Here is a 288,358-nt window from a genome sequence, read left to right as displayed (position 1 = left end):
CAGGCCCTTTAGGTCTCAGGATCCGGGCAGGTAAGAAGTCTCTGGTGACTGCTCCTTTGCTTCTCTGATCTTTCAGATATTTGATATTTGACTCCTGGTTTTTTATTGACAGGTAGGTTTTAGGAAAATTCTTAGAGCTCCCCACATCCCCGGTATCTTTTACAACAGAAAGAAGACTTGGTTTGTGAGAAATGACCCAACATTATATTTTAGAGAAGGAACTTCTGGTAGCCTATCCCAAAAACCTTTTGTTTTGGTCAGAAAAACAGAAGTCTCTGTGGTGGCATTTTTCTCCTTTTCATCGTTTTCATTTTCTTCATTACTTTCTTTTAAGCATGGAGATGCCCCTGTCTTTTGTTTTCTGTGCAGTATTAAAATATTCAGAGAGGAGTAAGTCTGCATCAATAAATACGGAACATGTTACATGAATGGTGGGATGTTGGCTAGAATCAGGAGAAACGGCATGATGGGTGTAATGGTTGGAGTAAGAATGGCCTCTGTAGGCTAATATATTTGATGCTTAGTCACCAGGGAGTCAAACTATTTGAAAAGATTAGGAGCAGAGGCCTTGTTGGAGTGGGTGTGGCCTTGTTGGAGAAAGTGTTTCACTTGCCCAAGTCAGGCCCAGTGGCTGACTCTCTCTTCCTGCTGCCTGTGGATAAGGATGTAGAACTCTCAACTGCTTCTCCAGCACTGGGTCTGCCTGTGTGCCGCCATGCTCCCCACCATGATGAGGATGGACTAAACCTCAGAACTGTGGGACAGCCCCAGTTAATTGCTTCTTTTTATAAGAGTTGCCGTGGTCATGGTGTCTGCACAGCAACAAAACAGTGGTGAAGACAATGGGTTTTCTAGTTGTTTGTTAAAGCTTTAAGATTGCCAGGCAAAATGGCCCAATCCCAGCACTTAGGAGTTAGCAGCTGCTGATCTCTGTGAGTTCCAGGTGAGACAAAGCTCTATAAGAAAATCTTTAAGTGAAGGAGAAGCAAGGGAGAGAGGTAGAAATTGGAAAGGAAGAAGGATATACAAAGAACTCAAGAAAGTAAGCATCAAGAAAGTAAGCATCAAGAAAACAAACAACCCAATTTATTTTTTAAAAAATGGGCTTAGAACTAGATGCAGAGTTCTCAAAAGAACAAATAACCAGCTGATAAATAAATTTCAAAGTGCTCAACATCATTAGCCTTCAGGGAAATGCCAATTAGAGCTACTTTCAGATTCAGTCTGTCTCCACTTAGAATGGTCATAATAAAGAAAAATAGCAAATAAGAAAAATAGCAAATGCTGGAGAGAATGTAGGAAAGGAAAACCCTTTTCTATTATTAAAGTATAAATTGATGCAGCCACTATGGAAATCAGTCTGAATGTTTCACAAAAAGGTAAAAATAGAATTGCCATATGACCCAACTATACCACTCCTGGGCATGTACCCCAGTGCCCCAATGGGCTCTCTATTCCAACACAGAGATACCTGCACATCCTTGCTAATGGCTAATTTAGTCACAATAGCTAGTGTAGCTGAAGTTTTCCTGTGTCCCACCTGGCCCATGTTCAGGACAAATCTCTCTCACTCACCTGTCCTATAGCCACTTGGACCCAAGTAAACACACAGAAGCTTATATTAATTAAAACTGTTCAGCCATTAACTCAAGCCTACCATTGGCTAGCTCTTACACTTAAACTAACCCATAATTCTTATTTATGTTTAGCCATGTGACTTGGTACCTTTTCCCAGTTCCGCCTTCACATCTTGCTTTCTCTGTGTCTGCCTGGTGACTCCTAACTCAGCCTTCCTATTCCCAGAATTCTCTCTGCTTATCCCACCTATACTATACTTCCTGCCTTGCTACTGGCCAATCAGCGTTTTATTTATTAACCAATCAGAGCAACACATTCACAGCACACAGAGCAATATCCACAGCAAGCTAGGAAATAAGTCAACCTATATCTCCATCAATTAATGAATGGATAATGAAAATATGGTTCATATATTCAATGTAAGTTTATTTAGCGGTAAAGAAAAATAAAGCTTTGATATTTATAGGTAACTTAAAGGAACTGGGGAATGTACTGCGTGAAGTAACCCAGGTGAAGAAAGATGAATGGCATTTAGATCATAGCTTTGAATTCAGACTAGGGGACCACCTGAAAATAATAAGTAAGAAAAAAATTTTAAAGGAAAACAATAAGTAAGTAGAATAAAGGGGACAAAAGGGAAGAGGCAGAACAGTTGAGAGTAAAACTTGGGACATCTGGTTCTAAAGAGCAATTTTTTCCCTTTAGATGCTTGGTTTGCTTCTACATTCTAGTTCTTGTAATATATTCCTAATGTTCTTAGAGAAGTTATTTCATTAAAAAAAAAATCTGCCCTTAGTTCCCTAAAGAAGGTTCTGTAAACTTAAGACATGTGCATGTGCAGGTGAAAGTTTTATGATAGACTGTCACCTACAAGGGTCAATTGAACTTCCAAGTGATGAGTTTGCACTGTGGTATTTGGAAGGAGACTGCTTAGTTCAGAGCATAAAGTTGATTCAGTTATAGTTAAAAGCCCCTGTAGATCTGAATGGTCTACTCCAAAACAGGCAGAGACAAAAAGTAAAATCAAGAGTCAAAAAATAAAGATAAGAGGTCCTAAGGACAAGAAAATGGCTTTACTTGTTCAATTAATTTAGCTTCATGATGCCTCAGAGGACTAGGAGGAAGTTCGTTCATTCATTCATTCATTCATTCATTCATTCATTCGTTTATTCCTTCCTCCCTCCTCCCTCTTTCTCCTTTTTGTGATACAGTTTTAAAGTCATCTGAAATTGCTCTGACTCTTTTAGCTGAGCCAAGTGCCTTTCATCTTTTATCATACACAGGGTTATTTGATCCCGCATTAAAGTCTTCTGCCTTTCATTTTCAGAAGCCAGAGGAGCCTGAGCCTCCTGATAAAGTATTTTGGACAAAAAAAAATCTGCTTTTTTTTTTTTTTTTTCCTTTCTGGATTTCCTCCCACTACAGCAGAGGATTTTACAGTAGAGAAAAAGAGGAACCAGTCAAAACATGGTGGTATCGACTGTGTAGTCGAAACAGTAAGCAGATGGAACTAGCAAAGATTATATTGAGTAAGGTAACCCAGACCTCAAAAGACAAATGTCAAATGGATGCTTCATCTGTGGTTTCTGGCTCCAAGTCTTCAGATATAACCATATTTCTCATCTCTTATTAAAGAAACTTCTTTTTGCAACAGATGAAGCAACAGGAAGCGAACTGAGGCACTTTGTGTAGTTTGAGAATAGGTGATCTCAAAGCCTGCCTCCACAGTGTCACACTTCCTTCAACAAGACCGCACCTGCTAATAGTGCCACTTCCTATGAGCTTATGGGGGCCAGTTACATGCAAACTACCACAGACCACAATGAAAAGTTTAACATGCAAGTTGAGTCTGGAAAACATGGAAAGGAAAATGGAAACAAGGAACACTCCATGACTGATTAAAAATTGTTTAAACCTGGGGGAAGGTGGGGGTGGGGGCGGGAGGGGGGAGGACAGGGGAACCCATGGCTGATGTATAAAATTTAAAACACATAATAATAAAGAAAAAATAAATTTAAAAAAAAAAAGAATTGTAGTGGATAGCCATCCCAGCATTGGCCTGGAAGTTCCAACCCCCTTGAGGCTTCGGTAATGGTCACGCCCACAAGGTGGGGTGGAGGAGGAAGCAGAAGACCCAAGATAGAGAGGAGGGGCGTGCTCTCTTGGTTCAGGACGCTGGACACAGGAGGTAGACTGAGCAGAGTTCTCCAGAGAATACCTCCAGACTGCACCATACCTTTGCCAGACCCTACAACCTATCCCTTCATTTGTAAGTTACCCCACAAAATAAACCTCCCTTTTAACTACGTGGAGTGGCCTTAATAATTTCACCAATAAAGAATTGTTTAAACTTAGTGAAAGAATGATTCAAGGTGCTTCTGAGTGCCAACCAAGAAGCTTTTTTTTTTTTTTTAAGTACCAAGAAGGATAATTACAAAGATAAGGAAGTAGAAAAAAAGGTAGGCATACTTAAAATCCCAGTACTCAGGAGCTAAGGCAGGAGGACCACCCTGAGTAGGAGGCCAGCAAGTATTAGAGCAACCAGGGGCTCCATAGCAAGACCCTGTCTCCAACAAAGCAAAGCCGAAAAGGTAGTTCAATAATTGGACCTGACTGAAGATCATGGCAAGATACATGATGGTTATTGGCACAAGGTGACACTGTGGAGATGAATTTTATGAAAATCAAACTGTCCTGAACGTAAGTTGCTTATTCAGGTAGTAATTGTTTGCTTCTAGGGATTAGTTGGCAGTTTCCTGACGCAAGCAGTGAAGTGCTTTACTGATTTACAGTAGCATTTTTCTAGGCAAGAATTTTCTGGGGAATTAAAAAAAAAATCAGTAATATTGGATGAGCCAGTATCTCTTGTAATAAAGATGTAGAGCTCCATGGGAATATGCCCAAGAATGTTATGCTGGATTTTTTTCAGCTTAGGAACCACCACAATGATTTCAATAATGGCTGTACTAGTTGGCAGTTCCACCAGCAATGAACAAGTGGTCCCCTTTCCCTGAGTCCTCACCAGCATGTGCCATTTGGTCTTGGCCACTCTAACTGGGGTAAGAGAAAAATCTCAAAGTAGTTTTAATTTGCATTTCTCTGATACCTACAGATGTTGAACATTTGTAGATGAAATTCTGAACGGTCTTATTAAAGAAGAAACACAGAGCCAAATACAGAGTTAAAAGCCCAAGAGATCAGAGCACTAATGAATAGCCTTTAGCTTACCACTTGCTGCTGTCACTTCCCCAGAGAGACTTTCTTCCTGTGTGTCTGCTTTTTTTATTGCCTTTCTGTTCTGCCTTCTCACTGGCTCTAAACCCAACCCATGATTTCCTCATCATTGCCTTTGTATACAGACCTCCAGGTCTCTATGGTTCGTACTGGGATTAAAAGTTTGTGTCACCGCGTGGCTGTGTCCTTGACCACACAGAGACTCTGCTTGCCATGTGATCAGATTATGGGCGTGTGCCACCATTGCCAGACTTCTGCTAAATGTCTCACTTTTAGCTCTGATCACCAGGCAACTTTATTTATTAACATATAAATAAAATCACATTTCAGCACAAATAAAATATCACCATAAACATTTTTAAGTGTTTCCCAGCCATTAGAATTTCATCTTTCAAGAACTCTCTGTTTAGATATATATACCAGTTTTAACTGGGTTATATTTTTCTTGACGTTCAGTTTTTTTAGTTCTTTATGTAGTCTATATACTAACCCTTTATCAGATTTATAACTTGTAAATATTTTCCCCATTCTTTGGGATGCCACTTTATTTGACTGATGGTGTCCTTTGCTGTAAGAAACTTTATTTTTAGCTCTATGTGGAGCTAATTCATTAATTTTTTATTGTTGTTTTTCAAGACAGTTTCTCTGTGTAGCTTTGTGCCTTTCCTGGAACTCATTCTGTAGCCCAAGTTGGCCTCGAACTCACAAAGATCTGCCTGCCTCTGCCTCCTGAGGGCTAGGATTAAAGGCGTGTGCCAACACCACCCAGCATAATTCATTAATTGTTGGTCTTAGTGCCAGTGCTACAAATGTCTTTTTCAGAAAGTCCTTTTCTGTGCCAATTATTTAACCTACACTCTACTTTCTCTTTTGTCAGGTTCAGGGTATCTGCTCATCCATGTTCATGGCTACTCTATTCATAATAGACAGAAATTGGAAACAGTGTAGATTTCCATCAACTGATAAATGGATAATGAAAATGTACATTTACACAGTGAAGTATTATAAAGCTGGTAAGAAAAAAATGAAATTTGCAGATAAAGCTAGAAACAATCATTCCAAGTGAGATAATCCATACCTCAAAAGAGAAGCATCCACGTGTAAGAGAAAACAATTTAAACTTTAGATATAGGTGTTTCATTCAGAATATCCATAGAAGTTAGGTAGATAGAGGACCAAGGGGGAGGAAAGGATCTGTGAAGGAAGGGGAATTAGAGAATAGTTAAAAGAGAGACTAGAACAGGAAGATTGAATTAGGAGGTTGGAGGGTAGGGTAAAAGGGAGAACACAGAAAGCGACAATTAATACCAAAAGCCTTTTGAAAAGCTATATGGAAAATTACCACTGCAGAAGCTTTCAAAAAATATATACACCTATGAAAGGAATTTAAGTGGAGTCACCATCTAATGGGGAATACAAGGCTCCAGTTAGACCTCTGGTGCCACCAAGTAAACCTCCAGTGCCAGGAGTGGGTTACATCTTGTTGAGTCATTGGCTAAAGGTCTTCTATAGGCTTCCCTCCCAGAACATCACAGGCTATTGTAAAGGATATTTGTTACTGTCCATAACCAGATGGTAATTCTCTGTTGCTAAAGACACAACTTACCTATGTCCTTTAACAGAAACTCTACCAAGAAGATATTACTATAATCCCAAACATTTCTGCACCAACATAGTGGCATCCTATTTCATAAAAGAAACACTATTATATCTAAAATCACATATCAACCCTAATACAATTATAATGGAGGACTTTAATACCCTATGCTCACCAATAGACAGGTCATCCTGACAATAAATAAATAGAGAAACTCTGGAATTAAATAATATCATAAATCATATGGACGAAAGAGGTATCTATGGGACATTCCACACAAACACTAAAAAATACATATTCGTCTCAGCAATCCATGGAGCTTTTTCCCAAACTGACACTTACTACAATACAAAGCAAGTCTGAATAAATCTAGGAAAATTAAAATAACATCTTGCACTCTGTCTGATAACTGTGAATTAAATCTGGATATTGACAATGGAAATGAAGAAAATACACAAATTCATGGAAGCTAAAGAGCACACCAGGGAGTGAACATTGGGTCAAGGGACAAATCAACAAAGAAATTTTAAAATTTCCTGGAATTGATGATAGAAATTCCAACCACACCCCATGGCTGTGCATGCCCAGCAGGACACTTAGTCATCTCTGCCTAGTCATTTCCAGGTCATACGTCCTGCATGCCCCATGTCCCATGGTTACGCGGTCACATAGTCACATGGACATGACTGTGGATCTCTGTGCATGGGCCTGTGTGTGCAGGTGCATCCTAGCCTTTATAAGGCAGCACCATGTTCCCCTGGTCTCTCTCTCTGCACCTCTCTACCTGTGTTTCCTCTCCACCAGGCCTCTCTCTCTCTCTCTCTCTCTCTCTCTCTCTCTCTCTTTCTCTGTCTTTCTCTCTGTCTCTCTCTCTGTGTCTCTGTCTGTCTATCTGTCTCTCTCTCTCTCTCTCCTCCTAATAAAGCTCTAAAAGGTACCACTGGGTTCTGTCATGATTGTGACCTTTCCACGCAGTAACCAGCACCAGCAACCAGCCCATTTTCCTTTCAATTGAATGAAAATGAAAGCACATCATGCCAAAATCTATGGGCCCCAATGAAAGCAGGTCTAAGAGCCTACATGAAAATCATAGCACTAAGAGCCTACGTGAAAAAAAAAAATGGAGAGATCACACATTAAAAACTTAATAATATATTTGAAAGCTTTAGAAAAAAGAACAAAAGATATGAAGAAATAATCAAACTCAGGGCTGAAACTAATGAAATAGAAATGAAAAACAATAAAAAGAATCAATAAAGTGTTAGTATTTTGAAAAAATTAGCAGCATTGACAAACATTTAGCTAAATTAACCAAAAGAAAGAGAATCCAAATTAATAAAATTAGCAATGAAAGGAGAGACATTACATCAGATACTGTGGAAATTCAAAAAATCATAAGCTCATACTTTTACATTTTGAATGCTACAAAACTGGAAAACCTAAAAGAAATGGATGCATTTCTAGATATATGTAACCTACCAAAATCATATCAAGATGGAGTAAATGAATTAAATTGATCCACAGCATCTAATGAGATAGAAACAATATTCAAAACTCTACCAAGGGGTTGGAGATTTAACTCAGTGGTAGAGTGCTTGCCTAGCAAGTGCAAGGTCCTGGGTTCGATCCTCAGCTCAAAAAAAAAAAAAAGTGCAGCAAAACTCTACCAATTAAAAGAGCCCAGGGTCAGATGTATTCAGTGTAGAATTCTATCAGACCTTCAGAGAACCAACACCAACACTCAAGTTATTTCATAAAATAGAAACTTAAGGAACCTTTCCAATTTCTCTTTATTAAGCCAGTTACTACCCTGATACCAAAACCAAACAATGAAATACAAAAAAGAAAAATATAGACAATGTCTCTTATGAACATAGATGTGAAATTTCTCAATAAAATACTTGGAAAAAAAGTTCAACAACACATCAAAAAAGATTACCCATGGGTTGGAGATTTCGCTCAGAAGTGCAAGGCCCTGGGTTCAGTCCTCAGCTCTGGCAAAAAAAGAAAAAAGAAAAAGAAAAAGAAAAAAAGAAAATAAAAGAAAAAGAAAAAAAGATTACCCACATCCCAGAGATTCTAGGATGGTTCATTATATGTAAGTCAATAAATACCACCCACCACATGAATAGACCTAAGGACAGAAACCACATGACCATCTTATTTGATACAGAAAAGACCTCGGACAAAACCCAACATCCTTTCATGATAAAAGTCCTGGAGAATCTAGAGATATGAGGGACATAACTCAACACAATGAAGTTAATTTACAATAAGCCCACAGCCAACATCATTCTAAACAGAGAGAAAATTAAAACATTTCCATTAAAACTGGTAACAAGACAAGGTGGTCCACTTTCTCCCTACCTGTTCAAATATAGTTCTTGAAGTCTTACCTAAAGCAATAAGACAATTGAAAGAGATCAAGGGGATACAAATAGGAAGTAAAAGTATCATTATTTACAGATGATAAGATTTTGTACATAAAAGACCTGAAAGACTTCACCAGGAAATTCTACAGCTAATTACATGCAAGAAAGTATAAAGATACAAAGCTAGCTAGCCTCCCTATACACAAACGACAAACATGTGTGACAGTATTTTGTGGAATATGTGATCAAATCTCAGAAAACTGAGGACAAACCAAAGTATAGATAGCACTAAAGTACAACTTGGTGAACTAATAATGAGCTTGATTGGGGTTTCTTACAGGAGCTGCAAAGACAGTTGCATTACCAAAGCCTACCCCAGCATGGAATAGGTAGACTAGCTGGAAATACAATAGCTGGAGACCTGGAGCACACAGTTCAAGTCAGCTTAACAGGGTGAAGAGTTTTGGTTCCAGGTAGTTCTGGTTTCAGCTGGTCTTTGTTTCTTCTGGACAGTTTGGATGCTCTCTGCTTGTCTGAATCGCCTCTCAACAGTCTTTACTATTTGTATGCTCTTGCAGAGTAAGGGTTCTAGTGAGTCTGGCAGTTTCAGGGACTTTTGAAGGCATTTTGAGTTATTTCCTATCTTAATGAGCTTCCCTGCAGCATTTCACCTCCACTAGAACATCCCGTTGTTTCAGTCCCTGTGAACATCCTGTCTTAAGAAGATTCCCTCCAAGATGAAAAGTTTTCATCCCAGAGAGAACTACCAACAACATACCAGGAAAGACATAGGGAAATAATACCTTCCACAATAGCCTCAAAAAGAAATACCTTGGAATAACTCTAACTGAAGTCAGAAGTGAGACATGTGTATAATATATATATATTTTTTTTAATTAAAGAAGACATCAGAAGGTTGGCAGTCTTCCCATGCTCATGAATTGGTAGGATCTATATTGTGAAAATGACCATCTTACCAAAATCATTCTACAGATTCAATGCAATCCCCATCAAAATTCTGATACAATTCTTTAGAGCAATTGAAAGAATAACCTTAAAATTCATAGGAAAATACACACACAAACAGGATAGTTAAAACAATCCTGAACAATAAAGTAACTACTGAAAGTATCATTATTCCTGATTTTAAGTTGTACTACAAAGAAACAGTAATTTAAAAAACAACAACAACATAGTATTCTCATTAAAACAGATGTGTTGATTAATCTAATAAAGTTGAAAACCCAAAGATAGGCCCACACTTGTGGACACCTTGTTGTGGAATATTATATTAAGATGTGTTACATGTGTTTATGCTGTGGAACATTTGTTTTAATAGTGTAAAGATGTGTTGCGTTCTTTTATGTTGTATTTATTTAATTCTGTGAATCTGTGTTACTTTGCCTGTCTAAAACACCTGACTGGTCTAATAAAGACATGATGAACAGCAAATAGTGAGGCAGGAGAGAGAAATAGGTGGGGCTGGCAGGCAGAAAGAATAAATAGAAGGAGAAGCACATTAGAAGGATCAGAAGGAGGATATCAGGGGCCAGACACAGCCACACAGCCACACAGCCACACAACCAGCTATGGAGTAAGAGTGAAAATAAGATACACAGAAGAAAAGGAAAAAACCCAGAGGCAAAAGGTAAATGAGATAATTAAGAAAAGCTGACTATGAGCAAGACAAGCTAAGGCCAGGCATATATATATATATAAAGTATATATATATATATATATATATATAAAGTATAAGCTTCCATGTGTGGTTATTTGGGAGCTGGGTGGCAGGCTCCCCAAACAGTCAAAAAAGTAAAACAACAATAACCAATTATAGACACCTGATTTGGACACAGAAACCAAAATTGGAAAAAGGACAGCATCTTCAACAAATGGTGCTGGTCAAATTGTATAACTACCTGTAGAAGAATGAAAGTATGTCCATATCTATCACCCTGCACATAATTCAACTCCAAATGCATCAAGGACCCCAACATAAGACCTGATACCCCAACTCTGACAGAGAGAAAGTAAAGAATATAGTTGAATTCATTGGCACAGGAAAGAACTTTCTGAACAGGACCCCAATAGCAAGGAATTAAAACCAGCAATTGATAAACAAAACCTCATGGAACCTTTAAAAGCTTGTATACAGCAAGGACACCACCATTTCAGTGAAAAAGCAGCCTATAAAATAGTTGAAAATTTTACTCATTAAATATCAGACAGAGGACTAGTATGTAGACTATAAATATTACAAAATAAAACAAAACTTTGATGTGATATGGCCCCCATAGGCTCATATGTTTGAATGCTTGGTCAGCAATAGTTGAACTCTTTGGGAAGGATTAGGAGGTGTGATTTTGTTGGAGGAAGTGTGGCTTTGTTGGAGGAAGTGTGGCACTGGGGAAGGGCTTTAAGATTTCAAAAGGCCACACATCCCCAGTTAGTTTTCTGTCTCTCTGTGTCTCTGTCTCTCTCTCTCTTGCTATTGTTTTCTCAACATGTAAACTCTCAACTACTGCTCCAGCACCATGCCTGCCTGCCTGCTGCCATGTTGTCTGCCATGATGGACATGGACTCACCCTCTGAAACTGTAAGCAAGCCCCTCCCCCAAGTGCTTTCTTCTATAAGTTGCCTTTGTCATGGTGTCTCTTCACAGCAATAGAAAAGTAACTAAGACACAAATAGCAGAAAAACAATTTTTAAATGCCCAATATTCTTGGATATCAGGGAAATACAAATTAAACCTAAGTTGAGATTTCATCTTACCCTAGTCATAATGACCAGTTTTAATAAAAAAAAAATATGACAGATGGCAAAGATGTGAGTAAAGGGAAATACTTATTTACTGCTGGTGGGAGTGCAAACTGGTACAGCTCCTATAGAAACCAGGCTATAGTTTCCTTAAAAAGCTGATAATAGATATACCACAAGATCCAGCTATACTACTCTTAGGCATATCTTCAAAGGACTCTATATTGTATTACAGGAGTACTTTCTTATTTATGTTTATTGCTGCTCTAGTCATAATACCCAGAAATTTGAAACAGCTTAGATGTCTATCAACTGATGATGGTATAATGAAAATGTGGTACATTTACACAATGGAATGTTATGACTATTCCTTATTTTATTTTTCCTTATTTGCAGGTAAATGGATGGAACTAGAACAATCATTATGAGTCAGATACCTCAGACCCGGAAAGATTTGCTTCTTTTCATTTGTGGATATTAGCTTTTAGGCTTTAGACATACCCATATAGGTTGGGTAGCCAGTAAGGGACCATAGGGGCCAAGGGTGATCTTCCAAGGAAAGGAAAATATCATAAAATATTCTAAAGAGATAAAGGGGGAATTGGAAAAGGAAGGATTAAATAGGGTGGAGGATGGGAGGTCAGGGTAAAGAAAGGAATATGGGGAGGCATAACTAACACTAGAGGCTGTCTAAAAATCCATATGGAAACTTACTACTGTAGAACTTTCTAAAATATTTACAAATGCATAAATGGAGTTTAAATGTAATTAACATATAATGGGGGAGATAATGCCCCAACTAGATAACATATGCTATCAACTAAAACCTCCAGTACCAGAAATGGGTGTCATCTTTTCCAGTTGTTTGCCAATGGGGTCCCAGAGACCATTAAATGTTATAGGTCAATGCTATTAGTTAATCTCCAGAATTTGATGATAAGACCCCATTGTTGAATGTACCATAAACTTATGTCATAGAACATGGAGAAATCTAGATGGTGCTCAACTTGAAGCTCCATAACTATTGACTACTGTTCATAGTGCCAGCTCACCCAGCTAGGAACCCTTTAAGCTACAATAATGACATACCTAACAAGATATGTCCACTCATGTAATAGTGGCATGAATGGAAGTAACCAACCATTTATTATTGGATTGAAGGCCCACTGCACAATATAGAACCCAAACCTGGCACTGTCAATGAGGCCAAACACAAGGCTATATAAGTTGTGATCCCTAGAGAAAAACCTATTACTATTATTCTGTTAAACAAAGAGCTCCTAATGACATATTGCTATATATAGATCAGTGTATCACTCTACCTTCATCAGAGTTTTTCTTGCAACAGATGGAAATTAAGACAGAAACTCACAACTGCTCAACATGTAGAGAATAAGAGACTTTGGAATGGTCAGCCTTAAATGGTAAGTCTATACCCCACACCTCCCCTCAAAGCTCATTGATCTATGTGAAAGAGGGGGCAAAAAGATGGTAAGAGCCAAATGTGGTGGATGATTTTAAGGAAACAGTGTTTTTCTGACACAACAAGGCAGATGCACACACAAGTTCACAGAGACTATGACATCATGTGCAAACCTTCCCAAGCTTAATGGGTAGACATGAAGTCCTATCCCAAGCTGAGGAGTTGTTGACAATTGATAACTCCTGGGAAAAGGAAAGTAAGTTTTGTTCAATGGAGTGACACTGGGCATATTGACCACACTCCAGGGCAGGCCCCACATCCAGGAGCAGTCAGCCAACACAAACTGCATGCCATGTTTCTGTATTATTTTGCTGATTAAGAAAGAGAAAGACAGGGGAAGATCTAGAAGGAGCTGGAGGAGGGTAATGAATGTGATCAAAATATGTCTCGTGAAATTATCAAAGAATTAATAAAACATGATATGCCATGGCTGGCTGATGTGTATAGAGGTCCTGCCTTTTTCTGAAGAAAAAGGAGGAGGAATGGATGGGAGGGGGAAGAAGAGAAGTTGGAGGGGAGAGAGAGAGGGAGGAGAAAACGCAATGGGGCTGGGAAAATTAATAAAGTAATTAAAAAAGATAGCAGACAAAAATGGAGATGGGGAAGCATCATAGTTAATACTGATTGTCAACCTGAAAGGACCTAGACTCCATGGGCTGGAGTCCCCTGACTTTGTAAAAAGGAGAAAGTGAAATGAGTACCAATGTTCATTTGCTCTACAATATGACCAGCTCCTTCAAGCTCCTGCCACCACAATTTCCCCATCATTATTGACTGCACTCTGAAACTGTGAAGCAAAGCAAATCCTTACTTCCTCAAAATGATTTTGTAATGTATTTTGTCATAGGAACAAGAAAGGCAACTAATACAGAAAATCAAAGACAAGTAATAATACAGCAAGATAGAGGCTGAAATTGTAGTTCCATATTTTATCTTAAAATAAAAGGAAAATAAATCCAATATATGTAAATTAATAGAGAAGGTTATTACATTGTATAATAAATATATACTATAAAGAAAGATGTCAAGAATATTAAAAGAAAACTTAAATATAAGAAAACAATCTCTCAGAACTACATAGTCCTACTATCCTTCTCATCTTGATGAATTTAAATTTTATCAGCATATCCCTGTGTTCCTTTCCTTTATTTCATCAGATGTTTGAGTAATGGTAGTAAAGCATCTTTTATCTTCCTGCTTATTAATGCTCTCCTTCCTTCTGGAAGAAAATATGAAAAATACTACCTCCATGGATGAGATGTAGAGAATTCCTCATTTCTTGGGAGGAGTGATGTGGGGGACCAGCCACCCCCCTTTTAAAAGGATTCCTATGAGAAGTAGAATGGAATAAGAAAGAAAGACAAAAACACAGGATAGCTTCAGGAGGACCTAGGTCGATACCCAATGGTCCAGAACTTTATTCAAAAGGGCTTTTTATAATAATTCCTGGCTAGAGAGATGGCTCAGTGGTTAAGAGCACTGACTGCTCTTCCAGAGGTCCTGAGTTCAATTCCCAGCAGCCACATGGTGGCTCACAACCACCTGCAATTAGATCCGGTGCCCTTTTCTGGCCTGCAAGGACACATACAGGCAGAACTTTGTATACATAATAAATAAATAAATCTTTTAAAAAATGTGAAGGGAAGGGGCAAAAGACATCCATCCCCCTTGCTAGATACAACCAAGTATAGATCCTTCCAAACACCTGATACGCAGGTCTGTGGTCCAATCATCCTCTTATGCATTCCTGCTGCGTAAAGCAAGATAAGATCTCATTAGGAAATCTCTGTGGGCTCCCACAGATCCCTCTTCTTAGTATTGTAAAATGGAGGTAGAGAGCTTAACTCTAGGCATCTCTGACTCGAGTTCCCACTAAGAGCTTGCAAGTAGTTGGAATTACCACAGCAATACTCCTGCTCCCTTTGTAAAGGAGTAAAGGATGATAAAGATGACATGTCCTTTTGGAATGGGTCTAAGATGACTATAGCAGTCTTAGCTGTACCAAGCCCTTTTTTTTTAATAATAAAAAAAAAACTATTGATGCAACTACATCAGATAAATCGATCTACTCCAGATGCAACTGCATCAAACTTAAAGACTCCCTTAGTTTCACCAAACATTAACAGGTTGACATAGTTCTAACATAAATATTACTATACATAATGACAATTTTTTCAAACTTACACCCAAAAGCAATCTCAATAAAACCATTAACACTTTAAAAACTTTAGCAAAAATATTCTTTAAAGCAATTTTTATTTTGGTTTTTCGAGACAGGGTTTCTCTGTAGCTTTGGAGCCTGTCCTGGACTAGCTCTGTAGACCAGGCTGGCTTTGAACTCACAGAGAACCGCCTGCCTCAGCCTCCCAAGTGCTAGGATTTTTTTAAAATGTCTCATAGCCTCATGAAGAGACCTCTGGCTTCTTTTTTTAGATTTATTTATTTATTATGTATACAGAATAGGGTGCCAGATCTCATAGCAGATGGTTGTGAGCCCCCATGTGGTTGCTAGGAATTGAACTCAGGACCTCTGGATTTCTGGGAGAGCAGTTGGTGCTCTTAACCTCTGAGCCATCTCTCTAGCCCTAAAGCAATCTCTTAATAGAACCATTTGCATTTCTTGCTAACAAAACAAAGGATAAACTTCTGATGCATCCGCATCAAACTTAAATACTCTCTTAACTTCACCAAACCATGGTGCATCAGTATCAATAGGTTAACATAATAACACTAACATAAATATTACTATACACAATTACAATTCCTACAAACCTACATTCAAAAGTAATAATATCGATATAACCACTAACACTTTAAAAACTTTAACAAAAATCCAAAAGCAATTTCTTAATAGAACTATACAAAACATAGGGTATATTAACACAAATTAACATCAGTCCACTCAAATAACATGAAAAATTTTTAATTAAATAGACTAAGGAATATTAACTCCTCTTTTTCTTTATAATTTTTTTTCTTTTTCGGAGCTGAGGATCAAACCCAGGGCCTTGCACTTGGTAGGCAAGCACTCTACTACTGGGATAAATCCCCAACCACTTCTTTATAATTTTTTAACCTGGATCTTGAGCTTGAGAAAAAAAAAAAACCAAAATTCTCCATTTAAACAGGTCCATTTTAACACAAAACAGTTTGTGAATCACCATAGTTTAGAGTATATATGTGTAGGTAAAGTCAAAACTATCCCATTGAAATGGAAGCACTCCTATCCATCTCATTTCTTAAGTCTGAAAAGTTCAAAAAATGAATTCTGGTACCAGTCTTCCAAATATGAAGAAATCCATAACCAAAAACAGTGCAGTTAACAATTCTAGTTCAAACAAGCATCTCTGAAACTTTTGTTCTCAGTCACAGAGGCACTTTCAGTTACAGTAGCATTTTATGGCAGTCTTTACCTAGGAACCTTACCTCAGAGTAAAGTAACTGCCATAGTAACTGAGCTGCTATGAAGTCCTCAGAAAAGCTCTCTGCACAGTGAACAAAAACTTTAGCTGTCAGCTCTGTTCCATTTCAGCTTTTACAATCCCAGTCCTGAGGCCCGAGCACTCTCAACTGCTTCTTGCCACATGGGCTCAAGATTTTTCCCATTACTGCAAGCTGTAGCTTGCATACATCAACCCTGGCTCCATCAGGAAACCCAGCCACATCTAGTTATGGCCACTACACCCCTGGCTCCATTATCTGCTCAGCCAGGAGTCCTCCTTGGGAATCCTCCTCAGAGAGCATTCTCTTGCTTGCATGTCTGAATGCTGCCCCCAGGGCAATTCCATGGTTCCAACCACACCCTGCCACAGGGAGCTCAGGCTGTATCAGTCTCAGCAGTTCTTAATGCCATTCCACACTGGGGCATGTCTTAGCTGCCCATCTGACTGCTGCTTCTAAGGCATCTCTGCTGGGCTCCAGCCACCAGGGACTCTGGCTCCAGGAGCTCCAACTGCTGGAGTCTGAAGTCTCTGCTGCACTCCAAGCCACTGTCTGTCATTTGCCTCTCTCCATGTGTGTTTCTGCTGCTCAGCTTGTCATGGTTGAGTGTAGCCTCAAGCTATGTCAGTCAGGCTTTCACAAGCACTCCAACTGACTGTGTTTTCCTCACTGTAGCTCCTCAAGGCAGAAAGCACACAGAACCTCACTGCTCTCACAGGCTCTTGGGCATCTGCCACCTGCACTGTGCTGATGCCCCCCAGGTCTCAGCTGCTGATGTCTGGCTGCTGCTGGTTGTGCTGGCTCTGGCATCTACCATTGTTGGTGGCTTCTGAAGTTTCTGTAGCTGCTCAGACTGCCAAGTTCACAGGGGCTACTAGGTCCTGGATGCTGCCCTCTGCATCCCAGGTCCAGCACTAGGGAAATTCTAAGCCTACCCTAAGTTCCTTCCTAGTAAGCCTTCACAATATCTTTATACCTAAAGCCTATTCTATCCTAATATACCTAAGCCTACATTTCTACAACTTATTTATATTGCCATTTTTTAAACTAATTTAGTAGATATTGAGAGAGAAAGAGAAACTTAAACACAGAGAGATACTTGTTACAGCCTAACTTTACTTTCTTATTTAGCTTAACTTGAACTACTCTACTTTATATTTAAAATTTTACTCCTGAAGAATAGAATACCCCCACCTTCATTTTTACTACAAAACCAGACATGCCCAACTGGTTCCCATGGGGTTATTTCTTACTGTTACTTAACTTCCTCTGCACCCAAGTCCCTAGTTCTGGTGCCAACTGTGGGGGACCAGCTCCCACCTTTTACAGGGTTCCAATGAGGAGGAGAGTAGAATAAGCAATGATAGATAGAATGATAAGCCTAGCTGACAGAGAAACACAGGGTAGCTTCAGGAAGACCTGGATCAATATCCAATGGCCCAAAACTTTATTCAAAAGGGCTTTTTATTTATTTATTTATTTATTTATTTATTTATTTATTTATTTATTTAGTGTGTGTGTGTCTGTGTGTCTGTATTTTTTAATTTCATAATTAATTTAATTTTACATATAAGCCACAGATTCCCCTGTCTTCCCTCCTCCTGCCATTCCTCTACCCTCCTCCCCCCACCTTCCCCCAAATCCATCCCCCATTCCCACCTCCTCCAGGGCAAGGACTCCCCTGGGGATTCAGCTCAGCCTGGTAGATTCAGTCAAGGCAGGTCCAGTCCCCTCCTCCCTTCACCCAGGCTGAGCAAAGTGTCCCAGGATAGGCCCCAGGCTCCAAAAAGCCAGCTCATGCACTAAGGACAGGTCACAGCTCCACTCAAGCTAGTCAACTGTTTCACTTATCCAGAGGGCCTGGTCCAGTTCCATGGGGGCTCCTCAGCTATTGATTCATAGTTCTTGTGTTTCCACTAGTTTGGCTATTTGTCCCTGTGCTTTTTCCAAACATGGTTTCAACATCTCTCACTCATACACTCCCTCACCTATTGGACTCCCGGAGCTACACCTGGGGCCTGACCTTGGATCTCTGCATCCGCTTCCATTAGTCATTGGATGAAAGTTCTTTCATGACAGTTAGGGTGTTTGGTCATCTGATCACCAGAGTAGGTCAGTTCGGGCTTTCTCTTGACCATTGCAAAAGGGCTTTTTATAAGAATGTCAAAGGGAGGGTCAAAAGACCTCCCCCTTGCTAGATACAACCAAATGTCGACCCTTCCAAATACCTGGTAACCAGGCCCATGGTCCAATCATCCTCTTACGAAGTCCTTCTGGGTAAAGCAAGCTCATATCTCACTGGGAAACCTCTGTGGGCTACCACAGAGTGGTAAAGATTTGTCGATCTAAAATAGAAACAGAGCAAGCCTCTTATGAGGGCACTGTTTTCCTGTGAGACGTAACCTCTCTGGATTTTAATCTTTCCACTGTGAATTTTTAACAACTGCTGTTACTAACAAGAAAAGCATTTAGCTTATCACCAGCTTACCTAATTTAACTTGGCACATTCACAGCTTGGCTGTGAATAAAAACATTTATTCTATAAATAATCTTGACCATCTGTCTTATACCAACTTCCACGTTAAAGAAAGTGCCTAAGTTTCCAAATGAAAGGAGTAAGGAAGGAAAAAAGCAGGGTGTGGGGTGCCTAACATCCGAGATGAAGCAAGAAAGTCTTCATTATCTGTTTGAACTTGAGACCCTCCAGGGTTTTTTGTGTCTGGTGGGGGTGTATTTCTTTGTTTGGAGGTGTTATTGAATACTCTTTTAGGAATGCTGAATCACTTTATTAAATGTTATGCATCTCAGTGGCTCAGTTACTTGTTTAATGTCCTAAAATGACAGGGTTTTGTAGTGGGTAGCTGTTGCAGCTTTGACCTGGAAGTACTACCCACATTGAGGCTTCGGTAACTGTCACACCTACAAAGCAGGGCCAAGACAGGAGCCTTTAAGACCTGAGATCCACATATGCTGGCTCTCTTGGTTCCTGGATCCTAGATGCTGGAGGTAGATTGAGCAGAGTTTTCCAGAGAACACCGCTGGAGTGCACTATACCTTTCCCAGACCCTGTAACCTATCCCTTCACTTGTAAGTTACCCCACAAAATAAACCTCCCTTTTAACTATGTGGAGTGCCCTTTATACTACAACCAATAGCGTTTAAAGTAAATGGATTTTCTAATCTTCCCAAAAGCCTCTGTATTTTTTGTGAGTCTTGAGAAGTACTCAGAACAAATGCCATTGTATTACAACAAAACTGCCCTAATCAACTGTCTTTGCAGTGATGTTATAAATATGTTCAAGGTCTCAGAGAAAGAGATCACCACTGCAATTGAAGTGCCTGGACAAGGTAAACTCTTGATCAAGAGGGGAAAGGCATTTACTTTTTATTATAACCCAGGTAGTGGCTTTGTCTTTCCCCCATTGAAGGGGTCCAAACTTAGAACCTTATTAGTTGGCTAGTCTGAAAAGAACTGGAACATAGGAAGTGCAGGAGTATTAAATTATTTGCATAAAAGTCTTACAAGGTGGCAGATATAAAAATACCATAAGTCTTTGTCCTAAAAACAAGTTTTGTAGTATTTGATAGAAAAGGCTCATTTCATATTTCTTACAATGATCACAAACCATAAAGATTTATGATTAGACCTCTTGTATTTAATTGCAGCCATGCAGTTGCTTTATCTCCTTTTCTGGAAGCTTTACTGGGTTAAAAATTAGAATTCTCAGACTTTTTCTTATTGAAAGTAGATTCTTTTCTCATACAATATATCCTGTTTCTTTCCCTCTACTCCCCACAGCTCCTCCCCATCTCCCCTCCCCTCAGGATCCACTCCTTTTCTGTCTTTCATTAGAAATGAACAGGTTTCTGGGAGATAACAGCCAAACATGCAAAATAAAATACACTAAGATGAAGCACAAACTTTCATATTGAAGTTGGACATGGAAACCCAACAGGAGGAAAATAGTCCTAAGAGCAGGCACAGGAGTCAGAGACCCACTCATTCTCATAGTCAGAAGTTCTATAAAAATATTAAGCTAATAGCTAGAGGATATATGCAAAAGACATGAAATTCATATCAGTTTTGCTTAGTTGCTTCAGAGAGCCTTGTTCTCCTGGTGTCCTCCACCCTCTCTGACGTTTATGATCTTTCTGCTTCATCTGCAGGAATTTCTGAACTCTGAAGGAAGAATTGGATGGAAACTTCCAGTTTAGACTCTCTCCACATAATATCTGGGTGTGGGTCTCTGCATCTGCTCCCATCTGCTACTTGAGGAAGCCTCTCTGATGATGAATATAACAGAATACCACTAGGAATCATTTTATTGGTTTTTTTTGTTTGTTTGTTTGTTTTTACTGGTAGTGTTTGGTTTTACCCTAGGTCTCTTGGCTATCTAGTCCTCAGACAGTTTTCTTAGAATGAGCTAAATCAATACATCCCTGTCCTCCAAGTAAAAACTATGTGATTTAAAGGAGTGGGATTCTATAAGCTTTACAGCAGGCAAGTAAAAATGACCAGAGTAAGGTAAGAATGAAACTTGGCTCAGCCTGATTTTATTGTAACCAGCACTGGACCAGAACTTCTAGAGTTTGGCCTACATCATTTTACTTTAACCATATTTAAGGTTTTCTGATAGCAATTATCTGAGACCCAAGTGCCAAACAATTTAAGCCTTGTTTGCACTGAGATTCTTTACAAAGTACATCTAGCTTCTTTCACAAGAATGGGTACTGTTGACTCAGAGATAGTGCCCAAGATTTAGGGTCTAGGGATCTGGACTGAGGTCAACATACTGTCTGTGGTGTCAGGATTGGTCTGGTCATAAGATAGCATAGAAGTCACTTAGACTGTTGCAAAGCACAAGTGACATCACTCATTAGAATGGTTTTTATGGTAAAAGCAATGCTCAAGATTTAGGGGGGAAAGGTCTGGAATGGATAAAAACATAAATTTTGGAAGATATGGGCAGAGTCTGTTTCATCAGACAGCAAATCACCAGGCTGTAAATCTACAGCATTCCTAGCAGCTACACACCTCATTCCATTCAAGAGGTAAGCTGTGTGTTTAATTTTCCTGGCTTCTCCAGGGCTTATCTGTGTGCACAGGGCACTATGCCATTTACATAAAGGCAACAATATCTGATTGTTCTGCTCTGTTTTGTTTTCTTGGTTTTGAGACAGGGTTTCATATAACCCTGGCTGGCCTGGACCTCACCATGACACCAAAATCACCTTGGATTCCTGATCCTCCTGCCTTGACCTCCTAAGTGCTGGGATTGCAGCGTGCCTGACAACAACGTCATTGATACATACAAAAGAAACTTCCCTCTCATCTAAAGCAATGTTCCCCACGACCAGTGCCAGTGTAAGAAACATTAAATATTTGTCTTTTCCACAAAACTTCTGTTTATGACAAGGAAGTCAAATCTTTTTATCTCCTCCACCTAATTAAACTTTAAGCCAAATGTTTTAACCACCCCCCAATACCTGGTAAAACTTGTTTTTTTTCAAAGGCTCCACTGTAGGAACCAGGGACAAGGGGAAAAACACCCTGCTGCTGACTCAGCTCCAAGCCAGAGACCAGGGTAAAAGAAAACACCCTACCCCCTGGCTTGACCTGGAACACCTGAAGCTTGTAAATCCACACCCCGTGCCTCAGCAAGATCAGCTGAAAGTCAGCCTGCCATGCTGTACTTTCCCTCCCCTTTACCCAGAGCTCTGCTGTCTCTATTCCGGTTCAGAGGCATCCACTATTCTGTTATTCTCCCTGATAAATTTCTTGTGTGAAGTTTTGTTTGTTTGTTTTGTTGTTGTTGTTGTTTTTTTAACGTCATGTGACATTGTATTTTTGGCTCCTGACTGCCAAGATACCCTTGCACCATAAAAACCCTTCCATTGGGTTCTGTGACATGGATAGGCTCTTCTAGTGTCTATGCTCCCCACCAGTGCCTGGGTAGCACCAGGACCCTATCCCTCATGTCCAGTTTATCTGCTGCAGACTCACCTTCTGGATCCCCAGTTGCCCAGCATCCCATCCACCAGCAATAATTTGGTAAGTCTCCCTTTCTCTGGTCTGAGGAAGTGACTGTTAAACATCCAGCACCACTCTGGTACTCTTGGAGGTGGAGATGTATATTAGTATTTAAGTGGCGCTAGGAACATGTCCCGAACACGACAAGACCACAAAAGAGTTTTATTAAAGAGGATAGAGGTGACAGGCCTGCGTGAAACACACACGTGGGTGAGGAGATAAGGAGAGAGCACATGCAAGATGGCGCCGGCTTTTTAAAGGTTGGGCCACGCATGCGTATAGGGACTACTGTGGGCACTCCACGCATGCGCGTAGATTACATGGCTGCGCGCGCGCTTTACGCAACCATGTAAGGCCACAGAGTCCCGGTCCTGCGAGATGTCTGACCCGGAGGTGGTTATTCTACACCGGAAATAGTTAGGCGGCCCGCTGGGCAAGCCCAACCGTGTAAACATGTAATTATCTATCATTCCCGACTCTCATGTTTTAAAAAAAGAAAAAAAAAAGTGGATAGATGGGTATGGGACGCTGTTTCTCTCAAAGACTGCTTCAGGCTGAATGGTGGACGTTGATTGGTTTTGGGGGGAGATGGGGAAGCCGTCTCCTGAAGTTCTGGGATGAAATCCTGTAGCTGTGTCCATCCTCCATGGTGTGGCTGATCCTAGGATGAGATCCTGCAGCTGTCCATCCTCCATGGTGTGGCTGGGAACCTTCTATCTGACAAAACACTGGTGGCATAAAAAGCTTAGATTGTACCCCCTGCCATGGTCTTTAAGGCTACATCTGGCCCTCTTCACCAACCCTATTCCTGTTACCCTCAGAGCTTCAGTTCTGTAGCTCCCTTAGATATGATTAGGCTATTGCAACCCTTTCCTGCTGCACTTTCTGCCTCTCCCTCAAAACTGCCTGTAACCCCAGCTTCTCTATGTCCTTATAGCTTTGACGATAGTGTATGAACCCGTTCCCTGTCTCTTTCCCATGGATGAGACCTCATTCTTGAGCTGTTTTTCGTGGCTTTCTGGCAAGCCTTCAGGCCTCATGGAAAACACTGGTACCAGGTGCTGAGTTTTTTCAGGCTGTTAGCCCTGGCCCCCATTTCTCTTAACTTAGCTCCAAGTCCTCTTTGTTTTTTGTCTGGTCACCCCCCACTTACTGCATGTTTAAGTTATTGTTGATGGATCTGTAAGTCTGTTGCAGATGTGGGAGCCAGAAGTGTCAGAGCAGGTGAGGGAGAGAGAGAAGGAGTAGCATCTTCTATGTCTATCAAAAAATGTCCTATCTCTAAGCTGTCTTTGTTCTCAACTTACAGATTTGGTTTTCATAGGAATCTTTTAGGAATGAATAATATTAAATTGTTGTTTTATGCTGCTCCACTTCAATAAAAGCTGGCTCTGGAGTTGGGGTGTGCCCTCAACCCAAGCATGCTTGTTTAAAGGTTTTCTCCAAAATCTCTGTCCCATGTCAGGCAGGTTACTTGATAATGGGACAGAGAAAAGAGCAAAACAAGACAAAAGGATAAACTTATTCCCACTAGGAAGTATTGCTACTCATTACATGTTCTTTTTGGTTTTGGTTTAACTCTCTAAAGCTTTTGCTATAAGGTATGAATCTTACCTCAAGATTTGTAAAATTATTATGTAAACTTTCTTCACCAACCCCTGTCAGAGCTCTGATTTCCAAACTATATAAAGAACTTAAGAAACTAGACATCATCAAACCAAATACTCCAACGAAAAACTGAGGTACAGATCTAAACAGAATTCTGGACAGAGAAATCTCAAATGGCTAAGAAACAGTTAAAGAAATGTTCAACATCCTTAGCCATCATGGAGATGCAAATCAAAATGATTCTGAGATTCCATCTTATACCTATCAGAATGGCTGAGATCAAAACCACAAGTGACAGCTCATGCTGGAGAGAATGTGTAGCAAGGGGAACACTCTTCCATTTCTGGTGGGAGTACAAACTTGTACAGCCACTTTGGAAATGGATGTGGAAGTTTCTCAGAAAGTTGGGCAATTGGCCTAAGCATAGGACTAACTCTTCAAAACAATATTTTAAAGTATAGTGTGGGTTAACTTTTCAGGCTTCTTTTATACAGAAAAAGTGTAAACTGGGAATTTTGTAATATAGGGAATTTCCAATTGAATTCTACAGAAGCAGATTGCAGATTAGAGTATTTGACAGATCATCTTGGCAGAATGTATCAAAGTTCCTTTACAGAACACCTTATTTTATCAGACTAGAGTACATATGAGTCAAGTCCCATTCCCAAAACAGAAATCTCAAGATTCCTTGGCAGAACACCATCTTATCAGGGTAGAGCATGTGTGTGTCAAACCTGAATTTTGTAACAAATAAAAACAACTCATTCTGACTTTATAACAGAATGGCTTTTTACCCTAAGATGGAATCAGGCTGGCCCATCAGTATATTTTTTGTGTTTGGATTAAATGTTCTGTAAATATCTGTTAGCTCAATTTGGTTTATAACATCTGTTAGCTCCAGCATTTCTTTTTAGTTTTTGTTTGGATGACCTAGCTGTTAGTGAGAATGGGGTATTAAAGTCTCCCACTATCAATGTGTAAGGGTCAATGTGTGATTTAAGCTTTAGTAGTGTTTCTTTTGCAAATATGGGTGCCTTTGCATTTGAGGGCATAGATGCTAATAATTGAAGCATTGTCTTTGTTATGAGATAAAACAAATGAACAAAACAACAACAACAAAACCAGAGACCACTCAGCACACCCCAAGTCTGAATTGAGAGTCTGAATTAAGCTATCAGCCAGAGAGAAATCCTTCTCACAGAGCAATACCTTACACTTCCCAGAAATTCCCACACCTGTGTCTTGGTGAGGGGTGTCAGGATCCCCAAGGTGGTTTGTTTGAGGGAGGCAGACAGAGCACTTTTACCTTTGTGGAGGTCGAATCCCAGGTAGGTAGCTGTCCTGATGCAACACTATGCCATTCTGGCTGATACTTGGTATCTCATAGTTTTTAGAGTCTGCAATAATCCTTCAATGGCCTCTTGGAAGGAAGTTTTATCATCACCTGCTATCAGCAAGTCATCCACATACTGCAGAGGTGTGACCTGGGGAAATCTGAGACAGTATTCACCCAGGTCTTCAAGGAAGGCCTCATTAAAAAAGGTTGGTGAGTTCTTAAATTCTTGTGGCAGTTGAATCTAAGTCAACTGACCATTGGACCCAGTACCCAGGTTGGTCCATTTGAAGGCGAACAGGGGCTAGCTCTGCTTGGCCAAAGGGATGCTGAAAAAAAGCATCCTTCAGGTCCAATACTGTATATACCTGCTTTGCTGGGGCTACTAGGCTAAGCAAAGTGTAAGGGTTCAGCACCATGGGATGAATCTCCTCTACACATTTATTTACCTCCCTTGGTCCTAGATGGGCCTGAAATCATTGGTTCTGGATTGGGGTGATCTAAGGAAATTGATAGGGGACCAGAATTTCCACCTTCCTAAGGTGGTTGATGTGAGTCCTGATGCCTTTTTGTGCCTCAGATGGCATCAGGTATTGTTTAACCTGGGCAGGTGCTGCTCCTGGCTTTAGCTGTACTATGATAGGGGCTAAATGCTGTGCTAATCTGATGCCCACACCAGTTGAAACTTTAATTGGAGCTTCTTTAATAGGGGTTATCTTGACATTCCAGGGATCCCTCCCTTGGTGAATTAAGGAGGTATTCTGCCCCCAGGGGAAGAGTAATAAAGATTCCAGAGTTGGGACTCTCTTCTGAGGGAAGTCTATGTTTATGGTGTCATCTTTGAAGACAATCTGAGCGTTCAATTTGTGTTCAAGTCCCTTCCCAGGAGGAGATAAGGGTATTTTGAGATCACTATGAAGGAATGAATCATCATGCCTTTCCCTAGATCGACCTTTCTAGCAGTCATTCATGGGTAAGACTTGGTAAAGTATGGTATGATGGGATGGGACTCAGGAACTGTCTCCTTGTGGTTTTTCCCCTTTAAAACTGACTGCTGCCCCTACTGCCTCAAGGATGCAGTCTGGATTTCAAAACCTGCTGCCAAGTTTCAATTTTTAAAAATAAATTTTGGTTCGCTTAAACCCTGTCTTTGTGGTGGCTTATTCTCAGATTCTCAGACCATAGCATTTTGAGGGCTTGTCTGGGATCCACGAGTATGCCAGTTCGAGTCTCTAGCCTGGTTGTCTACACCTGGCCCCTGTGGCAATCTCTGGAGATATGTAAGCACTAGAGGTTTTTGGTGTGTGGTGGCTTCTTCTGGGACCCAAGGGAGGAGAAACTGGATGCAATATTGCTCTTAGGGTCAGAGGAAAATGAGAGATGTCTTGACCCCTCTTTGGGCCTCCAGGCTCCTGCACCAGGAGTGTCTGAGGCATCTGGTTTTGGGGACTCAGCCAAAGAGGTGGCGGATCCACTCAGTTCTGAACAGGACTGTGCTAGATTAGCACCCTTGTCACCCTCATCTCTCCCAACTTGTCTATGTTGTTTGCACTCTCTTTGTGGTGCACTTAGCAGCAGGCTGGAGACTACCCAGCAAAGTCTAGTGAAACACCTTCAGGTAGGAGGGAAGAGAAAGCTGCCTTGATGATGGTGGGCCAGGTGGTGGGCTGCCATCATCTCTTGGTACCAGCTTTCTTGCCTCCTTCAAAATCTCTCTTTCCTTGTATGTGAAAAGAGTTAGCAACGGCTGTTGATATTCATCCTAAGTTGGGAAATGAGTATGGAAAATAGTTTCCTAAAGAGATATCATACCCAGTAAAGTTCTTGGTTCCGGGCTCCCCTTTGTTTGCCACCTGGTGTGGGATTAGAGGTTGGTGTAGAGGAAGGATTGTGGATTCTGGACAACCAGGAGTGGACTGATAGGTCATTCCAGAGAGGGTATGAGGGGGAAAGGTGAAGGGAGCAGAAGAGGAAGCTGGTTTTTTTCTCAGTTGAGGGGCCTGCTTGTAAAGGGGAGTAAGGTAGGAGGGAAGTCTAGGCACGTTGGTAGCCAGAGCCCTTAGTGGGGTCACATAAGAAGAGGGGGGGGTCTTCCTGGGAGAGAGGCAGGATAGGAGCTTAAGGCTTGACTTGTCAGACCATGATAGTTTCCTCTGACTGACTTTGCAGGAGTGGCTGAAGTCATTTTGGGGGTCTTCAGGAGAAGCACCCAGGCCATGATGCAGGGCTCCTGGTCAGGGTGGACCAGGCATCCAAAGACTTTCCCATGAACTGTAAGAGAGATGGCAAGGTTAAAAGTGCCCCCGGGAGTCCCTTCAACCCCAAATGCCTCCCATTCGACTTGAAAGAGGGTATGGTGTTTTCCAGTGAAGACAGGACCCACAGATTCCTTGAAGGGATGTAGAATCAGGTTTAGGGGAGAGTTAGGACCTGAAGATGGAGCCTGACCCATAATCTCAAAGTAAGGGATAAGACCAACAGTGAGAAAACAAAGCGAAACCAAAAAACCAAATTGGCAACTGGATAGCCTGGCACCACGCCAGAAAGAGAGCCACCCGAGGCACAGACAACAAAGACGACAAGGAAGGTGTTACTGAAACCCCAAACGACTCAGAGTCAAGCAGGTCAACCACTGCTTCCGCTGAGTCCCAGAAACCCAATGCCTCAGACACTTCCAACGTGGGAGCCTGGAGGCCAGATGGGTCTCTGGTCCCCCTCTGACTCTAAAAGCAATACTGCGTCCAGTTTCTCCTTCCTTGGGACCCCAGAAAAAGGCGCCACAGACTAAAAATCTTTAGTTCTCACCAACAGAGGCTGCCAAGATTACCAGGGCAAGGTAACCAAGCGGCTGGCTCAATCGGGTGCACTCTAATCTGCTAAATGCAGCCCTCACACCATGGGTTTATCATTCCAGGTACAACAAAATCAACTGTTACGTTTAGTTTTACCTGAAGGAACACGTTTTACAAAAAAAAAAAAAAAAAAAAAAAAAAAAAAAAAATCTGCAAAAGCTTTACTTAAACCCATGCAAAAATTCAGGTGCTTCCCAACAAACCAAAAAAAGTCAACAAGATGTGTAGCCAGCATTCCTGCCTATCGTCTCAGGGCTGTGGGCACCCGCTGTCTGTGAACCTCTAGGCCCTAACAGACTGCCAATGGGAGAAGAGCTCAAGCGTCGGCCTTTTCCCCCAACTCAGAAAGCTTGGCATTGGGTAGCGCGGATCTTTGGCCCAAGATAGAATCAGCTAAGACACCAAGATGGATGACGGGTGTGGATGGGAAGCAAACGGTTTACACTTCTCAGAAGTCGGCTTGCCCCCTTTCTCAGGAGAAGGCCTGACGACAGCCCCCTGTTCTGACAGCCAGAACCCTCCATCACCATCCTGACACTTTGCTGACTCCAGTCCCTTGTCCCTTCACGCAATCCCACCACACCCCCACCCACCTGAAAGCACCCTATAAAACCCCAGACTCCTTCTCGGCGATGCTGCCTTCCCTTCGGACACCAGGCAGTTCTACCCTGAATAAAGCTTTGCCTTTGGCCTCTGCGGCTCTCGTGATCTGGTTCTCAGGAAGGCTATACACTTTCCACGTCCATTAAATGCATATTTCTAGATATCTCTTTATATATCTCTATCTCTATGTCTCTATCTCTATATATCTATATATATCTTAACGAACTTTTATTTGAATGAAGAAGCTGAAATTCAAAGGCCCCAAGAAAGCAAACCTCAGCCTGCACGCCCAGGGTTCCAGCGCCCCCTCTCCTGGAGAGGTCTCGGTCGGCCCGGGCCCCGCTCTGCGGCCTCCGGGGCATAGGTGGCGCTGTGGTGCGGCCTTTCCCGCAGCCCGAGGCCGGCGGCGGAGGGAGAGCAGGAAGGGGAGCGCCGCGGAGAGCGCACCGACGCGGGGAGAGTTTGAGCGCAGCTGCCCGGCGTCGGCGTCCAAGCTGAAGCCTCCCGGTCTTCGCGGTTGCGCGCGGTCAGGCTCTGCGGGCTCTCGCAGGGGTGTGTCGTGGTTTGCACGCGATGCTGCAGCGGGTTGCTGACAGTCGACTGTTCAGACTTCACTGACGGTACTTACTTCTGGAGGCTTCCACCGTGAACTGCGCGTAGGTCACAGCCTTGCAGCGACCGACCAGGCCGACCCGAGGCCGCCAGAGGAGGCCAGACGGCCGGACCAGGGTGGGCAAAGCTTTACAGCCTTCAGATTTGCCTGCCACGGTGACAGTACCTTTCCTTGATCCACAAGTGGGGTAAATCACGAGACGGGAAGGGTTTTGTGGTTGTTGTGGTTGTTGTGTGTATTTTCTTTTTAAAGTTATATTTTACAGTAAAAACGGGCAGAACTCAGGTTTTAAAATTTAAGTGATCGCAAATCTTATGCGTCTTGTGTCTTGTATTAACTTCTTAGTGCAAAATACTTTCTTCAAAAATCATTTTTGGAGAAAGATGGTGAGGATTAGGAGTTGGCTGAAAAATGGAAGAACTGGGCTATCCTGCCCTCCTAGGGAAAAAGACATCTGGGGATAGGAAGGTTGGACTAGGTCTGTAGGATGACCACTATTTTGTCAACACCTTTCCTTTAAAAAGATGTTAAATCCACATCTGTAATATTTCGATCAATAGTATCAATCCTTTTATAAAGCACTAAAATTGAGGATAAGTCTATGCTTGATTTCCTCAAGCCATAAAGTCCTCTGATTATTTCTCAAACTTGTTTTATTATTTATTTATTTATTATTGTTTTTTTTTTTTTCGAGACAGGGTTTCCCTGTGTGGCTCTGGATGTCCTAGACCTCACTCTGTAGACCAGTCCTTTGCCTCCCGATTGCTGGGATTAAAGGCATGTGCTACCACTGCCAGGCAATTTAAACTATTTTAAGGTGTTCTGCTCCAGACTTGAAGTTACTTTCTTAAGCGCTAAAAGAGTAAGTGAAACTAATAGCGAGTGTTTTTATACTGGCATTAAAATGTTTTGTCCATTTAAAGCAATTCTTTATATATATATATATATATATATATATATATATATATATATATATATATATATATTTGAAAATAGAGTCTTTTTCCTGGAATAATTCTTACATTGTTTATATTTTCATGTACAGGGTAATATAGTTAGCCATGCCAATTTTGTTCTAATGAATTTTGTGAGTAGTTCATTTGCTCAGGTGCACATATGTGCGTCTGCATCCAGAAGAGGTCACTCTCTGATGTTCCTCAAGAGCCTTGTCTTCTGAGACAGTTCCTCACTGGCACCTGGAACTTCCTGATCCCACTGGGCTGCCTGGTCAGTGAGTCGCAGAGATAGGCTTGCCTCCCCAGCACTAGGACTACAAGCAGATACCACTAGCCTGGTTTTCTGTAGCTGCCAGGGACTGAATTCAGGTCCTCATGCTTGTTTGGCAAGCACTGTACTAAACCATCTCAGCACCTCAAGTGAATTAAAAATATATATTGTTTGACAATTTTCGGGCATTTGTATAATGAGTTTTGGTTGTTTTCACCCTCATTGCCCACTCTTCTCCCCCACTCCTTTTGAACCCTTTCTTCCCCCAAAGTCCACCGTGTGTGTGTGTGTGTGTGTGTGTGTGTGTGTGTAATTTCTGCTGGAGCGTAGGGTAGAAATGTATTTACCAGAGCAGGATCAACTTACCATTGACTGCACCACTGAAGAAAATGATGCTCCTCTCCTAACATTAGTTAGCTGCTCATAGTCCCTCAGGGAAGAGTGGGGAGAATAAGTGTTTGTTTGCATGTATGTGTACCATGTGCATGTCTGGGGCCAGTGGAGGCCAGGAGAGAGCCTTTGATCCCCTGGAACTAGAGTTACAGGCAGTTGTGAGCCACCATGTGGATGCTGGGAACTGGTCCGGCTTCTGCAAGAGCACCACGTACTCTGAACTGCCAGGCCATCTCTCCAGCCTGTCCAGTGAATGTTCACATGTTAGTTGCCAAGTATATTCTGAATCATCCCCCTGGAAATAATTTTGCTACAGTAGAGGAGAAAACTACAGTAAAAGATGATTAGTCCCGACGTTGTTTGGAGCCATGTTGTTTGGACTTCCATACTGTATCATGATTTCATGGGTTGCATTTTCTTGCTTTGAAGTATATATACCCTTTCCCTCACAAAAAGGAAGAAGGGCAGAAGAAAGAAATACATTTTATTAGAGAGCAACATATGAAGTAAGTGGAGCTTAGTATACATCTTTATAAACGAATATGAAAAATTCTGTTCATGTGTGTGCACACACATGCATGTGCTCACCTACAACAATTTCTTGATCCCTTCCCCTCCCTTCCCTGTCTCCTTCCCCTCTCCCTTTCTCCTTCTCTGTCTCTCTGTCTCTCTGTCTCTCTCTGTCTCTCTCTCTCTCTCTCTCTCTTTCTTTTTCCTGAGACACAGTTTTTCTGTGTAGCCCTGGCTGTCCTGGAACTCTTTCAGATTAAAGTTTAATTCACACACTGGAAGTTCACTTTTGAAACCAGTTACGGAAAACTCAAATTCTAGACGAGGAGGAAAAAACTGAGAGCCTACACATGAAGCAAACCATTCACATGGTTGCTGAGACCCTGTGGTCTATAAAGCCATCTCTATGATGGACAGAAAGCAGACGTGGTTCCTGTGAGGGCTTCACCTGCACCTGGAGGAATACCACAGCCAACGACGCATTTAAACGGCTTCTGCCCTCAGCTGCTTATATCACTGGTGTCACAAGTTGGGGTCCAAAGACCTTGGTTACTGGGAGCAATTTAACTCTCAAGAGCTAGTGACGCCTGCACCAGTTTAAATGGAACTGGAAAGTCAGCAGTGACGGGAGAAGACTGGACACTAATAACTGTAACACACATGGAGAACAAGGGATGGACCAACCTTTACCTGGCAAGTGTGGAAAATGGAAAATTGGAGAGATGGCTCACGGGTTAAGAGCACAGACTGCTCTTCCAGAGGTCTTGAGTTCAGTTCCCAGCACCCACATGGCGGCTCACAGCCATCTGTAATGAGATCTGGTGCCTTCTTCTGGAGTGTAGACATACATACAGGCAGAATGCTTTATACATAATAAATAAATTTTATATATATGGAAAGAAAATGGGAACTTCTTTCCTTGTAAGCTGATGGTCCTGACGGTAATTAACACAATTCAATGCTGAAGGTGAATATTTAGTGGTCGTTGCTGCAGCAAGAGTATTGAGCATCCAGTTTTCTCCGTAAGTTGCAAAAATACCGCTTTTCATTTCTGTGACTCAGAAGCCTTAATGGATCAAAAGTACTTGTACAAGGCACCGGTGCCCAAGTATGAATGCTAAATCTTCCTAACATTGACTGTTCCTGGGGTTGCAGTCTTTCCCTTAGGTTGTCACTAGCAGGTCTGTGGGGCGTTTTCTTTCCCCGCATGTCTGCATTGGTGGTAGTTATCCTCACTCCTCTCTGCCTTTGCCCTGGCTACAGTGGAACCGAGACCAACAAACAAACCATTTCCCAAACTGTACTCGGTTTGCTTACCTGAGAAAGGAGGAAAGAAGAGGGAAGGGAGGTGGGGGGAGGGAGATAAATGGGAAGGGTCGTTTTACCCAGCAAAACCTAAAACACCATGTAAAAATAACCAGGGAGTGCTCACTCTTGGAGCACCTCTAGAATTAGAAAGAGTGTGGTTGGTTTGTCTGTTTGTTTTAAGAGCTTCGGGCCCAACCTGATGGCGGTGCATGCCTTTAATCCCACCACTGGGGAGTCAGGTAGGTGGGTCTCTGAGTTCGAGGCCAACACGGTCTATGTTGGGAGTTCCAGGCCAGCCAGGGCTGCAACGCAAGACTCTCAAATAGAGGTTTATCAAAAAATAAGTATGAAGAATATATATATTGTTTTTAGGTGATATTCTTCAGTAGTCAAGATGTCTTCAGCACCTGAGCCTCCAACAGTTAAGAAAGAACCACCAAAAGAGAGGAACTTTGAAAACCCAGGCCTCCGAGGGACACACACAACAACCTTATTTCGAGCTGTGAATCCTGAGCTCTTCATTAAACCTGTAAGAAATACATCCAGGAGACTTGTTCACTTTTCTGTAGCATTAGTTTGTATCAAGGACATTTTATGCTGACTCAGAAGACCCCCTAAGCTGGTCATGGTGCTGCATACCTCTAATCCCAGCCCTTGGGAGGCAAGGGCTGGAGGAGAAGCAGGTTTGAGGCCAGCCTGAGACTACCACCTGAGACCTTGTCTTGTAAAGGCAAATTTTAAATGCTGTTTCATATAGAAAACTCCAAAACATGCATTTATATGCTGTTAAGTGCGTAGCTAATTATTTCTGTTGGTGTTGCAAACTGGTAAATATATTTCATTTGATGAACTTTATCTTTAAATATAAATTCTACTCACAAAAATAAATGAAATAAAATTTTTAATTATGATAAATATTGAAGTATTTCATATTCAATAAGAATTTCAATAGTAGTTGCCATTGTTAATTGGTTTTATTGGTTTGGTTTGGTTTGGTTTGGTTTGGTTCTGTTTGGTTTTTCAAGACAGGGTTTCTCTGTGTAGTTTTGGAGCCTGTCCTGGAACTCGCTCTGTAGCCCAGGCTGGGCTGGAACTCACATAGATCCGCCTGCCTCTGCCTGCTGGGATTAAAGGTTTGTGCCACTACTGCCGGGTCATTGTTAACTGTTTTAAGGTTAAATGGGTCAAATTAATTAAAGTATTTAAAAATCCTTAGCTGTCATGTAATTTTAATAGTTGAAGACATTTCATAATTCCAAATTTAAACTGCTCTGAATTTGTAGTCTTTCTTAGATTTTTATCCAGATGATGAATTTTGACATTTATTTTGAGACTGAGCTTTGAAAAAATAGTAGTACAGAAGTTTCCCCTTAGGTGTTTGTCTTTCCAGTTCTCTGTCAACCCTGTCCCCCAAATATATTAATGTTTGTTTTGATTAAAGAGGAGGAGAATATCTAATTACTTATAATATGTTATTATAATTGTTCTGTTTTATTATTGTTGTTAGTTGTGAATTGTGTTTAGTTTATAAACCAAACCTAATCATAAACAAGTGTTACAAGAAAAGCATTGTATATACTGTCTTAGGGCTGGCGCAGTCTCTGGTTTTAGGTGTCCACTGAGGTTTTTGGAATGTGCCCTCTTGGGCATGGGGGATTACTGTAGTAGACATGAAGACAGAAGCAGAAACTACTGTTTGTATTAGTGCTGTGCGTGTGCACTATCCAAGGGAAAGCCAGTTTATTAACTATAAACATGTACAAAGGTGGGCACGTCTGGTTTTTATATTTACAGGGATTGCAAAGAATAGAGAGGCACTTCTGGAAATCCCACCCCTTTAATTCAAAGCTATATTACTTTGGTTTTTAGAGTCTTGGGTTTTCCAGCAATACCCCAAGGTAATTAAAACGGCATAGTATATGTTTCAGTCACTAAATTTCTTGAGTAGAATAGGTTCCAGAAGAAGGGTGTATATATTTCCATTGCTGTACATAATATAAGTTATGGAAGTTTTTGTGACAGTTACCCATGTGTTGGGCAAGAGAAATAGCATGTGTACTGTATTCCTCACATTTTAATAAAATAAACTAAGTTGGAATTGCAGCTCAGAGAAGGGACAGTTCCAGAACAGTGTTCATGCCTCCCTCCTCGCTCAGCTTTTACTTCCTAGGGCAGGGGTCTAAGCTGCCCAGGCTATAAAGAGAAGACTTGAGATGAGACACAGGAGTCTCATATCATCTGTAAATACCCAGGAGTTAAGCTGATTGAATAAAATGATTGGAATGAAATGTCATTAGAATGCTGGGGTGATAATAATGACATCATGCCAAGAGGGAAATGCAATGTGATATTTACCTCTCCTTGAATATTTAGTCTCACTGGCATTTTATAATTTTCTCTCTTTGACAGAACAAACCTGTAATGGCCTTTGGATTGGTAGCCCTCTCACTTTGTGTGGCTTATATTGGTTATCTGCATGCAACACAAGAGAACAAAAAGGACCTCTATGAAGCTGTTGATAGTGAAGGGCATCATTACATGAGGAGAAAAACATCTAAATGGGATTAAAGTACTGGTTCCTTCAGATGGAGCCTTATTACAGGCTCTGAAATCTTCAAATGAAAGACTTTATGATAGAGTATGGAATTATGCTAATTGTTTCTTACTCCATAATCTGTTAACAAGAGAGACTATACAGTCGGAAACAGTCCACTGTAGTAAATTTAGTCCCATTACAGCTACAGCTATTATCTCTTTCTTTTCCCACAAAAGACTTCTCAATATTTCTTCTATGAAAATGCCATAAGAATGGAAGTCTTTTTTTTTCAAGACAGGGTTTCTCTGTGTAGCTTTGTGCCTGTCCTGGATCTCACTCTGTAGCCCAGGCTGGCCTTGAACGTTAAATTCTGTATAAAAAAAAAAAGTAACCACTACTGTTAAATTTGCATTCAGTTTCTAATGTTTTAAGGTGATTTACACCTTTACATCTATGTTTTGCTGTTTAATAGAGAAGATACCCCCTTCAGATACTAAAATCATAGCTAAATAGAAGAATAAAACAAAGTAATTGGAGTTTTTCTTTTAAAAATGTTATAATGAACCTTTTAGAAGAGAAAGTGAGGAGTAGCATTGGCACAGGAGAAGACTTTCTGAACAGGGGTGTTGGGGGGGAATGAAAGGATCAGGTGGGGAGGAGGAGGAGGGAATATGGGGGAGAGACAGCTATATTGGAGTTGTGATATGGAAACCTAGTGTCGTGGAAACTTTCTAAACTATATAAAGGCCATCTAATGAAGTCTCCAAATAGTAGGGGGAGATCTCTTTGTCACCCACCAAATGAAGCTTCTAATGCAGGGCTGGGTTACATCCAATTGAGTTGTTGGCCAAAGGGGTCTTATGGAAATTGCCAGGCTTTTGCTAAGACTACAGGTTGCTCTCCACAAACTGACAACAAGGCCCCACTGCTGAAGACCGCACCCACACAGCTCAGTGAACATGGAGAGGTTGAGCTGGTGCCTGCCTAGAACCATCCCTCCGGTGTTCTAGTGCCTTTGGTGTGGGAAGGGACTCTGCAGGCCACCAAAAGAGAAGTGGAAAACTCCAAGCCAGCCACAAACCCTCTGATTGACAATGCTGTTCTGCTTGCAAAATAGACTAGGGCAATAGTGGTACAAAGCTTGTGAGAGTAACCAACCAACGTCTGATGTGACTTAAGACCCGCTTCAGGAGATGCTACCTATACCTGACACTGTGTAGGTGACCAAGAACCAGAGACTGGGTATCCAAGAGACCTAGGGTAAAAGTTGATACTACTGATCTTAAAAAGAAAGTATCAACAATGGCTCCTAATGATGTTCTGCTATATTCAAAGACCAGTGCTGTGCTCAGCCATCATCAGAGAAGCTTCCTCCTGCAGCAGATGGGAGCAAAAACAGAGACCCACAGCCAGATACTGGACAGAGAGAGACCTTGGAACACACCACTTTTTCTTTTCTTTTTGCATTTTATTTTATTTAACTTTATATTATTATTTTTTATATATATATTTTTTGAGATGGGGTTTCTCTGTGTAACAGTCCTTGCTGTCCTGGAACTCTCTTTGTAGACCAGGCTGGCCTTGATTGAACTCACAGACATCTGCTTCCCTCTGTCTCCTGAGTGCTGGGATTAAAGGTGTGCACCTGACTGAAACACAGCTCTAAATGGGATGCCTCTATTAAATCCTTCCCCAAAGAGCTCAGGGAAGGCCAAGGAAGAGGAGGCAGAGTGTAAGAGCCAGAGGGGATGGAGAACACCAGGAGAACAAGGCTCATATGAACTCACAGTGACAGGGCCAACAGGTCCTCTGCATCTATATTATAGCTTTCAGTTTAGTATTTTTATGAAATTTCTGAGCATGTGAACGAGTGATTTTTTTGTTTTTTTGTTTTTGTTTTTCAACACAGGGTTTCTCTGTGTAGCTTTGGAGCCTTTCCTGGAACTCACTTTGTAGCCCAGGCTGGCCTCGAACTCCAGAGATCCGCCTAGCTCTGCCTCCTGAGTGCTGGGATTAAAGGTGTGCGCCACCACCGCCCAGCGAGTCTCTGATTCTTGTGCCTGCTCTTAGGACTCTTTCTTCTGTTGGGTTGCCTTGTCCAACTTCAATGTCATGGTTTGTGTTTTATCTTACATTCTATTTTGTCATGTTTGTTGTTATCTCTTGGAAGTTCCCCTTCCTGCCTCCTACTTGCACTTTAAGGTGTGAGTTCCCCGTTCTTGCCACGACGCCTTTATTCCACCATCATGGACTCAACCTTCTGCAACCATAAGCCAAATTGTATACTTTCTTTTGTAAGTTTCCTTGGTCATGGTGTTTTTGTTGTTGTTATTTTTTATTTTATTTTATTTTATTTTATTGGTTTTTTGAGACAGGGTTTTTCTGGGTAGTTTTGGCGCCTGTCCTGGATCTCGCTCTGTAGCCAAGGCTGGCCTCGAACTCACAGAGATCCACAGGCCTCTGCCTCCCGAGTGCTGGGATTAAAGGTGTGTGCCACTGCTGCCCAGTGTTCTATCACAGCAATAGAAAAGTAACAAAGATGCCCTCCCAAATCTGAAACTCGGGCTTGGTGATTTTGAATACAGACATAATGGAAGTAAATTTTCAGTTAGAATCCCAGTTTTATTGCCATGGCACCAAAGCACGTTTATAATAAGTTGAAAATGATTTGGAGACTGCCTCCACTGTCCATTAGTTAAGAATTAATTCTTTAACAAAAGCATGCTTCCAGCAGAATTCAGTCAGCTGACTAATGCTTCTCCCATAGCATCTAGATCCTGACCGCTGGCTCATGTGAATATATGCTAAAGGGACCTTGCAGCTCTGATCACATTTAGGATCTTGAGATTACGGGATCTTCCTGGCTCATGTGGAGGTGCCTGGTATAGACACAGGGGTTCACAGAGAGAGGCAAAAGATGAGAGGAGGGAGCAGCTCCTCCACAGAAGCAGAGGTCGTGAGTCTTAGGAAGGTGGCCTTTACAGCTGGAAAAGACAGAAAACAGAGTCTCCCCAAAGCCTCTTCAAGGAACCAGCCCTCTTGGCATCTTTATTTTACCCCTAAAATCATTTTGGATTCTGACTTCCAGAAGTTCAATAGGATAAATTTGTGTTGTGGGGAAGTCATGAAGATTGTGTTCACTTGTTAGAGCAGCAAGAGGAAACTCAGGGAAATGAGTAGCAGCCATTTCTGCTGTCAGTTGTCATTATTTCAAGTTGCTTTTATGAGCAAAGCTTGTCTTACCTAGCAACACTTGTTAAGTAAATTGACAACTTAGTGCCAGACACTCGGAGAGAGAAACTACTTATCTCTTCCCAAATCCAGTGTCCATAGCTTTTATGGCTGAGGCTGTTAGTACCATTCCTTAGACATATAGCCACTGCCTAATCATGATGAATTGTTTAGTCCTTTCCAGCCACTAGCAGAATCTTAAAACCCTGACCCTCTTTCCAGCTTTCTTAGATTTATAGCTTCTCTTGAAACTATCTTTTTTCTGATCCTGATATTATTTTAACTGTAAGCAGTAAAAGGAATCAGAAATTTAACTATGATCAGAAATCCAGATTATACTAATTTTGTTTGCTGTGCTGTTTGCCATAAAATAATCCCACCAGCCCCTTTCGGAGAAACCTTCAAACGGATCCATGAATACAAGCCACTTAAGACACGCTTTTACACTCACAAAGATATACTGAGTAAGTGATTTTACTCTTTTTGGGGGTGGAGGTGGGAAATCTTTTGAGACAGGGTTTCTCCGTGTTGCCCTAGCTGTCCTGGAACTTGCTCTGTAGACCAGGTTGGCCTCACACTCACAGAGATCTGCCTGCCTCTATCTCCTGAGTGCTGGGATTAAAGGTGTGCACCACCATGCCTGGCAGTTATTTTATTATTTTCATTTGTTATAGCATAGAATGGCATCGTGTGTCATTCTTCTCAGCTCCTTCCTGTTTGAGGTTACTTGCCTCTGGAGGAATTCCATAATGAAATGATGGTGTGTTGGAATGCAGCTGCTCTACTGAACAGTTTTGTGTGTGGGAAAGAGTTTTGCCTCTCAATATGTTTCTTGTTGTGAATAGAAACATTAATGTGTATCTTTTAAATTGTTTTAAAGCTTTGCTGAAATATTGTACCTGTTTAACACCTGGAACATCATAGTAAATGTGTGATCTTTCTAACTTTGCCTGTACTTGGGGACTTTTTATACATATAGGAGAGAAAATATCTAAATACCCCATAAATGAGTGGAAAAAACTTAGCCTTTACTTTGTAGCTAGTGACAAAAGCAGATACATATAAATAATATAGGAATATTTATCATATATACATATATAGTATATAAGCAAATGAATATAACTCATATTTCCATTTCTCACACCCAGAAAACTTTTGATCTAATCCTAGATTTTAGGTATATTTCTAAGGACTCTTAAAATATTTTTCCTGTCTTTATCATGAATGTGGTAAGCTAATGGTTACTTGATTTCACTCCTAATTTACTAAAAGAGAAGTTAGAGAGCTGAACTAAAAGGCAGGAGAAATAAAGTTATAAACATCCTCTAAAACTTCAGTTCCCAAACTGATTTTAACTTTCAGCACATTGTTGGTATGGATTACTAATTTTAATCTCTAAAATAATTTTTAGACCCAAGACAATGCTTTCCTCATTCTGTAATGATTTAATGATATACTTGAATGGTTCCTTATACTTTATAGGATATATGAATCTAAACCCTGAGCAGAAAAATGTATGTAGAAGTCAGTATTTTATATTCACTTGCCTGTATTTGTCAGTAAGTTATTATAAGTCAAAAGAGAGCCAGAATTCTGCCTTCTGTGTAAGTAAACTAAAAAAAAAAAAACAAAAAACAAAAAGCAAAAAAAACCCCACCATATTTCCCAGGACAGTGATTCTCTGTTGCTATCACAACCCCCAGGACCAGGCCTCACCACGTACATTTTCCTCTTATACCTTTAAAACAATCTGGTTTGGAATAGTTTGATTCATAGGTTGCAAAAAGTGATCAAAGAGTTCGCATGGACCCAGCTTTTCGCCCTGGTTTCTTATGTAGTCTTGGTACATGGTCAAAACAGGGAAGTTAGCATAATAAGAACAATGCTCTTAACTCACGTATATACCTTACACATTATTTCCCCCCTTAGAAGTGCAGCTTTGTGAAATGTATCACATGTATATTCATGTAAGCATCACCACAAAGAAACTTCTTCATGCTATCCAGTAACAGTCAGTCATACTGTTCAAAATTCTGGCAGCCATCAATCTATTTCTCTGCCTTGATAATTTTATCACATAAGAATGCTACCAAACAAAGTCATACCCTGTGTGGCCCTTTGGCTGCCTTGTTTTCATCTGCACAGTAGTTTGTAGACTCGTTGAAGTTGTTTTTATTAATAGTGTTTCCTTTCTCAGCATGTATCATCAGAAAGTTCTGTAGATGTCTTCTGCAGATAAGGTTGAGAAAAACAAATACAATGATATTTAAACATTAAAAAGGATAATAGCACTCAACATTTGTGACCCATTTTTATGAATGTAATGCATTTATACAATACTAAGATTATATGAATCCATCTATACCACAATATTTACTGCTTTATGTTTTAAGACTCACTAATGGGGGCTGGGTCACTGGAGAGATGGCTCAGCAGTTAAGAGCACTTGCTGCTCTTCCAGAGAGCCCTGGGTTCAATTCCCAGCACCCACATCAACTGTTTGTAACTACAGGGAATCCAGTGTCTCTGGTCCCTGGGAGTACTTGAACATACTCACATATAGATACACACACCTGCTCACAAATTTAAAGTAATAAAAATAAATCTATTAAAAAGCAAACTAATAAATTTTATAAAGATTCATTAATGCTCTATGGTAAAGTTTTAGTCCAAAAACATACCTTTCAGCTGTAGGTGATGAAAACAACTTTGAACAGAACACATAAAGTGGAGTTTTGTGATGTAATTTCTTGATCCTTTTAACAAAAAACTGAAGGTTATTAGGATTTTAGTCTACCATGCTCACACTCGGTGAATTGGCTGAGCTGGTTCTGCTGTCATGCTTACTCAGCATCCAGAAAAGGATATGGATACAAATGGTTCTAACATGTATTAACCCCAGTTTAGAAACCCCAGCAGAAAAGAAGCTATTTTCTCTTTACACTCTTATGCAAAAAAAACAAACAAAAACAAACAAACAAACAAACAAAAAACCTAGGGAAGAGCGTGGTTGGTCAGGCTTGACTCTATGCCTGATTCCAGACTAGCTTCTATAAGAAAGGCCAAGCAATCTGGACGATGCCATTGGCAGCCTTACCACACCACTCAAGTGAGGGAGCTCTTGAGAGAAGCGGAGCCTGTTACCACAGTAGATGTTGAGCAAATACACATAGGATTGCCAAGCTCTAACAACTTAAGGGCCACCTCAGGTGAGGAGAGATGCAAACCCTGAGACAGTACTAAAGGGCTCAGTTCTTAGCTCCAGGTCCAGAATTGTGTGTCTCTCTTCCTTCTCTAGAGTTACACTTTGAGTAGAGAAAGTATTATGGGATGTTATGTGGAAGTCCAATTAGATCGCTAACAGAGTAATAGTTAGCTAGAAACCTAACTCACTCCACAGCTGACAGAGTGAAACTGACCAACACTGATGAAAAGCATAGACATGATGTGTTAAGGGAAGCACCCTGTCAGAAGCAAGGAGGGATATGAAGAATGTGCCAGTGCCTCGTGAATCCACATTCTGCCCTGAGTGTGCCACACCTTGCAGGACATTTGTTTGCATTTGCCTTCTGTTTAGACTGGGTGTGTGCAAAGGTAACTGACTATTCAGGCCTGAGGGATGAGTTCCCTCTTACTCACTTAGTGGAGAACTTACTCTTCCAGTGGGTATCTTCAAAGAAGTGGTGCAGGCTGAGGATACGTCTGAATGGAAAGGAGCATGCTTAGCATGATGGGTTCAATTCTTAGTGCCAAAATAATTAAAATGATTGATATCACCTAATAGGACATGTCTCCTAGATGGCTTGCATAAGTAATTAGCTGGTGATAGAAAGGAAAGCTAGGCAACAGTCTACAGAGATCTGTATTAATTTTTCTCCAAATACACAGGTATTGGGGCAAGTATTCTGAACCAAGAAGAGCAGCTTCAACAGGCTGCACTCAAGGAAAGCATTGCAAAAGCAGAAGCTAGAGTGTGGCAGCAGGTAAAGGCTCAGAAACCACGCCTCTACACTTTCCTAACTCTGGAGTCCTCCAAAACTGTAAATCCAAGCAAGCAAGAGCTAGCCACACAGTCCTGACCAACTTTGGGTTCTTGAGCATGCTCTCTGCCCTCTGCATTCTTGGCTTCCCTGTAAGGAGCCAGTAGTAATGACTCCATCTCAAAAGATGGTTGAGAGGGATCCATGAAGGAATGTACTCGGCGTGAGGAGATGCTTAGGAAGAAGCAGGTCCTGCCAAGAATTTCCTTCCAAGTTGCCCTCTGTATGGATGACTCCAGCCCCTTATTCTCATTTGATTGAAACTTTAACAGAATAGGACCATCTTTGTTATAAATTGCTTACTATGGTCTTCTATTCATTTATGGGCTATCCGTCTGTGCAGTATGTAATAAATACTTCTAATGTATTGCCCATTTCCCCAAATGCCTTATCTTGACTTTAACTTTATCTACTGTCTCTGAAGTCCTTGGTGTCTGTTCCCTTCTCTGTTTTTCCTAGGTTAACATACTCAGCTGCATATACATATACAGCTGCCCCGCCTCCTATAACGCAAATTCTAATTGGTCCTAATAATAAAAACCTGGAGCCAGATATGGAGGTAAATGCTGTAAGAGCAGAGAAGCAGAGCAGCCAGCCTCTAGAAAGATTTCTTACTTCTACCAACTCCTCAACCTGAAAGAAAGCTAAGCTCCTGTCTCCTCACCTCTCTCCGCTCAGCCATATCACTTTCTGTCTTCACCTCTCTAGTCCTGGGATTAAAGGTGTGAGATCCCAAAGGCAGGGATCAAAGGTGTGAGCCACCACTGTGTGGCTCTGTTCCTCTTTTAGACTGGATCAATCTTGTGTAGCCCAGGGTAGCCTTGAACTCACAGAGATCTGTCTGCCTCTGCCTCCTGAGTGCTGGGGTTAAAGGCGAGCGCCACCACTGCCTGGCCTTTATGACTAACTAGTGGCTTAGCTCTGCACTCTGATCTTCAGGCAAGCTTTATTTGTTAGATCACAAGCATAATAACACTACACCTGCCTTTAATGATTCCGAGCCCAGGGCTCAGTGTGTTAATGTGTGTCTAGCTAAGGAAGCCAGGGCTCTGTGGGAAGCAGGAGTAGTCACAGTGCAATTAGGGACCCCAGGGGGGCTGCTCCTTTTCATTGAGCATGAAGACCTAATAATTTACTGACTTCTTGAATAATGACCAGCATTCATTATTCACTTGAATAATGTGCGTTCCCTGGAATATTAATAGTTAAATGGACCTTTTCTTTCAAAGGCTACTGAACTCCAAAAACAAGCAGTGGAAAAAGCCCTCGAGGATGCAAATGACAGGCACAAATTTGAAATTCAGTTGCTGGAAGAACAACATCAAAAAGACTTAAAGGTTTTCTATATGATGACTCGCTCGTTGTCTTTTCTAAAGCATTTATCTTGGTAAAGAAAGGGTGCTTATGTTAGTTGACATGGGGAGAAGGGGTGGGATGGTTAGTGAAGTTCAGGTTAGTATTTCATAAAGGTTGGGAGGGAACCACAGTGATTCACAAGACACACGGTTCTGTCCTAGCCTTTCATAGCACAGCTCTCCACTGTAATTAAATAACTGATTATATGACTAGCTGTTTAGTGTCAGGTCTTCCAGCATGACCGCAGCCTCCACACGGGCAGTCCGAACTGCTTTTTCTGAACTGCCAAGAGAGACATATTAAGCTATCCCTGAAGTGTTCCCAGTGGGCCGATGGTCACGAGATAAGAGGACCTCTTTTTTGTTGTTTGTTTTAAATTTTAACTGATGTGTATTCATTGTACGTGACAATGTGCTACATGACATTTATGTGTACACATATACGTATGTATCATATATGTACTTGTAAGTATATATTGTATGTTGGGACTATCACCTCAAATCTTCTTTCTCCATTCTCACCCTGCCCAGTGTTGTTTCTCTGGGTAGTTTTTTTCTATTTTTATGCTTTATGTACATATATGATTTTATGTATAAAATCTAAGGAACCACATATGGGAAGAAGCATGCAATTTCTTTCTGAGACTGGATTAATTATTAATTAATTAATTAATCATAATTACCTCTAGCTGCATCCATTTTACTGAAAACAACGACAAACTCCATTGTGTATGCATACCACATTTTCCATATTGTTCTTCTGTTGTTAGATACTAAGGTTGGCTAAGAGGAACTTTCTAACTTGCAAGCTGGTCTGCATTCCCAGCAGAGGGGTCCCCTGCTTAGTTCAATATCTCTGTCACAAAACCTGTTCAGAGGGCCAGAATACAGAACTGTCTTCACATTTGCCAAGGGGGAGACAGAGAAGGACTAGATACATGTGTGTGATGCATGGGCAGAGGCTACAGGCAAGTGACAGAGACCGTAATAATGTGATGGATAAGAGGCTTAAGGTATGGGCCGACACATTCATGGTTTCTACAAGGAGCAGATGCTAGGTGTGTATCAATTGAGGTTAAATGGTCTGTCCTTGACCTCAGAGTATCAATAGGAAAGGGAGCTCTGCCCCACAGTTCCTGCCTAGCAGTAGGAGAATCTCTGCTTAGCCCCAGAAGCCCACTCCAGCCAGGTTTGGCCTGGTTGCTAATGGGAGTTGGCTGTGTCAGCAGCCCACTGCCCAACCTCTGAGCAAATAAGGAAATAGGAGTCAACATGTCCATAAGGAAAACAAACCAAGAACTCAAGAGCACAAAGCAAGCATTAGAATGTTTACTAATTAGAAGAATTAGTAAAACACTTCATTGCACATTCTGGAAAGAGTCTTAAAGTTAGATTCTGTTGTTTCTTTCCCCCACCCTTTTGATTTTGGTGTATGTGTGTGTGTGTGTGTGTGTGTTATGCATATGAGTGTGCAGGTGTACATGCCCAAGCATGCATGTAGAGGCCGGAGGAGGACTTCAGAGTATCTTCCCCCCTCTCTTTAAAAATAAGTGTGTGTGTGTGTGCGCACGCGCGCGCAATATGTATGTGTACAGATTAGAGAGCAACTGCTAGAGTCATTTCTCTCCTTTCAACCACATGGGCCCCAGGGATTGAACCCACATACTCAAGCTTGGTGGCAGGCTCGTTTGCCCACTGAGCTATATTGTAGACCCCAGGGTGTCTTTCTTTATTGCTTTATTGCCTTTAATCAGGGTCTCTCTCACTGGTCTGTAAACTCACTGATTTGGCTAGACTGGCTTGCCCAGTGATATTCCAGGACGCACCTGTCTCTGTCCCCCAATCCTGGGGTTATAGGTATGGACAGTCATGCCCTAGCTCTTTATGTGGATGCTGGGTGTTCAAACTCAGGCCCTCATGCTCGCATGACAAGCACATTAGTCTCCTCTAAGCCACCTCTGCATTGTGTTTTTGAAACAGGGTCTCACTAGGTAGACTGGCCTCAGACTCGTGATAATCCTCTTGCCTTCTGAGTGCTAGGATGTGCTACTACACCCAATTTTGTCCTACTCTTGAAGTAGCCAAAATGAGAAATTGAAAACCTTTCTCTTGGGCTGGAGAGATGGCTCAGAAGTTAAGAGCACTGACTGCTCTTTTGGAGGTCCTGAGTTCAATTCCCAGCACCCATATGGTGGCTCACAACTGGATCTGATGCTCTCTTCTGGTGTGCAGATGTACATGCAGACAAAACATCCATATACATAAAATACATGAATAAATCTTGTTTAAAAAAAAGAAGAAAAGAAAAGAAAATCTTGTCTTGAAGACATTGGATTCTAACAATTTTTTTCAGTGTGGGTAGATTGAATTCAGGACTTCACTTCTGCTAGGGCAAATGCTCTGTCACTGACCTATACACCCACTTTTTCTAATAAATAATTCATCATTGAAACGTTTTTTCTAAGAAGCTAAAAGTGAGTGCATCTTCCCTTGACACTTAGAATTCTCTTGCTCTGTAGCCTCCACTGAGGGCTCTGCTGAATGTTAAGAGAGCTGGCTCCCTCCAGCTCTCAGAAAGGATGCTAAGGGAGGCTAAGCGAAATTCAAGCAGGACAACTCAGGGTGGCTTTAGTGCTTTACACCCTGGGTAAGATTTCCCTCACAACTGAGATTCTGCACCTCTAAAAGGGAAGGAGAGAAAGTGAGAAGGAAGACGAGAGGGAAGAAGGCCAGATCCATATACTAGCTTATAAAATTGTGACGTTTTCTAGAAAGAAGAGAAGTTAATGAGTTTCTTGAAAGACTCCATCATCTTAGCCAGTGATGAAGGGATTGATACTTGAGAACTCTTGTCAACATCTCTAGTTCTGTCTCTAACTTGCTGCGTGAAGTAACTGAATTCCTTCATGTTCTCTTGACAACCTTGAAGTAGATAAAAATTTGCCTTTTAATGAAGATTTTGGAAGTTCAGGACATATTTAATTGCTCTTCATTCCTTGAATATGATTCTGATACAATACTCATTATACAATGACAAAACACATATCAAATATCAAATTGTAAATATGAATGATATCCTTGATCTTGTCCATTGTACAGTGACTCCTCTGAGGACGAGAGTCCAAGCATTCTTGTGTTTGTAGTATCTTGACCCAGCAGAGTGCTGGCACACCATGGAGTTAGTAGGCATTTCCAAAATGGTGACAGGTTTTTCTTTTAGGTCCTTTTGTGAGACTTCTCCACAAATAATGGTTTGACTGTTGCTCTCTTTCTCTACTTGGTTGAAAATATTCCACATGTCCCCTCCATGAATGAGGAAGGGCAGCGACCCTAGTGATGAGGAATGTGGAGCATCAGTGGGGACTGGAGTGATGTGCCTGTTTCCTTCCTGAGCCTCAGGTTCCCTTCATGGTATTTATCTATGCCATTTTTCCAGTATCACATCTTGTATTTCCATGTATAAAATGATACTGTGACAATAAAAACATGTAGTTGGAGCTATAGGCCCAATGATAGCCTAGCATCTGTGAAACCCTAGGTTTGGCCACCAGCACTGAATAAGAAAAGAAAATTAAAAGATTAAAAGCAGCCAAAAAACTTTAACCATACCTCTCTAACCTATTTTCATTTTGCACACTACCTTTCAATGTGATCACATACACACACACACACACACACACACACACACACACACACGTAATTTAAATGAAAATTTTCCATATAATTCACAGCTACTTTTAAATGGCCTGTTTAACAGGTTCCATTATATCAGATAAATGAAACTTTGATGGATGGATCTAGACTCTAGTATTCATTTTAAGACATCAAGCCTGTAATATCTAAATCGAATTTTTCCATTCCTTTTCTTTAAGGCTATAGAAGAGAAAACCAAGATAGAAATGTTTCAAAACATGGATGAGGAACTGAAGAGAGAGAACTCTGCTGCAGAACAACGGATGGTCCATAGAATCCAGAGGATTATGATGGAGTGCCACAGAGAAAAGGTAGCAGCTGTGAAGAAAGCCAGGGAAGAGGAAAGAGAGATTGCCCAGAAAGCCATTCAGGAACAGAAAAGGTACGCCAGATACCATGAGCATCTGCTCAGTTAAAACCCACCTAGAGAAAGAAATGTGGTTAAGATGTCTAAGTGAATACTGCCCAGATTTTCCTGGTTTTATTGTGAGAGATCTCAAACACTGGAATAAACAAAAGTAGGAGGCAGGAGAGTCAGGAGTCAAGGGCTTATTGGATATAAGAGAATATCATGCTTCCAGATGTTGGGGAGCCTGCCCAAGACCCCCAAGCTGTAACAGTAGAAACAAGATGGAGTCTTCCTGTTTAGCCTCTAAGTCTGGGTTTGTCCCTTTTGTTTCTTGCTGCTTTCCTTAAGCTTGTCTACTTGTGTACGATTGACAGGTAAAATCTTAAAGACAAGTCTCTCCTAGAGTTAAAAAAAGAAAGAAAGCAGGCTGAAGAGCTATGGCATTCAGGTTTTACCTCTCTTCTGCCTCAAGGATGTCTTTGTGAACAGAGTGCATTTGCTTGGAGAATGAGCTGTGGTCTAGTAGAGTGGAGGTCAGGCCCCCTCCTCCCTTGCCCTACCTCTCCTTCTGAGGAGCTCTGGCTCTTCTTCCGGAGTCTCTTGGTTCACTCCTCACACGCTGGCTGTCTCCTGTGCCCTCTCCTGTTCGTTGTTTTTCCCTTCTGCTTCTCCTCGGCGAGGCTTTAATGTCAGGTTGTTGTTTTTTTCAACTTCCATCTTTTATTGACTAAGATTAGAGAACTGCCATGACTATTAGTTAAATCTACCCAAATAGAATGTCCGTTTGGGTCACCCATGGTTCCCAAATGTCTCGAAGAGAGCCTGGACCATGGTAAGCATTTGCTAACATTAAAACACGGTTCTTATCTCAGAGAGAATAGGCAAACGTTTATTCAAGAGCGAAACATGACTTACCTGGGCCTAGAAAGAAGATTCAGGTTGTCTCAGACTCCATGGTTACAGGCTCATGCATGTGTTTGTGTGTTCACATGTATGTTTGTATTTATGTGTGTATGTTCACACTGTGTGCGTGCACAGAGAGGTCAGAGGATAAACTCAGGTGTTGTTCCCCAGGCACTACCCAACCCCCTTTCTTCTCCCCATGAGACAGGCCTCACACCGGGCTAGAATTTGGCACATAGGATAGTCTGTCTGGCTAGTGAGTCCCAAGGCCCACCTGTCTAGGCCTCTGCAGATCACAAGCATGCATCACCATGCTAGGTTGGTGTGTGTGTGTGTGTGTGTGTGTGTGTGTGTGTGTGTGTGTGTGTGTGTGTGTTAACATGGGTTTTGGGAATCAAACTCATGTCCTCATGCTTACCGGGCAAGCACTTTATTGAATGAGCAGTCTCCACAACCTCTTGTGAAGTTATTACTTCAAAAGGCATGGATTTCAAAGAATCAAAAATTCAAGCTCTGAATTGGCCTGAGAGAAATTGGAAAGATATATAGAAAAATGCCAGATTTTTGCTGGGAGATTTTGCCGTCAGGGTATTTGGAAAGGAAGTGATACCTGGGATAGACTTTATTAGCTCAGTGTACCTAAGGTTAGTGCTGGGGACCTTCTAGTTCACCCAGGAAGCACATCTTCCTCTTTGGGGATGCTGGATGGGGTCATGGAAAGTTCTTTCTAGCTTTGAGGCATTAATGTAAGTTATTCTTTTTCAATAAAAATTCAGGAGTCAGATGTTGGGGTCAAAGCCTGAAAGATAAGAGAAGCAGAGAAACTACCAGTCCTTCCTATCTGCTCTGTTCCTTCCTCCAAACAAAGAGCCAGATCCCTTTCTGCCCCGCCTTATTACTTCCTGACCAATCTGTCATCAGTCTTCCAAAACCTCTGTGGCTAATTTTGGCCGGCTAGTGGCTAACTCCACCCTCTGACTCCAAGCAAGCTTTATTTGTCAGAACACGGTCAAAATATCACACAACACAGCTTTCTTTTCTCTTTTTTTCATTTTTCTTTATTAAGAAAATTTCTACTCACTCTACATACCACCCACAGATTCCCCCCTCCTCCTACCCTCCAGCCCTCCCTCCTTAGCCATCCCATACCCCCACATCCCCCAAATCAAGGTCTCCTATGAGGAGTCAGCACAGCCTGGCACACTGAACCTAGGCAGGTCCAAGCCCCCTCCCACTGCACCAAGGCTGTGCAAGGTGTCACACCACAGGCACCAGATTCCAGAAGCCTGCCCATAGACCAGGGACAGATCCCGATCCCCTTGCCTGGGTGCCCCCCAAACAGTTCAAGCCAAACAACCGTCTTCTGTATCCAGAGGGCCTAGTCCAGTCCCATGGGGGCTCCACAGCCACCAGTCCACAGTTCATGGGCCTCCACTAGTGTGGCTGGTCATCTCTGCACATCCTCCCATCATGATCTCAATGTCTCCCCCCAGCCGTGGATCTCTGCATCTGCCTCCATCAGTCACTGGACAAAGGCTCTGTGATGACGGTTAGGGTATTCACTAGACTGGTCACCAGAGTAGACCAGTCCAGGCACCCTCTAGACCACTGCCAGCACTCCAAGGTGGGGTCATCCTTGTGGATTCCTGAGAGCCTCCCCAGCACCCTGCCTCTTCCTATTCCCACGATGTCCTCATCTATCTTGGTATCTCCCTCTCTGCCCTCCCACTCTGTCCCTGTTCCAGCCCAACCCTCCCATTTCCTATGTTCTCATCCCCCACTCCTTGCCCTCTGCCACCCCCCACACCCAGTCCACTCATGTAGATCTCATCCACTTCTCCTTCACAGGGTCATCCATGTGTCCCTCCTGGAGTCTTTCTCTGTTAGCTAGCCTCTCTGGAGCTGACAACACAGCTTTTTCTTCCCTAGGCCCTAGAGGGCTTGGTCCTAGCCTCACTCACAACCCATTGGTTTAATAAAACACCAGGCTACATCCTGAGGATGTGTACGAGTATGAATTCAAACTCCCTACAGCATGGCTACTGTTACTGATGCCTCCATTCTCCTTTCCAGCGTCTAGATCCAGAGGCCAAGTCTGGTTCCTCCTTGGCAGGGTTGCCTGTATCCCAACAGTCCTAGATGCTGGCAATTAGGGCTTTGTATTGTTTCCTGGGTTTGTTCTTTTCTGTCTTGATTCCTAGCTCTGACCTTGGTCCATCACTAGTTCACACCCTCTTTGTACCCCAGAAGGTTGCAGAATGATATGGGGTGATCTCTCTGACTCACCACACTAAGGTTTAGCTTTCTGACGGTTACCAGAATACTATTCTTAAATGTTGCTTTCTTACCGACGAAACATTTTATAGGACCTCTTATGAGACTGAAGCAAGTAGTGGCTTAGAGAGCCACCCCTCTGCTTCCTCAGTGACATGTGTGACAGTGAATAGTTCTAAGGGTCTTGCTGAGCTCACACTCCTTACCCATCACAAGAGAATAATAACAGTGTAAGTAAAAATAGTAACAGGCCTCGGCGGGTTCCTTTGCAAATTAAATGAGCATCCGTGTAAAATGCTTAGACTAGTCCCGAGGACACGTTAAGCGCTAAGCACTCACCCTTGCTGTTAATAGTGGATATAACCCAGCCATGTGGTAACTAGAGATCAATGAGGTTCCATCAGCGTTAGAAAGGTCTCTCGGCTTTGAAGTCAGGCTGAAGGAACTAGGAAAAAGAAGAGAATTTCAACCTTGAAGGTTGATTTTAGACAACAGCATGAAGTGAGTCTTGAAAAGGCTTCATTTGTGTTGGAGGCACCAGGAAGGGAGGAGATGGGGAGGGTTTTCATTTCAAATTATCAGGACTTTAACCCAACATTTGTAGGTATTTTGTTCTTCAGACACCTTACTCAAACTAGGTTAATTCCAGAAGTCCATGCAGTGCATCATACTGACTAAGAGCATTGCCCTGGACTCAGACTGCCTGGGCCATGGTGCTGATGTTGCCACCATCACTTATAAGTGAACTCTGACCAGTTACTTAACTGCTCAGAGCCATCGTGTCCTCATCTTGAACCAGGCGTAATCTTGGCTTGACTTAACTGAATTTCAGGAGTTGCTGATTAATATAGACACAAAAGCCTGTCAGCTTGGCGCATGGTAACAGTTCAATAGGGTTAGCTCCTATATCGTACCATTTATAGTCTATCTGTCTACATATCTGTATGTATCCATATATATATATAAATACAAGCAACCAGAGGTCAGATCATTGAGTAGCATGGTCTGAGAACCCTCAGATTATTGATAGCTAATATATTCTGAAAGCTCATGTATACCAGGTTTCTCGAGTTGGTGACTCTTCTGTAACTAATGATAAATTCATTGTGTTTTTAGTGGCTAGTCAATCTAATTTGTAAACCTGTATGATCTTTTGCAGCAAGGCCGTGGAGGAATTTGTGAGTACTGGTGTAACGACTATTAAAGACCAGAAGACAAGCTTGGGCCAGCTGATCAAAGCAAAGGAGCATGAAATGAACGCCTACTATGGCCTGGCTCAGAGGCAGAAGCAAGAAGAAGTGCAGGTGGTGCTTCAGGAAGCGGAGAAAACACACCAGGCCAACCTTGACAATGTGATGGACAAGCTCGTCAACACCCAGGGGGAGCTGGTGTCTGTGGCAAGGCAGCTGGGAATCATGACAAACTGGAAAGATTTCCTGGAGGAGGAATTACAGGAGACCAGGGCAGCGTTTCAGAAGTACATCAATTACACCTTCCCCAAGCTCTCCCCAGGACATGCCGACTTCATTCTGCCGGAAAGAAAGAAAACACCTTCCCATCTTCCTCAGGACAGTGCAAAGAATACTAACTAGACATCAGCTGATATGGCACCCCAAAAGACAGCGTTCCAAAGCTGAATAAATATACTCAATACCACTTACTGATATTTGTTCAGAGTACTATATGGCTGTAAGAATTTTTAATTGACTTTTAAAATTATCATAGAAGTTATAAATTTCTGTTTTTTTTCTATTTTTTGTCATTTTCTTTTTAATTTATTTATTTTTATTTTGTGTGCATTGGTTTTTGTTTTGTTTTTAAGATTTATTTATTTATTATACATACAATGTTCTGCCCGCATACCAGAAGAGGACACCAAATCTCATTATAGATGGTTGTGAGCCACCATGTGGTTGCTGGGAATTGAACTCAGGACAGAGCAACCAGTAGTACTCTTAACCTCTGAGCCATCTCTCCAGCCCCCCCCCCCTTTTTTTTGTCGTTTTCAAAGTAATGAATTTCAAATGGCATTTTCAAACATTCACAGGTCATGTTGCTCTTTGCTGTCTTCTCTCCCTCTGCTTTTCCGTGCTGTAAACATTTTCATGGAAAACCAAAACACTTAAAAGCATATTCCAAGGCACTGTGAGCACCACCTCTAACTGTAGAGAAAGGACAAACTAATTAGGAAGGGAAAGAGTGCTTAGAGGAAGTCAAAACCTACTACTGTACCTGACTTGATTCATTTCCACATCAGACGCGTAACCACACTCACATTTGTTGCAGTTGAAAATAAGTAAAGGAGCATGTTCTTAGATTGTTTGCGCTGTGGAGTGTGACCTGCAGTAGAGAGACTGCTGTCTGGTTAACAAAAACATCACTTTTCATCAAATATACTAAGACAAATTTTAAATTCTGGCCTTGCATATAAAGAATTCAGAGAGGATTCCCAAGAAAAGTTTCTATAGACATTAGGGATCAAGAGTCCTCTGTACCTGACACGTGTCCTGTGAAGTTCTGGACCACTGGTGTCAGCAATCACTAAATTAAAGTGAAAGAACACCTGAGCCTATAGGACATTTCTAAAACCCTGTTCACTGAAAACTAACGTTTGTTTTTTTTTTTTTTAAGTTTTTAAATATATTTAGGGGGTTGGGGATTTAGCTCAGTGGTAGAGCACTTGCTAGGCAAGTGCAAGTCCCTGGGTTCGGTCCTCAGCTCTGGCAAAAAAAAAAAGAAAGAAAAAAATATATTTAGAATTTTATACATGAGTACTGTATTTACTGTTTCTACTCCTCACTTTCCCTTCAACTCCTGTGTCCCCCACTCACTCTCAAGGTCATGACCTCTTCTATAATTATTGTTTTATTCACACACATGCGCACGCGCACACACACACACACACACACACACACACACACACACACACACACTGTGCCCATTTGGAGTTGCTCAGATGTCATATATTTAGGGCTAACCATTTTGGATCAGATGACCTATCGGGCTCATCTCTCTATGAGCCTGGTCTGACTGTCTGTAGCTCTTCACCTAGGTGACTTATGAAGTCACCCTCTATCCATGTTGGCATGTCAGTTGGTGTGGTCTTTGCAGGTCTTAGGCGGGCAGCCACATTGTTCAGAGTTCATGGGAGCACCATTCATGCCCTGTTCAGAAAAAGCACAGAAGTTCTCCTGGTCCTCATCAGCCAGGATCAATGGAGCCAAGTTACAATTGACTGATACCTCTGAAGCCATGGGCCCAACAAATCTACCTCTTTTTACTGATTTTCTCAGGCATTTTATCACAGTGGTCAGAAAGCTGTACAAAAATAGGCAAAGGTGGGATTTAGCCTACAGACTACACAGATTACAGGGCCTTGATCTATAAGACAATATCACAAATACCTGTTTATGGAAGATTTTCTGACAAGCTAATTTTATCACGAATAGAGATGATTGGTATGTTAAAGTGAAGTTATCAGGAAAAGTGTGTTCAACTGGAATAAACTGCTTCATCTGTTCTCACTAATAATCACTGACACTAGGGCCTTGTGCTTCTGATGAACGCTGTAATCACAAGAATTAGTGGAGAACACTAGACCCTCTACATGGGCAGATAAGCTAAGGGTTCAGTAGAGGGCAGAGACCAACTGTCTCCCAAAAGTGAAGCCAGGGAAGCATCTTTTAAGTAAAGTGTGCCATCAGAGTAAAAAATAGTAGTTCATATTGAAAAGTAAAATAGGCAGGTGGATCTCTGAGTTCGAGGCCAGCCTGGTCTACAGAGCTTGTTCCAGGACAGCCAGAACTACACAGAGCAACCCTGTTTCAAAAAACAAAACAATGAAAACAAACACCTACCTGGGGATTTAGTATGAATTAGTGAACAGCTTGTTGATCAACTACAAACGTGACTCTTGGTCTCTAACACTGGCCTTGGCAGCAATGACAAGCAGGTTTAGGATCTGTGACAGTGACCACAGACATGTGGCTCTGTACTCTGTCCCTTCATTCAGGTTCCTCAGTGACATTTCTGCCATTTAGAATCCCAAATTACATTATCTGGAAACAAAATGTATAGCCCAATGCCTAGTCTGTATTCACACACAAACATGCATAGGCATTCAGTATTGTCAGGATGTATGGATGGCTTTTCCTGAATGTAGACATGCTGCTGGGCAATGTCCCTCATCTTCATACTCCAACCAAAAGTAGTTGGTTTGTGGCCAGCATCTACAGATACATCTCATATATAGACCTTGGAATTATCCAGCCTGTTGAGGTCTATCTTAATCCATCTGGTCTAATAAAATAGCAGCTTCTTGAATTCTGTAAAATTCTTGATTAACAGAATTGAATTTATGGGTATGCAGTTGTATACTTGCTGGGGAAAGAGGTATGATACCAGTGTAGGCATCCACCCATTCACTGCATGTACCAATACACACAGTACAACAGAGAGAGAGAGAGAGAGAGAGAGAGAGAGAGAGAGAGAGAGAGAGAGACTACACAATAACACTTTCCACATGTATAAAACAAATAAGAAGGGTGTATTGAAGTCCATCATGGGAGTGCCCCTGGTTTAGCATAGCAAGTGTCTTAGACAGGGTTACTATTGCTATGATGAAACACCATGGCCCAAGCCACCTGGGGAAGAAAGGGTTTATCCGGCTTACACTTCCACATCACTGTTCATCATCCAATGAAGTCAGGACAGGAATTCAAGCAGGGCAGGAACCTAGAGTCAGGAGCTGATGCAGAAGCCACGGAGTGGCTTGCTCAGTCTGCTTTCTTTTTTTAAAAAAAATTTATAATTAATTTACATATTAGACATGAATTCCCCTGTCCTCCCTCCTCTCGCCCCCCCCCCTGCCCTTCCCCCAATCTAACCCCCATTCCCACCTCCTCCAGGGCAAGGACTCCCCTGGGGATTCAGCTCAGCCTGGTAGATTCAGTTGAGGCAGGTCCAGTCCCCTCCTCCCATCACCCAGGCTGAGCAAAGTGTCCCAGCATAGGCCCTAGGTTCCAAAAAGCCAGCCAGGCAGTGGGACCAGGACCTGTCCTCAGTCTGCTTTCTTTCTTTCTTTCTTTCTTTCTTTCTTTCTTTCTTTCTTTCTTTCTTTGTCTTTCCTTTCTTTCTCTCTTTTCTTTCCTTTCTTTCTTTCTTTTCTTTTCTTTCTTTCTTTCTTCCTTCCTTCCTTCCTTCCTTCCTTCCTCTCTCTCTCTCTCTCTCTCTCTCTCTCTCTCTCTCTCTCTCTTTCTTTTTTAAGATTTATTTATTTATTATGTACACAGAAGAGGGTGCCATAGCCATATCTCATTACGGATGGTTGTGAGCCACCATGTGGGTGCTGGGGATTAAACTCAGGACCTTTGCAAGAGCAGTCAGTGCTCTTAACCTCTGAGCCATCTCTCCAGCCCAGTCTGCTTTCTTATAGAACCCAGGACCACCTAATCAGAGTGACCCCATCCACAATGGCCTGGGCCCTTCCCCATCCATCACTAATTAAGAAAATGCCCTAGAGCCTTGCCAACAGCCAAGTGTCATGGAGGCATTTTCTTAATTGAGCATGCTTGGTCTCTACCGCTAGGAACCTCTGCATCTGGGGCCCTAACAGCACACGGGTTCCTGTCAGGGTCACATGCGTGAAACGACTTGGCTTCTGAATCTGACACATGCTCACAATATAATCCATGGGTTCGCTTCTTTTTCATTTTGTTTTAGTGTCTCTAGTTATTCCTGAAAGAGGAGGAGGAGCTAACAGGCTTGTAGGCGGCAATTCCTCCTCCCCTTGATTTGGATATGGAAATCAGATCCTGAGGGCTCCTGACCCACTGACTGATTGCTGCAACCAAGAGACAGGAAAGGAAGTACTAGTGGTTTTTACTGTTCATTTTAACCCTTTCAGGCAGCTGAAGTCAAACAAACAAACCAAAAAAAAAAAAAAAAAAAAAAAAAAAAGCCCCTTTTGAGGAGTCCAATAAAGGAACTTAAAAAGCTGTGCTATTTCCATGCCAGAACATCCAACCATGTTATTTTTTCCTGCCTTTTCATAATAGTGCTCATGTAAGTAACCTCTACAGCGGAGTCTTGGTGAGGAAGAGGCTTTAAAATCCTGAGATAATAGCTTATGCGCATCCTCGGAGACTCTAGAATAAAGGTAGCTTGTTTAGTCTTACTTACTTCATAATTCCTCTGTCACTGTTTCCCTGAAGACACATCTTCTCATTTATCCAGCTTCTTCATAAAGAAGAAAAGTTAAAATGAAAAAGAGGCAGCTAACACCAGCTCTGTGATGCTCAGTTTCAGACTTGGTACATGGCATTTATTATTAGGTCATCATCATGGCTGTTTAAAAAAAAATAGGCTAATTGCTCTGTAGCAGATTGCTAATAATGGAGAACAATGGAGAAACAGTGTAAAAAGCACAATGTACTTTTAAACTTTTAACAATTTTTGTTAAAATACGACTCTATTTTAGTGGTTGGCAGTCAAAAGGCATCATTAAATGTAGAGACATTCTTTAACATTGCATCTTTACTTTTAATTATAAAATGTGACATATACAACAGATATAATTGTTTATTCCACAGCACATGCACTGTGGAGTAAACAATTATAAAGTGAGCACTAACAACCTCTGAAAGGTTTCCATACCCCAATATGAAGTCTCTCTGCCAATGCAGTAAGCCAAATCAATAAAAGACCAGCTTTATTGGGCAAAAAGTACCCAGGTGACCTTTTCCAGCTCCCTGAGACGGGGAGAGGAGCGAGAGAACCACATGGCCAACAATCAGTTTAAATACCCTATAGGCGGAGTCTTGAACAGCTCTGGGGGAGGAGCCGTGGCTTGGCGGGCTTTCTGGGAGGGGCGGGGTTTGGAATAGGGGGTAGTGGGGCCCAAGCAGAGCTTCCAACCGAACAACCATTATCAAGGATTTCAGGGCACTCTAGGGGAACAGAACTGATAGATGTTATAAAGGGAAGCAACAATGGCCATCTATACAGCAGAGAGGTTCAGAACCATGGCGTTCCAAGAGGCCAGATGTCTCAGCAGTTTCAATCTGGTGCTGAAGGCCTGGGGGAATCCTGGAGAGCTGCTGATCTCATGTTGGAAAGCTTACACAAGCTGGGCTCTGTCAGCGGCAGCGGAAGCGGCAGGAGCACAGTGGATGCACTTACCAGCAAGGGGTGGAGGCGGGCAGGCACTGCCTTTCCCTCAAACCTTTTAAAAGCTCTAGATTGCTGCTGGAAGATGCTGCCCAGTCTAGGGGTTTGCCCATTCAATTAATCTTCCAGGAATTACCCTCACGGACCTGCCTCGCAGTCTTAATACTGTGCAGAAGGTCCCCTGCAGAGGACTCTGCCTGTGTGCAGGTTTCTAGCGTGCTGAATACTGCACAGTTGCCCACAGTCTGGCCGCATCCTGGGGAACTTACTTAAGTCTGTGGTGTAGTGTCACTGCTGGGAGTTTCCCAGGACTGGGATTCATGTAGGCTCGCAGGCTGCTCAAGCATCGTTGAGCCCCTCTCCCTTCCCCATGCATGTGGTGTGTGTGTTCATCTGTGTGAGGGTGTGCATGCCTACACATGCACAGAAGCCAGAAGTGGGCCTGGAATATCATCATTCTCTACCTTGTTTCTTTAAGACAGGGTCTCTGACTCGCTTGCACCCAGCAAGCCCCAATTATCTTCCTGTCTCCACATCCCTCGGTGACAGGGTTACAGCCACAAGTGGGACCCCATTGGCTTATTATGTGGGTGCTAGGATCCAAACTCGGGTCCTCATGCTTGAGATATCTCTCCAGCCCTAAGCAGGGTATTATGAAACAGCATCTTGCAACTGCCCTGTCAAATGTCGAGCCCGAACATCTAGCACCAAGAAGAGAGGGTTTTCCCACTGTTTCCTTCGGTGATGCTGTTGTTACACTGGGTGCCTCCTCTTTATCTGCTCTTGAAAATGGCTGTTACTGAAATCATGGTGCCAGTTTTCTAAGCATCTCTGGTTCCCATAGTCTGCTGTTCGCTTTCTGTCTCACTGAATGTGGGGAGCTCCCCAGAGTAAACCACCCTCTTTAAGACCTTGTCTCCCTTTTTGTAAAGTTCCTATTCCACTTTGCAATGTAACCCAAACATAGTCAGGCATCACTGGCCTCTCCAGCTTTCTCTGGCTTGCTTATGGGATACTCTGGCACACCCATCTTCCACAGTCGTTTAGCTGGGGATAAAAAATTCCAACAGAATAGCATTTACTCAAAATTTGCCAGTCCTACTTTTATTTTCTTTTAAGTTAAATCCATCACTGTACGTAGATTTCTAACCTGGTCTTCTGAAACAAACAAAGCCCAGACTCTTTTCTGGCAAAAAGAATAGTTTTATTGCCTTCATTTTTTTTTCAAGACATATACAATTCCTTCTCGTTTTTCCTGACAAGATTCTTTTTACTCTTCTCTTAACGTATTCTAGCTTCTTTTTAAATTGATGCCATATTAGAGCAAGGAAAACTTAGTTCCATAAAGACTAGAAGTCCAATCTGTCATAACAGCGATGATCATAGCACCCAAGTCCATAGTTTATTTATAGACACTGTACCAAGTGCTACATGAACATTATCACACTTTTCACAACAGTAGTAGAGGCTTATTTATGGTGGGATTTTATTACAAAGTCCAGGCTGGCATTGAACCCTGGCTCTCCAGTCTCAGCTTCCTGGATGCTGGGATCACAGCTGTGGGCCAGTATGCCTAGCTTACTATCTGTAGTATAAATGAAAATTTAGATCATTGAAAGGTTACCAATAAACTACAACTGTAAGACTTTACTAAACCATACCCATGTCCAGCGGCTTAAACTAACACTCATCACACATGTTCAGCTTGGCTGGGGGTTGGCTGACCTCAGCTGGACCCAGCTAGGCATTTCTATCTCAGGAGAAGATAAAGTTAGGGACAGTGATTCAGCTGTGTGACACAGCACTTAACTATCTGTAGACAATAAGTTTGATCCCTATCACTGAAGGCAGGAAGAAGAAAAAAAGAAACGAAAAAGCAAGCAAGCTAGAAAGATTTCAAACCCTAAGACAGCAGCAGCAGCAAAATGCATTTGCTACACAATCTTGAGGGTCCTCAGAACCCACCTAAAGAGGCAGATGGGTGTGGTGGCTTGCCTGCAATCTCATCCCATAGGAGGTAGAGAAGAATCCTGCTGCCAACTAAGTACCAAACGAACTGAAAGCAGGAACTATTGGTTCAGTATATGAGGTGGACAGCAAGGAAGGAAGAAACCCAATGTCACTCCTTGACCTCCACACGCATACATTGCACATGTACCAGCCACGTGCCCACAGGTACGTGAGCATGCATATACACACATGCACATACCACACACACATAAAACTCTGGCTAGCTGTGATGGTGCACACTTTTATGCCAGCATTTGAGAGGCTGAGGCGGAGGATGATAAAATGGAGATCACCCTGCAAAACAGCAAGATCCTGTCTGAAAAAAAGGAGAGAAATAAACTCAGCAAAATTAAACAGAACTTTGTTGGTTAGGTTCTATTTTTAATCTTTGTTTAGGCCTGGCTTTTGTCCCTTCAAAATAATGTTCATGTCCTGGTTGGTTTTTATTGTCAACTTGACACATCCTATAGTCACCTGGGAAGAGAGACCTTCAGTGGAGGGATTGGTCAGATCCGACTGGCCTGAGGCCATATCTGTAAGAGATTGTCTTGATTGGTTATTGATATGGAAGGGCAGAGCCCATTGTGGGTGGCACCAGTCCTATGCAGGTGGGTTTGGGCTGCATACAAAAGCTAGCTATGGGGCTGGAGAGAAGGCTCAGCTATGAAGAGCACTTGATGCGAAGCCATGAAGATAATAGTTCAGTCAAAGCATCCACATCAAGTGGCTTACAAGTAAGTGCCTGTAATTCCATCTCCAAAGGATCTGATGGCCTCTCTGGCCTCCTTGGGAGCCCCTACCAGACACATGCACACACATTAATAAATACATAAATAAAAATTTAAAAACATTTTTAAAAAGAAAGCTAGCTAAACATAAGCTAGTGAGCAAGCCAGTAAGCCCTGTTCCTCCATGGCTTCTGCTCCAGGTTCCTGCCTTTCCTTCCCTCATCTGTAAATGGAAGCTATCTAAACTCGATCTTCCCCAGGCTGTTTTTGGTCATGGTGTGCATCACAGCAACAAAGTTAACAAGAAGAATTGTTTGGGATATCTCAGCCAGAAAAGGTGGTAGGAGAGAAGTGACTCCTGCAGGCTGTTTGTGACCTTCACGGGTGTGTTGTTTCTTGTGCTTCTAAAAAATAACTAGATACAATAAACAATAAAAAGTACTGCTCATTATGTCCTCCTAACAAAACAGTACTATTATTTTATTTTATGTGTATGGGTGTTGTGCCAGGGAGCATGTCTGTGGACCTCCCACCTGCAGAAACCAGGAGAGGGAGTTGGCTCCCCTGGCACTAGAGTTCAGACAGTTATGAGCTGCCTTGTAGGTACTGGGAATCAAACCCAGTCCTCTGGCAATGCAGCCAGTGCTCATAACCTCTGAGTCCTATTTCCAACCCTGCAACAAACATTTTTAAGAATCAAAACCACCATCATTGACCCAGCATGGTGGCACATGACCAGCGCTTGGGGGAGGGGGGTGGTGAGGCAGGTAGATCTCTGTGAATTCTAGACCAGCCTGGTCTAAATGTCCAGTTCCAGACCATCCAAGACTACACAGTGCTACCTTCTCTTTAAAAAAAAAAATTATCCCAATTCCAAACACAGAGGTTTCCTTACTTGCATCTTCTGGGTGATGGAGGCAGAGTCTCACTATACATTGTAGGGTGTCTTAAAACCCTCCATCTTCGCTAGGCGGTGGTGGCGCACGCCTTTAATCCCAGCACTCGGGAGGCAGAGCCAGGCGGATCTCTGTGAGTTCGAGGCTAGCCTGGTCTACAGAGCAAGTCCGGGACAGGCACCAAAACTACACAGAGAAACCCTGTCTCAAAAAACACAAACAAACAAACAAACAAAAACCTCTGCATTTTCCTATCTCAGCATCCCAAGGGCTATAGGACTGTGTGGGCCTGCATCACCACATCTGGTTTGAATACACTTCCCGAATGAAAAGTTTTATTTTGGCATTTTGGAGCACCAGCATACAGACTTCCTTTGAGCAAAAGAAATGAAAGCATACCTTTGAAAAAACTATGAACATTGATAACTCCAAGAACCCTAGGCTTCCTCATTCTCGTTAACGGATGTGTTTTCCGTGTTTCCACGCTAGCAAGTTAACACGTACAGTATGTCTGTACGCCCAACATTTGTTTCAGAACTCGTGTTCCATTGTCTTAATACTGAGTTGTCGCGAAAACACCTTCCTCGCCCAGACTTGAGTTCTTTGGCTTTGTCTCTGAGGAGATTGAGAAGAAACCCACACCTTTCTTCTCAAGGCTCCACCCCGGGAGCCCCACCCCTGTGGCTCCTCCTTGCTCTCCGCTCGCCCCGCCCTCTGGCCCCACCCCCAAGCCCAGGCCCCGCCCCCAACTTCTGGCGTCGCGTTCGGTCTCCACGGTTACGCGTCGGCTGCTAGGGCTCTGGGCTTGGCCGGGAGAGCCGCGGCTGGCTGGTGTTCCGGCAGGGGCCAGAGCCCCGGGAACTCCTGACCTTTAAACGGCGGGTGTACCCGGAGAGGAGACGGACGTCCGACTGCTACGGAGCTGGTGCTGGTGGTTGGTAACTGCCAGGGGTGGGTGGTCGGCCTCCAGCTCTGCGCAAGCGCGCAGGACCGAGCGGCTCGCTCTGGCTGTAGCCGACGGGTCTCAGACTCTCCCCCAGATATTCGCTCTAGCGCGTTGCTTGGGTACTTGTGCCCGGCCGCGAACTTTTCTAACCACACCCATTCTTTTCGGATGAGCAAACTGGCTTTCAAAGAGATGAGGGGCTTGTCCTCGGTAGATGTGGTCCCTCAGAGCGCTCCTGCCTTGCTTTCCTTTTACCTGACCGTTCCCCGTGTTAACTGATAGGGGAAAATCAGGAACCCTGGCTTACAATGACCACTTCCCTAGTTTATAGTAGATGAAATTATAGCCAGTTCTTTTTCCGAGGTTCATAACTCTCACATTTTCATTGTTTGCTTTTAATGTTTTTGTTAGAGTCCATATCCCAAGGTTGGAATAGTCCGAGAAAAACAAACAAACAAACAAACAAAAACTTCTTACAGTTATGAAATTATACTACAGTTGTGAAAGGTCCTCTAGAGAATGTATTGATGCCAGGCGGTGGTGGCGCACGCCTGTAATCCCAGCACTCAGGAGGCAGAGTCAGGTGGATCTCTGTGAGTTCGAGGCCAGCCTGGGCGAGAATGAATGTATTCTTGCTGCCTACACAGATGGGGTATTAGGGTTTTTGTTTTTTTGTTTTTTGTTTTTTTCATTTTTTCTCCCAAATTCTGTTAAGCTTCAATTTTTTTTTCTGTTTTGTATTTTGTTTTTGAGGCAGGGTCTCACTATGTAGACTAGGATAGACTTAAACTCATAGAGATGTGCCTTTATCTACCTTCCGAGTACTGGGGATTAAAAGCATGTTCCATCATACTTGGATATTTTTTGTTTTTAAATGTCACGATACATATTTTTGATGGTGGCATCATTTAAATAACGGGGAAGTCCCAGTTACTCTCTGTCATTAATAAAGTCATTTAAAATGGAAGAAAAGGAGGGAACTAGATCATAACTAAATAGTAATAATTCAGTAGACATTATGGTTATTCCAGATCTAATAATGGATTCTAAAGAGGAAAATATATCAGCAAAATTACTAAAAAAAATTATTGCTTTATTTAGCCACAATGCCTCCCACTCAAGCAGAAAGTGTTATAAAGAATATTATACGAGAAATAGGACAAGAATGTGCAACCCATGGAGAGATTGCTTCTGAAACAGTGGTTGCTTTTATGGTAAGAATAATTAACTTTGCAAAGTACTGTTTTATCAAAAATCTTAAAAATATGATACCAAGTTTTTTTCTTTAAAATTCTTGGGAGCTTTTCTACGTGTTTTTAGTTAAAAACACGTTGAAATTATCAGATGAATTAGTGAAAAACATCTTTTCCAAGTCTGTAAAGCATGCTGTAGATTTATAGTGACCGATTTGGGGGATGCTGGGAAGCTTAGAAACCTTGATAATGTTCTGCTGTGAAGTTTTAACGTATATTTTTGTTCAAATATATATTTTAACAGTTACCCCTTGATTTGGTTTCTGTGTTCTGGGTTTGGGAAACAACACACAATTAAAACATGAGATATGCCATAGCTTCCTGCTCTAAAACTGTAACCATTGCTTTCAGCCTTTTTGGTATGTGGTTTTCTAGCCCATATTCAAGTTTGATGCTTATTGTTTTCTATCTCCAGACCTTAATGAAAACACTAGTGAGTGGGGTAATAAGAAAACTAGGTGAACGTCAAGGCAGTTGGCTAAAAATGGAAATGAATTAATTTCATAATATGAAATAAAATTACTTAGTATGCTCTGTTTCTAGGTGAAAGCTGTTGTCCTGGATCCAAGCAATGGCTTTAACATGGATAGGACCCTCATCAAAAGTGATGTGCAGAAACTTGTTAAGGTGATTGACAGTTCTTGTGTTTGGGATTATTTACTTTCAATTTTAAATACAAAATTTGTATTATCCGTCATTGTCTTCAGAAACGTTATAAAGAAACACAAAGTAGCTGGGCAGTGGTGGCAAATGCTTTTAGACCCAGCTCTCAGGAGGCAGAAGCAGGCGGATCTCTGGGAGTTGGAGGCCAGTCTGGTCTACAGAGTGAGTTTGAGGGGTTATTTTCTAATGGAACAAAATTGGGAGGTACATATGTTGTTCCTGGCTTCCTGAGCTCTCATCCTTGGCTTCCCTTCGTGTCACAGAGTAATTGCCATACCTCCTGATGGAAGAAGAGGAAAGACAGAGGGAAAAATAGTTGTTCCAGTCAGATCTGTTGTGACTTTCTATCCAAAAAATAAGAATTTCTCTGACCCTTTACCAGATGGTTATATTTACTGGTCAAATGGAATTGAAGGTGGCCCTAGCACATATAATGCAAACCTATGGGTCTGTGTTAGTAGGGACAGTCAGGCCCAGATGTAGACTGACGTTGTCTGCCCAGCGTTCTGGTGAGACCCTGCTCTGTATCTTACACTGAGATATCAACAGCTGCTCTATAATATACCTGTAGTGTGGATGGACTTAAACAGTTCTAACTTAAGAGCCATATACTGGATTCCATGTAATTGTGTTAAAATCAAAGCAAAAATGATCTTGTCAAGCAAGTAAATGTCCTTGAAAACCAATTTTTAGAAGAAAAGGGGATGAGGACTTTAGACTTCTGTAGTGTTCAGTGTCTTAAGTTTGAGACTCCAGTTTAGTCCCTTCCTCTGGGTTCCCCTAAAATTCGACATTGCTTTCTGTCCTGGCCTTAGGGAACTTGTTTCCTTTCTCCACACAAAGGACTGGAAGTGAACTTCCCCAAGCCTGTGTGCACGCAGATTTTGTTAACACGCAGAAATGATGGGGGAACATTTCACTCATCCCCACCTTCTCTCACAACCTTAAGGAGAGACAGTAGGTCTCTCTGCAGATGTGGTAAGGGTGGGGAAGAGATATGGAGCTTGGGGGTGGAGGGGTGGGTCTTACCAGAATGATGCCTCAGGGACTCCATGAGCCCACAGGACAGCCTGGAGCTGGCCTTGTTGACTTTAAGTGTGGTGTAAATGCTGTTCTTAGCAGTAGGGCAATGACCGTGATAGTCAGAAACTATAGAAGTTATGGAGGAGATTCAAGGAGTGGCCCAGAAAGAGGTTTTGATTTTTTTCTTCCTAACTCAGCTGAGTTAGAAAGCCTCTATTTCAGTATACGTTTAATACGATATATGTACAACTTCTCAGAGTACATGGTAGTCTTTTGTTTGTTTGTTTTTGTTTTTCAAGACAGGGTTTTTCTGTGTAACAGCCCTGGCTGTCCTGGAACTTGCTCTGTAGACCAGACTGGCCTCGAACTCACAGAGATCCGCCTGCCTCTCTGCCTTCTGAGTGCTGGAATTAAAGTCGAACACCACCATCACCCGGCAAATTCATGGTAATCTTGACAACAATAATGGTTTCCTGTTTTTCTCACTTAAAAGCCACTGGATGATGAAACCTTTTGATTTGTAAAGTCCACTACACATCACTCCTAACCCCCATCCCTACCCTCCACCCCCTATCCTCACCCTGCTAGTGATCTAGGTGCACAGACAGGCTGCTTAGTCTTGTACTCCTAGGAGAGCAGGACTGGTGAGGCTGGGAGATGGGTTGTGAGTGATGCTGCTGTGTGCCTTCCAACAGCAGTATATGGAGGCCAAGGTGTATGAAGGGCAGAGATTGGGTGGGAGGAAGCCAAGGAGGCCAGATGGGAAGGAAAGAAATGCTCAGGTGATCCTCCAAGTCTAGAGAGGCAGAGGAAGGGCATGCCTCATTTATGTGTGTGCTGGGAGAGCAGAGCAGAAGAAATTAAGAAACTGAAGTAGAAATGGAGACGTGAGGAGATGATGAGGGTAACTGCAGAAGTGTTTTATCAAATGTGACCTCTACCATCAGCAGGGTGCTAATCAATCCCAAATAATAAACAGGAATTCTGGGAGAGTTCTAGACTAGAGTACAAGCTTTATGGAAAATATACTCACATCTTGACAGCTTAACCTCACCAACACGTCAGGCTTCCTGCCTTCAGTTAGACCTGGGAGAGAACTTACTATGTTGATTGAGGAAACTGTAAGTCCTGAGGTCCTTGAGGAAGAAAAAATTACAATAAAAGAGGTTGCTGCCTGAGCATCAGGACCCCTGCTGTGATGGTTTTATTGTTCCTCTCCTGTCTCCCTCCCCTCCCCCTTCTCTTTGTCCCTCTCTGTGTCTCTCTGTCTCTGTCTCTCTTTTTGTAGTTCTGGTTGGCCTGAAGCCTGTGCAGGTCCTCCTGCTGCTGTTTCCCGAGTTGAGATGCAGGCATTGCAGGAGTATACCATCATGCTCTGCCCATTGTCTTCTCTTTCTGAAAATAACTTAGAAGAGTAAACCTCAGTTGATAGACTGCTTGCCTGGTATGCATAAAGCCTTGCATTAGATACCCAGGCATTCACTGCATAAAACCAGGTGTGACAATTTGAGCAATGGGGAGGGAGGTGGGAGCAAGAGGATATTAAGATCAAGGTCATCCTCAGTTACATAGTGAGTTTGAGACCAGCCTGGGCTATATGGACCTTGTCTCAAAATTCAAAACACTAACAAACCAACCACTGGAGTGTTTCAGAAAATATAGTAGAAGCATTCATGCGGTGTTCTCTTCCAGCTTTGTGTGGCTCGACTATTGGACAGGAAAAATCCATCCCTGGACACCATTAAGATGCAGGTCTACTTTGATATGAATTACACAAGCCGAGGTAACATACATTCCTATTTTCATACATTTTAAAAGGGGTTTTAAAATACTGCATTTTAGGTAAGAAAAATTTAATTTGGTTGACAATAGATTTAATTGTTTAATGAAATTAATTTTGTCAGTCTTGATATTTTCATCTCTGATCTGTTAGGCAGCCTTCTGTTATTATGAATGAAATACTTCTGACAATCAGTTACACAAAGAAAAAGCTTGTTTGATCCCAACTTTGGAGCTTTTAGTCCGTGCTTTGATGGCCCTGTTGCTTTTGGGCCATGGAGGCACATCATGGCAGAAACATGAGCCTGAGACACTTACCTCATGATTGGGATGCAAAAGAGAAGATGGGACAGGGGGTCCCCAAAGGGCACACCTCCAGTGACCCACACACCTCCCAGTGGATCCCATTTCTTTAAGGTCCCACCGTCTCCTAATAATAGAGTGGACTTGGATACCAACCCTTTAACATATGACCTCTGAGAGACAGTTCACCATGTTTAAGAATAAAATAGTGTTGGAAATCCAAATGAGAAAAATGTCAGTTGCCTTTATGAATGCTAAAAGTCAATTCAAAACTGTGTGCTCATAAAATTATGTTTCCAAGTTGATCTGTTTTTAACCTTTATGGCACTAATATATAACAATTAGAAACTAAACCATTGAAGTTAAAATTCTTAATTTTTAGTTTTTCTTCTTCTTAGTTTACTATTTTATAATATTTAAATCATGTAATATTTAATTATGTAAAGTATATTGTGGGGAATTTAACTTCAGAATATATTTTATTATATTTACTATTTATATTTTATATTATATTTAAGGTATACATCAAAGATGTCATTATCAACTATTTGGTGATTTTACTTTTTTCTTTCTGTGTAGTAGATGTTCAGTTATGCTAATATGTAAAATAATATTCCTTACATTTTTGCTTAATAACAATGAAATTCCAAAGCAAAACATAACCAGTTTATAAAAGCTTTCATAGTTGAAATTATAGATATGATGTTGCATTGTTGAACTGTGATGATTGGGAGTGATTACTAAATTACAAGAATTGTTATGGCAGTAGGTAGTCTCTAGCCACAGCATGACACTGGAAGAAAAAAGAAAGATATATTCTTTATGCATTTGCTGGTGAGTTTGTTTGTGACAGCTTAGCACAAGCAAGGGTCACTGGAGAGAGGGAAGGTCAGTTGAGAAAATGACTCCACCATGTTGGCCTGGAGGCAAGTCTCTGTGGTGTTTGCTTGATTAGTGATTGATGTGGGAGGGTTCAGCCTATTGTGGGTAGTTCCATCCCTGAACTGAACAAGAAAGCAGGCTGAGCAAACCCCTGGAAGCAAGCCAGTAAGCAGCATTCCGCTATGGCTTCTGCTTCAGTTCCAGCCTCCAGGTTCCTGCCCTGACTCCCCTCAGAGATAGCCTGTGATGTGGAAGTGTAACTGAATAAACCCTCTCCTCCCCAAGATGCTTTTGGTCATGGTGTTTAGAGAGCAACAGAAAACCTAAGACAATAATGCAATATTGCATTATCAGTAGTATTATTCAGAGGACATTCACCTAGAACTAAAATAAGTATAATTGAAGAAGAATAATAGACTACATATTTAATATTGTACTACATATGTTTACATATTTATGGCTGCTTACATGTGTGTTTTGACAGAGTACTCCATTGAAATTGCTATAATAGTATTTCCTACTAGAGTTCTGTATTTAGGTTTCGTGCCAGCCACTGTTTTCAATTTCATCATTGTACCTTAGGAAGTCATAGTTTAGGGATGTAGCTCAGTGAGTGGGGTTCAATTCTAGCAATGAAGACAGGGTACCAGGGCCTTTGTTTCCATGAAATGCCATACACTAACCAGTTTTTCTTTAGTCCTTGTCTGAGAAGTCTTAAGTATTGAAGATGTGAAATTCTGTTATTTACTAATTTTAGAGGACTTTCTTGAAGAACATCACCGCGTCTTAGAGTCCAGATTAGGCGCCATTAGCAGAGAAATTACAGACAATAGAGCATGTGCTAGAGAAGAACTGGAAAGTCTCTACAGAAAGATTGTCAGCTATGTGTTACTGCGATCTGGGCTTGGGTCCCCCACAGACATCAAGACTGTCAGAGAGGCAACAGGTAAAAAGCAGGAATGGTCCATTCCATAGTGAACCCATATGCCCTGTACTTACACATATGTCTGCTCATGGGTGTGTTGGGCCTTTGTGTGGCCAGGGGCCTGTGTGCACATGTGTGCCTGTGTATGTGGAAGCCAGAGTTGACACTGTCTTCCTCCCTGATGTCCACTTTACTAAGGCAGGCTCTCTCTAAACCCAGAACTCTTCATCCAGTTCTGGCCAGTCTAGCTAGCACTTGACCCACCTAGCCATCTGCCTAATCCCCGCCATTGTATTTTATAAAATATGTTAAAGATTGTAACTTCCTTTTTGTCTGAAAGAAAATCAGCACACATAAGAAGTTCAGACTTACCCAGGCTCCTAGAACTATTTAGGTGTGTACGACTTGAAAGTAGAAGGGGACAGCAATGAGGGAGGAAAGAGCCCAAGGGGAGAGCGAGAGAGTGGCAGGGGGACACAATAGTCCATCTTTCCTCCCTTGAGTGGAGTCAATACATGTATGACATGAATTCAGAATGGGACCTGTCTGAGGGGAGCAGGAGGAGTGGAGAAGAGGGGCAGGGGGAGGTAATAGGGAGTGTAAATATGACCAAAGTACAATCATGCAATCCGAAAATGTCGATGAAACATTATTTTATGTGCTAACTAAAAAATAATAATAAAATATTTTAAAAAGCAACTTAGAAGAAAACCAAAAACCAATAACAACCAAAAAGCTTATAGACTCAGTGTTTAAGAATGTTTGCTGCTCTTCCAGAGGATCTGAGTTCAATTCCCAGCACCCATGTCAGGCAGCTCCCAAACTGCCTGTAACCCAGCTTCAGAGGATCCAACACCCTCTTCTGGCCTCCAAGGGCACTGGAACACATGTGATACACACTCATACAAAGACAACCATGTAAGACATAAATCAAAATAAATCTTTTTTTTTAAAGATTTATTTATTTATTATGTACACAGAAGAGGGCACCAGATCTCATTACAGATGTTTGTGAGCCACCATGTAGGTGCTGGGAATTGAACTCAGGACCTCTGGAAGAGCAGTTGATGGCTCTTAACCTCTGAGCCATCTCTCCAGCCCCCAAAATAAATCTTAAGATAATTCTCAGATGCCTTCCACACTGTGTTTCAGTTGGGAACTTCGATTAGTACTTCTAGTCAGTGATATAGTGTTCATTTTCCTAGAGGCTGCATACCCAGTGACCTATCCCACCTCACTAGTAGAACATTAGTAGCATTGTTAAGGGTCCTGGGTTAATAGGGTGACTGGGACAGCTGGAAAGAAATGATCCATATGGGTGCAAGACATTGAGACTGTCATTCAATCAGGATTTTAAAAGGGGAAATCTGTGTATTCTCAGGAAGTGCTTGTCCAATTTATACTTTATAATGAAGACAGAGATAGACTTAATGAGCCTGTCTGTAGTCCCCAGCATTTGGGAGGTGGGGCACAGGAAAATCAGGAGTTCAAGGCCAGCTTAAGCTATGTACTGAGTTTGAGGCCAGCCTAAGTACATGGGGGCCCCCTTCCCCGAAAAAAATAAAAACAAGAAATAATGTGGGACTAGGCAAGGTATCCAGCCTTCCTATTACATTTTTTCAATTGTTATTTTAAAGTATAGATTTTTTTAAAGATTTATTTATTTATTATGTATACAGTATTCTGCCTGCATATGTCCCAGCAGGCCAGAAAGAGGGCATTAGATCTCATTACAGATGGTTGTGAGCCATCATATAGTTGCTGGGACTTGAACTCAGGACCTCTGGAAGAGCAGTCAGTGCTCTTAACCGCTGAGCCATCATCTCTCCACCCCAAGTATAGATTTTTTTTTTTTACTCCGAGCCTTTTACTTAGAAAGATTGTTTATATCAATTGATTAGTTAATAAAGACAGAGACACGAGGTGATAACATTATTTTCAGCAGCCCAGCCCTGGTATTTGGTGAACTTTGCTCTGCATGCTTTATAAATTGTATCATAAAATCAAATCTCGGTAACCCCAGAAAGGCACAGCCTGCTCTACAGACAGTCTGAGTTCTGATGCCTTTTCCCAGCGTTGTTTCTCCATCTCTTGCAGCTGCTCTGCAGAGTGTTTTTCCTCAGGCTGAGCTGGGGACGTTTCTGACTCTTAGTAAAAAGGACAAGGAACGGCAGCTGAAGGAGCTCACCATGATTGTTACTGGCATCCGGTTGTTTAACAGAGACTGTGGGAAAGGAGGAGAAGGCATCGATGACTGTGAGTATGCATCAGGCTATGTCCGAAGGTGCTGTGTGTTGAAGGCTTAACTTCACAGCAGAGCAGAGGACATGCACCGCAGCACCGACACTCGGGAGGCAGAGGCAGGTGGATCTCTGTGAGTTCTAGGACAGCCTGGCCTATAAAGCAAGTTCCAGAACAGCCAGGACTGTTACACAGAGAAACTCTGTCTCAAAAATCCAAAAGGAAAAAAAGTATTTGCAGTCTGTTTGTTAGAAACAACTGCTTTTCATAATAGTTAGTAGTTCTTACCTTGCAGAGGCAAAACTTTAAATGTTCTGTATTATGAAGCTAGTGTAGGAAATTGAGTCAGTGACTAGAATGAGGAGCAGCCCAGATGCCATCCTCTTTAACTCACTGGCGTGTGATGTTTACTTCATACCAGCCAAAGGGAGGAAAATTAATTTAAAAGTTAAAATTACCTCGGAAAGAAAACTGGTGCTGGTGTAATTAATGGGATGAAAAGACCAAAGCGGAGGTACTTGAAGACATGCAAATTCAGGAACAGCGTCTATGTTGTTGTATGCATAATGCTTTATTTTTATGTTTAGATAGATACCAGTTTGTAGCCTTGAGTAGCCTGGAACTTGCTATGTAGACCAGGCTTGCTTCTGGTTCCCAGAAATCCACCTGCCTCAGCCTCCCAAGTGCTGGGATGAAAGGTGTGTACCACCACACCTTTTGGTGCATTCTTTATTTGTAAGTTTGAAAATACTAGGAAATATCTAATAGCAAATCTAATGGTAGAAGTAATCATGTGAATTTTAGACTTCTGCAGGCCCATTGATAAGGCCTGACTGTCTTTTATCTAATCACTGATCACTGATCTAACTAGGAACAGGGGAAGCCAACCAGCACCCTGCCTGCCTTCTCTCTTTCAGCCTACCTTTGAGGGCTGGAAACCACTGAGTTACACCTCCAACACAATGAGGGTTTTGTTGTTGTTTACTTTTTATTTTAAAAATTGTTATAAAAAGTCAAATTTGGGTGTTGGAGAGCTGGCTTAATGTTTGCTGCTCTTATAGAGGACCAGGGTTTGGTTCCTAGCACCCACATGGTGACTCAGAACCATTCCATGAACTAGAACCTGTAACTCCATTCCATGGGATCTAGCACCCACTTCTGGCCTCTGTACATACTGCACACACATGCTACACAGATAAATGTAGACAAAATGCTCCTATACATTAAATAAACATAAAAGTTACAAAAATCAATTTTCCATCAGTCAGGCAGTGCCTTCCATTGCTAGAATGCTTTGTTTATTTTCAGAGTCCAGATTAGGTTCATACATACATTTTAAATTGTTTTTTCTAAAGGAGCATGGCTAATATAGCACATGGCACCTCAATCTACCTAAATTTTCTATATTTTAGTGAGAAAAATGGATCTGATTTTACCTTTTATCATTATTCTGACAGGTTTTTTTTGTTTCGACAGGTTCTTTTCTGCATGGGGTGGACCATGAAAAACATGCCTTAGTATTATTAATCTGGTGGGGAAAATCTGACTCTTTAATGTTTAAAATACCATTACTTGCTGACCTCTTGTTCCCTGATTCTTTCTCCACCCCCTCACGCCTGTACTCTCATACCCTGACAACAGTGCCCGCTATTCTCCACGAAGCAATCCCAACCACCACACAGCATATCGACTCCCAGCTTCAGATTGCCCAAGACCAGGCATTTCGCTACACAGCCATCCTTGAGAAAGTGTCAAAGAACCCACTCATGGCCAAAGAGCTTGAGCCGTACATGCTAAAGGAAGCATTGTATAATATTCGACAGTATGAGATCTTCCTCCAGACTGTTTTGGTGAGCTAATCTCACAAAATCTGGCATTTTCTGTATAATGCAGTCTCCTGAGAACCAGGTGTCTCACCAAAGGGGGCAGCCTTAGGAACTTACATTACCTTGGTGTGACCAGAGATTAAGGCAGAAACAGCAAAGTTAAGTTCGATCTTAGTGGAACAGTATTGGTAGAAGTTAATTCATAGTTGTTGATTCTCTTTAGTACTTGATAGTACGGTTAGTAGCATGCTGTAATTAAACAGTGATATGTGTATTTGCAACACTTCTAATTGAGAACATGTGTTTTATGCATTGCTTGGCAGGGAGTGGCAAAATGTCATTGTCACTTGGTTGGGAGCAGGTAGGGCTTAACATATGGTATTGATAATAAAATTATAAAATATTAATACAAATTATGTCGTCTTCCTAGTCAGATATAATTACCTGTGCTCAAGAAGTGGAAATGATGATAAAACAATTAGCAGCTCAAATGGAACAATTAAAAATGATAGTAAAATCAAAGACAGCTGTCCCAACATCACAAGTCTTTGTAAGTATTTGTCATTCTCTTTGACCTTGTGTTTTTGAGACTGACTCTCAGTGTGAAGCCCTAACTGACCTGGAACTTGCTATGTAGACTAGGTTCGCCTCAAATTCACAAATACCCATTGACCTCTGTCTCTGGGTGCTGGGATTACAGGCATGCACCACCACACTCAGTAACTTGGACTTTTTATATGTATTATTTATTTATTTATTCATTCATTCATTCATTCATTCATTCAATCGTTCATTCATTTATTTATTATGGCGAAGGGGCAGGCCACACTGCACATGTGGAGGTCAGAGAACACATTCGATAATCGGTTCTCTACTTTCTTAGTGGGATCCTGGGATCCTGGAACCCAACTTGGGTTGTCAGGCTTGTAAGTGCTTTTACCCACTGAGCCATCTCACCAGTCCAAACGTTTCTCCCCTGCTATCAACCCCAGCTGTGTACAAACTAGGTAAGCGCTCTACTGCTGAGCTAATTCCCCAGCCTGTGGGTACGTTGTTGTTGTTGTTTGGTTTTTCGTGTTTTGTTTTTTGAGTCAGTACCTTACTGCATAGCTCAGTAGATAACCCATGTTGTCCTTTAATGTGGATCCTCCTGTGCCCACATCTCAGATGCTGGAATACAGGCATGTGGCCACCATGGCAGGAGTAGTTTCTTTAGACCAAACACCTCTTTGAGTCCTATAAAGTGGTTCAGAATTCATTATTATTGCATTCCATTAGAATAATATCATATAATATGTAGCACTTTTATATAAGTTGGTCCTGTTCTTCATGATTATGTCTTAGCCTGCTGTTTGTTTGATGAAGGCAGTTGCTACTGAAGGAAATGATAATCTCTAGTAATGATGACCATAGTATCTATGGCAACAGAAGCAGTCCATTGTAATGTTGAAAGTGTGTTTATAGAACTGAGAAGTTAGCTCAGTTGGTAAAGGGAATGCCACACAACCACACAAACACCTGAGTTCAGATCCCCAAAACCCTTGAAAAAAGCAAGATGTGGTGCTGGGTAGACAGAACCAGGAGGATTTCTGGCCAATCAGTGCTCCAGGTTCAGTGAAAGATCCTGACTTAAGAAATTGGAAGATAGCTAACATCAACCTCTGGCCTCTATACACACACACACACACACACACACACACACACACACACGGGGGGGGGGAGAGGAAAGGGAGAAAGCAAAGAGAAAGAGAGAGACAGGGAGAGAGGGAGGGAGGGAAGGGAGGAGGGAGGGAGAGAGGGAGAATGAAGATGTGTTCATAGTCTGTCAGAAATTGTGCCTGGCACAGAGCTGATGGCTTACGGCACAGAGGTGATAGTGTACATCTTAGCTGAAAGTCTTTATCTACCATGCATCGACTTTCTGAATAAGAGCACCACTTTATAGAAAAACATTGCAACCCTGACCCGAACAAGGTAGGTGTAAAATGCCCATGCATTTCACATGGATAGAGACCATTTGAGACAATGATAACTTTTGGCAGTCATTCACAACCTTGGTTTTCAAAACAAACTCTTATGTGAGGCCTGGTTGAATTTCTGTTTGTTCTAGAAGTCATTAATTAATCTTTACTATGAATAAATATTGCATTTCACTGATCTAGCTGTAGCTTGCCGCTCCCTCGACGTGCATAAGATGTACATGTATGCTCTCCTGGTTCTTCTGAGTCACGATTGGGCCAGATAAATCAACTGTAATGAGACATTAGTTTTTAAACAACATTTTTCAGCTATATTTTCCTCCTGGGCTTTTTGAGGTTAAAGTATTACTATTTCTTAGGAGAGCAAATGTGTTGGGTTATGTTCTGAGTAAATAACTTTATAACACCTATGCCAAGTGAAATGCTTTGAAAGAAAACACAGTTTTCTCCCCTCCTGACTATGAGTCTGCTCTAGTTTCCCAAGACTTTGACTGTAGAGGACTGTTTCTTTACGGCTCATATTGTAGAGTACAGTGATGACTCTGTCACAGTTGCATTTTTTGGCCTTCTCTCCCTTTAGCCTATATTTATCGCTCTGGCAAGTCTGTGGGTGAGCTTCCAGGATGAGACGGTGTTGATTAGTGTCCTCAGTAATTTGACCACTAACCTGGAGCTGTTCCTGGGCACGCATGAGCTTCTCTTTCCTGAGAAAGTGATTCACGGTCTTCTTGATGACGTCACTGTGAAAAGTGACTTAGCTAGAATAAAGGAGCACATGGGTAATGAACACGAATCATTATTTCCTTCTCTTTCTAAAGTTACCTTTAGCTTAAAGTCACTCTCTTTGTTTTAAATTTTTATTCTATGGCTTTCTGATAAACACTGACCATCTTAATTATGAAAGACTGGTGTTCATTATAGAAAATATGAAAAAAAAAAAAAGACATGGTGACACACACATTTAGTTTTTAGTATGTAGGTGGTAGAGGCAGGAGAACCAGTGCAAGGCCAGCCTAGGCTGCACAGTAAGTTCAAAGCCAGACTGGGCCACAGGAGACCCTGTCTTAAAAAATGTGAAAAAATATAGAAACTGATTTTCTAACTGTCCAGAAATCAATTCTGATTGTAGTCCTTCATGTCTTCTTGGCTTTGTGTGTTTGTGCATTTATATTTCAGCAGTATGGGCTTTGTAATTGATGTACTGAGAAAAAAAATCTTGCTATATTTGTTGCAAAGGAAACTCCATTTTAGAGAATGTTATTTTGCTACGTATCTTCTTAGTATCAAGTTGAGATTTATGAACCTATTCATTTTATCCTTATACAATTAATTGAGCTAATTTTAGGCCTGATAAAAGATGCATTTATTCTGACAGAAAGGTTGACATTGTTCGTCAACTTTCTATTATTTCAACAACTTTTTACCTTTTCTATCTTAAAGTCAATCTAAAATTCATGAGAAATATCAAAGTAGGGTTTAGAACTTAATACTCAAACTTTTTTGCAGAAAAATGAAATTAGATGATTTACTAACCCCCTTTTCAAATTCTGTTTTGGTAAAAGAAAACAATGTAGCAGTGACGCCCTTTCTTAAATTATTAGCATACATAAGAACCGAAAGCTTAAATAGGATGGCCTAGAATCCTCGAGCACAAGCTTTTATTACTTACTTGACTCTTACAACAGCATGTCTAAGCAGATATGACATGAAGTTGAAAAGCTGAAGTCAGTTCAATTGTGAGTATTCAGATAAGTTGCAAGTTCTTAGATTTAGAGATGTCATTTCCTACCAGAGTCAGAATTTTTTCTTCAGTAGAATATTTTATCAGGTTATTCTCTCGTGAATTGGGAGAGCCAATATTCTTCTGAAAGAATTTAATTTATACCTGCTTATCATTCCTGGAGACCATGGGCATATCAAGATGAAACATTTTTATTTTCTCCAGGTTAGGCTTTACTTTTAGTTGTAGATACAAGGTCAAGACAAACAGGATGTTGGCTGTTTGGGTCTGGAAGCAGACCTATTAGAAATATATGTGTTATTGAATAAGTCAATATTCTTAGAAAATAGGTTTTCATGAATATATCATTTATATCTAATTTATTCATTTTAGTTATCAACATAAGTAAAGCAACTAGTATGAGGAACTATCTTTAACGGTCAGAAGAATAGGCAGGAGAGTTGCTCAGAGGTTAAGAGCATTTACTGCTCTTGCAGAAGACCCCAGTATTGCCTGCATCGCATCTATAGCACCAGAGGACTCCAGCACCTTCTTCTGGCTCTGGAGCACCAGGCATGCATGCAGTGCACATACATACATATGTAGGCACTCACCTATACATACAACATAAAAATGACTATTTAAGAAAAAAAGTCTAGCTGGGCGGTGGTGGCGCACGCCTGTAATCCCAGCACTTGAGAGGCAGAGGCAGGTGGATCTCTGTGAGTTCGAGGCCAGCCTGGTCTACAGAGCAAGATCCAGGAAAGGCACAAAGCTACATAGAGAAACCCTGTCTAGAAAAAACCAAAAAGAAAAAAGAAAAAAAGTCTAAAGAACAAAACATTTTATACCCTTTAATCAATCAAACTAGTGAAAGACATTTCTTCCTGTTTGGAACTTTCTCTACAACTTTGAGACACACTCTAGTTATATAAGGACTGTATTCAAAGTTTTGTCCATCTAGTGTTGTATGAAGACCTGTGATGTCCTGCATGAAGATGATCTTCTTGGTCACATAATAGCCCGTTCTGCTCATTTCCTTGGGTGATGTAATGGGTGGCAGCAGAAAGCCCTGCATCCCCCTGACGGAAGAGCGTCAGCACGTCAGTTTGCTTTCCCTCAGCGGCAAAGCAGATTTTCTGGAAGGCCTCCCAGGGTTGCTCACTCTGGAGAGACGTTCCTCTTCCACATGTGCTCTAGCGCGTGACTGACCTGGACAGTCATCGAGGTGTTCACACTTCTTCACAGGAATGTCACCCCAGTAAGTCTGACCAAGGGAAATGTTGTCAGTCAGAAACAGTACAGGTGATAAAAAGTTAAGGTTTAGAATGACTTACTGCTGATTTACTTAGGAAATTGCATCTTCTCAAGGGATGAAAACTGCCTCTTGTTCTCTTTTATTTTAGAAGAGAGAATACACTTGCCTGATTTCAGAAAAATGGATTGGCTTTTTCCAGAAACAACAGCAAATTATGATAAACTGCTAATTCAGTACCGTGGATTTTGTGGCTACACATTTGCGGCAACAGACGGTCTTCTTCTCCCAGGTGTGTGGTTGGAGATAGCAGTCTGCCTCCGTGATGTCTGTTCCATACTGACTGCTTGCTGGACTGACTTTCTTGTCCTATAAAACTTCCGAATTCAGATGGTGAACCAGGCAGAAGAGGTCGAGATGGTCCAGACCGTGTCCTCACCTCGAAAGCTTCCAGTATAACCCAGCAGATTTAGCAAGGGCTTGTAAGGGATAAGTGGTTGACTGTCCACTGTCTAAAGTGCTTCAGGACAAAGGGGTTTCTAATTATGGATTTGGGAGAAAGAGATGGATTAGGGGATGGGACCCAAGTTTAAACACAGTTCCAATCATGGTTCATAAATGTTTTATGCCAAGCATACTAACAGGGTACACTACTTTTAGTGCACCCATATTTTTACTATGACTTATCTTGTGAATTTCCTGCATGTGGCATCATGAGGGAACTCAGATTGTTTCTGATTTTGGAGCATTTCACATTTCATAGTAAAGATCCTCAGTCAGCAGGTAAGGTAGACTGCAGTGCCTTGAAAAGGGGATGACTCACATGTGCTGCCAGAGTCCAGAAACATGGCATAGGGTACTAAAAATAGCATCTTTAAAATAGTTAACTGGCCGGGCGGTGGTGGCACACGCCTTTAATCCCAGCACTCGGGAGGCAGAGGCAGGCGGATCTCTGTGAGTTTGAGGCCAGCCTGGTCTACTGAGTGAGATGCAAAGCTACACAGAGAAACACTGTCTGGAAAAACAAAAACAAACAAACAAACAAACAAAAAAGTTAACTGAAAAAGACATACTTATTTTACTAAGGTGTTCACTTAAAAATATTCTTGGTCACTTTGCAGTTACAGTCCATTAAAAAATATTAAGTAACATTTCTCTGTGATATATATACTATATACATATATAACATTTATACATATATAAAATAAAATTATGTTTTCAAAATAAATAGTAAATTTGGTATTGAGAGGCAATACATTATTATTACAGAGTGCTGTGTGGAGTGGGAACGAGAAGAAGCCTGCTGGGCTGTGTCATAGTTAGCTCCAGTTGTCAACATGACGTGTGGGAGAAGAAACCTCAGTTAAGAATTGCTTCCTTCAGGCTGGCCTCTGGACATGTCTGAGAGGCCCTGTTTTGACTGCTAGCTAATGTAGGAGGGCCTGCCAACTGTGGACAGTGCCGTCTCTAGGCTTGGGCTGGGTAAGAAAGGCAGTAGAGGAAGCCATGGAGAGCGTGTCGGTCAGCAGGGTTCCTCGTAGCTCTTTGCTTCAGTTCCTACCTTGAGTTCCTATCTTGGCTTCCTTCAGTGATGGACTGTAAGCTTGTAAACTGAAATGAACTGTTTCCTTCCCTGAGTTGGTACTGGTCTGTGTTTTGCCACAGCAACAGAAAGCAAACTAGAACATACTATAGTCCTATAACCTTAGCATGGGCCTGCTGGGAACAGAAACGGGAGGTAATTGGGGTGTGTAGGCTGCCAGCCTAACTCCAGACTTAGTGAGAGAACTTGGCTCAAAGGAATAGGGCGGAGGATGATAGAGAAGGGCACCAGGTGTTCCCCTTCTCTTCCTCTTCTGTGGAGACAGGGCCTCCTTATTCAGACCTGGCTGTTCTGGAACTTACTGTGTAGACCACAGTGGCCTCACTCACAGAAATCCTCCTGCCTCGCCTCCTAAGTGCTAGCATTAAAGGTGTGCACTACCATGCTCAGCCAGATATCGTGTTCTTGTCTCCACTGGCCCTGTCCACATCTCCACATATAATGCACACACACCACACACACTCGTGTTTATCTGCACACCACTCCTTTAGTGTGGGGGTCTCTGCAAACACCAGGGCCAACAAAGAAGTGTCCACTTAAGGCCAGAAGGAAATCTGGCTCATCATGACACAACGGCCAGTTTTGGTCCAAACTTCTGGTGTCTGACACAGGATAGTTTAAGTACAGTACATTTTGGAAGAAAGTTTCCTGGTGATAACTATCACCAGGAAATTATCACCAGTAAAACTTAGCCGTGACTACATGGATACTCGTTTGGACAGCACTTGTGACCTCTTCCATGAAGACAGGTTCTAGTGACTGAGAAAGAGTGCTCGGGATAAGGGTCTAGAGAGGAAGAATTTGGGGTAAACATGACAGTCTGGGGCTCAGATGGGACCTGGCCCTACAGATAGCACAGATCACCAGGCCATCCACTATATCCACTCCAGGTACATATGTCTTCTGTTGAAGATACAGCCCTTCATGTTTAACATTCCTGGTTTCCCTGGTGCTTATCTATGAGCACAGGACCTGGGACCTTCTACACTTTAGTAATCAGATTAATTTAAGTAGTTTTGTAAGTTTTACCAAATAGATTAAATGGTTTTCATAAGATCTTTGTTACACGTATTTCATCTATATAGGAGGATTTTTACATAAAACTCAGTTTTTAAAGATTTATATGTATTTTTTTATTTATGTGTATGTATTTGGCTGTGTGAGTGAATGCAACATGTGTGCAGGTACCCTTGGTGGCCAAAAGAGGATCTAGAGTTACACGCTTTATGAAACAGGATGCTGGAAACCAAACTCAGGTCCTTTGGAAAACCAATACGTACTGCTAACTACTAAGCCATCTCTCCATCCCCTGATTTATTTTCTTTTTAAAATTATGTGTATATGTGTATGTCTTCATGGGGGTATATACATGTGAGTGCAGGTGCTTGTGGAGGCCAAAAGAAAGCATTGAATCCTGAGAGCTAGAGTTAGGGGCAGTTATGAGCCACTAATGAAGGTGCTGGGAACTGAATTTGGGTCCTGTGTAAGAGCCCTACTTAAATCTTATTGCTATGCCATCTCTTCAGTCCCATAAAATATATTTTAAATTTAAAAATAAAAATATATAAGTTAAAATGAATTTCACACATTTATCATTTAATAACATTTTAGCAAAGCAAAAATAGAACTGATATGGTAAGATGCAGTGTGTGGGATGGCCATGTAGCTCAGTGGTAGAGTATTGGTAGCACGTGAAAGGCTCTGGCTGGACTGCCAACACCACCAACAAAGCAAAAAACAAAACCACAGGAACATCAGTACTGCTGTTGTTTGTTCTTGCTCTCTTAGGGGACCCCACCCAGCTCCCAAATAAATCACACATGGAAGCTTAGTCTTACTTATAAATGCCCGGCCTTAGTTTGGCTTGTTTCTTGACCATTTTCCTTAACTTTCAATTATCCCATCTACCTTTTGACTCTGGCTTTTCCTGTTCTCTCACTTCTGTAAATCTTACTGTTACTCTGTGACTTGCAGTATAGCTGTGTAGCTGGGTGGCTGGCCCCTGAAGTCCTCCTCTTTCTCTGGCTACTTCTTATTTTCCTTCCCTCCCTCCCTCCCTCCCTCCCTCCCAGATTTCTCCTTCTATTTACCTTCTCTGCCTTCCAGCCCTGCCTGTTCCACTCTCCTGCCTCACTATTGGCCATTCAGTTCTTTCTTAGCCCATCAGGTGTCTTAGACAGGCACAGTAACACAGCTTCACAAAGTTAAACAAATGCAACATAAACAAAAGTAACACACCTTAAAATTATATTTCCTTACAGACACTATGGCTTATCTCATAAAAGTCACTTGTTTCATGCCTAGTTAAATTATTGTTCTTACTTTTCACAGGAAATCCATCCATTGGAATTTTGAAATATAAAGAAAAATATTACACTTTCAACAGCAGAGATGCTGCATATTCATTTGCAGAAAACCCTGAACGTTACATTAACTTGATTAAAGAAAAGGCCAAAAAGAACGCAGAGCTAATTCAGCTACTAGAACTTCATCAACAGTTTGAGACTCTCATACCGTACTCTCAGGTAAACGTGGTGAACACCTGCAGCTACCTGGGGTTGTAGCTTCCGACTGGATTAAAGTGATGTCTCAGGATTGTTTATTGTGTATTTCTTCTGCCAGGGAAGCTAAGCATCTTTTTGTCTGTGTGTGGGGATACCCACATATGTGCTGCATGCACACGGGGATACCCATGTATGTGCTGCATGCACGTGCAGAAGCAGAAGGACATCGGGTCTTCCTCTCTCTCTCTCTCCTGACCTTACTTTTGGGACAGTGACCTTTTGAATCATAGGTCACTGTTTCAGCCAGGCTCATTAGCCAATAAGTTCTGGCCATCTACCAGTCTCTGCCCCCAACCACATGTTGGGGTTCTGGCATGTATGGCCATGCTAGCTTTTAGATAGGTTCTGGGAATTCGAACTCAGGTCCTCTCACTTTCACCCACTTGATACCATTTAAGGGTGCAACAATGACATCATTTCCCCTGGCAATTAAAAAATTAAAAGGTAGGAAAGAAGTGTTACCAGAAATCATAGGGAGCCCCAGCAGAGCCATCATTTTGATACCCAGGAAATCAAGGTCCCCTTGAGGGGCTTTTGATGTCATGAATAAAATAATTAAAGCTGGTTTTGGTGGCACACACCTTTAATCCTGGCCCTCACAAGGCAGAAGCAGGCAGATGTCCATGAGTTCGAAGTCAGCCTCATCTGCCTATCGAGTTCCAGGTTAGTCAGGCTATGCCGTGTGACACCACCTTAAACAAACAAACACAGTATACATACATATTTATGAATAAAAAATGGATACAAGGAGCCGATGAGTTCAATATTACTTACAAGCTATAAAATTTCAAGTCTATCAACTACCAGTTAATTTTGTCAGGGGAGTTCTTCATTGGAGGCTCATATATTTAAGGTTTAAAAGAAGTTTTAAAATTACGTGTGTGTTGGAGGGTGTTGTGTATATGTGAGTTCAGTGACTGTGGAGTCCAGAAAAGGGTGTTAGATCCCCTGAAGCTGGACTTCCACACTCCTAACTGCTAAGCCATCCTTCCAGCCAGTTGATGGGTCCTCCCATTTCACTTAACATAAAGAAAACGGCCCACAGTCCAGTTGAGTGGCGACAGCCCCTCGCTGAAATTCCCTCCAGGTGGTTCTGGATGTCAAGTTGACGATCAACATTAACCACTACACTCAGACTTTCAGCGCTATGGCACCGTCATCTAATCTGTTCCTTATCCCCTACTGCTACAGAGCAGACTGTGAGCGGTTTCCTCTCTTGTGTAAGTCTTCCTCAACTCAGGCCATCCAGATGCAAAGGAGCCTCTGATTACTGCACTGGAACAGTAAAGACCCCATCTGCATCCTGAGTCATGGATTTTTCTCCTCCTTCCTGTTAAAGGTCAGGTGTTGTCTATCACCTGCAACCACCCACTACCGCCCCACCCCCTGCACACCTTTTGTCCATTTCTTCCCTTGAGTCCCCCCAGCTTTTTGAGCCCAGGAAGGGCTTCTTAGCACATATGCAACTCGTCTGTCCTCACCTTGCATCTGCCAGCTAGAAGAATGGAAAGCCAACACCCCATCTTCTTTTCCTCAGTTGACCCACCAAGAGGCTGATGTGGAGGATAACATCCACATATCAATGTCCCTCTGTAAATCCTTACCTCGGCACATTCTAACTAGACAGCTCAGCTTTGACTGCATGTCTCCACGCACACTTTAAAGGCCATGTAACAGCTACCACAGCCAGCTTATGATCTTGTCCCATACAAGGTACTTTCAGTGATGGCAATATATTAATTTTCTAGTCCATCAGCTATTTTGGGTGTTTCTTCATACTGGCATGGGGTGGAGCTGTTCATTAAGGAAGCATGCTGATCCATGCCATGTAGAGAAAGATGGCCACCTCAGAATCCTCCCTAAGGATGCTCTACTCTGAGACAGCTCAGCTTTGGTTGCAGGTAATTATATCTGTTGGAGAGTGCATACATTAGCCACTACAGCAAGGACATACACTATCTCATACCATTTGGGGAACTGTAGTCATATTGGATTTGTCTCTGGATTTCCCCCCTCAGAAGGATCGGCCTCAGTTGCATATCTCATCACCCTTCACAGGGTCCAGTTCACTTTCTCTTGTGTCAGACTGTATTCAGACATTGATTGTGTTGTATGAGTTTTCTGTGGGAGATGTGAATGAATGTCTTTATCCTATAGAGGGCACTAAAAGACTAAGGAAAATAGATCCCATCCATGTCTGTCTGGTTGAACCAGTGCATTTATTGGGGTTACCTACGGGAGCATGAGTGACTGAAAAAGCAGTTGCATTGCCGAAAAGCCCATTTCTGCATGGATGATAACCGGGGTAAGCTGTGTGCCTGGAACTTAGGTTCACTGGATTGTCTTGTCCCCCCAGCAAAAAAGCCCATTTCTGCATGGCTGATGACCCAGAAAAGCTGCATTCCCTGAACTTAGCTCCACTGGACAGTCTCCTCTTCTTAGCAATTAAGTACTGCTTTTATTGTATCTGGGGTGGGAGTCCTGCAAACCTTCTAACTGTATGGGCCTCCCAAGCTGTGGTGACTATTCTTGGTTGTCAACTTGACTATATCTGGAATGAACCACAGTACCGAAACGGAGGACGCACCTGTGGTCAGGATCTTGAGGCAAGAAGACAAGATGCCTTGGATCCAGATCTTGAGTCTGGAAGACACACACCTTTAATCCAGACCTGGAGATGAGAAAACACACCTTTAACCTGGACCAGACCTTCTGCTGGAAGCCTCTATGTGGCCAAGGGAAGGAAGGAGGGTTTGTTCTTTGCCTGCTAGCTGTTGCCTTGTCAGCACATCCATTTCTTCACTCTTTGGACCCTACTTCAGGAGTATAGAAGACCAGATGGGACACCCCGCCTTGTGGGACTGAGAAACTACTAGATTCTTGGACTTTCTGTTCACAACTAGCCATTGTTGGACTGCAGCCTGTAAGTCATTCCAATAAATTCCCATCTATATCTATATGTATATCTATATATCTATCTATCCATCTATATCTATATCTATATCGAGTTCTGTGACTCTCGAGAACCCTGACTAATACACAAACCTTGTAAGTTTCATTATCTTCCTATGTCTTAAGAGTTTCTCTCAAGGGAAAATGTCTTTAAGAGTTTCTCTCAAGGGGAAATGTCTCAGTTTGGAGGAAATAACTACACAACCAGTTCTCCCACGTAGTTTTGTTCCTCAGTTGATTAATCTATAGGTTCAAAATCTACAGAGAATGCGAACTGTAGATTTTGTTGTCTGCCTTTATTTTCAAATGTCTCCATGTAAGTTTGTTAATTTGTCAAGTCCCCAAAAAGTCTTTCTTGTTTTTAAATTGGAATTGCGTGAGCCCAAAGACATATTTTAGGAGAAGTTGTTTATGGTATCAAATATTTGCCCTGTAGTTATTCTGTTAATTGTGCCTTACTCAAACTTTGTGATTTGTAGAGGCATTTTATTCGTTCTATGAACTATAGTAGAAATAAGTTCTCATCAGATAGTGCTAAATAAGTCTTTAAAAAACTATCAGTTCACTTCAGCTAATACTAAAAGGCTAAAAAAAAAAGTTACACAAGGAGATACAACTTGCTCCTTTTTAATTAAAACTTCAATAATGGCTTCAAAAAGGACTTTCAAATAAAAAACACACATGGAAATTAACTATTTAAAGTCATTTTAATAACTAACTTTTTAGGATTTTTAAAAAAAAACCTCTGTGTGTGTATGTTTTTGCTCATATGCACACATGCACACACATGCATGTATACAGATGCCCATAGAGGCCAGAGTCATCAGTTCCCTGGAGTTGGAATTCTATGTGGTCCTGAGACACCTGCAATGGGAGCCAGGAATATGACAGCTAAGACACCTCTTCAGCCGTGCACCTAACTTCCTCTCGGAAAACATGTGCTAAAGGGGATAGACAAGGAATTTCCATGTTAAAGTGCAATAACTAAAACACCTGACCCTCAGCACCTACAACAAGAAAACAACCATTAACCAGTGTCACAGCTGCTTGCGTATGCCTCTCTAGTCTCCGTCTTTATTCTTCTCCAGCATTTAAGAATTGGTTGATATTCACCCCTCTGCTTTTTCTTCCCTTCCCCATTCATGTGTGTACCAGTAAACAGTGTGTTTCCCTGAAGTAACTAGCTTTTGTCCAGTTCTCTCTCTATTGGATTTATGGTTTGAATGTGGCCTGACCTCTGTCAGCTCATGTATCTGACCACTATAGTGACACTGTTTGGGAAGGTTCTAGAAACTTGAGGCGGTGAACCTCACTGGAGGAAGTGGGTTCCTAGGAGTGGACCTTAAGGGGTTTTAGATTTTATTTTTAAATTTAGAAATATTTTAATTATGTGCATGCGTGTCTCTCTGTGGGTATCTGCTCGTGAGGGCAACTGCTGGTAGAAGCCAGGAAAAAGTGCCAGGAGCTGTGAGCCACCACGTGGGTGCTGGGAAGGGAACCTGGGCCCTCTGCAGGAGCAGCAGTGCTCTGCAGGACTGAGCCCTCTCTCCAGCCCATGAGGTAGGCTCCTGTAGGGGCTCTCTATCCGCTTAGTCACTTACTTTTAAAACACTTCCTGTACTGGTGGTAACTTTATGTTGTCTTAATAAGTTGGGGAGTGTTCTGTCACTTTTTCGCTAAAACATCTTCACTGTACTTGGTTCTTTAATATCATGTAAAACACACATTATCAAATTCGGTTACAAGCCTTAAAGGAATTCTGGTTGAAATTGCCTTGTGTGTATACATAAGAGGACAGTTTTATGACCGTAATTTTCTGTACCCTGAACTTTAACATAGCCTTATAACTTTTCCTTAAAATGGCTCGTAAATATTTTCTTAAATTTATTTGCACGGACTTTCTTTTTTGGATGTTACTTTTAGATGCTGTGTATATTTTAGAATTGAATATTGATTTGTTTTCTTACATATGGAAATGAGCTTAATTTTATGTACTAGCTTTGTATTCAGAAACCTTATTAAACTCCCTTCAAATCATTATTTGAATTTAGCTGTGGGCAATTATAATATCTTCCAACAGTAGTAGTTACTGCTCTAATATTTATGCTTTTTACAAAGTAAATTACTACTTTATTTCACAGAGAATGCTAGTAGGCAGGGAACATCATGGTGAAGAAATGAATCAATTAGAGGACTAGAGATAAGTGCAGGGAGAAAGAAGTTTAAAATAGCCATACACAAAATGACTGGTTGCAGCCATTTTAAAAAAGAGGATTCAGTGCTCGGTGGGGGGGAATATCTTATTTCTGTTGTGAAAAGTATGTGTATGGAATAGAAACTGGTTTTAGTAACATCAGTAAGAACACATTCCCCAAATGAACAACTGGATTACAACTTTGGCAGCAATGTGATGTCCTGCATAGTTAGGCTGAGTCTAGCATCTAACGAAAGCAACAACAGCAACAAAACTTGTAGGAAAATTTGGGCGACGCCTGGGGAAACCTTGTATTGTGCATAAAACAAACTGACTCCATTTCACATATGTTGTAAAGCCTTATATAGAAGATTTTGTACATGTTTCCCATCGGGGTGGCAGAGAATAATTAAACACAAGAAACTATTCATGCAAGATAGCTAGCTCTTTGATACCACATACAAGTCAAAATGGGAACATTATTATACATTTAGGGGTTTCCATAACTACAAAGTATTGGTCATGGAGAGCATGGCCTCTGGCATCTGTAGAAAGTTCCTACCACACTCTTAATTTTGTTTCTATTCCTCTAAAAAAGAACCGTTTCAAAATCAACCTAGAGGAGATAGTGTTTATTTCAGCTCACAGTACCATGACTACAGTCTGTCATTGCAGAGAAGTCAAGGCTTCAGGAATTTAAAGCAGCCAGTCACATCATATCCATTGTAAAGGCCTGAGAAGGAATGCGTGTGTGTTGATACAAATCTCAACCTGAAGGGTGAGATTGTTCATATGAATGACCGTGTCCCAGGAATACAGATTCATGTTATCATACATTCCATGTTCCAATGCAGAAGCAATTTCATGAAGGTATTATAGTAACAGAACAAAGAAAATCAAGACAGACCCAAATTATCTTGGGTCATCTTTAACCTTCTTCATACCCATTTATTGCCCTCCTCTATTTGTGAGCTAACATTTTTGTGACCATTAATTAGGTGACACCTGTGGAATGCTCAGCTACCTATAGGCTAAGAGTGTCGTCAGTCTGAGGCCTGTAGCAGAGATATCTCCATTTTGCTGGAGTTGTAACATTTCTGACTCTTCACACACATTCAAGTGTGAGTCGTTAATCAGCTTCACCAGAAGGTCCAGCAGAAGGTCTAGAAACCTCCGGTCAGTTCCTCCTGTTGACCAAACATTATATTACTGACTGCACATTAGTGCCTTGTCCCTAGGAGCCCGTTCCCAGGGTCTGGGGTAGAGGGTGAATACTATGAGAAGAGCAGTTTTGAGGAGAGCGCTGGCAAAGCCACTATGGGAAAACTACTGTGTCACATCATTAAAATCAGCTAGTCGGGTGGGGGACTTAGCTCAGTGGTAGAGCGCTTGTCTAGCAAGTACAAGGCCCTGGGTTCGATCCTCAGCTCAAAAAAAAAAAATCAACTAGTCATTATTATTCCAATCTGTCTTTCCCCCCAATCCGTATCTGACAAAATATTAAGAGTAATATACCTGACATTAAAATAATCAGTAATAGTGTCTGGCCTAGTGAAATAAAGGTAATGGATCAAGAAAATAGACATTTCAAATAACTAATATTCTATGCATTAAAAACTAGATTGGGGTTGGGGATTTAACTCAGTGGTAGAGTGCTTGCCTAGCAAGCGCAAGGCCCTGGGTTCGATCCTCAGCTCCAAAAAAAAAAAAAAAAAAAAACCCCAAAAAACTAGATTGACTATATGTTTATGACTGTATTTAAAGTTACTTATGAATGGTTGTATTTATATTTGCAGTATTTAAACAAATCTTATCTTCTAACTTTAATTTATACTTTAGCCAGCTAGATCTTGTAATGTCACATTGAGTTGCTAGCTGTAATTCTTAGGAAAAATTGTCTTTCCATCTAAATTGCCTTAACTCTTATCTGTGGATACTAAGTTGATCTGTTTTATTGTTTTGTTATTACACTGTATTTAATGGGAAAGGGAACCATAAAACCATAATTGAAATTCAATAGCAATATAGTACTCCTTTAATTTTTTTTAACAAGATTGTCTTTTTTTCACACAGCAAATATTCCTAACAATGACAGAGATCAGATTAGTTAGAAATCAGAATATTACAGGCCTTGAAAGCATAACCAGATCTTACTTGTATTTTAATGGTTAAATAAGAAAATGGGGACTGGAGAGATGGCTAACCAGTTAAGAGCAGAGAGGACCCAAGTTTAGTTCCTAGAATGTAGCAGTCAGCTTAGACCTGCCAGTGATTCCAGCTCCAGCCCTCTCTCTGGCCACTGTGAGCACCTATACGTATGTGTATAGATATACACATAATTAAAAATAAAATGAACTTTTAAAGAAACACCAAAAATAAATAAATATGAAGAAAGTAGTAGATAATATTTTTTAAGAAATAGGAGTCACTTTAGTATTATTCATTTCCTTATTATTAGCAAAATACAAATATTTAATTTAAAAAATTCTGGCTGATTGAACTATAGGATCCTTAAATACTCATTTAATCAAGAAACATCAGCATGTAAGGAATAAAACATCATTAATGTTGTCACTAGAGATTGATTTTTTTTATATAGTTTTGGATAAGAAGAATTAATCCGAATCTTTGGACATTTTAGCTGGAGTAAATGCACTTAAAGCTACTGTGTTTGTTAAACACCTGGGCATACTATAGGGCCTTTTATGGTGTTTAATCTGTTGTATCTTAACATTTATAACATCGTATAAACTTTGCAATCAAATTGGTTGGACCCCATTAATAAATTATTCTTTTTCTTAATAAGAAGAAGTTTATTGCATCTTGCCTATAAGCACTTGAACTGAAAATATAGGTATCCCCCAAATGGTGGGGACTTTTTGTAAGACTTAAAATACATTTTTATCAGTTTAAAAACTAGATTTCTTTTATCCAATTAAACTGAGTAATAAGAAATGTTTTTACAAGAACTGAAAACATTTGAATTCTTTAAACATGAAAACTAGATTTCAGTAAGGTAGGATTTCGAGTAAGCAGTCATGACAAAACATGATGAATGGGGCCAGAGACAGGGCTCAGCAGTCAGGAGCACAGGATGCTGGCTGGAGGACCCTGACTGGACTCCCAGCACCTTCATGGTGGCTCACAACAGTCTGCAGCTCCAGCTCCAGGGGACCAAATGCCCTCCTCTGCCTCTATAGGCACATTCACACATGTGACATTCACTGACAAAGACAGACATAAAAACAGTATTTCTGGAAATGAAATAATGATTTTTTTATGTTACCCGTGACTATTACAAAAATGAAATAAAATTTTTAAATAATATTAAAATATCATTTTAATATTTTAAATAATTTTAAAATTTAATAATATTTTAAATAATTTTATTTAGAACCCGTTTTGGAAGGAAATCCTTATCAAAATATCAAGAATATATATGATGCTACATTTTATAGCTTAATGAAACCCTTATCTTATCCAATGAATGCAGCTATATAAACAAATAATATTTTAAGATTTTATGGAAGAAACAGACCCCAAGACACAGCTTTAATTTGTTTTTTGGTGTTCAGTGTACCCACATGAACTTTTACTTTTCTGTTACTGTGATAAAAACCCCATAACCAAAAGCAATTTAGAAAGAAAGCTAATTAGTCTTCGGCTTCCAGGGCGTCAGAGTCAGGAGAGCATGGCGGCAAACAGGAGGAACAGGACTCTGGTATCATTTTGTTGACATACAGGAAGGAGAGAGCATGCACTGGACCTGTGGTGGGGCTATAATCTCCCACAGCCTGTCTTCATGATGTGCTTCTTCCAGCAAACCTGCACCTCATAAAGGTTCCAACCTATGCTCCCAAACAGCACATCAGTGGGAGCCTTGGGGGACATTTCTCAGTTGATAAGGCATTGTGTATTTGTCAGGCTGTTTAATATATCACCCAAATATACTTATAAAATGTGCATTTTAATAGGGCATGCCAGTAATAAAAATAGTTTTAGCACATAATAAAAGCAAATGAAAAAAATAAAATAACTGAAGTGACCGCAGTACATATCTTTTGGGGTACAATGCATGAACACATTATCTAGACTCATATGACATAATACATGAACTCTAGGTGTACCTAGTCAAAAGGTAGAAAATTTATTTACCCTTTAAGTTGTAAGAAACTATAGCGGCATTGATGATCCAAAGGTGAAATGGTTCCTGTTAAAGCTTAAATAGCATAGTGAATGTATCTTTGCTGATGAAAAAGCCTTTTTTGCTAGGAACACATTCCAGCACTTAGGAGGCAGAAGCATGTAGATCTCTACAATTCTGAGGCCAGCCTGGTCTACAAAGCAAGACTTTGTCACAAACAAACAATAAAGAAGAAAGACAGTATCTCTCCTTTCTCCTTCTTCTTCTTCTTCTTCTTCTTCTTCTTCTTCTTCTTCTTCTTCCTCTTCTTCTTCCTCTTCCTCTTCCTCCTCTTTTTGAGACAGGATCTCATTATGTAAACCAGGATGGCCTCAAATTCAAAGAGATCTACCTGTGTCTACCTACTGAATGCTGGGATTAACGGTATGCACTACCATATCCAGCTGAAGAAAAGTTTTTTTAAATGTTACTTTAGGTCAAAGCTTTTACTCTTTTAACTTATAGTGAGGCTAAATTATATTTCTAATGCTTGCTTATGTACTAAAAGAAAAGGGAAGAAGTATAATTTCTTAGGTCAGGCAACATCCTACTGGCCCAGCATCAATCTGGAATTTAGTTCCCCTCCTAGATCTGGCAGTGCTGGTCTGTCTCTTACCTTGGATTAGGAACACATGTCTGTCCTGTACAGCCCTTTACCTAGGATTCTGTCATTATGTATACTCAGGTGGCTGTTTTTCCCTCTAGGTAAACCTAGGGCCCCAAGGACAAGAAATGTTTCTGTCTAGTGTAGAGTTTAAAGATAGCAATACACAACAGCTGTTTTTTTTTAAAACCTCTTATAAAGTGAGAACATTCAGAGTTTAAAATTATCTATTATGATCATCTATGTAAGTCAGCCCCTTCCTCAGAATATCACAGAGAATGGAAGCTGGCTGAGCTCCCATGACTAAGCTATTAGCTTTACAGAAAGAAAGCAGAGAAGCATAGAGCATGTTTAAGACTTCCAGTTAAAAGAAAGTATAGAAGAAATTATTCTTCATGTGTTGCTTTGGATCCAGAATGTCCTGCTTTGGATAAGTAGTTTCATCCTTGTGTTTGGGGGTAGTTTCTTGGAGCCAAGAGAATGGCTTAGAACATCTGGGGTATCAGCCCCTTTATAGTAATGTCTCCCTCAAGAAAAGCTGTGTCCTGTTTGATCTCACCCAGGATTGGGGTATAGACGAGTCTAGAATGATCAAACTTAGTCTCTGGCCATAAAAACAGAAACAAAAGAACCTAAGGTAACATGCAGGCTGTGCTTAGCATTGTACACAAGCCAAGTGACAGATGGGGGAAACTGGTTAACAGTGTTTCATGATGGGTCTCAGCATGTTCCTCCAGAACTGTAAAGGGTGAGGGAGCAAAGACCAGCTCCACATAGTCATCTTACCTGTGGAGTTCCTCAACTCAGGACAAATTAGGATTCGTGGCTTTGACACAATTTTAATTTACTTTCTAGTGTTGTGATAAAACACTGACCAAAAACAATTTTGGGAGGAAAGTGTTTATTTGGCTCACTCCCATCATCAGAAAAGCTGGGGCAGGAACTCAGGTAGAGTCCATGGAGGAATGCAGCTTACTGGCTTGTTACCCAGGACTTGCTTAGCTTGCTTTCTTATACGATTTATGATCATCTGCCCGGGGGTGGCACCACCCACACCAATCATTACAAGAAAATGTCCATTGACTTTCCTACAGGCCAATCTGATGGTGGCATTTGTTCCATTGAGGCCCCCTCTTTCCAGATGGCTCTAGCTTATGTCAAGTTGACAAAAGCCAGTACAGATGCTAAAAAGAAATTCTGGACTAATTGGTATAATAAAGATACTTTAATACAGGCTTAAGCGCAGGGGTTTAAGGAGTGCTACTTAAGGAGGAAGGTAAGTATCCAAGTGTGAATATAGACTTCCCAAGGGAAAGTACCCTTTACAAAAAAGAATTTTTAATGTAGCAGGGAATACCTTTTCTCTGCTTGTTATCTTAAAATAGGCCACGACAACCTTTTCCGTTGACATAGATTTACTCTGTTAGGAGATAAAGGAGACAAGAGATAAGATCAGAGAAAGGGAGTTGTTCTCAGAATTTGTCTCTAGTTCAGATTTAATCTCAATCTTTTAAATTAAAAAATTAATACCTCTTCTTAACACATAGTTTTCTGAAGCTCTTACTAATTTTTGTAAATTAAGAATCTTATTGTCAGCTAAAAAAAAAAAAGAAAGAAGAATCTTATAATTTTTAGGTGATTTTTATATTCCAATTCAAGCAGGCTGCCTATTTGTGATTTTCTAAATTTTTTTTATTGCCTTTGACTTTTAGTTAAGTGAACAAAAACTAATTTAAAGATAACTATCCCTTATAAAGGGAAACATAAGTCAACTTACCTATAGTTATATTTTCTCATTTTTTTTTACACTTGAAAGTTGAGTTATATACTAATCAAATATAAAACCAACAGAGAACCAAATATCAATTGGGGTTCCTCCCCCAAACTTTCTTCCTTTAGATTAGATATGGAAGGGGGCAACTGCTAGCAAGCTTAACAAACCAAATACCTTTAGAAGTCTAAAAGCAAATAAACGACAACAACAACAAAAACCATGTCAGACAAACAAAATAGATACCTTAAACCAAACACTTGGAAAGTAAATTAGAAAAAAAGCAGTATTTATCTGCCAAACAGGATCTGTAAGCATCCAGTTTAGAATAAACAAATGAGCCCTCAAACAAACCAAGAAAGATGGGAGAGGACCAAGAAAGAGCTCTCCAAAATCCACCTGAGGACATACTGCAAGAAGGTTTGGACACAGAGGTCCAAATTGCCAGTGCCTGGCAACCAGCAAGCGACCCCTTCAGTGAAAAGTGGTCCGCTCTGGGGATACTAAACTCTGGCACCATAGTTGTTGACACAAACCAGAACTCTTACCTCCAAGGGGATAGGAGATAGTTTATCTTGAAGCCAAATATGAATGACCATGGTCTAGGAATACAGATTTAGGCTACCCCAAATTCCATGTTCCAATGTGGAGGCAGTTTCAGGAGGATGGAGCAGGAACAGTTGGGGTCCATTCTGAGATCTGGTGAAGCTGGAGCTATGGAGCAAGTGACAAAGAGGCAGTCAGGCTGCGGGAAGTCGTGATCCAGAGTCTTTATTCTTAGCCATATCATACTGTTAAACAGCTTTGATCACAAAATATATAATGTGTAAGATACCAATCTGCTAATGCCTTTTATTCTACTGGACAAAGAGCAGCTGTTTAGATGTCACTAATTGGACCTTTCCCCCCCAAGATAAATGTGAAGAACATGACATGTGGTCAAGGAAATACCTGTTGGAATGTGAAGACAGTATTCTGCCCAAACTGTGCAAACATCCTCTTGTTTTTAGGGGGGCCTGGCACGTGCATTGTCCTGGTCTGACATCAGCTCAGCAGATCTCCTTCACTTAATTTTAAAACTGAGAATTAATAAAATGTCCCAGCTTTTTTAGTGGAGGTAAAAGCTGGGCTGGAAACAAAGAGAACAAAGGCAAAAGACGCACCCCAATCATTGCCCAGCTAGGGAATAGAGCAGGTGGTAGGCATGGTATGGGCGCGTTATGTGAGCCTGTATTTATCCTACACGTCATTGTTTTTCTTCTTGCTAACACTGACGAGTAGCCTTAGTACAGAACCGATTAGGAGTAGTTAAAGCAGGTGCCATTGTCTTCCTGGAGCACCTTTTCATTTCATGATGTGGGTTGTTACAGGATATCCCCCGCCCCCACTCCCTGCAGGTTTTGTTGGGTTAAAAGTCCCCTGTTATATCACTTGCTGAGATGATATAAAATTGCTTTTATATATGTTGAGAGATGATTCAGCTTTTACTCCATAATCTTCCTGTATCTTGATTACTATATGTTAATTTACTTATGAGATTAAACAATTTTACCTAAGACTGAGCTAACTTTGCCGAGTTTTATTATATTTAATATATATTCCTATAACTAATTTAATATTAAGGTGTTTTTCAGGAACAGTATTCTACTTTTTTTTTTTGTATCAGATTGAATGAGTTACTTTCCTAGGTATTTATTCAACTTATTTTCACGAAGGTTTTGTGATCATTTTTTCATAACTCGTTTAATCTCTATATGATCTATTGCCCCCAGTTCATTTTGGTTGGTTTTGGTTTTGAGCACTGGTCTCACTCGGTAGCCTTGGCTGTCCTGGAAATTGCTATGTAAAACAGGCTAGCCTTGAACTCACAGAGATGTGTCCTGTCTCTGTCCCCCAAATGCTGGGATTAGAGATGTGTGTCACCATGCCCAGCCTCTTCTGTCACCCTTGGTGTTAGTTTGCATTCTCTTGTGACAGGGTCCCATGTAGCCCATGCTTCCCGGAACCCACAGTCCTCTTGCCTACCCTCCATCACGCTGCTTTGTAATTCCACATATTCCTTCCTTTAGCCTCTCTCTGTCTGTTTTGATTCGTCTTGCCAGGTCCTGTATTAATGTAGTTATTTATTTTTACTTTCATTAGACCGTTTTCTCAGTCATTTCCTGTTCCACACTGTTTCCGTTTCCCATCCCACGCTGCAATCTCTCTCACTTCCCCTCATGTCCTTCCTTTATTTTGTTCTATTTGTTTTCCGGCTTCCTTTGATAACCGCCTGACTCATTAACTTTTGTGCTTTAGGAATGTATCAACCGCACTGATTCAGTTATAGCCGTGCTTTTAAACACAGCCATGCTCCTCACAGTCCTAAGTATTTCCCAGTGCCCCCAGCAGCTTTGTTAAAGCTGTTCCTTGGCTTGCTCACGTAGGACAATCTTCATTTTAATTCCAGTTTATTATTTGTATCTACTTTTACTTGCGCTTCCACGTGACATTTAAAAACGTACATTTCCTCCTTACAAACGTGTGTATGAGTCTTTCAGATGTAGAAAGGCTGTGTAAAGGAGCTGGAGAGACGGCTCAGCAGTGAGGAGCACTTACTGCTTGCTCTTGCAGGGGGCTTGGGTTTGGTTCTCAGCACCTGCATCCGTCAACTCAGTATGGCATTAGCTCCAGTTTCTCCAACATCCTCTTCTCCCCTCCTTGGGTACTGCACTCATGCAATGCTCAATGAGGTGTATTACACACACACACACACACACACACACACACACACACACACCCCTACCTAAAAATATAAACAAATCTTTTTAAAAGTGTGTAAATATATATGTACTTATGTATGTATAATTTATAGTGTATTTATATATTTAATTTTCAAGTTATGATAATTATCATAAAAAGCTTAAAGCTCTTTGTGGCCCTAAATTGATATGTTTGTTTTTGAAGTTATCATCAAATTAATTTTCTCAAGTCAGTGGATCTCAAAATTTTGAGTTGTAGATTCCCTGGATCTCAGTTCTTTTTTGTGACTAAGACTGTTATCTTAAGTTTAACATAAATGAGATCTATTTTACAAAATTCTAATTTAGAAAAATATACGGCAGGAACCAATTGTTCAAAAAACCTGTGAGAGGAAAATTTTAATAAATACGTTCACATAAATTAGAAAATATGTCATTCACCATTTTACTCTGAATTTTGAGATCTTATTATTATTATTTTTTTTTTTGAGACAGGGTTTCTCTGTGTAGTTTTGGTGCCTGTCCTAGATCTCGCTCTGTAGACCAGGCTGGCCTCGAACTCACAGAGATCTGCCTGGCTCTGTCTCCTGAGTGCTGGGATTAAAGGCATGCACCACCACCGCCGCCTCCACCACCCAGCAAGATCTTAATTTTTAATCTTGTCCTGGCATTCAAAATATACACAGTTGTTTTTATTGTTATTTGTCTGTTTTATCCTTTTACTACTAACTCTCAGCCATAACTTCTCAAAGTCAGAAAACAGTGAGTTAATATCCTGGTTCCAGACTTATTCTACCTGCCCAGATCTTCTTTTGTTAAAAGATAATTTTTTAAATGGGTACAATCATGATTCTCATTAAAGACATAAACATGAGTATATGTTAAAGAATACAATCAATTCATCAGTCAGCGAGGGAGTCATAGATTTACCACCAGGTTAGGAGTGGTGGCACACTCCTGGGATCCGGAACTCAGGAGGCCAAAGCTGGAGGAACGCAAGCTTGAAGTCAGCCTGGGTGGCAGGATGTGGCCTTGTGTTAAACCCCTCCTCACCCAAAGGAGGAAGAATCCTAACAGACACATTCATGTATTTGAAATATTCAAATAAATACACAAATAAAGATACACACATTTGTTTTCCCACAGAGGGAAAGAGCAGATAGACAGACTTTACATGTGTATAGACAAAAACTATTTGTCCTTACTCTGTTAGTTGCAGCTCAGAGATATGAGATGGCCAAAGACAGTAGAGGTCAGACTCGGGTCACCAGAGAGGTGTAAGGTGGCCAAAGACAGTAGAGGTCAGACGCGGGTCACCAGAGAGGTGTGTGTTCTGGAGACAATGCATAGGTTTCTATTGAGACATAATTGTTCTCTGTGCCCCTGGGCTTGGCTTTTTCCTTTGTGCTTATTTACTCCACAGCTGTTCTTCAGTGACCTTCAGTTACTTATGGAAGTGGGGTTTTCTCCCTCTGTCTTCCTTACTGTATTATTTAATTACCATTTACTTCTATTGTACAATAGTGTTAATTATCTTTTCATTATGCTTTTCCCTACCCCTCTCCCCAAACTGTAAGAAATTATAATCTGCACTCAGTGGTATTGATCACCTTAGTTATGAGAAGTTACAGTCTTTACCCTCGTCTTTACTATGATGTGAATTCCCCTCTAACTATCTCTAACACCACCAAACACAGCATAATCAATTGTTCTTTAGTCTGTAATTGCTAATACTTCATATCGGGTGTTCTTGGAGAAAACCAGTATATTCAAACAAAGATAAACAACAAAGCAATCTGTTATGGATGCATAGTTCAAGTTCAAAACACATCCTAAGGAGGGTTAAATAGGTGGGATTTATACCTAATATTTAATTACTAGTTATAATTTCTATTTCCACTTACACTACCAGTTGTGAAGAGTTGGAAAAGACATTTGACTATTTGCTAATGAGCGGCTCTTTTCCCTTCCAAAATACCTTCCCACATTAATTTCACAAAGTCTGAATAAAGCCAGACATGCAGGAACACAATTGCATTTGGCTTGCTGATTACAAGCTTTCCTTTGCTGGCATTTACAAGTATATTCTATGTTCCAAAAATATTTTGCCAATCTTTTGGCAGTTTTAGCTAAATAATTTCAGTTCTCTATATATAATGTTTATAAGTACTAATTACAAATTTCCATTTCTTTAGATGAGAGATGTTGACAAGCATTATATAAAACCAATTACAAAGTGTGAAAACGGCACACAGACAGATACGCACATCTTGCCACCAACTACTGTGAGGTCATACGAGTGGAATGAGTGGGAGTTAAGAAGACAAGCCATAAAACTGGTTTGTAACAGTACTTTCTAAGTTGTCCAGAGGTGGGGAATCTTGATGTTGTTATCCACACAGTTGGTAAGTGAATTGTTTATATAAAAGTCATAAGTTCTACACAGGTCTCTGCTGACACAAAAGTAATTAGCATAATTAATAACTTGCCAGCTTCATGTATTGTAAGGCCGTCTTTTCATTTCAACCTGAACAGAAATATGGAAGCATGAACCCACTTTCTAGTAACACCAGCCAGCTACTAAACAATGATGGTTACTACTTACTTCGTAGATTGAAAACCATGTTCTGGGCTGAAGACATGACTAAGTGGTTAAGAGCACTTGACATTTTTTTCAGAGGATCTAGGTTCATTTCCAGGCACCCACTTGGGCAGCTGAAGTTGCCAGCTCCAGGGGATCTGACACTCTCTTCTGGCCTTTGCAAGCTAGATGCATACACATAAATAAAAACAGAACACATCTTAAATATACAAGAGCACCTTTTCTCCAGCTCTGGTGGTATAAACATGTTCTTCCAGCTACTCAGAAGTCTGAGACCTGCCTAGGTTGAAGAGGGAGTTCATGGGCAGCATGAACCTATGCCAAAGATTGTGTGTGTGTGTGTGTGTGTGTGTGTGTTGTGTGTGTATGTGTGTGTTGTGTGTGTGTATGTGTGTGTTGTGTGTGTGTATGTGTGTGTGTTGTGTGTGTATGTGTGTGTGTTGTGTGTGTATGTATGTGTGTTGTGTGTGTATGTGTGTGTATGTATTGTGTGTGTTGTGTGTGTATGTGTGTGTGTTGTGTGTGTATGTGTGTGTATGTGTGTGTGTGTGTATGTGTATGTGTGTTGTGTGTATATGTGTGTGTGTTGTGTGTGTGTGTGCATGTGCATGCATGTGTGTGTGTGTTGTATATTAAAAGACTGCACATATAGCACTTGCCTAGCAGCCCCAAGTTAAACTTCTGCACTAGAAAATGAAAAACAACAGCAACAGCACACTCTGTTCCTCTCATCTTTTTTAAACCTTTTTGGTCAAATCATAGCTATTGTAGCATCCCTGCCCTCTTTAGGATTAGTTTTTGCTATGCAGCCCAGGCTAGACTGGAATTCAACATGCTCCTGCCCTAACCTCAGCCTCCTGAGTGCTGGGATTACAATTATGTGCCCTGTTCCCCCCACTTCTGTTAGACACTGTGCTTTCTCATCCTGTGAGTTCTGGGTGACTTTGATCATACCAGGTGCTGACCCTTAAAGTCTGTCTTTGACGCTCTCGTCCATGCCCTGCTCAGTAGAATTCCCCACTTGCCTCTTTTTTCCTCTGTTTCTTATCATTTAAGACACAGATGTTTAATGCGTTAGTATCATTTACTATACCAGATGCCTTTGCTGAATAACAAGGTAGGGGGAGATAAGTAAGTTATTTACTAATTACTTTTTTCATAGCAACCTCAGAATACCCAACAAAAACAAAGGACGGAGGATTTATAGCATATATCTGATAAAAAATCATTTATGCCAGTAGCCTTAATGTATTTAGCCACCATTCTACTGAAATCATGTGTGAAGGAAACAATAGTTACTCAGTAAGAACAAAAAGCTTGCCTGGCAACCTTAAAGTGCAGGCAAGGGGAACAGTGGAGGTGGTTGCCCAGGAGGGAAAGCCTCTTGTCACACAAGCCTGAAGATGTGAGCTTGGGTGCCCCAAATCTACATAAACATAAACGTTGGACTCGGTGGCACAAACAGCTGCAACCCAGTGTGCCTACTTGAAATGGGAGGTGGAGCCATGAAACTTACCAGAAGCTAACTGGCTGACGCAGCAGCAAAGATAATAATGAGGAACTTCTCATCAACCAACATTTGGTTATTACTCAGAGAGGGAATAATACATTTAGAGTTTATTGAGCACTTGAAGATCTTTTAATGCCCAAGGTGGGTTGAACAGAAAGAAGATGGGGATTTAAATAAGATCAGATAGGAAAGCACCAGTTTGGTGGGACAGCAATAATGCAAAGGATACAAAGACTCTTCAGGCCTCACTGCATCGACGCTTACTGTTGACAAGTTAATGCACCTTTCAGAATGTCTTGTAATGGACAATGTAAGAACTGGTGCCGGTTGTTGTGGTGCACACAGGTAGGATTTGCTGAAGGAGATGGAGGCAGGAAGATCACGAGTTCAAGGCCAGCCTGGGCTACACATTAGAAATAAAGAAAAAGAAAGAGAGAGAGAGAGAGAGAGAGAGAGAGAGAGAGAGAGAGAGAGAGAGAGAAGAAAGAAAAAGAAAGGAAGAAAGAAAGAAAGGAAGGAAGGAAGGAAGGAAGGAAGAAAGAAAGAAAGAAAGAAAGAAAGAAGAGGAAGAAAGAAAAAGAACTTGTTTGACTTGAGGTAGGGGTACAAGTCAGTGGCAGAGCACTTGTCTAGCATGTGGGAGGCCCTGAGTTCTAACTCTAGCACAAAAATGTTTGCTTATGTAACAAGTCTCTTGGAATAGTAAAATTATGCTTCCAGAAATAATGAAAAGATAAAGTCTTATTAATGTAGACTATACGCTGGGCATTTATAAATAGCCTGTGCAATCTATTTAAACTCATGCCTACTAGTTATCTATAAAGAGAGTAAACACAATTAAAATTGTATAACCTGAAAACGGATTTTTATATTAAAGCATAAGGTGAAGCTCATTTTAAAAATTCACCATAAATCATAAATTTTTCACTGACAAGCCAAAACTACTATGATTTAAAAAAAAAAAAAACAACCCCCAAACCAAAGTTCTATGAATCTTAAAGTTTAATATTAAGGCAATCATAAGGTCACTTAAAGTCATAACTGAGGTCATTGCAACTCAATATTGGGCACTTTTCTTTAGGCTCATTTTCAGCATTTCACATGTTTTCCTACTTCATAAGAATTCTTAATTTCTTATTCTCTTCTTGATTTATTATTATTATTTTTTTAGCATTCCAATGTTGTACAGAAAAAAAAAATGAGATATTTGGTCCATCAAGATAATTCAAGCTGGGCGGTGGTGGCACACGCCTTTAATCCAAGCACTCGGGAGGCAGAGCCAGGCAGATCTCTGTGAGTTCGAGGCCAGCCTGGTCTACCAAGCGAGATCGAGGAAAGGCACAAAGCTACACAGAGAAACCCTGTCTCGAAAAACCAAAAAAAAAAAAAAAAAAAAAAAAGATAATTCTGAAAGTTGCCACGTAAGCTGCTAAGTTCAGTCCCCAGAACCTTCCACCAAAGGAGAGCATTAGCACCAGGAGCTTCCCTCTGACCCCACATGCACACTGTGGCATGCACACGCCCGCAACCATAGCACATACATCCTCATACTCATCATACTCACCACTATCATCATCATCACTACCATAGAAAACGTAATGTTCATTTGTAGAATGGGAAAATAATAGGCAAATATTAACCAAATGCCTGATAATTTCTTACATCATTTATTTTTTTAGAGAAACATTAATCCCAGTTTTCTCTCTTTCTACATAGGCTAATTTACGCCAGAAAATGACTCGCTCCATCCAAACTGACCTTAGTCACATGAGAAGAGAAAACTCCTCACAGGTGTACCCTTTGAAAGATGTTAGCACCCAGTCCAAGAGAGACGGCAACAGTGGGGTGCCCAGGCCCCAGATTTTTATAGCTGGTCTGCGTGGGGGACAAACCAAAACAACCTATGGGGTAAAGGTAAACTTAACCAGAGCAGTGGATGAAACCTAGGGATGGAATTTTAGAGGAAGCTGCTCCTGAAAATTAAGTATGGAACAGAGTTCAAAGTACCATATGTGCACATAGTTAATTTTGTGGCGGTGACACCGCCATGGGTTGTGTGAATGTATACTAGAGCCCCATATCTTACCTGACTGCTAGAAAGATCTAAAAGCAATTTCTGTAGCATATTTCTCATTCTATTAAAAATGACAAATAAAACTCTGTCCATTTATTTGCCTTATCTTTTAGAAAAAGTTTAACAGCATTTAGATTGAAACTGTAATGCCAGTTAGATTAACTATAAGATGATTATCTCTGAAATAGAGGCTACTTCTACAATCCTACAAAATGTTAAACATTGCCATTTATTCTAAATACTTTCTGCTCATTAGCTATTCAATGTTGACATAGATTTCTATATAATGAGCCTTACTATCTGGAGCAATTAAAGCCAACATCCACACTGCACCTTTTAAAACCTGGAGATTTGATATTTATACCTGAATTTCAGGCTCCTTGAGAAAAAAAAATCAGACTATCTGGTAACAGTGGCTGGCATTCCAGCTTGATCCTTTCAGGTTCTCTACTGTCTAATGGAAAGCTTGTGACATAGAGCCTTCCCACTTCGGACTCCTCCTCAGCCTTATTTGGCCCATAAACTGCTGTGTTTGGGTTTCTGTGAATTACTACACTTTAGGGTATAGTTGTATTACTCTCATGTACTTCTAATACCAACTAATGGATAAGAAAGTTCCCAGGTGAAAGGAACTAGCAGAGGAACTAGAAAGGGGAATCATTTATATTCAGCACATGTATTTTTGTCTGCATAGGTGATTATTTTCTTTGTGGATGGAGAGGGCATATGGCTCAGTGGGTGGAATACTTGTCTGGCATTCACAAGGCCTTGGGTTCAGTCCCCACCATTGCATAAACTGTACATTGTGGCACACAGATGTAATCTAGTATTTGGACAGTGGAGGCAGGAAAGATCACAAATTCAAGGTTGTGACTGGACACATAGCAAACATGTGACCAACAAAGAATATGAGACCGTGTCCTAGAAAAAATAAAAGCCTTGGTCTTTGCTGGCCTCTCTGATTGGTGTTTTTAGTTGTGCTCCTAGCTAGGGGGCAGGTGGTGACACTCAGGAGTCATGCCCCGGTGGGTTTGATGGAGCCCATTTCACTGTTTGCCAACGAGTAGAAACTATATAATTCTTTTATAATATAGTAATATAATATCCACCATGTTATGGAAATACTGAGCTTCCCTTGGTAGATGTCACAATGATTCATGCTTAAACAGAAGTAGACATAATCGGGATCAAGGAAAATACTGCAGCTCACCAGTTACAATCAGAAATATCATCTTTAAGAATGAGATCAATAGCTGCTTGACACCTTGAATAATCACTAATACATGTGACTTTGTGCTTCATGTGTTAAAGACTGCTGCCTTTTACAGGGGTGTAAGTAAAGCTAGGTATATGTGTAATATACTAGAATATTTTCCACTAAGTCTTCAAATAATGCAGAGTGGAAAGTAAAAAATAACTCAGACTATAAGTGTCTGCTTCAACTCTAATTTAGTTGGTACAATAAACACAAATAAAGACAGCTACCAAGTTAAGAAATATTTCTGCTAAGGATAGGAAAGTGTAAGAACAACTGTGTTTGAGTATCTTCTAACTTACTGAATAACTGTTTTATACAGTTGCTCACTGTTAGAGAATTTGATGCTTAAGTTACATCAGTAAGCATGGGATACTCTATCCTTTCAATGGAATCTCTAAGTCACTTTGGTACAGAGGAACAGCATCAATTTCCAACAGAGGCATAAAGGCTTCATTTAAGAGGCCCCTGAATACAACATTCCCCCTCTGCAGTGATTAGGTATGACTTGTTGTGTGACAGGTATTTCCTGGAGACATACATACCATGTCTACTAACCCCACGAAGAGAGTCCATAGCAGACTATAGTAACAATTGCAGCAGTAACCTATTTGGTGACCCTATGAATATCTAGGGGTTGCTAACAAGAATATGAGTGAGGGGATACTCACAAGGCACAGGGACAACTCGAAAACAACTGCATCTCACCACTGAAAAGCCCACCCCAGCATGACTCATGAAAGCTGCAACCTTGGAGATATTTGCCCAGCTCACAGACCTCTCAACCGTCTGAGCATTTCCTCTCCCTGCCATTGGGCTGGTCAGGCCTCCTACCCAAGCCTGTTGTTTACTCCTTTTTGTACATTTGGGGAAGGATCCTTATTGGTGAAATTATTAAGGCCACTCCACGTAGTTAAAAGGGAGGTTTATTTTGTGGGGTAACTTACAAATGAAGGGGTAGGTTGCAGGCAAAGGTAAAGGGTAGTCCGGCGGTGTTCTCTGGAGAACTCTGCTCAGTCCACCTCTAGTGTCCCGCGTCCCGGAACCAAGAGCCCACCTCCTCCTGCTCCTCGGTCCTCCGCTCCTTCCTCTGCCCCGCCTTGTGGGCGTGATCATTACTGAAGCCTCAATGGGGGTTGAAACTTCCAGGCCAATGCTGGAATGGCTACCCACTACAGATCCTGGAGAATATTTCCCTTTTCTGTTCTGCCAGATATGTGACCTTTTATTTACCTCCTGAGTCTCATGAAAGCAAGCTCTCCCTACCCCTAATGTTTCAATTTAAAGGAAAGTGCTCTACAACAACACTCTACCTATAATCTTGTTCAGTCTACAAAAAATCCTGGGAATGCCACATAAGCTTATCCTTCCTTAAAATAATGTAAATATGCCCTTTCATTTGCTTCTAGAGACTTCTCATGATTCCTGTGGAGTTCATGTTTTCTCATTAGCATGGGCCAATAAACTAGACTTGAACTGTGTAGTGAGTCTTTTTCTGTCCCACCTGCCAGCTCCCGAAAAACAACACAGAGACTTATTATTAATTATGAAAGCTTGGCCTTTAGCTTAGGCTTGTTTTTAACTAGCTCTTATAACTTAAATTAACCTATATTTGTATTAATCTATGTTCTACCGCATGGCTTTTACCTCTTTCCCATTCTGTGTGTCCCACTTTTTCCACATTTCTCTTGCTCCTCTCTTCTCCTTCCTAGAGTCCTCTCTGCCCCTGAAAGTCCAACCTATACCTCTTGGCCGTTTAGCTCTTTATTAAATCAATCAGAAGGTGCCTTGGCAAAGGCATATCTTCACAGTTTACAAAAGATTATTCCACAACAATACTCTGGGTTTACAGGCTTGCCCCTAAGGGTCTTGCGCTAATTGAGTTAGGGGTATTAGGTTCATGTAAATGGAATAGAATGTCTTTTGGGCAATGAACAAGACAGGATTCAGGCTGGGCTGTGGTGCATGCCTTTAATCCCAGCACTCAGGAGGCAGAGGAAGGTAGGTCTCTGAGTTTGAGGTCAGCCTGGTCTACAGAGTGAGTGCCAGGACAGCCAGTGCTACACAGAGAAACCCTGTCTTGAAAAAGAAAAACACAAAGCTGTAGTTATAAAACAAGAAGTATATGATAAGACTATTTCAATTTTTTTTTTTTTTTTTTTTTTTTTGGAGCTGAGGATTGAACCCAGGGCCTTGTGCTTGCTAGGCAAGCACTCTGCCACTGAGCTAAATCCCCAACCCCCTATTTCAATCTTTAAAATACAAGTTTTGAGTTTATTTAACTGTGTGCTCAAATACATGTAGAATAAGGAACTGAATAATTCCACCAGTATGAACTAAACCAATCTCAGGAAAAGGTGATTAGCATCAGTGTGCACACATACAGCGAAGTAAAAGCCAAGTAATACGATTCCAAAAATAGATAAGTGAAATGTCAAACTCTACAGTCAATGTTGGGGCTGAGAATGTGGTAGCTTCATTCTAGCACGCACGAGTCCTAACTCCTTTTTAAAAAAAGTCTGTCTGGAGGCACCTACATCATAATATATGATAAGGAATAAAGTTTTCCAGTCAAGAGGTGAGATGTATTTATATATATGTTCACTACCTATAGTCTCGTTTATAACAGTACCCTACAACTCTCCAAAGAGGATTTTCGGGACAAATTACGGTACTAAAGGTGGAAGCTATTGGCTATCTCAGAATCTCATATCCCTATTACTGTAAGGACTGATGCTATTTCTATAGTTTTAAAAGTATCTTTTTCTGTGTGCTTGACACAGCGTCTCACTAGGTGGCCCAGACTGACCCTGGGATGCAGATTTCTCCTGTCTAGGCCTCTCAAATGCTGGGATTTCAGGCATGTGGCACCTACCCCACATCAATACACATAACTTAAACACAAGTCATTTCACCGCGGGGTTGTTTTCTAATAACACCCTCTAATCACAGTGACCATTATAGTGGTTGAAGTGCTGTTATTACACCTAGTATTTCCGAGCCCTTTCGTTGTCCTAAGATCCTGTTACCATGTCAGGCTAGCCCGTGACGGTACGGACGATGAAGAGACAGACACAAAACTGCCAAGCGGTATAGAACGTATACTAAATTTATCCAAGAGGCCATACACGGGAGGCTGTGATGGAGGTGAAAGTTACAAAAGTCCAGTTCTCGGAGCTTCTCTACCGGGCTTCACACAAACGCAGAGCCAAGAGCCTTTCCGAATCCTTCCCCCGGCCTGAACCTCCTAGGACGGCCAGCAATCCCCAGCAGGAAACGCTCGGCCCGCTTGACTCCGCCTCCTCTGCCGACCGGAAGCTGCGGCTTTCGGAACCCCGTCGAGGACCGAGCGTCCTCGGCTTTTGGTTCCGCAGGCGCGCGGCTTCCGCCGCAGCTAGCGGCTTCCTCCTGGCGCGGCCGGCGCGCCGGGCTCTCTAGGCCGGCGCGTCTCTATGGCTGCAGGGGCGTCCGTGCCTCAGGCTGTCGCGGTACCATGGCTCAGGCGAGAGGTGAGGCCGGGCGGCGGGGAGGGGGACGGGGGACGGCGGCCGGGCGGTGCGGGAGACGGGTAGCGGGCCCCGGGCTGCACCGGCCGCTCGGCGGATGCGCGGCCCAGGGCGCGCGGCCCGGGTCCGAGCCCCGGGTTGGAGGGGGAGCGCTGTGCACCTCTCAGTGGCCGGCCCACTCGCCGTGCTGTGGTGACTGCAGCTGCTCCGAGTTTTACGTGAGCTCGACCCAGGGCTGAGTGTTTGTTCTGTATTCCTGTGGCTAGGACAGGTCCATCGTGGGTGGTGTTGGTTTGTTTGTTTTTAAGCAGGGATCAAGGCTACATACAGGGTTTCATTCTGTAGCCCAGGTTGGCTTCAAACTCGGGGAGGTCTTCCTGCCTCAGCCTCCCGGTTGAGATTAATGGTCTGAAACACCAGACCTGGCACATGGCTCATTTTTTTTCTTCGTCACTGTTTCCCCGGAGAGCACTTGGCTTTTAAGTCTGAATAAATGTTGGACAGTTATTTAGAGAGTATCCTTTTGCGTGGACGTGAAATTACTTATCTTGTGGGGGAATTAACATTTAACATCAGGCGCCAGATACGTTTTCTGTGGTGGTTTTTGCTTCCCTTGTGGATTATTCCATTTCAGGTTAAGTCCCGTAGCAACCCAGGGAAGGGCTGAATGGGAAAAAGCTGTTCTGATAACATGTGGAAGAGAATAGATAGTAGAGCGAATGAGAGATGGACACTTCAGCATTCCAGAAGGCAAATCAGTACCTAAAGGGTTGTCAACAGTTTACAGATTTAGACTTAATTGCTAGTACATACTTTATTACGCTTGGTTGTGTTGCACGTTTATCCTAACAAAGTATAGTTTCTATACCTCTCTAGAGTCATCTCAAAGATTATTTACCAGCTACTAACTGAAATGTCCAAGCTTTCAGGTATTATAATAGTCCCCATAAAATGTATTTGGAAAACAAGTTTAACTCCAGACTGTCTTTTGGGTATATTTCCCACTCAGAAACAAATGCTGTGGAAGCTAATGGTTTTTTGGCAAGAGGCGGGTGCTAGGTGAGTTGTAGGACAGGTTTCTAGTTAATGGCTTGGCATTTGAATTCTTAGTAAAGTTTAAAAGTTACTTACATACCATGGATTTTTATATTACCTGAAAAATGTTGAAATTCCTAATACATGAAATTTCATACTAGAAAATTGGGAATGAAGAAGAAATGTTTTGATCTAATGGAAATGAAATGTCCGTGAACATCATGGTTAAAAAAAAGCATTGGTTTTAAAAGTTGAAATAAACTTCTAAAGTGGTATTATATACCAAAGTCCTGTATGTTTTTGTTTTTGTTTTTCCCGAGACAGGGCTTCTCTATGTAGCTTTGCGCCTTTTTCTAGAACTTACTTGGTAGCCCAGGCTGGCCTTGAACTCACAAGAGATCCACCTGGCTCTGCCTCCCAAGTGCTGTGATTAAAGGCATGTGCCACCACTGCCCCAGCCCTGAATGTTTTATAGTACCTAAATTTATACTTTTCTACTTTGACTAGTAAGGATTATGTTGGCAGATATTTGCATCATATGCGTGTTTTTAAAAACCTATGATCATGGCTCATGTCTATTAATCCCAGCACTTAGGAGGCAGGGGCATGCAGAGATCCACGAGTTTGAGGCTAGCCTGTCCTACATAGTGAGTTCCAAGCCAGCCTGAGGAACATAAACAGGCCCTGTCTCAAGGGGTCGGGGGAGAGACATAGAATAGCATGTTTTCTGGAGTAAATGCAATTTATGTTTAGTATTTAAACATTCACGATCTTGTTTTTTGGAACCAGGAACCTATATCATACCTATATTTGAATTTGAACTCCTCAGTTTTTGTTTTGTTTTTGTTTTTTTTTTTAGCTGAGGATCGAACCCAGGGTCTTGCGCTTGCTAGGCAAGTGCTCTACCACTGAGCTAAATCCCCAACCCGAACTTCTCAGTTATGAGAATATTGATAATTCAGGACATGGATGGGCAGTCTTTCTGTCGAGCGCTGTTAGTCTCTGCCATCGCTGCTGACCCTGAAATTATAGCACAGATGTAGCCAGGATAATCTAGGCAGATGAGCATAGTTGTCTTCTAATACTTCCTTTGTGGACACTGACATTTGAATTTATTGTAATTTCATGTGTTGAGACGGGACTTAGAATTTTTCTATACCCTTGAAGTGATCAAGCCATTCTGCACGATCATATACAAATACGGGATGGTGTAGTTTGCTTTCTCTTGTGCTGACTGATTAAACGTTATTGCTGCGTATTTTTGGAGTCATAAACTCTCATAAGAAAGTTTTAGAACAATGGAAGTATTATAGTGGCTTCCTTTACTTCCCTTTACTTAAGCTTTGCCTATCTGGCTTGTTGGATAGTTCAGAAAGGAAAGATAAATAGTTATAAGACATATCTCTTCTCATATTACCTCCTTGGTATAATTTTAATAATCTGCCTACAATTTACAAGTTATTCTTTAATTCATCAAGGAGGAAATATTTATCTGAAGTCACTGTTTCCTGAAGTTTTAATAACCGTATTTTAAAGTATCTGTTTGAAACACCTATTTTAAGGTGGGTGGTGGTGGCACACGCCTTTAATCCCAGCACTTGAGAGGCAGAGGCTGGTGGATCTCTGTGAGTTCAAGGCCAGCCTGGTCTACAGAGCAAGTTCCAGGACAGCCAGTCAGAACTGTTACACAGAGAAGCTGTCTTAGGAAAACAAAACAAAACAAAACAAAACCAAACACCACACCTATTTTATTTACCTATGATTAGGTATAATGACCCATGATTGTGGTTCCACGGAGGGAACAAAAGCATGTTTAGCATCCTGAAGCCACTTGCTGTCCTTGTGGTTCTTGCACTGGGATCGGCAAAGCCTGCTCATTTATGTGTGACCCGTGAGCTAAGAGCAGTGTTCCCAGGTGGACACTGGCAATTGATTTGATGACAAAACACTAGGAATACCAAGTAAACAGTACCTCTATGTCATTCCGTTCTCATTAGTAGATCTCAGTGAAAAGGATTAGCTTCATTTATAACTAATGGAAGTCAGTTGTGGGAATTGGTTTTCCCATATAAATCTTAATGTGATACCCTATATTTTGTCATGAAAAGAAAGCAGAAATAGTTTGAGCCTTGGGTGATGGCAATATCAGGACAGGAAGCATGGGGGTGGGGGAGGTACTGGATTCCTCAGTGATTGTAAATTTACCAAAGGTGTTTGACTGTCTTTGGCACCTGAGTGATGGCTGCTATATCCTGTAATTCAAGTTTTATAGAGGTTTTTCTAAGTACTCTTTGTGCTAACCAAATTACTTTCAGGTAATGGAGTGAAACGAGAGGTTAGATATAATTTGTTCTTGATTTTGAGTTAGTTCTAAATAAGTCTCGTGTGTGTGTGTGTGTGTGTGTGTGTGTGTGTGTGTGTGTGTGTGTGTGTGTGTGTGTGTGTGTGAAACAGGTCATAGGATATAGTCCAGGCTGCTTATAAAGCCACATTTTTACGTATTAGATTGTTCTAGAGCAGTACTTTTCTACTAGAAACATTTCTTGCCCCCCAGCCCCCAGGAGGTACAGGATCATGAGTATGGTCCTGGTGCCTCAACATCCTGGGTGCTGGGATTGCACACACACCACTGCGGTGATCTTAAATTGTACTTCTGTCATGCAGTTATTCCATGTGCTTGCTTTCTGCTGTCTCCAAGAGCATGTTTACAGGTTCTAGCATGGGAGCTTAGCTGTGCTTTATACCCGTGATGAGGAGTGACCCTCTTCCACCTGGAAAGTTAGAGCATTAGGAGCAATGCCCTTCAGGTGGTGAGGAAGGAAAGCGAGACTATCCATCTAGCCACACAGCCAGATAGGCCCTGTTGTCAGTGGGATGACAGGTGCAGCCAGAGGCCGCAGTCAGTTTTCTATGGTCTCGAGATTCAGAATGTATTGCCATTGCTTTGATGCTTTGTTTTCACAGGTTTGTAATCATAAAGGTAATTACATATTTTATAACAAACTTAAACTGAGGTAGTTGGTATGTCATATAATTTTATAGTTGGGGGTACTAAACAGTATCTGTGCCTAATTTGTATGGAGTTTTAAAGTCAGCAGTATTTGTTTATGTAATTGGAAAGTATTATTTGGAAATTGAATTTTAGATGTCATTTAAAAAATATTTGGTGCTAGAAATTGGAAAGCGTTATGAACTAGTTGGTTAGCATATACATACATATAATATATATTCCCACACGCTGGATAATCTTTTTGTTGCACATCTATTTTCCAGAGAATGTCAGTTTGTTCTTCAAGCTGTACTGCTTGGCAGTGATGACTCTGGTGGCTGCGGCTTACACTGTAGCTCTGAGATACACAAGGACAGCAAATAAAGAACTCTACTTTTCAACCACAGCCGTGTGTGTCACAGAAGTGATAAAGCTGCTGATAAGCGCTGGACTTTTAGCTACGTAAGTAAAAATACTAGTTCTAGAGTGTTAAGTTATTTTTTCTCCAAGTTAAGATATAGAAAATTCAAGTCACATCTTTATTTTGTATGTACTGGTATCTGGTGGATAGAGGCCAGGGATAATTCTACCTATCTTGCAGTGCCTACAACAGCCCTTTACAACAAAGGGTTGCCCAGTCCTCAGTGTTGGTAATGTTGCAATTGAAGAACTCTTAGGAGTTGGCAAATTGTGATTTATGGCCCAAATACAGATGGTTCTGTTTTTTGTTGTAACAGAAACTATATTGCTTATAAAACCTAAAATATATGCTATTTGACCTTTATGGAAACATTTTTTGATCTGTTTTATAGGAATATAATGATAATCACAAACGTTTTATGGGTGTTTCCTATGTTTAGTGCCAGGCACTGTGCTAGGTGCTTTTCAATAATTTCATTTAATTTTTAAACATTTGACATATTGATACGTTTTATCAATATAGCATATGAAGTACCTCAAGATTATACTGCTGACATGTGACAACACTGTGCTTTGAGTCAACAATACCATAGACGAATCATTTTAGCTGAAGATTCAGTAAAAGGGAGGGTAACAGTAGAATTCCGAATAAGACAGGCCCAATTTTATTCCCAGGTTTATGTGGTTGTAGCCTCTTTGAAGCTTAATTTTTTCATCTCTTTCACTGGAGAAAATAATAGAAGGTGCTGAGAATGAAATAAAAATTAAGTAAAACCCTGATTGTAAATGACTCGGAGATGTATGAGGTGAGGATCTACCTATTCCAATCAGTGGGGCAGGTGAGAATTCACATTACGTGTCATGTATGTTGGTGAGCGTGGGAAACAGTAAGGAATAGCATGTGGGGCTTTTAGGTAGAAATAGGCAGATTACATTTCTAAACTAAGTTCACAGAACTTTGTTCAACAGTTTCCAGGTGCTGGACGCACAGGGTGAAATAGATGTGGTCACTGCTTCTTGACAGATTTAGGGGAGACATAAAACAAAGCAAAACAGAACAGTAGCAAGTGATTTCAAATGATCGTGTGAAGAAAAAAAATAACTTGAGACGGATGGTAGAGGTTTAAAATTTGTCTACTGGGCAGAGGCCCTGATGTACAAGTGCGGTGAAATCCTAAGCCTTCTGTGGAACGTTTATTTTTCTGGAAGTTTATCTTTTATTATGTCATTCTTCATCTGGATGGTAGCAGCTGGGAGTTCTTATTATACCTTTAAAAGGCAATATTTCATTGACAAAGGTCTAAGTTTAGAAGTCCAGAACAATCTCCATATAATGAGTATAATCTTACAACTGAGCTTTTTTTTTTTGAAAAATACAGGGTTTACCAACTTAAAGGGACAGAAAATAACTGTAACTCAGGATTTCCAATAGACAGAACACAATGTAGACTATTTTATATTTATTACTATTTTTGTCTTTGATACAGAATCTTACTAGGTAACCAAGGCTTGCTTTAAACTTTCTATAGCTCATAGTCCTTTTGCCTCAGCCTCCTGAGTGCTGGAATAGCAGGTGTATACTCTCATGCCTCATAAGTTAAATTTTAGTTACTTGTTTTGTAAGTGTTACAAAGTTTAGAAACCAGTATGTAAAGATTAGTAAGCATTTGATAACTTAGCAAGTTGGGCTAGTTTTCTGCCAACTTATCCACAAAGACTGTATGATTTATTTAAATGTATATACCAAGCAATATTATATATGTATAATGTATATAATAATATATATTACTTCAACTCTTTGCTATGTGTATAGTTAGTTTTGTAAAAACTTGTTTGGAAATTTGTTAAAACCCCAAATATTTATGTTTAGGGTTCAAGTTCTGGAAAAAAAAAAAGTTAGGATTTCCCCAGATACTTTCAGTGTTGCCATTTCTTTGTATACACATGAAAACTAGTAACTTAAAACACTGGGTCAGGGTTGGTGCAATGGTCCAGTGTAAAGATGCTTGCTGTTAAGCCAACAATCTGAGATTGATCTCTGGGACCCATGGGAGATTTAGAGAGCTGACCCTCTCTAATGTTGTCCTCCGATCTCCACATGTGCCATGCATGTGCATGCATGGGCACACACACAACACACAAAATAAATAAATAAATAAATATAAAATAATTTTCAAAAAAAATTGGCCAAAGGCTCAAACCAGACCAAACTCTTGATGATGAGCACTTGCAAGTAAAGATGTATGGACAAAAGGGTTTACTGCGTGAATCGCTGAATCACACAACAGCTTCCATGACGGGATTCCCCTCGCCTTTTTTTCCTCTTAAATTTTATTGAGTGGAGGTGCTGCAAGGGCAGAGGGTGGATATGCAGGGGCAGGAAATGAGTGGGATGGAGATGCATGATGTGAAGGACACAAAGAATAAATAAAAAGAGTGTTTAAAAAAATTGGCCAGAGGTAAAAAGGGTGTCATTAAAAAACATGATTTGGACTGGGCATGATAGCATATTCTTTTATTTCCAGCACTTGGGAGACAGAAACAAGTGGGTCTCTGTGGTGTCCAGAATAGCCTGATCTATATTTAGAGTTCCAGGCCAGCTAGGGCTACATAACGAGACTCTGCCTCAACAAACAGACAGCAGCAGCAGCAGCAAAAGTGCAAACCCAAACCACACCATCGATTGTGAGGGACTGGGGCTGGAGAGGTGTCTCAGAGGTTAAGTGCACTTGCTGCTTTCCCCAGGACCCAAGTTCAGTTCCCAGCACCTGTGTTGGGCAGCTCATAACCTCCTGTAACTCCAGCTGATCTGTATTTGATGCCTTCTGGTATCTGTGGATACTCACAGGTGGTATCCACACACATACATGCATGCAGACATATGTAAAAGCCATCTTAGAGGGGACTGGAAAGATGGCTGCTCTTGCAGAGGACCCTGATTGAATTCCTAGCACCAACTTGGCAGCCTGACTGTCAGTACAACTCTAGTTTATGGTCTCTGGCACCAAGCACACATGTGATACACAGACATCACATAGGCAGAACATCGATACATAAAAAAGAATCTTAAAAAGAACACAGGTTGGATAATAGTGCTGTACTATGATGGATAAAAATCAGAAAACATTTGTTACTTGGAAGCTTTATGAGATGATTTCTCAAACACAAAGACACCAAATTTGACTCACATTTTGAATTTATATTTGTTTGAAAATCTATTGCCATAATGTTAAAATAATTTTCCAGATATAAAAAAGAAATGATTTTTCTTGGTGTTTAAAGTAGAAACAATATTTTATCAGTGGAAAAGAACTTTTTTCAGGATAATTATGGAAATATGTTGAAGAATTCTATTAGAAATACTTTGGAACTATTTAGAATGAGAAAGCAATGAAGGAAAAGCTCATTCCTCGTCTGCTTTTTATGACGAAGTACTGTAGAGTGGATCAATACATAACCTTATTTTGCGTGTTTCAGTTTACAAACACTACTTAATGCTATCGTTTAGGTCTTAAATGTACCCTACGAGCCTCCCATTAAGGGCCTCATCTCCAGCTTGGCTAGCGCAGTGGCTTGTAGGAGGGCTTTGGTGCACTGGGGTATGCCCTCAAAGGTAACTGCAGGACCCTGGGCTCCTTTTCTCTTTTACTTCTTGGCCACAAAGTGAACAGTTGTTGGGCACTGTGTTCCCAGTGTAATGAGCTGCCTAGCCCAGAGCAATGAGGTTAACCGAAACCTCGAAACTTTGATCCAGAATAAACCCTCACTTCTAAAAGGTGATTTTATTACAGTTAATGGGAGTTAACACATTTAATATATGTTACTGATTAACTGGCGTTGAACTCACAGTTAACTATGACTGTTGTGTGAGTGAAGCTTATTTACTATATGTATTTCCTTCATGTTTCATTATAGCTTTCAGACACTTAGAACAGTAGGATTTTTTTTTACTTTCGCACTGCATTTAGGAGCCATTTTGAACAGTAACATCACCAACAGTCAGCATTAAGATGTGAGAAATGTAGCACTAAGCTGACTACACTAAATAGATTACAGTCTGCAAGTGGCTTACTTTGTACTTTCCTTGTTCTAACCCTGAGTTATTATTATTTTTTAAATCTCTTGTTCTATTGTAACCCCTCCAATGGTATTTAGACACCAGAATGTAGGTATTAGTTACACACATTGCTGTTGCACTAGCCCTTCTTCTAGGCCAGTGGTTCTCAACCTGTGGGTTGTGACCCCTTTGGGGCGTTGAATGACCCTTTCCCAGGGGTCACCCAAGACCATTGGAAAACACAGGTATTTATATTATGGTTCATAACAGTAGCAAAATTACAGCAATGAAGTAGCAATGAAAATAATTTTATGGTTGGAGTCACCACAAAATGAGGAACTGTATTAAAGGGTTGCAGTATTAGGAAGTTGAGAACCCCTGCTCTAGGCTTGTTGAACAAATAAAACTAGGAAGTATATGCCTGTGCAGACATACTTGTGCAAGTCCATTTCTCTGCAGGATACCTACAGTCATGTTCAGCACCACCAGATTTTCACATCTTCCCATTATTCATTTGTTTCCTTCTCAAATGGTGATGAGCTTAGTTTCTGTTATCCTCAAATAGTTACTAATTTGCTTAATCCTGGAATATGTAATAGGTAAGAATTTCTGGGCTTTAAAGATGTCTCAGCAGATGATAAAGGTGTTTGCTGCCAAGTCTGATGACCCAGATTTGGTCCTTGGGCCCACATGGTGGAAGGATGAACTGACTCATACATGAGCACTGTGGCATGGAAAAACATGCATATGCACACACAAGTTAATGTGATAAAAAAAATTAAACAGAGAGACAGTGTTTCTCTGTGTAACTGCCCTGGCTGTCCTGGAACTTACTCTGTAGACTAGGCTGGCTTCAAACTCATAAAGGCATGTGCCACCACCTCCTGGCTTTAGAAAGATTTTCTAATACCAAAGTTACTGACGTTCAGTAATGTGTATGCAGTTCTTTTTGCTTTAAGTGTTAGATCCTGTAATGAATCATGTGTTAGGGTGGTTGCATCCTCTTTTCCTCTGAATTTTCTTATACATTTGAAGTAATGATTTCTGTTTTATTTTTTGTTTTTTGTTTTGGTTCTTCGAGACAGGGTTTCTCTGTGTAGCTTTGCGCCTTTCCTGGAACTAGCTTTGTAGACCAGGCTGGCCTCGAATTCACAGAGATCCACCTGCCTCTGTCTCCCGAGTGCTGGGATTAAAGGCGTGCGCCACCAACACCCGGCCTGTTTTTGCCTCATTAATGATTCCTATCTTACTGATTTTACTCATAGTTTTTCAGTCTTTGGAATATGAAATTTTATTTACTTTAACCAGAAATTAGAACTTCAAGAAGAAAAGGGTGTGTTGTAGAATATATGGATGGGTACTTTGACAAAGCTTATGTGGTCTAATTAGTGAATTTTAGTTACATGCAAGAACAGCTGGGCACTGAGTGAGGAATACACTGTTGTGCTCTGCTTCACTTAAGTTTTTGTACTTAAATGTTTTATTATCACTTTTCATACATAAATTCTTCATGTTGGTACGTAGAAATCACTCTCTAGAGTCCATTGTAGCCCGCTGTTTGGATGTATGCTATATGCCAGTATTATTCATGGATATTTGGTTTCCAGTTTTCTCCTCCATAGTAAGACACAGTGATTATCTTTGTACATAGACTGTTGTGTGCCTGTGTGATTTTATCAAATCACTTTTTTGTTTCTGTTGTAATTCTTTGAGGTGCTAGGATTGAACCCAGAGTTTTACACATGCTAGCTGAGTACTTTACCACTGAAGTCACTTTGCCTTCGATCACTTTAAAATTAGAAAGTAAACCAGTAAGTAGTGTTTTGGGGGAAGAGGGACAGTTCAATAGTGATAGTGCAAAAGCTCTCTATATTGATAAGGCAATTTCTTTTGATAATTGGAGTTCCCAATATTTAAATATACTCTAGAATATAAAGCACATCTTCTAAAGATATTTTTTGTTTGCTCATGAAACTGATTTAGTAGTTTTGTAGGTAAGTTGCTTATTAGCTATATGCGCTACTAATCCTTCTGAAACCCATTAATACTGATAGTGCAATTTAAATCTGCCATCTGTAAAGAAAAGGAGGTGAAGAAATATACATACTGCCTTAGAAGAGAATTGGCTTTTTATTGTTTGCTCTTCCCCACAGTCCACAGAAGGCATGGCCCTAGCAGGATGTGTAAATGTTAATGTCCGTAGACATTGGATGTCTTCCAATAGTTAAAACAAATACACCATACATCTTTAAGCTACTTATCTATAAGATCACAGAGGAGTCTTTTACTGTTTTATGGTATTATATGTAGTACTGTAAAATCTGGCAAATACTTAAGGCATGGGTTTTCCAGCATTATTTATTTCTCCTGTTGGGACATTTTCTCTACCTCTTAGTACCCATGCTGTAATATGTTCAGAGACTTAGGGGAGGAAATAAAAATCATATATCTCACATAATGGGTATTTCCTCATATAATATGTCTTAATTTTCAGTATACTAAACTTTGCAGAGAAGAAGTTTGTAAACAAAGCTGAAATTTCTTAAGATCACAAGTAACTTCTGTGTTCCATCTGCACAGTGTTTTGGCAACTCAGTCAAGGATTTTACCCTTTCTGATTGTTCTTGTTAGATGAGGCCTACTTTGGCTCAGAAAGGAAGAATTGGTTTCATCATGAATTTTGTTTTTCTTTTTGGTTTTGAGGCAAGGTTTCACTTTGTAGTCAAGGGTGTCGTAGAAGTAGTTTAGGCTGACCTATTCTGTTCTGTGGAGATCTGAAAAAATGTCGATGATAGCATTGACTTAGCCTCTTATCTCTAAGAGTTGATGGCAAATGGAGATTAGAAAAGGATAATAACCGTTATGCTGTACCCTGAAGGATTATCATCAAGAACCTTATCTGTGCTGTCATATGATGCTGACGAGTGGTAATTATGAAAAACTACTAAACTATAATGTTTCTGATATGTCATCTTTTCACAGAGTTCCTGGTGCCTTAGTTTCTTTTCCTGTTGCTGGGATAAAAATGCCCTAACACATACAAAAGACAAGGGGTTTATTAAGCTCACAATGACAGGTTACGGTCCTCCTGGCAGGGAAGTCACAGAGACAGTGCTGGAAGCAGCTGATCACATTGTGTCTACACCCAGAAGAGGGCAGAGAGTACACATGCAGGCTATGCTCAGCTCATTTTCTGTACTCTTAACACAGATGACAGTCCCCTTCTGAGGCAACAGTGATACCTGTGGTAGGTAGGTCTTCCCAGCTTAACTAACACTGAAATCAAGGTAATTCTCCACAGACAAGCCCACAGGCAAATTAATCCAAAAAAATCTCTCATTGAGACCCCTTCCAAAGTGATTCTAGATTGTGTTAAATCTAGACCATCACACTTGAATTTGACCTCTTGGTAGTTATTTTAATTTTATAATGGAGAAGAAAATAATTGAAATACTGTTCTTTATAATCTGGTTAAGATGTTAGTCAAGTATATAATACATCTTAGACATGTATTAGGAAGCCTCTAAGGACTTGGGGATGTAGATCAATGGTAGAGCGCTTGCTTAGAATGTGTAAAAAAGGCCCAGGGTTATCCCATTCCCTCACAAAAGAAATTTGTTTAAAGTTCAGTGTCCAGATAGCTTGGGAAATTGTATGTGTGTATTTTGGCTGCTTTTTTCCTCTTAGTGTTTATAGCTCCCAACCCAGACAGTGCACAGAACTTTTCAGCATATGAATATAACATGGTAGTGTGGAGACTGTTGAACTTGGTAATAGATCTGTAACTGCATTTCTATGGTCTAGATAAAATTTCCTGTCTTAAGTAGAACATTTTCTTGAGGGGTACAATGTTCTACAATGAATATATAGGAATAATCAATTTGATACAATGGGGAAAAATTTTGTCGCCTTCCCCAGAACTTATGTAATTGTTTCTGCAGCATTTAAATATGAAAATATTTGCAAGTGTTAATTCTAATGCTAATAAAAAACACAGGCTCATTGTGATTATCATAATATGAGTATGGTCCTTTAAGAGTGCTCTCAATTACATCTAGGACAATTTTGATAAAGCATGTTTTGAGGAATAGCGATGCTTATTATATAATATTGTTTTATTTTTATATTTAGGAAGCAAATGAGGTGACTTTCTGTAGGAGAAGTATCAGCCAGATTAACCAGTCTTTGGGGTGGTGGTGGTGGTGGTGGTGGTGGTGGTGGTGGTGGTGGTGTGGTTGTGGTGTTAAGACCATATATAACCCACAGGCCTTTTTTGTACATTACAGATATAGTTTATTTCTATTGAGATTAATTAGTTCTTCAGATTTCCTATAGAATTATACACATTTGACATATTTTGAGAGTATGTTTATATTAGATTTATTACCTATTCTATTTCATCAGCACTGAGTACATTTATAAATATAAGAATCACTTGCTTTCAAATCCAAGTTGTATAACCATGGTATAATCTGAAGGACTTTAAAAATATGGCTACGCAGCCTGATCAGTTACAAAGATATTGAGGTATACTTGATACATTAGAGTTGAAGTGGCAGAGGATTAACTCTGTCTCCTGATATCTTTTACTTAATATGCTCAAAAACTCTTGGAACATTGACCAGAGGATTTTGGTGATAATTCTACTTTATTGTTATTTTTTTCTAAGTAGAAATTTAAGTTTCTAAAAATAGGAATGAATTGTAGGTCTATTCCTATTAGTTAATCTAAAGTTAGTTGGGCAAAATTCTTAAGAGTACACTCTAAATTACATCAGGAACTTAACTAATGTGTGTGGAGTCTCATTGAAGGACTGCTACAGACAAAGTGGTGTATGTCTGTAATCCCAGCATTTGGGAGTTGAAGACAGGAGGATCCTAAGTTCAAAGTCAGCCACAGAATAAGACCCTGTCTCAAAAACAACAGGTTAGGATGTATCTCAGTGATGGATCATGTGCTTAGCAGGCACAAGACACTCACTGGCTTCAGTACCTAGCATTGGGTGGGGAAAGGGTGTTTAATTTCCTACCTCGCCACTCTTTCATCCCCCCCCTTTTGTTTTCAAAGAGAAACTGGAAGCTTGGGTAGATTTAAGACATCTTTAAGTGAAAACATCTTGGGGAGCCCCAAGGAACTGGTGAAGTTAAGTGTGCCATCATTGGTGTATGCTGTCCAGAACAACATGGCTTTCCTAGCTCTTAGTCATCTGGACGCAGCAGTATACCAGGTAAGCAGAGTTAATGATATAACTGCTTTGGACTGAAAAAAAAAATGTTCTTTGGGACATGATGGTGCATATCTTTAATCCTAGCACTCTAGATCTCTGAGTGTGAGGCCAGCCATGGCTATATATTGAGACCTTGTCTCAAAAGAAAGGAAAACTGGGATTTGAGGTTGTTGAATTGTTTTTTTAATGGAGATTTTTTTTTTATTAACTCTTTACCACATTCACAAGTATTTTTTTAATTCTCTTAGTGATAGGAGAATATTTCTGAAAAAGACTAACATTAGATGAATTTATTACTTGTTTCTAGGTGACCTATCAACTGAAGATTCCTTGTACTGCTTTATGTACCGTTTTCATGTTAAATCGAAAACTCAGCAAATTGCAGTGGATTTCAGTTTTTATGCTGTGTGCTGGGGTCACACTTGTACAATGGAAACCAGCTCAAGCTACAAAAGTCGTGGTAAGAAACAAAATAATATGCCATAGATAAAAGGAAACTCCTCTCTTAGAGCACCTGTTTTGTTCACTCCATCCAGTCACTTTGGTGAATGTACAGTGTAATATTACTTTTGGTTTAAAGCACACTTGGCTTTATAGGTGGGTTTTCCTCTCTAGCATACAGTTTTTGAGGCTCATAATGTTTATTATGGTGTTGTAGTTTAAGTGAGATCCCCCTCGGAGACCATGCATTGACTACTTGATCCTCTGCTGGTGATGCTGTTTAGGGAGGCTTAGGAGATGTGTTCTTACTGGAGGAAGTGTGCTACTGGGAGCATGCTTTGGGGTTTTAAGAGCCATGTACCATTGCCAATTCAATTCCTCTGCAGTGCTTGGTGCTCATGGCTTAAGATGTGCACTCTCAGCTGTTCTGCTGCTATGCCTACTTGCTGCCTTCCCCATTGTGATGATTATGGACTCTTACCCTTCTGAAACTGCTTAAGCCCAAAGGAAACCCACTCTTCTATTGGTTGCCTTGGTCATGACGTTTTGTCACAGCAACAGAAAAGTAGCTAATATGATTGGCTTTTTGTTTCAAGAGGGAAGTGTTAAAATATATTAGTGATAGAAGAAATCCTTCAGTATATGCTTTTTTTTTTTTAAATGGATAACAGTACACTATATTAGTAACCTTTCTGTTGCTGTGATAGAACATCATGGCCAAGGCAACCAATAGAAGAAAGAGTTTATTTATTTGGGCTTACAGTTCCAGAGGATTAGAGTCCATGATGGTGGAATGGTGGCAACAGTGGCAGGCAGTGTGGCTGGAGCAGAAGCTGAAGGGCTTACAACTTGAACCACAAACACAAAACAAAGAGCAAACTAGGAATGACACATGGCTTTGAAGCCTTCAGGCTAATCCTAGTGACATACCCAGACATCCTCAGTGACAGAGGACTAAGTATTCAAACATCAGAGCCTATCGGGAATTCTTATTTAAACCTCCACAAAAGTTAAGTCCAGACAGGTGAGGCAACTTGTCCAAACAGTGTATAGCTAACCTGTGACTAAATTGTGTAGGCTTCTTCATTCACGTCATCAGAATTTCTAGAGTGTTTTAAGCTGTTTTTTTTAAATGCTGAGTAAGGTTTTCTCCATCCAGTTTTCATTCTCCTTAACTTAGTCTCTGGCAGTATGCCCACTGTCAGTGGTAGGGATGACAGTGGAGGAGTGTTCTGACATTGATATAAAAATAGTGCAGATGGGGTTGGGGATTTAGCTCAGTGGTAGAGCGCTTGCCTAGGTTCGGTCCTCAGCTCTTAAAAAGAAGTGCAGAAATAGCCCTTTACGTAAAGGAGCTTCACTGATTTTTGTTTTGTCTGTAACTCTCATTGTTCTTCATGTCCTAACAATGAAAGTACTAATTCATAGGATGAACTTGTGAATGTCTGATGGTAATGTCACATCCCTGTTCTTCAGGTGTCCTCTTCCAGTTTAAACTCATTTCTTTCTGTGGTCTGGTTTCTAGAGACCTTCCTGAGCCCTGGCTCAGCACTGCCTGGTATTTTTCTTCCAGATGTATTGTTCTGTCACTGTTCCACAGTCTAACCTAAAATGTGATTCTGTTTCTAGACACTACTGAATAACATTAGACACAGCTTGACATAACTCCTTTGTTTTTAAAAGATCTGCTAAGTCAGCATATGGTCAGTTTTGGGGGAGATTATCTGTAAACAGTTTTCCTGTCCCACTACTCTCAAATAAACACACTGAGGCTTAATATTATTTAGAAATGCTTGGTTGATAGCTCAGCTAACTCTTACATTTAAATTAACCCATAATTCTTATCTTAGCCATGTGGTTTGGTGCCATTTCTCAGTACAGCATTCTCATCCTGCTCCTCTGCAGTTTGCCAGCAACTCTGTGACTCTGCCCTTCCTCTTCCCAGAATTCTCCTAATCTGGCTTCTTGCTCAATCTCTTCCTGCCCAGCTATCAGCCAATCAGCCTTTTATTAACAATGAGTATAATCCACAGCACTTACCTTTTTAATTGGCTATATATAATTGATGTTATATGAGTACAGCTTGTTTTGAATTTCTACTGTAGCTAGTTTATACTAAACCAGTATTTGCATTTAAACTCATCTTGTCACATGAGAAAGTTGTCTTTTGTGGAATATCTGCCATGTGGACAGGAGTTTTTGCATACATTCACCCCTCACCACCTTGTAACAATGAGTTAAGAATTAGATTAAGTGTATTCCAAGATCTTAAACACTGTTGAAGCTGGGATTCTTTGGCCTGGCTTTCCAAGTTTAAATTCCTTTGTACTTTAAGTGTCTCAGGAGTGAAACGTTCTAAATTTTCAGTGATGAGCAGATATTTTAGGTTATGCTTTATGTCTCAGTCTCAGGCACTGACATTATTAGGCTTTCTGCTTTTGAACAAAGTATCATGTCCTTATTATAGTACAGTACTGTATCTCAGTATTCTTCTAATGCCAGTGACAGTACTGAGAATTACTCATTTCTTAGGATGACAAATGGAGCTCCTGAGAGTTAGTTTAGGGAAGAAAGAAAACAAGAGCAGAAAGAGTAGGCTTGGGTACCATATATATATATATAAAACACACACACACATCTGTTGGCACTTACCTCTGTTTTACTGTTATATACACCTGTCAATCTCCCCTCTTCATGATATTTGATAAAAATTCAGTAAAGTGTGTAGTCTCAAAAGTGAGCACCTAATCGAAAACGTGATAAGGGAGTAAGTTGAACTGTACCATTTTCAGGACTGATACTTTGGTTCAGGGTAGAAGCAGAAGTTAAAATTAATAAGCAGGTCAACTATGTAAAACTCTATGTTCAAGTACTTGGAAATTGAGGTGTACATGTTATATTGTACATATCCTGTGTGTCTGATTTGAAAGAAATGCTTTCAACTTAAATGCTTTATTAATTTGAAAATTGACTTTTTCATTTTGTTTGCTTCTGTATCATTTTTATTATGTCTGATAGGAAATGTACTTTTAGTAGAAGCATAATGTGGGCCTCCTTCCTTCCTTCCTTCCTTCCTTCCTTCCTTCCTTCCTTCCTTCCTTCCTTTTGACAAGGTCTTAATATATATCCCAGGCTTGCCTGGAACTCTTAGAGATCCACCTGCCTTTGCCTCCTATGGGATGGGATTAAGGGCGTGTGTCACCAGGCCTGGCAACATTTGTAGTCATCTGTTTGGACTGTTGGATTAATTCAGCGTGGTTACTAAGAGTAACTAACTTGTGAAAACTACAATTGCAGGTGGAGCAGAATCGACTTCTAGGCTTTGGTGCCATAGCTATTGCTGTAGTGTGCTCTGGATTTGCAGGTAAGTTGTGAATGCACTGTTTTATCATGTTATAGCTTTTTCTTTCTTTCTTTAACATTGAACTGTAAAAACTGGATCTCATTTCCTTGGTTTATCCTAACAATTTTATTTCCATTAAGGCTTTAACTTCTTTCTTACTGTGTTTTGTGTCAGCTGTTTCCCCCAGTAAATCTGTGACTTCACTGAACTCAGTTCAGACTTCAGAACTGCAGTTAAGAACATACTTCAGTCATTCTTGACCGTCTTAGATTAGTCGAGAACTAAAAGTTAATGGAAAGCCTTCAACAATGAAGGAAATTAACCTTCAGGAAGGTCACAACAGAGTACTTCCCATTTCCCCAAAGTTTCACTATTCTCAAGCTTGTCTCTGTAGGTAACTAGTATACCAGCTTAGAATGTCTTGTACCTATAATCTCAAGTTCTTCCTTTGCTTCAACAGACTAGGAGCTATGGAATAGAAAGAGGAGGTGGGTGAAGTGTACCTTAGCAAACATAATATCAAAGAAGAACAGCCAAAAACATCAAGAAAACAGGAAAGTATGGAGTCATATTAGGGACAATCATTCCTCTAATGAATTAAGAAAAGATAAGAAATATATGAATCTTAATGTAAGAATGAAATGTATTGCAGAAATAGCTCCAACTGATATGAAACTCAAGAGCTTTTTAGTAAAGAATATATTAGTGATATATATGAATATTTCTTCATTTCTACCTATTTCAAGAGTGACATTTTGTTTTGTTGTTGTTGTTTTTTTTAACTAGGAAAATAGGAAGGACATAGAAATAAAATATTGCTTATAAATAAGAGAAAAAACTAAATTTAGGAACATAATTAACTACCATAGTACATGGTAAACTTTTATTCTTAAGAATCAACAAATTAGGAACAAAATTTTAATCACCAAAAAAATATTCTTTTGATTTTCAGTAACATCTTTGAACTGTTAAATGCTTATATTCAATATCCTATTTAGTTCAGCCTCTTGGTTTACAATTGAGGAAACAGAGAGGGGTTTAATAGTTCTCCTGTGCTTAAGTGACAGATCACTGAATAGTTAAATGCTTTGTCCAGACATAAACCTAAGTTGGACATGTTAACAGCCGTTTTATGTTTGTTGCTATCGTCTGCCTCTTTCTAACACAGTCTCATCAAAATCCGTCTTATTTCTGCCAGGTATGGCAGCAGGACCCCGAGGCAGAGGCAGGCAGATTCAAGGTTGGCCTGGTCTACATATTGAGTCCCAGGCTAGCCAGGGCCACATAGTGAGAGCCTGTCTCAAAAATAAAGATTAATATAAAAATCTTACTTTTAATTATACCTTTTAGTTGGTAAATAACAGTTCCCAAGCCTTTAGCTGATAAAATGGCTTTAAATAAAATCTCCAGTGTCCCTGTTCAACATGCATTCATCTAAATTTAAAACTTGAATAGCATTTGACTTTTTAGGAACAGAAGCGTTTTTTAGTCCCTTTTCTCTGAGAAAAAACATTTTTTGTGGCCACCCAGTCCTGGGAAAAATACATATACACACAAATTTAATACCTAATTAGCAGTTCATAGGGCATATAATGTTGTCTATAGACCTGCTTCAAAGAACAGCTTTCCTCAGAAAGTTGTGTTTAATTTTATTTTGGTTATATCATTGAAAAGACATCAACTGGGTGACTGTAATTTGCACAAAAAGGCAGATTCATTCCTACTATGTTAAAGGAGAATGAGTAGGATAATTCACTCTAGTGGTGTAGCGTTACAGATGGTCACAGCCAGCCTTTTATTGGCATTAAAGAGTAGAGTTTTGGTGGTCTAAAGGGAAAACTGTTCTTGATTGTTTAACAGCCTTTTGTCAAATGAAGTTTCCTCTTAATTATTAATCTATATGCTTTGTAAAAGCAATTTGATAATGTTTAATATATCATGCCATAAGCTACATAATAAACATGTATTTAACTAATATTAAGAATATTTGTCCCCAAATCATTCACTTGGGGTTTGTTATAAATGGAATATATTATTAGTTAATTCATAATATCTTTAATATTTCCATGCTCATTTTTTTTTTTCCTAGGAGTTTATTTTGAAAAAGTTTTAAAGAGTTCAGACACTTCCCTTTGGGTGAGAAACATTCAAATGTATCTGTCAGGGATCGTTGTGACGTTAGTTGGTACCTACTTGTCGGACGGAGCTGAAATTCAACAAAAAGGATTTTTCTATGGTTACACGTATTATGTCTGGTTTGTCATCTGTAAGTATCCAGGAATAAAAGGTCTGAGTAGATTGTTCTTGCTTTTTATTGTAATTCTTAAGTTAGATGTCTATCCTAGGCACTTAGAACATTTTGGGATTATTCCTGATATAGTGATGAATACCAGTTCAGAATATGCAATTTTGATTTTATTGACTTGCTATCCCAAAGAAATTTCACCTTCACAATGAAAAGAATCTGGTGTTAGTAATAACTGTATGTGATTTAGTGGTGGAGTGGAGTCTTAGGCCCTACTCAGCTTAAGCAAGCCTCTCAGATGACTGCTTCTGGAGAAAACAACTCTTCTCCTTATCCTAGGAAATGAGTGTGTTATCTTTGGGAATGAAAGGATCTCAACATTGTGGGATGTTTTAGTTATTCAGTGTTAAGATTTTATTTTGTTCTCTATCACAAGTCCTTGCTAGTGTTGGAGGACTCTACACCTCTGTTGTGGTCAAGTACACAGACAACATCATGAAAGGCTTCTCTGCAGCAGCAGCCATTGTTCTTTCTACCATTGCTTCAGTGATACTGTTTGGATTACAGATAAGTATGTCATAGTTTATATAAAGTTGTTAACATGGATGAATGAGCCTGCTTCAATTCTTACTGAAAGTAATCCTGATTGTGTTAGTGTGTTCTGCCATTGCAGCAGTGTGAAGGTGATTAGAGCAGCTTCAGTGTCCTAGAGCTAAGTCTGAGGAGTGCTGGTTCTAGGTGATCGATGTTGAGAGGGTTACTCTGTTACTAAAAAAGCCTCGTTCCTTAAGTATTAGATACAGAATGTCTTAGGTGAGTCAGGTTGTACATTTAATCCTCTACAACTGGCTTCTGCATCTATGGATTTAATCACTTTAGAAAATATTAGGGAGAAAACTGTTTGAATATGAATATGCTTCTTGTCATAATCTCTTAAGAATAAAAATAATTTCCAGGCGTGATAGAGCACGCCTTTAATCCTAGCACATGGGAGGCAGAGGCAGTTGGATCTTTGTGTGTTCAAGACCAGCCTGGTCTACAGAGTGAGATCCAGGATAGCCAGGGCTATCACACAGAGGAACCCTGTCTTGAGAAACAACAACAACAACAACAAAACAACCAACCAAACAAACAAAAAGATTATAAATAATTATAGTATTTATATTGCAGTAGATACTTTAAGTAGCCTATGAATGACTTGCAGGGAAAGGTATGTATATGTAGGTTATATGTGAATGCTATGTTGTTTTTATATATGGGACATACATAAAAACATATATATCTGAGGGAAGTACTAGAACCAATCCCCATGGCTCCTCAGGACCCACTCTGGTATGATCAAGTTCTCAGGGAAGCAGAAACAAGCACTTGAGGCACTGACTCTTTTAGCAGTGGAGTTAACATATGTAGACCTTTGAAGCCTCCTTCATGTCCTCTGTGTCTGCCTGTTCTGGACGTAGGTGTGCACTAGTTCCCAGTGGAATCGTGACACTTTGCCAATCCCTCCAGGTTGTTTTCCCTAGCTGTCCTTTCCAGCTTTTGAATTACTTAAGTAGCAATAATGTCTTAATGTTTCAGGTTTCTTTTAAGCTGTGTGGCAATTATTTTCTTTATTGACCAATTATTATACCATAAACTACTAAGGAAAATTTTTAAAATGTCTACATTAAGTAAAAGGGGAAAAACTGTCCTGTATTACATTTCATTTTAGAACTCCTCTTCCAAATACAAATAGAAGCATTATCAGTGTTGCAGAAAACCATTTTATAGTATGGTTCAAATCTTGCCTATTGTAACAACTGGCAGCAGCCTTGGGGAAATTATATCACCACATCTCACACTTCCTCTGTCAAGTGTGAATAATGTCACTGGTCTGGGTTTGTCAGGAGATTTGCTCACAACAGTCTCTAGCAAATAACTAGGATGTGTGCAAGTCCTACCATAGCATTTTAGATGCCCTTTTCACCTGATTTGGGTAAACTTTTAATTGTAGTTCTAATCCATCCTTATATTCAACATAATCCTGTGTCTTTGCTCCTGAGAAAAACTTGGTAACAATATAAAATGTTTCTGTCTTAGGAGTCTTTCAGCTAACTATTGCGATATTAAGATAGAAACTGTCTTGCCCCTTGAATTCAAAGCTCGTCTTTTACTGTAGGTGAACTAAAATTGAAGCGTGGTTCTATTTCTTCACATTCCTTTTAGGCGTGGGGGCTATCTCATGTAGCTGAGACTGGCCTCAGACTTACTACAGAGCTACTAACCTTGAACTCCTGCACCTCCTGTCTTGGGATTGCAGGCATGTACCACTGTGCCAAGCTACTACATCCAATTTTTAAAGCTATTAATATGGGCCATTGTGTAATACAGCTAATATATATAGAGTAAGGTTCAGTTTTAAGTCAGGTGTACAGTTTTGACACTAGCATTTATTTATATAATTCTGCATGTGAAGTTTTTAGAAGAGTTTTATTATTATTATCATAATAGTTTTCTTTTCTCTTTGGTGTGTGGGTCCATGTAGGTCAGTGCTGGCTGTCTTGGTCAGTTGCTCTCCTCACTTTGGAGACAGGCCCGCTCACTGACTTGGCTAGACTAGCTGACCAGAGAGCTCCAAGGGGCAGTCTGTCTCTGCTCCCACACTCCTCCATGGTACTGAGGCTGCAGATGTGCCGTGTTTGTATTCGTGCTGGGGATTCAGGGTCTCAGCCTTGTGCAACAGACACTTTAACCCTCATACAAGTTTTGTATCTCCTAATTTTCAGGAGTAACTTGAAAAAGCAGCAAGGGTAGCAGGAAACCTAATAATCACCTTATCCCCTATCCAGAACTTTTCAGTGGTTTCAATCACTGGATTTTGAAAGCTGAATTTTGTGTAACTGTCTTCTACACTAAGCTTTCTGGGATCCATAAGTAAGCCATATCACACTGCATTTCCTTTTTCTATTTATATTACATTTCCTCATTTCTTTTCATTATGTGCCTTATGGGGAAAACTACTATCCCTTTGGAGCAGTCTAAGACAGGAGGCTTACTATGGTTTTGAAAAGTGTGGTATCACTCCTTTGATATTTATCTGTTTCCTCCTATGTATTTTTTGCTTAGAATAGACAACTTCTCATAAAACAACAGGCATGTGACCTGGTGGTGCAATGTATAGTTAAGATTTTAGGATGGGGATATGGCTCACTGAGAAAGTGCTTACGGTCCTAGTACCAGGGAGGGTTTGCTGGCTATCCAGTCTAACCCAATTGGTGGGCTCCAAGGAAATAAAAGACCCCACCTAAAATGAGATGGATTGCATTCCTAAGGATGCTGCTTAGGGCTGTATGTATACACATGAACCCAACACACATGAACATGTACACACATACACAAAAATGCTTTTTAAAATTCATTTTTTTATTAGTTTAAAGAAAAAATAGTTACTTGTTTTTCTCTTTTCAGCACTTAACTTTGCAGTGGGAGCTCTTCTTGTATGTGTTTCCATATATCTCTATGGGTTACCCAGACAAGACACGACATCCATTCAACAAGAAGCAACTTCAAAAGAAAGAATCAGTGGTGTGTGATTGGTGTCTTAAGATATTCCTTTAGTGACTAAACTGTGGCTAATAAATTAGAGCCTCAAGTCAACCCCAGATGGTAGCGTAAACACTATCAACAAATCAACTGTATGACATAGGAATCAAGAAGAAAACTGAATGAGTGAGATGCTAAACAGATTTGAGTGCATTTGGTGTCAAGCTGTATTATTTCAGAATGAAGGACTTTACGGAGAGAGAGAGAGAGAGAGAGAGAGAGAGAGAGAGAGAATGAGAATGAGAATGTATGTATGTATGTATATGTATGTATATTGTGTACACAGAGCATGGAGTTGACATGGTATCAGAACGTACATATATGTGCGAGTGTGCACGTGTCTCATGTACACAGAGCACAGAGGTGACAATACAGGGTCAGAATGTCAGGTGAAACTACAACATTCAGTCAACAAGGTTTAAGACAGTGTCTGCAGGTTAAAGTGCCAAAGCCATTTCTGTACACATTGCTCTCTTGTTCAGGTACCGGGAGAGGGGGGTGGGCCTTCCCTGTCAGTTCAAGGATAGTACTTGTCCCTCCCTGTAGCAGAGAGACTCTAGCTTCTCTTACCGAGTGAAGAAAGACTGAGATGGGACAAAGCTCAGTGTGTAGCTCTACCACAGTCTGTTTCCTAGCTCAGACGCTGACTGCTGTCTGGGTGATGACTGAGAACTTCAGTGCTGTATCTGTGCCATTCACTGTCTGGTTCATATTTCTTTGCTGTTAGCTGATATACTTTTCTGAAAATTTTCTAAGTCGCTTTTGTACTTTCTTTTTTATAAAGTATGGTTACCTGTTGGGCTCTCAATTTGTGAACTTTCAATGATTTTGAACTATTTCTATAATGTTAATGGGGAAATCCAGCAATAAATTTATTTATATCACTTTCGTGTAGTAACTTGTTTTATGGATGTGATCACTATGATAATACAAAAACATTAACATGGCTTTTTTCTGTGTATGAAATTTTAACAAACAGGGTTTTATTTGCAAATAATAGCTATAATCTAATTCTTACAAGCCTTGAGCAAAAAAAGAATTTCTGGGAAGGATTACAAAGCAATAAGTCTTTTCAAAGAACTGTATTTTCGAAGGCTTAGTTCCTGTATAATTTTATTCAAGACATAACACGTACTTACTGTTACCTAAATTAAACTCATATTATTGAATCAAAACAGACAAATTACCTTGTCTATATGCAGATACATGGAAGCCAAAACTCCATCTCAAATTAAGCCTTAATGCTGGCTCACACTTGACATAAAAATCTGAAATCAATGTACTGTAACTGCTTGCTATTTATTTCCATGCACATGTCCCTGACTTCACAGTTTGTTACTATTACATTCCTGCTAAAGGTAAGCCCGAGGTAAGTTCTCACTGGAGTCGTTGCCCACTCTGCTGCCAAAGAGATGCTTCCTTTACAAATACAGGGGATTACAAATACAGGGGATACTTACTTTACTTACAAATATATCTGTAAATAAATGTATTTGTTCTAGAAATTAGCTGTAATTAAAATAAAAATGGGAACCACCCTTCACCAATTCTTTGATGAAAACAGGAGGTAATCCCAGTTATAAGAATCATTTCTACAAGCCCCAACTTGAGTCCCAGTCAGTTGATTCAGTGAGCCATGATGGAGCCTGTTGGGGGTCTGACCTAGGTCCTCTGCACATATGTTATGGCTTTGGTGTTCTTGTGGCATTCCTAACAGTAGGAGTGGGGTGTCTTTGACTCTTGCCTGCCCAAGGGACCGTTTCCTCCTACTGGGTTGACTCATCCAGCATTGATGTGATGGTATGTGCCTAGCCTTATTGTTATGCTGTGTTTGGTTAATGTCCCCAGGAGGCCTGTGATTTTCTGAGTTAGGTGGGAAGGGTGTAGATGTAGGGAATAGGGGAGGTGGGGGGCAGAGACTGGAGGGAGTGGAGGTGAGGGAGGGGAAACTATGGTTGTGATGTATATGGGAGGACTCTAGGAAGGAAGCATGGATCGCCCAGTGAAGGAGAAATAGATGAGATGCAAACTGGGAGTGAGGGGGTAATGGAGGGTAACAAATGGGGGATGAGAACACAGGGGAACAAGGTTCAAGCTGAAACAGGGACAGAGTGGGAGAGCAAAGAGATACCATGTTAAATGAAGACACCATGGGAATAGGGAGAAACAGATCTGGGGAAGGCCCCAGGAATCCACAGGATGACCCCACCTTACACTACTGGCAATGGTCGAGAGGGTGCCTGAACTGGCCTACTCTGGTGATCAGATGGCTGAATACCCTAACTGTCATCATAAAGTCCTCATCTTCCATAGACTGATGGAAGATCCATGGCAGGGTGCCAGGTCAAGCTCCAGGAGTACAACTGATGAGAGAGAGGAGGGATTCTATGAGCATGTGACATGGAGATCATGATGGGAAAATGTACAGAGATGACCATCCTAACTAGTGGAAACACATGAACTGTGGACCAATAGCTGAGGAGCTCCCAGGGTACTGGACTAGGCCCTCTTGATAGGCAAGACAGTTGTTTAGCTTGAACTGTATAGGGATCCCCCAGGGAGTGGGATCAGGACCTGTCCTTGGTATATGAGCAGGGTTTTGGAGCCAAGTGCCTATGATGGAACACTGCACAGCCTTGGTGCAGGGAGGAGGGGCTTGGACCTGCCTCAACTGGAGGCTCTGCTGACTCCCCATGGGAGACCTTGCCTTGGAGGTGGGAAGAGAGGGGAATCTGTGGCTGGTATGTAAAATGAATAGAAAATCTCTTAATTAAAAAAAATAATGGACTGTGACCTATAAACTGAAATAACTCCCCCCAGACCCCCCCCCCCCCCATAGTGAGTTCCAGGCCAGCTGAGGCTAAACAGACCTTGTCTTATATTGATTTAAAAAAAAAAAAAAATTTCTGGAGCCAGCAAGATGGCTCAGTGGGTAAAAGTGCTTATGTATATAAGCATGCGCCTGACATCCGAAGTTTGAGACTTGGAACCCACATTAGAAGGAGAGACTTCACTTCCTAAAGTTGTCCTCTACCTTTCAAGTAACCCCCTCCCCCAAGCAACAACAAGAAGCTGAAAAAAAAGTTTTTGTCAGGGCGGGCCTAAATGTGCAGGCCTGTAACCCTAGCTGAGTGAAGGCAGTAGGATCACAGATTCAAGGCCTGGTTAGTTAATGAGTTCAAAGTCAACCTGGGCAATGTCCATGAGAGTCTACTTCAGTATAAAAATAAAAAGAAGGGTAGGAATATAGCTCAGTACTTCAGTATAAAAATAAAAAGAAGGGTAGGGATATAGTTCAGTGGTAGAGCACTTGCCTAGTGTACACAAGGTTCCAGGCTCATTCTCTAGTAACAGTCTATCTAAATATATAGTGTACATACACAGAGATACACACATATATGTGTACATATACACACACAAATTCTAGAAAAATGACCTCAGGCCAGAATTTAAATGTTAGTCTTTTGCTCCAATTATATCACAAGGTTTGAAATTTAAAGATTCAGTGTTTTACATGTTTGAATACCTACTGTCCATGAATAAATACACATTTTTTTAAGAGTAAAGATTAGGTTAATGTTACTGCATAAAAATATATATTCTGGTCAGGTGGTGGCAGCATATGCCTTTAATCTCAGTACTTGGGAGGCAGAGGCAGGTGGATCTCTAGGTTTGAAGCCAGCCTGGTCTACAGAGCAAGTTCCAGGACAGCTACTGCAGCTACTCAGAGAAACCCTGTCTGGAAACAACCCTCTCCCACACAAAAAAATTATATATATAATTCTGGTGCAGAATAATACTTTAAATTCTATTCCGAACAGCAGGGCATCTGATAACAACTAGAACTTGTTTGGCATTAAAAAACCCACACTTTAATTAGAAATTACATATTACATTCTACATACAGGTATAATTCCAAGAAGCTTCATTCCATTGGCTAGGACAGAACGGACAGCTTTGAAAAGATGAAGTCTGGCCTACAAAATAAATGATTAAATGTTCAATATGTTAGCAATAAGCAAAAAAAGTGATTTTAGAAGTAATTCAATTAAAGTAGGAATTTTGCTTAAGAGTCCTTTGCATGCTCTAGGCAGGGAGAAATATATCCTAGCACCCCTTACAGAAAGAACAGCACAGTAAGGGTGTGCAGTGGGAGTGGCAGAGCTTCTCACTTGAACGTCTGATGGAAGAAGGTACGTTTGATACTATTTATTACCTAACTCACAAAGTATACTGCTGCAGTTAAACAACAAGTTAATTCAGAAGAATTCCTAAGACTTTTCTTACTAACATTTCATAATATAATTTCAGCTGCCAAGGGGCTCTATAGAGGACACCGAAGGTAACATACCCCAGCCACGTCAGCAGGCCTGTCTTTCACTTGGAGTGTTTTGTGTGCCGTAGCTGCGAGGTGACTGAAACAAGCAAGAGGTCACAGTGAGAACCAGCAGTAATTTCCTGTTCCCTGACCCATACCTGTCCAACACTTAACTTTATGGAAAAACCTAGAATCACTAAAGAAGCCATCTGAAGTTATACAAGTTGAAATAAATGCACTTGCTTGTCGGTAATAAAACACTAAACTCAAGCTTTAGAATTTAGTTCGGCTTCTACCAAATGGCAAGTTTTAAGATTTTGATTTCAAAATCTTTTTTATAGAATCTGTTTTATAGAAATAGGACATGCCTTTCTAACAAGTAGTATTGTCTTATGTAGACAACTTTTACAAGTATATCAGGGTATATACCCTTTCCCCCTGTGTCAACTGAGGTGGAACAGAGACTAGTTATCAATGCACCACACACACACACACCTGTTGTTGAAATTTTCTCCAGTCCTGCCTGGCCCACGGTCAGGACAAATCTCTCTCACCTGCCAGTCCCTCAGTCGCTCAGACCCAACCAAGTAAACACACAGAGACTTATATTGCTTACAAACTGTATGGCCATGGCAGGCTTCTTGTTATCTAGTTCTTTTATCTTAAATTAATACATTTCTATAAATCTATACCTTGCCACATGGCTTGTGGCTTACCAGTACCTTACATGTTGGTACTCATGGTGGCTGCTGGCAGCGTCTCCTGACTCAGCCTTTGTATACACCCTCACAGACTACTCCACACACCAGACACTCTTTGAAGTGTTTTTTTCTGTTAAGGTATGGCAGCAGTGGGCCATGAAATACACACAATCATTTAATTATTTTAAGTGACATTTCACTAGACTTTTTGGCTTTGCAGTTGCCCTTATATGTAAGTAAGAAAAAAAAAAATCACACTTATTTAAATCTGACAGAGCCAGGGGTAGGGCTGTAGTACTTAGGGAACACATGCAGGAGGATTAAGAGTCCCAAGTTAGCTTGGACTACACAATGAGACCCTTCCTCAAACAAAACAAAAACCTGGGAGATAAGGTAAAAAGTATAATCAAGAAAACAGTTGCAGTATTTTCTCACTTCAGTAAATAGTGAGTAAAAGCATTTACATTACCATGAATTTTCAACTGGTATCATTGATTTGCTTCCTAATTCCTTTGCTCCTTAGCTATAAGTGATTTTGTTGTGTCTCTGCTTAAGGCACTATGGACCCAACCACTCTGAAAACCATCTAAGCCCAAAGGCTCAGCCTCATCATTTCCCATCCCATTAGTGATTATAGTTGTAGAACTTGCTCAGCTCTGGACCGTTCCTCCTTCCCAGCTACTTGGGTCTTCTGATTACCACCTGCAGCTTCCTCCTGAATAGCCCACTCTGATCCCTCAAAGCAGGGCTGGGTGAACATCTACGTCACTGTGTTATACTTACCCTTGCATTGTCAATTCCTATGATTCTATCTCATATCATCGAATAAATACAATGACATCTAATTGTCAGAGAAGATCTAACAATTACTACTACTTAAAGGAAAAAGCAATTTTAAAGGCAAGGGATTTACATCTGAGAAACCTTTGGGTGAAAGAGAGAAAACAGAGGGCTGGAGAGACAGCTCAACAGTTAAGAGTACATGCTGCTCTTCCAGAGGGCCTGAGTTCGATTTCCAGCACCCATGTCACATAGATCATAATTGCCTGTAACTCCAGCTTTAAAGGACCCGATGGCCTCCAAAGGTACCCAAACACATGTGGTCATACCATTTTTATGAAACTATATCTTACATTCAGAGATTGAACTCTGGTGGACTTACAGCTGAGTTAATATACCTGGAGGTCACTTAAAGCCCACATAGATACCCAGGTGTGGATTTAGCCCGTTTAACCTTCCTTTAAGAGAACAATTTTACAACCAATCTTGTTTGTCTTGGACTTCGCATGTAGTTACTTTTTACAACCTAAGCTACTGTAAGTTATCCATTCTTCCACGTCCCTGACCCAGAGAGCAATGTCTGTGTGTTTGAAAACAGCAGATATGACAAAATTGGCCTTAAAAAATAAATGTCTGCCATAAATGCTGAAAACAGCATATGGCTATTGCTTGATGATGGTATGTATGTTCACAGTGCTGTTTGTTTTTCTGAGTGCTTCTGGGTCAGCTGGAGTCAATAAAGTTTCCTTCTGTGTGGAACTGTTAAAGGTTTCTTAGTGTCTCCTTTCCTCCCCACATGATGCTGTCTGTTCAGTAGAGAGCAGAGCCCGTTGTTAGGGACAGACAAGACAGCATCCAGACAGGCACAGGTGTAGCCGCATACAACAGGTACATTTACACAGTGACCCAGAAGCTACAGACAGAGACATGGGAAGAAAAGAAGCTCGGTCCTGCTCTTGCTTAAACCACTCCAAGGGGAAGTGCATTGATTTCTTGCCTCAATGTAGCACCTACCCATATTGATAACTCTGAGTTTATCATTAATTTAAATTAGCACGCGTGTACACACACTTGAATAAAAATAAATCTTAGAAAGATTTTGAAAAGAAAATAGGGAGATTAAAAAAATTACCTTAGAGTTAAAAGATAACTAACAATGTGCTTAGGTTGAAGGTCCTGAGATGATTTATAAAGTACCTCGTCGAACCTAAAAGATGACAGGAACAGGCTGATCATTTGTTATATGAAGCTAACACGTCAAGATGTTAAATACCTTTGGTGTTAAGAAGGCATATGAAAAAAGACCTGGGTACATTTGATCACTAATGTGAATTTTTCTTTCATATAAATTCCTTGATAGCAGAGAGTCTAAATCATCTTTATGGCTCTAAGATCTAGTCCTAAGCAAAATCAGAAAAAGAAAAAAACCTCACCTATTAAAGTAGTGAGCTCTAGTCCCAAGGCTAAGGGAATCAGGTGGGCTTACCTTCTTTCACATATTAGCTATGTGGGAGTAACGTTTTCTTATCTAAAGAAAGAACTGACCACTGTGTGGCAATGAAAGGAAAATTGCCTTCATAGACACACACCTAGTCTTTGTTCTCTGATTTCTTAGAGACCATGGTGTGGCCTGCCTGTGTGGCGGTATTGGGCAGACAAATGCATAGGAGATTGGGAGCGGAAGCCACAAGGCGAACTGGAGGATTCTTAACCTCTGAAAAGCTGCACAGAGGCAGGGCTTCTCCTCACCCCATCATAACACAGCCTCCTGGGATCCTCTTATTCAGAGACCATGCTCTTATTAGGCCTCACCTTCCTAGACAGTGGGCTTAGACTGCACCATTCCTTTGTGGTGTTCTATTTTGTGATGATATTTCTAAGGCTAGAATTGACCTTGAACATTGGCTTGACCTGTGATCGCAGTCTGTCCTCAAAAGTCAGATCCCTTGTTGGCCCACCTGTGCCTGTCTAGAGGCATGAGGCAGCCTCTGAACTAATGACTAGAAATCAGCCAAACACGCTCTCAGTTCAGAGTATCAGACTTGTAATAACAGGAAAACCTCATACCTGAGAAGATGCTGGAGAATTGAAACCGACTGTGGCTCTTGCAAACAAGCAACGTTGACGTCATTGAGGTAACCACATCCAAAAGTCTCTTCTAAACTGTCACCAAAGTTTAAACAAATGTGAAAGGATCAGGTTTTGAGGGTCCCTAGCTACATGTGATGAATATTAGCTTTGGGTACACATTCGTGATCTCCTTAATATAGTTCTGGACTTTGACACTAACGTTGATTTAAATCATTTTCAGTGTCTCTTAAAATGTAGGTGACAGGATATTCTCTGGCAGAATTATTCTGAGGTCGAAGTAAGACAATGTACAAAAGTGTTTCTTTAATAGGTGACTGGTAAGTGCTTAGCAATAAGAGGTCTGCTGTATTTTACCCAGTTTTGAATAAGAAGCTGTAGAAAGTCCAGAAAATAGGGCTAACCACTGGTCTCAGAACCACACCAGGCAGGCTCGAGCCCAGGGAAGGACAGCCAAGCTTCCCTGCAGCCTCTCCTCACCTACAGAGGCGGGCATGGGTATACTGTAGGAAGACTCCGGTGTCCCCACGACTCTGGAAAACACGGTCCCAACTGAACTGATAGTCAGATAGGAGTAGGCCTCTGAAATCCTAAAATGAGAGTACATCATTACCCTGGGTTTGCTACACACCAAAGGGATCTCAGAGGAAGGAGTCAGAGCCTACCTGGATGATGAGAGCTGCGAGCCCCACCCTCTCTGCAGTCTCTTGTGGGTTCTCCATTTTCTTTGTTGCTGAAACAGATAAAGGCAGTTATTTTCAACTTACACCGTATTGTAATGGATCAGCATGCAAAAAGAATCTGAAAATGTACAATCAAAAGATAAGACAATGGGTGCTTTTCCTTCCTCATTTAGGCAAATAGTTAGTTCTCCTGCCTACATCAAAGTGAAGAAGCATGAACTTATTATTTTTTATAAATGTCCCTTGTAAGATATTAAAGCCCATACTTATTTTTCCAAGGGTGAAAATTAAATAGTTATATGAACTTTAATAACTTGGATCCAATTTACAATGCAAGGACTTGGGCTGGAAGATAGCTCAGCTGGTAAAGTGCTTGCCTAATGTGGTGTTATAATGAGAACCCCATAGGCTCATATTGGAATGTTTGGTGCCCATCTGGTGGAACTGCTTAGAAAGAGTTAGGAGGTGTGGCCTTGTTGGAGGTGTGTCCTGAGGGCTGGGCTTTGAGGTTTCAAAAGCCCACGTCACTCGCAGTTAGCTCTCTGTCTTCTGCTTGTGGATCAAGATGTAAGCTCTCAGTTAACTGTTCCAGCATCATGTCTGTCAGCCTGCTGCCAAACTCCCCGCCATGGTGGTCACGGACTCTAAACCTCTGGAACCATCAGCTCCAAATTAAATGCTTTCTTTTATATGTTGCTTTGGTTATGGTCTCATCACAGCAATAGAAAAGCATGACACCTTGAAAACATAAGGACCTGAGTATGAGAACCAGAACCTATGTTTAAAAAAACCCGAGAGTAGTGGACTGTGTGTGCAATCCCAGTGCTAGGGAGGCTCAATGACCAGCCAGCCTAGCCAGTAAGAGATCCTGCTTGTTTGTTTCTTATAAAAAGTTGGCAGTGTCTGAGAACTCCTGTTGCCTCAACATGAATGAATGTATGTATGTGTGCACTGGTACACATACAGACATATAAAAATGCAAGCACTTGACAGGGTGACTTTGACAACAGACTGACAACATTCAAGCTGTCCATGAAAAGAAGACTAAGTTTGTATTAATGAACTCAGTTGTATTAATGTATTCAGTTGAACTCCGTGTCAAATTTATGAAAGCTACTTTTGATCAGGTTCATGAAAGTCCAAGAAAGCATAAAAGTAGCAAAGAGGATTTACTCTTAATGGAAGCCATGTTCTGTAGCATCCTTGACTGAACCTCATTTAAGACATCTTCCAGAAAAGTGACATCCCCTCTTCGAGTCTTCATTCCCTTTACTATCCCAAAAGGTACATGCTGGCACCTGAAATGGACAGGATTTATTAACCAAAAGCTAAAAAGGTGCGAATGATGAGAGTATATCTTAGCACTCTTCCAGAAAATAAACTTTTAACCCTGTAGCAGAGTTTTTAAGAATTATCAAATAAATAGGGGGTGTGGCCAGGAATGGCATCTGTGGTAGCAATCAAGCATTGGAAAACGGAAGCGGGAAGATTAGGAGCTCAAGGTCTTTCTCAGGTGCATACACAGCTAAAGGCTAGCTTCTCCAGGGGACCCCATTTCAAACAAACATTCTCGTAATTTTTTAACAGCTGACATTTTCATTATTTGATGGACAACTAGACTGGTTTCATGTCCTTGCTATTGTGAAAGAGCATTGATAAACATGGCAATGCAAGTCTCTGTAGTTGGATATTGAGCCCTTTCGGTCTTTATCCAGACATGGTGTAGCTGAGTCATATGGCAGCTCCATATTGATTTCCACAGTGGTTGTACCAGTTTATAGTTCCATTAGCACAGAAGTAGACAACTTCCTCTTTCCCCACATCTTTACAAGGATTTGTGGTCATTTGTTTTCTTGATAACAGCTCTCTAATTGTAGTGAGATGGAATCTCAAAGTAGTTTTAATTTGCATTTCCCTGGTAGTTTATAATGTTGAATAGTTAAAAATATTTATTGGCATACACACACACTTTTTTGTTGTTTTTTTGAGACAGGGTCTCACTATATAGCTCTGGCTGTTCTGGAACTCACTATGTGGGTCAGGCTGCTCTTAAACTCAGATTACTCCTGATTCTGCTTCCTCACTACTGTTACACCATTTATTATTTTTTTAGAGACCTCTTTGTTCAGTTTCAGAGTAAATTTTTTGGTTTGGTTATATGTTTTCCCAATTAGTTTTTTAAAGCCTTATGCATTCTAGATATTAATCTCTATCATGTATATTGTACACTTTCTTTACCTGACGTTTTCCTTTCTTGTACACAAGCTTAACTTATGAGGTTCCATTTGTTAAATGTCACCCGTATTTCCTGAGCAACTGAAGTACCATTTGAAAGCCCTTCTATCTGCCCATTTCTTATACTGTTTTCCATATTTTTCCTCTAGCAGTTTTAGATCTTATGTAAAGGTCTACGATCCCATTTGGAGCTGAATTTTTGTGCAGCGTGTGAGAGATAACTATCTACTTTCATTATTCTACATGCAACATCTAGTATATTATATTAAGTGAGGAATACAGAAAAACAAAGATTGCTATGTTCTCTCCTAACTTCTAATTTTTGCATGTGGGCATTTATGTAGGAGTCAACTGTGTGTAGATGCCAGGAAAGTAGGAAGGCACTCTCGAGAGGCCTGGGGGGGGGGGGGGGGGGGCAGTAGTAAAACACATCTGATACAGATGTGAAAAGAGGGACAGCAGGGTGGAAAGATTAAAGTGGGCATGGAGATCAAAAAAGTTGGGGAGAGCTTAGGGAAGAGGGAAAACCGAAACTAAGAATATATGAGAAAGCTACAAGTAAACCACTTTGTAAGCTAATTAAACAAAATAACCTTTAAAAGTCTGAATGGCAATACTCTGTGTGGATGCATAAACTGCTTCCAGAAGCCATAAGATTATTAAAAAAAAAAAAATCTTGGTGCCAGGGTGGCTACCACCTTATGACTTGTTATTCATGAAAGCTCCTTGAGCCCCTAAAACAATACAAGCTACTTGGCTGTCCACCAACAGTGTGAGATTTAATATGCTTCAGTTACAGCACCTTGAGAAATCAAGCAGGGACTGGGCTGGAAGTTTCCTCCCTGCTGGCTAGCTTTCGTAATACTGGAAGATGCAACAGGCTGGGAGGAGAGGTATAATCAATCATCTTACTCAGCTGTGGACCTGCATGCTACACTCCTGGCCTGCCAGACAAGATGTGCCCATTGGAGTAACACTGGCAAGATGTTATAGTGGTAACAAACTGCTCTCTGGTTGGATGTGAGTCCACTCCATAGAAGGGAATGCATACCTGGTGAAGTATTCATAGTGAAAGCTCACAGCTTGGATGGTTTTAAGCCTTAATGAAGGAGGTACTAGTATTTTCATAAATGGACATATTACACTCATGAAAGTACCTTTCCAAGTGTTGTCAGCTCTGGTCATAGAAACTTCTTATCCAGTGGGCGACAGTTCCTGCAAAGTCTAACTACAGAGTGATTGTTGAATGCTGAGCCCTCAATGTGACCCCTAAATCACTCCACCCCCTCCAAGGTTCAGGGAACACTGCGGAAGGAGGGGGAAAGAATAGAAGAATTGGAGGAAGTAGGAGAGTGCTGTGGAATGACATCTTCTACATATGCCAGGGACAATACATCAATGAACTATGAACCTGCCCAAGACCAGCCCCACAGAACATTCCCTAATGGAGTGGGGAGAAGGGGGGAGGAGTGGGGGGGGGTGGGGAGGGGCTCATGAGGTCCTACCCCTCCCTGAGGACATACTGGAAGTTAATAGTTGATGGTGAAGGGAGAGACATTTTTTGTCTGTACTGCTGCCCCAAGAAAGTCGTCCATGCTTCTATCAATAACACCTCACCCATATTCTTTAAGCAACTCTAACAAATCACTGGCCCATAAATTAAAAAAATCAATCAATCAAAAAATAAATAAACAGAAAGGGGGACTCATCAGGAAGGGGGTCAGTGGGAGTGGAAGAAGAGGGGAACAATGTGAATATGATAAGAATTCAACATATACATGTATTAAGGTATCATTATGTATAACCAAACTATGGAGAATAAAAAAAAAGATGTGGTTTTTTGCAGTCAACTTAAATTTCACTTTACTGACATAATCACTAGTTTGTGATTAAATTACTAGTTGTCTATATGAGGAAGAGGAAATGGATATTAATAACTGAAAACCAAAACACTGATAGCAGACATTTCCTAGGACATAAATTAATACAAAATCAACCTGTCTTTTCATACCAACATCCTGAGAAGAGAACTGAACATAAATTACTGTAGTTATGTTCTGAGGCTTAGCTGAAAGAAGTGACCATGATCAGGCAACAAGGAGCAACATGGAGCCTACCTTTCTGCCCAGTCATATCCCATGATCTTCAGTATTTGGAACACTTGCTGAAAATGCCTTTTTTGCCCTTTGTCCGCCTTGGGGAATTTTTTTAGAATTTAAACAAAACAAAACAAAACCAAGTTTGAATAAAAATAAGCTGGTCCTAAATCAAATAAACATTAGAGTTTTGTTAGACTAAAGTCACTGTCAATGTCTTAAATAAACACACTAGCGGCTGGAGAATGGCTCAGTGATTAAGGGTATTTACTGGCTGCTCTTTCCAGAGGACCCAAGTTTGGTTCTCACACCTACACTGGGTGGTGGTTCACAACTCCAGGTCCAGGGGATGTGATGCCCTCTTCTAACTTGTGGGGACCTATGCACCATGCATACACGTATTTATTCATTTTCTTTGTCTTATACACGTAAATAAGACACATACACGACAAGAGTATTTAGGTTGATGGGAAAATAAGAGCTGCAGCACCTTAAAACAGTAGAAAACATGAAAAAAAAATCAGAATGTTCTATTTCATTTCCTTCTCTCAGATGTTATGATCTCTATTTCCAGAAGGCCAAAGTGGAGCTGAACAAGATGGCGGGACCCTCTTGGTTATAGAAAGGCAGGCAGGCAGGCAAAGAAGAGACTGGGGCACTAGTCAGCAATAAAAGGATCACACTGTGATATACTGGCTTAAATAGGTCTCGGGGCAATCACTAAGCTGGGAGCAAAACAAACCTCAGAAAGTTACATACTGTATGATGCCATTTACACACCACTCTCAAAGTGACATCTCTAATGAAGATCAAGGCAAGGGTTGGCGGGAACTGTGATAAGTGGTGGATCATCAGGGAGTCTGCTCCGTGATGAAACAGATTCTGAATGTGGTGGTGGTGGTGGTTACACAGATCTATACATGGGATACTGTTCCATAAAACCTGCCTACACAGGAATGCATGGAAACACTGATGAGATTTGAATGTTTCTATAAATGTCAATATGATTTTGACAAAGTAACTTCATGTGTCTGTAGAAAGGAGCAGGGTAAAGGGTACTCAGAGCTACTGCTAGTTTGAAATTTCTTGTCTTAAGGCATTACAAGATTTTAAGTGTCTCCCCCACCCCACCCCCCTCTCTTTCTGTGGAAACAGGGTTTCTCTGTGTAGCTCTGACTGTTCTGGAACTCACTCTGTAGACAAGGCTGGCCTCAAACTCACAGAGATCTGCCTGCCTCTGCCCTGTGAGTGCTGAGATTAAAGGTGTGTGCCACTACCGCCCAAAATGTTCTTTTTAAAACATAATCTAACACTTTATTTTATTTATAGCAATAAAGCTTACATATTAACACTATAACAGAATGAGTTGATAGTTTTAAATTTTTATTTAAAAATTTAGAAAGATTTATTTATGTTATGTGTATGAGTGTTTTACATGCATATATGTTTGTACAGACGTGGGCAGTGCCTGATGTTTCTCCATTCCCTTGATGCAACTTTAAACAGAAGGGGAAAATTTCAGGTTATAAACTCCTCCCCTCAAAACAAATTAAAAAATAATTTTTAAAAATGCACCAACAGGACAAATGCAACTACCTTATAGTAACTCATATATAATAATTTCATATAACCAACTTCTTGACTTTGATAATTTTTTTTTTCACTATGAAGCAAGTAAACTTGATTTTTGGGTCTTATAAAAAATAAATTTAAAAAGAAGTCACAACCTTAATCAACTTCGTATTTAATTTATTTTTTGTAGTTTGACAAAATTGTTTTTGCCAAAGTTTTCCAGTTTCCTTTTTTCTTTTTGCTGATGTGTGTGGGGACATGTGTACACAGGCATTCAGGCTGTGATGCACATGTGGAGGTCAGAGGACAATTATGTAGAGTTGATTCATCACTCCCTGGGTTTCAGGAACCGAACTGACATCATCAGCCTTAAAACGCAAGCACCTTATCCACTGAGCCATCTCTCTGACCCTGGTTTCCTATTTCTGTCTCTCTCTAGTTTCCATGAGGTAGGATTCATAATCTTTTGTTTTTTACTGTGGTTACTTACCACATAAATCATTGTATCAAAATTATACTTGTCCATGCGATCTATAGCAGCTGCAAGATCCCTGGGAAAAAAAGGGGGGGGGGTTATAACGATTTTGACTTACTTAATAACAGGGAGACAATTCTATTTAAAAACTGTATTACTCTGTAGCCTGGAGTATGTGGATCATCATTGCAGAGTCCCAGTACACTTTGATAAGAAATAATAACAAAATTAGGTTTGTTAAAAAAAAACAAAACAAAAAACCAAAAAACTAGAATGCCCTGGAAAGTGTAATTAAAAAACAACTAAAAATAAACAAAAGCAAGTAATCATTAAAAAGTATCTTTTTTTTTTTTTGAGCTGAGGATCGAACCCAGGGTCTTGCGCTTGCTAGGCAAGTGCTCAACCACTGAGCTACATCCCCAACCCATATCTTTTCTTTTTTAAAAAATATTTTTAAAAAATAATTTATTCATTCTTATTTTATGTACACTGGTGTTTTGCCTGCATTAAGTCTGTGTGAGGGTGTCAGATCTTGGAGTTACAGACAGTTGTTAGCTGCCATGTGGGTGCTGGGAATTGAACCTGTGTCCTCTGGAAGAGTAGTAGTTAGTGTTCCTAACTGCTGAGCCATCTCTCCAACCCCATTAAAAAGTATCTTACAGTGTTTTATAATTAACTAAGCCTTTACTGAAAAGAACCATCTAGCTGTTACTTTTCTATGATATATTTTCTCTAGGAACACAATTATAATATAGACGACAAAAGAGCCAAAGAAGGAGTTTCCACCCTGATCTGTATTAGCAAACTTTCAAAATATTGGGTCTCTTAAAAGCAGTTACTTCTACTGCATTCAAAAGAGCTCTTAAGCCCTTGTATGGCTCAGTGGTTAAGAGCACACATACTATTCTTGTACAGGACCCAAGTGCAGTTCCCAGCACATGAAAGGCAGCTCATACCTGCCTATAACTACAGCTCCAGAGGATCCAACAGACTCTTCTAGACCCCAGGGCACCTGGACTCACATGTATACACACTCACAGATACACCCATATACACACATTAAAAAGTAACATTCAAGGTTATTAACATAATTGAAGTTGAAAAAAATGAGAAGACAAACTTTTTTTTTCTGTTTTTTTTGAGACAGGTGTAGTTTTGGTGCCTGTCCTGGATCTCATTCTGTAGCCCAGGCTGGCCTCAAACTCACAGAGATCTGCCTGGCTCTGCCTCCCGAGTGCAGGGATTAAAGGTATGTGCCACCACTGCCCAACAAACATTATTTTTTAAACATCCATTGAAGTGTTGTAAATGATCAAAATATGATCTGGGTCCATCTCATGATCCAGGCACCGCATGGAATATGTATTCACACTTCAGTAAAAAAAAAATAGTTATTTACTTTTTATCCATTTATTTATTTATTTGTTTACTTTTAGGCCAAGGCCTCACTAAGTAGCACTGGTTGAACTATAACTCTCTGTGTAGGCCAGGAGGTTCTTGCACTCAAGGATAACTCCTGTACTTGCCTCCAGAGATGCTGGAATTAAAGGCACTCAACACCACCCTTCCAGACACGTACTTCTTTTCTACATGGAAATGTTTGCACACTGATGCAGTACTTTGTCTCTTGAATTTGCCTAGCAATAATTAGTTGCCACAATGAAATTTTCTAATGTATATATATATGTGTGTGTGTATCCATGTGTGTATGTACACACACACACATCTCTTAAGACATTCTGTTTTTTTTTTCTCATTAACCCCAATTGCAAGAAATTGATGAGGAGAAATACTAAAATAGAAAGAGATGAGTTCGCTAAGGGTCTTTAAGAAAATTTAGTTGGTTGTCTCAAGTTGTTTGTAATAATGATGGTATTCAGTAGCAAAAAGGCCACTCTGTTACAAAGGTACTTTGTGTAAAGCTGCTGGCATGCTCAGTGAGCGGAGCAGTGCTTGTCTAACACACACAATCCCGGGTTTAGTTCCCAGTGCCACAATGGCAACAAACCAACGTATAGAGTGGTTTATGACTTACTTACAACTCAGGCCTGGGTCACACTGGGGCCTTCTGCAGAAGTGGTTGACTATGGCTGTTTCATTGTCCTGCCTTCTCTTCCCATTAGCTTTATTCTAGAAACCATGTGTGCTTAGTACGTGCAACTCTTATATACGAATAATGAGTGCTCACTCCCACAGGGTGAGACATGGAGAAGCCTACTTCCTAATTTTTCATAATATAATGAAGTTTGGCATGCATGTAAAATGGTTAGGTCACCATTGAACCTTAACTTGGTCATTTTTTAGAATGTCTTTCCTGACAATCTGTACTTACAAAAACACTTAATATATGATTATGAAGGACTACAAATGGAACGATGTGTTCTGCTATGAATAGCTTATGATAGTCAATACATTTTAACATAGAGTCCCACTCTTCTGATATTAAATCTTTCTGGAAATTACAACTGGCAATAAATAGAAACCCAGCAAATATTCTTAAAATATGCAAACAGATTTATAATTTGCAACTAAGATTTTTTTAAAGACAGTTTGAAGGATAAGATGACTATCCTACATTAATCTTGGGACAAAGAGTATGGAGTCTCACGTTGCCACGTTTGCCGTCGCAGACACTACCAACCTGGTTGCATAGAGAGAAGTTCCATCACTTCGCATCACAGTGCAGACAGAAGAGAGGTCACCAGTCCCAGAGAGATCTACCACAACATTTCCTGTTCTAGAAAACGCAAAAGAGAAACCCTAAATCAACGAACGTCATGATTCTACTCTGAAGGTAGAACATCCACAGCATTTTTGGTAAACCAGAAGTTATTTTTATTGCTCATGGAATAGTTAATGTCAGTTCAAGCTATAATCAACAAATGTCAAAACCAGGAAGTTAGAGGACATGGTGAAAATTAAAACTACAATGATAGTTCCTCATTTGTGTTAGAATGCCTTTTATTTCAACAAATAAACAAAAATGAGGATGGCAAGTACTGGCAAGGATGTGGAGAAAAGGGATCCTTATGTACCACTGGTAGGAATGTAAGTTAGTATAGACATTATAGAGAGTAAGAAAGAGGTTCTTGAAAATATTAAAATACAGAATTATTCTTTAATCCAGAAATTCTATTTCTGGATATGTATCCAAAGGAATTAAAATTATTATGTTGAAAAGATACTACACTGCCATGTCCATTGTAGCATTATCTACAATAGTCAAGACATGAAATCAACCTCAGTGTCCATCTGTTAATAGATTTTAAAGATGTAATAACAAGAAATAGCACTACTCAGGTCTTAAAAATGAAATATATTTGTGAAACACAAATGAATCTGGAGGACATTCTGCTCAGAAAAATAGGTCAGGCACAAAAGAAAACAAAAATTGTATGACGTCACAAATGGAATTTAGGAGGAGAATAGTTAAGTTACCATAGTAGGAGGGGGAAGATGTTAAAGAGTACAAAGTTGCCATTGGAAAGAAAGGGTAAGTTCTAGAAATCTACTATACCAGATGGCATCAATTACAATTTAATGTTCATATCACAGCTGAGTATGTGAGGTGACGTGTACATAGTTCATTCTCACCACAGCTAAGTGTACTAATGCGCTTGACTTAGACACTCCATAATGAGCACATGTATCAAAACATCAAGATAAAATAACATGAAAATGCAAAACTTACTGTTTGTCAAGTTTCTCAAAAAGGAAAGATTTCTACTATATAGAAGGCAACAATGTCAATAGGGATGTACTACCATTATCTCTGGCTTCACACCTATTTTCATAAGTTGACTTAAATATTTTCTGAAACGGGTAGCTGCTTTATTTTATTTTTCTCAAAAGATGAGGTTAAGCCACAAAAGTATGTTCTATTTCCTTTTTTTTAGATTATTAATTTATGGAACCAGAGTCAGGCCACATTGTTTTTATATTGTTATAAGAGTTACCTGTTATAACAGGTGCCATCCTTTCTCCTATGAATATGAAATTTTGGCTATGATAGTGATATATAGCAGATGAGAAAGGACCTCATTACTTGGTGTATAGTTCAGACCAGCCTTGAACTCACCAGTCTCCTGCCTCAGCCTCCTGCATATAAAAACTATAAGGTAAGTTTTCCCACCCACAGTTTGAGAAAGTACTTTGTTTTGGATAAACAGTTTCACCATGTGGCCCTATCATAGAACTCACAGAGACTCTCCTGCCACTGCCTCCCAAGTGCTGAGATTAAAGGTCTGTACCACTGTACCTGACAAGAGAAAGTACACATGGCAAAAAGGTTACATACCTCATCCTTGTCCCCTATTACATCAGTGTCTAAGAACACACATAACTTGACTAAAGCACAGTAACCTGGGGCTGGGTATAGTGGCACACCTGAGAGGCAGAAACTGGAGGATCTCTGTGAGTTTCAGGCCAGCTTGGTCTATAGTTAGTTCTACGCCAGCCATGACTACACAATGAGTCACAATCTTCAAGAAAAACAAAGACAGACAGACAGAAAGAAAGAATAGTAATTTGATCATACATTGTTTTCTGTAGAAGTCCTTTGCTGTCCAGCAACTTTAAGACACCTCGAGATTTTTCACGATAAAATGATTCTCCTGAATATTCATCGAAGTATATTCCAAGGCGCTAATAGGATTCAGAAATATGGGGAAAATGTTTATTTAATTTTTTACACTAAGACGAAACTAAAGATGTCTTACCATCTACCACAAAGATGGAAAAATAAAGCTTAAGCTTTCTAATGACTCATCCCACCACTGTCCAGGTCCTCACAATGTATGTGCTGTTCCCTATAGCAATCACAGGGATTTATGGCTTTAGAATTTAGACAGCACTAGACATTTACAGTTCCTCATCACACTTCAGGTATCCATGCAGCCAAGGGCAACTGTGGATGCTTGTGAGACCAGAAGTCCGCACTACACTGTGCAGCCCTGGAAAGGCCTCCATCATGCTCCATCATGCTCTGGTCCAGCCCTGCAGCTCTCCTTTCATACCGCTCTTCCTTGCTCCCTCCCTCCCACCACTACAGTGCCATCTCTTCCACCACCCAGTACGAGCTCACAAATTAGGTTTCTTGACAGAATAAGGACCAGAGTATCTGGGTTATTTTGTATTTTAGCTCTCTCCTCCAAAAACACCATTTGGCTGAATTTTCAACTAAACTAGAAATCTTCTCTTATACAAGAGCTTAAGCAGGAGGTAGTCACCAGCAACAGTACCAGCAAAGAGGCCCAGCGAAGGGAACACAAGAGATTCTAGGGTACCTTGTAAATCTGAACGTATTCTTCAATGCTCAAGTCCCGAAATCTTTGCCACAGTGAAAGTGCCTGCATGTCACCCAGTTCTAGTCGATGGAAGAATTCGTGTGCCAATTTTGCTATATTTTTATCATCTGTAGCTTCTTTATTAACTTGTACATAAACCTAAAAGGACATTAAATATATTACTATACACTGTTATCCCCATACACAGTTCCAAGAGTCCATGTGGAAAGTTAACTGAGTGGTCACACAGCAGAGTGATTTCTTTTTCTTCTTTCACTAAGCAGATAGTTTGGTGTCTTTGGTAAAATGGCAATTTAACATTCTTGAAACTTCACTGAGAAAGGCTGATCAAAGTAGCATGGCTTAATCCAGCCAAAAAAGAAAATGGAAGATTTAACGGCTACTTAAAAGTGATTTTTATTGTTTGTTCTTTGATAGTTTCACATGTCCTAATGCATTCCAATTGTGCCTCCCTCCACTCACCATTACCAACCTCCATTCCCTCTATTTGTCCCTTTCCCAGATCCATGACTTCTATTTGGTGTTGTGACCCATTTAGTTTAAACAGGGTCGGTCATCTAAGTGACCACTGGATTGGAATGAGCAAACTCTGGTGGTCAGCAGCAGGTACAGAACTGAGGGCAATGACTCCCTGATCCCTCAACTTCTTATTAGCAAACAGCTGAGCATCAAGGGGTGGGGATTTTAAAGCCTTTCTCCACCTACACCTGACTAGTTCCCAGCCCACTCTTTTCAGATGTAGTTCAGGAGCTAAAGAAAAAATTTAAGGCTATTCTCTAAATTTATACAATTAAGTCTACCAAAACAGGTGATGATTGCAAACAGAAATACTTTTTAGACAGCTTAACTACATTCCAACTTGGACTCTTAGGCATTATGTGGAACAGGTATTTTATGGGTTTTTAGCAATATCCAACTTGGCTGGTTTAGTTCTGTATCCAACTGGAAAGGTACAGGGTTAATGGCTTACTAAGGGCTCACTTCTAATACAGTTTTAAGCGTTTTCCCGTATCCACCATTAGTCATTTGAAAATTGTAAGGATTAATAATATTAATTAATGTTAACCTTTGTCACAATAGTACTCATGATTTCCATTATTAGCAAACTGGAAAGTTAAAAAACCCTCCAAATTTCTCTAAGGATTGTATTATATGTACTTTGAAGTTTCCATTGTTATTGTTGTCTAGCTTTATTTCATTATGGTCTGATAAAAAAGAAGAAATTATTTCAATTTTTGTACTGTTAAAGTCTTGCTTTATGTGGCAAAATGTGACTCACTGAAGAAGCCTCTAAGGTCTTCTGAAAGAACGTGTTGTGAACAAATACTGAGAAATGCTGAGAAAGACTCCTCCGCACACCTCCCTGGGAGAAACCTACCTGTGGTTTCTCTTATTTTTATATGCCATGTAATACAACTAAAACATCTCTTTCTGTTTTGTGTCGTAGAAACTAGGGAATATACCCTGAACTCCTTATCCTTCTGCCTCTACTCCCCAAGTTCTAGAATTACGGGCATGTACCATGGTGCCTGGTAAAAGCCTTTTCTCCAAGAACTGGGACTTGAACCCAGTCTTGTGATTGCTAAGCTAGTGCTCTACCACTGAGTGATTTCCCTAGCCTCTGAATCTCATTCAAGGATGATACTAACTTTTGAAGAATGGTGTGCACTAGTTTATGTTGAAAATAGTATGGTTTGCACAATTCAGTGAGGTCAGGTACATTATGTACACCTTGTCCTTAGGAGAGGTCCCTAGTCTTAGGTTATGTACTGCAGTATTGTATCAGAAAAGCTGCAGGTGGGTAGAAAGGCATGCACTTTCTGGAAGAAGACCTGGGTAGAGGGAAGGAGAATTGCCTAAATTCATGAGAGCACTGCCATGAACAGCAGCATCTGAGGAGTCCACAAAGTGGTAGCAAAGCCTCAGAAGGCACTACTCCTAGTGAGCCTACACAGGACGGTGGTGTTCCTCTATTTCTTCTAGGCCTGGAAGCACCCAGGTGATGTCTGCAACATAAAGAGAGCTGCATGTCTCCCAGAGTTGGTGGGAATACTGTGTATATTAGAGACCAATGTGGACTAAAGACAACAGGCCTGGGTCTGGGAACAATTTGCTAAAATTGTGGTAAAAAACGCCATTTTTCTAAAGTATAAAAATATAATACAGGAAATAACTATAGAGAGTGAGAGGGAATATTTTATTTATTGGTAATGGTAAAGTGGGCTTAATTTTTAAGCTCTTATCTGTCAGTTATACTCATAATGGAAAAGACTAAGTTTTAGCAGAAATCAAAATGGAAGACTTGAATGTATGATACAGAACTGGAGAGATGGCTCAGTGGGTTCAAAGCACTTGCTGCTCTGCCAGAGGACCTGTGATCAGTTCCTAGCACTCACATAAGTTGGCTCAAACTTACTTTTAACTCTACCTTATAAGGAATCTAAGGCCTCCAAGGGCATCTGCATTCATGTGAACATACCCACATGTACATACACAGAACTAAAAGTAATAGAAATAAAAAGAAGAAAGAAAGTGTGGTGCAGGTATAAACTCTAGAAGAAACAGAGAATTTTACTTTACTACATAGCTGGCTTCAAGAGAAAAAACAAGCCAAAAAGGAAATGATAAAATGTCCTCTCTGATTTCTTTGGCAAGGGAAGTAGAACATTATTTTGGAAAGTATAATTCCTTATAGAGACAGAACATCTGTAGAGATCTGGGAGATAGAGAACAAAACTGCCCAAAGGACCAAATGAAGAAAGCAGGGCCTTCACACTGGGCCAACCTCAGGAAGAACTGAATGATTAAGGAAAAAACAGACTCATAAAAATCCAGAGTAAAATTTATAGAGTGGTTTTCTTGTACAATGAGAAAATAAAGGGCAAACAAGTATACAGTAAACATTTACAAGTCTTAGTGAGTCATAGTGATCTGACTACCAGGAAGTAGGATGAGATATATAAACTGACAGAACACAGAGAAATTCCTCAGTGTCTTTCTTAGCCAGCAGCCTATGGGAGTTTTACGGCTGCTTCGATGGTTTGTTTTGACTACGTAGCACAGGCTGGCCTCCTGAGTGCCAGGATTGCAAATGTGCACTGCCTGAGCAGACCCTATGCCTTACTTCTAAGACGACTCTATACAGCTGAGGAAATACTGGCTGAAAACCAAGTAAAACAGAAATTCAAACAAAACAAAACAAACACTTGGACATGGAACTGAAATCAACCAGGGCTTGGACCCTCATTAATTAAAAGTATATCCTTTAAAAAGTTTTTGTACAGTATTCTAAAAAAAATGTTAAAGCATTTTTTTTAATGTTGTCTTATCAACTCACATCAAAGAGATGCTGTAAAGGATTGGATTGGAGTTTTTCTTCATAGCCAAATAGCTGGAAACCAGTCCCCAGCAGACCTATCAAGATAATGAGTAAACGAAAACTTATATAATAAAATAATAGAACAGTCATGGTGAGAAACAGGAATAATTCTATAAAAGATGAACTTCTCAATTATAAACTGAAAATTACTGCTATATATAAGGCATATCTTATAAAATGACTCTCTCCAGCCCCAGTGGTCATTTTTTCTGTGAGATTTTCAGCAGAGAATAGAATGCTATTTAACACAAGAGTTTTCAATGTTCTAGATCCTAGAGAGCATTGAGAAAGTTGATTAAAGTTCTGTTTATTTTAAAAGAAAAACAAATGTAATTATGATTCAGGGTATTGGGAGTAGAATATGGAGATGCCTGATGTATACTATTGAGAGCTGCTGCTAGCAAGAGGCCATGGGAGTATACAGCAAGTAACAACTAGTGTTCAGAAGATCAACCTATCAGAACCAAGGGTTCTGTTGGAGGAAACCATCATGCAAGGTGTTTTGGAGTTATTGCCTTTTGAATGAGTTGGCTGTTTCTTAATGGAAACTTCTTGTATGATATCTCCCCATTACCATGCATTTTCATGTAGTGTATATATTTAATCTCATAGTTACATCTCAATATTATGGGCACATATATATGTGGGTGGTCAGAAAGATGACTTTTCATTTAGCTGTATAATTTTGATTATAGAAATTGTATAGAAAATATACTAGGATATGCTTCATGGCCAGATCCATTGTCCCATGAGACTGTGGACACTCAAAGCCTGCTTTGCTCCTTTTGCTCAGACTAACACAGAAAATAATAATCTCTCCTCAGTCTAATACAAACTGCACACATTTAGCTCATTTTTTACCTCAGAGCAAGTTCCAATTAGACTAAAGGCCTTTCTGTATAGATCATAAGTTTAAAACTTTACGGTTATGCACAAGGTCAGGGTCGCAGGTGTCTACCAAGATTGCTAACACAAAACACCCTAAGAAAAGCCTGCCAATTCTTCCCTTGCCAAGTCTGCTGATAAAAAGCTATGTCTCAGAGTTCGTGGCACTGGGCACTGCGCCCCTTCCCTCTGGTCCTGAGACCTTGGAGCCTTGTGTTACTATAGTAATGGCTCTGCTCCTTATCATCTATTCTAGGAATGTGCTATGACCTTGAGGGTTTTCAAACTTCTCAGGATTGCAAGGAGTCTCTGGTTAGAAATACTGAGGAATCAGGCTAGAGAAGAGCTACGAATGAGAGCTGAAAAAGAAGCTGTAGATTTAGAGAACTAAGGTAGAACAAAGAGAGAACAGCAGAGATCAGAGGCAGAGAATTAGCTTACACAGTGAATGGACTGAAAGAGCACAGTGTGCATAGATTTCATGATATCCCTAAGATTAGAATCCTAGCTGCCTGTTCGCGTCTTTTCTGGACTCTGGGAGAAACCACCTCGAGATTTCGGTGGTATACTAAAAGGAAGGTGAGAAAAGTAAAAATTATTCCATTCAGTCTGATACGTGTTGAAAAACTAATTCTGTGCACAGAAGCCATGTGCCAACTTCCAAATGGCATAGCTGGAAGAAAATTTTAATTCTTCTACAATGATGGCTATAATGGAATGCTGACAGATCATTAATTACAGTATTCCTATGTTGTGGAATATTAGTTTAAGATATGTTACATTCCTTTATGTTGTGGAATATTTAATGATGCAAAGATGTGTTGCGTTCTTTTATGTTGCATTTGTTTAACTCTGTAAAGCTGTGTTACTTTGCCTGCCTCAAACACCTCATGGTCTAATACAGAACCAAACAGTCAATAACTAGGCAGGAAAGGAACAGGTGAGGCTGGCATGCAGAAAGAATAAATAGGAGAAAACTAGGTGAAAAAAAGAAAGCAGGGAGTGTGAAAAGGAGAGGAGGACGCCAGGGGCAAACCACCCAGCCACCCAGCCAGCCATGGAGTAAGAAAGAAAGTTATACAGAATGAAGAAAGGTAAAAGGTTCAGAGGCAAAATGTAGTTACAGAGAAACAGGACAATGTAAGATAAGTTAGAAAAGCTGGCTAGAAACAAGACAAGCTAAGGCCGGCATTCTTAAGTAAGAATAAGTTTCCGTGTGTTTATTTGGGAGTTGGGTGGTGGGACCCCAAACTGTAAAACAAAACAAAACAAAACAAACAAATAAAAACCCAACTATATCCATAGCAGAAAAATATTGTAGAATCCTTCAGCCAAAATTTGAGGAGTACTCAAATCACATCCTTGCTGAGGCCTGTGAAATGTCTACACCAGTCAAAGGAATCAAGGTGCATGAAGTCTTGGTTGTTGTGCCCAGAACTTCAACTCTGCCTTCCCGTTGTGGTGAACTGAACAGACTAGTAACAGGGTTAAGTTCTATTCCTCAGGTCCGAAAACAGTTTCAGTAACGGAAGTAATACTGCTCATAGGAGAAGGTCATGATAAATCTCTGATGCAAAGGTGTCTTTAGATGAAGGGGTCTTTCTTTTGGAGACTACGATTGCATGTTACTGGATGAGGAACATAAACGTGTTAGTGAATTTCAGAACTGGTGATGCACACTATATGCTTTTAGAGAAGCCTTACACTATCACCTAGCTTTGCTATTAGTACTGTAAGCAGTCATTCACCACTAAGCACCTCTTACATGCCACACACTGTGGATACAAAAATAATTACGGCACAGTCTACCTTCAAGGAATTAGCATCTTGTGGGAAAAATAGCACACAAAAAGACTGCTACAACAAAAATCCTGGTGGGAGAGCAGCCTTCTAGGAATCTGCTGATATGTGTAGCTCTCTGTCAGAGAATGTAGCAGAATAGCCAGATCTTAAAAACATCACAGGATTGTATTCAATGTGCAACCAGTCCCTCACAGTCATTAACTACTTCACCTGTCTCACCTTCTTCATATCTAGGTTACTGGTATGTAACCACATCATTTCTAAATGACCTTAGACATGATTTATGGCTTGTAACTGTCCGGGTCTCACCCTTTTCCTCCGCCCTCCACCTCTTCCACTGGAGAGTTCAAGAGAAAGCCAAAACATCATGCTTTGTTTTCCTCTGGGCTACTCAGTCATATAGTGACAGATCCCATTTCTCATAGAATGGTTGCGGGCAGGGAGCGTTGGACCTTACTAGATTTAAAAACGGCAGGCTTTGGCCAAGATGGAAATACATAGCTAAACTTATTTGTTCTCTACGTATTCATTTATACATTTAACCAATAAAGGTAAGCTACTCTTCCTTACTAAAAGTGTGTTAAATGTACTAGTCTATTAGATATTTCTCTGAATATGTCAATTTAATTTTATGGTGAGAATTATATAGACTATGTAACTCTACAGGCAGATACAGCTCAGTGGTAGCTCATGTACTAAGTATACAGGAGACCCCAGGTTAAATTCCTAGTACCACAGATACATTACACTATTTTATCCAACAGGAATCTTGTCTACATTCCATACAGATGATCAAATGATATAGTACTTAAAACAATTAAACCATATAATAAAATAAAAAGCATGTCAAAATACTCACCAAACTGCATGCCCCAATCTCCAATGTAATTTATTCTTGTTACTTGATGTCCTAAAGCTTCTTTTAGATTTGCTATAAAATTTCCTAGTTGTAAATAAATATAATCTTATTTTTAAAATCCATATTGGCTTAAAACTCTGTACTTCTCTATTATTAAGTCATAATAAAGAAAACCCTCCTAACAAAACATACCAACTCAATCTTTTCTATAAAAGTATTCGTGATGTGTTTACTTGTGTGAGGATATGGAATAAGGAATTACTTAGTGAGGCGTTATTCCAAAGGTTTCTATAATTTTCACAAAAAGAGAATTTTCATCAGCATCATTACTGGCAGTTAGAAACACGTGTCAGAAGAATTACTACTCTTAGCTAACTCCAGGGAATACAGCATTTAGGGGGCTAGAGAAATGGCCCAGTGGTTAAGATTACTTGCTGCTCTTCCAGAGGGCCTAAGTTTGGTTCTAGAGCACGGAAGGAATGGTAGAAGATGTAGAGCCTCCTTTGGTAACCAAACTCTGTGGGAATGTTTTGAGAGTTGTTTATGTCAGCTTAATTAAAAATGGCTTTAATTCTCCCAATAACATTGAGAACCATTCTATATTCTATAATAAATCACTTCCTGATTTAAATATAGTGGCTTGCTAGCAAATAGTTGTAATCCTAGCTCTTGGGAGTCTGAGGCACGAGGATTGTTAGAAGTTCAAGCTTAGTGTGGGCTATATAGTAGTTCTAGGTCAAGTTGGGCTACAAATAAGACCCTGTAATATATCAACAAGATTAAAAAAAACAAACCCAACTTGAATTATATTGTCTTCCTTCTTTGCAAGCATCTCTATTTCCACACCTTTGAAATCTGTAGTCCCAGCAGAAACAATTACCTTCTTCAGCTGCTGCCAATATTGTGTACCTATTTTTCTTAGTACATCGTCAACTCACAAATACACCTGAATATATATATATATATGTATATATGTGTATATATGTATATATACACACATATATACATACATACATATACATATACATATATACATATATATATGTATATATATATATATATATATATATGGTTCAGAATTGGACTATTTCAAATACCAGCCACAAATACTTTATCCATGTGATCTTGGGAAAGTTACTTCTTATGTCTGAATTTCTTCCTCATAAATCTTAGTTAACAGTACTTTCCAAACAGTGCTGTTGTGACATTGAATGGAAAAAATATATACACTAATTGGTTAACTGTCCTGTGTTGTTCAAACTCATTGAGAAGCTGTCTCCACCCCAACTTCAGACCCAAGCACGTGGGCCTTTGACTGAGAACGGGCTGGTTCCCCTACCTCTGTAACATGGAGGGAAGAGTAGCAAAACCTGAGTCTAAACCCTGTGTCCATGTGAAGAGCTGGAAGATAAATCATGTCCACCCGAGGTTTATCCTGACATAAAGCACTCAGAGTAGGAAGGAGAAGCTGGAGGTTCAGCTATGGAAAACTCAGCTGACCGCATCAAGGTCCCACACCGGTTCAGCTGAAGTTGGGAGTGTCTGCAGTGACATTGCCCCTGGCTGTTGCTGCTTGTTCTTACACCTGGAAGTCTCACCTGAGGAGACTCTCTAAGCTGGGAACTCTACTAGCTGGCTGTCTTAAAAGGATTTCCCGGTTGGTTTCTGTTGAATGTTCTGAGCACCTGATTTGACCGTAGTTTGGTTTTATGCTTTCTCTCTCCATCTGCCTACTCACTTTGTCTCTTTCTCTCTCCGCCTGCCTACTCACTTTGTCTCTTTCTCTCTCCGCCTGCCTACTCACTTTGTCTCTTTCTCTCTCCATCTGCCTACTCACTTTGTCTCTTTCTCTCTCCGCCTGCCTACTCACTTTGTCTCTTTCTCTCTCCGCCTGCCTACTCACTTTGTCTCTTTCTCTCTCCGCCTGCCTACTCACTTTGTCTCTTTCTCTCTCCGCCTGCCTACTCACTTTGTCTCTTTCTCTCTCCATCTGCCTACTCACTTTGTCTCTTTCTCTCTCCGCCTGCCTACTCACTTTGTCTCTTTCTCTCTCCGCCTGCCTACTCACTTTGTCTCTTTCTCTCTCCATCTGCCTACTCACTTTGTCTCTTTCTCTCTCCATCTGCCTACTCACTTTGTCTCTTTCTCTCTCCGCCTGCCTACTCACTTTGTCTCTTTCTCTCTCCATCTGCCTACTCACTTTGTCTCTTTCTCTCTCCATCTGCCTACTCACTTTGTCTCTTTCTCTCTCCGCCTGCCTACTCACTTTGTCTCTTTCTCTCTCCATCTGCCTACTCACTTTGTCTCTTTCTCTCTCCATCTGCCTACTCACTTTGTCTCTTTCTCTCTCCGCCTGCCTACTCACTTTGTCTCTTTCTCTCTCCATCTGCCTACTCACTTTGTCTCTTTCTCTCTCCGCCTGCCTACTCACTTTGTCTCTTTCTCTCTCCATCTGCCTACTCACTTTGTCTCTTTCTCTCTCCATCTGCCTACTCACTTTGTCTCTTTCTCTCTCCGCCTGCCTACTCACTTTGTCTCTTTCTCTCTCCATCTGCCTACTCACTTTGTCTCTTTCTCTCTCCATCTGCCTACTCACTTTGTCTCTTTCTCTCTCCATCTGCCTACTCACTTTGTCTCTTTTTCTCTCCGCCTGCCTACTCACTTTGTCTCTTTCTCTCTCCGCCTGCCTACTCACTTTGTCTCTTTCTCTCTCCATCTGCCTACTCACTTTGTCTCTTTCTCTCTCCGCCTGCTGTCTATTCTTTTACTTGCTATATACTTAATAAATAAATACACACATACAAAACCAAAACTATGGCTACTGAAGAATATTATCTAGACTCTGGACTGCATAGACCAATGAGATAGCATATATAAAATTTCAATAAATATTCTCCCCTCCTGATCAAAATATTTTCCTGATAAAGTGATTATTTTATCATGTCCCACTTATCCATTTACTCTTAGGTTTTTGCCTCAATTCAATGTAGATTTTGTTGTACAATATATTTCTTAGATACTTTTGGTTCAGTCTTGTCATTTCTTCCTATAAAACACTGCTCAAGGACTTTATAACAATGAAAGCTTTCTTATTTTAACAATAATCTGCCACTTGTACTAATTTTTCCTGTTTTTCAATATATCAAACTCCGCTTCTAATACTGCCCAATTCTAAGTGGAGTTTTGAATTGCAGTGCTACAAATATTTTAAATAAGTAGAGGGCAAGACTTGAGATGGCTCAGCGGTTAAAGAGTGTTTGCTATGTCGGCTGCTCTTGACAGCACTGGAGTTCAGTGCTCCATACTCATGTCGGGTGGCTCACAACCACCCGGAACTCTGGACTCTGTAGCAGTTCCTGCACCCACAGAAATGTACATGTGCTCACCCACACAGACACACAGACACACTTCAAAAAATCGTATTATACATTGAAGCTTTATAACTATGAAGTAGTTTTAGTATTCGTAAAGTAAATAATTTCTATTAAAAATTTTAGTTTCCAGTCTTGAAAATTATAGATACATACTGAGAACAAAGTTATTTAAAACAAAAATATAGGAACAAAAACATATGAAAGATTTCTGCCAACTCCACAGAAATAATTTGTGACAATTTTTTATTTTTGCCTTGTTCAGTTTTCTGTATGCATAACAGTTAAAATTATAACATACATACTGATGAAAACTGATTTCAGAGTCTTTACCTTTTGAAATAAATTCTGGTTTTTAACTTGTAAACCGATTTTTCAACTTAGTGCAACATTTACTTAGCACCATGCTCCTGTAATTTATATTTGTGGAGCTTCTCTCCTTTTCATTTAAACTCTGAACCATTATATTGCACTATCATATGTGTCCCCTTAGACATGTTTAGTGCTTTCTGTTAACGGGAATACTTACCTATTATGGTGGAGCGCAAATGTCCAACATGAAATTTTTTTGCAACATTAGGAGAACTGCAAAAATTGCAAGAATATTTTCTTATTCCAATAAGAAAAATTTTGAACATGAACTAGATAATGCCTCTCTAGGTTGACATAATTAGGGAGCAGGGCTTTTAGTAGTTCAGGAGAAAGGTAAGTTGGACATCAGAATTAACAGTAAGGATAAATTAGAGTTTGGAAGGAAATCACCTATCACTAACAATCATTGATCCTGTGATCCAGAAAGCAGTGTGACACTCAGAAATGGCACACTTATGAAACAAAGTATTTTAAGATTAGGAAGAAAAGTGCTGGAGAGATGCTCAGCAGGTAACAGTGTCTAGGGACAGGACTGACAGCCTGACAAAATGTCCCCTGAAACCGTCAATCTGACATTTCCTGGAACATGTGCTACTAAGAAGGTACTCCCATGAAACAGAAATAGCAAACTCAATTCCTTTGGCAACCAAAGCAGCCACGATGGAATTACAACTGGACACCTTACTTTCGTAGCTAATGTGATTTCCTAAATCTTATGTGAAGGGACACATCCGATTTACTTATTTAAGAGAGTGCTGTGATTTGAATGAGAAATGTCCCCCATAGGCTCAAAATGCTGCACCCTTGATCCCAAGCTGGCGGTGCTATTTGGAGACTTTGTAAGAGGTAGGCATAATCGGCCACACATCCAGTTCAAGGCCAATGTGGAGATCCTGTCTAAAACAGGGAAAAGCAAAAACATACTAGAAATATAAAATATCTTATTTTTGTCCTTTTTATTCCTGGTTTAATGACTGATTCACTGTGATCCTAACAAGTTAACATAATGTCACTGCTTTTCTCCCTCTTTTTTTTTTTTTTTTTTGAGCTGAGGATCGAACCCAGGGCCTTGTGCTTGCTAGGCAAGCGCTCTACCACTGAGCTAAATCCCTAACTCCACTGCTTTTCAACTTTCCACGTGTAATTTAATGTAAACTCAATCAGGGAGTTATGATCCTCTCTGCCCTATCAGCTGGATTTAGTCAGCACATAGGATGAGTAGTCACTGACCTGAATTCAACCACAATCCTCTTCTGGGGAAGACCTGAGAAAAGTTCACTTTTTAACCCATATTTTGAGCCGTCTTCAATTACTTGCTGCAGCACCGCCTGGAAACAGAAGGGGTGGGACTCGGTGATAGGAGAAAGACAAATACTATCCATGTTCTTAAGTACTGTACTACTGGAAATTAAATGTTGCTAACTTGTTCACTCTAATTACAGAGCCGCCAGTTCCTCTGAGAGTACTTAAAACGTGAGCTAATAATGAAGGGACTACTCAGGGCCTATAAATCTAATCTATTCAATATTACAGTAACCACTGATGATACCCAGAGATCAGGACATTGAAGCTTTGTGAGGTCAACTGCAAGAGTCCTGTGGAAATATTAATCCCCAGACAAGAGCAGGATCTGATCAGTCATGAGCAGACTGTGTTATAAAAACTGGGAGGATCTTACATGTATTTACTCAGTCTTCACGACAGCTTCAGAGATGAGTGCTATGCTCACAAACAAGGAAGGAAAAGCACGAAGGCGGATTTTATTCCTAACGTCGTAACAGCTCAGCTGATAACAGCACTTTCCTTGCCTGTACAAATCTTTGTGCAACCCTAGCACTGCATAAACCTGGTGTGGTGGGACATGCCTATCAACCAGGCACTCAGGAGGCAGAAGCAAGGAGATCAGAAAGAAGTTCAGGTCATCATTAGCTCCATATCCAGTTCAAGACCAGCCTGGGATACAGGAGATATGAAGTTAAATAGCAGAAATTTTCCAAATCAAGTGATTAATTTTATTTAGTAACACAGAACTAGCATAGTTCACAAAATTCATAAATTCTTTTGAGCAGTTACAATGCACTTTTTAAAGATTCTCTTATTTATGTGTATTTTAAACTTTTTTATTTGTACGAGTGTTTGCATGTATATACAAGGAAGACCACATGGTGCCTGGTGCCTGCAGAGGCTAGAAGAGGGAGCAGGAGCCCTGGGAACTAGCACCACAGATGGTTGTGAGTCACAATGTGGGTGCTCGGAATGAACCTGGGTCCTCTGCAAGAACAAAAAGTGCTCTTAACCTCTGTGCCATCTCTCCAGCCCCCTAATTTTTTTTATTTGAAATGACTGTAATAAAGTTGGATTTGCATTGGTTAGCTTCATCTGGGGCCTTAAAAATGTAATGTCTGGTAAGGATTTTATTATCAAGAATTAGCTAACATAGTCTAGAAAGGAGCTAAGGCAGATGGTGCATGCTTGCAATGCCAACAAATCAGAGGGAAGGGAAGGAAGGCAGGCCCTGGGTTACTGGCTAGCCTAAGCTACACAGTGAGGCCCTGACTGAATCTAATTAGGCCACTGAACCTAATTAGTGCTGCCTGTATCCTCTGGCGTGTGGCCATCCAGTGGAGCATGCTCAACCCACGAGGGGTCACATGTCTGTAAAGAAGACTAACTGCCCCTTTGCTAGCAGCGATCAATTACAAATGTAGTTTTTAACTACTCACGTAAAGGAGGTATTAGAGTTCCATCATATTTCAATACAGAAAACACTAAAATCTAATATATTTACCAACGTGCATGTTCAAATGTAAGCTAACCTCATGTAAATATTGGTTCATACAGGGTTTTAATTAGAAATGAAGACTTTTACATTTCCAGTTTTGAAGCGTGAGGAAATCAATGAATACTCCGATTGGGTGGCACTTTCTGCTTGTCTGTCCTCATCCTTTTCTGTGGATGACTTATGTCCTTCCTGTTTTCTAGCTCTACTGGTTATGCCTGTCAGCAGACTCCTAAGGAATTTATCACTACCTACTTGCCTTGCTAATTCTTTGGTATTAAAACCATTCGTTATTTTTGTAAGTTTCTAAAAACTAAATGTGGCTTGAAAGTATTCACTACCTACAGGTAAACCTTATTTAGTGAAGACACAAAATAGCTCCTCCTCCTCTTGGTAAAGTAGGCAAAGTTGGATTTGCAAATAAAAAATGTGACTTTTTATCACCATGGATTTTTCAGATATATATACCCAAGAAAATAGTTTTGGCTGTATTTTTTTTTAGAAAATGCAAATAGAACTTAATTTAAACCATCTTTTCTCTCTTAACTGAATTAGGCAATACTAAGGGCTATAGATTCTCCGACAAAGGATCTCAAGCTACTGACAAGTGTAAGTGTGGTATGAAAATAAGAGTTCTTTACACCATTATGTATATTCTACCTCACCTAGCTATGGAGATACTTGTAGTAACTAATCCAGTTGGACATCTCTAAGCTAGGTAACATTCTACAGTTTCTTAATTGAAATAAAGTATAAAACTTGTGGCCATTGAAATTTTAAATTATTTTACAAATATTTTCCTTGGAAGTATAAACCTTATCTCTTTCAGCTAAAGTAGCTTTAAAGTTAAAATTTATCTTTTCCCCCAGTACAAGGAAAAACAAAAGGAGGAAAATACTGATATTAGGGGCTTAAAGTATGGAAGGCACATTTGGCAAGATTCATTTCTACTTCCAAATAACTGGCAAAATAACTATAAAAGCATTGCTTAAAAGTGGTAAATAGGGGTTGAGGATTTAGCACAGTGGTAAAGCGCTCGCCTAGCAAGCACAAGGCCCTGGGTTCGGTCCTCAGCTCCAAAAAGAAAAAAAAAAAAAGTGGTAAATAAGTAACTTAGTGTGATATCAAGAGAATTCTGAGCTTGAGGCTGGCCTTGGCTAAATGTTGAGACCATCCAGGGAAGGTGTGGGGGTTGGGAGATGAAGACACCAACAGGCTGTAGGCACTATTTAACAAGCTCAAAAAACATCCATGTCTGTGGGGTAGATTTTGGTTAGCTGATTTACTTCAGAATGAAAGATGGCTGAAAAAATAAAATCCCCATGATCTGGAAAAAGCACTAACCATTGAGAATAATCCCAGGACTGATGAGCAAATGCCCGAGACTAAACAATACACAGACAGATCTATATCCAGAGAACTTCTGACCTTATAATTATTTTCAATTCAAGACTGCCGCATTTACTAAACCTCTGTACCCCAATAGTGGGCTATATTTCTATTTAAAAGAGACCAAAGCATGCAGTATAGCGTTACAAGTTTGATCAAGATGAACTTGACTTAAAGGTTCCTGTTATCCAGGATCACCTGTTCTCCAATGTGTTAGCCTGAGTAAGAGTCAATTCCTTTGCAAGGTTTCCCCAATACCTTCGGGCCATCCCAATGTCAGCATCTTAATTTTTTTAATCTTACAGTATTAAAACCCTTTTTACTTTACTATTCACTGTTTTGTTAAAAGAAAAAACTATCCCATGGTTTCTCCAGCTTAAACCTTAGGCTTCTAAGGGATTACAGCATACCAGGAAGCAGAGACCAACATACTTTTACTACAGAGCACACTTATTTATTCAACAAATAGTTTATTTATCTAGAATCCAGGATGCCCCAGGCATTATGTCAAAACATGGAAACAGAACAGTGGGAAAGACAGATGCTACAAACCCCAAGTGAATTAAAGTTTAAAGCACAAGTGGCATCAGTTGAATAAATGGACTGTGCAGTGCACACCTTTAATCCCAGCACTTGTGTGGCAGACAAGGGAAGATCTCTGTGAGCCTGAGGCCAGCCTGGGCTACAGATCGAGTCAAGACAACTCAGGTTACACAGAGAAACCTAGTTTTGAAAAACCAAAAAAAGAAACGAGAGAGAGAGAGAGAGAGAGAGAGAGAGAGAGAGAGAGAGAGAGAATGAGCGCGAGGTAATTTCTGCAAGAAGAGATTAACAGTACTATGACACCCTATAGTGAACAGATCAGTAAGTGACTGTCCAGGCTAAGGAAGTAACTCAGTGGCAAAGTGCTTGCTTAAGGATATGAAAGGCCCTGGATTTGAACACTGGAAGTGTAAAAAAAAAGTGAGAGAAAGAAAGAAAGATTAAGTTATATTGTACTCCAGACTGAGGAGTCAACCATGTGTATATCAAGTTTGAGAGCTGGATGACCAGTGTGGCTAAACCAGCATAAAAGCACAGAGATTAGACTATAATCCATTCTTACCTTTGTTAATAATTCTCTGTTTATTTTGAAATTCAGAGTCCCTGGACCAGCACTGATGGCAGTCACCACTGTATCACATTTAAGCTGAAAAATAACCAATCAAGTAAAGCAGGCTCTGTTATAGAATAGGCCTAATGAGGTAGATAGTTCTGACATCATGAAATTGGTTTACAAGACAGCAGGTGAATCAGTTCTCAGGCATTACAGCTGGACCAGGGTCTAACCAACATCTTCTGTTCTAAAATCCTATTTATAGGAACACATTTTCTTTTCTTTTTTCCTCACTAGAATGCTATTCTCCCTTCCTTTTCTCTTTCCTTCACCTCGAACTCCCTTCTCCATCCACCATACAGTGACATTTATCTTATTCATCTTTCACGACAGTCACAAACAGGACATCGTGACGGGACCTACTGCTAAAGCACTTGCACACACAAAGAATGGCCTCTGAAAGGGTCTATTTCCCCTGCATGTGTGCATTTAAACCCTCTGATAGATTACTGGAACTAAAGATGCCTGTTGTCCCTGCAGAGCAACCAATCTGTATTTCTGAGAACTTAAAAGACACAGAGAGATTAAATATTGTAATTAGATTAATTCTACTCCTGATATCAGAATTTTACATCAGGTATATCCTTATTAGTAAAAAAATTAAAAAAAAAAATCAAAGGTGATCTTGTTACCAAATAATTATTATGGCAGCAAAGCTCCTTTAGAAATAATTTTTTAGTGATACTGTTTTTTCAGTAGTGATTTTCAGTGTTTCAATTTTTTTAGAGTTCCTAGACATCATCTTTGAGCAATATATAACCCTATTAATAAAAATTTAAAACAAACAACAGAAGCTTCCCAACATGCTTTAACATGCTTTGTGTGAGGTCTGAAGCTAACAATTTAGATTTGGTCATGACTACAATCTTTCCAATTCTGTTTTACTAGACCCACAAGAAAGAACTCAGAAATACAGAAAGTTTATTAAATCATCTAACCATGATTTCTCTGTGACCATCCCATTCACTCCATATACATTACTTCTTCTCAGAAGCTCATTTCAAAAAATTGCAACCTACTGCTCTAATATATCAAGTTTGTTTTCCTAGATTCAACTGTTCATCCAGAGGGTTGGGGAGACTGTCAGGTGTTAAGAGCACTCACTGGCTGCTCTCCCAGAGGACCTGAACTCGATTCTTAGCATTCACAACAGTGTGTAACTCCACTTGCAGGGGAATAAATGAATCTGCCTATAACTTCACACTTCAGTCCTGTGGCTAACAAAAAATAAAACACAGCAAAACACCAACTAAACAATGTTAGCTCATGGGTGTGCTAATCAGTTGTCATTGTCAACCTGACATAAACCTAGTCAAGGGAGAAAGGACCCTCGCTGAAGAATTGCCTCCATCAGATTGTCCAGATTGTTCCAGCATGTCTGTGAAAATTTTCTTGATTGATGAGTGATGTGGGAGGGTCCATCCCACTGTAGGTAGTACCATCCCTGGGTAAATGGGCCTGAGTTGTTAAATAGGCAAGCTAAGCAAGAGTCAGAGAGCAAAGCAGCAAGCAGCATCCCTTCACAGTATCTGCGCCAGCTCCTGCATAAGGCCCTGTCTTGAATTTCCGCAGTGATGGACTGTTACCTAGGCAAATACCCTGCCCTGTACAAGTCACTTTTGGTCCTGTTTACCAGTACAACAGAAAATAAACTATAACAAAAGGAATATGCTCCAGCTGGTTTAAAGATCACAAAAACCTCATAGAACGCAATGAAAATGAACGGAAATGGTGTTCAAGCTGTCTTGAACAGGAAACACTATTAAATTCATTATAGCTGAGTTAGCCTGTAAAGCTCTGCTCTCCTTCAATGCTAAGTTTATTATAACACAGAGACAAAATACCTTCTCTGCCAGGCTCCTGGCTTGGTCTTGAGTATCTAGTTGTGACTGGTGATTGTTGTCTTCTAGCAAGGAATCCACAGAAAGCTGGAAATCTGCCACTTCCCTACAGTAAACATTGAAATGGGAAAGAGTTGTTATAAAAACATTGCTTGTCTAGCAAATAGTAATCACTGTGGATTATGAATACCTTCAAAATTAAAAGCCAAGAAATACAAATCTTTGTATTTACTTATAACTTTTAAGATTTTGGTTATTTTATAAAATTCTTGCATATTACCTAAGTGTCATCCTGCGATATCTCTATAACAGACTGAGATATCTGGCAAGTTAAATGCATCTAGTCAGCAGATTCTGAAAAGGCCAAGTCACTTGACATCTGTTATAAAGCTGCTTCTCCTACTCTAAGTGCTTGTTTATAATTGTCCAAATAACAAAAACAGAAATGTTGTTTTTAAATGGTTCTAATTTAAATTTCAACATGACAAAAAAAGAATGTTATTTATAATGTATTGCTCACTAGCCATACAGACACAGCTACTTGTACTTTTCACTGAACCATGGTTAAACTAATAAAAACTTCAGTGTAACCAGCTAAAGGAACAATCATTTACATGATGACAGAAGCTATTTGCAAGGAAGAAGGAGGGTAACAGAATCAAAGAAATATATCCAGCCATTGTTAGCATTCAGAACTACCCCTTGGGGCCACCCAGTGTCCTGACCTCATTTTATGTAAAAGCCCTCTGTAAGAAAAAACCCTCTGGGATTTAGCTCAATGGTAGAGCGCTTGCCTAGCAAGTGCAAGGCCCTGGGTTTGGTCCTCAGCCCTGGAAAAAAAAGAAACAAAACAAACCCTCCCCCTCCTTATTTCTTCTTCCTCCTTTCCCTCTTTCTTTTCATGAGGTTGCTCGCATCTCTGCCTTCCTTTCTCTCCTTTTTTCTCTCTCTCTCCCCTCCCGTTAATAAACTTTCCACCTGGATGCTGTGTCTGCATGATGTGAGCAACTTTCCACGGCTCCATGCCTCAGCCTGCTGCCTTGTCTGCATGGCCTGTCTTCCTCACCCACTGGGGCACCTTGGCTCAACCCACCAAGGCCTCCTGCATGTGGTTTCACAACACTAACAACATTAACAGTCGCTACAATAGTATTTTCACAGCCTCATTGAGAAAAACAAAACAAAATCAAATCATCCCTACCATAACACCCCCCCCCATGAATTTGGAAAAAAGGTTTGACATTTTAGATGGTTACTACATTGAGAGTGGCTCATTATATTGTCTCTACAGATTTTTCTGTAGATGTGATAATTTGTTACATGTTACTTTTAATTAATATACAAACTACTGCACAACTACATATATTGACATCTGATGTTCAGCCGAGAACTGGAAAAGAGAGTTAAGTGAGGTATATCATTATTTGTCAAGCCCATGTGTCATTCACTTAAAAGAATACACATTGGAAGGGCACAAGGCTCTTCTTTCATATTGGGGGGGGGGGGGGGCAGGGCAAAATAGCTTGACCACACAGCTGGCCTGACAGGCTTAGAGGCCCAGACACAGCTGCTGTGACAGGCAACACCCAGATCTGGGAAAAACCATAAGCTAACACCACCCAAGATCCACCTGGCAACGGGCCAGCATGTAAGAGAAGTACCTGACATCTCAAACATTCCAACCATTAGATAAGACTGTCAGATGTCACTGAGCCTACCACACATCTATTTTCCCTTTAAAGATAACACTGGACAAACGTCAGCCAATGAGGGTCCTGATTCCTAGAAGTCCCCTCACCCCAACCTTTGCTATGATAAAAATCCCACCCTGCCTGGACTCCTGGTTCACTGTTCTCACCAATGCATCGGACAGGGAGTCTCAGCTCCAAGCTTGAAAATAAAGGCTCTTTGCTTTTACATAGGGGATTTGTTCTCTATGGTGGTCTTTTGGGGGTCCCCACAATCTGGGCACAACATATATCACTTGTCACATACAGAGAAATGCCTAAAAATTCCTGTTTGCCTTCTGCTTAACATCACATTACAAAACTTAAACTCTACTGACCACTAAGAAGTTTCCTGGGAGGGGGGCACAAAATAACCAGACCTACCCAAGAAGCTATGTGCAACCGACGCCTCCTGGAAAAGGGAAATACAGCTTTCACCAATGGAGTGTCCCTGGATACATCAACCACACTACAGAGTATGCCCCCTGCTCAAGAATAGTTGGCCAACTGAAAATGGATTTTTTTGTGGGCTTTTAATTTCCTTTTGGTACTTTTAGTCTTATTGGTGTTTTGTTTTTGTATTTTTTTTTTTTTTAAAGTGAGATGGGGAAAGAACATTAAGTTGGGCTCGTAAGGGAATGGGAAGCATCTGTGAGGAGTTGGGTATGAGAAAGAATATGATCAAAATATATGCAATCTGCTGGAGATCCTACTTTGGCAGGGGTTCAGGGTCTCAAAGAGGATGTGTGGAGGCAGCCTTGTTAGGATTCTGCTGCCACTCCAGCTGCATGACCACACATGCAAAGTACAGGAGGTAAGCTCATGGGGTCTTTATGTCTTACGTCATCAGTGTGCTGCGTGATGCGCAAATGCGCGATGTTGCACAGTCAGTCACGCAATCACGCATACGTGGCGTAGCTCCGTAAGCCCAGCTGCGCAAGTGGATGGGAATCCTTAAAAAGCTGGACACTTATTTTTGGTTGTGAGCCTAGCCTTTAACGGCTGTGGCGCACGCCTTTAATCCCGGCACTTGGGAGGCAGAGCCAGGTGGATCTCTGTGAGTTCGAGGCCAGCCTGGGCTACCAAGCGAGTTCCAGGAAAAGTGCAAAGCTACACAGAGAAGCCCTGTCTGGAAAAACAAAACAAAACAAAAAAGCTGGACATAGACTCCTCCCCTCTCTTCTCTCCCCCTCCCTTCGTTCTCTGCACTTGCTTCTTCCCCAGGCCTGGTTCTTGTCTCCCCTCAAGCCCCCTCAATCAAGCTCTGATACTGGGTTTTGTTGTTTCTCGTCCCTCAAGACCTTTCTGCACGATAACCAGCGGCGCTTATCATTTTTTAAAACAACACATATACTTATCAGCATTATACAGACTGAACAGGTAATATTTAGGAATAAATATGCATATACCTATACTTATTTGCATGCAATAAAAGTAAAAAAAGAGTGGGGCATGAAATTGAAAGAGAACAGTGATATGGATTCACAACATGCCAGAGGGAAAATATTGGAAGATTTGAAGAAGGGAAGGGAAAAATATTGTAATCAAATTATAATCTAAAAATAAATAAAAACAAGGTAAAAATGTATTATATGGAAAAAATAATTTAAATGGAAAAGAAAAACCTAATGAAAGTTCCTGATTCTTTTTTTATTTTGGTTTTTCTCTGTGTAGATGTGGCTATCCTGGAAGGAGCTCTGTAGACAAGGCTGGCCTCAAACTACTGCACCACCACCGCCTGGCAATTTCCTGGGTCTTTATTCATTACTCAACAATTTAGCATGGAATCTAGTTACCAATCCAAACTGATATCTCAGCTGTAACAACAAATTCAAGTTCACCAATAGTGTCTATGTAGTCTGGACACCTTGCTTAACCTCTTGGTTTCTCAGTAACATGATGAGAATAATGGCATCTACTTTACAGTAGAAACATCTTGGCTATGAATGATGTTAATCACAGCTCTGATGGTAAACAACATATTAAATATTACCAACATAACATCTTGGGGAAGTTTTTTCTCTCTCCTGTATATACTAAAATGGCCAGCAAACTGTGCTCTTGTTTCTTTTCTAAGATTATTCTTTATAGGTACATTAAGACTCCATTTTCTGAAAATGAAATTTAATTGTACAAATTCATTTAAGGTTTGAATGTACTTATTGTAGTCTTCCTTGCTGTGGGATGTTCTGTATGTTACGTGTGGTGTGTTGCTCTGATTGGGTAATAAATAAAACACTGATTGGCCAGTAGCCAGGCAGGAAGTATAGGCGGGACAAAGAGAAGAGAACTGGGGGAAGTGAAAGGCAAAGGCGGAGAGACCTGCCAGCCACCGGTAAGCCACGAGCCACGTGGCAACTTATAGATTAATAGAAATGGGTTAATTTAAGATGTAAGAACTAGATAAGAAGAAGCCTGCTACAGCCATACAGTTTATAAGAAATAGAAGTCTCTGTGTGTTTATTTGGTTGGGTTTGAGCAGCTGCGAGCCTGGCGGGTGAAAGAGATCTGTCCTGACCTAGCTACGCCTATTTTTGTTTTACAGATACTCCTAGACAATTGTCAGCTAATCAGAGTCCTAGACCCTGGAAATCCCCTCACTCCAACCTCTGCTATGATAAAAATCCCACCCTGCCTGGGCTCAGGGCTTTCTGCTCTCACTGTTGCAAGGGACAGACAGACCAAGCCCTGGAGCTTGAAAATAAAGGCTCTTTGCTTTTACATGGGGGACTTGGTCTCTCTGGTGGTCTTTTGGGGGTCCCCAAGATCTGGGCATAACAATATTATTGTTATGATAGGAATTTGAATAGATCAAAGACTAAATTACAGTTTCATGATATAGAGCTAGGATTCTTTATAAAAGATTTAATATGACCACAGACTTATAGCATGGTTGTCAAACATCCAGGGAAACTCCAAAGAAATAATCATAAGTTGCTAAAGATAGTTCGTAAATATTTATGAATAGTAATAGACATATACAACTTTATTCATTAATTTATTTTTGTTTTTTTTCGAGACAGGGTTTTTCTGTGTAGTTTTGGTGCCCGTCCTACATCTTGCTCTGTAGACCAGGTTGGCCTCGAACTCACAGAGAGCCGCCTGTCTCTGCCTCCTGAGTGCTGGGATTAAAGGTGTGTGCCACCACTGCCTGGCTGCAATTTTATTTTTAACATGGAAACTTACATTATTCTAATAGAATCATAATGATCTCCATTAGATCACTGGCAGAGGACAAAAAGCAAAACCACCTTGTGGTTTATTCTTAATACTTAACTTACTGCTAAGAACACTGAAAACATAAACTCTGAACTTATGTTCAGGGTTACTCCAGTAAAAAGTGCAAAAGAGAAGGAAGTGGTTCAGGAAAGTGAAGGAGATCAACCACTTCATAAATTTCTCCTTTGTGGAGCTTTAAATCACACAACCCCAAGGAACTTCTATTGACAGAAGATTCTTCTGTATCAACTGTAAAAGTATTATAAAATGACAAATCAACAGTAGGACCTTATAAATTAAAATATAATAGAAAACAACGACACTGAAATAACTAAGGTAATACCATCCAGTCCCAATGTTATTTTATGCCTGCCTGGTCACTCCTCAAGCCTTCTACCCCCACAGCCACATTCATCTTGGCACTGCTTCTGGGACTGTCCATGACCTTGGCCATGGTCCAGACAGACCCCTGGGTCTTGCTAAGAAAGCAGATGTTAGTAGGCCACTTTAAACCTCATTGATGTCTCTTTCTCTCTCTCTCTCTCTCTCTCTCTCTCTCTCTCTCTCACACACACACACACACACACACACACACACACAGCTAGAGTGCTGATGTAATTATGATTTTGTTGTTTTTTTTTTTAATGCTGCCTTGAGCTTGTGCACCAAGAGACTTCCTAGAGTCATGAGCAGCTCTTGGTCTAGCCATCAATAAAAGGACTTAAAACTTTTAATTGGCTTAATAACCAAGGATATCAATAACTACCTTGTGTGGATCATTTCAACATGAAGGGGAAAGTGTCCTGAAATTTCTAACTAGATTGCCTATTACATTCTTTTGTACTGAAACAGTAAGTGTAGGAGGGGGGAACATTTAAAAGATGTAATAGCTATGGTTTGAAAACCTGTAGCCATCAACATTATACAGTTCAGGAGAAAACTATACAGCAGACATGGTCCTGTGCTGACAATGATAGTGGTGGGTGATTAGCAAACAGGTTTTGTTAAAGTAGCTCTTTCTTTCTTTCTTTCTTTCTTTCTTTCTTTCTTTCTTTCTTTCTTTCTCCTCTCTCTCTCTCTCTCTCTCTCTCTCTCTCTCCCTCCCTCCCCCCCCCCCCCTCGACAAGGTCTCTCCCTATATAGCCCTGGCTGTCCTGGAATTCACTGGGTAGATCAGGCCTTGAACTCCTTGAACTCACAGAGATCTTGAACCCAGACTACCTTTGACTTCTGTGTCCTGTGATTAAGGTGTGCACCACCACACCCATCCCAACTTTCATTTTTTTCAAAGCTGAAAATAGTAAGATTATAGGCACTCTGTAGTACTTGCCTTCTCTTCCTATTTATTTCTTTTCCTAATCATGAAAAGAGGAATATTCACGCCTCTCACCTGAAAGTTCTAATAAAATTAAGGGAACAAAGGATATACTGATACTGAGAATTTCATATTCTACCTTTAAAAACCTCCCACATGACAAGCTTCTTATTAACTAACTGATAGAGTACAGCCATCCTTTAGTCCTGTAATCTCTGTTACAAGGCAAAAGCCATCTTTGTAGTTATTCGTGTATTGTTTGAGATAATATGAAAAATAAATTTGTTCATATTTAGTGCAGGTGCAATTTCTTTTCTTTGAATATTTTTGTCCCTGCAGTCCACGGTTATACATTCTTGGGTAGACTACATTTTATCCAGGAGCTGAAGTTTTTTTTAGCAAAATAATAAGCTAACAGTTAAGATGACCACACTAATAAGGAAACAAAAACATTTCCCTATATCTAAGAAAACAGTATCGTTTATATCTAAACAACATTTCTCTATCACTTGGGAATCTTCAAATGAAAACTCAAACAGAAACAACACAACCAAAGTGGCAGATAAGTATGGTACAATAGCATTTAAGCATTAGATTATACAATATCCAATATCCCTTCAAAAGTTCTGAGATTATAACCACATTTTCATTCTTTTATTAAACAATTAAACTAGAATCTCTTTCCTAGGGTTGGGGATTTAGCTCAGTGGTAGAGCGCTTGCCTAGCAAGCGCAAGGCCCTGGGTTCGATCCTCAGCTCAGAAAAAAAAAAAAAAAAAGAATCTCTTTCTTAAAGACTGATATAATTATTGCTAACAAAAACAGACATGAAAATAATTAACAAAGGAATATTACATTTTACCACAGAATGCCTAAATAGAATCCTAATTTTATGATAGCAATTGTAATAAGTTGTATATAATGAATCATAACTCCAAGGACTATTCTGTAAATTGAAGAGTTAAGTAGAATTGGATTGCCAACAAATTCAACAATTTGAGATCACTACAAGTATACTTAACTCTTTCTTTGAAACTGGAACTGCAGATATTGACTTGATCAAGCTTTCTGGTGGAAGAGCCAATATTTTGGAAAGCTAAAAGTAAAAATGAACAAAACAAGGATAAAATTGTTGATTCATCTATCCTAGAGGGAATGGAATACTACTAGCAACAAAAGAAATGTCATTAACACACTTCACATAGATGAACCTCAAATACATAATATCAAGTAAAACCCATATTAAAGAAGATATATAGTATGACTCAATGTTTCTGATAGCCTAGAAAACAAAAAACTATCAGGCTGAGGTTAAGACTGCGGGTGTCAGGGTTGAGTATAGCAATGGTTCAACTGTAAAGTAGCAAGCAGGACTACTTATCTTTCAATGGATTTTACGTTTGTTAATTTATAAGAAAAAAATCTAAAGAAATATTTGAAAAAAGATGTGAATCACTGAGAATCCAAACATATTTTTATTTAAAAAATACTTATTGTGGGCTGGAGAGATGGCTGAGCGGTTAAGAGCACTCACTGACTGCTCTTCCAGATGTCTGGAGTTCAATTCCCAGCATCTACATGGTGGCTCACAACCATGTGTAATGAGATCTGGTGCCCTCTTCTAGCATACAGGCATATATGTAGACAGAATAAATAAATAAATCTTAAATAAAAATACTTATTGAGTAGTTAATGTGTAGCAGGCAGTATTTTAGGCGTTGATGCTATAAAAATGAACAAAACAGAAAAAAAAAAAAAAACAAGTTCTATGGCACTTAATAGTAACAAGTAAATATTAGGGAAAAAAATATGATCCTCATGCCCAAATCCTAAGGCTTACTCATCAGAATAGCAGGAAAACCAAAACAAACAAACAAACAAACAAAAACCAGGCAAAAGCCATGGTCTAACTCAGTGTTGAGGCACCAGCCACTTGCCCTGGATTTGATATGTATGAGGTCCCAGATTGCTCCTTAGCACACAAATAATGAAGCTTCTTTCATGCTTATGTTAAGTTTGGTGGTAGAGGCATTTCTATGTTCAGAACAATCCTGTGACAGGCACATAGGATTTAGTTATTCCTTGGACATGTGGCATACGAGAAAGAACTTTGTTAAGCAGTCAGAGACCATTACAGAAAACCACAACCAATCACAATGCAGTTGTGGAGCTCAGCCTCAAAACTTTGGTACAAGAAATTTGAGAGATGGCTTCTGGGAACTGGGAATTGCACTGTGAAGAGTGAGAAAGAAGGAGAAAAGTTTATAGAAGATTGTACCAACAAGGCTGGGACAAGGCTCAATTGGTAAAATGCTTGCCATGAACGCACGAGGACCTGGGTTTGGAACCCTAGCATTCTTATGAGAGTTGAGCATGGTTCTGGTGGTGCAGAGATAGGGTATTAGGGATAAGGAAGAAAAGGGCCTAAAGCTGGGTATGAAATAACCAATCTCATCAGATGAGGAGGGCGGGAGAGGGGAAAGAACTCGATAAAAATACATTGCATGATTTTTCCCCCCCCCCCCGCATAAAAAAGGAGGAAAGGGCAATGAGCTAGTGTCAGCAAGGCTGTTGGTTGGCTTCCTTGAGGAACATTTGGAAGACAATGTTGCCCATTCATAGGGAAAGAAATAAGGATTGTACCTATTTTAGGAGGGAGACCACACCACACACAGACAAGGAGTTCTGGTATTGGTAACCAAGAAAAATTCCAGCAATACCTTGGTAATGCCAATGAGAATTCCTGAAAAGCTGTGTCCAAAGTAGCTAAGTGATTAAAACATCAATGACTGTGGAGAGTTCAGAATGTTATAGATCCAGAGCCTAATTACAATTCATCTTGGTCACCTCCCACCATTGGACCTAATATCCTCCTCCTACTAGCTAAATCTAACATCCTGACAAACAGATAAAACCTTCTGGGGTGCATTAACTAAACAAAACCCTAGCTTCCCACACAGCACAGGACTAAGAGTGCTGTCAGATAGCAGCCAAGGGCTATAGAAGAATTAACCCCATCTTACTGTAACCTACCTCCCCAATGGTTCCACCAATATATTTTAAAATGCTTTGATTTACAATTTTCCTTGTTCTGTTACTGTAAAAACTCCATGAAACTGCTTCCATATTGGACCTATGGAAACTGGGGTTCCACAAATCCGTGTTCCTAGGCCATGGTCACTCAAATTTAGCTTGAGAATAAACTATCTCTTACCCCCTTAGAGTTGAGAGCTGTAGATTAGCATCGACAGTAGACAGTTATGTTAATTTCCTGCCATGGAAGAAATAAAAGCTGGTCTAATAAAGATGAGGACAAAGAAAGCAGAGGCTAATTCATGGTTTACAGATCCTGCCAAGAACTGCAACACCTTGCAAGGTCCACTGAGCAGCAATGCCTTCCTGGGATAAAGGTCAGCAGAGAGTCATGGTCAACAGCTCAAAAGGCAAGTCAAAGCAAGAGGAAAGGGGCTTCAAAGTATGATCACTTCCCTAATTGAGCAAGTAGTGCATAACAATCTGTGATCACCTTCCTGGTGGGCCGGAGAGACAGACACAGCCATTAGAGAAACCTTGAAACACCTCCCCCACCTCCCACCACTCACACAAATAGCCACAAACTCCCCGACTCTGGAAATCTCTTCCCTCTCATTACGGAGGTAGAGGCCTGCCTCAATAAAAAACAAAACATTGTTTCACTCTCTGTCTCTCAGTCTTATGTATTTCTTGTATTTGGGGCTGTTGTCTTTCCCAGACAGGCAATTTTTTGCTTGTCCTATGCAATGAATTCAGCTAACACCAGAATCACCATTACACCTTGGGCTCCCTGGCTAGCCAGTCTAGCTGGACCGGTAAACTCCAGGTTCAGTAAGAAAACCTGTCTCAGAAAAAACAAGGTGGACAGTGACTAAGAGAAACACACCCACACCAATGCATACAAAAATAAAAAATAACAAAAGAGAAACACACCCAAACTCTGGCCTCTCCACATGAAAGAACATACAAACAAACACAGACGTCCACACATCCACACACACAGATTGTACATTAAAGTCATCGATATAAACTGGAGCTTAATTCCTAAAGTACTGCCTAAGAAGCATATGCAACATCTTCCAGAATTGTCTAAAGCAACTCAGCCACACTGGGTTTAGCTCAGTCTGCGCTAACAAACCCCAGCAGGATGGGCTGCTGTGAACAAGTGAAGGGTACGGGTCAAGTGTCTTTTCCCACCTTATTTCTTCTGAGATAAAGTCTCTCACTGAACCAGACCAGCTGGACCCACCTGTTTGTTTCCACCTCCCGGAATTGTGGTTTCAGACTTCCTTAGCCACACACTTTTTTTTTTCTACAGACGCTGGAAATTCGAACTCAGGCTCTTCTACCCAAGGAGCCATCTCCGCAGCCCTTAGCATGACTCTTTTTTAGAGACAGGGTTTCTCTGTGTAGCCCTGGCTGTCCTGGAACTCGCTCTGTAGCCCAGGCTGGCCTCGAACTCAACAGAGATCCACCTGCCTCTGCCTCCTGAGTGCTGGGATTAAAGGTGTGTGCCACCACGCCCCTTAGCATGATTCATATATTACCTACTTTATTCAACGCTCTAACATATTTTATTTAGAAATAAACTAAACCACAAAGTTACAAATGCAACCAATGACTGCAAACGAAGGAGGAACATGGATTTCTACAGGGTCCACTCGTGGCCCACTCCTCCCAGGTTAAAGCATGACGAACGGGAATTGCCAAGACAGGAAAGCACCCAAGGCTTTCGCGGGCCTTCCGCCTCCGCAGCTCAGGGAGAAGGCAGAACCGGCCTAGGCTGCACCCTGCCGGCCCGGCTCCCGCGGGCTCGCCACTCGCGACAGTACCTGACAGGCAATCGACCTACGAAAGGCGCACGCCATGCCGCCCCGACGCCCACCTCCACAGGCCCCGCCTCCGCGCCGGAAGTCGCCTCTGCTTCCGCAAGGGCGCCCGGAGGTGCTCAGTGCGCAAGTACCCGGAGCCGTGCGGTATGGCTACTTCCTCGGTGTCCAAGGTACGTGGGGGTGGCGCTTGCCGTGCTCCGCGACGTCTCCTTGGCAAGCACGGCGAGGCGGAGGTGTGGCGGGCGTTGGCTCTGGCTCCGGGAAGAGCAGAATCCTGGCGGCTTTGCCCAGGTCCGGGTTCGAGGCCGCCTTTGCTTTGGCCACCTAAGTCCGTGGCGCCTAGGCAAGCCGGCCGGCTGCCCCAAGACTACGCCGCTTCTCCCTCCGCTCCCCGCATAAGTACTTACTGTGAGTTTAATTACCGAAATACAGACGTAAACGAAATCTTTCTCTCCTCAAATATTAATAATAAGCAGCTGATCTTGAATTGCCCGTATTACTAAGGGGAAAAGTTCTGAGAGAAGAGAGACGAGCCAAGATTGCTAGGAGACCAGCAAAGCTTTTGGAATAACAGTTTGGCTGAGCCCTGAGAAATAAAAGAGTCTTGGCGGGAATGTAAAGCGTGAGGGTGGGAGAGCAGAGTGACATGTTCTTTGCCTTAGAATATAGAAATAGCCGGGCGATGGTGGCGCACGCCTGTAATCCCAGCACTCAGGCAGAGGCAGAGGCAGGTGGATCTCTGTGAGTTCAAGGCCAGTCTGGGCTACAAAGAGTTTCAGGAAAGGCGCAAAGCTACACAGAGAAACCCTGTCTCGAAAAACCAAAAAAAAAAAAAAAAAAGAATATAGAAATAAAGGAGCGTATTAAATAGAAGAATCGGGATAACCTGAAAGTGGAGGGCAGAGCATTAGGAAAAAACGAGAACAAAAATGTAATTCACATGAGTGTTTGTATTGGGGCATCATGGACTGTGTAGATAGCAAGGGAGTGCAAATCTAAATGTAGTTTATAAGAGGAGAGATCCTAGTGTTGTGTCGCCCCCTAGCAGTCTGTGGCTATTTACATTTGAATTAAGATAACTTAAAATTAGTTTACCATTAGCACATCAGAGCAGCTGTTTGGCATTTACGTAGAGTTCTGCTGGACTGTTACTATGCTGTGTAAAGAAAGATTTGTTTTAAGTACAGAGGGATACTCCTGAATGAAGCTGTCTGATAAAGCTGACAATACAAAGTCCTGGAAGGTTTTGTGTTTGGAGCGGAAGGGGGACACTGAGCTGGATTGTCCTTTTTCTAAGAGATTTATTAGAAGTGATATTAACACCATAGACAGGCAGGCCGGCAGCATGGCAGAGGCTGTGAGGAGGGTTCTGGCCCACATGGCTGAGGGAATCCCTTCAAAGTTTTCACAGGATAAGGGTTCTGGAAGACATTGAAATGTTTTCTGTTTTGACCCATAGTTCATGGTTGCTGGTGCTAGAAAGACAGATTTAACTTCACTAGCACTGTTATTAGTGCTGTTCCTGTTTTTCATTTGTCCTTGGCTACCAAGTTCCAGATGTTGTGGTGCCCCGTCTCCTAATTATGTTTGTTTTATAAAACTTCATTTCTTTTTCTGTAGTTTGTGCATCCTGATCAAGTGCTCTACCACTTAGCTGCACACCCAGCCCTAGACCGCTTACTTTTTTCAAACTTAGAGAAAAAAAAAAAAAAAAAAAAAATATATATATATATATATATATATATATATATATATATATATATATATAAAATAGCTATGTTGGTGATTGATTATGAAGTAGACCTTATATAAATAACTTTTAAGGACTATTTCAGCAATTCATGGAACTGCCAACATTTTAATTTCTTTTTCTTCTTTCTTTCTTTTTTTTTTTCTTTTTTTTGAGCTGAGGATCGAACCCAGGGCCTTTCGCTTGCTAGACCAGTGCTCTACCACTGAGCTAAATTCCCAACCCTATTTTTCTTCTTAAACCTATCAAGTATTGTTATTTCTCTTTTCATATATGTGTGTGTGTGTGTGTGTGTGTGTGTGTGTGTGTGTGTGAGATATATTTTGCCCTGTGGTGTTTTTCAAGACAGAGTTTCTCTATAGAACAGTCCTGGCTGTCCTGGAACTTGCTTTGTAGACCAGGCTGGCATTGAACGTACAGAGATCTGCCTGCTTCTGCCTCCAGCTAGATGGGATTAAAGGCGTGCGCCACTACCACCTGGCTACTCTTAGTATTTTTTGTACTGATGGCCTCTAGTCTAACATGGCTAACCATGTTACTGTTCCCATGTTTATATTAACATTTCTTGCTTGTATTCATATCCTTGTGCTAATACTCATCTTATTAAGACCCATTCTAGGACCCTTTATGTTGTGCTGCATCAGTGCTGCCCTCACTGATTTGCAGGTCCATATGGAAAGGGTGGAGTAATGAGTTTGTCATGGTACTAGGTACTTTTAAAAAATATTTACAAGTAATTCACATAGCCTTACTAGTTGCAAATATAAGAATACAAGGTACAACTTAATTTGGAACACGTTATCTACATGGCCACTTTATATTTTACACAGCTATCTAATTCTAGTCTGAGATGACTTTTTTGTCATATTTTATTTCTTTTATTTCATTTTCCATATAAATGGAAATCTTAGGAGACTATTCATGAAATATAACTTACTTTTTTGTAGAATACACCACAATTAGAAACTTAGGAGCCAAGTACCAATAGTCAAATGTAATAATAGGGCATTTAATATGGCTATAGAAAATTACCAGAAAAACTATTTAGCAAGTATTTATTCATTCTGTATACCAATTGCCTAATGTATTTGTTAGTACTATCATAAACATTAAGGAGGTGGTTATAAATAAAATATATCTCTGCTGTAAATGTGCTCACAGTTTATATTCAAGGAAAGATGTTTGAATCAGGAGATGCATTTCTTGAGATAGTATCCAGGAGAGTGTCTCTGTCCCTGTCCTATGCCCCCCTACCCCCCAAAGAGATGAGGATTTGATTTGGTTTCATTGCATAGCTAGGCTGGCCACAAACTCATGCAAAGGAAGATGATTTGGAACTCTGTCTCCATAAGTACTAAACCTTGCCCTGGCTTCTTTCTTTCTTTCTTTCTTTCTTTCTTTCTTTCTTTCTTTCTTTCTTTCTTTCTTTCTTTCTTCTTCTTCTTCTTCTTCTTCTTCTTCTTCTTCTTCTTCTTCTTCTTCTTCTTCTTCTCTCTCTCTCTCTCTCTCTCTCTCTCTCTCTCTCTCTCTCTCTCTCTCTCTAGTTTATTGTATAGCACAGGGACCTGGAGTTCACTGTATAAACTAGGCTAGCTTCAATCACAGCAGTTCTCTTGTCTCAACTTCCTAAGGATTACAGAGATGAACGGTGAGTTTTGAGCCAAACTGTAATGGATGAATGGAAAGGAGTTTATTAATTGAAAACATGTTGCATGAAATAAGAGCCAAAATTATATACTTACATCCTGGTTGTAGATACTTAGAGTTAATTAAATAAGAAATCATTCTGGAATGTGAAAGTATCTATTTTCTTAACTTAATCTTTGTTTATTTTTACTTTTTTGTATTTTAAGACAGACTTTCTCTGTGTAGCCCTGGCTGTCCTGGAACTCTCTGTAGACCAGGCTGGCCTTGAATTCAGAGATCCTCCTGCCTCTGCCTCCTGAATGCTGGGATTAAAGGTGTGTGCCACCACTTCCTGGCACTAATCTTTATTCTAATGTATAATATTATTTGTATATTGTTATTTCCCTTCTAAGTTTTGTGAAACTTGAACTAAAAAAGTTCACCTACCTCTTAGAGCAGGTCCTAAAGAGTGTGAGGGTGCCAGGTGGTGGTGGCGCATGCCTTTAATCCCAGCACTTGGGAGGCAGAGGCAGGCGGATCTCTGTGAGTTCGAGGCCAGCCTGGTCTACAAAGCGAGTTCCAGGAAAGGCTCCAAAGCTACATAGAGAAACCCTGTCTCAAAAAAAAAAAAAGAGAGTGTGAGGGCAACCAAGGAGACTGAGGGAAAGAAATGGATAATTCTTGAAGACTCTTCCCTTCAGTAGTTCAAAGAAAAGTGTTAGGATTTCTTAGAACCTGAAATATACCCTACCCCAACTTCCCATTTAAAGATCTTGTTTATTTCCAAAGTATTTGGGTAATTAGATTTGTCTGCTTTGCCTAATTTGACTTTTTGCTTTGTTCCTTCCTTCCCTTTTTTTCTTAAATAGGGCTGTTTTGTGTTTAAACCAGACTTCAAGAAAAGAAAGATCTCTGTGCCAATCGGTAAAGTATCTTCACATCCAGTTTGTTAATTTTTGTTCCCCCAGATCTTCTTAAACTTTAAGTGTGGTTATGAGCAAACCTTCTTAATGTTGGAGGTGATTCAACTTACCAGAAATAGTTTAAAGAAAATTAAGGATTTATTCCTTCATTGTATGTGAGACATATACCATACAGTGATGTCTGAAACTACAGCAATGTAATTACAACGAATTTGGTAGTATCTTAAGCATTTATTATGTGCTGGACTGTTCTAATCATTTTTGTTCATTTCATTCCCTCAGCAAACTTTGGGGAGCTGTAGTAGTATTTACATTACCATATACAAAGATACATAGAAGACAGAAAGAACTTTCTCAGTATTATAATGCTGTAAACATTGTAGAGCTAGGATTTGAACCCATCCTCTGATTTTAGACCCCATGGTCTAACCATTGCTTTATGATACCATTTCATAATGTGAAGCAAGTGTTTGCATAGGACTTTTTATGTTGGATTTCAGTTGTAACTAAAGATTTATTAATAATTTGTAATATCAACATTTTATGTGTACAGCAGTATAATTTGAGCTTTGTTTTAGACTTTTTAAATTTTTTCTTTCATGGTATTTGATTTAAGACTAATAGGTATTGCTACAGTTTGAAAAGTTTAAGGAATTGACTGATTTAGGAGAGATGATATGAGAAAAATCATTCCCACTTTTTAGCAGTTACCTTAACTGGCTTCAATACTTGAAATTGATTGGAGAGAAGGGGTTGTTTATATTTTACCCACCATATGTTCCTGGACTTGAAGACGTTTCGGTGCATCCCTAAGGAAAAGATGGCAAATCCCCACTTAGTAGTGTGTGTGGAATACTGCATGTCTACCAAAACAGCGGGTGAAACTGAGAGAAGAGACGAGAGGCTGGCCGCCACAGCCGTAGTTCTGCTCACGTGCACTGAGCCCTCACTGAGGGGAAGCTGGGGGAGGGAAGCTTGGCAGCAGGCTGGTTTCCGTCTGCAGCTCCTCACCGTGCTCACTGAATGACCATGAGGGGTGACACTCACAGACTGGTGTCCCACTGCTGCTCCGTCCCAGTTTCCAAGATTGTCTTCACTGCATACTTTGATAGACTCAGCACATAATTCATGCCTTAGTTTGCTGTGTAGCATTTTATCACCAGCCTACCCAATAAAATGACTATTTTTGTTTGTTTAAGGCTACCCTATTATTCTGCTTTATCTTTAATAGATTGTACATTCTCTTTTTTTGCATCTTAATAACATAACTTTGCCATCTAGACATTATAATGACTTTATTGTGTTGTAAAATGTTTGACAAAATTAAAATACTTGTGGAAACTAAGTCATCTATTATGAGGAACATTCCTTCAAATGAAAGAAAATATATTCCAAATGACCAGTTCAAGACATGCCACTACTGAAGGATGCTCTAACTAAAGGAATGTGAAATAGATTGAGGGAAGTACAAATGTGAAAAGTAGGGACTTGTAAGGAACATAAATGTTTGACTAAAGGACCAAGCCATTCGTGTTTTAAAATACAATTTTAAGTTAAATTTATCTAGTTATTTAGGGCCTAAACTGTCTTCAGACTTGGAATACTTTTGCTGTGCAGTGGAATTACATTTATCTTTGACTTGGATATGAATTTTTATAACCATTTAAGAATTTTTACTTGTTTTCCAGCTCAATCTGTAAACTTGGCTTTATTCAGTTAGTATCCCAGTGTTAATTATTTTTGAGATGTGCTAAGATCACTATTGATTTCATAGCATGGCTTTTTTCTTTGGGATTTTTTATTTTTATATATGTATTTTTGCCTGTGTGTACGTATATCCATTATGCACATGTCTGGTGCCTGCTGCAGAGGCTGAAAGAATGTGTTGGATACCCTGGCCGTGTAGCTGCAGATGCTTGAGCATCTGTGGGTGCTGGGAATCCAACCCAGAGCAGCAAGTGTTGTAGTTGCTGTGCTACCTCTCTACCCCCATGTTTTTGTTTTAATTAAAGAGTTAAATTGTTTGCTGGCTGTGGAGGAGAAAATGTGAAAGTTCAAAAACAGTTCAACATATACATTAATGTTAGACTAACAGAGCATCATCAGATCAATAGAAGGAAGGGCAGAGTACCGAATACATAGTAAATTTCTGTTCTTTTTAAATTGGAGGTCATAACCCATTACAAGTTACGGAATCACTTCAGTAGACTGAAATAGAGCATATTTGCTATAGTAGGATGAGAATAAAAGTTGTTTTATGGAATTTTTATTTTTGTCTCTACTAGGTATTTATTTATTAGAATTTCAAAATAATATATTTTTTGATACACATGGTTTTTAAACTTTGAAAAACAATTGCAATAAAAATATTTTATTCAATGGATGTTTGGAGAACGTATTTTTAAAAGAATCTAAAATAATACATATGAGGGCAGAAATGGCTCAACTGTTAGACTCACTGGCTGCCCTTCTAGAGGAACTGGAGTTGATTCCCAGCACCCACATAGCGGCTCACAGCATCTGTTGTTAGCTCCAGTCAAAGAGATTCAAAACCCTTTTGCTTTCTTTAGCAATGCATGTACCTTTCAACAAAAAAGAAAAGAATACATACTAAATCAAAGACTGGACTACACTTTATCAATGGAACAAAAAACAGTATGAAAAATTATTGAATAGCAAAGAGTTGAAAGTAATCGTGTAAGGTAAAGAAGATGAAGATGTGGATGAAACATTAATGCTGTATATGTACACCTTGAACTGAAAATCATTAAGTAGAAGCTTAGAGATTCATTAGTAAGGAATAGAACTTTAAAAATTTAAATATCCTTTTTAATATAATAAAAATGAGACATACAATTAAATACAAAAGATAAACTATATTTCTTCAAGTGTATAGAGAAACATGTATACATAGATGCACGATTTTTGATTTGTAGAAGATGTTTTGACACCCCTGCTCCATGCTGTGTGTCTCTGCACACAGTTTCTTACTTTTATTGTGTTCAAAAACAAACTGACTTTCTGGTGTTTTGGTTTCTTTTAGAGGATTATTTTAATAATGAGAAACTTGTGTCTGAGGACAGTAAACTTCGATTTGAAACGTATCACTTGCTATGGCAACGGATAAAATCTGAAACAGAGGTGAATAATTTCCTTTTTACATTCTGTAGTAAAATACTGTAGATCTTGCATTTGTTACTTCCCATATTTCTAACGACTTATAAGGATTTGCACGGAAGCTGAGAAATAACAGTCAAATACCACTTTTATACCTCAAAGAAAATAATGTGTCATGTTCTAAATTTTTGTTTTGTTTTGTTTTGTTTGTTTTGAGACAGGGTTTCTCCGTGTAGTTTTGGTGCCTGTCCGGGATCTCTGTAGGTCAGGCTGGCCTCAAACTCGCAGAGATCTGTCTGGCTCTGCCTCCCGAGTGCTGGGATTAAAGGCGTGCGCCACCACCATCCAGCTCTAAATATTAAGCATATCCTCAGTTCCTGGGACATGGTAGTTGCTAAGATAGAGAACTTTACTGTGGTGACACTCACTCTTAAATTCAGTTAAGAAAATTAGACAAGTCTGAAAGGAAACGATTTCTAAACTTGTTCTAACATCCAGTTTTCACTGTGTTTTTGTTTGTTTTGGTTTCTTCTTGAGACATGGGCTTGCTCAGGCTGGCCTAGAACTTACTACATGTTCTGGCTGTAAGTATCTCCAGTGTAGCAAGTCAGTAGCTCCAGTGCCAACAGCTTATTCTGCTTAACCAATACGTCGTTATAGTGTTTTGGTATTGAATGAGAGTTACATACAGCTTTTAGTGGGTGCTGGGAATTCTAAGGACCTTGTGTTCCCTCTTTTTGGCTCACCTACTTTCTAGTCTCTTACTGTTTCCCATCTATCATTATTACTTTACACTTATTTTGCTCATTGATGTTTTTCATGTAGGCCTCAAAGATACTTGAGTTTATGGTCTCTGATTTAGGCTATCTTCTCGTTTCTTTTTTTTTCTTAAGACTTATTTTACTTTTAGTTACAGTGTGTATGTGGGTGGGTGGGTGGGTGCACATGAGTGCAGGTGCCTTCAGATGCCAGGAGAAGGGCACTGGATTCACTGGAGTTAGAGTTAACAGGTAGTTGTAATCCTTCCGCTGGGAACTGAGCGCCAGCCCTCAGCCTGAGCAATGTGCTCTTTTAACTGCTGAAATACCTCACAAGCGCCTGTCTGTCTTCATTGCTTAACTTAGATTATCATAAAATCCCTATAATGTGTTCTGACATCACACCCTTCTAACTTGCCAATAGCTCTTTGGTGTCGGAGTCATATTAGGAACATCCCCCATTTCATGCAAATGCAGTTTTATCCCACCCTTGGGATGGGTTTCATATAGCCCTCTTACCAGTACGACCTCCTTTATCTGTGACCTTCACAGCAGTGCCAAATTAGCCTTCACTCCTCAGAGCTCCTTGGGTGCCCTCCTTAAAGCCCAAGTCCTTTGGAGTCGCGGTGGTTGTCGCTGGATCTGGACGTGGACCTGTTTGTGCAGCCTCTTTTCCTCTGCCATTGGATTCTTGCGTAGTTAGCTGGACTGGGGGTTAGCCTGTGCTGTGCTTTCTTTGTCTCTACAGCTTGTCCTTCCAACTTACCTTTGCCTCCCTCTCCCTCCGTACCCCCGGGTAGTGCTTTGATTCAGATAAATTACCTCTTCAGCTTCAAGTAAATGGTTCCGGTTTTGTCTGCTTACCTTTTAAGGAAAGACTATCTTTCATATACACAAAATGATTAGTGAATAGTTATGGAATGAATAAAAGAGAGATTTTTATTTTTATTTATTTATTTGTTTGTTTGTTTATTTGGTTTTTCGAGACAGAGTTTCTGTGTAGCTTTGTGCCTTTCCTGGAACGCACTCAAAAGAGAGATTTATTTTTTTAAAGATTTATTTATTTATTATGTATATAGAAGAGGGCGCCAGATCTCATTACAGATGGCTGTGAGCCACCATATGGGTGCTGGGAATTGAACTCAAGACCTCTGGAAGAGAGAGCAGTTGGTGCTCTTAACCTCTGAGCCATCTCTCCAGCCCCAAAAGAGAGATTTTTAAAGGGAGTAATCCAAAGCACTAATATCCAGAAATTTAAGGAAAACCTTTATTTCATCCAGCTATTATCCATTTTATATATCGTTCTACTGCATCTGTGATACTTTTCTTTCTAAAACCAGCAAGAGTCAAAATAGGATACCCCAAAATACACTTCTTTTTTTAGAATTATTTTTCAATTTTTAATTATGTGTATATATATTCCTGTATAGGGGTATATGCAAACGTATTGGTGCCCATGGAAGAGGCCAAATGTGTCAGACTCTTGGAACTGGGGTTAAAAATGGTAATGAGCTGCCATGTGGGTTCTGAGATCTAAACTCAGGTCCTCTACAAGAGCAGTACATGATTTTGATGGCCAAGCCATGTCTCCATACACTGTACTTCAGTATATTTCCAGATGGCTCTTCTGAGAAGTTGCAGGCACAGGATGGTGGCTTTGAGAAACCACCTTTGTTAGTGTGTTTTACTCTCGTATTTCTGTAACTTGCCATCCTTATTCCTTCCTACCTTACCTCCCAAACTTCACCCTGTCCCCTTCAACTCCAGAAGCCCCACTGACAGTTTTTTCCTATATATCAGAATGCGATGGGTGATGCAGGCCTGTAATCCCAGCACTCAGGAGGCAGAGGCAGGTAGATCTTTATGAGTTTGAGACCAGCCTGGTCTATAGAGTGAGTTCCAGGACACTAGAGCTACACAGAGAAACCCTGTCAAGAAAAAAACAAAACAAACAGAATGTAGTTTAAGCTTCAGCCATCTTGCCCTTCTGTTCTTCTCTCTCAGTACATTGTGTGCTGCTCATTGTGTGTTAATATACTTCTATTCACTTGCAATACATTGTCTGAATATATTTGTATGGGTCTCCCCCCCTTATCACCTTTCAGTATGCTGTGTGATATATTTGTGGGGTTCTTTTACCCTGTTAATCTATTGCCACTCAGCTAAAATTACTGAACATTCAAAGAGAAGAGAAAATTGAAATTTTCCTGCACGCGATATGGTAGTTTGAAGGAATGGCCCCCCAAAGGAATGGCACTATTGGGAGGTATGTGGCTCTGTTGGAGTGGGTTTGGCCTTGTTGGAGGAAGTGTGTCACTGTGGAAGCAGGTTTTGAGATCTCACATATGCTTAAGCCACACCCAGTATCTCAGACCACTTCCTATTGCCTGCAGGTAAGATGTAGGACAGGCACTCAGCTACTTTTCCAGCACCATGTCTGTCTACATGCCACCATGTCCCACCATGATGATAATGGACTAAACCTCTGAGACTATAAGCCAGCCTCAATTAATTGTTTTCCTTTATAAGAGTTGCTATGGTAATGGTGTCTTTTCACGGCAATAGAAACCCTAATTAAGACACCAGGAAAGAAATGCCAGATTACTACTATTAATAATTAATGAAATTTTGTTCTCATTGCAGCAATTACAGGAGGAATTAAATAAAAACCTGTTTGATAATCTAATTGACTTTCTGCAAAAGTCCCATTCTGATTTCCAGAAAAATTCAAGAAACTGGGGCTGTCAATTGAAACTCAGAGAAATCCCCACTGCTGCTCTTATTCTTGGTATGTATGTATCTGTTATTAATGCATGCCTGTGCGTATTTGTTAAATTGGTTTTGTTAGGAGAATAGTGGAAAATGTTTTGTTCTGATAAAACTTTTCTTTTTTTTTTTTTTTTTTTGGTTTTTCGAGACAGGGTCTCTCTGTGCAGATTTGGTGCCTGTCCTGGATCTCTCTCTCTAGACCAGGCTGGCCTTGAACTCACAGAGATCCACCTGGCTCTGCCTCCCGAGTGCTGGGATTAAAGATGTGTGCCACCACCACCCAGCCTGATAAAGCTCTGAAAATTAAAACAACTATGATTTGACTTCATACTTTGTAAATCAATAAGTTTACTATATATTCACATATAAAAATATGCATATTTATATATACATAAATTTATTATATTCAGAAATGTTTTTAGAGAAATGAAATTATAATTCAGTAATAAAACATTGGTGTGTTTGTAGATCTTATTTTTTGTACCCTTTTAAAAAAATGATATCTTCATTGAAATTCATCTATAATATTTCTTGCACTTGATATCTCAATTTCAGATTCTCTTATGTTAATATTGATTGCATAGGGAAAGATTTGTGTAAATTGTATATAAACTGTTTTCAGTTTACAGTTATAATTTTTAAAAATACTCATCAATATCTAATTTAGAGCAAATATTTATGATTCTGGATAATACAAAAATATCTGATTTAGCTGGGCAGTGGTGGCACATGCCTTTAATCCCAGCACTTGGGAGGCAGAGGCAAGGCAGATCACTGTGAGTTCGAGGCCAGCCTGGTCTACAGAGTGTGAGATCCAGGAAAGACGTAAAGCTACACGGAGAAACCTGTCTCGAAAAAACCAAAAAAATTGATTTATTAACAGCATTTTCTCAGGTTTTTTATACTTTCTTAATTGAAAATAATTTTTTTACACAATATATTCTGATCATAGTTTCCCTTCCCATCAACTCCTCTCAGATCCTCTCTACCCACCTAACTCCACTTCTTTCTCTCTTTAAAAACCAGGCAAAAAAGACCCAAGTAAACCAAAATAAATAAAACAAAAAGCACAATAAACAAACACACACACACACACACACACACACACACACACACAAGCAAAACCCATAAAACCACAAAAATCAAAAAACATAATATATACACAGAAGACCAGTAAGACAAAAAAAAAAAAAGTCCAAATAAAGCACCTGAGACAAGAAGTCTGCAGAAATGCCGTTGTTCATTTTGTAATAGCCATCTACTGCTGGATTTGGGACCTGCCCATAAGTGTGGTTAATATTCCCAGTGAGATGCCATTGGAGAAAACTTAATTTTTCCTTTGCAAGTAGTTTGGTTTCTTGGTCAGGGACAGCAGCTCATGTTCATTTCCACCTTTGAGCACTGGGACCCTGTCTTGCTTGAGCCTTTGCAGGCCCTGTGTATACTACCACAGTCTCTCTGAGTTATGTGTGTCGGTCTTGTTTTGTCATGAAGGCATTGTTTACTTGGTGTCATCCATCTCCTCTGGCTCTTAAAATCTTTTTGCCTCCACTTCTGCATAGATTCCTAAGCCTTGAGGGGAAGATTTTGATGAAGACATCCCATTTTGTACTGGGGGTTTTAAAATCTCTCATTCTCTGCACATTGTCCAGTTGTTGGTGTGGGTCTCTAATAGTTCCCATCTACTGCCAGATGAAGCTTCCCTGATGATGACTGAGCAAGGCACTGATCCATGGGTACAGCAAAATGTCATTGGGAATCATTTTATTGTTGTGTTCCCTTAGTAGAGCAATACTATTTTGTTTTTCCCTAGGCCCATGGCCTATATATTTTCAGGATCTTGGTCACTGAAGCAGTGTCAGGCACAAGCTCCATCTCATGAAGTAGGTCTTAAATCCAGTCAGATAGTGGTTTGTTACTCTTGCATTTGTGTTCCATGTAAGTGGGTAATTATTGTAAGACTGCAGGGTTTGTAGCTTGGTCTTTCTCCTCTGGTAGCATGCAGAGTACCTTCCAGTACCATGAACACTGGTAGTTAGGCATCAGCTTAATTTTTTGGTGTTCAGTGAGAACTGTAGTGTATAAGAGTTGTATGCAGCAGTAGGGCCTAACTGTCAGTGTGTGGAGAGCGACCAATGGCCTTGTCAATAGCCTAAGTTGTGTGGGAGTTTCTATCTTAGTTACTCTTCTACTGCTCTGAAAAAGCACCATATCCAAAGCAACTTCTAAGAGAAAACATTTAATAGAGGGCTGGCTTACAGTGTCCGAGGGTTAGTCCATGACCATCATGGCAGGGAGCATAGTCAGGCATGGTGCTGGAGCAGAAGCTGAGAGCCTATATTCCAATTCAAGGAGGAGTCAGAGCAAGAGAGACTGGGTCTAGTGTGGGATTATAAAGTATCAAAGCATACCCCCAGTAACACATGCACTCCAAAAAAGCCACATCTCCAAATCCTTCCTAAATAGTCCACCAACTGAGAATCAGACGTTGAAACATGGAAGTATGTGGCCATTCACCATAGTTTCCATGGGGCCTCTTTGGCCAATGAGTCAAGTGGATTTAACCTATTCCTGGCACTGGAGGTTTTACTTGATGGCAAAAGATGTCTGGTTGGGGCTTGGTCTCCCACATTGTTTTTTGATTCTACTTAAATTTCTTTCATATATGTATATATTTTAAGAAGATTCTACAGTGGTAGGTTTCCATATGACCTCTCAAATGGCACTTAATGCTACTTGTCCCCTCTCCTCTTCCCATCTTTCCCCTTCTTCCCTTCTCTCCCCATTTAATCCACTCTCTTCAGTCATTCCCCTGTTTCTCCATAACTATTTATTCTACACCCCTTCCTTGGAGGGCCTTCCCCCCCCCCCCCAGTCCCTTCTCCATGCCTAACCTCAGTGGCTATATGGATTGTAGCATGCCTATCGAAGGCTTCAAAGCTAAGATCCACATCTAAGAGAATACATGCAATGTTACCTTTTCTGGGTCCAGGTAGCCTTACTTAAGATGTTTTTGTTTTTTTATTTATTTTATTTTTTATTTTTTTTTTCAGAGGGGAGGACTGAACCCATGGCCTTGCGCTTGCTAGGCAAGCGCTCTACTACTGAGCTAAATCCCCAACCTCAAGATGATTTTTTTTTTTAAAGCTTTATTCATTTTCCTGTGACCTTCATTATTTTTTTAAACAGTTGAATAATGTCCCATTGTATAAATGTATCACATTTTCTTTATCCATTATCCACTGATGGGCATCTAGACTATTTACAGGTTCTGGCTATTATGAGTAGATCTGCCCAAGAGGAGAACAGCTGCATCTTGAGGTGGATCTCTTCCTAGCCTTCGGAGGAAACACTGCACTGATTGCACAGTGGCTGTTAAGAGTTTGTACTTTCACCAGCAGTGGACCACTGTTCCCCCTACCCCGTATCCTCATCAGCATGAGCTGTCATTGTTGTATTTATCTTGTCCATTCTGAAAGGTTTAAGATGAAATCTCAAAGGAATTTTGATTTGCACTTTCCTGGTGGCTTAGGATACTGAACATTTCTTCAATTTTTTTTCAGCCGATTGTGTTTCTCCTTTTAAAAATTCTGTATTGTTATATGGCTCATTTTTAAATTAGTTTGTTTTCTTTATGTCCAGTTCTTTGAATTCTTTATATTTTAGCTACTAACTCTTTTGGATGTGTAAATTGTTAAATATCTGTTTGTTTTGTTTTTGGAATCTATTTGCAAGTTTTGTTTGTTTGTTTTTTTGTTTTTGTTTTTGTTTTGGTTTTTGTTTTTCGAGACAGGGTTTCTCTGTGTAGCTTTGTGCCTTTCTTGGATCTCGCTCTTTTTTTTTTTTCAGAGCTGAGGACTGAACCCAGGGCCTTGTGCTTTCTAGGCAAGTGCTCTACCACTGAGCTAAATCTCCAACCCCCTGGATCTTGCTCTGTAGACCAGGCTGGCCTTAAACTCCTAAAGATCCGCCTGCCTCTGCCTCCCGAGTGCTGGGATTAAAGGCGTGCACCACCTATTGGAGTTTTTTGTATTTTTGTTCATATGGGATATTGCTCTGTAATTTTCATTCCTTCTTGGGTCTTTGGTTTAAATATCAGGTTAATTATGGCCTCGTAAAAAGAATTATACAGTGTTCCATCAGTTTCTATTTTGTGGAATAATTTGAAGTATTGGCATTAGTTCTTGGAAGGTCTGGTAGAATTCTATATTGAGTCAGTCTATTCCTGGGCTTTTTTTGGTTGGGAGACTTGTAATTACTGCTTCTGTTTCACTAGGAGTTATACATCTGTTTAAATTGCTTATCTGATATTTGTTTAACTGTGGTAAGATGTATTTATAAAGAAACTTATTCATTTCTTTTAGGTTTTTCAGTTTGATTGGATGCAGATTTTTAAAGTATGTCAAATGATTCTCTGGGTTTTCTTGTCTATAATAATATCCCCCTTCTCGTTTCTAATTTTATCAGTTTGGATTTTCCTTCTCCATTTTTTTTCATTAATTCTGACTCCCTCTCCCAGAAGCCATCAATAATTCTTCAGTTAAGGGAGGGGCTTGATAATCCCCCTTCCATCTATGCTGGTATTTTGGTCAGCTTAATCCTGTGAAAAATCTTCTTCATGCTATGGCGGCCGCTCTGACTTCGTGGGTGTAACTGCACGGTTGTGTCTGACTAATATGTTTCTCTACAGGCATCTTTCTCTATGGCTCTTAAAATCTTTCTGCCCCCTCTTCTGCAATGCTCTCTGAACATTGGGTGGAGGGCTGTGATTAATTCCATTTGGAATTTATGCACTCCACAGGCTTATTCTCTGCATGGTGACTGTATGTCTCTGTATTAATCACTGTCTTCAAAAGAAGCTTCTCTGAGGAAGGCTTGAGAGACATAGTCATCTATGAGTATAAAAATAAGAACTTAGGGGTAAGCCTATTTATTACTATGTTCATTTAGCAGAATAATAATAGTTCAGGCAGAATTAAAAACAAACAAACAAACAAAACCAGCCACTGTTTTTTTGTTTGATCAGTGAATGAAACCAAGCTTTCGTTTCATCTTGTGGAGTGCCTTTTAAACTTACAGAAAATGGTTACTCCCATAATATTTTTGCCACTATTACATCAGTGAGAATGTTTCTTTAGGCCAGTCATTATTGTTCCTTGAAGGTGACTATCTGGTAGTTCTTCAGTGACAGATTCCCCAAGGGGATACCAGGAGATGAGAAACATTAAAGACAGGGAAGTTGGGGGTTAGGAGACCATGTATAAGCCTTAAGCATATGTCTTATGCTAAGCAAGGTTATTAAGAAGTATAGCACCTTATATACAGTGTAGAGAAAGTGGGACAGAATCATCAGGATGCTGTCTTACGATAAGATAAAATTAGTAGGAAGCTGACTCAAGTAGTGACCGAAAGGGAATACAGGGTATCTCAAGTGCATCACAGACTGAGCACTGGCCTTAGAACTGTTAACTCCAGCCTCTTCAGGGTGGAAGAGCCAGGTTCCCTGGAACAGAAACTATTACTACTTCCAGGCCCTCTGCCCCTGGGCAAGGACATAGAACTAGTGTTCCCTTTGTCCTTTCATCAGAGCCTCTGAGATAGCCTTGGATTGGCCTGGCTTATTTGGTAGAGTGCATAGAGCCTTTCTTTCAGTCCTACAACAACTAACTAATAGGGGGTAAGCATCCAGATCTGCCAGCTTAATTTCTCTACGATCTGGTACTTAGATATGTGGCATCTTTGGCAGTAGGGTCTTCAAGTTTTCAAAGGTAATAAAGAGCAATGACAATAGTCTGTAATGTTTTGGGGGTAGGGATCTATAGGACCCCACTGACCAATAACTCAAAAAGAGGTAATTCATACCTGGCACTTTTTATATGGTAGCCTCTTGTGTCTTGAAATGGCATTGTTGTAGCAAGTCTTTTTCTGTACCACCTGCCAGCTCCCAAATAATGACACAGAGACTTATTATTAATTATGAGAGCTCCGCTGATAGCTTAGGTTTGTTTTTGGCTAGCTCTTATAACTTAAATTAACTCATTTCTGTTGTTCATCTACATGTTGCCATGTGGTTCGTGGCTTTTACTTCTCTTCCTGCATGTCTTGCATTCTCTCTTGTCCCACTGGCAACTGACTCTGCCTTCTTCCCAGCATTCCCCAAAATCCTGCCTACCTATTGGCCAATCAGCTTTTTATTAAACCATTTTGAGTGACCCGTATTCACAGTGTACAAAGAGATTATTCCACAACCTTTCCCCCTTTTTGTCTAAATAAAAAAGAAAAAAAAAATTAACTCTAACACAGTAAAACTGTATACAATAAGAACAATTGGGGTTGGGGATTTAGCTCAGTGGTAGAGCACTTGGCGCAAGGCCCTGGGTTCAATCCTCAGCTCCACATACCAAAAAAAAAAAAAAAAAGAACAATTAAATTATCAGGTATTGTCTAAATAGACAATATATAAATAAGCAAATATAGTTCCATTTGTTTAGACAGTACAATAAGAAGAATTAATGAGTATTTAAAATGTCCAGTCCATTTGTATTTGGCAAATTTAGAGAAAATACTCCATTATCTATCCTCTCAATGAATCCAAATTTGTGTACCAAAGTTATCTTTTATCATAACTAAGGAAAACTATAATTATCTAGTCTTCAATACCATCAAAGACCCAGAAGGATATACTATTACCTGAGTAAACAGGAAGTGCTGAGCAAAGCCACTTCCAAAATTATGAAACAACGGTGACATCTGGCTGCCTGGACAGTCACCACGAGGTTCCTCTGCAACTTTGGGGCATCCATCTTTGGCCTACAGGTCTAAAATATATGACAGACTTTTATGTGAAAGAGGAATTTTGATGGACTGTCCCAATTTGTTTTTGCAAATTTCAGCAGTCATTTTCCTATGTGTCCTGCAGAATGTCTGGCAGACTTTTCTATGAAGCAGGAATTTTGAAGGACTGTCCTGCCTTATCTTGGCAAAGTTCAAAGTTCCTTTGTGTCCTGCTTGTCCAGTTTGCACAGCATACTGTCAGCAGTCAAGACAAGAGTAGTTCCTTGCCCAAATGGCTAGTTTTGCCACATTGAAAGCAAACTCCATATGGAGTTTCTTCAATGCCCATCATCTTCTCTGAAGTAAATTAGTACTGCCAGGAGCAGACATGTCTCATTGTCATGAAAAGCACTATGTGAACAAAACATTTTACATGCTATATTCTGTAGGTCTTTGAAGTGTTTGATGACCATCTATCTATCTAAAATACATCTCTGCTTGATCTTGAAAACATATCTTGCATAACTACAAGTTTGATTGTTATAGGTGAATAACTACTAACCTGCATTATTATCCTAAATAGTTTGTAATAATAACTTTGAAGGACTAGAGTTCATTGTTAAAGGAGTTGCATAGGTACAGCACCTTAAACAAGGATAGAAATGTATGTACAGTGTATTCTGACTAAAATAACCTTAAAAGTCAACTCAATAATCTGCCCTTTTATTTCATCATTTTTATACTGTATCCCCCCTCACTTCTTCAAACAGAGATCCCTGAACCTAATCTCTTTTGTTCAGTTTTTTACTGACCATGACCAATAACAATTTGTAACCACCCCCCCCATACAATGACAAACGTCTATAGCTCACCAAATGACCAAAAACCATCCACTCTATCTCTTGGTAATATGGGTGTTTTACTCTAGATGGCTTCTTGTTATCTGGGGACACTGGAATCTTTGGGGGACCCTGAGAAAATTAGGATAATGGTTAAGTCCTGGGAGAGCTAGCTGTTGTCTAGTTTCCGCATGATGGGAAAATGGGGGAGGGCTTATTTGAAGTCTGGCTAGAGTAGTCTATGAGGCTGGACCATCTCAGCAGCAGCCTTGAAGCTGTTCTGGACGTAGAACTCTGAGGAAACTGCAGCAGAGATACTCTGAGAGGCTGGGTCATCTGGGCCACTCATTTTCATTGGTGTCTGAGCCCCTTCTGAAAACACGCAAAATTTCAAAGGTAACATACATACCTGCATTAACACAAGGATGGACTGTGCATTGTATGAAAGCCAACCAAAGATGATTTTTTTTTTTTTTTTTGTTTTGCTTGAGCAGGTAAAGTATACATCACCTGTCTTGTAGGTTTTTTTTTTTTTTTTTTAAAGATTTATTTATTATGTATACAGTGTTCTGCCTGCATATATGGCTGCAGGCCAGAAGAGGGCACCAGATCTCATTACAGATGGTTGTGAGCCACCGTGTGGTTGCTGGGTATTGAACTCAGGACCTCTGGAAGAACAGCCAGTACTCTTAACCGTTGAGCCATCTCTCCAGCCCCAGGTTTATTTCTTTATAGTAACTAGGATTTGGATGGCGGGGGGTCTTTCCTAATTAAATCTGATCTTTATGAACTTTAAATCTGGTTTTATCATGGAATATTTTGTTTACTCTATGTTGATTGAAAGTTTTGCTGGGTATAATAGTCTGGGTTGCCATCCATGGTCTCTTAGTGTCTGCATAATGTCTGCCCAGGACTTTCTGGCTTTTAGAGGCTCCATTGAGAAGTCAGGTATTATTCTTATGGGTCTGCCTTTATATGCTACTTGGCCTTTTTCTTTTGAAGCTCTTAATATTTTTTCTTTATTCTGTATGTTTAGTGGTTTGATTATTATGTGGCGATGGGACTTTTTTGGATCCAGTCCATTTGGTGTTCTGTAACCTTGTATATTTGTAGGCATTTCCTTCTTTAGGTTGGGAAAGTTTTCTTCTATGAATTTGTTGAATATATTTTCTGTGCCTTTTAGTTGATATTCTTCTCTTTCTTCTATCTTATTTTTAGGTTTGGTCTTTTCATGGTGTCCTAAATTTCCTGGACATTTTGGGTCATGACTTTGTTGGCTTTAGTGTTTTCTTTGACTGATGAATCTATTTCCTCTATCGTATCTTCAACACCAGAGATCCACTCTTCCATCTCTTGCATTCTGTTGGTTATGCTTGCATCTCTAGTCCTCTTGGCTTTCTTTAAAGGATTTACTGATTTCTTCCCATTTTTGTTTGACTTTTCCTTGAATTCCTTAAGGGAATTTTTCATTTGCTCTTTAAAGATCTCTATCAGCTTCTTCTTTTTTGGTTTTTTGAGATTTTGAGACAGGGTTTCTCTGTGTAGCTTTGTACCTTTCCTGGAACTCACTCTGTAGACCAGGTTGGCCTCGAACTCAGAGATCCGCTTGGCTCTGCCTCCCTGGGATTAAAGGAGTGAGCCACCACCGCCTGGCTCTATCATCTTCTTAAGGTCATTTTCTAAAAAGATTTATTTTTTTATTATGTATACAGAAGAGGGCACCAGATCTCCTTACAGATGGTTGTGAGCTGCCATATGGGTGCTGGGAATTGAACTCAGGACCTCCGGAAGAGCAGTCGGTGCTTTTAACCTCTGAGCCATCTCTCCAGCCCCATAAGGTCATTTTTAAGGTCGATTTCTTCTGTGTCTTCTGTGTTGGGATGGTCAGGTCTTGCTGATATAGGTTCTGATGGAGCCATATTGGCTTTTATATTGTTGACTGTATTTTTGCACTGGCATCTACCCATCTCTTTCTCCACTTGGTACAAGTGCTGTCTGTGTCTGAGGGAGCCTCTCTTGGTCTAATCAATATTCTTGGTCTAGTGGGAGCTCGTGGTCTAATAGGTTCTGATGGACTCTTTGTCTTAGGGAGCAGCTGTTAGGCCAGTTGGCACTTGTGGGCTCTGTCTCAGGGAGTAGCGGAGAAATTTCCAACCAATTCTGATATGCCATATAGAAAGCATCAAAAACTGATTTTTCAAAATGAAAGGGTGCTTTGATAAATACTGAAGTCCCAAAGTTTTAATTTGTTTCAGTTCTCTCAGAAATTAGTAGAAACTTTTTAGTTAACTACTGTGATTTCAATAATAGTATTCATCTTTGCGTCCTCAGTGTTTAAGGAAGGTCACAAAAGGGTTAGATTTCTTAGTCCCTTGCATGTAAATGACTAATGATTTCTGTGGGAATTTGATAAAGTAATGAAATTGCTCCTAAGCTATTTTCCAAGGTCAATCATATATACTTAGCAATCTTTTCAAAGGAAGAATTGAACTACAAGCCTTCTTGGTCAAATTAGTTGTGTTAACTTTTTGATACTGACAAAATAATTGAGATAATCAACTTTAAGGAAATGTTTGAGTCACAGTTACAAGGGTTTTTGTTGTATAGTGGCTTTGGGGCATGTTCCGAGATAGTATATTATGGAGTAGTATAGCTGATTTCTAAGTGGTCTTATTAAATAAAAAAACACAGAGCCAAATATAGGGGTGAAAGCCTTAGAGATCAGGGAAATAGTGAGAGCCACCAACCAACTTTACCTCACCAGTTCTGCAACTTCCAAAATACCAGGACTTCCTGTCTACCCAGGCTTTAATTGCCTTGCTGTTCTGCCTTCTCATTGGCTCTTAGCTCAGCTACCTCACTTCCTTGTCACTGCCTGTCTGTATAGACCTCCAGGTCTCTGTGGTTGGTACTGGGATTAAAGGTGTGTGTCACCATGCTTGGCTCTGTTCCCTTAGTGTGGCCTTGAACACACAGAGACCCTGCCTGCCAGGTGATCAGATTAAAGGCATGTGCTACCACTACCTGTCTTTTCATTAACATACAAATAAAATACCATATTTCGGCACAGTACAATATCACCACAGAGTAAGTAGTGTTTGGTTAACAAAGTGCTTACCTCTGGGCAGATAGGGATAGACAGGGAACAACCTTCTTTCAGTAGATCTCACCATCTCCCAGTAAGAATCTAGGTTCAGACCCATGCTTTCACCAACTGGGTGGTGGGCTGTTTAGACTAAACTCTACCACGTTTCCTTTTGATCATGTTCTGTCAGTAAAGTCAATCCTGTTATAATTTTTTTTCTGGATTTCTATTGCAAATCATGTTTTAAAACTGTTTTCATTTGGTGCTTTCCTTGCTTTTTAAAATACCCTTAGTTAAATTATTAATGAAGATGATGACATAATGTTGTTTATTTTCTCATAGGTGTGAATGTCACAGATCATGATTTAATATTCGGAAGTCTAACAGAGACCCTTCAGAATAATGTCACACCATATATAGTCTCATTACAAGCTAAGGATTGTCCAGGTAAAATATAAATGGCATGGTTTCTTGGTGAGATGTTACAAAATTGTGCTCACGTCAACTCTGCCTGGCTCCCACTCTGTGCATGTCTCACTCATTTTTACTCATTGCCATAAATCAATTTATTTTCCCACTTGAAAAGGCCATCAGTGGTTAAAAATAGTCTGTTGGCAAAGCCAGATTTGAGTATGTAAAGTCATTCAATGCACACTGTCATTCTCATATGTGTTTGCATCTGGACTGATAACAGATTTAATGTACTACTATTGTGATGAATTAGAATTTAAGTCCTAAGGATGTCTTTTTTAAATTAGTGTAAAGGAAGATTTATAATCAATAAAATAATTCTTACAACTCTAGATGTTAAGGACGTTACATTCTTTTGTTGTTCAGAAAGTAAGTACATGATTGATATTCTAAAAATAATTTATGATTTCCTGCTTATACATTTACTTATATAATACACATAAATTTTGATCTGATTTTAGTCTGAACTAATTAAATACATTTATTTTATCTTATTTAGAAAGAGTTTCATGTAACCCAGGCTATCATTGAATTTACTGTGTAACAGAAGATGACCTTGAACTTCTGATCTTCTTGCCTTTTCCCAGTCTAGGGATTTCAGGCATGCTTGACCACATTCGTTTTTATTGAGTACTGGCAGTCAACTCTAGGGTTTTGTGCATGCTAGACAAGTATAGTACCAACTGAATGAGTCCAGCCTTAAATAAATTTAAATAGTAAGGGAAGGGTACTAATGAGTAATAATAATATTTTAACTATATTGATGAAATACAGAAAAAAATATACTCCACTCAAATAATGCAATCAGCTTATCAAAGGTTTCAGTGGATAAGTTTTCTTGCTTTTTATATTCTGCAGATGTGAAACACTTTTTGCAAAAGTTGACCTCACAGTTGATGGACTGCTGTGTAGATGAAAATTCCAAAGAGGTGAAAAGTATTAAGACCCCCAAAAAGACAAATTATTCAATGGATTCGCTTTCCAGTTGGTACATGACTGTCACACAGGTAAAAGGATACTGAATACTCAGAAGGTTGGCTTGGGATTAGTTTACTTATATATTACTCTCCTAATAAACAAGTTGGTAAAGCAATAATAGCAGTTTTATGGTAGTTATTTCTTCTGAAGCTACTAGAATTTGAAAGTATGTAGTATGTAGATTAATTACTGATAAGTGCTTGGATTAGATTACTAGAGGACAGTTTATTTGAGGGAGAAGTCTGTGAAATGACAAAAAGAAAACATCCCAGGTTGGTTCTTTTGCAAAGTCTATTTCTGTAGTAATGGCTATAACTTTCTTATAGTACCTCCTAAGTTCAGTATTTGCTTTTGTTTGGTAGACACATATTACCTTTTCTGCTATCAGTTCAGTCCTTGACAAGTAATTCTGTAATTTTTAAATTTTAGTTTGTTCCATGCTCATAATTCTTGGGAAACATTACTATAAAAATAAGGTATATTGAACAAAACAATATAATGAGTAAAGTATATTCAACAAAATATAAATTTCATTGTACTATGAACCTTTTCTTTCATTTTCTATTTTTTTATTAAAAATTTTTTCATTCATTTTGCATACCAATCAAAGATCCCCTTCTTCCCTCCTGCCTCCCCCTACCAACCCACCCCCCACTCTTACCCACAAGAAGGCAAGGCCATCCATGGGGAGGCACATCCAGTAGAGGCAAGTCCAAGCCCTTCCCCCTGCCTCAAGGTGTCCCATCATAGGTAGTGGGCTCCAAAAAGCCTGCTTATGCACCAGAGATGGATTCCGGTCCTACCGCCAGGGAGCCTCCCAAGTAGGTCAAGCTACACAACTGTCTCACCATGTATAGGGCCTAGTCCAGTCCCATGTAGGCTCCACAGCCATTGATCCAACTTTCATGAGTTCCCTCTAGTTTGGTTTGGTCATCCCTGCATGTTTCCCCATTATGATTCTGATGCATTTGCTCATAGAATCCCTCTTCTCTCTCTTTGACTGGACTCCTTGAGCTATGTCTAGTGATTGGCTGTGAATCTATTATGAGCATCTTTACTGGAATGTTTCCTGGGCTCCTACAGTACAATAGCCCCAGTTTATAGTGCTTAAACTTTAAGTAAGAGTACTGTGGTGACGTTTTCTAATGTGTTTTGCTGAAGTGATACACGAAGTTCCATGTATGGAACATGAAGTGTTTTATGTAAGGATGCTTATGATCATACCTTAATTTGATCCAAACTCTTGAGTATTTTTAGAAGTCAAGGTCATGGCGATTTAAGTCCAGCATCTTTAAGTTCGGTTTGGCCAAATATTTAATGTCCATTTCAAGGTTTAAAGTTTGAAATACTATTCATTGTGCCTTTACATTGATAATAAAATCATGTCAGAGCATGCTCATGCATGAACTGAAAAAAAATCAATTGTATAGAAAAGTTTCTTCCTTTTATGTTTTTCAGCAGAAAATCTATTTTATATGTGTTATGGATCTTACTGAACCTTTTTCTTACTGCTACTATGTCTAGAAACAGATTTTACTAGTAACTGTGAAATACAGAAAGAGTGACTTTTTTTGAGATAGGGTTTGTCTGTGTAGCTTTGGAGCCTTATCTGGTGCTCATTCTGTAGACCAGGTTGGCCTCGAACTCACAGAGATTCGCCTGCCTCTGCCTCCCGAGTGCTGGGATTAAAGGTGTGCGCCACCACTGCCCTGCAAGAGTGGCATATTAATAAGTGGCATTATGGTATTGTTTGGCTAATAAGGCTTACTTTTAACTCCTCCATTCCACAATGACTTAGAACACAGACCCCAAAATGACAAGCAAAAAGAGGATTACTTGTCGACAATGGCAGTCCCCTCCTGTTGTGCTTATCTTAAAGAATATGGAGAGCTTCAATACGAAAGTACTTCAAGACTTCATAATTATCAGCAGGTAGATGATGTGTTGTTGACCTTCTGTTTTCATTTATTATTACGGGGTGTATCTCAGTATGACATGTATGTGTTGGTATGTGTGCCGCAGGGTATGTCTGGAGGCTAGACGGCAACTGTGAATGAGTTCTCCTATGACCAGACTCAGGTCTCCAGGTGTGCCTTAGCCACTGAGCCATCTCCTGGACCCCGTGTTATTTTCCAGTCATGCAGAGTAGCCAGTTTCCATACGGCATTCCCAGCGTTTGCTTCTGCTTGCCTTTTTCTCCCCATCTTTGAGTCCCCATCCCTGTTGAAACGCTTCACCCCCAGTTGCTTGGCGTTTTATGTAAGTTTTCCTTTTTCTTAAGAAAGCATTACTTTTAACTTTAAAACACAGTATTCATTTTAAGACTAACTTAATGAAATTCAAAACTACTTTAGTTTTTTTCTTTTTTCAAAACTATATGTTCAAAGACCAATTAGCAAATTATTTCCTTGGTTTTTGGTATAAAGTTGAGAATCTGGACAGATTTAGCCTGTTCAGAGAAGTGTGACTTGCAGAACCCTTTATGAATAATGCTGTTCCACTCCATAGAAGCTGTTTGTTTCTGTCTTGGTTGTGCTGATATGAAATCCTGTTCAGTGTGTTTAGGATTCAAATAGAAGGAAGGGGTATGACTCTTTCGAATGATGTCCATCAGAAAGATTACTTAACATGTGTGTGAAGGTAATGTATGTGTGAAAAGGAAAGAGGAGACTACTGGACAACTGCGGAGGACTGGGTGAGGCTCAGAGTTAGTGAGAGTATATTAAACGATATTGGCAGTCTAATCTTAGGGATCTCTGGTTCTTACTTATAAAGGAAAGGATCCATAAGGGATTGATAAAGAGTTAGAATCTAGGAGATGGCTATTTTGTTATTATTTTTACATTAAAAAGAAAATGAATTATCTAGAAAACTTAATAACAGTGTCTTAAAACAATCATTTTGAAGTGTAATACTTTGAAATACATTTGATGAAGAAGCTTTTGTATCTTTTTAAAAACTAGTCAGCATCTGCATGAGTTTCCACTGATTCTCATTTTTGGAATTGCCACATCTCCTGTCATTATCCATCGACTGCTTCCTCATGCCGTGTCATCTCTGCTGTGTATAGAGCTCTTCCAGTCTTTGTCTTGCAAGGAGCACCTGGCAGTGATCCTTGATAAGGTAAAAAGAAAGCGTGTCTACCAATGCCATGGTGTTATATATAAGAAATGATACCAAGAAATCCCTGTGTCTCTCAGACTTTGTTCAACTTATTTGCAATTTTTTTTGTTTTTGTTTTTGTTGTTTTATTTTTCGAGACAGGGTTTCTCTTTTTAGCTTTGTGCCTTTCCAGGAACTTGCTCTGTAGACCAGGTTGGCCTTGAACTCACAGAGATCCGCCTGGCTCTGCCTCCCGAGTGCTGGGATTAAAGGCATGTGCCACCACCCCCGGCATTGACCTTGTATTTTATATAAAATGCTTTAAAGGTTTTAAAATTTATTTTTATTTTATCTGTATGAGTGTTTTGTCCACATGGATGTATGTGCACCACATGCACACAGTGCCTTTTGAGGTCAGAAGAGGGTGTTAGATTCCTAGAATCTGTAACTGGGGTTACAGATGATTGTGAGCCACTGTGGGTGCTGAGAATGGAGTCCTGGTCCACAGGAGCAGCTGTCTCTGCAGCCCTGCAGTCGATGTGTGCACGTTGACAGCTGCCACGTTGCTCGTGACAACAGCTGCTAAACTGAGACGTGAACTTCCATAATGTTTCTGTGTAAATAGCAATACGGTTCTTTAGCATTAACTGCCACAGATTCATTCTAGATTCCTTCAAGATGTGTTTCCTGATAGAGAACCTACAGAAGTAGGCGAGCAGTGACAACTCTTGTGGTCGTCTACCACAACAGATAACATTCTAATTTATTGACACATTAGGATAAGAAACTTCAGTTTAAAATGGATTAATTGTAGCTAACTGCAATTGTCCTTGTGCAACTATACTTTTTGAAAAAAATCCTAGTATAAGGTTTGATTTTTCAGATGTAGCTCTTTGAAAACTAACCAAATAATACAAGTTTCTCTATATTTTTGACAAGAAAAATCATTTTTGTTCTTCATATGTTCTTGTTCAGTAAGTACATAGCTTGCTACAGTTCACTAATTTGGATCAGTAGGGAGAGAAACAAGTTTTATTTGGTAACAAAAAAGTACATCTTTTTTTGGTATCTTCTGGTTGTGAAGGAAAGGGTTATTTTGTTAATATGTATTATTTGAAGATTAGGAATTTAACAGAAGTTAAGAGACATCTTTGGTTCAGAATATAGTTTCAGAATGGGGGAGAGGCAGCAGGCAGCTCTCTGACTTTTGTTTTTTTTTTTTTTTTTCCCTCTAACCTGGTATATATAGCAAATTCAAGATAGCCAGGGTTATCTGGTAAGACCCTCTTCCAAACACACTGGGATTGTCATACGAACTGCTTTTTGACTCTGAAGTAAATAAAGTTTATTGTTTGTCTGACATTTGACTTAAGGAAATGTGTAGCTACTATTGCTTTCATATTTGTTGTGCTGCAGTAGCGTTCTTTGTCTTGTTATTTATTCTTCATGCTCATTATTAGTGAAGGCTAAGGATGTGTCTTCTGTCCCTCTGTCTTTTTCAGCTGCTGCTTACAGCTCAGTTTCCTTTTAAAATAAGTAAAAAGGCATTACAAGTTCTGACCAACATCTTTTTATATCATGATTTCTCAATTCAAAACTTCATCAAAGGACTAAAGGTAAAAAAATACTGATGCGTTTGAAAGTTCACCACCTGATTGTAAATAGTTTACATTATTTCAGATTGATTAGTGTGATGATTAGGCCATTTTAGTAGTAAGATCTTGAAGAAGTCAATTCTACTTATTTTCTTTCTAGAGTCTACATTTTCTTTCTTAGCTTGCAGACACTTAAGATAAAATTAGGGTATCGGTAATAGAAAATAGCTGTTTCCATTAGAGAGTCTTGACCATTGAGGGATGGGCTGGAGGGCAAATATTTCTTTTTGTTTAGGACTTGATGAAATCTTTCAGGCTTGTTACCTAAGGAATGCCATTTATGAGAGTCAACAAACTTCTGTCAGGGGCCAGAGAATGAATGTCTTCAACTTTGTTCAGTGTGTGTTTGTGACCTTTGCTATTGACATTTTTCAAGCTCTGAAACCACATTTTTAGCTGGGCAGTGGTGGCACACACCTTTAATCCCAGCACTTGGAAGGCAGATGCAAGTGAATCTCAGTGAGTTTGAGACCAGCCTATTCTACGAAGCGAGTTCTAGGACAGCCAGGACTGTTATACAGAGAAACCCTGTCTCGAAAAACCAAAAACAAACTAAAACAAAAAAACCCCACATTTTTAGTTTCTGGTTATATGAAAATAAGTGATATGTTATAGTTTGATATTCAGTGCACATGTGTGTTTGTTATTATTTATTTTTATGCATTGGGAATGCATGCCCATTAGTCATATGAATTGCTGTAGGCCAAGTATTGATTTTAATGTTACAACATTGGTTTTAACTTAAAAAGGACCCCATTTTTCAGTTTTCTAAAAGTTACTTTTAATTACTTTTCTTGGCAACTCCCTAGCTGTCAAAGTGTAGTCACTGTGAGTACATGCTGGTTGTCAATTTAATTAAGACCTATATATTGTGACCTTCATTGGAAAAGTCTAATATGATAATCTTTGTTCTTTTATCTTTAGAAACTCTCAAGTTTTTATTGTTTTGTTTTTTGAGACAAGGTTTCTCTGTGTTGCCCTGTATAGACTAGGTTGGCATTGAACTCAAGAGATCCACCTGCCTTTGTCTATGGAGTGCTGGGATTAAAGGCACGCACCACCACTACCCACTGTCCTCAAGTTATTTTTCATGTATATTCTTTCTGTACATAATCATAGTCGTTTTGTGGTCTGATAGTTATCCTTTTTGTTAACTGGCTTTTTAAAAAAGAATTTAAAATCAAAACAGCATTTACCTAGCAATTTATGGAATTAAATGAGAGAATGACCTCTAAAATTTGTTCTGCCATTCATTTTGTTTGTTTATGAAATACTAGGCACTTACAGTAAGGAAGGCACTGCTAAGCCCTAGCTGGATATACAGAGGGAAAAGCAATCTATCCTCAAATTTTTCATGGTCCAGCAAAGGAGGCAGAAAAGTAAACCCACAGTTAATGTTTTGAGTAAGCAATGCTATGAAAAAAACATACTTTGAGGTTTATAGTTGTTAGTATTTATTTTGGCGCTAGGAACACGTCCCGAACACGACAAGACCACGGAAGAGTTTTATTAAAGAGGATAGAAGTGACAGGCCTGCGTGAAACACACGTGGGTGAGGAGATAAGGAGAGAGCTCATGCAAGATGGCACCGGCTTTTTAAAGGTTGGGCCGCGCATGCGTACAGGGACTCCTGTGGGTACTCCACGCATGCGCGTAGATTACATGGCTGTGCGCACGCTTTACGCAACTACGTAAGGCCACAGAGTCCCGGTCCCGCGAGATGTCTGACCCGGAGATGGCTATTCTACACTGGAAATAGTTAGGCGGTCCGCCGGGCAAGCCCAACCGTGTGGACATGTAATTATCTATCAATAGTCATGTATAATATTAGAGGAACCAGCCTCAATATTATACATCCTAGGGGCTCAGGAGACAGCGAGGACTATTTTCGGGAAATAGAATCTCAGCACACCCAACTCCATAGTCCACTTGCTTTAATTCCTCTGGCATAACATCCTATATACACAGTTTTAGTTCTGTTCATGTGCCTAGCTCCTTTCTTGCCTGATTTCTCTCTATCCTTATCTATCTAATTAAGTTCTATCTTAATTCTCTCGTCTTAATTCTCCCTCACCTAGGGCCTTTTCAGCTTGTTCTTACTCAGCTAGTACTTCCCCCATCTGGCTCTTCCTCATCTTCCATCTCATTCCTCTAGTACACTCTTCTAGTCCTTCAATCTAGTTCTTCCCCATCTCAGTTTGTTCCTCTCGAGTTCTTACCCATCTAGTTCTTCCATTCTCTTTTCTCTTCTCCGTCCCGTGCCCTAGAGGTCCTGGTATAAAAAAGGGAGGGTCCGAGCTAAATTGTGTAAAGCTATTACTTAATGTCCACCTGACCTAGGCGGTGCCCCCTTGTGGAATTTACCTTAAGTCAGGAGACTGGTATGTGGGCTGCTATCACTGTTAGTCCTTGAAAGTTAGGCACCCACCTGGGCAGTGTCTCCTGGAATTTAAGTCAGGAGACTTGCATGTGGGCTGTTATCACTGTTATCCTCGGAAGTTGGGCGCCCACCTGGGAAATGTCTCTTTGTGGAATTTATGTTAAGTCAGGAGACTTGCACGTGGGCTGTTATCATTGTTAGTCCTTGGAAGTTGGGCGCCCTCCTGGGGCGGTGCTTCCTGCAGTCCTTGAAAGTGGCTAAGGGAGATATCTGATTCCAGAGAAAGCCCTTCCTGAGGCTGTTCTCCAAATTCCTGGAATGTGTATGTCCAGAGAGTGATCAGTTCACACTGTTAGCCCTTCTTAGGGAAAAGTCAATTGGGAAAACTATGAAGGCACACATGACTTTTATAACAGAATACAACTGATATATAACAAGCCAAGTAACACCAAAAACTCCTTGGGATTTGGCTTCCTCTGGAGGAATTCCTTGATCCCTCCAGGTAGTGACTTTGCCATGACCAGCTGAGTTCTTATGATATATTCCTGCGGCCTGCAGCATTATAGAAGGAAAACAACAATAATTTAAGTTTCAAATCAGTATACTGAAAGAGGTAATACAGATCAGAGCAGAGATAAATGAAATGGAGATTAGAAACTACATGAATGTTTTAGTTAGGGTTATATTGCTGTGAAGAGACACCGTGACCATGGCAACTCTTACAAAGGAAAATATTTAATTGGGGCTGGCTTACATTTTCAGAGGTTTAGTCTATTATCATCATTGCAGGAAACATGGCAGTGTACAGGCAGATATGGTCCTGGAGAAGGAGCTGAGAGGTCTACATCTTGATCCTCAGGCAGCAGGAGACAGTGTGTCATACTGGGCATAGCTTAAGCATAGGAGACCTCAAAGCCGCCCCACAGTGACACATTTCCTCCAACATGGCCACACCTCCTAATAGTGCCACTCCTTATGAGCCAAGCATTCAGTCATATGAGTCTATGGGGGGGGTCATACCTATTCAAACCACAATGAAGAAGGAAAAATATAAAACTGATAAGCCCATAGCCGAACTAACCACCTCAAGAAAAACCCCAAGTTAATTAGAGATGAAAAAGAAATATGATAACACATACCACTGAAATAATTAGAGAAAAATTATGAAAACTTAATTCTAGGGAACTAGAAAATAGTGGGGGGGGAAGGATAAATTTCTAGAAACATATGAATTAGCAAGAATAAGCCAAGAGTAATAATTTAACAAGTAAGGAAAAGCCCATGACCAGTTATATCTCCGGCCATATCTTCTGTGGTTTTAAGAATAACTAATACCACTGTTCCTCAAACTACTCCATAAGAGGGTCTTTCCAGAGTCATTTAGTAAAGGTGATATAACCCTAACACTGAAACCAGGTAAGTACTCAATTACAACGTCAAAAAACTACATATTAATTGCTCTGATTAGTACAGATTCAAAGATTATCAGTAAAATACTTACAAACCAAATTCTTTAACACAAAGGTCATCATACACTGATCAAGTTGGTTTCATTCCAAGGATGCAAACATAGGATAATATACAATTCATTGAATACAGTGTAGCACATAAATGGAGTCAGGCAGAAATCGTCTTTAGACTGTCTTTAGACAGAGAAGGGCCATCTGACAAGTTGAGATCATTTTGTGTAAAAGCTCTGAAGAAACTAGGAATTGACAAAACCATAACACAGCAACCCTATAGCCAACCAAATATTTTAAAATTTGTCTGTAGCCAGCACCCGCAGTCCTGTGGCCTGCTTATAAAATAATCACACTGAGGCTTAATATTAATTATAACTTGTTCAGGCTTAATGCTGACTATCTCTTACAATTAAATTAACCCATAATTCTTATCTATGTTTAGCTATGTGGCTTGGTACCTTTTTTCAGTTCTGCCTTCACATCTTGCTTCCTCAGTGTCTGGCTGGTGACTCCTGACTCTGCTCTTCCTCTTCCCAGCGTTCTCCTTGTCTGCTCACTCTGCCTATACTTCCTGCCTGGCTACTGGATAATCAGTGTTTTATTAAACAAGTGTACAAAAGCATTATCTTATAGCATTTCCCCTTTTCTGTTTAATTAAAAAGGAAAGTTTTAACTTTAACATAGTAAAATTACATATAACAGAACAGGTGTCTCTAAGCTGCACACTATGCTACATGGTGGATATAGCTTTTACTAGTACCAAAAATTAAAAAAAAAAAAAAAAAAGGTTTTTGGGCTACATGCTGCTTTAATGGAGGCATAAGACCCACTGCTTCCATGAGTTGATGGTACACATGGCCCGAGCTGGAGGTGAATTACCTCCGCCATGTTGGGAAGCTGAGTTGGGTGAAACCAGCAGCCAAGGCCCAGCTAGCTCATTCGGTAGAGTATGGGACTCTTAATCCCAGTGTTGTGGGTTTGAGCCCCATGTTTTGGGTGTCGAGGTGCTGTGGGATGCTCTGTATGCTGTGAATGTGTTGCAGTGATTGGTTGATAAATAAAATGCTGATTGGCCAGTAGCCAGGCAGGAAGTATAGGTGGGATAAACAGACAAGGAGAATTCTGGGAATAGGAAGGCTGAGTGAGCAGATGCCAGCCTGCAGTCAGGGAACAGCATGTAACGGCACACAGTTAAAGCCATGGAACTTGTGGTGACATAGATTAACAGAAATGGGCTGAGTTTAAGTGTAAGAGCTAGTCAGTGATAGTCTTGAGCTAATGGCCAAGCAGTTTTAATTAATATAAGCTTCTGAGTGATTATTTTGTAAGTGGTTGCGGAATCCGTGGGGATGGGCAGGACCAGAGAAAACTTCAGTTACATTTGTCTATAGAAGAGCATGTTAAATCATTAATTTTCTGTGCAGAATGCTATTTTCTACTGACTAGAATATGTTTTCTCCATTTTTCAAAAGAACTGTCTGTCTAGTAACATGATGTGCTGGTTAGTTTTTGTCAATTTGATGTAAATTTACCTGGGAAGAAAGAAACTCAATTGAGGAGATGCCTCTACTACACTGGATATGTCATAGTGGCATTTCCTTGATAGTTGATTAATGTGGGGAAGCCCAGCCTGCTGTGAGTGGTGCCTCTTCTGGGCAGGTCATCCTGCAATTGGGTATGAGAAAAGTATCTGAACATGAGCCCAAGCAACCCTGTAAGCATCATTTCACCATGGTTCCTGCCTCTGCTTGTGATAGAGTCACTACCCTGACTTCCCTTAATAATGTTCTGTGGTTGGGGTATGGAAGCCAAAGACACCTTTTCTTGCCTAAGTTGTTTTTGGTCATGATGTTTATGATAGCTAGAGAAAGCAAAGTGGGATACAAGATTATGTGAATAAACAAAATTATTCCTGAGAAGCTTGTTTAAAATCAGAAAAACAAAATTTGATAATCTTTTTTTGTTTGTTTGTTTGTTGTTTTGTTTGTCAAGACAGGGGTTCTCTGTGTAGCTTTACTCCTTTCCTGGAACTCACTCTGTAGACCAGGCTGGCCTCGAACTCACAGGGATCCACCTGCCTCTGCCTCCTGAATGCTGGGATTAAAGGCGTGCGCCACCACCACCGGGCTAAAATTTGATAATCTTATATTTCATTTTATAAATTACTTTAGAGTTTTTAAGTAAATCTCATTAGAATTTGGAAAATCATTCCTTTGGAGACAGCAGTGGTCTATTGTTTGAGTTCCTTTTTCAAAATTCATTCATTCATTCATTCATTCATTCATTCATTCATTATGCATACAGTGTTCTGCCTGCATGTATGCCTGCAGGCCAGAAGAGGGCACCAGATCTCATTACAGATGGTTGTGAGCCACCATGTGGGTGCTGGGAATTGAACTCAGGACCTCTGGAAGAACAAGCGCTCTTAACGGCTGAGCCACCTCTCCAGCTCCCCTGTTTGAGTTCTTTAGTAGTGAGTGTATCCTTTTTTTTTTTTTCTTTTTTGAATGGAATAAAACTGAATTTGAAGGTACAGATTTTTGTTGCTCTCATCAGTAGGTAAAGCATCTACCACTGCAGCATCATATTTATTTGAACAGATAGATCAGGTAGTATAATTTGGGGTGATGTCTTCTGAGTAATGAGACATCTGTAGCTCTTTAGATTACATACTAGTTTCATCCCTATTACATTGCAATCATTTTAAGTGGTTTCTGCAGTAATATATCCGTTTGTGTTGTTTTCTTTTAATATGCATTTCTGAGATTACTGTTTCTGACCTTGTCCACAGAATTATAGCCTTGAAAATATTAAAGGTCTAAAAGTACTGTTGCAATGTTGTGACATAATTTTTTTTTAATATTTATTTTTATTTTATGTGTGTTGGTATTTTTCCTACAAATATGTTTGTGCAAGAAGAGAGCGGCCAGTTCTCTGGAACTGAAGTAACAAATGCTCACTGCCTTCTGGTTGCTGGAGCCCAACCTCAGTTATCTTCAAGAGCAACAAGTGTTCTTAATTACTGAGGCATTTCTCCAGCCCCAACCATAAATACTTTTGCTCTTAAAAAAGAGTTAAAATTAAGCAGGAAAAGGACAAAATATTTACTACCAAACTATAAAAAATTTTCATATTTCTTTCAGCTTTCTCTATTAGAACATTTTTATTTGCAACCCCTAAGTGTTCTGTGCTGCGATCTCCCAGAAGCCAAGAAAAGAATTAAATTTTTCTCAGTTAATCAGTGTGAAAATGTCCGGCGCCTTCCATCCTTTCGGAGGTAAAAAGATGAATACATATTTAATGTATTTTATATTATAGACTAGGATAAATGGTTGGTTTTGAAGTGAAGAATGAAATGATAATTTATTTTGCAGTGTAGAACTATTCTGCTCTTGATGATGGAGTTTCTTTGTTGGATTTAAACTTTTAACATAAAAATATTTTTGCTAATATTTTACATAACTTGTAAGTTCTCTAGAGTTATCTTTTAAAAATAACATTTCCTATTTCTGGGATATATGGCCTTTATGACTTCATTAATTATCATTTAGTTAATTATGGACTGTTATATTTTTGAAAATAAAATTTTTGAAAAGAAATGAAAAAGTGTGAAAACCAATCTAGGTAGTTATTTTTCCTAACATGCTATTCAAATATGTAAATTTGCTTAATATTCCCTTTTTCTGTATGGGATGATAAAAATTTTAGGTACGTGGAAAAACAAGCTTCAGAAAAGCAAGTTGCACTGTTGACCAATGAGACAGTTTTAAAGGTAGGAATGTGTGCATCTTACTGCCTTGTTCTTCATGTAAAAGAATATGCATTCAAACATTGATTAATTTTATAAAATATACCTGTATGTCTTAATAATGGAGGATGAGCTACTAAGTCTTGATAGTCAACTAGGAGTGAGTATTACACATGACAAAATCAAGTGTAAGTCAGGCCACGAAGAATTTTTCTCTGATGTTCTATTTTGGAAGCACCTTTATATCAATAGAGATTGCTGTATTGGTTTTTGTTGTTATTAGACTATTATACATAAAAGCATGTAGAAGCCAGGCAGCTTAACCATCTACTGCTAAGTGGTCAGAATTGATTTCATTTTATTATATAGTGATAATTTAATACCAGGAAAGAAATAATGTTCTTGCAAATTTATGAGTTATGAAACAACAAATACTACATGTTTTCCCTTATATGTGGAATCTAGATTAAAAACAAACGAACTAATTAACCATGCAGGAGAGGACCCATTTGGAGCAGGACGGGACTAGTGGGGAGATGAATATGACTATGACAATAAGTATTAAAATGACATTCTAAAGCAAATAATTTTGTAAGTTAATGTATCCTAGTGCTATAGTTTGGGCTTCTATTGCTTTGATAAGACACCATTACTAAAAGCAACTTGAGGAGGAAGAGGCTTAATTTGCTTATGAGTCCACATCATATTTCATAATGAAAGAAAAGCAAACAGGAACCTGGAGGCAGGAGCTGATACAGAGGTCATGAAGGAGTGCTGCTTACTGGCTTGTTCAGCCTGCCTTTTTATAGAACCCAGAAGTACCTGCTCAGGTGTACCACGATCCACAGTGAGCTATACCATCCCCTTATCATGTCAGTGACTTAATTAAGAAAATGTACTGTAGGTCTGCCTACAGGTCAGTGTGATGGGGCATTTTCTCAATTGTGGTTCCTTCTTCTAAAATGACTCTATGTTGTGTCAAGTTGAAATAAAAATTAGCCAGAGCAACTAATAAAGATAAAAATTTTGAGGTCACTATACAATATAGAATCTGTCAAAGGAATTTTTTTTTTTATCTCTGAGATAAATAATATGCTATTTAATTTTATTAGGCAACTGTAATTTCAGGAAAGGACAGACTTGTGCCTTTAATCTTCAATCTACTCTTTTCTCTCCCCTGGATCCAGCTACTATTACTAGTTTCTTATCTGTCATTCTAGAATCAGAGTCCACATGTAATATTAATTATATATACTTAGAGAACTCTTCTTTCTTGAACATAAAATGACATCCCTCAGCACATTATATTTTGCACTTAATCTTATAAATCATTCTATGTTGGTACTAAAGAGTGTGCCATAGTATTCTGTTGAATAAATGGCCTTCTGTTTTACTTAGTAAGTTTCTTGCTGATAAGTGTTTAGAAACCTATAATGTCTCATTTATTTTCACATCACTCATGCTTTTAGCTAGGAAAAAAGCTAATAGAAAATTGGCAATAAACTGAAAATAAGCTTAAAGAAGCCCAACTTCTAAGTGTGAATTTTACTGATACATATTGTTTTTACAATTTGAACAAAAGATGTTAGATCCTACAGGGCATATGTTCTGTGGAATCATAAACACTAATTTGTCTATACTCTAAAATCTTCTTTTGACTTTGGATCTGTTTAATTTCACTTCGTGGTGCTTTTTTATTTCTAAATTCTTATAAGAAAGTTTTTTATTCTTTTAAGATTTATTTATTGTATATATATGAGTGCTCTATCTGCATGTATGCCTGCATACCAGAAGAAGGCATTGGATCCCACTATAGATGGTTGTAAGCCACCATGTGGTTACTGGGAATTGAAGTCAGGACTTCTGGAAGAGCAGCTGGTGCTCTTAACCGCTGAACCATCTCTCCAGCCTCATGAAGTTTTAATCTAAAACACATCTTCAAAATATATTAAGAATGGCTTCTAATAAATATTATTTTTTTCTTTTTAAAAATTTGTTTATTTTTGAGGTAGTCTGTCCTCAAATTTCCTGCATAACAGAATAATCTCTGTAACCCTTTTAGTGCAGTATAGGAAGTTCTTGGAGCCAATGCCAGGGACTGCACTAGAAGAAGGAATGTGAGAGCAAGTGGGGCTAAGTGTTTTAAGATTAGGAACAACTCTCTGCTAAGTCAACTGTTGCTAAGTGTGTTCTGGCTGGAACATTCCTAGTGTATGGTCGAAAAGTCAGGAATACTGTTACAGTACTCTTGTCACTGATATGACAGAAGAGCCTGTCTAATCTAGTACAGAAATAGCATGTTTATCTGTTTCAGGCACTCTTCGTGTATTTCCTAGGCATTTATTTATGTTGTATTCTTGTTTCACTACCTTCTGTTTTTTATTTTCTTTGCTATATTCATTTTAGCACTGCATATTTTGTCCTTTAAGGACTTATTTTCTCAAGACTTTATACACTTAGAAATAGGAAGAAGTGCATAGACTTTGTACTCTTACCCTTAAGTTATAGGCTACTTATTGAAGTCATATAAAAGATGTCTATAAAAATAATTAGTATGCCTGTATTTTTAATTTAGAATAAGCATATCTGTGAATATTTTAATCTTTTTCTAAAAACACAGTCATTCAGCCAAATTCTCCTGTTGGTAATCTTGAACTCCAGCTACTCATTAGCTGCAATTCCTTAAGAAAAAGACTTACTGCCGGGCGGTGGTGGTGGTGGTGCACGCCTGTAATCCCAGCACTCGGGATGCAGAGGCAGGTGGATCTCTGTGAGTTCGAGGCCACCCTGTTCTGCAGAGCTAGTCCAGGACAGGCTCCAAAAAGCTACGGAGAAACCCTGTCTCAAAAAAACAAAAAAAAAAAAAAAAAAAAAAGACTTACTATTTTAAGCTTCAATTTCCTTATCTATAAAATGGAATGATTCGTGTGATTTCTGCTTAGATTATTCAGCAAATAAAGATGAGATGAAAAATAGCAAAGTTTTTATAATTGCAAATCATTACAGATTTTTCACTACCATAAAATTCAATCTTGGGCTGGAGAGATGGCTCAGTGGTTAAGAGCACCAACTGCTCTTCCAGAGGTCCTGAGTTCAATTCCCAGCAACCACATGGTGGCTCACAACCACTTTTAATGAGATCTGGTGCCCTCTTCTGGCCTGCAGGGATACATGCAGGCAGAACATTGTATGTATAATAAATAAATAAATCTTTAAAAAAAATTTGATCTCAGTTTTAAGTGCATAGATTTATGTGTTGTGTGTATCATAATATATACAACCTTTATATTACAATGTGTAATACTCAGTTACTTAGTTATATATAGACATGCCTAGCTTCTGAATGCTCCAGAGGAGGTTGAGACAGGGTTTTTCTGTGTATTTCTGACTGTCCTGAAACTCTCTCTGTAGACCAGGCTGGCCTCAAACTCACAGAGACCCTCCTGACTCTGCCTCCCAAGTGCTGGGGTTAAATGTATATACCACCACTGCCTGGCTTTATAATCAAGTTTCTAAGAGCTAGAAAATAAATTATACTCTAGAGAAAATTTCAGCATTTCCTGACTATTTCTGTCTTAAAATGTGTTTTGCTTTCTACCCTGATATACTTAAAAATCAGTCACTGTTAAACTTCAGTTTGCCTCAGAATCACCGGTATTTCTCTGATGACTAGAGTTGTATGCATTGTCTCTTTGTAGTCATAAGATAGATTTAAAAAGAATCTGTGTAGATGAAGTGTCACAAAGGAGTAAGTGACATGACTGTTAAAGGGTCACAGTTAGGGCTCAGGCTGTGCTCAGTAGGCGCAGTGCTTGCCTAGCATGTCCAGGTCCCTGGTTCATCCTTATTATTGCATAAACCACATGTTTCAAGGCCATCCTTGGCCATATAGGGAATTTAGGACCAGCCTGGGTTACATAAGGCCCTGTCTCAAAAATAATCATTCAGTCAGTAGTCACAATTAGTAAATGATGGATCTGCCATTAATACCCAGACCTGAAATCAAAATCCCATATCCTTTGTAGAATACTTTATTCTACAAAGCAAGGAAGGAAAAGATGCCTAAGGTTCTTTCATAGTGTTTGAGAACTCAGAAATGAGCTTTTCAAATACTTTGGCAAGCTGGTCCTGAAGGGAGTTTGTGGGTAGCTTAGGAAACTGCTTCCTATGAGGTAGCTGTAACCTTTACATTCAGGTAGCCCTGTCAATTTGCCTGGGTATCCTGCCCAGCTATGTGTCACTGCTCTAACTGAAGAAAAATGGGAATAACACCCCCAGTTTGCCTCCAAATACATAGTTTTGTTATTATATATTTATATAGACATTTGCATACATACTTTAAGTAACATTTTAAAAAATAAAGTTCTATAGCTTAAGGGTAGGTTCATTTTAATGCAGTATGTATGTATGTATTATACAGTCTGTATTATTACTAATAATTTGTTATTCATATTTATCCTTTCATGTCATAATCAGTTTCTATTAGTCTCAACATATTTTATGAATTACTAACCCTACATACTTTTAAGAAAATTAATGTATTTGTATTCAAATCATCTTTAAAGCTGTTTGGCATGGTTTGACCCCTCATAGCTTATATTTGAGCTATGCAGAAAACTTAGTAGTTTGACATGATAATATTTCAGTATTTCTATGGCTATTTGCCCATCCAAATCCATTGAGAGTAAAAAAGTGAAGTTTAAACTTATCTAAGTTGTAGAAAATGACTGTTAGTAAGAAGGCCTAGATCAGCAATTTCACTTTACAGATCGTGCTGGTTTGAATAAGAACGGCTCCTACATTTGAATATTTGGTCACCAAGGATTAGCACTATTTGATAGAATTATTTGGTGTGGCTTTGTTGGAAGAAGTGTGCTGGGGTGGGGTGGGGGGTGGGCTTTGAGGTTTCCAAAAGCCCAAGCCAGGCCCAGTGGCTCTCTCTTTCTGCTGCCTGCTGATCTGGATGTAGAACTCCCAGCTACTTCTCCAGCACCATGTCTGCTTGTGCTCCCCACCGTGATGGAGATGGACTAAACCTCTGAAACTGTAAGCCATCCCCTGTTAAATGCTTTCTCTCATAGAGTCGAGTCGTCATGGTCGCAGTGTCTCAACCCTAGTAAAGTCATAAAAAAAGGTATAGAGCTGCCATTTAGGAAGTTAGAGGGAGAGAATTGAAGACAACATATGCAAAAACCCCAAAGTAGTCTTGTCACATTTGAGAATTGGCAGGCAGGCTATTTTGTACTTTCTCTGATCATTTTATAGTAGACAAGTATTTTTTACCCCTTTATCTCAAAATTCAGCATGAATCCTAAACACTTCATGTTTCAACAACAGAGGAGTGACATCTTTGAGGAAAATAGTGGATATTCTTAGCCAAGGTATATTTTGGTTGAATCATCCTGAACACAGTTATGAAATACACTGACAACTGTGACTAGTATATAAAAAAAAGATGCCCAAGAACAAGAAAAATGATTATAAGTATATTCAAAGAAATTAGAGTAGACACAAATTCCAAGAGAACACAAACAGCTAAGTAAAATAAGAAATTTAAATTCAAGATATGAAGGAGAATTCCATAAAGGCATAAAAAATACTAATGGAAAACAAATGGAAATACTGGAAATGGAAAACACTGTAAGTCTAATGAAAAGGCCAAGCACCTGGAAACTCATCAATAAAGTTGATCAAGAATAGACAGCGTATTTGAACTTGAAGAAAAGGTGTAAGAGGAATGAGAGCTTTCCAACAAAGACAAAGATAATAAGTGAAGTAGGAACAGGGTTTTCAAGACATTTGAAACACTTTGAAAATACCAAATTTAAGAACCATGCACCAAAGAATAATTTCATTCTAATGGCACTGTAAACATTTCAACAAAATCATTTCCCAAAATTACAGAAAGAGGGACCAGTCCAGACAGAAGACATTTACACTGACAAATAGACAAGAGCCTAGAAGTCCCTTCATCGCATATAATTAATACTAAATACACAGAACAAAGAAAGAAATTATATTGCAATACCACGAAAGAAGCAAGACATGTATAAAGGCAGGCCTCTTGGAATAATAGTCCTCAACAAAAACTTTAAAAGCCATGATGGTTTGGAATAATGTATTCCAAATTCTGAAAAATAGTAACTACCAACCCAGACTGCTGTATCCAGCAAAACTGTTTGTTATAACTGAAGAAGAAAGGAAACTTTCTGTGACAAAAACAGGTTTGAGGATTTCCTGACCAGTAAGCGAGAAAATACAGAAGATAACTTGAAAGAATTCTTCAGATTGAAGAAGAAAACAAACATATCCATGGAGTCACAGGGAAGAGTAAACCATTATTGAATAACAGTTCAGCAAAAGAATGGGGAAATAATAAATTCTACAAAATCAGCAAGATGACAGAAAATAATACACATCTTTTAGTAAAAATGAAATGTTAGTGCTCTCAATTCCCTAGTCAAACAACAAAAGCTAGATAAGGGCATTATCTGGGCTGAGGTGGCTCAGTGGGTAAAGGCACATGCAACCTAGATTGACAACCTAGATTCAATTCTGGAAGCCACATGGCTGAAAGAAAGAAGTGACTGCTGGACTTGTTCTCTGATCTACACACACACACACACACACACACACACACACACACACACACACACACACACCATAAATACATAAATCTAACTTTTCAAATTCCTTAATGACAAGATCCAGCTCTTAGTTCTCTACATGAAATTATACCTCCTTGAAAGGGACTACCATAGTGTAATGGTTGGAAAATATATTCTAAACAAATACAACCAGGAAACAAGCTGCATTTGTTATTCTAATATCTGACGATATAAACTAAACCAAAACTAGTCAGAATAGATAAGGTCACTTCATTGAGGTCTGCAGAAATAGCTTAGCTGTTAAGAATACTGTCTATTCTTCTAGCATACCCAGGTTTGATACCCAGCACCCATATGACAACTAACAATTCTGACACCATCTTCTGGCCTCTGGCTTCTGTGCTTATGTACATAGATACACATGCCAGCAAAACACCCTTACACATAAAATTTAATATTTTTCAAAAGAAGGTCATTTCATATTAAGGGAACAATCCTTCAAGAGGACATTATAATTCTAAACATACATGTACAAAGCATGGGAACACCCAATTTCATAAAACAAATACTACTAGAGGTAAAATTTTAATTTAATTCTAAAACAGTAATAATGTGTAACTTCAGTACCCTACTTTAGCCAATGAATAGATCGTCAAAGTAAACAAAGAACCCTTAAATTAAATGATAATATAATTAGCATTCCATCAAGATGCTCCAGAATTCAAATTCCCCTTAGCAACCCATGGAATATTCTAAAATATATAAATATATAAAATCATATATTCAGAGACTAAATAAGTCTTAACATAAAACAATTTATTGTATTTTTAAAAATGTATTGTGAATGTAGATGTGTACATGAATCCATGTGTTCACATGCCATGGTTTGCATGTGAAGGTCAGAGGACATTTCAGAAGTGGTTCGCTTCCATTCATAATGGAATCCAAGAATAGCAGCAGATTCAAGGAGACAAGAAGATGAATAGGATCAGAATGCATGATATGAAATCCACAAATAATAAAAGTTAGAGAGAAGAAAATGTTTTCCAAAGATTGAGCTTTGGGCAACCCTGTGTGGCATTTTCTTAATTAGTGATTAGTAGGGGAGGGCCAAGCCCATTGTGGGTTGTACCATCTCTAGGCTGGTGGTCCTGGATTCTTTAACAAAGAAGGCTGAACAATCCATGTGGAACAAGCCAGTAAGTAGCCTCCCTCCTTGGCCTCTGTATCAGCTTATACTTCCAGGTTCTGTCCTGTGTGAGTTCCTGTCTTAACTTCCTTCAGTGATGGACTATGATGTGGAAGTGTAAGCCTTTCCTCCCCAACTTTCTTTAGTTCATGGTGTTTCATCACAGCAATAGAAACCCTAAGGCAAAAGCTGTCTTAGTTAGGGATTCTATTGCTTTGAAGAGACATCACCATGGCAACATTTATAAAAGAAAAAATTTAACTGGGATGGCTTGCTTAAAGTTCAGAGGTTTGGTCCATTATCATCATGGTGGGACATGGCAATGTACAGGTTGACATGGTACTGGCAAAGTAGCTGAGAGTTCTTCTGCCTACATCTTGCAGGCAGCAGAAAATGGTCCAAGACACTGGACTATATCTTAAGCTTGTATGAGACCTCAAAGCCCACCTCTACAGTGACCTACTTCCTTCAACAAGACCATACCTACTCCACAAGACCACACCTCCTAAAAGTGCCACTCCCTTTGGGGGCCATTTTCTTTTAGACCACCACATTCCTGGCTCCCAGAGGCATGTAGCCATATCATAATGCAAAAATGTGTTCAGTACAACTTCAAAAGCCCCCATATCATTATAATTATATAATATAATTATATAATATAATTCTAATAATCCCAAACTTATTTAAAACTCTAAAGTTCAAAGTCTTTTCTGTGATTCATGCAATCTCTTCATGGTAATTGCCTATAAAATCAAAATCAAAAAGCAGATCACATACTTCCAACATATAATGGTACAGGATATACATTGCCATTCCAGAATATAGGGAAGGGAGCACAGTGAGGAAGGAAATACTGGACCAAAGCAAGACCAAACACCAGCTGGGCAAACTCCAAACTCTGCAGCTCCATGTCTGATGTCAAAACTCTCTTCAGATTTCCAACTCCATTCAGCTTTGTTGACTGCAACCTATTTCCTCCTGTTGGCTATTGCCACTCCCTGTTAGCAGCTCTCCTCAACGGGTATCCCACAGCTCTGGCATCTCCAACATCTTGAGGTCTTCAAGGCAATTCAGGCTTCAACTTTACAGCTTCATGCAGTGGCCTCTCTAGGCCTCCATTCAGGGACACCCCTGACATATGCCTGGCCTCAGAGGCTTTCCTTAGTCATAGAAGCAAATTCCACACCCTTTCCTTCTATCCTTAACTCCAGAACCACGTGGCTGAAGCTGCCAAGTTCAGCCCCTTTCTGGGGCTGGAACATGACCCCCTCCCCTGTTTAAATACATCTTCACCATCTTTCTGTCCTTTACTGCCTATTCTTGGCTATTCTGGAATTTGCTCTGTAAACCAGGCTGGTCTCAAATTCAGAGATGTATTAGCCTCTGGAGGATCTGGGATTAAAGGTGTGCACCACCACACCTGGCTCTAAGCTTTTCTTTAATTTCTTTTCACAAGTTGGAAAGTTAGCTGGGTAGAATCTTGCCCAGAGGTAACCATTCCTTTTTTTTTTTTTTTTTTTTTTAAGATTTATTTATTTAATTATGTATACAGAAGAGGGCACCAGATCTCATTACAGATGGTTGTGAGCCACCATGTGGGTGCTGGGAATTGAACTCAGGACCTCTGAAGAGCAGTCAGTACTCTTAACCTCTGAGCCATCTCTCCAGCACCAGTAACCACTACTTTTATTCCATTTCTTTATCTGTTTATCTCCTTGAACACAGAACTTTGTTCCATTCCACTTTTTGGTATTTTCTCCTTAAATTTTACATTTTGTAATTTAACCTGATCAGCTTGCTCCTATTCAATATAAATCTTCATTAGAGTTACCACTATTAACCATACCACAGAGTCTATACTAGGCTGTTTTGAGATTTCCTCTGCCAGTGGAATTAATCCAAAACTCTTCACTTTAGACTTAAGCAGACTCTTTGGACAAGGGTAAAAATCAGCCAGTTCCTTCACCAAAATATCACAAAAAATGATCTCTACGCAACATATTAAGATTCTTCTCCTCTGAAACCTCTGGGATCACCACAGTTCAATTCATTCTCAGCATCATTGTCTTCCATGCTCCCACTAGTATGGCTCATTAAGCAGTACTTAAAACATTCCACTGCTTTCCTAACCCAGAGCACCACAATTTATATTTCTCCAAACAAAAACATGGTTTGGCCTGTCACAGCAGTACAGTTGGTCCCTGGTACCATCTTCTGTCTTAGGGTTTCTATTGCTATAAAGAGACACCGTGACCATGGCAACTCTTATAAAAGAAAATATTTAATTGAGGTGGCTCACTTACAGTTCAGAGGTTCACTCTATTATCATGGCAGGACATGGCAGCATGCAGGCAGACATGATGCTGGAGAAGTAGTTGAGAGTCATACATCTTCCAGGCAACAGGAAGTGGTCTAAGACACTGGACAGTATCTTGAGCATATATATATCTCAAAGCCTGCCTCTTCCTCCAAGACCACATCTACTCTACAAGGCCATGGCTCCTAATAGTGCCACTCCCTTTGAGGGCCATTTTTGTTCAAACCATCACAGTTTTTGTTAAATGTACTTGCATTCTGTTAAACAATATGAGTGTATGTCTTATGTATTGTTAGGTTGAAATAAAGTACCAGAGAGCAAACAAAATTACAATGTCTGTAATTATTGTAGCCAATTAGTATTGCCCATACATGCATGTATTTATAGCTAGGCAACCTTCTGGGGCCTCGATCCTGAGGGAAACTGATTTTCTCACCCTCAGCAGCCCTTGAACTGTCTTAAGCCTTGTGTACTTTCCCTAATATTGTCATATTGACTTCTGTGGCCTCAGACAGATCGTGTGCAGGCAGTCTTACTTTTGAAAGTTCGTTCATGTAAGCTCTTCCATGATGATACAATGATTGTGTTACAGATGACCTATTTGAGGGTGGACAGTGTCTGTATTGCAATCTGATAGATCTCTATTGTAATCTCAATTTATGGCAGAAAGAAACTTCTTTGATGAGGGCTGCATCATGAATGAATGAATGAATATATGGAAAAGTATTTAGAAAGAATTAGAAACTATAAATAGAAGTGTAGGATCTCTTCTAGGAGCTAGGACCCAGTTATACCACTCTACTTATACCAGAACTATTACCTCTGCAGCCACAGATTCTTGGCTAGGTTAATAGTACCAGGCATGAATTCCTTTCTATTGAGTGTGCCTTAAGTCCTATTAGTTCATTACTCACAAGATATAAGTGCCAATATTGCAGCATTGGGAATATCTTGCTGGGCCAATGGTTTGCTGGCCAATATCTAGGCTGTCCAGCTAGGTAGAACTTTCAATAATTTTTTCTCCTGTGGCAACTTCAAACACCATAAGAGTTAACCCTCAGGGAAAAGGGTTGCAGCTCAGTACCAGCTTGATTTCTCCTAATCCTATGATTGAATTACATGTTGTCTTCAGTAATAGTTTTCAACTTCTTAATCTGGTGTTACCTGTAGGTGCAGCCATCCTCGAGCTCAGAGGAAAAACTGTGGGAATTGTTGAATGAGTATGCCTGGGTGTACAACTGTATGCTTGTACTTTTTTCTTCTGGACCTTTCCTTTGGCCTTGATGCAAGATTTTAAAGAATCAGGCTTGTTTAATGTAGTTATCTTTCTCTTACTCTTCTAGAATAAGGCCCTCAAATGCCAGTTTGCATGAGAAAGGAAATATAAATAACTGGATAGGACACTCTCATTGTTTTCACCCTCTAAGTGTGACCTTAAATGGGTTCCTTAATGAAAAATTCCATTTTTTTTTAACCCAGTCTCTTTTGCTTGGTTGCACAGCATCCTTAAGACTTCTGTCTTCAGCAGAGCGGGAAGCTGGAAAACAAAGACAAAGCGTAGGGGAGACTGAGGACAAGAGTTCCAGAGGGATGGAAGTCTATTGCCATCATGATGAGTGAGAGAGCAGCAGATAGGAAGTCTTGGTGCTGGAGCAGCAGCTGAGAGAGAGCTCACATCCCCATCTACCAACAGGAAACGTAGAGGCTATAATACTTCTTAACAATTGAAGGAGTCCAACCGTTTTGATTTCATCATCCTTATGATTTAACAGAAAAGAAACATTACATTAGTTTATAATTCCTGGATGAGAGCATCTAGGAAAGAGTCATACAGTTGCTGTTAGGAGTACATGCAGTGAAGGGTCTGCACCATATGTGCTTATGGACCATGAGAATGTTACAGATGAAAAATCACAAAAGGGCTCTCAATTGAATTGATGGCCAGAACTACAACAGTATGCTGTTTCGGTGAGGCTGAGGAAACTATTTCACTCTCTTGTATTACATACCAGTTGGTTAAGAGTGGCAGACAGAGAATAAAAATGTTCTATTACGGGGCGGTGGTGGCACACGCCTTTAATCCCAGCACTCAGGAAGCAGAGCCACGTGGATCTGTGAGTTCGAGGCCAGCCTGGTCTACAGAGTGAGATTCAAGACAGGCTCCAAAGCTATATGGAGAAATCCCGTCTCAAAAAAAAAAAAAAAAAGAAAAAGTTCTATTACAAGTGTGTAACTGGTGGGATGGATGACAGGATAGAAGCTAATTACAGTTTCAGTTCTGATGTGTGTAAAATATCACCAGATTTAATACTAAAAAATATCCCTGAACTGTGTTCTGGATTTGATGTATATGTCAAGTTTTCATGAATTAAGAAAAGTAATTTATCCTTCTAAATACTCATCTGTTTTCGAGAAAATATGTACCCATAAATTGATTTTTAAATTTTATTTTACTGCCTTGCATATTAATATATTCTGTGATTTTTTTTTTTAAGGAAGAAACTCAATTATTACTAGAAGACCTGCATATTTACCATATGAATTACTTCCTTGTTTTGAGATGTCTTCATAATTTTACCTCTTCTCTTCCCAAGTTCCCACTGGGTCGACAGGTACTTAAGATTTCCCCATTTGGAATCAACAACGTAGGAATAATAGTACTTTCTTGTTTTGATTTCTCTATCACTCAGGCATTGGAATTTGAAATGGAGCCAATTCTTAGAACACAGTCTATTCCAGCTGGTCACATTACTCATAATAGATTTTTTTTTTTTTTTCTGAAAGTCATAGCTAGAAATAGCCACATGGATCCCAGTGGACTGTTTCCTCTATATTTGTGCTATAGCATATAACCTTGCTAATTTAGCACTCTGTTTATCGCGTGCGCAGGGAGAGTTAGCTTGAGAGCTAGAATCTGTTTGAACGTATTTAGTGGTTATCCTTGCATTGAACCAAGAATTAAAACACAGTACTTTTGATCTTTGTAAAATTATGCTCAGCTGAACTTGTATTATACTCCAAACCTATGAGCCATGTGTAGAATGCATGTGAATAGTATACTTAATTTTCAGATCTTTAACAGAGTTTTAGAGATCAAATGGAGGAATGACATGTGTGAGGTTGTGCTAATTTAGCTATTAATCCTTCAATCAGCCATTTATTTCTACTTTAATGATATGTAAAGTGACTTGTGTCAGCCACTCCCAATACAATTTCATTTGACTTATATGTTTTTGTAGTGTCTGATCCATGTAATATATGCCAAGAAGCCTCTTGTAATTTAGTGAAATTTTTTATTAATAACATCAATTACTTGTATGCTATGTATGATTTTGCCTAATTAGTAGGCTATAAACTTGGTGGGTGATTTTTATTCCTCATAAATCATATCTTTCATTTATAGATCAGGGAGCTGTATTGCACATGTTTAGAAAAGAATGTATGGGATTCAGAGGAGTATGTATCAGCCTTGCAGCTGCTGAGGTAATTTTTTGGTTTTGTTCCTTTTTTGACAGCTTTAAGCCTGCCAGTAAGTAACACCTTCCTTCAGAATTCTATCTGCCCTTAAGTTTCCTACATGGCCTGCTGTATGTAAGACTATTTGAAAATCTTTTGAATTTATATCTGCAGGTTCTGGTGGCAATAATGTAATTAATGTAGCAACCTTCCATTTCTTACTTCCTTGTATGTATGATCTGGAGTCTATGCTTCCAGCACTGCTTCTGAGCTCAAACAGCATTCAATAGTTTAACAGTATAATATGCATTACATTTAGACCTGAACTCACTCATGTGATCTCTTTATAGAATGTTTAAATCTATTTGTTTAGAGCCAAGTGTAATGAAAATAGTTAACAGTAAAGATTTCATTTTTTAGAGCCCTGCTTTTTCTTTTTAATTTGCCCAGTTAGTGCACAACTAACTATGAGATCTTTTGTTTACCTTTAACACTTTAATGTATTTAATTTTGCACATTTATTTTTTATTTTAACAATTTCTTCTCAGAGATCTGGAACCCAGGTTTTTTTTGTGTGTGTGATATAGGATAACAATTGATTTTAGCTGCTTTGGGACCAAATAGAGACAATGAAAGGACTTTAGGGGTCACACTAAGTTTGGAAGGTGGAAGTGTGCATAGCATTCATTACATTAGATAAATCAGCTGCCTCTGGTAGTAGGAGGCCATGATGGTCATAGCATCAAGGGTTGGCATCCCTTAGTTAGCATTCTGAAGGGTTGGCACCATTTAGTTAGCATTATGAAGTTTTAGGGATTGGAATCTGGAAGACATCAATTATAAATGAACAAGGATGAAAGACATAAACAATCACATCCAGTGTAGGGTATGATGTCTCAGGAACCATTTGTTGAGTTTTGAAGATGGCACTTCTGAATAGCCATTTAAATAGATTGGGGGAGTGTTCAAGAAAGGCTTTCCTTGGTTGGCATAGGTACCTATTGAAGATTATCTATGAGGCATCTTTTTTAGAGATAGTGTAAGTACTCAATTGGTTTACTCTTTCAGTGGGTCTCTCTTGGTTCTCATTGAGTGTTTCCTGGAAAATAGGGTTTAATCTTGGACAAGTGAAGTCAGTAACATTCTGAAATTTGACATACATGATAGGGCTGGCAAAACTGTTTATATCCACATACATATATTTTTTTTATTTTTAAAATCAGCAGTCTCCTTTAGTTTTTCCTGTAAGAATGGATCATTGCCATGTAGCTCCCTCTGGAACCATATGGGAGGGACATGCCCACCTCCACTGACTATTCTCCCTATGGGATGTACACTGGCTAGAGCCCAATCTTTGATGATTTTCATGGCCTCTAATCAAGATAGCAGATGACTTACCAAAGGAGTTCCATCACCCTTTAGGTACTAGCTGACCTTTTAAGAGCAAGGACCACAATATTGGCTGTTCTTTTTTACACATTCAGCCTTTTTGGTGTAAGCCTCCATGGTTTGAGTGCTAAACACAGAAGGAAGTTCCTGCCAGTCTTGTAATTTTTACTTTCTGAACAGTTTTATGTAAATCTTGATTTTCTTACAACTCAGTTTCCCCAGGTGATTAAAACCAAACAAAGTTAAGGGCTGGAGAAGTGGCTTAGTGCTTACTGCTCTTGAAGAGGACCTGGATTCAGATCCCATGGTGGCTGGAAGCCCACTGATGAGCTACCCTAGCCAAAACCTGTAGCTGGGGCATTTCTGCGTCCCACCTCATCCAAAATCTGCTTATAAAATAATCACCCAGAGGATTATATTAATTATAAATGTTTGGCCAATGGCTCAGGCTTATTACTCTCTCTAGCTCTTATAACTTAAATTAACCCATTTTTTTATTAGTCTGTGTTGTCACATGGCCGTGGTGTGACCGGTCTGCTGGCATCTTGCTTCTTGGGTGGCTGGATGTCATCTCTCTTGATTCCACCCTTCTTTCTCACTGTATTCAGTTTGGCTTTCCTGTCTAGCTATATTCTGCCCTGCCATAGGCCAAAGCAGTTTTATTCTTCAACCATTAAAAGCAACACTATTCTCAGGATACAGAAGGTCATCCCACATCATTTCCCCTTTCCTGTCTAATTAAAAAGGAAAGTTTTTAACTTTAACATTGTAAAATTACATATAACAAAACAGATATCAAGCAAGAATTACAGTTATAATATTTAGTCTGTTTGTATTTGGCAAAATTAAAGAAAATACTCTTATCTCTCCTATCTTTGTGAGTCTGAAGTTTCATATCTAACTTATCTTTTATCATAACTAAGGAAAACTATAATTATAACTATCTAGTTTTCAACTCCATCAAAGATCCCGCAAGGATATAATATTCCCTGAGTAAACAGGAAGTGCATTATAAAACAACTTCCAAAACTATAGAAATGACAGATATCTGCCTGGACAGTCACTCAGAGTTCTTCTGTAATGTTGGGGTATCCATCTTCAGCCTACAGGCGTAGAGTATCTGGAAGATTTCTCAGTGTAGCAGGGAATTTGAAGGACTGTCCCACCTTGTTTTATCAAGTTCAGCAATCATTTTCCTGTGGGTTATGCTTGTTCATATATACAGTATATTGTCAAGCAGTCCAGGCAAGAGCAGTTTCTTGCCCAAGACTAATTCTTGCCACATTGAAAAAAAACTACATAAGGAGCTTCTTCAATGCCCATAATCCTCTTGAAGTAATTGGTGCTGCCAGGAACAGATGTGTCTTGCCATGAAAAATGTTAGGTTAACAAAACATTTTAAATGCCATATTTTATAGGTAAGACCATCTATCTAAAATATATCTCTATATGATCTTGAAAGCACATATAACATCTACTAATTTGATTGTCATAAATGACTACTAATCTATGTTTCTTGATTCTCCTAGATAGCTTATAATAATAGCTTTCAAAAACTAGAATTTTACCTTGTTTTTAAATGAGCTATAAAAACAATACCTTACACAAGAATAGAAATATGCATACAATCTAACAAAAATTAACTTTAAAATCCATACTATTGTAAAATATTTTGAGATTAACTGTTGTTTTTTTAGATTAAGGTAGACTGAATAATCTTCCTCTTTTTTTATTACCATAATAAACTACCCTTTTCCTATATATCATATCCCCCTTTCTTCTTTAGAGATTGACTATTACCATCAACCATTTATAACCAACCTCCTTTAAATGAAGACAAACATAAATAAACAATATTTTGGGAATTTTGGCTTACTTTTCTGTACTACTTCCTGCTGGTTGGGGGCACTGGTAATGTTATGGGGATCCTGAGAAAAGTTAGCATTATGGTCAAGTCTTGACTGGGGTATTTTGTGTGGTTGATTCATCCCAACCAGTGTCCTTGAAGCTGTTATGGATGTTGGATCACCTGGACCATCGTTCCCATCAGAGACCTTTCGGGGGGGGGTCTTGCTCAGTCAAACTATATTAATCTGGAAGCAGTCCACAGGTTCTTATCTTCTCTGGAAACTAAAGCAGAACCTCTTTTCCAAAGCAACATATCATTAGACCCAAACTTTGAAGTCAAGATACCTTTAAAATATATATTTTGGTTTAACTTAGTAGCCCCTACAATCAAATGTCTCTGCAGTTAGTTCATTAACAGTTAAAAAAATTCAAAGAAAACCTAATAATATACATAATCCAGACTCTCAGTGTATTTTCCATCTTTACATGGCTTATTTTTTGTATTACTTTTATTGTCTCCTTAAAAATGCTATTTTTAAAAACTATTCATTTCTTTCTATAATTACCTGTGTTCTTTTTCTTCTCTCTCCCAAGCCTACATATGTTTTTTAAACACACTGTGATCATTTTAGAGGTTTCTTTTTGTCTGAATCTGTCTTTATTGTGTATCTCTAACCCTTTTCTGATCATTGCTTTAAACTGCTAAGCAGGCGTGGCTAGGACAAGCAGTGGCTTTGGCGGCTGGCTCCTCCCTGCTTTCCAACATGAGAGTCACACCTCCCCAACTCTGGGAAGCGAGGGATCCATGCTACCACCAAATAACATGCAGCTGTGTTCTCAAGCCTATAGACAGTAGCTAGGTTAAGTCTCTTGTAGTTAGAGTTTTCCTGCCTGGCCCAGTCAGGACAAATCTCTCTTACCCGCCAGTCCCACAGTTGCTCAGACCCAACCAAGAAAGCACACAGAAATTTACATTGTTTAGAAACTGTATGGCTGTGGCAGGCTTCTTGTTATCTACTTCTTCTATCTTAAATTAACCCATTTCTGTTAGTCTATACTTTGCCATGTGGCTTGTGGCTTACTTTATATGTTGCTTCTCATGGCGGCAGCTGGCAGTGTCCCTCTAGCCTTCTACTTCCCAGAATTCTCTTCTCTTTGTCCCACCTATACTTCCTGCCTGGCCACTGGCCAATCAGAACTTTATTTACACAGAGCAATATCCACAGCACTTCCCCTTTTCTTTTTTTTTAAAGGAAGGTTTTAACTTTTACATAGTACAATTACATATAACAAAACAATTATCAAGCAAGAATTACAGTTACAATATTAAAGAAGATATCCTATCTTATATTTGTGAGTCTAAGGTTTTATATCTAACTTATCTTTTATCATAACTGAGGAAATTATAACTATCTAGCCTTCAACCACATCAAAGACCTCAGAAGGATATATTATTACCTGAGAACTGGGAGAAGGATGTTAAGCAGTTTTCAGGAGTCTTGCAGGGTAGACAGAGACAGCTGGCAGCCTGGACAGTCACCTAATGTTCCTTTGTAAAGTTGGGGCATTTGTCTTCAGCCCACAGGGCTAGAGTCTCTTGGTCACTTCTCTCAGTGTCTTGTAGAATGTCTGGCAGTTTCCTCTGTGAAGCAGGAACCTAAAGGACCATTTTGTCAAGCAAAGTTTAGTGGTCACCTTTCTATGGGTCCTGCATGTCCAGTTGATCAAGCAGTCCAGGCAAGAATAGTTTCTTGTCCAAATGGCTATTTTTGTTAAGGTGAAGATAAACTCCATATGAAGTGTCTTCAATGCCCATCCTCCTCTCTGAAGTAAAACGGTGCTGCCAGGAGCAGACATGTCTCACTGTCCAGAAAGTCTAAATTTTAAAAATATTTTAAATGCCATATTCTGTAGACCTTTGAAGTGTTTAAAGATTACCTGTCTATCTGAAATTTCTCTTTGTACCTAGAAGACTTAACTAACATGGCTATGAGTATGATTATCATAGATGACCAGTTATTAATCTATTTTTAATTATCCATTTCAATTTAAAATGAGCTATACAAACGTAATACCTTAAACACGAGTAGAAATATACACACAGTATAACAAAATTAACTTTAAGTTTGTATCAATAGACTAAAATCTATACCAATGTAAAACATTTTAAATGAGTTGTTGTTCTTTAGAAGTAAGTTCATTAATCTACCCTTTCATCCTATCATATCTATATCATATCCCCTTTTTATCTTTAGAAAGAGATTGCATTTATAATCAACCTATTTAAAATAAAATAGTGGTTTTTCTCTGTCCCGCACCAGAGGGCTCTTCTGATTTGGGACACAAGAATCTCTTAACCTTTTCTTTTAAAAATACGTCTGGGTTTAGAGAAAGAGTGAGCCAATTCCATCTCCAAAGCCAGCTTGATAATTTGGGAATGTGGGCGTAGTTTCTCTTACTACTTCCTGCTGGAGGGGGGCGCTGTATCTTATGGGGACACAAAGAAAATTTTAGGATTATGGAGTAGTCCATTAGGGCGAATCTCTGAGCCAGTTGCCTTGAAACCATTCTGGATGTTGGATCATCTGGGCCATGGTGTCATTGGAGACCTTTCAGGTGGTCTTGGCTGATCAAACCTGATGTATCTTAATCTGGAACAAATCCACAGCCTCTAGCTTTCTGTGGAAACAAAAGCAGAGACTCTTTTCCAAAGCAACATATCCTTATATCCAAATTTTGAAGTCAAGGTACCTTTAAAATTTACATATTTGTTTAACTCAACAGCTTTTATGATCAAATATTTTTCTGCAGTTAAAAATCCCAAAGACAACATAAACCAGATTCTCTGTGTAATATCCATCTTTGTAAGACTGAAACACTGCTGTGGCTGCTGGCTCCACCCACATCAGCTTCCCAGCATGGCAGTGGTACAGTTTACAGCCAGCTTTGGGTTTAGAGCCACGTGTACCATCAACTATCAAAGCAGTGCATAGCCCAGAACCTTTTTTTTTTTTTTTTTTTTTTTTTTTAACTAGCAAAGACTAAATCTACCACGCAGCAGAGTAAAGTGCCACTTGTAGACTCCTCATTCCCATCACACTGCAGGTCAGACACACACACCAGGAACCCGCCATAGTAGCTCAAACCTGCAGGCTGCCGCTAACTTGAGAGAGACAACTAGGAAGCTGGTTTTAGCTCTGTCTTAGAATCTTTTTTCTCAGGTTTTAGGTGGAAAGTCTTGCCAACACGTTGGGCACCATTTGTAGTTAGAGTTTTCCTGTCTGGCCCAGTCAGGACAAATCTCTCTTACCTGCCAATCCCACAGTCGCTCAGACCCAACCAAGAAAGCACACAGAAACTTACATTGTTTAGAAACTGTATGGCCAAGGCAGGCTTCTTGTTATCTACTTCTTCTATCTTAAATTAACCCATTTCTGTTAGTCTATACTTTGCCACATGGCTTGTGGCTTACCAGTGTCTTTACATGTTGCTTTTCATGGCGGCGGCTGGCGGTGTCTCCCTCCAACCTTCTACTTCCCAGAATTCTCTTCTCTCTTGTCCCGCCTATACTTCCTGCCTGGCCACTGGCCAATCAGAACTTTATTTACACAGAGCGCTATCCACAGCAGTCTCTTCACCTCGGCCCCTGTAAGAGGGTGCAGATCCTGCCATGCTGCTTAGCCCATGGCAGTTGGTAGCCTGCTCCATCTAGAGGGCAGCTGTCAGGAGACTCATCTCCGCACCGCTGCTGACATGAGACTGTGAGACCAGGAAGCCTGGTGCTGCTCTGTTTCAGCTCTGTTTCTGTGCATTCAGAACCTTTTTTAAGCTTTCTCAGTTCTTGTGTGGATTCACGCCAGATGTTGGGCACCATATGTAGCTGGAGGCTTTATTAATCTATATTTTACCACGTGGCTGTGGCTGTAGCATTACTGGTCTGCTGGCATCTTCTCCTTGGGTGGCTGCATGGTGTCTCAACCCTGCCCTTTTCCCTTTATTTTTGCTTGGGTTTCCTGCCTGGCTCTTATCCTGCCTTGCTATGGGCCAAAGCAGCTTTATTTATTAACCAGTGGGGCCAACACATATTCACAGTGTATAGAAAGACATCCCACATCAAAATCCTCAGGTTTCTGGTTCAGTGTGAGACCATTTTTCCAAAAATAAGGTGGTGAGTTGGCTCCACAGCGCATTATAGCCTGAGCCATAGTGAAAGGAGTGAACTAATGCTCCTAAGTTGTTGTCTGGCCTCCACACATGTGTTGTAACATGCACATCTGCACAAATACAAACAAATAATGTAATTTTTTTTAAAGGTGGGAAGCAAAAAGGAGAGGATACCTGATGTTATCTTGCATGCACACACATGGGTATACATATCCATATACTCATGTGCATCATCTTGTTCACTGTTCTATTATTCTGAAGAGAAACCATGACCATGGCAATTCTTATGAAAGAATTTACTTGGGGGCTTGCTTACAGTTTTAGAGGTTTAGTAAAGTACCATCATGGCAGAGAGCATGACATCATTCAAGCAGGTGCTCTAGCAATAGTTGAGAGTGACATCCTGATCCCTAGACAGAGAGAGCGAGCCTAGGCCTGGAAAGGTGTTCTGAAACCTCAAAACCCACCCCCAGTGACATACTTTCTCCAACAAAGCCACACCTCCTAATTGTTGTAATCCTTTCAAAGTGTTCCATTCCTTGGTGACAAAGCATTCAAATAGTTGAAGACAAGATAGTTATAATTTTCCTTAGTTATGATAAGAGATAAGTTAGATATGAAACCTTAGACTCACAAATATAGGATAGAGAGGATATCTATCTTTTAATTTTGCCAAATACAAATAGACTAGATATTCTAGTCTGTTTATATCTAGTAACTGTAATTCTTGCTTGATAATTGGTTTACTATATGTAATTTTACTATGTGAAAGTAAAACCTTCCTTTTTGAAAAAATACAAAAAGGGGGAGGGCTGTGGATATCCCTCTCTATAAATAAAATGCTGATTGGCCAGTAGCCAGGCAGGAAGTATAGGCAGGACAAGCAGAGAAGAGAATTCTGGGAACATGAAGGCTGAGTCATGAGACACTACCAGCTGCCGCCATGAGTACCAACATGTAAGATACTGGTAAGCCACAAGCCATGTGGCAAGGTATAGATTTATAGAAATGGATTAATTTAAGATAAAAGAACTAGATAACAAGAAGCCTGCCATGGCCATACAGTTTGTAAGCAATATAAGTCTGTGTGTGTTTACTCGGTTGGGTTTGAGTGGCTACAGGACTGGTGGGTGAGAGAGATTGGAGAAAACTCCAGCTACAAATTGTCTTTCAAGCTACCACATACATAAAAATAATGACCATTTAAATAGTGAGAAGGGGAACTAAAATGTGAGGCAGGTTTCCATACAAGGCCTAAAATTTCCTCAGTAGGTACAAATGCTTATGTGAATGTAGTGTTTTTGCTGTTCTGTTTTATTTTGAGACAATGATTCACTGTGTAGCTCAAGTCAGCCTTGAACTCAGATTACTTATGCCTGTGCTAGTGTACATGCCACACCTAGTAACCCAAACATATTATAAAGAAGACTGCTGACTAGACTTACTTTTAGTCTTCATTCCCTGCAGGCCTGAAGAAGAGAATAGATGGGTACAGGACGAAGTTAGTAACTTTTTGTTACTGTGATAAAGCACCATGACTAACTTATAGAAGAGAGTTGATTTGGGCTACAGTTCCAGAGGTTGAATTGGTGGTGGCAGCAAGGCAGCCTGGCAGCAGGCTTCTTGAACCACAGTGCAGGAGAACACTCAGAATGGTAGTAGGCGCTAACCCTCAGTTGGCTTCCAGGGCTGCATTTTCTCCAACAAGGCTGAACCTCCTGGCCTTCCTCAGATGGCAGCACCACTGATAACCAAATGATAATCTCATTCAAACCGCTACCAAGTTCACAGCAGTAATACATTTACTAGTGATATGTGGGTACCATGTAGTTATGAACTGGAGTTTCTTGCTGTCTGGAAAAGTAAATCCCTAAAGAAATTTTATTTTCACAGAAAAGTAATGTTGTTGTTGTTTGTTTGTTTATTTGTTTGTTTTTGAGACAGGCTCTCACTTTGTAGCCTTGGCTGGCCTAGAACTTGCTAAATAGACCAGGCTAGCCATGAACCACTATGACCAGCCTGCCTGTATCTCGAAAGTGCTGAGATTAAAAAAGTGTGTGACACTATGCCAAACAATACTTTTTATTTCACTTTTTTTTTTTTATTTATAAACTTGAAAATAGACTATTTCTGGAACTTTGCTCTCTGTCCCAGTAATCTTATTTTAAATGGCCAGTTGATTCTCTGTCGTCATGTGTGTGCATGTGTATTCATATGTGAAAGTTGACAGATTTATGGATTTACCTGGAGCTTTTACCTAGAGTTCAGGGATGGCACTGAGATCAGCTTGCACTTCAGGTGGCAAGCACCTTTACCCTCTAAACCATCTCTCCAGCACCCTGGCTAAGTGATTCTTTGTGTTATAATGTTGTGACTAGTATCTGCCTTCCTTCTCTTGTAGGGTATTCCCAAATTCATAAGTTCATTTCCTTTAAGTATCCTGGGTCTGCTAAACTCAGAATCCAGGCAGTGATCATAAATGTTTCTCTAATAGCAGAAGATATCTAAATTACAAAAGTAATGCTAACAGTAGTAACCAGCATTTATTGAAGGCTTTCTGTGTACCAGGTACTGCCTTAGGCACTTTGAGTACACTTTACCGTTTAGTGTAGTATACCCTTCTAGTGTATCAATTAGCTATGCTTTTCCTTAGGAGTCTGAAGCATAGATAGGGATTAAGTAACTTGCATGAGATCACTTTACTGCTAATAAGGCTCATAATTCAAATCTGACTTTAGAGGTGTTTGTACTTTCAGCTTTTATTTGCCAGGATCTAAAGTACAAGTTTGGGGATATAAAAAAAGCAAAAACAATAAATACCAAGTATAGTTTCTATCCTTTTATTAGATATTATAATAATATCAGTGCTATCAGATTAGCACTGAGAATCAGATACAGCAGTTATAACAAAGACAGGTGAAAGTATGGCCACCATTAAAGGAAAGTGATTTAGAAGCCTGGGGCCTTGGAATAAACGTCTTTTCTCCTGTTGACAGGTTAGGTATGTACAAAATGTCAGAGACACTTTAGAGTTAACTATTTTGTTTTTATTGTTTGAGTAAAGTCTGGAAAACATTAACTTTTTTTCTAGTTTACAGAACAAGAACTTAAATGTAAATCTTCAAAATCCAACACAATTTTTTTCCCTGCGTTCCAGATAGGGTACAGTAAAAAAAAAAAAAGTATCATGTTTAGGTGTGTCTTCTATGTTCAGAGCTTATAAACAGTTTCAAAATGAGCCAGGAGTAAGAGCTTCTGTAGATTCCAACACCTTACTGACCATCTCATCACCTGGTCCATACTGAAGAAGAAAAGATATAATGTTGAGTCCCAAATGCTTCCTTATGATCGTATTTTAGAAACAGACTTATACACTGTAGCTGACTGAGAACTCATGAATTGTAATCGGATTGGAATGCTAGTGTCTGAATTGGGTGCCTTTTTTTATTGGCATTTATTCAGAGAATGAGCACCTTGTTGGAGTTGTGGAGCATGCATGTGGAGATCAGAGGACAACTTGGGGAATCTGTTTTCTCCTTCCACTGTGTGAGCTCCAGGGATCAAATTCAGGTCATAACCTGGGCAACAAATACCTTAACTGCTGAGACATTTCAATGGCTCTGATTAAGGATTTCGACTTTAATAGCATCTTAGTTAAGGTTACTATTGCTGGGATGAAACACCATTACTACAAGTAACTTGGGGAGGGAAGAGTTTGGTTTACATATTCCAAGTCACAGTAGTCCATTGAGGAAAGACCAGGCAAGAACTCAAACAGAGCAGGAACCTGGAGGCAGAAGCTGATGCACTGGCCAAGCAGGAGTGCTGCTTCCTGGCTTGCTCCTCATGACTTGCTCAACCTGCTTTCTTGTAGAACCAAAGACCACCAGCCTAGGGTGATATACCACCTAAGGTGGGCTGGACCCTCCCCATCAATCACTAATTAAGAAAGTGCCCTACAGGCTAGCCTACCATCAGATCTCATGGAAGCATTTTCTTAATTGTGGTTTTTTGCTCTTGGCTTGTTCAGGTTGACATAAAAACTAGCCAGTACAAATAACAACATTTGAGCACATAAGCTTTTATTGAATTTAAAAAAAAATCTGACTATATTTTTAATCACCTCAACATAATTTCTTAACTCTACATTTCAACTTTAAATGATAATGAAACACTTCCTGAAGAGTAAACTAACCTACAGTAATTAGGTTTGTCTTGTCAATGTAGGAGCTATCTGAGACTATAAGCACCAAAATATCATTTCATTTTTTTAGTATAGAGATTGCTAGTCCTGAGTTTGTATCATGTTAGATTTTCTACAGCTATCTATAGACTCAGCATAAAATCAGACAAAAAGCTGAAAAGATTTTGAGAGTCACTTTCTTTAGTGGTTTCAAGCTTTTATGTGCATAATAATCATATGAGAGGCATTAACCATAGATTTCTGTCGTCTCCTCAAATATTGTGCATAGTACTCTTGAGCACACAAATGCTGTAAAACTGTCTTGGATTTAGTTCAGCCTTTTAAGATTCTTAAATTGGAAGCTTGATCTTCACTGTGGAATTATTAAGCTCTGCCCAGACTGTTAAGACATAGGTTAATAAGATGTGCTGGGTTATTAAATTGGTAGAGTACTGTTCTCAGAATTACTGTTGATCTCATGGGGTAAATTAGTTGTGAAAATGAGTTATTACCCAATACGAGTGGCCCCTCCCCATTCTATTGCTTCCTCTCTTGGCCAGGTGATCCCTCCCTTCCAGTGCTCTTGTTTCAGATGCCACATCCAAGGATGCCTTCATCATCAGATACCTAAACAATGGGGCATCTCCAATTTTGGACTTTTATCAACCGAAACTATGAGCTAAATAAACCAACTTCCCTTAAAAGAGAGAGAGAGAGAGAGAGAGAGAGAGAGAGAGAGAGAGAGAGAGAGAAAGAAAGAAAGAAAGAAGGAAGGAAGGAAGGAAGGAAGGAAGGAAGGAAGGAAGGAGTGCCTTATTTTGGGTATTTTGTCACAGCAATCGTAAAAGAAAACAGGTAGTCACAAGAATAGCGTACTCAGATGACAAGGAGCCATATTAACTGGTCTAGAAAGCAGAAGGGATAAAAAAAAATTTTAGGGGAAAAAAAGCAGAAATGAAGAATTATTTTTATTCATGGAGAAGCTGGATGGATTTAGGCATTGATCTCAAATTAATTATTTCCAAAACTGGACTGAAATCATCCACTTAATGTTAAGCAATGACTTTTATCATTAGAAACAGACAAAAAGACATGAATTTGTATTTTGTTTCTATTAAAAATGTCTTTGTTGTTGTTAGTGAAAGTAACATATAAGAAAGGAGTTCTCCCTTAAACCCATTTACAATAAATGAGGCTTTGTTTCTGTTCATCTAAACTGGTTTTATCTAAGTTATCCATGACCTGCATGTTCCCTAAACTTCACTGTCAATTCTGTCTTTATTTCTGTGGTACCAGCATTTGACATGGTTCATTATTTCTTTAATGTTTTCTAAAACTTCTGTGTTTTCCCCCATTCTCCCATGCATGCTCCTTCAAAGTTTCTCTGATACCTTCTCGGTCTTGTGGAATATACAGAACATACCTTGTTGACATATATGAAATTGAAATGCTGATCCAGCACACTGAAACCTACAACCTTTCTGTATCCTTCTGACTGTCCAGCGAGAAGAAACGTGGTTTTCTTGATTTCATTCATGTTTCCTTACAAAGCAGCAGTCAGAATATCTTTTGAAAATATGAGTAGCAATTTTATTTTTGCTTGACTTAATTCCCTTCATTTCACCTAGAGTAAAAGCCTTAGTTCATACAGTGATCTGTTCCCAGCTCTCTTACTTCTTTGTAGCTACATTTCCTACTGCCCCTTGCCTCCATGCCCATTATCATGGCCTTACCTGTCAAACATGCCATATGTACCCACCTTTGCAGCTTATTGATTTATCTCCCACAAAAAGCACCTTTTCTAAATATTCATATAGCTAACTCCCCATCATTGTTTTTTATATTTTATCATTTGCCATTGGCCACTTTAAAATTGAAACCCAAATGTCTGCTGTGGTTGTCCCTTTACTCTACTTTTTTATTTTTCTATAATAAGTTTTTTTCATGCAGTTTAGTATGTGTGCATGTGTGTCCTAGCATGGACACTATTTTGAGATACAGTGTATATGGTCAGTCAGAACATGCATGATGCTGGCTCTGGTAATGCAGATTTGAAATCTCAGTGTGGAGCAGATAAGGAGGAAACCTCGTGCGTTCTGCCCCTCAAGAGAACATAGATGCCACGTCACACTAAGTTCAAAGTTTAGCTTTGTCAGTGACCAGTTTTGGGACACTGAACAAGTTCCTTAAATTCCCTGTGCCTCTATTTACTTATCTCTAATACAGGAATAATAAAATGGGAATAATAATAATAATAATAGTATCTTACAGAGTATTGTCTCATGACATCACACACACACGTGTGTGTGTGTGTGTGTGTAAGTTGTCACTAGCACTGTATGTTGTCCCACTTCATTATTTATCATCATTTCAAATATCCTACATTTGTGGATTTGTTTAATTTAATCAGACTCTTACTTGATATATATTTAAGTTGTTCTTAATTCTTCATTATTACAAACATTAATCACAAGCATTGTGTTTATACATTTGTGTAATTATTTCCACAAAATGAATACATGGATGTAGACTTTCTAAGACTAAACTATAAAGTTGATTTTACCATGCACATTGGTGCTAACAGTGTATCTGCCTCTTTGCAAATGTTATTATTAGGCTTTAGTGTCTTTGCTTCTTCTGGGATGAACTGTTTCCTTTCTGTTTCCAAACCATACATGTGTCATCTGTCAGAATAAATTTGTGTACATAATGTGAAGTAGTGTTCTCTTTTGAAAATACCTTTATGACACCTAGCATATTTTCCCCAGTGATTTGAAATGCTACCTCTGGTACATACTTAACTTCCATGTATACCTTGAACTCTTTTTAAATTTATCTCCTTTTCTATTTACCTTTTACTACTATCTAAATCAGCACCACTGCCTGATTTTAGCCGTTGTGGCTTAGACTTTTTGATATACTAAGTGTTGTACTATATACACTCAAGGACATACATACTGTTTGTTTCTTAAATTTCTGGGACCTGTGAGTTCATAGTTGGCTTCATTTATGTCCTGAGTCAGTACAGAAGCCTCCACGCAGAAGGGAATGCTTCAGTTTAGAGGTTGCCACATAACACAAAAGTGTTACTCCCATTTACAGATAAGGATGCCGAGGACCAGAAATAAGTAATGAACTTGTTCTGTCTTAAAGTATCAGACTCAGGTTATGGAAACAAACCTTTGGATACTTCCTCAACTAAGAATATTGTTGAGAATTTTATACTTCTAAATGTAACATATGTTCAGTAGTCACTACTAATGAAGATTTTATTTCATCTTCTGAACAAAAACATTTCATATTGTAGAAAAAGTTTTAGGTATGCTAATTTTCTAGTTGTATTCAATCTTCCACTGCTTCTTTATAGAATGCTGGCCAAGGATGAACTGATGAGCATACTTCAGAACTGTTTGGAGGTGTTGAATTCCTCCACTGAAAAGCAGCTTGGCAGCACAACACAGAAAGTAAAGGATTTCCTGACCCAGTTTCAGAACCTTGATGGTCAGTAAGTGTAAAACCCTGCCCATTCTTGCTGCATGGCAGTTCTTTAACCAGAATGGCATTGAAACTCAAGATCAGTCAGCAGGCATGACTTAGAATGTCACATCTCAACAATCGCAAGTAGGCAGAGTGCTTCTCTTCTAGATTTGCTTTAAACAGTGTAGAAAATCAAATGGAGGAAGACCATGTTCATTCTTCAGATGAAATTGGGGGATATTAAATTCAGGGTGAGATGCCTGTAGACAATTTTGATTCTTCAGAGAGACCACTTTCTACTCTTTCCTGATCCAGGGGCTGTTAGGATGGGGCTGAGGAAAGAGGCGTAGACATGGCACCATGAAAATACTTTGTTTGGAGTCTGAATCCCTTCTGTATTTGGTAGATGTTCATTTGTCTTAACCTCCTTTAATTCTAGGAAACTGTTTTGTGGGAATCTTTGCTTGTATTTCTGTAACCTTTGTGCAGGGTACTCTTCTGATGAGTGCTCGATTATAAGAGATCAAAGTGGTGTGGTACAAACAGGCAGGGTGAGCAGTTCCAGACATATGCTAAGAAGGCTTCCCTCCAGAATATTACTACCACAGTAATTCCCTGAACTATTTTACAAAAGTGAAAATGTTAAAAGACTGGAAGTTGAGATCATTTCAGAAACGAGAAAATGAAATCTAGGAAGAAAAAGCAAGCTGTTTGATATGCACCTAGACAATAATCCACCTCTCTTGGTCTCCAGCTTAGTGTGTGTGTGTGTGTGTGTGTGTGTGTGTGTGTGTGTGTGTGTGTGTGAGAGAGAGAGAGAGAGAGAGAGAGATCAGTTCATAGTTGTAGTTTCACCAAATGAGAAGCTATTCTTAAGAACATAAATATAGCAAAAAGTATAGAAAAATATAAAATAAATTTGATTCAGGAATTCATTCCCTAAGAAGAAACTGCTGATTCCATAGTAATTTTAGCTATAATTTATGTGACACGACCTAGTGAACAATTCCTGTGTTATACTAACACTAAAGGATCACAGCTTCTCAAATGGAAGTTTGAAGATTAAAATGATTGGCAATAGTATAAAAATTAAAGTGTTTTATTAATTAAAGCAAAATCACCATCCTGATGATTTCTCTTTATTTCTCAGTTTTAAAAAGTCAATTGTTATTAGTAACAAAATGTATTAACATTTCTCACAGGAAGAAAAATAATTGGTTATTTTCCACCTCTGGTTTCTGTACACTGTTGGCTTATGGCTTATTATAATTTGAATTTAAATGGGGGGAGTCAAATCAGACTGAGGGTAACAATTTTAAGGTTCTGCTACATGTTAATGAAATGTAAAAAATAATTTAGCAGCCTGGCAGTGGTAGCGCATGCCTTTAATCCCAGCACTCGAGAGGCAGAGACAGGCGAATCTCTGTGAGTTCCAGGCCAGCCTGGTCTACAGAGTGAGTTCCAGGAAAGGCGCAAAGCTACACAGAGAAACCCTGTCTTGAAAAACCCAAAAAAAAAAAAAAAAAAAAAAAAAAAAAAAAAAAAAAAAAAAAAAGAATTTAGCTAGTAGTTACCATAACTTTAGGTTATTTATTGCTAAAATCAGGAATTATCTGATTCTTTAAGAATAATGTGTATTCTTTAGCTAAATTCTTCTTCCATACTTGAAGCAAACCATTGCAAGTGTTAGGTTACCAAGTCGGAGCATCATCCCCTCCAGAAGCATAGCTATACATTTTAACAGGGTTTCTTTTCGTCAAATAGATTTTTACAGCTTTTATATATCATCTTCCTCATATGGAACAGTAATGAGTCAAGAATAGTAAATTCAGAATGTAGCTTATCATGCTTAAAATGTTAGTGAGGTCAACGCGACATAGTTTCAAGTTGGTATGATTTTTTTTTTCTTTTTTTAGTTTTTCAAGACAGGGTTTCTCTGTGTGGCTTTGGAGCCTGTTCTGGAACTCACTCTGTAGACCAGGCTGGCCTTGAACTCAGAGCTCCCCCTGCCTCTGCCTCCTGAGTGCTGGGATTAAAGGTGTGCCCCACTGCCCAGCTTCAATTTTTTTAAAAAAATATTTATACAGGCTTTTGTTCTGTTGGTTCAAAACATTCAAAATTCAGGATCTAGTTGTTGAAGACCTCACTACCATATAAACTATATTGTCTTTAGCTTCTGCAATGAGTATCATTTGTCTGATAGAATCTTGCTCGTGTTAAAAAGATAATTGTAACTTTCCTCTATTGTACATTGGTTTTGTATTCAAAACAGATAATAAAGAGGAAGAGGATGCTTGTGGATCACAGCCAAAGGGGCTGCAGAAAACAGACCTCTATCACCTTCAGAAGGTCAGGTATCTTTCTTTTCCTTCGAGCTGCATTAGGAGTGGTGCTCCTGTTTTAACTGGTCTAGACTAGCTCTGCCAGAATGTCTCACTTTCATTTTTTACCTCACAACCAGGAACAATGCAGACTTTGCACTAGAAAATGAGACAGACTGATGCCATATAAACTGCAAGAAGGGCTTGCTTTTCTGTGCCTCGTGAAGAGATAGAAGGCAGAAAAGAGTTACAGGAAATCTTGGGGAACCCATCATATAATACCATGGAAATTGAGGTCCTGTTTTGGGGTCCTTAGTCATAATAATGAAGAAAAAAATTAACCAGGTGCTCAAACAAACTTGAGGGCAATTAATAGTGCTAAACAACAACAACAACAACAAAAGAAAAAACACTACACACACACACACACACACACACACACACACACACACACACACACAACCACACAACAGGGCAGGCAAGCTGCAATTCTTGCAGCTGCCCAAAGGAGGAAAATCGGAAAAATAAGCAAGCAGCCACAGAGCAAGGAGGATAGCCTTAGAAAATATGGAAGTCCAAAGGGTTAGGAAGTTAAAAAAGCATGTAAAAGAAAAAGGAATACTTATGCCTGAGGCAGTAATCAGAAAGACCGGGAAATCCAGCCAAACTTCATGGAGGTTCTTTAGTAAGTAGATGTTGGGAATGCTGGAAAGGAAAACCACATTATCTCAAGGTAAATGAACCAGCCTCACTATGAATGCCACCTAGCTGGGGCCTTAGTCTGTGGTACTGAATTAATTCACAAGGGAAAGGACAAGTGTGTCTCCACCTAGAGGTAGATTCCATTTTGTACTAGAATACTGTCATTTTTCTCACTGTCGTCCTAGATTGTACATGCACACAGTCTATAGTCTACTAGAAAATATAGAAACCATTCCTGAAGTGTCAAGGAAGAAAACAGAATTAACTATCTGTAAGGGAAAAATAGGTATATGGCTTATAAAAAGAATATGTAGATATAATGTACGTACTTCTCTTTTTGATCCGAGTCAAGAGAGCCTAACACCAGTTTCTTCTCTCTCTCTCTCTCTCTCTCTCTCTCTCTCTCTCTCTCTCTCTCTCTCTCTCTCTCTCACACACACACACACACACACACACACACACACACACACACACACACATACTCACTCACTCACTCACCCCAGTGATGCTGGAAGCAAACCCAGGATGCCTCACCATTAGCTAGTGCCCTAACATTGAAACTTCAGCCTGTCTTTCTCTTGAATGGACATTCACAGGGTGAAAAAGAAATGGAGCCACAGTGTGCTCAGAGAAGGCACTTTCAGCCCTTGATTGTCACATGAAGACCCTTCTTTGTAGCACACTCCCAAGTTATAAATGGAACACATTGTTTCAGTCTGGGTGAAAGTAAACTCTCAGATTGTTCATGTGGCCCAGAGCTGTGGGGTAATGTGGGGGTTTCTTCCCTGTTCTTGTAGCACTCTCCCTCATGCTCCTACATGGACTGATGGTTTCTAAACAGTGAGCACTCTGGGTGCCTGAGCAGTGATGTCACCGCCCTCTTTCCTTGAACATTCACTTGGTACATGTTTGAAGCAAAACATGTAGAGGGCCAGAGTCTTCCCAGATTCTACTTGAGTCATAGCTCATGCTCCTTTACATGAGTGACAGCTCTCTCTGGAAGTATTCCTGTCCTCAGATGAACAAAAATGTGTTCTTTTCCCCACTGGGCCCTGTAGTCCTTATTGGAAATGAAGGAGTTAAGGAGATCAACTAAGAAGCAAACAAAGTTTGAAATGCTCAGAGAAAATGTTGTGAACTTCATCGACAACCTGGTGAGGTGAGTCTGATGCTCTCAGAAGCTTCAAGGAATCCTGCTTTTCCAAATGACACTGGTAAAGTAGCTGCCCAGACACTAGTAAACTCGCTGCCCAGAGCCACCCCAGGGCGTTTCTCCATCTAACCAGGCTGAGCCGTTTTATTGACCAGATTCTGTCCTTGTTGAGTTGTCTAATCAAATGACTTGGTTAATTTTTTACTATTGGTTCAGGAAGGCAGGTTTAAACTTCATTTAGCCCATTAGTCTGGGTGAGGAAATACGGGAAGTTTCAAAGTATTTCCCCCTGTTTTGCACTGTAATTTATCATTTTTCTGCCTGTATAAGTAGTAAATGCTGGATCTGGGCCACACCCAGAAATAGACATTGTATACTAGACATGTTGCTGTTTTGTTCTAAATATTTTATCAGGACAACTAAATATCAGCACCAAATATATATTGAAATATCTGCTTAGGAACTATCAAAGTCTCCCATTTTAGTTTGTTTTATGATTCTTTCTTGGTAAGATCATTTAGTAGATTTTCTATCCAAAACCCAGCTTTATATGTGTACATGAAATTAACCTCCAAGTGTGACCTTCTTTTAGAAACTTGGACCATGTTACAGACTTAATTAAAATGGGACGTATACCAAGCAGTGAAAAGCAGAGCAGAGTGTGCCTGTTCATGCCTGTAACCCAGCATTTGTGAGGCTCCCTAACCACCCAGCCACTCTTCTGACTTCCTGCTTGTTACATCTCACAGTTCAGCCTTTCACCAGCTGCTGAAATCATGCTGAGAATGATTGAAATTTGTTGTGAAATCACAAAATTTCCCACACACAGACTTGGTGTTGTTGCCAAGACTGTCTCTCTCAGGAGGAAAGAGATTAAGATTAGTTAAAGCTAAAAGGAAGAAAGGCAAGGAAACAGAAGAGCAAAGAGGGCAAACAAAGCTGAGAGAGAGGGAAGACTTGATACCCGAAGCTCAGAGAGAGGCTCCACTGTCAGAAATCCTTTCCATCTAGTCCACAGGGCCTAGAGTACAGAAGCTTGGCAGACATTTAAAATTAAATACAAGCAGGATACCACGTCCACATCTGTGCTGCTCTACAAGTGCACTGTGGAGAAGGACCAGCATCTGAGAGCAGACTGTTGAGGTGGGAGGAGGAGGTAGTGAGGAAGGATGTGCATGGCCAGTGCCCTCTTCACTTCCTCTCCTCTTCAGTCACTGACAGCAGCAGGACAGAGGAAGAGGATGAGGCTTTCTTGGGGAGTGGCCTTCTCTCCAGCTGAAAGGGCACTAGGAGGAGGAAGAGTAGCAGGAGTGTCTTCGGATACAGAGTAGCTGCTTTGTTCTACCTTCACTGGTAGAAAAAGGAGCTGCACAGTCTCTCCTGTGACTGACACCTGATAAGACCCATGAGCTGACTATTTGAATCCAGGCTGTAACTTACTGTTCTGTCTTTGTGCTTTATATGCCAAAGCTTCTGCCTTGCAGGCTTCCTGGCAGGCCCTCTACAGACCTGTGTCACAGTCATGGCGCAGACATTGATTCAACATAGATTAAAAGTAAACACTTCATTAAAATTAGTTTGTTATCTAGCTCATAGGAAAAGATAAAGTTCTAAGTTATGCTCAGTTTTGTAATAATTGAAATTTTATTAGTGAACAATTTGTTTTTAAAGACTTTAAAACTAAAATTTAGCCTCTTTTTTCTCCCCCGTTTGTATGGGTGTGGTGTATGAGCATGTGTATATATGAGTGTGCATATGCATGGAATGGAGGCCAAAAAGCATCAGGTGGCCTCTTTGATGCTGTCATCTCACTGAACTGAAGTTTAGATGTAAGCACTGGGCATACAGGTGCACACGGCCACATGTGGCTGTTTACACTGTACTTGGAATTCAGGCTGAGGTCCTCACATTTGTTGCTTTGCCCTGTGGCTTTGACTCAGTGAGCCATCTCTTTAGCCCTGTCTTAGCTCCTCGGTATCATTTCCATGAAAAAGTATCAACTGTTTTCCTGACACAAAACCCAAAGACTAGAATGTTGATGTGTTTTCTAAGTAACTTAAGAAATTCAATACTTTAAGAAGTTCTACTTTACAGATTTTAAGCATAAATATAACAGATGCTCAGATGTTTGACTAAAGGTTTGACTCAGAACTGAGACACAGTTTCTTTAAATACTGTATTGGGGGATGGGGGGTTCTCTAGAAGAACAGAACTGATAGAAGAGTATTTATTAGAGTGGCTTACAGGCTGTGGTCCAGCTAGTCCATCAGTGGCTGTCTCCTGATAGAAAGTCCAAGAATCTAATCAATGGTTGTTCACAAGGCTGGATGTCTCAGCTGGCCCAGTATGTCAGAGTCCTGAAGAGGTAGACTCTAATAACCAGTGAAGGAATGCCTCAGCAAAAAGATATATGAACTTGCCAGAGAGAAGGAGAGCAAGTAGACAAAAAGCCAGTTTCCTTTCATGCCCTTTGTGTAGGCTGCCTTAAGAAGGTGTGGCCTGCTGGCAGTGGTGGCGCATGCCTTTAATCCCAGCACTTGGCAGGCAGAGCAAGGTGGATCTTTGTGAGTTTGAGACCAGTCTGGTCTCCAAAGCAAGTTCCAGGAAAGGCGCAAAGCTACACAGAGAAACCCTGTCTTGAAAAACCAAAAAGAAAAATGCCTCATGGGAATGCACAGCTGTTTGCATTTTAAGTTAATTCTAGATGTAGTCAAGTAGACCACCAAGAATAGCTATCACAAATACAGAGGATGTTTTTAAAGTAGTATTAAGGTATAATTCTGGGTGAAACTGTATGGGAGCCATTCCCTAGCTTTGGTTTGGTTGTGTATTTCACTGTTTAAGTAACAAAAATATTCAGCCATAGAGGGTTGACAGCACTGTTGAAGTGAAAATAACCCTGTGCATGTCTAAGGGCTGATTCCTGATTTCCCTGTTTCAGAGGTTACCTTCTGCCTCCGGAGAGCCAGCCTTTGCATGAGGTAGTGTACTTCACTGCTGCCCACACACTCCGTGAGCACTTAAATGCTGCTCCACGAATCGCCCTCCACACTGCACTCAACAATCCTTATTATTATTTAAAGGTAAGAAGGGAATGAACAGTTCTCCCACAGTTAAGCTCAAGCCCTAGCTGTCTGCATTACAAAAAATAATCACAGTCTGCAGTTCTGTTTTAATGAGCAGAAAGTTAGCAGCTCTGGGTGCTGCCACTCAGTTTTCTAAGGAAAAAAAGATTCTTAGATTTTAGGTGAACTGACTCAGTGATATCAGTAATCAACTGAGGCTGCATGTTTGCCCATATGGAACCCGTCTGCTTTTCATGGGATAAAACCAGGGAGATGGCTCCACATATAAAGGCATTTGCCGCCAAACCTTATGATCTGAGTTTGGTATGAGAGAACTGACTCCCCAAAATTGTCCTCTTACCTACACATGTGCATGCTCACACACACACACACACAAGTTTTTAAATAAGTCATAAGCATAAAGCTTTAGGATATAATGCCTTACTCTTGTGAAAAATGATTCCTATGTAGGTAACAACAGTTTGTCAGTGGTCATGTGATAAGGCCAATCAAAGTATGTAAAATTACAAATGCTTACTTAAATGGAAAAAGTACACCAGGATTTCATCTTGGGTTTTTAACCTAAGAGCAATTGCTGCAGAAACCCCTCAGACAACATACAATGGCAGACACAGTTGCCTAAAACCCAAAACATTACTAATTTCAGTTTCAGATGTTCAGAACTACTGTCTTCTGACAGTTAAATGAATACTGGATATTCTGTTTGGTAGATGGTAAGTAGATGGCTAGGGGTTTTGTACACGCATAGATGTGTGTGCACAACAGCTGGTTCAGAAGGCACTCTTAAGTCAGGGCCAGTCTGAACTTCGTGAGACTTGGAAAAAAGTAAAGTAGGCAGTCACCCAGCTCAGTGGATGGAGGGGCTAGTGATTACCTAGTAATAAGTTTATAACCCGAGTTTCATCTCGAACCCATGTAAAAGTAGAAAGAGAACTGATCCCACAAAGTTGACTTTTAACCTCCACATGCCCCACACATCCATATACACACACACATAATGGTTATTTAATTTTAAAAAATGACTCTAGGCTGGAGAAATGGCTTAGCGGTTAAGAGCATCAGATGCTCTTCAAACCACCTGTAATGAGATCTGGCGCCCTCTTCTGGCCTGCAGGGACACATGCAGGCAGAACACTGTATACACAATAAAATGAAGAAGAAAAATGACCCCATCAAAACATCCCCGACTACTGCCTGCTCTTGGTAAAATGGCATATGCCCATCAAATGTGAAGTATGGGAGGAGAAATACAGAGTAGGAAGTTATAACACGCCAGTGGTTTTCAGTGACAGTGGTAATCAGGAGCTTGATATGGTTTCATATCAGAGACTTATCAAAGACACACATATTAAAGACTTGTTTTAATATGCATATGGATGTGAGCTCATGTGACGAGTCCCTGGAGCTGAAATTACAGGTGTTGGGAGCTGCTCGGTGTTAGTGCTCTGTGGTTGATTGTTTAACAAATGTTGGAAGTAGCATTTTATTGGGTAATTATTCCTAGAGAATTCTGAACTCATTACAGCAAACTGAAATGTATTATGGTAGTCTCAGAAAATAGTAATATATAACTAAGATTTGAAAACAAGTCTTGGAAGGATGGCTTAGAGCTAGTGGGTTATGGCTAAGACTTAGACCCAAATAAGAATACTGTTGAAGGAAACGAGAAGATTCTTCTTTCTGATTTACTAAATTTAGGAGTGTCTTAGTTTGGATTTTCATTGATGTGAAGAGACACCATGACCGTGCCAACTGTTATAAAAGACAACATTTAATTGTGGTGGCAGCTTACAGTTTCAGAAGTTCAGTCAGTTATCATGGTGGGGATCATAGTGACATGTAGGCAGGTGTGGTACCTCCATAGGCAGGCAACAGGAAGTGGGGGGACTGTCACACTGAGGGAAGCCAGAGAAAACAGACCTCAAAGCCCACCCCCAGTAGTGACACACTTCCTCCAGTAAGGCTGAATCTCCTAATAGTGCTACTCCCTTTTGGGGCCATTTTCTTTCAAACTCTAAGAAGTTCAACTAATATCTTTTGGCTTTTAATGATTTCTAACAGGTTCACTTTTAATCTGCTGTTTTTAGAATGAAGCACTAAAAAGTGAGGAAGGCTGCATTCCAAATATTGCCCCTGACATCTGTATCGCATATAAACTGCACCTGGAGTGTAGCCGGCTAATTAACCTTGTCGATTGGGCAGAGGTAGGTCACGAAGAACATGCTAGGGGGTTGGGGATTTAGCTCAGTGGTAAAGGCCCTGGGTTCGGGCCTCAGCTCTGGGAACAAAACAAAACAAAACAAAACAAAAAACATGCTAGTTGTTTAACTTGAGGCAACTGTCCTAGAATTTTTTATTATTTTGATTTCTATTTTTACTTTTAAATTTTTGTTTGGGAAGCACAAATTTCATTATGAACATCTTAGCAGTCTGCATTCACGAGCTCCTCTTCTGATCCTGTATTCTTTAAGAGCAACAGCCAAACAAAGGATCAGGCCACTGTCTGTGCACTCCACAGAACACAGGGTGTAGTGAATACCCCTCACACAACAGAAGAAATTCTAATCCGGAAGAACAAGAAATGCATGGTAAGGTAATAGAGGGAAGAGTATTACAAAGACCCTAACTGTCAAAAGCCAAGCTGTTATCTAGTCAGTGTTAAAGGATAAGCTGAACTAACTAGCCTCTTCCAAGAAAAATATGCATTTCCCTAGAGTAAGAGATTGACAGTAGAGACACGGCTTTCTTTGCTTTTTAAATTGTTGGCTGGCTGTGTTTTTTGCCATTCTGCTTTAGTTCTCTAAAACTAGCTTATAAAGAACCAATGTTGTTATTCTTAATGAATAACCGACAACTTTCTAGTGTGGTTTTGAGAATTTGAAATCTGATGAAAGAGATGTGCCAGTTATCTACAGCAGCAGTATTAAAGCCTGATTAGTTATAGAACCATCTCAAGGGGACAGAAAGATGCCTGGCAACAAGTTTTCTTTTCTTGTCTTGTGTATTCAAAAGGCTTTTGCAACAGTTGTGACAGCTGCTGAAAAAATGGATGCAAATTCTACAACTTCAGAAGAAATGAGTGAAATTATCCAGTATCCTTTTAAAACCAGGTCTGTGGTGTCCTAGTAACAGTATTTTATGTTTCTCGAGCTGGAGAGTCTAGGTCAGTGATAAAGCATGTGCTTGAACACAGGGCCTTGAATTCAAGGCCCAGCACAAAAAGTAAACAAAAAAATCCACATCTAGAAATTCGTGTAAAGATTGCTTCTCGCCCATACTCAACCACTTAAATTTCTAAGTGTCCTGAATTTAATCTGAGATCAAACCTGTAATTCACTTTATTTCCAGTTTTTACTCTGAAGGAAATTGTCATTATTGAATTATCAACTTTTTTTTTTTTTCCAAGACAAGGTTTCTCTGTGTAGTTTTGCGCCTTTCCTGGGATTCACTTTGTAGACCAGGGCTGGCCTTGAACACAGAGATCTGCCTGCCTCTGCCTCCCATGTGCTGGGATTAAAGGCGTATGCCACCACTGCCTGGAGAATCATCAATTTTTAAATATATTTTTAGAAGCTTGGGAAGGAAGCAATTCTTATATATAATGCTGGGATTACAGTAGGTGTGTATCATCACACAGCTCCATTTGAGCCTTATTGACAGTTAGAATATGCATATTCTAACTGCATTTAATATTTTCCAATAGGGTTATTTATAATGTAGGCATGTTTATTTCAGTCACCTATTTCAATTTACCAGTTACTGTTTTAACTTTGAAATTTTAGCCTTTTTGTTAAAACAACAACAACAACAACAACAACAACAAAAAACCTCATTTTCCTTAGCCAGAGTCTCCAGTGCCCGATTTATTAGAGCTGTTTCTGAACTAGAGCTTTTAGGCTTTATAAAACCTACAAAACAGAAGACTGACCATGTAGCAAGGCTGACATGGGGAGGCTGCTAAAAAGCAAAGACTCACTGTGAAGACAGGGGTTCCACACCTAACAGATGAAAAAGAAAGCTGGCATATATTTACATGCTACTAGAAGAGACTCCTGCTGAGTCCAGTTTAACTAAAAAGTACAGTGCTAACCTGAAATTGTGTATCAAAACATCTTTGGAGTACTTCAAACCTAATCAACAATTGTATAAACTGACTAAAAGCCTTTACACAATGTAACTATACTTTCTACAGTTATTACTAAATTCTGAACAAAGCATTACTGAGTTTATAAATGATACAATGTCTCATCTAGAGAAAGTTACTTGTACTTGGTCAGCAGTACTCATTCCTTGATACTTAACACTCCTCATACTGCCACATATGGTGTAAAATGAATGTCCTATATAGGTGGTTTCCTTGCTAGAAAAGCTCTAAAATCACCTTTGACTCCCCACTTCTTGTGCTCTTGGCAGCTTACCAAGCCACAAGCTGTTTGGCTTTGTACTTAATGGCAGTAAATATTTTCATGGTTATCTACAGCCAGTGAAGGCCTTTACAGATTTGAGTTGAGCCCCAGTTTACAAAACAGAAATGTAAAGGCCCGGGTAAAATAATACCTGCATCTCTTTCAAACTAAGAACTTAAGAATCGGACACCTAAAGCTTTTTTTTTTTAAGCTGAGGATCAAACCCAGGGCCTCTACCACTGAGCTAAATCCCCAACCCCCTAAAGCTTATTTAATATTCATCCCCCAAGAGAATTCACAGACGTATGCCAAAACTGCCTTGCAAATGATCGGAGAGCCCCTGTCCAGGAACCTCTTTGAAGAGCCTGCACTTTTAACTTGTATTGCAGAACCACTTTAACAGCAATTTGCTTTAAAAAAAAAAAATGTGTGTAGGGGTGGGTATGTGCATGAGTGCAGTGCACAAGGAGGCCAGGGATGTTGGATCCATCACCTTAGAACTGGAGTTATAATTAGTTGTTGAGCCCCAGATGTGGGTGCTGTGAGAGCAAAATTCATCTTAACTCTCGGAACACAGACGTATGTATCCCAGATAAAACTGAGAAACTGTGTCTCCCCAGGCCTGCTTGCCTACCTCAAGATTATGATCCCCCGACCCAAGTGCAGAAATTATAAAGTTATGCCCAGATCAGAATACTTCCTTAAACAATACAACATTTTATGCATATAAAATACAGAGGAACTAGTCTTAACACTGGCAGATTTCGTCTTGTCTGCCAAGGCACATGTTTTTCTCTTCCTAGGCATTTGTACACAGGTCATGTGCATTTGATTTTTTTCCCTCCATTACCTAAGATTAAAAGCAGCACAACTGAAACTGTTCTCATAGTATCAAAAAAATTTGTAATTATTACTTGGTATCCTATGAGATTCAGCCCTTAGTTGAGGAAAACTGAAACCTCAACTAGAATTACTTACAATTAGTGTATTCTAATTATTGTTCTTTTGTTTTAATGAAATACTAATCTGAAAATACTTTAAGTTTATTTAAAAAATATTAGGCAGCCAGGTGGTGGTGGCACTTGCCTTTAAGCCTTTAAACCTAGCACTCGGAAGGCAGAGATAGACAGATCTCTGTGAGTTCGAGGCTAGCCAGGGCTACACAGAGAAACCTTGTCTTGAAAAACAAACAAACAAAAAAGGCCTGTACCACGTACCTGCTGCTTCTGAGATACTTCAGAAAACAAAGATCCTCTCTTCCTTGTACTTTAGCAAAGAACACACTATTTGTGGTAGAAAACAAGTAACAGAAGTAAGCTTGTCATTGTAATTTTAAAGAGTAAAATTAATTTGCTCAACTTCACTTGAGCAAAACTGCAAAGAATAAAAAAAAAAACAAAAAAAAAAAACCATAAACTGCCCATGAAGATTGACCAGTGAACCCACTAGGCAGGCAACAGCAATAACAAATGTTCTAAGGTGGGAGTGCCCCAGCTAGATCAAAGGAGCAGAGACCGCAATAGGAATTGAGTACAGGTAATGGCTCCACAGATCACTATAAGGACTGTTGTTTTCTTAGGTAGGAAGCAACCAACCTAAACAAGACACAAACCTTTATTTAAATGATCAATACCTGCTGAGAATACAGTAATTGAAGCAAACCAGTAACCTGTTAGTTGACCCCTGAGATAATCCAGGCAAGGCAAATTATTAGACTAGGGTAATAGTAGAGACACTGTAGGTGAACTACTATTAGATGCACATGAAGGAGCCTAAGATCCTTTCTGCTTTAAACCAGAAGCACTGCTATTAGAGGCTTGCTATGGTTTGATTACGGTCTACCCAGAGGACCATGTGTAAGGCTTAATCCCTAGGATATCAAGAACTACTGAGTGGTGGTGGAATCTCTAGGAAGGCCCAAAGGAAACTTCTCTCCCCAAGGAAAACAGTAGCATCCAACAGTCCTCTTTACTTTTTCACTTCCTGGCCGATGAGCTAATGGTTTAGCTCTACACTGTACTTCCAGCCATATGCTGCTGCCTCATTGCAGACCAAAGCAACACCAACAACTGACCACTGAAACATTAAATACTAAATTAAAATAAACTGACTTCATAAATCAATCCTTAAGGATTTTATTGTTGTTATTGAAGTATTAACTGATTGGAAGAAGCATTAGCAGCAAAAATGAGTTTGGCTTTGGATATGGGGGTGTCATGTTAAGACATTTAAGTGAAATGTCATACAGTGAGGTAACAAACCTTGTTATAATAGAGATCAGATCATCAAAACCAGTATTGAAAAGAGAGGCAAGAAGCTCAAACTCTTGGCTTTGAGGTTTATACTCTTACAGTTAAAGGCCAGGTGGTATTGTCACATGCCTTTAAACTCAGCACTTGGGAGGCAGAGCCAAGTGAATCTCTGTGAGTTCGAGGCCAGCCTGGTCTACAGAGTGAGTTCCAGGAAAGGCTCCAAAGCTACACAGAGAAACCAAAAAAAGTATTCAAGAAAACAGTAAAAATTGATTATAAGAACGCTAGTAAAGGAAGAAGTTGGGCATATATCTTAGAAGCCAAATGAAGACTTTCAAGCTCAAATGTTATTCATTGGTTGGACTTATCAAGATAGAAATCTTAGTTAACTCTGTTAGTAATAGATTATTAAGATAAATTTACCAGATGACCTAACCAGGTATCCAAACTGAACAGCAACCAGGGAAAAGCAATATGCTATTACTTTATAACATGGAAACTGTAGCATCACCTTACAGTCTTACACAAAAGGTTTACCCTAAACACTACAAGTTTAGGGCTGGAGGTATGGTTCACTAGTTAAGAATACTTGCAGTTCTTCTAAAGGATCAGTGTCTAGTTTGTACCAGCCACATCAGGCTGCTCTGTATCTCTAGCTACAAGAGATCCACCACCCTTTCTGGCCTTGTTAGGTACATGCACACACAAAAGTATTTTTAAAAAACACCTAAAACTTTAGACCTGCCTTCTAGTTTATAACTTAAAAAGGATAGGTCGTGTTAATGGTAGCACAAAGGGATGTTCATTACTTTCTAGAAAGTTAGTATCTTGATTGAACCCTGGGGCTCAAGGGGGTGGGAGGGAGGGAGGCTTAGAGTAAAGCTGAAGTCACTTGACAAGTGGAGAGATGGGAATGAAGACATTCTGCTCTAGATGGATAGCACTGAGGTTAGAGAAGCATACATGATTTGGCATTAACAAGTACAACTTTTTGAAAACAATTTATACTTGAAGGAAAAATTCAAGTAGATGACTATTCTACTTCTATGAATGTTTTCCTATTAAGTTGTTGCAGTGTTGAGGGCTAAATTTGAAAGATGTGATCTTGGTTGACACAGTGTGGGGAGGGGAAAGTAGCTGGCACCTAATGAGAGGCCAGAGATCTGTTAACACTCTAGAATGCAGGTGTATCCCAAAGTGCCACTAGTGTGGAGACAGAAAGTCTCTACTAGTAGGTAATGTGTTCACTTTACAGCCAGCTACTGTGTCAGAACTTAGGCTTCTCATACACTAATGGACTTGCAAACTGCCTGGGGAATCTCGTGAAAGCCCTACCACACTTTGGCTGCTTGCTTTGGTTTTTCAAGACAGGGTTTCTCCATGTAGTTTTGGTGCCTATCCTGGATATCGCTCTGTAGACCAGGCTGGCCTCGAACTCAGATATCTGCTTGGCTCTGCCTCCCGAGGGCTGGGATTAAAGGTGTGTAACACCACCGCCCGGTGGCTGCTTGCTTTTTAAATGAGGTTATGGAATACAATTAAATTTAAAAGACAAAACCCTGTTTTCAGTGAATGTACAAATGAAATAGAAAGTTCAGAAGAGGCCAGAGCAAAATAGCTCAGCAGTTAAGAATACTTGGTGCTCTTGCAGAGGACAGGAGCTTGGTTCCCAGCCTCCTCAAAGCCAGTTCAACAACTGGCTGTCTTCTGGCCTCAGGCACCTACATGCATATAAAAAAACAAAACAAAACAAAAACTCACTGTGTAATTTTTGGGTGGGTGGTGGGGGTTGTCTTCTCATACTGACCAGGCTGACCTTGAACTCCTAATCCTCCTGCTTCTACCTCTCCCCACTACCAAGATTATAAGTGTATGGCTAGCACTTTCAGCTTGCTCACTATTTTGTAAGAAAGCTATGTCTGAAAACCATACATGGAAAGTGTGTTACATTTATTCATTCATGTGATGTTAGTGTTTTGAAAATACTTAATATATGTATGTGTGTGTGCCGGAGTGTATATGTGTGTACTGTGTGCATCCTGAGACCTTGGAGTTCAGAAGAGGCGTCAGTTGGTGAGCTGCTGTGTGGGTGCTGGGACCAAAACTGAGTCCTATTCAAGAGCCAACAAGTGCTCTTAACTGCTGAGCCTCTCTCCAGCCCCTATGTTAATTTTGTAACACTACCTAGGATTTCCTAAGTCTCAACAAGGCATGTGGAGATCAGGTTGGCCTATGGGGATGTCTGGGAGGGACTGAATTGCCTCAACCGATTAGGAAGAGCCAACCTGAGAGTGAGTGGCACCATCCCTTAAACTGTCCAAGAGAAAGCTAACTGAGCACTGTGTAGTCATTGCTCTCTGCTCTTAGCTGTGGATGTAGTTTCTTGTTGTTTGGATGGACTAACCTGGAATTGTGAGCTAAAATAAACTCCTTTTACCCTAAACTGCTTTTTGCAACCATGAATTCATATACCATTCAAAAATATTAAAACTGGATCAAAGGTAAAACTTCTACAGCTGTTTGAGATATTGCTATGTAACATGCTGTCATACAGCAAGTTACAGAGGCACTTCTGAATCAGAACTTAATTTTTGGAAACAGCATTTAATAAAAGGTAAACCTTACCAGAAAACTAACTTTATTGATTTCTAGAAAATACTTACGTTTAAAACACTACTTTATTCAAATACTACCCATGTGTACAATTTGAAAACAAGCAGAATAGAAGTAAATGTTTTATTTTTCCAACTAAACTCCAGTGCTACAAGGGCAGTAAAACAATGATACAATGGGGGAGGGGGTGCAGCAATAAACATTTGTTAAAAAGACTGATAGAATAAATAAAACTACCAAAAAAATAATAATAAAGGAAATCATATAAACCCATTCTGAAACCCCAAGGAAAGTCCTGAAATACAGAAATGCCCTCCTCCTCCTCCTCCACTATTTCACAGAAGTACTGTAGACTAACTGCTTAATTGTCCTGGGATTACATTCTAAATTATTAATAACTGGTTACAGCTTGGTTGTAGTGCACAATTAAAATCACACTAACTTCATCTGACGTGTCATTCTACAGTTTTATTTACATAACCAGTGAAGGGCATGTTCTAGGATGCCAACTTTAATCCCTTTCAAACATTAATATAAAGAAGCCAAATTGTAATGATACAGCAAAACGAGGCCACTGGTAGTAATACAAGTAGCAAAGGTCCACATCCGGGTGGTAATGACATCACGGAATTTCCAAAACCAATTGCTGCTGCCTGACGAAAGCTTGAAATAACCTGTATTCACAGATGGGTACTGGCATTGCTGCATGTCATAGCTGGGACCTCCTGCAACAACTCAACAAGGAACAAGGCAGCCCACAAATGCAAAACGCGTGATTCATGAAACATCTGGAGGAGAAAAGGAGTATTAGTGCAAAGAACGGGGTACAATTAAAAACATACAAGATAACCCATTCTAATATCACCCTAGACATTTAAGTAACCAAGAGTCCCAGAACTTTACTTTTGTTTTAAGTCAACATTTTCTAATCAACTCTTTTTAAATATGCAAACGGTCATTTCAGTTCATGCTTCAAAGGTCAAATACTTACAACTAGCAGGCTGTTCTCCATATCGCCGCATTATCTGATCATGCGTAAACTTGACAAATGCATCATATTGTTCTACAAATAAAGGTATGTGTCAATTACATGACTTGCAAAATATCCTATATAATGTGTCTGAAAATATAAAGCTATGTGAAAGCACTCTTAACACCTTCATCCTTCCCATAGCTGATCTTATGACTAGTTCTTCCCTGGGGCCATGAAGGTGAGGTATGAGTTTTAAGAATGTTGATTTCCTTTTTTTACTGAAATACTCTGGTCTACAGACAACACTTTATCAATGTATAGAAAGAATTATTTCACCAGCATAAAACGGTGGGAATAATTCACTTCTTACAAATGAGTTTCTTGGTGTGGTGGTCTGAATAAGAATGGACCCCATAGGTCATATATTTGAAGGCTAAGTCACCAAGGAGTGTAACTGAAAGAATTAGAAGGATTAGGAGATATGGCCTTATTGGAGGAAGTGCATCATCTGTTGTGGAATATTTGATTAACTAGGCAAAGATACATGTTTCTGCTACATTTGTTTAATTAATTATGTAAAGACATGTTGTTTTACCTTGCCTGCCCAAGGCACCTGATTGGTCTAATAAAAAGCTGAATGGCCAAAAGCTAGGCAGTAGAGAGAAAGGAGGGGCTGGAGAGAATAAGAAGGAAGAGGAATCTTGGCTCAGGTAAAGAGAGATGAGGGAATGAAGGAGAGAGGGAAAAGCCCAGGGCCAGTCAGGAAGCCACCAGCCAGCAAGACAGAGTAGGACATACAGAATGAAAGAGGTAAAAAGCCCCAAGGCAAAAAATGTAGATGGAGAGAAACAGGCTAATTTAAGTTATAAGAGCTAGTGGGACAAGCCTAAGATAAGGCTAACCATTCATAGTAAGTCTGTGTCATGATTTGGGAGTTGGTTGGTGACCCAATAGAGCCTGCTATGGGCTTTGAGGTTTCATAAGCCCAAGCCGGGCCTAGGTCTTCTCTCTCTTCCTAGGGATCAGTATGTAGCTCTCAGTTATTACTCCAGCACCTCTGCATGCTGCCATAATGGACCAACCTCTAAAACTGAGCAAGCCCCCAATTAAATGCTTTCTTTCATAAGAGTTGCCCTGTTCATGATGTCTCTTCCCAGCAATACAACACTGAGATGGATATTCTAAAATAAATCCATGTATTACCTGCAAGTTTTGTGTTCAGTATTTCTTCATATTCTTCTCGAACTTTCTCTTCCCGTTCTTTCAACAAACGTTCACAGATCATCCCAACCTGCCTTAGAGTAAATAAGGGCTGTTCTTTTTTTAATGGTGAGGATGTTGCAGATGAAGTCCCTATGTACAACATGAATAAAACAGCACCTGATTTAGAACCACCACAACAGAATTCCTCCTGAATGAAGGCTTCATTTAGAACTTTTATGATAAACAGGTTCAATTAATAATTCTATCAGCCCATGACTTTAGAAAAAGAGATCTTACCCAGAGGAAAAGCCTAAAGATGATTGGAGCAACCCTCAAATTAAATCATTGCAATAATGGAGCCCATTACAAAACTTTCAATCTCCATCCCAACAATTACCTGTTTAGAACATTCAGTAGCTAATTTATAAGATTTGCTACAAAACAAATATAACTGATCTAAAGCTTCACTTTAATATTAGAGTAACACTATAAAGACACTTATTTTATTGTTAATTCTTAATATTTTTAAGGCCATCCAGTAAAGACTCACAACTAGATTATGCCACCACTTCAATATCCCCCATTTTCTAAACCCTTTAGTTTCCTATATAAACAGAAAATCATGTCTAAAAATTGAAAACAGATTAGAATTATTACCCTTAAAAAAAGTTGCTCTAGGGAAAATTCTGGAATGTAGCTAATTAAAATAATTGATCCTAAGTTTTGAATCCCCTTCATTAATATAATTTAAGTTCAAACACTCAAAACTGCAACAGAATCACAAAGGTAACAAACTAAAGCAATTGTATCCAAAAGCAGCTGGAACATCAGCGTTTGTCAATTTCAAATTAGCAAGAATATTCCTTCAGTGTTTCTGTAACTAAAAAGTTCTTCAGAGAAAATTCTTTTTTTTTTTCTTTTGGTTTTTTGAGACAGGGTTTCCCTGTGTAGCTTTGCGCCTGTCCTGGAACTCACTTGGTAGCCCAGGCTGGTCTCGAACTCACAGAGATCCACCTGCCTCTGCCTCCCGAGTGCTGGGATTAAAGGCGTGCACCACCACCGCCGCCTGGCGAGAAAATTCTTACAGTAATCGTTGAGACAGCACAGATCTGTATTAAAAACTTTACTAATACGAGACCAATATATCTGTACAAGTTGATGCACAAACAAACATTCAGAAACATTCATTTCTGACTTCTTAAAAGGAGGGATCTCTGATCATGATTATTTCTTTGAATTGTGTACTTTTTTTTCCTAACAGTTTTTACATCTGCTAGGATAGTCTGTTGAAGGTAAAAAACTTCATCTATATTTTATGGTTCTGAGTTCTGAAAGATTATTAATGTAACTGATATCAAATAATGAGATATGTCATGAAAAAGATTTCCTTAGACATTCATCCTCCTTAAGGATCATTTAAAGTACTTTGATCTCCTAAAACAGTTCTTGGCTTAAAGATCATTTGTGATAATCTTCTGGCAACTCAGTTAGGATAGCTATCTGCTGCATTCCTACTGTGGAGTACTCCTTATACATGCAAGCACATGTGCGTAAACAGTTGCTTCCTCAGCTTGCTCTGAAGTGCCTTCCTCTATGTGCACTGACTCATCCCAGTGAGACTTCTTAAGTTCTGTCTTTCATCAGAATAAAGTGCACTAGCTTTCTTTAGACTCCAACTACCAAGGGTAACTTACCTTACTTTGAAATTCCAAGCCTTGTTAAGGCTGGCAAAAAATTGACATTCTAAGAATGAAAACTGATATTAGTAGAAAACTTAAGATCATTATTATAATTTGAGTATTAATCACCCTCTTGGTACATTAGAGCCCCCCCATTGGCACCACTCCAATACTCAGTGTTGAACAATTTCCCTAATTTTATTTGATTACCTTACATCTTTTATTTTTGTGTTTTTGTTTTGCTTTGAGCTGTGCCAGGTTTTCTTACCCCTATTAAGGCAGGAAAGCAAGTGCTACTGAAAAGAACTATTTTGACAGGGTATTTACTAAAGGTAAGATGGCTCTTTTCCGGCCAGGTAACTTCAGCATCCCCCTCATTCAAGCCAGCCATTTCCTGTAGTAAAAAAGGACAACACCACCACAAAACAAAAAACTATTTCCTCTAAAGGGCAAATATGGCTTAAAAAACTGATGCCTACTGTGACAAATGTCTGAGAGTACATGGAGAGACTATATAAAGTTTCTATCAAGGATTTGTTTTCTTTTTTTTTTTAAATTTATTTTTAGTATGTATACAGTGTTCTGTCTGCATGTGTCCCTGCAGGCCAGAAGAGGGCGCCAGATCTCATTACGGATGGTTGTGAGTCACCATGTGGTTGCTGGGAACTGAACTTAGGACCTCTGGAAGAGCAGTCAGTGCTCTTAACCTCTGAGCCATCTCTCCATCTGTAACGGACAGATCAAGAATTTAAAAATGGCACTGTTCCGACACTATTATCTAGCAAAGGATGTGGTGGGGCTGGAAAGAGCTCCATAGTTAAGGGCATTTGTTTTTTGCAGAGGACCCAGGTTTGGGTCCCAGCATCTACATGACAGAGCTCATAACCATCTGTAACTCTAGTTTCAGAGTTTGGACACCCTCTTCTGGCCTCTGTGAACACCAGGCGTACAAGTAGTATAAGTACATGCATGCAGACAAAAGCATAAAAATAAATAAGATTGGGTGTTTTTAAAGCAAACAGTAAAGCACTTGTGATTTTTTAATGGAAGTTACAAGTCATTATATTTATATGACATCCACTCACTTTAGGGTTGCTAAATAAAAGTGGCTGCCTGTGGCTGGTGAGAATCCAGTCATTGCAGGCATCTTTCCCCATCATTTCTTACATAACATTTCTTTCACTTACTTAAGTTTCTTATTACCTGGTGATGCTGGTCCACTGATGAGAAATGCATGTGGCTGTGAATCAGAACTACAACCTGGGTCTGTCTGCTGAAAACTAGCTTCTAAATGTCTTCTCTTCTGCATACGTTTATACTCCTGTTTTATGTTGTACAGAATTTGTTCTAAAAGAAAAAAATTCAGAAAGATCAAAATTTTCATGCTAAATATATATAAACTATCTGAAACATTCCTTTCAAGTAACAACCCTTCCCCCCCACAGCAATTTCTTTGAGCACAGTTAACAGGCACTTTTTCAGAAGTAGTATATCCAACCCTCTTCTGGCTTCTTCACGCACATACGTGTGGCATACACTTCCAGACACACATATACACATAAAACAAAATTTTTGAAAAAAAAAAAAAAAATAGCATATACATACCATTTGCAGTCCAGCAATTCAACAAAGTCAAATCCTGTTGAGCACTAACTAGTAAAAGCTACACTTAAGCTTTTTACTCAAAAGAATGGTTAGGTAGCCTAACTAAAACACATTTTACTCAGAGTAAACTCAGAGGTCATATATCCATTATATATATAGAACTACTTAATTAAATTTACAGGCATTTCCAATAATTTGAAGGGAAGACTATGTACACTCAAGCATAGGCCAGTGAAAAGTGACCACCGATCTAAAATGACAAAGTACAAGGCAATTAAAATTTCATCATGCATAAAATTGTCACTGTCATGAGTTAATATGAAGCACATTGAAACCTGAAACTATTCCAGCATTAACAACAAAGCATTCTGAATCTTGGGGAGAAAAGACCATGTGAAATGATATGACACAGCATGGGGTCTTTTCAATACATAACCACCGTAGTACAATGAGGTTATCTTTAATATAGCCTTGAAACAATTAAAAATTATATCCAGTGTATCATGTTTGAGCCAATATGATTCTAACTGATCCCAAGATTTCTAACTAAAATAGGTACCATTTAATCTAATCAGAATGCCTGAGATTTCCACTCCCCCTGTCACCCATCTCCAGACTTTCTCACTAACCCGTTTAGCTCTATATGAAACTAAATCCCAGTAAGTTTATTCATCCTAATTGAAAGCAAATGTAAGCAAAGTGAAAAGTAGCAACAAACAGGCAATTAAATAAAAATGCCCAAAGTGAAGCATTAATTTCTATATTCAAGACTTATACATTGTAACAATCCTGTTCAATATTTAATACTGATAACTTTCAGTTTTAATTTTCAGTAGTCTTTTTTTTTCTTTCTCCAAGAAAATATTCAGAATTTTAAAGAAAGGATCATTTTAATGTTTTTTTTAAGTGCATGAAGTCTTTTGCCTACATGCGCTTAACTACACCATATGCATGCAGTGCTTGTGGAGGCCAGAAGAGGGCATCTGATCTATTTGAACTGGCATTAAGGACAGTTGTGCACCCTAGGAATAGAACACAGGTCCTCTCCAAGAATAGCAGGAACTTTTTAACTGAGCCATCTCTCCAGCCCTCCTCTCTTTAACTTTAAACATTTTAGATGCTGTCAATTCCATTAAAACCAACAAGAAAAGAGAAAAACTCAAATGGAAAATGAATCTAAATGAATCCAGTCAAGATATCATTTAACTATGTCATTTAAATAAAGGCTCTAATACTGATAGCACATGATCAACATTAAGTAGTCAATGATCTAACTTTACTTAGACAAGATCCAGGCATCACAAACCACTAACTTGGTTTGATTTATTTCAAGTTAGGAGTTGAATCAGGTAATAACCTCTTCCAAAATTCCCCACTCATTATTCTACCATGTACACTACTTCTGTTCAGGTGCTTACTGACTTAAGCTGCTACCACACTTAAGAAGTAATGAAGGTAGACTTAAGTCCTTCCATATGTCAGTAAAAGACTCATCTACTTATTCTGAAGGTACTTCTAGCCAGTCATTGTTTTATTTTATTAAACACCAAAATATACAGTTAAGATTTTATCTAAGACTGTAATATCAACACCGTGTTGTTAACACAATTTACAGTACATCAAATAAGAAGCCAAAGCTTCATCTGCATTATCAGTTGTGTTTTCCAGTTTTAATCATGCAGCTTTCATGAAGCTTGCAGGGGTCCTTTAGGGAAAAACATGGTTCTATTCCTGACAAGTGGTACCCCAGTGGGTTATGCCCCACTTTATAAACTTTAAAGCCTGTATTACTCTTTTACCATTAAAAAAAAAAAAAAAAGTGAAAGAACCAGCAAAATCTGAGTCTAGGCATTTTCATTCTAAAATCTAGTAAATAACACTAAGTGATAATAAAATTTGCTTCCTTTTAGTTAAGTTTATTAGTAAAACCAGCAATATCCTATTGGAAGATTGTTTTTTTAAAGCAAGCTAAGTAAAGGTGAATAGAAAACATATGTAAATCCTAGGCACAATGAAAAAGATCACAAATAAGAGAACAAGGCACAGGACTTTAAAAAAACAGAGAGGGTGGAGAGATGGATCAGTGCTAAGAACGCTTGCCCTGGAAGTATGATACCGAGTTGAATTCCTAGCCTCCAGGTAAAAAAGCATGTGCCTGCAAACCCAGCCCTGGGGACAGAGGCAGGAAGACCCACAGTTTCACTACCATCCAGCCTAGCTGGAATGAGCTTTCAGTTCAGTAAGAAATCCTAGCTCAAGGCAACATTTTAGAGGAGAGGGACGTGGGGAAAAGCAAGTGAAAAGACAACAGGGAGAATCCCAAATTGAGAGACGGAGGGTCAAAGTCTAAGATGTTCCCGATCCACTCAAGTTTTAAATTTCCTTCAGGCATTACTAGATCAAAAGCTAAGGTTCCATGAATAGTTTTCAAAGTTTACATGTATGAGACTCTTTAATATACCATTTCTTAAAAAAAATATTGTGTGTATGTGTACACACATCTGTGTACACCACCATGCACATGTTAGGGTCTGAGGACAATTTGGGAAGACATTCTCTCCTTCTACCATGGGATCACTAAATTCAGGTCACCAGACTTGGCAGCAAGCACCCTTAGCCATCTCACCATCTAATATACCATTTATTTCTCTATCTGAAAAATTAAAGTGAACATACATCTAGCCAAACCATGATTACACAAAGGAATCTTGAGAAGATTATAATTTATAGAAAGGAACACAAATGATATAAAATCTGTTCACAAGTACAGAAAATCTGCAGTAGCCATTTGTTATTTTATTTGAACACTAACAAATGTTCAAATAAAATAACAAATACATGAATTTCACATGTAGTGCCATGTTGTTATAAATTCAAATACACACAACCGGGGACTGATACAAAGACTCATCTTTGTAAAGCAGTTATTTTTCCAGGATCATCAATTTAGAAATTAAAACAGTTCTTAATTTCTCCATTAAGAACATTCAAGGCCAGCCAGGCTGGTCTACATAGTAAGTTCTTGCCATCCAGTGCTATGTAATGAAACCCTGTCTGAAAAATACTTAATTAACTGCACAATGGGATTCAGAACCAAAAAAACAAAAACAAAAACAAAAACAAAAAACTTCAATTAGCAGGTAGATTTTTTTCTACTAAATTCCAGTTCATAGGACACCAAAAGGGATGTGTTAATCCAACTGCTTTTGTTGTGTGGCTATTATAAGTACCTTCCCATATAGCTTACAAATTAGAAAACTGTGGAGTAATCTTAAAATTTAAAACAAAGTTAAAAACAGCAACAGCAGTTAAGGGAGAAAAACGGGAAACTGAACCAATCAAAACCCAAAAGGGGGAAACACACGGTTCCATCTAACCTAGAAGCTGGTGTGTGCGTGTGTGCGTGTGTGTGCGCGCGCGTGTGTGTGCGTGTGTGCGTGCGCATGTGCGTGTGTGCGTGTGTGCGTGGTGTCCAGCTCTGATTCCAACACACCACAGTCATAAAGGCAAAATAATTTAGTCACTTAAAGGGTTATATAATAAGCTGAAGTATCTCAAGTTATCACTGGCTCTATATTACCAGTGAAATAACAGAATTTGACCTTGCAGTGGTTACAGTTTTTCTTCCTCATATAGATGATAATGAATGAATGCCTTTTACTTAGAATGTTATATAATGTAAACTTAGAATCTAACTTGGCTTGCAAAGACAGAGAGAGATTTTTTTTTATAGGACAGCATAATTAAAATTGAAATACAAATCTATTTCCTATTCATGTGCTCCCAAATAAGCTACACAGAAAAATGGTGCCAACATTTGCTAAGCGATGTTTCACACACTAAATAACATCCTATTGGACTCTAGTACTTTCTTAACTGCTGAACAATTTCTCCAGCTCTGTATTCTTTTTTAAAACAAATATGACTGTGTGGTCAAATATTTGACAAACTGTCTCTTTAATCTCTCCTAAGATAATCATCATGTGATTGACAAGTGCATTTTTCTATAGTGACTACTATAAAAGAAGAATTATGACTAACTCTCCACAACAAAATACTGACTGGAATCTACAGATTAATCCACATCCCCCCACCCCACGAGGACCGAACCCAGGGCCTCTAGCAAGTGCTCTACGACTGAGCTAAAACCCCCAACCCCAATCCACGAATTTAAAAGCCAACAGATTTTGAGCTGGAAGTGGGGACAATACAGTGGCCCTCTTGTAATTCCACCTCAGAAGGTGAGGACAACTCGGGAGTAAGATGGATTCAGTTGAGATAGATCCTGCCTTAATAACTAAGGTTAAGAGTGATAAAGGAAAACTCCAGATGTTTTTTTTTTTCTTTCCCACAGTGTTTCTTGTGTAGTTTTGGTGCCTGTCCTGGATCTCACTCTGTAGACCAGGCTGGCCTCGAACTCACAGAGATCCCCAAATGTCAATCTTTAACCTCAGCTAAGACATACAAACATGTACACGTATGTGTACACACACACACACACACACACACACACACACACACACACAGAGAGAGAGAGAGAGAGAGAGAGAGAGAGAGAGAGAGAGAGAGAGAGAGAGAGAAAATATCCTGGCTTCTGTTAATAAGGTATTCATAGGGAGACCCAAGTCTCCACAGCTGGAATCAAGAGAAATGGTCTGGATTAAAGATACAAATTGGTGAGTAATCTGGTCATCTATAAGTAGAAATTGAAGTCATGTGACTCCCTGGGAGCTAATAGGTAAGGTGACCATGGAGCTGAAACTAGAACTAAAGAAATCCTATATCTAATGCTAGATGAGTACAGAAAGAATAGCCAAAAGCAGAGAAAAGTTAAACATGAAAATTTAGCAGCATGAATTCACATCTCTGCTGACTGACTTGGAAGTTTTCTGAGGCACAAATGGAAACAGACATCTAAATGTCGTTTCACTTTGCTTTCAGAGCAGAACCTGAAGAAAACAAATGTTTCAACTGAAGACCAGCAAACAAGCAAGGCCAAAGCAAAGATCCAGTTGAGAGGCTGTGGGTGGGGGTAGTTATGAGGGTAAGGTTCCCATGAAAAAGAGAATTCTTCCTTGACTTTTATTAACTCACTTAACCTCAAGAATACTTATAAAAAATGAGACTGGGACAAAGTTGGTAATGTTGGTACTAGGAAACTAAAGAAACTTGCCATGTTATGACCTCATTTTTTTCTTTTCTGTAGAAAGGCAAGACAAATTTTAGAAGTCCCACTCAACTCTGTCCTGCCTATTCCCAACACTAAAGTGCCCCCTCCCTCCCCTCACATACACATTTATATAAATGAGTTCTGTTTCAATGTCTTCTTTCTGAAATGTAGGTCAACACAGACCTGAGCCTGGGGCCCACAGTTTAAAAATCTACCTCTCTTCTGTGCTGTCTTGCTATACCAAGCCAATAAAGTACCACAAGCTACCTAAGTAAATTACAATTAAAAAAAGCTAATGTTTAAAATCAGAATGCCAAAACAACATATACTGATACTTAAAATGAAGTATAATTTCATCCACCATGATAACTCAAGCAATGACCACTGACTATATGCAAGACAAATTATAATAAGCCAGGCGGTGGTGGTGGTGCACGCCTTTAATCCCAGCACTTGGGAGGCAGAGCCAGGTGAATCTCTGTGAGTTCAAGGCCAGCATGGGCTGCAGAGTGAGCTCCAGTAAAGGCGCAAAGCTACACAGAGAAACTGTCTCAAAAAACCAAAAAAAAAAAGGGGGGGAGAATCTCATGCTATGATCAGAAATTCACATAAGAGATGGGTCATGAGTCTCTAAACTGCTTCCTCTTAAGATAGACATCTATGTTCAAGGGACTATTTTGTTGCCATTTTAAGTAAGGGATTACCCTACACCAGTAGATAGGCATTGCTGCACAACACAATGCCAGTCTCCAATAATGCACTATATTTCACACTAAGCCACCGAAGACTGGTATAGTCAACATTAGGTTACCCTGCCCTGGCATAGCAGCTATTATCTATACTTCCAATTATATCATTTAGAAAAGTTCTTCCAGGTAATTACATTTCAGCACTAGGTAGTCTCTTGGGGATAGAGATAATAACATTTGAAAAACTCTACTATATTATTTTCAATTGCTCACAGTACTCTTATTTTTGAAGCAGGGTCTCAATATGCATCCTAAGCTGACCTCAAACTACTCAGGTGATCCTCCTGCCTCAGCCTCCTGAGTGCCACCACACCCAGCACTATCTCATTTTTTTAAAAAAAGAGGCCAGTTGTGGTGGAACACACCTTTAATCTTAGCACTGGGAGGCAGAGGCAGACGGATCACTTTGTAGGCCAGCCTGGTCTACAAAGTGAGTTCCAGGAGGGCTGTTACACAGAGAAACTTGTCTCAAAAAACCAAAAAGGGCTGGGCAGCGGTGGAGGCGTACGCCTATAATCCCAGCACTTGGGAGGCAGAGGCAGGTGGATCTCTGTGAGTTCGAGGCCAGCCTGGTCTACAGAGCAGTCTAGGACAGGCTCCAAAGCTACAGAGAAACCCTGTCTTGAAAAACCAAAACCAAACCAAAACAAAACAAAAAACCAAAAAGGTTAGGCATTGTGGCATGTGCCTTTAATAACCCAGCACTCTGGAGGCAGAGATAGTGGCAGTCAAGTCTACACAATGAGTTGTGGAGAGAGACCCTGCCTCAATAAATAAGTAAATTAATAAGTAAATAAGTAAATAAATGACATTATCTCAAATAAACAAATGGATGAAAATAGCAAAAAAGAAAACAGCTCTCCTAAGCTCATCCCTAATTATCTTCATTCTTATTTTCTTGAGGTGCTATAAGTAGTAACAAAAATGAATACTAAAAAGTAGGCAAAACTCTAATTTCAGTAGCGTGAACAAATCTCTGATAATGGCAAACCCCTCCAAATGAGACTATTAAAGACACTGTTAATGCCTGCAGTCCATATTACCATCCAGGAGGAGTATGAGGCAGTATATTGAGAAGTAGTACCTGTGCTGGAGAAATGACTCTGCAGTCCGGAGAACCTGGTGCTCCCACAGGACTGAGGCTCCATCCCCAGCGCCTACGTGACAACTCACAGCTATCCTAACTCCAGTTCTAGGGATCTGACACTCTTCTAACTTCCATGGGCACTGCATATGTGTGACGTACATTCACACACACTCAGACACATACAATTAACCAAGAGGGTACTAATAACTTTGAAGCTATTTTCAAAGTTGGTATCAAGTCTCATTTGACCCACACTAGCCCTAAAAATTCAGGGACCTGTCTTTTTTTTTTTTTTATGAACTTATTCTCTCAGAGTTGAAAATATGCCGAGATAATTGAGTTCTAGAACTGCTGCTATACTCAGTAAATCAACCTATAGAGCAGTCATCTGCAGGTGGTAGACATGATCAAATAGGCTACCCTTCTCCTTACCTTTTTAAAGTTGACAATTTTATCAAAGGCAAACAATTCATCAAATTTTTATATATGAACAGAGAAAATTCTGTGGGTTAACAGTACTGAACAGTAAGTATTAAGGTCAACAGTATGGGGTACTGTTTAAACACAAGGACTATAAGGATCACAAAATTCTGATGAACTAATTCAGTTACAGGTACACGAAAATGTCCATCTCCACTATCCTTACCTAGTTTCATGAACCAACTCTGCAACCAAACTACTCTTACTAGCATTTTGTATTTTTAATGTTTATTTCCAAATAGTAAAATATAGAGTCAGAACTAGACATTTCCACTTAATCTATTTTCTTTACACTTTGATTTATCATGGGTTTGTGCATTTGCTCACAGCCACAGTTAAATGCACACTTACCACAGTGCATATATGAAGGCCAAAAGGATAACTTTTAGGAGTTACCTATCTCTCTTTCCACCATGTAGGTCCCAGTCATCAAATTCAAGGCCCTCAGGCTTGGCAGGAACACTGACCATCTTGCTAGCCCTGAATCTCTTATTTTTAACCTTTCAAACATGTTACTACCCCTGTTTTTCTGGCCTATGTTAAAAGGAGGAAAAACATACCTAAGAAACAAAAGAACAAAGCCATTCAAAAGCTGAAGACTGTCTCTGTGGCAACTCTGGTTGCTAGCAGCATCCCTACTATGTGGTTAGCTTATATGTTTCTGTACTCAAGAGTCAGGCTTCCTTTTTTTTCCTACCTTAAAAAAAAAAAAAGCTAAAATGAATACAAATGCATTGTAATGTTCTTTAGTGGCCATAATAATAAACCTAAGACTTTATTTTCCTCTTTTTTACAGTATTGGGGTCAAACTTGGGGAGATTCTTGCTAGACAAGCAATCTACCACTAAGCAAACATGCCAATTCCAACCTAAAAGAATTCTTAAACTCATAATTTTAGGAATATGAAATATCTGGAGCTACACACTCCTAAACATCAGGTTTACAATCCATAGTACAAAGACCACTACTAAAAGCATTTATTTGCTGATTCCACTGAGAAACTAGAAGTAATTTAACAGCTGTCTAAATAACTACAAATATTAAAAGATACTTCTGCCTCAATAAAATGACATCTGAAGAGAGACACTGCCTTCTCTAACAGACATCTCATTTGTTTGACTAGAACCATTTATATTTCCTTTAAGCCAGCTGGTGTCTCCATTTTGAGGCATGTATCAATGTCTAGTGAATAGTCCATTCCCCATTCACAAGCTGTAGTTTCCACTTTTTAATGGAAAGTTTCCAATGAATACAATGAGTTCTTACAATGGAATTTAACTCTTCATCCAACTCAGTTCCTAAAACAAACTACAGCAATGGTACCAAGCTACAAACAATGTACACATTAATGTTAACTAGCCAACTCACAAAGAAGTCAATATCCACAGAAGGACATTCACCAGACCATTGATTCACAGTATAATTACAGAAACAATGTATTAGATTTGACTGACAATACTGACAGTCTCTTAACAACAACATTACATAATATTTTGATCTTATTAAAACAATTCCTTTCCATGGGGCAGTGGTGGTTCATTAATTCCATTACTTGGGAGGCAGACAGATCTCTGAGTTCAAAGCCAGCCTGAGCTGCTACACAGAGAGAAACCCTGTCTCAAAAAACAAACTACTCCTTTCTTAAGAATGCCATGACAATCTTTTGGTTACACAATAATATAGACATTAAAAAAAAAGAACTAAAGGTTGCCAGATAAAAAGCCCAGTACCACTATGGAATACAGCCCCTTACTCTGTTGGTCAGGGGGGTGTCCTAGAGATCTCCTAGATGATACAGACTATTGTCAATGCTATCAGTTGTCCTCCAGAACTTGATGGATAAGACTCTACTGCTGAGGACACAGCATACTCTGGTCAGGACATGGAGCAAGCTGGTACTGACTCAGAAGCCCCTCCCAGTTAGCTAGCTTCCATGGTCACAAAAGGTATTTTACAGACTGCTATGAAAGAAAAGTCATCCAACAGCACTGTCCAGCTGTCAACTCTGAGCTACAAAAATGATCAGTTTGGCATGACAAGCCCATGAGTGCAATTGTGGCATGACTGTCTTGGGAGTAAATGTTCTGCTTTCTGATTGGGTTTATGATTTCTGCCTGCTCCCAAGGCAGAAATATATGCTTGACACTGTGAATCTGGCCAACAACCCATGGCTGTAGCATTCATAGACTCACCTATAAACCAAGGATCCATATCACATTTCCTCCTACCAATACTCAGGGACCATCTTGGAAAAGGCAGCAAAGAAAGGGTAAGGGCCAGATGGTCTTTCTTCCCAGAAAGGGAAGACCAGAATCAGTGTCTTCTGGACATGACAGGACTGGGTTACAGCAATAGTCGTCATAGGTCCAAGAGGTGCACAAGATCAAGCCAGTCAACATTTATACACATGACTCCATCCTTAGCTGAGGACCTATTAACCATTGATGGCATCTGGGGTAGGAACAGTCAATTATCTTTAAGCTCTTAGATCAGCCATGCTCCATTGGATGACCCCAAATCCATGAGTACATATAAGCAACACAAATTGGCACCTGATAGGTTATTTAAATCAGAGGGTGGGGGGTGGGGGGAGGACACGACATGCAATTGAGAAGCAAGGAAAGGTGGGGTGGATCTGGGAAGAGTTAAGTGTTTGATCAAAACACACTTCATGTACGTATGCATTAAATTCTCAAAGTACTAGGGGAAAAATACATCCTTAAAATCTTACTTAAAGCAGGGCAGAGCAGCACCCACCCTTTAATCCAGCACCTGGAGGCAGAGGCAGGCAAAGTACTGAGTTCCAGGCTAGCCAGGGCTACATGATGAGACCATTTCAAATACAAATTCATTCATTCTCTCTCTCTCTCCCTCTCCCTCCCCCTCTCTCCCTCCCTCCCTCCCTCTAATAAAAAAAAAAAAATTAAGTTACTTTCCCACCAGTTTTCCAGGGGAAGTATTTGATGCACTCATTTTTCCATGTTCATTTAAATGCCTCTCTCCCAACTCACTCTCACTCACCATCCACTATCCTCTTACACACTAAGTAGTATTTTAAGGAACACTGAATTATAATCCTAGACCAGAGGGCACAAACTTTGGGGTGGGGGGTGTGCATAAAAAGACCAGACAATAAATAAGAATTCTGGGGCAAAACACTCTCTCCATAACCTGACCAAGATAACCTGTAGTGGACTTTAAATGCACAACTGTAAACTGTTTTTCATGGTACTGACATTTTAATTCCTTTGATTTTTCAATGTCATAAAATAATCATTTTTATTCTTTTTCAGCCATTTTAAAATGTTGTTTAAAAGATAAACAAATCCTTACCTCTCAGACTGTACAAACACATGGCCATAGTTTGTCAAACCTACCTAAAGCACAATTCTGAGTCAATAACTCAGGTATACCAAAAATCATGCTTGAGATATGATGTGTACAAAGGGGCAAGAACAGAAGCTACAGTTAATGAACATAACAGTTTCAAGTCTTGAAGGTAAGAAAACAAGCTACATTCCTTCAACTAGCCCTTTTTTCTAGTATGAAGTTACAAGTTTGAAAAATATTGACTTAAATAAGAGTAGTCATCAAACCAAAGTTTGGAATCACCTTCTTGGAATGTCTAAAATAACAGTCAGGGTTTAAAACAGTGCCCAAGTTCCTGAAGCTACGAATAAGCCACATCAAAGCTTCAACACCACCATCAGAAGAAACCATGAGGTAGCTAAAAAGAGAGCAAATGATAAAGACAAGCTGCATATGGTACATGCTCTGTATAAACTTCCAGTTCTTTAGTTTTAACCGTACATTCACAGTGCCACTGAAAATTACAGTAAAGATGTATTTTAGCAAATTTAAACTTCAGCAACCCTCCCTCAATTATCAAGAAGTCAGTCTTCTACATTAATATTCAAATTAACTGAAATACCCACTTACTATTTAGCAAACTCTATAAACATCAATTAGAACTAAATTTTAGGTTTCAAGATGTGATCAAACTCTTATCAGCTGGCTGAAAGACTAGCAATAATTCTAATCATTTTACTATTGTACTCTACCCAACTGAAGTTTGAGATAAGGATGTTAACCACTGCTCCAAAAACAGCAATGACACCACAAATTCGAAAGATCATTATTGTCTCTGAACAAGTTCCCTTTAAGTAAAGGAAGGTGTGATAGCTCCCTGCTGTTTTATGTATGTGTTCAAGGTTATTTTAATTGCACAGGGATATACTGTAGCTCACAAACCTAACACCACTTCCAATTTATTGCTGGTTACAGCTATTCTGAAATGTCCTCATTAGTAGCTAGGGCACCATTTCAATGCTCAAAGATAACATTTCATTAAGGACAATTAAAAATGTGTGGCCCCAAAGAATTCATTCTTCACTGTTCTCATTTTTCAGTAATGTCTAAACCAGTGGTTCTTAACCTTCCGAATGCTGAGACCCTTTAATACCTCATTTGTGATGATTCCTCATGTTATGATGACCCCAACCATAAAATTATCTTGTTGCTACTCCATAACTGTAATTTTGCTACTGTTGTGAATCCTTATGTAAATATCTGATATGCCACCCCCATTGGGGTCATGACACATGATGAGAACCATTGATCTAAAGAAATCAATCATGAATGCCTTTACACCTGTATAAGGGGAGGGGACAGTTTAGCTATGATCATTAAATACAATTGTTGGCATTCCTATGAAAACTGGCTGCAAGTCCTAAAACAGTACTGCCCTAAGTTAGACCAAATATTTAATAGCAAGAATAGGTAACTGAGGTCTCACCATAGATTTGGGTATGGATATTTAAAAGAAAAAACCCACTTGGACAAGCCAATTGCACAAGAAAGTTACCAAATACAGAACTAGATAGTTCCCATCTTTTTAAAATGAGTTACTGAGAAAAAAAAATTAAGTTACTCAAAGCATTAAGAATGATATAACCAAAGACACACAGACACAGACACAGACACACACAGACACACACACACACACACACACACACACACCCCCCTCTGGCACTCACTCACTCCTCACAAACCTTTGCATGCCACACACAAAGGAAATAGATTTATACTTCAAGTCCACAAAAGTCCCCTACGGCTGTGCTGGGGGCACACAAAGATTTCAAAGTGTGGAGGGGGGGAAAAAAGATCCCTAGGCACACACAGGATGTACAAAAGCAACCAAAGGTACACCCGGCAGACACTTTCTGAGTGTGTTTCAAGACTTCAAGTCTGAAGTCCACTGGAATCTTGATACATTCGTTACTCTCGAGGCTAGGGTGTTTTTCGTTGGGGCAACTAAAGCATTTACAAATAAAATTAGTCAGCCCCAATTTGAAGTACAAATTCGATTTCACTAAAAGTTCAAGATTTCTTAAGGACTAGACGCACAGCCAGATCACATTACAGTGCTCAGGAAGAACATTTGCTTTGTTGTTGACCCTGCTAGGCAAACAGGTCTTGACTCAGCCAAAGTGGCGTTCTTGTGGGTGATTAATGACAGGCCTACAACTCGCCCCAGTGACATCCATCCCCCTCCAAGCCCCACCCCTTCTATACTAAACCCAGTCAAGTCTAAAATGGAGGAGGGGCTGCCTCCCTCGCCTCAAACCACCCAGTCACCGACTTCATAGCTACAACCAATCGATTCAGCCCGAGAGACCCGGAGATTTCGGGTGAAGTGTGACCCTTGTCTCGCCTGACTTATAAATAATATCATCCTCTGCGATCATTTCCGCTGGGTCCTCTACAGAAGGAAACAATCCCGGCGACCCTGCCCCGAAACGAGCTTCCTCACAATGAGCTACCCCACAATGCCGGCCCACACGGCCCTCACCCACCCACCCAACCTGCCGACACCGCCCCCACCTTGGTTCGGGCCCTTCCCTTTGTGTCCGCCCGCACCCAAGCGCCCAGCCGCAGCCCAGCCCGGCAGCCCCCGGGGCCGAGGCCCACCTGTGGTGAGGCGGGAGGAGACGTCGCCGAAGGGGGAAGGCTCCATCCGGAGATACTTCTGCGGAGAGGCGGCCGCGGCCGAGGCGGCGGCGGCGGCGGTGGCGGCCGCAGGGGAGGCTGTAGCCGACGCCGGTGCCGACAAAGGCGCGCACCGCCTCCGCTTCGGAGACGCGGGGCTCAGCAGAGGGTCGAAATCCAGAGTCCTTTTCAGAGTGGCTCCGCACGCCATGGCGGCGGGCAGCCGAGGCCCGGCTCGGGCGGGGCCGGGAAGGACGGGGGCAAGCGGGCCCTCCGATGTGCCCGGTGGGTGTGGGGCCCGGGACGGCGGAGCCGCTGCAGGGCAGGTGGCCGAGGCGCGAGGGTGGCGCCGCCGGCTCGGGGCCGCTCCCGAGAGGCCGGGCCGCCCCCGCCGTGCGCTCGGGCTGAGCGCGCCGCTGCTCCTGCGCCGAGACCGGCTCCCTTCGGAAGTGGACCGGACCCGGGGCGCGACCGAAACGCGGTCTCCAACACGCCGGTGCGGACAGAAGCTCGCGAGCGGCGGCGGCGGTGGCGGCGACGCGCGGCGGCTGGGAGGTGGCTGCGGCCGCAGAGCGCTGGGCAATGCACTCGACCCTCTCCTCCTCCACAGACCAACTCTGCCACCCGCCGCCGGCCCCAATATGGCGTCAATAACAACGCCGCCGATTCAAATCCTGCGGCGCCAGGGCGCCTGCGCGCGGGGGGCGGGCCCACCCGAGTGCATTCTGGGACTTGTGGGGTTTCGCGGAGGGCTGGTATCCGCCTGAAAGGCGGTTACCCACCGGTCAGAGAAACTACGACTCCCATCATTCAAGGCGCGCGATCCCGAGTTCCGGGTTGAAATTTAAATACCCCCTCATAAGTAAGAGAGTAAGAAAGATGTAAGGAAGAGAGAAAGGAGAGCCTGAGACAGTGGGAAAGAGGAAGCAAGCCCGTAGGAAAAGCAAGCTAAGCTACTCAGAGACTCGGCATAGTAACTTAAACGGGAAACAGCAAAGAGCCAATCTAATAGCCCAAGAGAGATTAATTTAGCTCTCAAACGCGCCCAAAACCAAATCTATCACATGGAGGGGATAGGAAATAATGAAAAACACCAATTTGGGACCATGAGACAAAACAACAGTAATGATGACATTACAGGATCTTTGAAGTCTATGCTTTGCGCTTCCCAGGTAGCTGTGTGTTTATGCTTACTAAATTCTGCAAAGCGGAAAATGAGTAACATTTGAACGAAGCACAAAGTAAATTATTTTACTCTGAGCAAAAAGCACTTGACACCAAAAATTTGAGTTCGGAAGGTGGGGCAGGGTCTGGGAAAAGGCAAGCAAATGTCTAGACAGCAGAACCCATTTTGTTAAGCAGAGTGGGGAAATGTTTCTAAAATTTATATACTTAGTTAAATATCTAAAATAAGGATCAAATGCAGCATCGATGAAGTAATTTATGTTGACTTTTTTTTTTTTTTTTTTTTTTTTTGGTTTTTCAAGACAGGGTTTCTCTATGAAACAGTCCTGGTTGACCTGGAACTACTCTGTAGGCCAGGCTGGCCTTGAACTCACAGAGATCCTCCTGCCTCTGCCTCCCAAGTGCTGGGATTGAAGGCTTGGCCACCACCACCCAGCTATGTCGATACTTTCTATCTTCTGCCTATGGATGCCAGCGCTACAATGTTACTTGACTATCCTTTATAAATGTTAACTGTCTAATGCCCACTTATTCCTGCTGTTTACTCAGAAATCAACATATGTAGCCACTTTATACTGGTTTTGGACAGTAATTTGCTATATCCATTTGTTTAGCATTGTTCATCATCACAAAGATCAGCCTTCATGATCACATTGTATAAGCAGCTAAACCATGCTTATTTTAATTTAGAATGTACTTTTGAGAAAGTATCTTTTTTTGTTGTTTTGGTTTGGTTTGGTTTTGGTTTTTTTCGAGACAGGGTTTCTCTGTGTAGTTTTTGTGCCTGTCCTGGATCTCACTCTGTAGACCAGGCTGGCCTTAAACTCACAGAGACCCGCCTGGCTCTGCCTCCCCAGGGCTGTGATTAAAGGTGTGTGTCACTACCCCAGGGCAAGAAAGTATCTTTTGAGGAAGATCAGCATTTTGTGAAAACATTACTTAAGTAAGACATTTACTACGGAAATGTTTATTTATTAAGTTCTAAACATGCCACAGAATCTGCTATAATGATAAAACTGACGAAATATGCATATTTTGTGTAAAAGAGTAGAAAAAGAAGTTCTTTTTGTTTGTCTCTTTGTTTGTTTGTTTGTTTCTAAACAGGGTTTCTTTGTGTGGCTTTGGAGCCTTTCCTGGAACTTACTTTGTAGACTAGGTTCGCCTCAATTTACTGTGTAGCCAAAGGTGACCTTGAACTTCTGAACCTCCTTCCTCTACCTCCTGAGAACTAAGATTAAAATTCCAGGCAGTGGTGCTATCACTCTTGGTGCAGTTTCGGTACTGCTGGAGGTGGAAACAAGCACTCCAGCAAGCTGTATCCTCTGCTTGACAGAATTTTTTGTCCGTGAAGATTTGACCTTAGGTAGCACGGGAGTAAAAAGGGAAGCACGAGAGGGCCAAATTCAGGTTGCATGGAAGAGGGGAAAAGAAATAAAACATTTGTGACGTGATAGCAGAAAGGGAACTGCCAGGGGCAGAAGGGCACAAGGCCAGGAGGGGTTACAAAAGTAAATCAGGTATGAAAGTACCGCAATGACACCTATCCCACTGTGTGCTCATTTTAAGATCTAAACAAGAAATTCAGTAGGAGAAATAAAAGCCACTGTGTAGAAGTCAGAGAGAAACCACAAGGATTACAAGTGTTAGGCATTCTAGTTGTCTGGGAATGTCGACACAGCTAATACAGTTTGCTCATTTATGCATCTGGTTTTTGTTCCTTGTTGTTTGTTATTTTTGAAATTATTAGTTGTTTTAGTTACTCTTCTATGGCTGAGAAGAGACACCATGATCAAGGCAACACATAAAATAAAGCATTTAACCAGTGATTTGCTTGCAGGTTCAGAGGGTTAGTCCGTGGTGGTCATGGCAGGGAGTGTGGCAGCAGGCAGGCATACATGGCACTGGAGCAGTAGCTGAGAGCTCACATCTGATGTTGAGGTGAGAGACAGAGAGAGAGAGAAAGCAAAACTGGGCCTGATGTTGTGACATGCCTCCTCCAACAAGGCCACACCTCCTATTCCTTCCTAAATAGTCCACCAACCGGAAACATTCAATATGTTTGCCTATGGGGCCACTCTTCTTCACACCCCTACGTTAGTTACTTTGACTTAGGGTTTTATAGCTCTAGGGGCCCCTGTGTACATTAGGTATTTCCCTTTTCTGGTACCAGGGTTCCCCGTGAGGCAACATTCAATTTTGACATAGCTTATAAGGTGTTGCCTTAAGTTTTTCTTCCTATGTTTTTAATTGGTGTATTTATAGTAATGTGAGTTTCCTTAATTCTTTGTTCTCTCTGCTTTAAGTTAAAATATGACTGAAGCAGTTTAGGTCAGAAAGTTGGGAATTCTCTCTTTCTCTGTTGTTGTTTTAAGATTTATTTATTTATTACATATACAGTGTTCTGCCTACATATCAGACGAGGGCACCAGATTGAATTATAGATAGTTGTGAGCCACCATGTGAGTGATGGGAATTGAACTCAGGACCTCTGGAAGAGCAGCCAGTGCTCTTAACCTCTGAGCTATCTCTCCTGCCCTCTGTTGTTACTTTTTCAAGACAGAGTTTCTCTGTGTAACAGTCCTGGCTGTCTTGGAATTCACTCTAGACCAGGCTGGCCTCCAACTCACAGAGATCTGCCTGCTTCTGCTTCTCGAGTGCTGGGATTAAAGGCGTGCAAGTAATTTTCTTTTTATTAGGCTTGCTGCTGTAGGCTTATATAGCTGACGGGAGGATCAGGAGTTCAAGCTCCTGTTGACCAAATGGCAACATAGACTTCTGTCTCAAGAACAAATGAGTTTATACTAGAGTAGGGGAACTTTCTAATCCAATAAGACTGATACTCTTTATAAGAAGAGAGAGCACAGATAAAGACAGAAAGCAGATGCTTATGGAGATGGGTTACAGTGAGGCCTTTACAACCAAGCTACACCAGTGAGTGCCTGCTAGCCAGCAATATGTTGAAATAGGCACGGAATAGACTCTCCCTAACAGTCCTCAGAATAAGCCAACCTGACAACACCTAGATCTTAGAATTCTAGTCTCCAGAACTTTGAAGCATAAATTTCTGTAGTTTAAACCTCCCAGTTTGTGGTACTTACAGCAGCTATAGGACACTACTACATGAGGACTGTGATTATCATTTGAGATATATGAGGGAAAGGTTGTATTTAATACTGTCAGGGCCGGGCCATCTCCCTTCCACAAATGACTAAGGAGCTAATTGAGAAATTGAGAGGACCAGGAGTCCTTCTCTGTGGACCTCTGTATATCCGCTGGGCTCTATGCTCTATTCTTCTACCTGACCTGTAAGACAACAGTGCTGGTGTGAATGAGAATGCCCCATAGGATTCTATATCTGAATACTGGGTCAACAGTGGGTGGAACTCTTCGAAAGGATTAGAAGGATCAGGAGGTGTGGCCTTGTTGGAGGAAGTGTGTCACTGGTGGGTAGGCTTTGAGGTTTTCAAAAGATGACTCCCCAACCCAGTGTTTCTCTTTCTGCCTGCAAATCAGGATATAGCTTTCAACTACTACTCCAGCATCATGCCTACCGCATCCTGCCACAATGATAACTAACTAAACGTCTGAAATGTAAATAAGACCCCAATTAAATGCTTTCTTTTGTAAGAGTTGTCTTAGTCATGGTGTCCCTTCATAGCAAAGGAACAGTGACTAAGACAACAGCCTAGATATTAACTGCTCCAGGACCCCTTTCTCAATACCTCATGGCTGAGACTCTTGTCTCTATACCTTCACATTATCCTCACCACATTACAAAAAAGTCTGTCAGAGGATCTTCCTCTCCCACACTTAATGTCCATTGATGGTTTCTTAATTTTTTTTTTTTTTTACCACTCTGTCCTCTCAATAACCTACATTATACTTGTAAGATGTCTTCTAAAATGTTTTAACAAGTCTTTCAGGGTAGAAAAAAACTTTCAAAGAAAAACTTACAAGAGTAATTCTAAATCAAAAAAGAAAAAAGAAAATAAATATAACTCTTAAAAAACATTCATTTTTAACATAGTTTAAAAATGAGTTTTGAGTTTATGCATCAAAGGGAAAAAGAAAACTAACACAATAAGTTAAATCAGGTCACATGAATCTAAATATATAGTACAATTAAAGGTTCCTGTGACCTACACAGCCAGGCCTGCTCTGGATGTAAGTACAGAAAAGTTCTAAAGGCTTGTCATATGTAGGGCAGCTTTGTCACTATGTAGCAATTATCTTCTGAGATGCATAATCTCCCCAAGTCTGAGCAGAAATCACACTGCCTTTATCAAGATCCCTGCTTGATATTGGACTTTCTTTTTCTTCTCTTTCTTTCTTTCTTTCTTTCTTTCTTTCTTTCTTTCTTTCTTTCTTTCTTTCTTTCTTTCTTTTTTCTTCTGTTTGTTAATGCACTGTTGTTGTTTCTGCACAAGGGTGTTGGATCCCAGGGAACTGGAGTTCAAGACAGTTTAAAGATAGTTGTAAGTTATCATGTGGGTGCTGGGAATTGAGCCTAGGTCCTCTGGAAGAGCAGCTGATTTCTTCTCTTAATACACACACACACACACACACACACACACACACACACACACACAGACAGAGAGAGAGAGAGAGAGAGAGAGAGAGAGAGAGAGAGAGAGAGAGAGAGAGCTGTGATTTACTTAGCCAAAGGGACTGGATAATCTCTGGGAAGTCAAACTAAGATTTTTATGACGACCTTGTCTAAAAACTTGCATAATTTTTTCAAGTATGTATCTGCAAACATCTTTCCCATTGCTCAGAAACTATTTACTCTTTAAAGAAGGCCAGAAGTATTTTGTATTTACCACCCTAAACAGATTAACAGAATCAAATAGAGAAACTGAAAATCCAACACACATGCTACAACAAGAATATAATCACCGGGCACCACAGGAGACTGCAAAAAGAACCACAGTTTCCAGAGGCCCAAGAGCCCTGAGACACCTCTCTGTTAGGACAATCAGCCCTGCTATACCTCATTTGCATGGGGAACATTGCTGTATTATCATAGCACAGTGCCACAGTGGTAGAGTGATCAAATTTCAGAAATAAAAATAAGATGCACAGGACAATTTGAACTTCAAACAAGGATCATCTGTTTACACTACAAATGTGACAAAATGTTGTATGTGTTTAGCTGGAAGTCAGATTTTACGGAATGTTCTATTTTGTCTGTCAGCCCTAGATAAAGAGCAAAGACAATGAATCCCCAGTCATTAAGAAACACACAAACTAGGTTTCTTGTTCTATTAAAGAGGTATATAAAAATACACTAGAAAGTATCCCAGCCATACTATTTATGATTTAAAAAATAAAAATCTCAGTTGTTTCAGGAAGTTAATTTACTCAAAATAGTTTGAGCCATGAATATTCTATTAACAGCAGAGGGCCAGAATTAGAGATCAGTAAAAGACTTGTCTGACAAATGCAAAGCTCGAAACACCATTTCACCTTGGTGGGCACCTCCATCCCCTGAAGATAATTCCTAGCCCATTCAGACTTGTGGTTTTAGAACTCATTCACACCTACTGCAGACGTTACTTCGATTTTCCCACTGAAGTCCAAACCTGAGTCAGCACTGGAGTCACTGTCTGTATCCAGTTCCCTTTCTCTCTTGTGCCTGTGGTCCTGTAATTCCATGATGCCCCTTGATGAGACTTTTGCAGACAGTGAGATGAGCCTTGAGCTCCTCTGCCCTTCAGGCTTCCTTCTGCAAGCGCAGGGTCCTAAGGGCTGTCCAGGTGTGTGGTGTGAAGACATTGAAAAGAATTTGCCCTTTCTCCCGGGCACAGCTGTTCAACATATACTAACTAAAAAGAACGGTTGCTTCTGACCTTTGGCGTCCTTGTTAAGGCTAAGGCTTTATGGTGTTCATACCCAAAATGACAGATTTCCCCTGAAACTTGGGTCCCAGAATTTATTTTCTTTTCATCCAGGAAGCAAATGTTCACCAGCTACCATACTCCAAGTATAATGAGAGCTTCCTCTTTTTTTTTTTTTTTTTAATAATTCACAGTTGTCAATCCCAAACTTAAAATACTTTTTGAAATAAAGGCCACATTTATCGGTTGAAAAGAGTATCAGCCAGTCCAACTTGAAGGTTCTTTGAGTAGTCCCAGGGTGATGAATACCAGGAATATGGCCTGATTTCTAGCTCCTAAAATCCACCCTGTCTTTTGGGGCTCAAGAGATTTTCCTGATCAGATTAATTAAATATTGTCTTGGTAGCTTATTTTGGGATATTAAATGTGCCTTGAAAGATGAGGTCCACTTAAAAACCATTTTAAATGCAGAATAATCTTTGTTTAAACTGTGCACTTAGTAGGCACTGTTTCTAAAACACCTTTTGCCACCATTGAGGCTAGTAAGAGGAACATGTCCCTGTTCTCCATTCAAGGAAGTTTGCAGCTCCAAATCAGTGGGGCTGGGGTCAGAGCATGCTTCTCTGTCCCACTTAAACAGATGAGATGAGTAAGCATTATTCATAGAGATCCCAGCATAACTCAGAAGTGTCCCAGTCCATCCTAATAGAATCCTATACACTAGAAGTCTTTTAATACTGAGCTTGTGGCTCATGCTAAGTCGAATAGTCTA

At 39.9% G+C, this 288,358-nt stretch overlaps 7 protein-coding genes and 1 long non-coding RNA gene across 13 annotated transcripts; 5 read left to right on the top strand and 3 right to left on the bottom strand.

The window, feature by feature from the left end:
* The first annotated feature begins 29,290 nt into the window (after positions 1-29,290).
* Smim8 (small integral membrane protein 8) lies at positions 29,291-35,781 on the top strand. The gene is made up of 3 exons (XM_036178382.1): positions 29,291-29,689; positions 33,313-33,469; positions 35,350-35,781. Exons 2-3 carry the CDS (start codon positions 33,335-33,337, stop codon positions 35,506-35,508), a joined length of 294 nt encoding a protein of 97 aa, XP_036034275.1. The 5' UTR covers positions 29,291-29,689; positions 33,313-33,334; the 3' UTR covers positions 35,509-35,781.
* Positions 35,782-37,968: 2,187 nt separating this feature from the next.
* Positions 37,969-53,005, top strand: C2H6orf163 (chromosome 2 C6orf163 homolog). The gene is made up of 5 exons (XM_036178383.1): positions 37,969-39,171; positions 42,596-42,690; positions 43,977-44,084; positions 47,975-48,177; positions 52,481-53,005. Exons 1-5 carry the CDS (start codon positions 39,024-39,026, stop codon positions 52,911-52,913), a joined length of 987 nt encoding a protein of 328 aa, XP_036034276.1. The 5' UTR covers positions 37,969-39,023; the 3' UTR covers positions 52,914-53,005.
* A 9,905-nt stretch (positions 53,006-62,910) lies between these two features.
* Positions 62,911-103,832, top strand: Cfap206 (cilia and flagella associated protein 206). Of its 3 annotated transcripts, none has more exons than XM_036177270.1 (13): positions 62,911-63,056; positions 64,170-64,282; positions 64,865-64,948; positions 67,700-67,790; positions 69,729-69,917; positions 71,994-72,152; positions 73,779-73,987; positions 74,394-74,513; positions 76,523-76,721; positions 79,069-79,209; positions 82,852-83,045; positions 99,725-99,868; positions 103,358-103,832. In XM_036177270.1, the coding sequence occupies exons 2-13, from the start codon at positions 64,175-64,177 to the stop codon at positions 103,586-103,588; spliced, it is 1,869 nt and encodes a 622-aa protein (XP_036033163.1). In that variant the 5' UTR covers positions 62,911-63,056; positions 64,170-64,174; the 3' UTR covers positions 103,589-103,832. The 3 variants fall into 3 exon arrangements, with proteins under 3 accessions (XP_036033163.1, XP_036033162.1, XP_036033164.1); XM_036177269.1 differs by having other exon boundaries at positions 62,911-63,060; XM_036177271.1 differs by lacking the exon at positions 64,170-64,282.
* LOC118577198 lies at positions 94,020-105,945 on the bottom strand. 2 transcript variants are annotated; one of them, XR_004944179.1, is made up of 3 exons: positions 105,918-105,945; positions 95,337-95,502; positions 94,020-94,437 (listed from the first exon to the last, which is right to left on the bottom strand). It is a non-coding gene; the product is annotated as an uncharacterized LOC118577198 (long non-coding RNA). The 2 variants fall into 2 exon arrangements; XR_004944178.1 differs by lacking the exon at positions 105,918-105,945 and adding an exon at positions 100,135-100,281.
* Positions 105,946-108,303: 2,358 nt separating this feature from the next.
* On the top strand, positions 108,304-132,699 carry Slc35a1 (solute carrier family 35 member A1). The gene is made up of 8 exons (XM_036178107.1): positions 108,304-108,479; positions 112,785-112,962; positions 122,045-122,204; positions 122,512-122,664; positions 125,943-126,009; positions 128,078-128,254; positions 128,670-128,804; positions 131,681-132,699. Exons 1-8 carry the CDS (start codon positions 108,464-108,466, stop codon positions 131,803-131,805), a joined length of 1,011 nt encoding a protein of 336 aa, XP_036034000.1. The 5' UTR covers positions 108,304-108,463; the 3' UTR covers positions 131,806-132,699.
* Positions 132,700-135,661: 2,962 nt separating this feature from the next.
* Positions 135,662-181,111, bottom strand: Rars2 (arginyl-tRNA synthetase 2, mitochondrial). Of its 2 annotated transcripts, XM_036177509.1 has the most exons (20): positions 181,029-181,111; positions 177,186-177,259; positions 169,907-170,009; positions 168,012-168,095; positions 163,969-164,066; positions 162,896-162,951; positions 158,996-159,079; positions 155,407-155,483; positions 152,049-152,207; positions 151,301-151,407; positions 149,405-149,500; positions 146,779-146,839; positions 144,738-144,814; positions 141,559-141,683; positions 140,368-140,435; positions 140,183-140,292; positions 139,682-139,777; positions 138,747-138,821; positions 136,167-136,230; positions 135,662-135,792 (listed from the first exon to the last, which is right to left on the bottom strand). In XM_036177509.1, exons 1-20 carry the CDS (start codon positions 181,062-181,064, stop codon positions 135,706-135,708), a joined length of 1,737 nt encoding a protein of 578 aa, XP_036033402.1. In that variant the 5' UTR covers positions 181,065-181,111; the 3' UTR covers positions 135,662-135,705. The 2 variants fall into 2 exon arrangements, with proteins under 2 accessions (XP_036033402.1, XP_036033403.1); XM_036177510.1 differs by lacking the exon at positions 177,186-177,259 and having other exon boundaries at positions 181,029-181,081.
* Positions 181,112-181,124: 13 nt separating this feature from the next.
* Orc3 (origin recognition complex subunit 3) lies at positions 181,125-257,811 on the top strand. 2 transcript variants are annotated; one of them, XM_036177507.1, is made up of 21 exons: positions 181,125-181,198; positions 185,274-185,328; positions 187,016-187,042; positions 188,371-188,468; positions 191,846-191,990; positions 203,012-203,116; positions 203,999-204,147; positions 205,917-206,050; positions 207,082-207,241; positions 208,723-208,836; positions 215,862-215,995; positions 216,427-216,490; positions 229,076-229,192; positions 229,984-230,063; positions 244,988-245,121; positions 247,370-247,446; positions 249,179-249,279; positions 252,215-252,356; positions 254,447-254,563; positions 255,372-255,451; positions 256,215-257,811. In XM_036177507.1, exons 1-21 carry the CDS (start codon positions 181,175-181,177, stop codon positions 256,318-256,320), a joined length of 2,163 nt encoding a protein of 720 aa, XP_036033400.1. In that variant the 5' UTR covers positions 181,125-181,174; the 3' UTR covers positions 256,321-257,811. The 2 variants fall into 2 exon arrangements, with proteins under 2 accessions (XP_036033400.1, XP_036033401.1); XM_036177508.1 differs by lacking the exon at positions 187,016-187,042.
* A 3,865-nt stretch (positions 257,812-261,676) lies between these two features.
* On the bottom strand, positions 261,677-281,254 carry Akirin2 (akirin 2). Its single transcript, XM_036178673.1, has 5 exons — positions 280,547-281,254; positions 266,689-266,832; positions 263,807-263,956; positions 262,622-262,693; positions 261,677-262,418 (listed from the first exon to the last, which is right to left on the bottom strand). Exons 1-5 carry the CDS (start codon positions 280,773-280,775, stop codon positions 262,408-262,410), a joined length of 606 nt encoding a protein of 201 aa, XP_036034566.1. The 5' UTR covers positions 280,776-281,254; the 3' UTR covers positions 261,677-262,407.
* Positions 281,255-288,358: the final 7,104 nt, after the last annotated feature.

The sequence above is a fragment of the Onychomys torridus genome, chromosome 2, assembly GCF_903995425.1.
Source record: "Onychomys torridus chromosome 2, mOncTor1.1, whole genome shotgun sequence".
Taxonomy (NCBI): domain Eukaryota; kingdom Metazoa; phylum Chordata; class Mammalia; order Rodentia; family Cricetidae; genus Onychomys; species Onychomys torridus.
Note: the sequence above shows the minus strand (reverse complement) of the source record. Positions and strands in the feature narration are given on the sequence as shown.

Coding starts and splice junctions, on each gene's coding strand:
- Smim8 (XM_036178382.1), top strand. CDS start 33,335: ATGTCTTCAGCACCTGAGCCTCCAACAGTTAAGAAAGAACCACCAAAA. Junction 33,470..35,349: donor CTGAGCTCTTCATTAAACCT/GTAAGAAATACA, acceptor TCTCTTTGACAG/AACAAACCTGTAATGGCCTT.
- C2H6orf163 (XM_036178383.1), top strand. CDS start 39,024: ATGATCAGAAATCCAGATTATACTAATTTTGTTTGCTGTGCTGTTTGC. Junction 42,691..43,976: donor AAGCTAGAGTGTGGCAGCAG/GTAAAGGCTCAG, acceptor TTTCTTTCAAAG/GCTACTGAACTCCAAAAACA. Junction 48,178..52,480: donor GCCATTCAGGAACAGAAAAG/GTACGCCAGATA, acceptor GATCTTTTGCAG/CAAGGCCGTGGAGGAATTTG.
- Cfap206 (XM_036177270.1), top strand. CDS start 64,175: ATGCCTCCCACTCAAGCAGAAAGTGTTATAAAGAATATTATACGAGAA. Junction 73,988..74,393: donor TCTTCCTCCAGACTGTTTTG/GTGAGCTAATCT, acceptor TCGTCTTCCTAG/TCAGATATAATTACCTGTGC. Junction 99,869..103,357: donor GAAGACAAGCCATAAAACTG/GTTTGTAACAGT, acceptor CTTTCTACATAG/GCTAATTTACGCCAGAAAAT.
- Slc35a1 (XM_036178107.1), top strand. Junction 122,665..125,942: donor CTCAAGCTACAAAAGTCGTG/GTAAGAAACAAA, acceptor CTACAATTGCAG/GTGGAGCAGAATCGACTTCT. Junction 128,805..131,680: donor ACTGTTTGGATTACAGATAA/GTATGTCATAGT, acceptor TTCTCTTTTCAG/CACTTAACTTTGCAGTGGGA.
- Rars2 (XM_036177509.1), bottom strand. CDS start 181,064: ATGGCGTGCGCCTTTCGTAGGTCGATTGCCTGTCAG. Junction 177,260..181,028: donor GTAGGTCGATTGCCTGTCAG/GTACTGTCGCGA, acceptor TTTTACTTTTAG/CTTTCCAAAATATTGGCTCT. Junction 170,010..177,185: donor GTTCCAGTTTCAAAGAAAGA/GTTAAGTATACT, acceptor TGTTTACTGTAG/GGAAGTGGCAGATTTCCAGC.
- Orc3 (XM_036177507.1), top strand. CDS start 181,175: ATGGCTACTTCCTCGGTGTCCAAG. Junction 191,991..203,011: donor CACTGCTGCTCTTATTCTTG/GTATGTATGTAT, acceptor ATTTTCTCATAG/GTGTGAATGTCACAGATCAT. Junction 254,564..255,371: donor ACCTTGTCGATTGGGCAGAG/GTAGGTCACGAA, acceptor TGTATTCAAAAG/GCTTTTGCAACAGTTGTGAC.
- Akirin2 (XM_036178673.1), bottom strand. CDS start 280,775: ATGGCGTGCGGAGCCACTCTGAAAAGGACTCTGGATTTCGACCCTCTG. Junction 266,833..280,546: donor CTCCTCCCGCCTCACCACAG/GTGGGCCTCGGC, acceptor TTTTTCTTTTAG/AACAAATTCTGTACAACATA. Junction 263,957..266,688: donor CAGTGGACCAGCATCACCAG/GTAATAAGAAAC, acceptor TGTTGTACATAG/GGACTTCATCTGCAACATCC.